The sequence below is a fragment of the Sesamum indicum genome, linkage group LG10 (genome assembly GCF_026168435.1).
Source record: "Sesamum indicum cultivar Baizhima isolate 11 linkage group LG10, ASM2616843v1, whole genome shotgun sequence".
Lineage (NCBI taxonomy): Eukaryota > Viridiplantae > Streptophyta > Magnoliopsida > Lamiales > Pedaliaceae > Sesamum > Sesamum indicum.
In genome coordinates, this window is record NC_142666.1 from 19346301 (window position 1) to 19617595 (window position 271295).

The 271295-nt window shown below is 33.1% G+C and overlaps 29 protein-coding genes, 1 long non-coding RNA gene, 1 other non-coding gene and 4 pseudogenes across 48 annotated transcripts in view; 15 read left to right on the forward strand and 20 right to left on the reverse strand.

The window, feature by feature from the left end:
• Positions 1-551, reverse strand: part of LOC105171625 (7-deoxyloganic acid hydroxylase) — a 3417-nt gene extending 2866 nt beyond the window's left edge. Inside the window, exon 1 of the mRNA XM_011092790.3 lies at positions 273-551. Coding sequence (XP_011091092.2) covers positions 273-540 — 268 coding nt within the window. The 5' untranslated portion in view covers positions 541-551. The remainder of the gene's footprint in view (positions 1-272) is intronic.
• Positions 552-3451: 2900 nt separating this feature from the next.
• Positions 3452-8482, reverse strand: LOC105171624 (cytochrome P450 CYP72A219-like). Its single transcript, XM_011092789.3, has 5 exons — positions 8188-8482; positions 5457-5680; positions 5137-5384; positions 4120-4504; positions 3452-4031 (listed from the first exon to the last, which is right to left on the reverse strand). The coding sequence occupies exons 1-5, from the start codon at positions 8453-8455 to the stop codon at positions 3606-3608; spliced, it is 1551 nt and encodes a 516-aa protein (XP_011091091.2). The 5' UTR covers positions 8456-8482; the 3' UTR covers positions 3452-3605.
• Positions 8483-20027: 11545 nt separating this feature from the next.
• Positions 20028-24946, reverse strand: LOC105171623 (cytochrome P450 CYP72A219). Its single transcript, XM_011092788.3, has 5 exons — positions 24483-24946; positions 23714-23937; positions 21465-21712; positions 20752-21136; positions 20028-20632 (listed from the first exon to the last, which is right to left on the reverse strand). Exons 1-5 carry the CDS (start codon positions 24748-24750, stop codon positions 20207-20209), a joined length of 1551 nt encoding a protein of 516 aa, XP_011091090.2. The 5' UTR covers positions 24751-24946; the 3' UTR covers positions 20028-20206.
• Positions 24947-30134: 5188 nt separating this feature from the next.
• LOC105171622 (CBL-interacting serine/threonine-protein kinase 7-like) lies at positions 30135-31907 on the reverse strand. Its single transcript, XM_088886110.1, has one exon. The coding sequence runs from the start codon at positions 31819-31821 to the stop codon at positions 30496-30498; it is 1326 nt and encodes a 441-aa protein (XP_088742236.1). The 5' UTR covers positions 31822-31907; the 3' UTR covers positions 30135-30495.
• Positions 31908-39078: 7171 nt separating this feature from the next.
• On the forward strand, positions 39079-39150 carry TRNAC-GCA (transfer RNA cysteine (anticodon GCA)). The gene has a single exon. It is a non-coding gene; the product is annotated as a tRNA-Cys (tRNA).
• Positions 39151-40957: 1807 nt separating this feature from the next.
• Positions 40958-45007, reverse strand: LOC105171621 (cytochrome P450 CYP72A219). Its single transcript, XM_011092784.3, has 5 exons — positions 44704-45007; positions 44335-44558; positions 43444-43691; positions 41720-42107; positions 40958-41589 (listed from the first exon to the last, which is right to left on the reverse strand). The coding sequence occupies exons 1-5, from the start codon at positions 44969-44971 to the stop codon at positions 41158-41160; spliced, it is 1560 nt and encodes a 519-aa protein (XP_011091086.2). The 5' UTR covers positions 44972-45007; the 3' UTR covers positions 40958-41157.
• Positions 45008-70311: 25304 nt separating this feature from the next.
• On the forward strand, positions 70312-73026 carry LOC105171620 (3-ketoacyl-CoA synthase 11). Its single transcript, XM_011092783.3, has 2 exons — positions 70312-71277; positions 71916-73026. The coding sequence occupies exons 1-2, from the start codon at positions 70483-70485 to the stop codon at positions 72693-72695; spliced, it is 1575 nt and encodes a 524-aa protein (XP_011091085.1). The 5' UTR covers positions 70312-70482; the 3' UTR covers positions 72696-73026.
• Positions 73027-79188: 6162 nt separating this feature from the next.
• On the forward strand, positions 79189-81128 carry LOC105171618 (3-ketoacyl-CoA synthase 11). The gene is made up of 2 exons (XM_011092782.3): positions 79189-79941; positions 80162-81128. The coding sequence occupies exons 1-2, from the start codon at positions 79189-79191 to the stop codon at positions 80942-80944; spliced, it is 1536 nt and encodes a 511-aa protein (XP_011091084.1). The 3' UTR covers positions 80945-81128.
• A 1902-nt stretch (positions 81129-83030) lies between these two features.
• On the forward strand, positions 83031-84688 carry LOC105171671 (3-ketoacyl-CoA synthase 20 pseudogene; annotated as a pseudogene).
• Positions 84689-89171: 4483 nt separating this feature from the next.
• On the forward strand, positions 89172-92671 carry LOC105171617 (GDP-mannose 3,5-epimerase 2). The gene is made up of 7 exons (XM_011092781.3): positions 89172-89331; positions 90447-90857; positions 91224-91317; positions 91406-91535; positions 91638-91770; positions 92008-92215; positions 92315-92671. Exons 2-7 carry the CDS (start codon positions 90448-90450, stop codon positions 92468-92470), a joined length of 1131 nt encoding a protein of 376 aa, XP_011091083.1. The 5' UTR covers positions 89172-89331; position 90447; the 3' UTR covers positions 92471-92671.
• Positions 92672-106622: 13951 nt separating this feature from the next.
• Positions 106623-109142, reverse strand: LOC105171616 (uncharacterized). The gene is made up of 3 exons (XM_011092780.3): positions 108164-109142; positions 107864-108056; positions 106623-107503 (listed from the first exon to the last, which is right to left on the reverse strand). Exons 1-3 carry the CDS (start codon positions 108563-108565, stop codon positions 106932-106934), a joined length of 1167 nt encoding a protein of 388 aa, XP_011091082.2. The 5' UTR covers positions 108566-109142; the 3' UTR covers positions 106623-106931.
• An 8859-nt stretch (positions 109143-118001) lies between these two features.
• PKP-ALPHA (Pyruvate kinase family protein) lies at positions 118002-122902 on the reverse strand. Its single transcript, XM_011092779.3, has 6 exons — positions 122077-122902; positions 120912-121002; positions 120628-120821; positions 119767-119888; positions 118976-119454; positions 118002-118598 (listed from the first exon to the last, which is right to left on the reverse strand). The coding sequence occupies exons 1-6, from the start codon at positions 122635-122637 to the stop codon at positions 118297-118299; spliced, it is 1749 nt and encodes a 582-aa protein (XP_011091081.2). The 5' UTR covers positions 122638-122902; the 3' UTR covers positions 118002-118296.
• Positions 122903-124332: 1430 nt separating this feature from the next.
• LOC105171614 (major allergen Pru ar 1) lies at positions 124333-125316 on the reverse strand. Its single transcript, XM_011092778.3, has 2 exons — positions 125005-125316; positions 124333-124740 (listed from the first exon to the last, which is right to left on the reverse strand). Exons 1-2 carry the CDS (start codon positions 125186-125188, stop codon positions 124442-124444), a joined length of 483 nt encoding a protein of 160 aa, XP_011091080.1. The 5' UTR covers positions 125189-125316; the 3' UTR covers positions 124333-124441.
• Positions 125317-125987: 671 nt separating this feature from the next.
• LOC105171613 (uncharacterized) lies at positions 125988-129005 on the forward strand. 2 transcript variants are annotated; one of them, XR_848589.3, is made up of 4 exons: positions 125988-126158; positions 126237-126467; positions 128231-128641; positions 128731-129005. XR_848589.3 is itself a non-coding variant. In XM_011092777.3 (3 exons), the coding sequence occupies exons 2-3, from the start codon at positions 126276-126278 to the stop codon at positions 128588-128590; spliced, it is 552 nt and encodes a 183-aa protein (XP_011091079.2). In that variant the 5' UTR covers positions 125988-126158; positions 126237-126275; the 3' UTR covers positions 128591-129005. The 2 variants fall into 2 exon arrangements, 1 of the variants encoding a protein (XP_011091079.2); XM_011092777.3 differs by having other exon boundaries at positions 128231-129005.
• A 111-nt stretch (positions 129006-129116) lies between these two features.
• On the reverse strand, positions 129117-131831 carry LOC105171612 (guanine nucleotide-binding protein subunit gamma 2). Its single transcript, XM_011092776.3, has 4 exons — positions 131382-131831; positions 129694-129746; positions 129568-129612; positions 129117-129484 (listed from the first exon to the last, which is right to left on the reverse strand). The coding sequence occupies exons 1-4, from the start codon at positions 131496-131498 to the stop codon at positions 129400-129402; spliced, it is 300 nt and encodes a 99-aa protein (XP_011091078.2). The 5' UTR covers positions 131499-131831; the 3' UTR covers positions 129117-129399.
• Positions 131832-135235: 3404 nt separating this feature from the next.
• On the forward strand, positions 135236-139925 carry LOC105171611 (calcium-transporting ATPase 12, plasma membrane-type). Its single transcript, XM_011092774.3, has 2 exons — positions 135236-138608; positions 139557-139925. Exon 1 carries the CDS (start codon positions 135543-135545, stop codon positions 138552-138554), a length of 3012 nt encoding a protein of 1003 aa, XP_011091076.2. The 5' UTR covers positions 135236-135542; the 3' UTR covers positions 138555-138608; positions 139557-139925.
• A 1770-nt stretch (positions 139926-141695) lies between these two features.
• LOC105171610 (putative calcium-transporting ATPase 13, plasma membrane-type) lies at positions 141696-146408 on the reverse strand. Its single transcript, XM_011092773.3, has 3 exons — positions 146136-146408; positions 142060-145377; positions 141696-141959 (listed from the first exon to the last, which is right to left on the reverse strand). Exon 2 carries the CDS (start codon positions 145334-145336, stop codon positions 142385-142387), a length of 2952 nt encoding a protein of 983 aa, XP_011091075.2. The 5' UTR covers positions 145337-145377; positions 146136-146408; the 3' UTR covers positions 141696-141959; positions 142060-142384.
• Positions 146409-147205: 797 nt separating this feature from the next.
• On the forward strand, positions 147206-149305 carry LOC105171609 (UPF0481 protein At3g47200). Its single transcript, XM_011092772.3, has 2 exons — positions 147206-147420; positions 147780-149305. Exon 2 carries the CDS (start codon positions 147799-147801, stop codon positions 149095-149097), a length of 1299 nt encoding a protein of 432 aa, XP_011091074.1. The 5' UTR covers positions 147206-147420; positions 147780-147798; the 3' UTR covers positions 149098-149305.
• A 7328-nt stretch (positions 149306-156633) lies between these two features.
• On the reverse strand, positions 156634-161649 carry LOC148786762 (uncharacterized). Its single transcript, XM_088886263.1, has 11 exons — positions 161615-161649; positions 161554-161562; positions 161251-161380; positions 161083-161169; positions 160933-160986; positions 160692-160782; positions 160534-160604; positions 160394-160463; positions 160192-160244; positions 160003-160045; positions 156634-157011 (listed from the first exon to the last, which is right to left on the reverse strand). Exons 1-11 carry the CDS (start codon positions 161647-161649, stop codon positions 156968-156970), a joined length of 687 nt encoding a protein of 228 aa, XP_088742389.1. The 3' UTR covers positions 156634-156967.
• Positions 161650-163254: 1605 nt separating this feature from the next.
• Positions 163255-166340, forward strand: LOC105165081 (nezukol synthase KSL3-like; annotated as a pseudogene). Its single transcript, XR_016067910.1, has 11 exons — positions 163255-163439; positions 163544-163737; positions 163827-163947; positions 164021-164118; positions 164214-164432; positions 164532-164629; positions 164732-164829; positions 164916-165130; positions 165236-165381; positions 165467-165705; positions 165810-166340. The product of XR_016067910.1 is annotated as a nezukol synthase KSL3-like (transcript).
• Positions 166341-166860: 520 nt separating this feature from the next.
• Positions 166861-169671, reverse strand: LOC148786763 (sugiol synthase pseudogene; annotated as a pseudogene).
• A 4711-nt stretch (positions 169672-174382) lies between these two features.
• On the reverse strand, positions 174383-179574 carry LOC105171670 (uncharacterized). The gene is made up of 12 exons (XM_088886264.1): positions 179399-179574; positions 179296-179304; positions 178993-179122; positions 178825-178911; positions 178675-178728; positions 178434-178524; positions 178276-178346; positions 178136-178205; positions 177934-177986; positions 177745-177787; positions 176998-177044; positions 174383-174760 (listed from the first exon to the last, which is right to left on the reverse strand). The coding sequence occupies exons 1-11, from the start codon at positions 179572-179574 to the stop codon at positions 176998-177000; spliced, it is 831 nt and encodes a 276-aa protein (XP_088742390.1). The 3' UTR covers positions 174383-174760.
• A 1638-nt stretch (positions 179575-181212) lies between these two features.
• Positions 181213-185215, reverse strand: LOC105171607 (calcium-transporting ATPase 12, plasma membrane-type). Of its 2 annotated transcripts, none has more exons than XM_011092769.3 (2): positions 184927-185215; positions 181213-184432 (listed from the first exon to the last, which is right to left on the reverse strand). In XM_011092769.3, the coding sequence occupies exon 2, from the start codon at positions 184396-184398 to the stop codon at positions 181504-181506; it is 2895 nt and encodes a 964-aa protein (XP_011091071.2). In that variant the 5' UTR covers positions 184399-184432; positions 184927-185215; the 3' UTR covers positions 181213-181503. The 2 variants fall into 2 exon arrangements, with proteins under 2 accessions (XP_011091071.2, XP_011091072.2); XM_011092770.3 differs by having other exon boundaries at positions 181213-184459.
• A 943-nt stretch (positions 185216-186158) lies between these two features.
• LOC105171606 (UPF0481 protein At3g47200) lies at positions 186159-188405 on the forward strand. Of its 2 annotated transcripts, XM_088885801.1 has the most exons (3): positions 186159-186269; positions 186361-186482; positions 186831-188405. In XM_088885801.1, exon 3 carries the CDS (start codon positions 186850-186852, stop codon positions 188146-188148), a length of 1299 nt encoding a protein of 432 aa, XP_088741927.1. In that variant the 5' UTR covers positions 186159-186269; positions 186361-186482; positions 186831-186849; the 3' UTR covers positions 188149-188405. The 2 variants fall into 2 exon arrangements, with proteins under 2 accessions (XP_088741927.1, XP_011091070.1); XM_011092768.3 differs by having other exon boundaries at positions 186164-186482.
• A 480-nt stretch (positions 188406-188885) lies between these two features.
• On the reverse strand, positions 188886-192959 carry LOC148786764 (uncharacterized). The gene is made up of 2 exons (XR_016067807.1): positions 190438-192959; positions 188886-190355 (listed from the first exon to the last, which is right to left on the reverse strand). It is a non-coding gene; the product is annotated as an uncharacterized LOC148786764 (long non-coding RNA).
• A 570-nt stretch (positions 192960-193529) lies between these two features.
• LOC105171605 (protein LIKE EARLY STARVATION, chloroplastic) lies at positions 193530-197392 on the forward strand. The gene is made up of 4 exons (XM_011092766.3): positions 193530-194471; positions 195685-196280; positions 196391-196581; positions 196845-197392. Exons 1-4 carry the CDS (start codon positions 193913-193915, stop codon positions 197218-197220), a joined length of 1722 nt encoding a protein of 573 aa, XP_011091068.2. The 5' UTR covers positions 193530-193912; the 3' UTR covers positions 197221-197392.
• Positions 197393-204307: 6915 nt separating this feature from the next.
• Positions 204308-206047, forward strand: LOC105171604 (calmodulin-1). The gene is made up of 4 exons (XM_011092765.3): positions 204308-204494; positions 204665-204822; positions 205028-205108; positions 205687-206047. The coding sequence occupies exons 1-4, from the start codon at positions 204419-204421 to the stop codon at positions 205822-205824; spliced, it is 453 nt and encodes a 150-aa protein (XP_011091067.1). The 5' UTR covers positions 204308-204418; the 3' UTR covers positions 205825-206047.
• Positions 206048-212304: 6257 nt separating this feature from the next.
• On the forward strand, positions 212305-215867 carry LOC105171668 (putative calcium-transporting ATPase 13, plasma membrane-type pseudogene; annotated as a pseudogene).
• Positions 215868-218333: 2466 nt separating this feature from the next.
• LOC105155174 (UPF0481 protein At3g47200) lies at positions 218334-221779 on the reverse strand. Of its 3 annotated transcripts, none has more exons than XM_011071030.3 (2): positions 221339-221779; positions 218334-220025 (listed from the first exon to the last, which is right to left on the reverse strand). In XM_011071030.3, the coding sequence occupies exon 2, from the start codon at positions 220015-220017 to the stop codon at positions 218704-218706; it is 1314 nt and encodes a 437-aa protein (XP_011069332.2). In that variant the 5' UTR covers positions 220018-220025; positions 221339-221779; the 3' UTR covers positions 218334-218703. The 3 variants fall into 3 exon arrangements, with proteins under 3 accessions (XP_011069332.2, XP_011069331.2, XP_011069330.2); XM_011071029.3 differs by having other exon boundaries at positions 218334-220029; XM_011071028.3 differs by having other exon boundaries at positions 218334-220086; positions 221339-221778.
• Positions 221780-226445: 4666 nt separating this feature from the next.
• LOC105180374 (calcium-transporting ATPase 12, plasma membrane-type) lies at positions 226446-231069 on the forward strand. 3 transcript variants are annotated; one of them, XM_020691678.2, is made up of 4 exons: positions 226446-226703; positions 226931-227201; positions 227673-230421; positions 230752-231069. In XM_020691678.2, exons 2-3 carry the CDS (start codon positions 226949-226951, stop codon positions 230390-230392), a joined length of 2973 nt encoding a protein of 990 aa, XP_020547337.2. In that variant the 5' UTR covers positions 226446-226703; positions 226931-226948; the 3' UTR covers positions 230393-230421; positions 230752-231069. The 3 variants fall into 3 exon arrangements, with proteins under 3 accessions (XP_020547337.2, XP_020547336.2, XP_011069329.3); XM_020691677.2 differs by having other exon boundaries at positions 226447-226703; positions 226814-227201; XM_011071027.3 differs by having other exon boundaries at positions 226447-226703; positions 226834-227201.
• A 2265-nt stretch (positions 231070-233334) lies between these two features.
• On the reverse strand, positions 233335-237193 carry LOC105171286 (UPF0481 protein At3g47200). Of its 8 annotated transcripts, none has more exons than XM_011092344.3 (4): positions 236962-237193; positions 235998-236040; positions 234987-235179; positions 233335-234864 (listed from the first exon to the last, which is right to left on the reverse strand). In XM_011092344.3, the coding sequence occupies exon 4, from the start codon at positions 234817-234819 to the stop codon at positions 233488-233490; it is 1332 nt and encodes a 443-aa protein (XP_011090646.2). In that variant the 5' UTR covers positions 234820-234864; positions 234987-235179; positions 235998-236040; positions 236962-237193; the 3' UTR covers positions 233335-233487. The 8 variants fall into 8 exon arrangements, with proteins under 8 accessions (XP_011090646.2, XP_020552996.2, XP_011090649.2 ...); XM_020697337.2 differs by lacking the exon at positions 234987-235179 and adding an exon at positions 236343-236428; XM_020697338.2 differs by lacking the exons at positions 233335-234864; positions 236962-237193 and adding exons at positions 236343-236428; positions 236704-236955 and having other exon boundaries at positions 234905-235179.
• Positions 237194-239519: 2326 nt separating this feature from the next.
• On the reverse strand, positions 239520-242602 carry LOC105171287 (UPF0481 protein At3g47200). The gene is made up of 2 exons (XM_011092349.3): positions 242444-242602; positions 239520-241504 (listed from the first exon to the last, which is right to left on the reverse strand). Exon 2 carries the CDS (start codon positions 241491-241493, stop codon positions 239727-239729), a length of 1767 nt encoding a protein of 588 aa, XP_011090651.3. The 5' UTR covers positions 241494-241504; positions 242444-242602; the 3' UTR covers positions 239520-239726.
• Positions 242603-248650: 6048 nt separating this feature from the next.
• On the forward strand, positions 248651-252143 carry LOC105171288 (ATPase E1-E2 type family protein / haloacid dehalogenase-like hydrolase family protein). Its single transcript, XM_011092350.3, has one exon. The coding sequence runs from the start codon at positions 248886-248888 to the stop codon at positions 251985-251987; it is 3102 nt and encodes a 1033-aa protein (XP_011090652.2). The 5' UTR covers positions 248651-248885; the 3' UTR covers positions 251988-252143.
• A 1276-nt stretch (positions 252144-253419) lies between these two features.
• LOC105171289 (ATP sulfurylase 1, chloroplastic) lies at positions 253420-257172 on the reverse strand. Its single transcript, XM_011092351.3, has 5 exons — positions 256369-257172; positions 254670-255075; positions 254101-254361; positions 253917-254003; positions 253420-253796 (listed from the first exon to the last, which is right to left on the reverse strand). Exons 1-5 carry the CDS (start codon positions 256869-256871, stop codon positions 253659-253661), a joined length of 1395 nt encoding a protein of 464 aa, XP_011090653.2. The 5' UTR covers positions 256872-257172; the 3' UTR covers positions 253420-253658.
• Positions 257173-258460: 1288 nt separating this feature from the next.
• LOC105171291 (Pentatricopeptide repeat (PPR) superfamily protein) lies at positions 258461-261577 on the reverse strand. Of its 3 annotated transcripts, XM_088885622.1 has the most exons (3): positions 261301-261559; positions 260978-261041; positions 258461-260634 (listed from the first exon to the last, which is right to left on the reverse strand). In XM_088885622.1, exon 3 carries the CDS (start codon positions 260485-260487, stop codon positions 258691-258693), a length of 1797 nt encoding a protein of 598 aa, XP_088741748.1. In that variant the 5' UTR covers positions 260488-260634; positions 260978-261041; positions 261301-261559; the 3' UTR covers positions 258461-258690. The 3 variants fall into 3 exon arrangements, with proteins under 3 accessions (XP_088741748.1, XP_011090655.1, XP_011090654.1); XM_011092353.3 differs by lacking the exon at positions 260978-261041 and having other exon boundaries at positions 261431-261577; XM_011092352.3 differs by lacking the exon at positions 260978-261041.
• Between the last annotated feature and the right edge of the window lie 9718 nt (positions 261578-271295).

Here is a 271295-nt window from a genome sequence, read left to right on the forward strand (position 1 = left end):
TTAATTAAAGATAAAACAAAATAATGGTGATATATATATACATATGAGATGGTACTTTCAAGTTACGTCTCCATCTCAAGATAAGTTTCTCGAAAGAAAAAAAAAAAAAGAACAAGTCCCTACCACTGTAAATAACAGTAATAACGGTCAACAAATATATAAAATTTCTGTTGGGAAATTCTAGTCCGAACTTGACTTGGTTGGATCTGAATTAATTATATGACAAGTGCAATATATTTGCATGTAAAAATACGAGAATATCGTAAAAATACCATATGTCCTTAAGGTTTTAGTAACGAAGGGGATGACACGAGGGGCGATGTCATCGGTGATGCCGATGGGCTTGGAGTAGGACTCCTTGAACATTTTGCCTGTTTCCCTGGCATCTCCGAAGAAAAACCTGTAAGGATTGCCTGTCAGGCCCTGTTTCCGGAGGATTTTCTCCAGTTTTTTAGGCCGGAACCAATACGTATCCAGGAATCTCCATGCTGCGCGCACCACTAGTGCTAACACTACAATAATCACAATGGTTCCCAGCATTTTGGTTCGCTTCTGGCGAGGGATATGAAGGATACATGTGTCCTATTTAAAGGGGCCTAGTGATGGAAGTTGTCAGTATCATTGGACCAGTAACCAACCTATGATGACGTGCATGCATGTTATTGTACTATGTATTTCGTACATTAAAGAGATGAATAACTAATATATATCTTTTAATTTCAAAAAATTAAATACCTGTCAATCGTTCATCTCCTAAATATACTGAATGGAGCATCGGCACCATCCATAACGTTCGACATATATAATCCTAAATTGGACGATTATGAGGTTTATTATGGTTCGCTCCATGCAATTGTTGCACTATTTTTTAATAATATGTTGAATTGACTTAATTGTATTTTTGTAAAAAGAAAGGAATATTTGAATATTGATGAGGCCTGAGTAATTTTATAAAGTATGGGAGTTTCTCTTTTCTTTTTTTTGTTAAGTGTCTTCCACAAGTTTAAGGTGGCTGGGCATTTTTCTTACGTTTTTTTTTTCTATTTATATTTCTATGAATTTGTTATAAAATGCATATATATATATATTATAGAAACGGTGATTATATAATTACAACAATAAAACAGAAAAAGTACATCCATTAATTAGATCAATAAAATCAAATTATAATAAATTGATATTACGATAAAATTACATTAAGTGGGATAAATACACATTATAGTACTCACATTAAATGAGATAAATATCAAGATTTCAGTAGACTTGAACCAATGATCTTGAAATACATATATATTTGAGCACAGAAAATTGCATTTTTAATTCTTAGTTATGAGGGAATTTGCAAAATTAGTACCAAACTTCCAAAAATAGCTAATTTTGGTTTGTTTCAGACGAAAATGAATATAAGAAAACTGAATGTAAAAGGGGTCTATATAAAAAAATTTCATATTCAGTCAGGAAAAATAAATGGATAAAAATAATTAAAACTAAATATATATAAAATCTCTCTAAAATTATATTTGGTTTGTGTCCAAAAAATGGCCAAAGCTAAAAAGATGAGAAACAAAGCGCGCGCACCCACATATATATATATAATATTTTTTATTATATTATTTATACATATAATTTTTCTTCAATTTTATTTTTCCATCCCCACAAAGACACCTACACTCATACACATTCTCTTTCTTTATATGGTATTTTTTTGTATTTTTAGGAGTGGTTTTTATTTGAGTGAAACTGAATAGTTTAGAGCGGAAAAAACACTCATATTGACATCTAAAAATATTTTCATAATGTTTGGATTCATTTTCTGAGTGTTTTGTGGAAATAGAGAGAAAAAAACAAAAATAAACAAGTGTGTGTTAGAGATAGTATGTATGTTTGGATTTGTTTTTGGAGATAATTTAAAATAAGTATTATATATTTAATGTTGTGTTTTGGGAGACAAAAATTACTATTCATTGTCAAATCATTATTTGGTGGTAATTTAAAATAAGTATTATATGTTTAATGTTGTATTTTGGGAGACAAAAATTACTATTTATTGTCAAATCATGCCTTTTTTATATATATTTATGTATATGTGTGTATATATATATGTATATTTTTATGCTAAAACAGTTAAAAACACCTAAATAAGGTGTTTTTGAATGATGGCAAACATTGGGTATGTTTTGACTTGTCTCGAAAATAAGTTAAAAACGAAAACAAACATAGTGTTTATGTTTGTTCTTGTTTGACGTGTATTTATCAATTTTGAATTCTTTTAGTAACTTCAAAATATTTTAGTTAATATTAATTTGCTTATTTTTATTATAAAAAATAAAGAGAAACTGTTAACTGGTAAATTATAAAAATTAATTCTTCCTCCCATTTTATTTATTTTTTTGTACCAAATAGGTGAATTATTTAAAATTTTAGTTTCTTTTCACTCCAGTGAAACACTAGCTCGCCCATTTCAGTATATGTGTGAATTTGAAAAGAGAGAGGGAAAAAAATGGTTTTCAGGACGTGAGAAATTGATAGCTTTCAAGTGATTTATATGTACTAAAAAATTTAATCTACACATTTTATGTATGTGCTTAATTTTAAAAAATACAAAAATATAAGTTCTTATTAATTGTCTATACGGAATTATATATTTTCTTAAAATTCATTAACTATCCTTTTTGGAATTATTAAACTTATGACAATAGGAAAACGAACCTACTCACTATGGCAGTACTAATCTCGTTTTCCTGCGGCTCACCACACGAACCTTATCAAAATGTCTGAATTTGTGGTTGTGTCTCCTCGAACCTTAAAATAGGTGCCAGAAGTACGAGACAAGAATTATTGTTCTACCCACATCAATCTCTCTCTCTCTCTCTCTCTCTCTCTCTCTATATATATATATATATATCAATAAAAATATTACTAGTGTGGAACATATGCTACCCACAGGAAATATTTTATTTTATTTTTAATTTAAAATATATAACTTTTTTTAGTTGTAATCAACAATTCATAAAGTTATTATTAAAATCAACTACTATCCAAGAAGCCTTTGGCTTTGTTTGGAATGAAAGGTTTTGAAATGTGTGGTGGGCGTATGTGATGGGTCTTTAATATTATGATCGGAAAAGTTCTGAATTTTTTTAACGACTAGCCAAACATGTGTCTCAAACAATTCACGTATATATGTTCTTACAATCCCCACCTCACAATTTCATCTGCAGCCAAAAAATTTCATCACTCGAAACAATTGATGGATTTATTAATAAACTATGGTGAATATAAGGTTGCATGAAATTGTACATAAACTTATAAGCAATATCGATTTCTAATTATATGTTTCGGATTTAAACCCAAGTTAGACCGAACAAAACCCGTATAAATAAAAGTATAGTTTTATTAGATAAAAAAAAAAAAAAAAAAGATATATAGCATAGGTGAAATCGAAAATAACTTACGTAGTAAAGCACACATTTATTTATATATCTCATAGAAGTATTTTCACACACTGCATGCAGTGTAGCTTATATTCATGCCAGAGATATTAATTTAAATTAGCCAATATTTAGAGAGCGATGATCGACCAATCCCCTCAACAACATTCTCGTCTAGAGCTTGCGCATAATGATGGGGACATCGTGCTGTGGTTGCAGGAGCAATGTAACCATAGGTGAGTGTGCGTACGTTGGTGAGAGGTCGAAGCTGAAGTTGCGCAGAAACAATGTAATAAACGATTTGGCCTCTAAGGATGCCAAGTTTGCCCCAATGCAAGTTCGCACACCCCAGCCGAAGGGTAAGAATGCGGAATGACCATTGGCAGCTTTCAGCACTCCTTCAGCAAACCTGTCGGGCCTGAACTCATTCGCGTCGTCGCCCCATATTTTGGGGTCCCGATGCAGTAGAAGTACGGGCATCATTACCATTGAGCCTTTGGGTAGGACTAGGTCTCCCACGGTTGTTTCTTCTTCAACTACTCTTGTCAGCTCAATTGCTGGAGGGAACAAACGCAACGTCTCGTTCACAATCATATTCACCTGCACCAAAACGATGCGTATCATGGCACGTCAGCACAATAAAGAAAACCCTGATGGATGTGTGTAAACCTTAATTTATTGTACTTACGTATTTCAGGTTGGCAATGTCATCAGCAGTGATGTTCTTCCTGTCGCCCAAGAGTTGGAAAATCTCTTCTCTGGCACGAACTTGCCATTGTTTGTGATAGGAAAGCATGATTATGGTCCAAGAGATGAGATTAGCAGTGGTTTCGTGACCAGCTACGTAGAACAGCTTGCACTGTTGAATGATCTCATAAATGGCGGCGGCACGACCATTCTTGTCTTTGATGTCTACTTCTTCTAGTTCATCCACTAACAAGTCAAATAAGTCGGGTTCACCTTTGTTTTCTCCTGCCCTTCTCTGCGCTAACCTTTCCTCAGCCATGTGCGTGAATGTAGCTGTTAATTCGTCCTCAATTTCGTTGGCCTTCTTATATTTCTTGAGAAAGAACCTAAACTCGTACATGTTCATAATGCTTAAATATTACAACTTGCACTACAAAAGAATTAATTTCTCGCAACATAATAAATGACAAAACTGAAAAACTATCACAAATCAGTAATATTAATTATGTTCAAACAAAACAAATGTGAAAACTTAATTTTTTATCATAACTAATCAATATTTTTTATGGTTTTAGCTGTGGCTGATTGTTTTGGCTTCACTTGCAAAAACAATAGCCAATTTGCAGAGCCATGGTTATTTGTATTCGCCATGATTTTTCGTTTGACATATTTCTCTAGTGGTGTCATGGAATATTAATGTTAATTAACTATATTAATTTCAAGAAAGTAATTATAATTAGCTTATATTATAGAGTAGGCGCATCAATGACTTAGTTAATTACATTTTTGGTCCTATAATTATGGGTATAATTTGGGACTTCAGTCTTATAAATAATTAAAAAGAAGAAAATTGGTCAGAATTCTCAAAATTGTTTGGAATTATGACGTTATTTCCGGCCAAACGAAAACAGTGTACAAGCCTAATAAGTTAAACAACTAAAGTGTCAAATAGCTATAATTGCAGGAGTAGGGAAGGGATTAGATAGATATGTGTGTGCTATGTTTTAAAGAAACTTACTGCTCTCCAGGAATGATAAAAGGCTGAGCCTGATTGGAAATATGTGTGAGCTCGGAGATGATAGTGAAAGTCCTTTTGACTATTGGAGTGGGTGCGGTGCTGAACAATGCCCATGATACCACACAGCCTGTGTACTGTTTAAGATAAGGGTAAACATCAAGCGCAAGGGGAGATCCATCCTTAGGCATCATACTCGTCCATTCATCCAGAGTTTCCTGTCCCTGGTTTTGCATGGTACCCACTATCTCCTGTAATAAACAAACATCATTAATAATCAGGACTTGACAATTTGTAAGGGTTCAGCTGATCTGGATCATGACCTTCAACTTGTCCAAGTGAAAAGCCGGGTTCAGCTTCTTTCTGTTCTTGCTCCACTGTTCGCCTTCATACACAATTAGTCCTCCCACCAGCCTCTTGAATATCGGATTTGATGCCTTGAACGACTTTTGAAACGGAATGTATTTCGTCAATATAACTTTCATCATCTCCAGGTCGAAGATGAACACAACTGGCTTCGGCCCCACCCATATGAATGATTTTTTACCTGTACGAGAAGAAAAATAAACACTAAGGCTCGATCACTAAACTAGGGGTGGCAGATGAGTCGAGCGCTCGCGTGCCGGCTTAATTTTGAGCTTGAGCTCAATCCTCTCTGTTCAGCTCGCGAATTTTTTTTATTTTTTATATATATTTTTACTTTTAAAATTTTTATATATTTAATTTCATATTCAATACTTTATCAATTTTATACTCATAATTCACCATATATTATAATTATTAATCAATTTCATATATTTTATATTGGATAATAATAAATTATGGTACTTTTATTTATACATTTAATTTTTATTCAAAAATAAATTTAATCAACAACTTAATAAATTATAATATTTTTTATAATTAAAATTATTATTTAATATGACACATATAGATTTTATGTAATATTTTAATATATATTTGTATTGTGTTATACTTTTTTTTAATTGACAAATAATTCACTTATGATTTTTTTTTATCAATTTTTGAGTTTTATATTTATATCAAGATACATACTATGCACTATACAATCTATTTTATTACTTATAAATTTATGTCTAAATTTAGTGATTCATATGAATTAATCTAAAAATAATGATAATAATAATGATAATGATGGTTGAACAATCTCAATTATTTTTATTATTATTTTATTATATATAATGAGATAAAAAAAAGTTTAAACTATAATTACAATATCTTAAAATCCGAGCACACGATTCATACCAAATTTAAACATCTATAAGACTGTGTCCATTAGATCATATCAGACGGTTTGATTCAAAATCACATGGTTTGATTCAACGATACACTGCCTTGAATGACTACTCTTATATTCCGAGTACGATATCTCGATATCCGTATATCCAATAAGTCTAAAATTTTACCAAATGTATTTTCTGTAAGTTTGATTATATCTAACGGTTTGATCTGAACTTTGATGGCTCGATTAACCATATTGTTCAGTAATGTATGATGATAGTTACATCAATGTAATACTAATATTTATAAATATATAAATTTATTGCAGATTGTTAACATATATTAATCTCAACTATAAAATATTTTTATATATTTCGATTGCATTATTTTATATAATTGATACTGTTTATAATTTTTAAATTGTTCAGTATGAATTTTTTTTGTATATTTTACTAATTATATTATTACTAAACTAATTAGTAGTTTATATTTATAATGATAGATTAAAATTTCATAATATATTTTGGTATATTTATAACATAGTATACATTATGCAATCTATTTTATTACTTATAAGTTATGTAAAAAAATTTGGTGATTTAATCTAATAATAATAAAAAATAAAAAAATAAAAAAAATTACCAAGCTCGAACTCGAACTCGTCAAATTGAGCTCGAGCTGACTCGTTGCCACCCTACACTAAACCAATCACTAGAAAAGAAAAAGAAGGTTAATGATAACGTCTTCCTTTGTTACTATTAGTAATTATAAATTTGTCACTCTTACTATCGGTCTGTCTTATTGTAATCTGAATTGAGACAGTGTGTTATTGTTGTCTGTCTTGTAGATACGCAATTATCCTAAATACTTTTGTTTGTTAGTCAGCTTAATGAAATTTGCTGATATCATCCTAAAAGTTGGTCTTAACTTTTTATCTTGTCCTCGGCCTGAATAACCGTAAATGATTTTGACATTAAAGTGAATAATTTTATACTTTTTCATAATAGCAGGGTAGGGTGATGTAATTAAACTCAAAAAACAAGAGTTAGCGATAAAGAATCTAGTGATGTAAGCTAACAAATTAAATGCTTGTTAATTTTGGTCGTAATAATAATTTTAAGAGAAAAATATTTTTTTAATTCGTTAAGTATGCCCAATTTTAGTTTTAGTCCTATAAGTATATACCTATTTTTTATTAACTCTAGTAACTTGCAAAATTGATTAGTTTTAGTCCTCCGATTGATTAGATTTATAATTTGCGCCAGAAAAGTGAGATGGCATGACACCTAGATGCGTTTTTGTTGATTTATAATTCTGTGGCTAAAATTATGATGTGAAAGACAAATTGACATCTGTTGGAGGGAAGAAAGGTGACTTTTCTTCTCTCCAAACTTGCACAAAAGATGGTCAACTTGTCTTTCATATCATAATTTTAGCCAGATAAGATTATAAATCAACAAAAACGCATTTAGGTGTCATGCCATGTCACTTTTCCGGCAATTATAAATCCAATCGACCGAAGGATTAAAACTAATCAATTTTGCAAGTTACTGGAGTTAATAAAAAATGGGCATACTTATAGGACTAAAACTAAAATTTGGCATACTTAACGAACTAAAAAAATATTTTTCCCTAATTTTAATAGCGAGCATTATTATGTAAAAGTTGTAACCAGCAATCATTAATACTTCACAAAACTGACATATACATATATCTAATACTGTTGTTTAATATTTCACTAATTAATATTATCTTCGATCATAGCAACCATTAATTACCAAAAGTTCATATACGAGGTCGTAAGAGGAATACCGTATGTCTTTAAGGTCTTGGTAATGAAGGGCAGGACACGAGGTGTAATGTCGTCGGTGATGCCGATGGGCTTGGAGTAGGTTTCCTTGAACATTCTGCCGGTTTCCCTGGCATCTCCGAAGAAAAACCTGTAAGGGTTGCCTGTCAGGCCTTGTTTTCTCAGGATTTTCTCCAATTTCTTGGGCTGGAACCAATACGTATCCAGGAATCTCCATGCTGCCTGAAGCACAAGTGCCAACACTGCAACAATGAGGATAGATCCCAGCATATTGGTTACTGTTTGGTGAGGAAGATGAGGGACGCCTGAGTGCTATTTAAAGGGAACCTCGTACAGGAGGTTTGCAATATAATTGGACTAATTTCACCACTTGGATATTCGTAATTTTTTCCCCGCGAAAACATGCTCCTTGTACGTTAAAAAAATGTGAGTTTCTAAATATTAATATATGCGGTTCACTCCCGTTGCAATAAAATATAATATTTATAATAATATATTAAGTAAAAATTATAACATTATCACTAAATATATTAATATAATAATTTTGATATGATTATTATATAATTATTAATTACGATAATTATGCATGAAGGTTACTATAAATTATTAGTGATACCATAATATATAGTGACAATTATTTGTTGTCACTTGTCACGGGGTCCCCTACATATTTTTGTTGTTAGTTGCCTTTTATTGCAATCAACTTCCAGTACCAAAAATAGGAAAAAAAAGATAATTTTTTAATATTGTCAAAATAATGAATTTTTAAGTGTAGCAATTCTTTTGTAAAAATTGGAGCTGACAATTATTAGTGACGAAATATTGAGCATTAAAGTGTCCATAGAAACAATTAGTAATATACGTCTAGTGAAAATCTAGTGACAATTTTTGTCAGTAATAATTATATAATAAAAAAATAAACAATTATTTTAATTTAAATATATATATTATTGTGATAATTTTAAAATTATTACTCGACTCTTTGTCGTTGATATTATAATTTATTGTAGTTTTTGTACACAACTTTTCATCATTAATTTTTGTTAAGAAATTTATAAAATAATAGTCACTATTAAAACTATAAAATTAACTATTGTGACAAAATAAAAACTATATTATTGTATAAGTATCTATAGGTAGTGGACAAATTATGACTTGGGTTTTTCATCGCTACTTTTATTTTTCTTTCTTTATCGTTTTGTAGTGTCCAATCAATTATTTGCAGTATCTTTTAATAATATTTTTCAATAAAATCAAACTCTAATTATCAGAAATGATGTGGTCCGAGTTCGTTTGTCTTTCCATTTAAGGCGGCTCGAGGTATTTTTATTTTTTTTTCTATTTATGTATGAATTTTGTCATGATATGTATATATATTTATGATATTGCTCATCTAATAACTTATATAAAAATTAACAAGAATATATGAAAATTATTATTTCATTTGAGTGATTAATTAGGCTATAATCATAAATATGTAGCAAATGATTTTTATATTAAACGTAGTTTGACTTGCTAATCTTTCCATATCAATTTATATTATAAATAAGTCTGTCCCAAAATATAGAGCGATTTCAACTTTCAAAAATAGATCAGTTTTAGCTTATTATATTAATGCAATTTTTTGTCAATTCGTTGGGCTTTAGAGAGGAAAACGCACATGTTGATAACATACTTTTGGTGTTTAGCAGATTTGGTGATCTAATAGTAATTACAATTTATTTTTTTTAGATTTGTCATATTTATAAATACTATTTATTGTTTGAAAATTGTAAATGTCCTACTAAAATTACAAATAGCTTAATAAAAATTTTTTTTGTGGCAGTTTATTATAGGGAGGTGTTTGTAAGTGTATTTGTAATTTCAGAGACATATTTGTAAATTTTAAAATAATGAGGGATATATATAATTAAGATAAATTTTGAAAGAGCTCATTGTAACATATCATATTTAAGGCAAAACAAGCCAAGATTCATATCTTTCTATTTCTGTCAGGAACGATTCCACCCATATTAGTGCTAAACCCAAGTACATAAGAACTCATGATAACCAGTCCATTATTTTTAAATTTGTGATTCACGCAAAATCTCACAATTAAAAAAATCTATAAATATCAATCCTGCAATGTCACCTTTTGCTAAAATGATATTTTTTAGGACCTTAAGCATTTCTTTTATGATCTATTTAATTTAGACATCAAAAGACTATAATTGGAATCTTCCTAGTATGAATCTTACAATTTTTCTTCTTGTAGATCACTACAAAAAAAAAGGGAATTTTGGGCGGGTTTTGGAATGATTTACAGGATATCGAGCTTATATGGAACGAATTTTGGAACGGTTCAAAATCCGTTCTTACAGATGGCGTTACAAAAATTTTGAAATGGTTAAGACAAAAATATTTCTATTTGGGATGGTAATTGTAACACTCATCGAAAATTGTTCCTCATATTGAATTTGTCCAAATTCTTTTAATTTTTTGAATTGGAACGAATTTTATGGATTTTGGAACGGCTACATTAATTTTGTCGGGAAACTTTTAGAACGGTAACTGTTTTTATTTGTATTGTTGATAAATTTAGAAATGATTTTTGAAACTGTAATCTACAATGCATTTAGGAGTGGGTTGTCTTAAATAGAAACACATCTACAGAACTGTTTTAGTAATGGTATTAGGAACAGTCGTTCTTAATTTGGAACACATGTTAGAGACTGGAATAGCAATGGTATTTGGAACGGTTATCCACTAATTTAGAACACCTGCTTGAAATGGTTATAGTAACGGTATTTGGAACAGTCCGTCCAGCTTAAGAACAATTATTTGGAACTGTCGTAGTAACAACATTTGAAATGGGTATTCACTTAAATTTGTAATATTTTCTTTACCATTACTAAAACTGTTCCTAATTTTTGAATTTCATAATTTTTTATAATATATTAATATATTTACTAAATTTAAATAAATAAATGAATTTATATATTTTATTAAATTTTCATATATAATTAAATTAATTTCATAAAATTTTAATTAATTGTATTTATAAATTTAATTAATTGAATAAATATAAAATAATGGAATTCAATAAACATTGTGAAACATGAATAGTTAAGAAAAATATTATATTAATATAAAAAAGTATTTAATTATAAAAGTAAAAAAAAATATAAAACCTAATCTAACCCCGCCTCGTCAGCGACTTCCAAATTATCTTGATTCGAGGCCAGGGGTCTGTCAGGGGAGGTGCTGCGATCGAGGAGGAAGCTCGCATCTCCCTCATTATGGCCATCATGTGTTCGAGGCGACCGATGTGGTCGTCCATGGCCATCATAATCAACATGAAGTAACTATCTATTTACTAATTACAATTACCATCTTACCTACAATCATTAAGGTATTTTTATTTTGGTCACTGTTTTTTTAAATCGTTTAAAAATTTTTATTGCTTTTTTTTAAAAAAAAATTATTCCTCATTATAGTCAATACTATACAAAGTGGGAGACTTAATAATCTTAAATAAACACTAATTTGATTAATAACTTTATCCTTATAAATATATTAGGATTAAATGTATTTTTGATCCATAATTTCAATTAGTTGGCATTTCATCTTTTAATGTTTACAATCTCACTGTTTTTTTTGTCAGAATTCACTTACACTAGCAAAAAGGGTGAACTACAATGAAAAAAAATGTTGCAATTATGAAAATTAAAAAGATATAGGATCAAGACATTCTAGAAAGTTAAACGACAAAAAATGAGTCAATAGGAACAGTAGTCCCATTTTAAAAAGTCGTGTAAAATGCACATACATTTCCTGTGAAGAGAATGAATTCCAGCGAAAATAAAAAAGACTAAAATTATAATAATTAAAAAAATAATAATCAAAATGGTATCTAAAAAATTAAAAAACGTAAATACTAAATAATCTAAATTATGTATTGGACCAAACATACACTTTAAATCAATATATTATTATAACCAAAGTACAAGTATTATTATTATTATTATTATTAATATTCTGCACAAATATCGACTGCATGTGTCCGATTACTACTACATATGAAACAAACAAGAAACAAACAAAGAATGAGGAGGAAAAAAAATGATATAATATTATTCATACAGTAGGATAGGAAAATAAATAGCCTTTACCGTAAACCCAGTACATATTTTACAAAATAAATACTGATAACATATATACTAAATTACTATACGCACATGTAAAGTCTATTACAATAAATTATTAGATAGCAAACAACGACTTATTTTTATATTATTTTAATCTATTCGTGCTGCTTTCTGATTTTGAAATTTTCAAATAATTATTTTGTACATGTTTTAATTTATAATTTTTTAATAATTAGTTAAAATGTCAGAATCACATGAACAACACCTCCTCTTTTCCACTAAAAGATTTTCAGATACGACTAAAATTGCGACAGATGTAATGTGATATATAATATATATTAAAGTTAGCTATTTTAAACAACTTTATATTTACTTTTAACAAAAAATAACTTTATATTTAATATTTTAAATTATTTTATATAATTTAGGATATATATATATATACAATTTCGGCCTACCAAAAAATATGGCCACATATATATTGGCCCACATCTCAAGATTTTCTATAGCTATTTTCAGAATATATTGTTTGAAAAATACATTCCATAATTGCCCATACTGATTCGCATCGTAGCGGCGGCAATGGAGTGAAATGGGACGGGTTGGAGTGGATTCGGGATCGTCCACAATCTTTGGGAAGGATATGGAATTCGCGCCCCCTCCAGTCATTTTTGTGTATCGACACGTTGCAAAATCCATCGATAAGACAAATTCAACTATTCCATCAAAATAAGGAAAATGAAAATTTCGATCTATCAATTACAAATAAAATTATTTTGAAGCTTAACTCAAATATTCAAATCCTCCAAACAAAAAATAATTTCAAGTACAAATAAGATTGTTCATAACTACTAAAATAACTCATAATTTGGGATGGGCTTTGAGTCGGGTAATGAAAGTTCGGGTTGGATACCCAACCCAATTTTTGTTGGATAATACCCGATTGTTGAATACCCAATTTATTTATTTTTTATTTTTTATTTTTTTTAAAAGGATAAAATATTTAGAGGCAAAATTTGACTCTGAATGCTTGAACTTGCATTCAAAGAATAGAAGCAAATTTTGCCTCTGTTACAAGGTAAAATTTGCATTTTTGCCCTATACAGAGGCAAAATTTGCCTCTGTAAACTTTTGTCACAAAGCCAAATTTTTGCATACGTAAACTGTAAACATTGATAATTTTTAGATCTGGTATTCTAATTCAACCATTTCTTGTCATATTTTAAAAATTAAAGTTTGAGTGGAAGAAGATGGAGTTTTATTGAAATTGAAAGTCTTGAATCTTGGGAATTGGGTTGAGAACTTGAGACTTTGGAAAAAAAAAAATGAGAAGAATAAGAGAGAAGGAGAAGGAAAGAAGGAAATGTATGAACATAATAACTCTAGACTAAAAAAAATAAATAATTTTTTATGTTTTTAAAAAACTTTAGGTACCCGATCAAGTAGTTTGAATAGAACCAACCAGACTTTTTTAATTTGGGTATCGGATTACTCGCTACTCGAATTTTTCTAAAAAAAATTGAAAAATAACCGAACTCAGATCCCCACCCGACCGGAACGCCCACTCTTACTCATAATTGTAACAGTTTTCAAACTCAAATAACTCATATAAATTATACATTAGTAACAACCTTTTCATTTTTCTTCTTGTTAAATTAGTTAAATTTGAGGAAGGAATCCTTGGAAAAGGATAGAAACATTAGATAAATTACATTCAAAATTTTAGATATATAAACAAAATTAAATTTTTCGAGGCGGGTCCTTAGTCCCGAATGAATTCTCATTTTTAGAACTCCCTACCCGTTTCCATCTCTATTTTTGAAATTCGGACCCACTCCATTAAAAGCAGGTGTCATTACAGTTTTTCCAAAATCCGAGTCCAATTACCAACCCTGTCCAGACATGCATGAACCGATCATAGTTAAGTCATAGCGTTGTCATGGGTCCAAATATTTTTGCCACGATGCTTCAATCGGTATGTTCGAGACTCTGTCGTATGTAATATGATTGAGTGTGATTTTGCATGATTAATGGTGGTAGGAACGAGGGCCGCGTGCTCAATTTTTTATGAATTGGAAATCCACCTACATTCTCAACTACTCATTGCATCCACCCATTGCCTGCCCTTCTCTACTGGATTTTTGTATTATTATATTTTTCAATAACTAAATAATATTAAATAATAAATCATAAGTTATAATAAATTTGTATAAAATGAGATCATTATATATATATATATATGTGGACAGAGTTTAAGAAAATGAGGAAATGATTAATTTTGAGTATTTATATCGTAATAACATCGTCTAAACGTTTTGTAAGTATGGTTAATCTTTTATAAATTAAGAAAACAAAATTTACTTGACATTATTTTTTCATGTAGAATTAATTATTTCTATATTTTATAAACATATGAAGGTGGTGTTTTAAGAATGTCCACTTTTTAGATAGTAATGGATGCGGTCCAAATTTTTTTATAAATACGTGACTTTTATCTCAAATATTGTTGGAAGAATTTTCGATACAGAATAATTTCAAAAGGGCTCTGGCCAGCTTGATTCCCACATGGAGCCCACCTATGTATATTATGGTTTGTGTTGAATTCTTAAATGCAGGTCTTTATTTGTATGTTGATTTTCAAGTTAAACATAGGTCAGCTATAGCCTGAATTCTTGACGACGTAGGTCAACTATAGGAATTTCAGTCGGTATACATAGCATAGATGCAATTATTCTTAACGGATTTATAGAGTGTTACGTCTATTTTTTCATTTTATGATAAAGAAAATAATATTCGACAATTGTTCCAAAGAACTGGTTAATATGGTAATAATCTTTATGTCTTGCACACCACATGAACCTTATCGAAAGTCTGAATTTTGTGGTTTGTGTCTCCTTACAATTTGTCTGGGTTAAATAGGCCCACAAATAAGGGGACAATAATCTTTACTTTGTACACATTACTAGTGTGCATAAAGGTACAAGAAAATGACTTCAAACATATGTTGTAATATTAGGAGTTTGATTGATTTAAAATTAATTCAAAACTATACTATATAAAAAAACCATAACCCAAAAAATACTCTTTCCTCTCTTCATATATTATTTATTAACGGTGTGGTGCCTAGAGTAAATAAGTTGGATGATAAAATATTTATAAACAAAATTATCTTTAAGTATATTTATTTATTATTCACAAATCATCTATTTGTTTACTCGATTAAATCTTACATTAATTTTGAATGCATGCATATTTTAATATTATTTTATTTTATTAATTTTGATTAATTATTTATTTTATGCTTTGAGTTTTTATTTACTTAGACAACAAGTATAAAAAAATGTGAAATTATGCATATGTTATCTCGATCATTAATATAAATTTATTTTCTTGATTTTATTATGATAAAAAGGTATACGCATAATATATATATATATTATAAATACATATTTATTTAAGGTGCATGATGAGTCAAGTCAAATCAAGATTGACACGAACTAACTCGAAAGCTTGGCCCAAAGTTAGTCAGTATTGTTCATGGTCGATTTTATGGTGGTCAGGGGATTTTAAATATTGACCTCAATTAGGTTTATTTTTAATCGAGGCCCGACCCATTGACTAACCCAATTGAGTCTTTGTCCAAGCCTAACCCAGGCATGGTGGCCTTATTTTGTTTTTATTTTTGTCAAATTGAGGTATCTTTTAAATAATTACTTAAATTTATGATTATTTTGTGAAATAATAAATGGAATCAAATAAAAAATTATAACTAGAAAAAAAGTACATAATTTAAATAATAATTGAACTACCAAACTTGCAATAATAAATTTAGATAAATAACAAACCAAAAAAGACTTAAAATAAACTTTGAAAAATATAAACAAAGAGCATTAATGAATTACTGGACTAAACAATTTTAAAAACTTATTAGTATAGTTCACTTAGAGAAATAAAATAAAAATGAGATATCATGTATTATTAAAAAAAATTGGCCCAATTCAGCTAACTTGCTAGCCCGAACTAGGCCCGATCGAGGACCAGACTATCCTGGGCCACTGGACTGAAACAATCCTAGATATTGATACTTGGATCAGCCCAAGAGCAATCTATTTTCTTGTTGGGTTGACCTGACCCAACCCAGCCCACTGAGTATATTAACTTTTCTTTTTTTTTTTTTTTTTTAATTCCATACATGTATAGAGTACATCCAACTTAATACATATAAAGCTTGTTTACTAATTAGGATAGGATTAAGGGGTGGCTGGATAGAATTGGGATTAATTCCTACACTGGTTGGGATTGAGTAATTAATGTTATGTTTACTTAAACTTGGATAATGCTATCGACTATATCTAATAACACTCTTGCTCACAAGGATTACAAGATGATTATACATATTGCCCACTTATTTGAAAAAAGATCTTGTCCTCCTCCAACTTGTAGCATTTCAAATTCTACTTTACCCTTTACCCCTTCTGAAAGCCAGCAAATAGAAAGTTCTCGTTAAATTCAAATCGCCCCTTCAAGACAAGAATAAGAGTAGGCGTAGAGATTTCGATTATCTTTGGAGAAGAAGAAAGGTGGGAGTAGAGGTTAAGAATGACGGTATAAAGATGACTATTGATAGGTTTATGATGAGGGAGGGAGGGAGGGTTCATCTAACCTCAAACACGACAAAGCTTGTGGAAGATGTTATCAAACACCAAACTAACAACTTGAGCCAATCTGCAAATGAAACAAAGTTAGATCATAAAAATGTTACGATTTTAGCTGGAAGCACGACTTTAGAAAATAGTTGTTCCATGAAGATTAGTGATGAGGGCCGTTTGATCCAGGGTGCAACTGAAAACGAAGATGTAGAGCTGAAGTTAGGGCACCAACATCCCAATTTTATTTGAGCTTCATTTTCTTTCATCACTTAATTTTTTTCTCATCTTTTGACCAACTTTGGCCACAAACTATAAGAACTTATTATTTTAACAAAAATAAAAATATTAGAAATTTTTTTATTCTAATATATAATAAATAGTTATGAAATTATAATTATTTTTATTTCAGATAATTACTAGAACCTATTTTACAATTTCTAAAATTAAATTATTATTTGGTCTAAAAATATATTAATATTTGAGCACAAACTATAAAAATTAAAATTTATTTTTGAATAAAAGTATTAGATAAATTTCATTTTTTTAAATAATAAATTAATTTTTAAATTATAGTTATTTACATTTCAGATAAATATTAGAAATAAAACTAAAATTTATTTCTTAATTTTTTCTTTAATCAAATTTTATTAATTTTTTTAGAATAAATAAGAATTTAATATAAAAATAATTAAAATATGCTAAAATTTATCTAAAATAAATACTTATAAATTATAAACTATTTTATTATTTATAATAAAATAAGATTTCTTTATTTTTCAAATTTTTTAAAAATAAAAATTTCTTTATTTTTTTAATTTTTTAAAATAAAATTTTATTTCTTATAATTTATGGTCAAAGTTTATTAATATTTTCAAACAAAATAAAAATTTAATTTTAAAAAATTTATATTTGCTACAGTTTATCTCGAATGTAAATAATTTTAAATTTATTATTTAATAAAAAAAATATCTAATACTTTTACTCAAAAAATAAATTTTAGTTTTTATAGTTTGTGATCAAATATTAATATATTTTTAGACCAAATAATAATTTAATTTCAAAAATAGTAAAAAAGGTCATAAAATTATTTGGAATAAAAATAATTATACTTTTAGAGCTATTTTATTATATATATTAAAATAAAAATTTTCTAACATTTTTTTTTGTAAAAAATAAAAAAAATTATAATTTATGTCAAAGTTGGTCAAAATATTTTTTTCTTTTAATGATACCAAAAAAATACGTTTGTTTGTTGTTTGATACCATTAAACATGACATTTGAAGACAAATTCATATAACCGAATAGGAGTTAAGGACTGTTAACACCCACGTACAAGGCACATGGCCTCTGCCGTTAACTTGCGACCAAAAAGGTGTATTTTTTGTGTTTTATGGTATCAAAAGCGACACTCATAATAATTATGATATCAAAAATGAAAATAACTTTTTTTAACGGGATTAGGATTTCGCCCTCAAAATATGAATAAATTAAAAAAAGAGATAAACCCTACCGCTGAACAATGGGGAAAAGTTGAGCGCCGAACGAAGTGAAGCTGAAAGCGGAGTGGGAGAATAGACTTTTCAATTGTGTTGTTGAATGGTCCCTACAAGCACATTGAAGTAGGCCGAATTCAAGGTGTTGGGCTTTTTCACTAAATTGGACCTCAACTATTACCCAATACATCACAATGTTTGGATTTGCTTTTAGGCCATTTAAAAAATGGCCTGAAACAAGCCCAATGTTGGGATTTCTGTGTTTTGTCTCCCTCTCTTTCTCTGTCTTGTCTCACGAGAGTTAAAATTTTAGACCAAAAATAATTTATGTTAAAATTTTAAAAAAATTTAATTTTAAATTTTGGATTAAAAATAATTAAATATTTATTGAATTCATAATTAATAATTTCAATTAATTAATAATTAATTTTTTAGTAAATAATCTTTCATTAAAGTATAATCAGAATAATAGATACAATTCAACACACCTACCCAAAAAAATCATATATACATATGGGGCAAAATGTTTTTTTAGTCTCATAAAATAAGGATAGAATTTATTTTGGTACCACAATTATGACAGGTGATACTTTTAGTCTCATAAAACTCATAGTCACGCATTTTTAGTTCCAAAAAGTCATGTGCATTATGGTTTCGGGACTAAAATAGTATTCTAATTTTGGGACTAAAAATTTCAAAAATCACTTTTTTTTTTATTAAAGACGTGATTTCGAGTTATATGGGACTAAAAGCGTCACATGTCGAAGTTATAGTACCAAAAATATTTCTACCCTTATTTTATGGGACTAAAAAAAAATTTTATCATGTATATAAAAAAATACATGATTTGATAAGGAATAACAATTTTTGTTCCTAGAGAATAAAACCAAGCATACAACACATGTTTTGAACTATTTAAAGCTATCCCTAAAGAAAAATTCTAATATATATGCACATTGTTCTCAGAACATACGCATTTATTAAACATAATGCATATCTCCACAAAACATCCTAAAAATGAATCTAAACATAATGCATATTTTTTAACCTTTTCTAGCTTTGGAATTTGGTTGGTATGATTGTAAATCTTTTATTATACTTTATGTCGTATTGTGCGCACATCATGAGTGAATTGCAGGGGTTGTTTTTCAAATTAATTAAAAAATATAACTAAATTAGATTATAGTTTTAAAATAAAAATTGCACATACAATACACAATTAATATGATATCAAAATGCGATAGGAGATCCTTCACCAGGAAATTTGTAATATCCACACAGAAAATTTTTGTCCGGATCAGATTTGACAGTACCAAACTATTCACAAAACAAGTTTAAGATAAAATTTGCCATCTACACATCTAATCCAGGCAGAATTTGGAACCTCTATGCACAAATCATTATGAATAAAAGGCTGCACAAATATTTTTATTTTCCTTATTTTCTCATGAATTAATTTGTATCGAAGTTGATCTCTAGCTATATGTATTCCTGGCCTTGAACTCAAATCAAATTAAATATATATAAAAAATTAAAAAAGATTTAATCACAAAAGGAAAAGGACAATGCAGGTTAATTAATTAATCCGAAGAACTAATATATATATATATATATATATAAAATAAAGTGTACATCAGTTTATCTAAAAGAAGTTTATTTTCACACGCTGCACATAGTGCAGTTAACTAACATGATGCGTTCCATATATGGAGATGGATCGAAAGCGATGCGAGAGACATGATTATGATGATCTAGAGCTTGCGCAAGATGAGAGGGATTCCGTATTGTGGTTGGAGGAGTATGGCAACGGTAGGCGTGTGTGAGTACGTTGGCGCAAGCTCGAAACTGAACTGGCGCAGAAACAACGCAGTAAACACTTTGGCCTCGATCACTGACAAGTTTGCCCCAATGCAAGTGCGGAGACCCCAGCCGAAGGGTATGAATGCTGCACGACCGTTGGCTGCTTTCAGCACTCCTTCCGAAAACCTTTCGGGCTTGAACTCCAATGCATCGTCGCCCCATATTCTAGTGTTCCGGTGCAGTAGAATTATCGGCATCATTACCATTGCGCCCTTCGGGAACGTAATGTCTCCCACGGTTGTTTCTTCTTCTACTACTCTACTCAGCTCAATTGCAGGTGGGTACAAACGCATCACCTCGTGTATGAACATCGTTAGCTACATGTGTATCATTGCACGTCAGCACAATATAAATCGCACTATAGACACTACGTATAAGAGAAGTTAACAGTGTGACGATAGATGACAATATTGACATGACAAGCGAATGTACTTACAGTTTTTAGGCTGGACAAGTCATCACCGGTGATGTCCCTGTCGCCCAAGACTCGGAAAACCTCTTCTCTGATCCGAGTTTGCCAGTCTTGGTGATAGGCAAGCATGACAGTGGTCCAAGCGATAAGATTAGCAGTGGATTCATGACCAGCCACGTAGAATAGCTTGCACTGTTGAATGAGCTCATACATGGCCGCTGCCCGACCTTTCTTGTCTTTGATGTCGACCTCTTCAACTTCATCCACAACCAAGTCAAATAAGTCTGGTTCAAGCTTCCTTTCTCCTGCCCTTCTCTGAGCTAACCTTTCCTCGGCCATGCGTGTGAATGTAGCTGTTAGTTCGTCCTCAATTTCGTTTGCCCTCCTATATTTCTCAATCGGCAAGTACCTAACGAACAATAAAAACATTTGAACTCTTCACGCAATATTTATCACAGGCTTAAATGCATTTTGAATCCCGTAATTATGGTTTTTTTCACTCCTATAACTTACTAGAGTAGCAATTTAGTCCGATAAATTGTTATTTTTCGTGATTTCAAGACAAAAATGACAGAGTTCACTTTCCGGCCAATATTGTCCTAAAATGGCAAAAATAAAAGACGTACATAACTACATTGCTACCATAGTAAGTCACAGAATCAAAATGCCAAATAATTATAATTACATAACTAAAAATCCAGTTAAACATAAACAGCTATGTGTGTGTGGAAACTTACTGCTCTCCAGGGATGCTAAAAGGCTGAGACTGGTTTGAAATATGTGTGAGCTCCGAAATGATATTGAAAGTCCTTTTAACTAATGGAGTAGGAGTAGAGCTGAATAATGCATATGATACTACACAGCCTGTGAAGTGTTTGAAATAAGGGTAAACATCAACAACATGAGGTGACCCATCCTTGGGGATGGTGCTGCTCCATTCATCTAGAATTTCCGTAGCCTGTGTGTGCATGGTAGCCACTATCTCCTGTAATACACCAAAATCATTAATAATAAGTGTAATTTCAAGAATTATTCCACTTAATTTGATCTCTCCACCAATTTGACTGGCTTTCAGGACATCTTTGCGAAGATCTGAAAGTTTAAGTTCTGAACTAAAATAATATAAACAGGGCCGTTTTTAAGGCTAGGCAGCCAACTACGATGGCCTAGGGCCCAATGTTCAGAGGGCATTCAACTCAAAGTAGTGTACTGTACATATATAAGAAAAAATAAATTGCTTGCTATTTTAATTGTTATCATATTACTACTTTTTCGTGCTTCTTTTTTTTTTAGGTATATAACATATTATTTGTTAAAACATTAATTATAATGAAAGAAAGTTATAATTATGGACCAACTATTTTACATATGCTTCGTTCGAGAGCCTCTTTTTTCTTACTCGCCTTAGGGCCACCTAAATGTCAGGAATGGACCTGAATATAAATTGTTTATAAATATTTTAACCTATATACAAGTAGGAACAATGCAATTTTTGTTTTGTGATTTAGGAGGTGATATTTTCGTCCTGCACGAATTTATTTTCGCAATGTAGGCCTGTAGTTTAAAATTTTGACAATTTTAATCAGTTTTTAGTCCATTTGGTTGTGAAATTATCTGTAACTTGTATATGACCTAATTAAATTGATAATTTTAATTAAAAATACATGACTAAATTACAAAATCAATTCGTGAAGAACCAAAATGCCACCCCAAGTTATAAAAGTAAAATTACATGTTTTCCACTAGTGAGCAGTGTTTAATGTTCAATGCACTTAATTTTGTAATTTATTCAAATATTTAGAACTTTTTAGCATCCTATATCATCCATATACATATATGGTGGGCCATTGCTGATTCGATAATATCTACTAATATATATTATTCTCCGAGTATATATATATATATATATATATTGTCAATAATATCGAATGATATTATCGATAAGATCATTGGTTATATTAGGATATGGACGTTGATATTATCCAATAACACAGTATTGTCGCGAATGCTATATACATTAATGAGATCTAGCTTATTATTATTATTATTATTATTATTATTATTATTATTATTATTATTATTATATAACGAATGTTCTATTATTATTTTTGCTAATGAATTATCTTTTCACTACAACTTTAAGTTTGAGAACAGTATTTTATTAAATTTTATTCCAAAACTTCTATATATGCTAATAACTCATGACGATGTTTTAGCCTAGTGGTAAAAGATGAGATCCCATAAACAAATTTAAAGTAATGGGTTCAAGTCTCACCAGACATGTGGGTATTTATCTTTTTTATGTAAGTGATCATTATCTCATATTACGTGAATTTATTTCATTATTTTTAGTTATATTGATGTATTGATTAAATTGAAGTATTGCTTAGTTTATTAAAATATTGATGTACTTCTCTAATTATGCTTTCAAGAAAATATATACCAATGAGTGAAAAAATGCAATTTTAATCCAATAGTTTAGGAGGTATTATTTTTTGTTACACACGAATTCATTTTCAAATATTATTAAAAAGAAGAGTTTGAAGAAAAAAAAAAAAAACTTAAGATACATAATTACACTTTTTGTCCTAATTTAAGAAGCTATTTATAAGCCCAGATAAGGGTCGATTGCGTCTCAAATCCTTTCTTATTCATAGTTTACTATACCACATGGTGGCCGAGTAGTAATTCATCGGACCTAAATAAGGCCTCATCACTTATCCAACATTCGGCCCTATCCCACAATTTATCCAACAGAGTTTTACCAACAAAAAATATTAATTGATCCTATTCATCATTTCATCGAGTCGAACCCTATCAATTATTTATCTCACATACAAAAGTATTTAGTCTTAAAAGTATTTACATTAATGTGAAAGATATAATATTAATGTTAGTTTGTGTATATATATATACACACACATACAGATAGGGTGAGTGGGAGGATTAAATTAAAGAAAAATGTTTATTGAGAGTAGGTAGGAACCTTGAGCTTCTCCATGTGAAAAGCCGGGTTGAGCTTCTTTCTGTTTCTGCTCCACTGTTCGCCTTCATACACAATGAGTCCACCCACCAGCCTTTTGAATATGGGATTAGATGCCTTGAAAGACTTCTGAAACGCATAGAATTTGTTCAATATAATCTTAATCGCGTCCAGGTCCATCACGAAACACACAGGTATGGGCCCCACCCACATGAACGATTTCTCACCTGCATATATGTACAGTGTGCAAAACATAAATTAAACTCCATCCAACTACAATTCATTATTAGAAAATAAATAAATATTAACTTTGTCATTAATTATATATACATGCAATATTAACCTGACAACAATTTTAGTTCTGTTTTAATATATGGTAAATCATCCGCACATGTACAGTGATAACCGTAACATATTTGTGGTTATTAGATAAATTTATACGACTCGTGTATGTGCACCCTAAAAAAGTTGAATTATTTTTTATATTATAAGGGTTATAATTTAAAAATTATGATAATTCAATACTATCTAATACAATCAAACAGAAATTAATATAAAAAATTAAGTTTTAACCATTTCGTCTAATGATAGCTTAAATTTCTTTTTTAAACACACGCGCCCAACACACTTATTCACAAGCAGATTAGAACACATGACCTCTTCTAAGAAATCTTGAGTCCAAACAATTATGCCGTCCCCGTAGGGATTGATGGGTTAAACATTTGTTATAGTTTCATATACGAGGTACGTAGTGAAAAGAATAGGTACGTACCGTATGTTCTTATGGTCTTGATAGCTAAGGGAAAGGCACGAAGGGTGACATCGTCGGTGATTCCGATGGGTTTGGAGTATGCTTCCTCGTACAACTTGGCTGCTTCTCTGGCATCCCCGAAGAGAAACCTGTAAGAATTGCCTTTGAAGCCTTGTTTCCGGAGGAGTTTCTCCAGTTTCCTGGGCTTGATCCAAACCCAGTTCAAGAATCTCCATGCTGTGTGCAGCAGCACCACTAACAGTGTGCTGATCAGGATGGATGCCCACATTTTGGTATGTTGGTGGGTGAAGGGTGGGATGGGGGATGGAGAACAGTGAGGTCTATTTAAAAAGGAAATTATTGGTGGAAGAATCAGATCATTGGAATCCTCATCACATTTCCACACCTTATTGCATATTTCAAAATTATGCTCATCTGTCAATTTCACTACTATTTTGCGAATAATGTTTGTCTAAATTTTAACTATTACTTCCTATTGTAAGGTATTTGAACGATGAGGTGGTCTGCATTCGTTGAGAGATAAGAGATTGTCTAGCTGATGTCAACTCCACGAATTTTGAGGGGGGGCGGTGCATTTATTATGGTCTTTGTAGCTTCTCCAATATTATGCATTACCTTTGTTTATCAATTATTTTTATGAATAAAAAATATTTATATAAACTTATTATCTTTTTTATACAGGCAAAAAATGTGATGTTCGGTCCACTTGAAGTAGAAAATAATAAAATAGAATCCTAGGAATTAAGAGGGTGGAAATGAGTAAAAATGATAGTGTTACTCATCTTTTGCGAACAAATGAGATTGAAATGAAAATAAAACTCTTAAATACAAAATTAAAGTGTTTCTTTCATCTAAACATGTAGCATCTAAGTGAAAGTTGTAGTATAAAGGAGCAAGGTCAAAATATGTCTTCTTCCGTTAGGGGAATTCTCTATTTATAGGCAACTAAAAGTTGGTTGGAGAAAAAAGCATACCTTGCAAATTCGGTGGAGGATTATCTACTAGCGATTGGGGACCTACAATTCGGGAGGCAGTTGGAGTCTTCTGCAGATGAAGCTATCTTCAAGGGACAAGGATTCCTTCCCGAATTTTAGACGAGGTGGTTGAGGAGATGTCTTCTCCGAGTTGGAATCCAAGCTTTTAAGATTTATAGGTTACTTCTACCTGAAGGTGTCATGTGTCCTCAAAGGGGTTGATGGTTCTCTTTTAATTTTGTGAGATAGGCCACCAAAAAATCGTATGTGAGTGCCACCAAGACCACTAGTAGACGCCTCGTGAAATGGGCTTTGAATTTGGTTGGGAGGATTTTAAGCCATAAGCTTTCTTGGATCTAGCCCTCCTCGAATTGTTCATTTTAATTTTTTATGTAATTAAATAGATGTAATAATAATAACTAAAAAAAAAAAAAGTTTACATGTATGTATTTCTATGTGTGACTCCAAGACAATGGGGAAATGGATATACGATTCACATGAATACCAATAATATATATAATTACTTACAACGACAAAAATCAATCACATCGTTTTGACATTTTCTGTAATTATTTATGTAAGTACAAATGGTTCACTTTCAACCAAAAATATCTTTTGTAAAAAGAATCAAATGTACCATAAATTTTTCACTTTTTTTACGGAATTATATTAATTAAAAAAATAATTTTATACTCATTAAATAGAACCCCTTAAAATATTTATCAAAATTTAATAAAAACCAACTCTATTTAATCAAATTTTTGACAAAAAATCTGTGTTAATTTTCCATATTTTTAGGGTGCTTCAAAATTACCAGAACATGAGGGCATTTGGATGTAACACTTTTCCCAGCTCCAAAAGTATGTGGGGTTTGGGGACTGCTAAAAAAGTTATGGTCGAAAAAGAACAAAATAATGCAACTGAGTAGTGCAAAAATGTAACAATCACGTTGCCTCTGTCCAAATCGATTCTTGTCTTTCCTTTCATGTTTTTATATGTATATAATAAATAATTTTTTTATTATTTATAACATAAATAATAAGATTTTATTATTTTGAGATTTGATGCAACTATACATAAATTTTATTTGGTACAAAAAATTATATCTATTACTCCTAAGGTTTACATCTGTCTAATAAATCGAATAAATATATTAACTATTAATTGACTTATTATTGAGTTATTGTAGGTTAAAACAATTCCTTCTTTAAATTAAACTATCTTTATAATAATATAAAATAAAATTTATTTTTTGCTAATATTAGCAAGTTCAGTGAATTTTGACTAATGAGAGGATTATTTGTCAGAAGAAAGCAAACCTCCGAGGTACTAAATTTAATTTTTCAAACCACAAAAATTTTATATATAATGACAACAAATCTCAGAGGAGGAGAATGTAATAATTATTCCTTTAAAATATATCAAAAATAAAAATAAAATATATATAAAAAAAACTAACTTAAAAGTATTACCGGTACAATAAAATAATTGGTATCGTTGTATCATAAATTATCATTTATGAATGAATTTTTTTTTTATTTTTATATTAGTATGAACAAATAAGAATTGACTTTATGATGAAAAGGAAAAGTAACAAAAAAGTCTGAATTAAATAAAACTAGTTAATTTGGGCATCACACAATGTGGAGATATTCTTCTCTATAAAAAAAAAAAATAAATAGAAGTAAAATTGTGAATAATCCAAGAAAAATCTGGTCCATTTGAGAACTTGTGGTTTCAAAATCATAGGACCAGAACTGGGGACTATACAAGAGATTCAGTTGTCACTTGGTAATTAAATTTGAGATCATGACTCGAATTATAATATCATATTTATTTATTTATATAAATATTTTGTAATTATTTTTTGTTCTTTTTTATTGTATTAGTATAGTGATCACATTAATCTACTGATCAATTATTAAATATGTTAAAATATTAATTTAATTATATAATTATTATTTGTATAAAAATAGAATGATTCAGTGTTCCCAATAGGGCAACTACACGAGTGATTAAAACGTGGGGGAAAAACCATAAAAGTACAAACTATTTAAGTGCATAGAGACACGACCTTGGAAGATAATAGAAAATACGAACAAAAAATTGAAGGTAGCAAAGTTTGAAATAATCAAGCTAGATATGCCCCCTTGTTTCTTTCATTTTTTTATTTTATTTATATATATATATATATATTATTTTCTCAAAATAGCAAAAATATTATAACCACAAAGATAGTGTAAGATAAGTGGTAGGGGTCTCCCCTAGCAAAAATATTGTGGCCACAAATTTAGTATAAAGTTTACATATATTATATATATTTTATTCTTTAAGATTAAAAGATTGAAAGAATTGAACATGGTTAAATCAGTTCCGTGTCATAATCACTAAGGATGACAATGGGGTGGATTCATACGAAATTGAAGTTCTTGTTAAGACTTTTTGGTCTTTGGAGCTGACCTCCCCGTCCAAGCCCATACATGGCGGTTTGGACTAATATTACCTAACTTGATTATTATAGACCCATCGACATATTAGATATGTTAAATTTTTTAATCCGCAATAGATTAAAAATCATAACCATAAAATATCAATATAAAATAACTAGTTTTTTCATTTTTTGTAAAGTTGGAACTTGTTAAATTTAAATGGAGGATTAATTGAATCAAGTGTAATAATGATAGTGGATGCCCTTTATTTTTAGGGGCTTTTATATATTTTCATATTAGTCATTTGTGTAGAGACTCAGAACTCAGAACATTGCAGAAACAGCAACCACACAGACTGTAGCACCTAAAAACCAATCTACTTGAGAAAAGGTAAAACAATTCTGGTGCACACAAATCTATATCCATTATCCATGCACACAAATCTATACTCATCATCATTGTTAGCAATATTCATTTATAGTTCTGATTATAAATTTATTTATATAAATTATCTTTATTTTTGAAAAAATTATGTGTATACTAATTAAAAATGTCAATACTATATTAATAAATTATTCTTACTTTTTAAAAAATTATACGTATTCTTTTCAAAATGTCAAATATATTATACAAATTATCTCTATTTTTGACAATCCATAAGGGGGTAAATTGTATGTTTTTTTAAAGGATTATTTTTTTATTAATGCAAAGAAATAAATTATATTTTAACCTAATTATTCTTATACAGATTCACATGCTGATGTTTGTGAGGAAGTACATATGCGATGGTTATTTAGATAGGCCATATGGTTATGTTTTTTATTATATTATTTATTCTCAAAGACCCAAATGATGTATGGGCTTACTATAATTATCACCCCAATGGCTCAAATAATTTCCCTCGAAGGAATATAATTTGTTGGAGTCCTATGGCCCAAATATTAATGGGCTCTAATAGTAAAACAAAATAACTATCGGAGGCCCAAATATTACTAGGCTTTAACAATTAAAACAATTAAATTTGAGAAGCCCAATTACTTATTTCGATCCATTGATTAAGCCCATTCATCAAGACACTAATAGGCCTAATCACAACTTTTACCAAATCCAGCCCATCTCTTTGGCCAAATCCAGCCCATCTCTTTTACCAAATCATCCGATCCAGCCCATCTCTTTTGCTTTGGATGGTGGGGAAAACAAATCACAACTATTTTCTGTAGTGCGGACTATGTTACATTGCCCTCCTCTATAAAATTATACGTAGATTTTCTGTGATTTTAAAAATTACACATATTACATCATGATATTTATTTTCGTCTTATAAATAAGCTCATTTATTATTAAAAATTCATCAATTTGTCAATATTAGAAAAAAAATGTTAAATGAAAATCTATGTTTACCCCCCTAATTCACTTATTGCAGGTCAACAAACCTTTTTCTGAAGGTGAAGATATACCAATTCACATGCATTATAGTGTAAATATCCATAAGTGTAGTTTGGTCAAAAAATATTTATTTGACCTGCAATTAATCAGTAATAAACCAATCAGGACTATCAGCAAATTTGTGAATTTGACAAACGGGGGAAGACGAAATGTAGGTTTCTAAAAGATGTCCCAGAATTAAAGCCCCTCTGAAACCTCAAAGATGTCCCAGAATTTACATTACAACCATCCATGTAAAGTGGACATATATGATTTTTTTAGAAGAATAAAAGCTGATTATGCAACTTCCCAAGTCATGACGGGACTCTCCCGTAACCTATCTTTCACAGGAACAAGGCGAATATATATGAATTTTTCATCATTCACAATTCACAAACCACAAATCTTCCTAATAATTTACGCGGGACTCAGTTGATTTGCCAATTAATAATGGTGAATAAGAGGTTGCAGATAGCTTCTTTCCTTGTTTTTGATGAATATGAACAAGCAGTTGATTTTCAAGCTATAGCAGCTCCAGCTGATCCTCTTCTACCCGCCCTGCTTAACCTCTTTGCACATCCGAAAGCAGAAGGGAAGGCAAGGTCAGTGCTTAATGCTGATCAGCAGACGGCTTCTCTGCTTTCCTCAATAAACAATGTCCACAGAAATGATCTTATTTTAACAGCAGTTGTTCATCTCACAGCACTGATAAAATTGCAGACTTATGTAATGCGTTGCCACAGACGACAACGGTCAAGTGTGCAAACATCACTTTGTAAGAAGTTGGCAATATCAGAAGAATCGGAACAAAAACAAGGCGTGTGTATCTGAGCAACTAAAGCAAGCAATTAAAAGCAGAATCATTTACAAAGTTACATCCTAACCTTTTGAGGAAAAACATTTCTAACTCATGTACAAAAGACAATCCTGTTAAGGTTTTATCTGGATCATCACTTCTTTCTAACATACATCTCTTCCTCAATCATCAACACAGTCCAAAACCATTAAAACCATTGTCATGAGTCTACTGACATCGATGTGCTAATGTATGACTGTGATTTTCCCAGGAATAAGGTCGCGAACAAGGAAATGTTCATCCCACCGTAGCCATCGGCTTGCAAATGCTTACAACACTGAATCGCAGAAAGATTGAACTTGATGTTTGTTACAGAAGCTTTTCAAACATCAAGAAACCTCGTTGTGCCATGAGAGTACAATATCACCAAGCCCTGATTTCAGTTCTTCCCATTGCAACTCCTCAAGCACCATCTCAGCATCAAATAACTTCAACTCCACCAACCACAACTCTATTGCCACTTCCCAAATCTCCACTACCAAGACCACTCTCCCTCTCACCAACCTGATCCCTCCGCCCTTCCCTCTCTCGATTCTGTACCCAAATTCAGCCCCAACCTTCACCAGCTTCTCCTCAATCTCACCCACTTGCACCCCAGAAGTAAACCTCATCTCTTTCTTGTTCGCCTGTGTCTCAAAAAGCCCAGATAAATCCAGCCCAGAAGACATCGAAATTATGTCAAAAGCATTCACTCTAGGTAAATACTTAAACTCATTTTGCTCAAGAAACTCGGATCCCAGCTTTTGTCCATTTTGTGAGCTCAAATTTTCTTGAGAAAAAGACTTCTTGAACCAGGAAAGTTTAACTAACTCGTCAAGACTCAATCTTGTGTTAGGATTTGGATCCATGAGTCTGTATATCACAATTCTGGCGGACTTAGAAACCCAGTCTGGAAACTCAAATGCGCGGCGGTGCATTGCACGGTACATGTTCGATAAATTGCTATCGTCAAAGGGGAGGCAGCCAGCTAAGAAAACATACAAAAGAACCCCACATGACCAAGCATCCGCCTTCTCTCCATCATACCCTTTGCGATAGACTACTTCCGGCGCGGTGTATGCCGGTGTGCCGCACGCCGTGTAAATTAGCCCATCTCTTTTCTGTTCCGAAAGAGCAGAAAGCCCAAAATCCGTAATTTTTAACAACCCGTTCTTGTCAAGAAGAAGATTCTGCGGCTTGATGTCTCGGTGGAAAACTCCGTTTTGGTGGCAGAAGCGGAGGGCGGACACCACTTGTTGAAAGTATCTCCGAGCGGTGGGCTCGGAGAAGCGGCGGCAGCGGCTGAGTTTGGCAAAGAGCTCGCCGCCTGGGGCGAGTTCCATGACTAGGTAGATTTTGGATTTAGTGGCCATGACTTCGTATAGTTCAAGGATGTTAGGATGGTGGTGAAGGCGGCGCATGGCCGACACTTCCCGGAGTATCCGGGGCTCCATGGCGGCGTCCACGGTGGCTGCCTTGTCAATGACTTTGATGGCTACTTCAGTGTCGCTGTTGTCAAGTGAGCGGCCCAGGTACACCTTTGCAAAGCTGCCACGGCCCAGGAGGCGGCTAAGTTGGTATTTTTCAAGTATGATTGAGCCGCTTCCACCGCCGGCACTCGTGGTTCTTCTGATCTTGGCGGCGGTGGTAGGCGGCGGTGGGTTGGTGGAACCCATTTGTGGGGTGGAGGTGGGAGGCGGCAGTGGGTTGGTATGGGCTGCCGGGACAAGGGGGAGTTCTATGTGGTGTGTTGCACCGAATTTATAGCAAAGAGGCTACATATAAAGTTCAATAGCTGGATGTAACCTGTTTCTTGTTTGCATCTCAAAATTATAACAAATTTAGGGAATTAAAATATATTAAAAATGGAATCTTAATTATATTAGTATTGTATAATATATATTATTAAGACACTCACAAATATCTCAATTCAATCAATATAACTAATAAAAAATATATTATAATAATTCATATAAAATGAAATTTAAATCCACAATCTCAAACTTTTTTATGAGACATGATTGTATTTTTACATCACCTAATACAAAAGTATCACATTTTAAAACTCGTCATCAGCCTTTGTATTTTTCAATTTCGCGATAAAACTTTTATAGTTTGTATTAACCTCATATCATAAAATGGCTACAAATTTGGAGTAATAATTAAATCTTATAATCATCATAAAAATAATACTCACTTGACTAGAAAATAGATCTACTTAATCAGGTAATTTTTTAAAAAAAATATCGTATATTAATATACCAACTGTAGACATAGTTGTTGCAAGACATTATGACATACTCTACCTAATTGGGAAAAAAAAATCCCATTTCAAATAATTATAACATTTCTTATTTACATTATTATGATATTCTTAATTTGTTGCTCAAATTTCTGCTACTTTTGTTTGTTTCAAGGAATAGGAAAAATCAGAGGCCGGGCTTAGAATTTGTGCTTGTCGCTTCACTTTGTCCAACAGTTTAACGAGGAATTAAAAGCCGACATATTTCGTTATTATTAATTGAGAACGATGTGTATATTTATCTCACTTTATATAAATTAATTATTTATTATTTTTAATCATATTAATATTTTGGGCAATGGGTCCGAAATGAAAATGTAAGGTGTGAGTGGGTGTATTCTTGTTGGTATTGATTAATTAGACCCCTTTTGATGCGCGTTCTGATTAGATGTCTTAATTATAGCACATTACCGCTGCGTTGACGCTTTTGCCAAGCTAGACAACTATTAATCACCATACATTTAACTTGATATATTGTCTATTCTTTCAAACTACGAATTATATTTTTATTTGAATCATCAGATTTTTTATTACAATAATTTAATTCTATCATAAGTTTTATTATAATTATTACATATACAATTGTATATAAAATCACAACAGATATAGCAAGCAAATTTATCATATAATTAATTTGAGTTATGATCGAATTTAATTTAGATTAGAGTTTCCTACTACGACTATAGTATTAAGAAATTGAAAAATAATAATTTAAACAAATACTTTGTTTTTTATCCTCAAATTTATTACTCTTATATGAATTTTGATATTCGAAATCAAATGGTACTTTCTAAAATAATTTTTTGAGAATCCAACAAAAGGCGCCATGCTAAATTATTGGAATAACGTAATTACATTCATTATATGTAGAATTAACGATCAAAACATTCAGTAGAAATATGATTTTTTTGTCGTAGATAGCCAAAAAAATCAAAAAATATAGTGAAAACTATTAGTCATTATTCTTACAAGCAAAATCAAATCAAAATATCAGCCATAATTAAAATTCATTATAAATAATCTGGCCATAGCTATATATATAATAATATAATAAAATTAAAGTAGAACAATAATATAGAAATTAGTAGTCAAAATGAATAAAGCAAAAGCAAGATTTGTGGAAAAAAATATTAGAGATAATATTAATAATTAATACAGCTTTAGTAACTTTAATTAGATTAATATTATCTGCCAGTAAGATGAAAATTGGGTACAGCTAAGATTAATTAAATCTAATGTGTGTATGTAAAGCAGCTTTAATTAGTTAATTACATGAATTAATGAGCAACTTTTTTCAGTTGAGCACTCTTACAGATATTTTTCGCAGCTAAGGCTCCTATGCATGCAAGCAACTTGTTGCATGGTCAGATGGCGCAGCTGTTGTGATTTGTAGAGAAATGAGGCAAAGCCAACCCACACGTTTCCCGCCGCCCACGCTTTTCTGCGTAGTCAATCCACCCTTCACTGCCACCTTCATGGATATAACTCCGAATTTTCACCTTCTATAACTTTATTTTATTTTATCATGAATTATATAATAAGTATAATATATTTATAATGTGACTGATGTATAATTAATAAAAAATGATTAATCACATAATAAATAGAGTATAACACACTTATTATGTGATTGATTTGTTTCAACCAAATATAATCCTGACTTGAATAGTTGGACTTTCCTTGTTCCAATGAGATCTCATTAAATATAACCAGGATGTCAGTCTGCGTGTTTCATAAATATACCTATATATATGTCTACATTAATTTTATAATTATACATTTTAATTTTTTGGGTTAAATATATTTTGCACTTTTTAACTATATATTTTGTCTTATTTACACTCCTAAAATATGAAAGGTAACAAAAATACACATGGCAAAATAATTTGGCATTGGTAAGACTAAAATGCACTTCTCACTTACATCTATACTTTTTTATTCTACTTTCTAAAATATATTTTATTAAAATATCTCCCTCGAGCTATTTTTAGTGATTTAAAATTTTGCTCACATTTTATTTTAAAAATAATATTTGTAATTTAATTTTTTTAATAAATTATGAATCACAAAAAAATATTTATAAGCTCAATATATGTAAATATATTTTACAAATTATGTTAAAACGTACATGTAAATAATTATCCATCAATGTGATCAATTCATTCAAGTTGTTTAGGTTTGGTGTTGGAAAATATTTAGGTCGCACTCTTACTTAAATTTGATTTAATCGAATCAAATCAATTATAAAGGAAGTGTGATACACTTATCATGTGATTGGTCATTTTTTTTAAATTCTTAATTTATATTAATTTATGTTATTTCATCCAACTAATTATATTTTCATATCATTACGCTTGTAATATGGTTTTTTTTTTAAAATTTTACTCAATCACACATCAAATAAAATATATTTTTAAAAAATTAAGAACAGTAACATATTTAGATTAGAGTAAATTATCTATTAGAAAATTGAAGAAAAGAGGCCGGTAATTACCAGAAACATCATTAATGTTGGACGTTGCTGCAATGGTGATTTACTTCATTTCTTACATCAAATTTGAACAAAAAATCATCAATAATAACGAAACAAAAAGGTCAATATTAAGCAACTCAATCGATTCACGATAAGCTATCACAACGACAACTTCATAGATTATATATCATAATAATAATAATAATAATAATAATAAAAGGCTAAAATAACTAAAACATCAATTTCCCCACCTATAAAATAATAAAATAAACCACCAAAGCGACAAAACGTAGTTTGCGACATGCAGAAATTTCCAGGTGTGGCTGCCGAATTGGTGCGCTCTTGATGAAGACCACCCCGCGAGTGAGAATCCAAATTATTGTGCTAGGTTCTTGCTTCCTGGCCATTGAACCATCGGACATGGGGCCCGGTGGGGGTTTGGCGGAATCCACACGTTAGTACGTGTCGTTTTCCAGCGGCTCAGACCACACCCCACGTGGCTGGACCGGACACATGGTATTATTACACTGGTCCACCTCTATAGTCAAATGAGAGAGAGGGAGATGGGTAGGTTCACAAGTAGGTGGTAGAGAAAATTATACACATGTGATTGTGATGGAAATTTAATTTTAATTTATTTTTCGCTTTTGTATTGGTCCATTCTCAACACCCATCTTCCAATACAATAATAGGAGAGAACTTATCATCATTAAATTATATTCGTTTTTGCATGCTCGGCTATAAACAGGACAGAAAATGTGATTATTTCTTACTCCATTACACAATTATAATATTTAGCTACAATTAATTATTATGATTAATAATAAATAATTGTAGCAAATAATTATTGATTACGGCCACACAATAATTATTAGCCGTGATTTTTTGGAGGATGTCTAAAACATTTACCGTAGCTAAAAGTTACGGCAAATGTTTTAACCATGGCCCTTAGCCGTGTCAAATAAATTTTGTATGATGAAAAAATTAGTTTTTGCATCGATTTTATTTAACTGTAGTTAATAATAATCATTTACAATGATTTTTTTTGCCATAGCCACTAATATTATAGCCAATCGTAATTCTTTTTCTAGTTGACAATAATCGTATAAATTAAAAAACACACCGGAAGTAAATATTTTGAAGAAATATATAAAATGATGTATAGTATCATGTTTATTAAATTAATTGTGATAAATTTAGAACCGTTGGAGCTCCGTTCTTCTACCACCATCTTCCAATATAATACAACCACCCTCATGAGCGTGCTCAAAATTTTTATATACTTAATTACTTACCTAACAAGCACTAACCTCTATGATTAAAATTAAAATATTACATCATTTGTAGCACTATTAAGATTAAATTACTACGAACTTCTGTTAATTATAAATACTCCTCATTGTTTAAAAAAATTACAAATATCACTCTAGAATTAGTGAACGTCTAACAAATACCCACTCGTAGTAGCCCATTGAAAAATTTTATTTATTATGATCAATTTTAAGGGAGCTCGTTGTAATTTATTCAAATATTAATTAATTAAATATATACATCATGAAGAATTTTATTTTTCTCATAGTGAAACATTTAATATATGATCTTTAAAATAATAAATTATTTCATAAAAATAAATTTTAACTTTACCACATAATTACAGCCAAAAAAAAACAAGATTTAAGAAGTGGGGGATGGATGATTGATGGATGTGGACTAGCCAATTGGGCCAATCACAAGAGCGGATTAGATCTTCATGTCTATTTCAAATTATCAATATTATTATTTGTCTATATATAAAATATAATTTGTTCCACAATGTTCCCGGCCCTCTACATACGAAGCATCTCGGAATATTATTTTAAGTATTTTGTCCCCGTGGGAGACTCATCGTTGCACTCTACCACACCAAACACTTCAAGATAGAGACAAACTTGTAGGGGAAATTACATTGTATTTTCCTAAATTTAGCATAATTATCATTATTTTTTATTGCTTAGAAAATTATTAATATTTACTGATATTTGGAGAAATTATATAATTTTTGAATTGAGGTATGAAATTATTAATTTTGTTCCAATAATGTGTTATTTTATCTTTTTAATATATATATAAAAGAATGAGATGAATGAAAAAAATTTAAAAATTAAAAAATTATCTATTTAGTTGATAAAGAGTTTAAAAAGTTTAAGAAATAAATAAAATTATAAGTCATTATTCAAAATGATATTTTAATAAGTTGATCACCATAAAAAAATGAACGAAAAACTAACATATAGTATCAGATTGGACTAATTTTTCGATGGTCGTTTAAAATTAAGAAATATTGATAATTTTTTCAATAACAAAAAGTATTTATAATTATATCAAATCTCGTGAGCTTCTTGTAATTTACCGAACAAGTAGAACATATGTATATAGACATAAATTGTAATGAGAAGCCATTGATTTAATAATAGTTATTGATTTAATTTTATAATAAATTATTGATTAATTATAAATATTTTCTATAAATTTCTGATATTTTTCTTATTATAATTGTTTAATAATCAAAATACATAATATAGTTGTAATCGATTCATTCAAAAAAAAAAATGACAATAGGTCGGACTTTTTTGAATTTGTTCGATTAGTGAACATTTTTACTCTTAGGCTGGATTTAAAAATAATTAATTGAACATGAAATAAAACTCATAAAAAATGCCTGAAATCTATTCATGTAAATGAATCAAATTGCAATGTTGGCTAATTAATAATAATTCATAAATTATGTAAATAAAAATACTACATTACAAGGCTGATCATATCTTATAATATTTAAGTGTATGAGGCCATAAATAATAATAATAGAATAAAAAAAATGAAATATGCAAGTAGCCAATAGAAAGCAACAAAAACCGTATGCATGTACAGTCTCTTACTGTATGGCCTCTACCAAATTGAACTTAATTATATGAGAATAATTGTAAGTAGTGGACAGAATATCCTTTTAATTTAATTAAATTAAATAATAATTTGACAGAACCCAACTTTAATGCTTGGAACTATTAGTTTACTTTCATAAAACAAAATTATAATAAGGTAAAACAATGCCAATAGAGCTGATACAATAACTCTCAAGTTGGTAATTGCCACCAGAAAAAAAATATGATTTTTTGTATAATTAATTAATATAAGTAAAAAAAATTATGGTAAATATAAATCAATCACGACTTTATAACGGATATTAGTCGTTATTTTTATAAGTGTAGCCAAAATATTAGCTATGGCTAAAAATTATAGCGAATATTGATTAATCGTGGTAAAAATTTAAATTTTTACTTTGGTTATATTTAACTGTAGTTAATAATATTACTTTATCGTATTTGTTAAGGCGTGATCATTTATAATGTAGCGAGAACTCAATTTTTTTTATAGTGTGTTGCATTATTTATCCACCCCATCCCCAAAAAATAATAAAATAAAAAAAAAGGAAATTTACATAGTGCATGGACTTGTCATTTTCCAAAAAGACACGGTAATAAAAAAATATTTATTGGTTAATATGAAGATAATTTGAGGCAGCATTCACTATTAAATGAGCATTAGATTTGCAAATCACTTTCTTGTTCATAGTTAATTGCAATTAGTATTATAAAACCACAATGATTAACTATGCCTAATTTTGTATTGGACGGACGAATGGTTCTTGTTGAGTCATGCCTACATTGTCCTTGTGAATCTTGGCATTATTTCACCTAACCGCACCACTTACTGCTATTTTTTTATGCTGTATTTGAATTGATGAATTTGAATAAAGAATTATAAATGATTTCATATTACAAGAATTTAAAATTCATCAATATTTAATAAAATACAGTTCAGATCTAAAGGTTATGAAATTTGAAATCTTTTAAAAATATTCAAACAAACTCAACGAATTTGAAGTTCATATTTTATTTCTTTTCCTCCATCGTTGAGATATTTGTTTTTCTTTATTTATGGAAATATCAAATAAATAAATACATGTAATAAATATTTTGATAATAAAAATATAACTATTTATGGATTTTGAAGTAATTTTTACACACAAATTGAGAGATGTGTGCACTCAACACAACTCTTTTAGTAGTAACAAATGAAATGCGATATATGTTCATCAATATGAAATTTAACAGCGACAAGGGGTCCATAGCTCAGTGGTAGAGCATTTGACTGCAGATCAAGAGGTCACCGGTTCGAACCCGGTTGGGCCCTCATATGCTTCCAAAGTTTTGATTAAATATAGTCCAATCTGTTGACCATATACAGCACGCTGCACATTATTTTTCTTTTATCTTTTTTTTGGGCATTATTAAACTTTCAAATGTAATATCAAACATGTCCTAATCTTTATATATACATATATATACTTTCATAAAAAAAATAAGCAGTATTTGTCATCTTTTGTTGAAAAATCAGTTTATTTTTTAGATGTAAACAAATCAAGGTTTGTTACAGTGGCAATTGTAGTTGGGGCATGACTTACTTTTCGACTGGACAACCCACCCAATTGGGCTACAAAATTTCCATGACCTCACTCATTTAACGTTCCTAATATTAGAGCCCACCCCATTTCTACATCCATCGCCCCATATATTATACATAATATATAGGATTTCTCATTTTTTTGTGTACATATATATACACACACATATACTCTTATAAATTTAAGCAAAATATTTTGCCCTCTAAATAATGGCAGTTTTTATATTTTAACATTTTTTTTTAAAAAAAATATTTATCTTACCAATTACACAAGTTTTACAAGTTACCACATCAAATTACAATCAGGTGGAATTTTTTTATTGAAAAATGATTACATGCAATGACATGTGCAATTTCAGAGAAGAGAGGTGGCCGAAATGAAGAAGAAGAGGGGAAATGATTTAATTTTGGGTCACGAAGACTCATTCTTCTAGTAATAATCTCTTCTTCTTCATTTCTTCAATGGAAGAAAAAACGAAGTTTAGGATGGGTTTTGGCAGGAGCAATTTAGTAGAGGAAATGATTTGGGGGAAGAAATTAGACCTCAATAAGTATGATTTTTTCTCCAAATACACATTGAGTGATACTATGTGAAAAAGGCACGTGCCCTTTAATAGCACTTATCATATTCCATCAATTATTTGATGTTGGGATCAAATTTAAGACAAATCAAAAGATATTGTTTTGAAATTGAGATTTTTGTAATGAATGGGAACAAAATTGAACAGAGCCTAATATATGGGACTAAAATGAGATTTTTCCATCATTGTATGACCATGGTCAATGATTATTTACTACGCTATTTATTTTTTATTGCGGCAATTAACCGTGGTTAAATATTATATTTCTAGTGACCTAAATTAGGAGAGTAAAATGCTTTTTTAGTTCCATAAAATAAGCGCAGAATTTATTTTGGCACCCCAACTATGGCAGGTGTTGCTTTAGTCCCTTAAAATTCGTAATTACGTATTTGTAGTTCCAAAAAGTCATGTGCATTATGATTTTGGGACTAAAAATGTGATGTTTGGGACTAAAAAAGACGTAATTTTGGGACTAAAAAGGTCCAAAATCACATTTTTTGGGATTAAAAAGATATGATTTTGAGTTTTATGGGACTTGAAGTTTTACCTGCCATAGTTGTAGTATAAAAGATTTTCTGCCCTTATTTTATGGGACTAAAACAATATTTTGTCTAAATTAGGATATCCTGCCAAGTTGATAACATGCTAATCCAACATATATATATTACAAAATAACTTGGCAAAAACAAAATTAGCATGCACTTGATGATATGAGTCATATGACAACTTTTACCGCGATGTATTCTTCTTTTTGCCATTTCTTTAAGAATAAACCGTGTTGGATTATATGTCATTAAAGTTGCCGAAAATTCAAATTTAAGTATTAATATGATTGATGACATGGAATTTTCAGCCAATTGACTAAAATTGCATTTTTTCCTAAACTTAATTAGATAAATTAAACTCCTCCTGCAGATATGAAACTACACTTCCAAACAAATTAAGTACTCATAATGTGTTGAAAAAAACAAAGTACTCAAATTAATTAACTACTACAGTTTTATTACAATCACAGCAAGAAGACACCCATACATTTACCTCACAAAAGTATCAATTTTCACACACAATACACATAGTGTAGCGCATGCATTCTATATATATATAAGAATTACTTAGAAATTATTCAGTGATAGAAATGATCCAACATGCATGAGGTCTAGAGCTGCAGCTTGCGCAGAATGAGAGGAATTCCGTATTGTGGCTGCATGTTTAGTGAAACCAAAGGCCCATGCATGTAGGTCGGCGACAGATCGAAGGTGAACCTTCGTAGAAACAATGAAAGAAACACTTTGGCTTCCCGCAGTGCCATGTTCGCCCCTATGCATTTGCGGACGCCCCACCCGAAGGGTATGAACGCCGCATGCCCATTGGCCGCTTTCAGCACTCCTTCCGCAAACCTATCCGGCTTGAACTCCAACACGTCGTCGCCCCAAATTTTAGGGTCCCTGTGCAGGTAAATTCCTAGCAACTGCACCATTGTGCCCTTTGGTAGATTGAGATCTCCCAAGGTTGTGTCTTCTTCTACTATTCTGGTGAGCTCAACCACCGGTGGATATAAACGTAACACCTCGTGCAAGATCATATGCAACTGCAGCCAATCATGCCACATTAGCACAACGTAATTAATTCCACTATTGACACGACATAGTTCACACCGTTTGGTATTTTCATAGTTGAACCATTACGGCGATGAACGTCTAAAACACTAATATACTTACGATTTTTAGGCGGTCCAAGTCATCATCGGTGAGCTTCTTCTCGTCGCCAATGACTTGGAAAGCCTCTTCTCTAGCAAGAGATTGCCATTTATGGTGGATGGAAAGCATGACAATGGTCCAAGCGATGAGATTGGAAGTGGTCTCGTGTCCGGCCAAGAAGAATAGCTTGCTTTGTTGTATGATATCAAAAATGGCCATGGCACGAGCATTCTTGTCTTTGATGTCTATTTGATTTAGTTCATCCAAGAATATGTCGTATAAGTTGGGTTCACCTCTCACTTCTCCTCTCTCCCACTTCTTTAACCTTTCATTCATCATATTTGTGAATATGGCTGTCAATTCGTTCTCAATTGCGTTTGCCCTCCTGTATCTCCTGGTTGGCAAGTACCTAAATTGACATAGAGACAACCTAAGAACAATTTGGGAGATCAACAAATTACCAAACCCTAAATGTCTAATCATCTAACGTTAAACGGCCATTTTATCTAAAGGTTTAAATTATTAATGAAGAATCGTATAATATTTAAAATTTTAACATGTATCTCTCACTTGCAAACTCTACACATGGAACTATGTTTTTTTTTTTTCTGGGAAATTACAATTTTAGATCTGTAATTTAGGAGGGTGGCATTTTTTATTCTATACAAACTGAATTTTCATAATTTAATTCTGTAACTTTGTAATATTGGTAGGTAATTTTAATATTTTTTCAGCCAATTTGGGCTAGAAATGGCATGTGATTTGCACATGACCTAATTAAATTACAAATTTAGTCTTATGAATCAATTTATATAGGACCACAAATATCAACTCCCTAAGTTAAATGACTAAAAATACAACGTCCCTAAATTACAAGATTAAATTATACTTAATTGGGTAAAACATAAGTCACATGTAATTTTTCAACCAAATTGACTGAAAACAAATGAAAACTATAAAAGTTTTAAAGTTACAATGATTAAATTGCAAAAAATTAATTTGTATAGGATTAAAAACGCCACCCCCAGAAGTTACAGGACTAAAATTATAATTTTTTTTCTTATTTTTTCCTTTTTTAATGAGTTGCAATGAAATTTGAATCCAAAGTCTCTTATATAGCCTGACTCAAATATCATGTTAAATAATCGCCTCATCTAAAAATTTAAATTGCTGAAAAGATAAATCGTTTAATATTTAATCTTAACACTCGGATATATGTATTCTTCTGTGAAGAAACACCAGTCGTGCGAATTTTTTTACATTAGAAATGCATGTTGGTAACATTTATAAACTTTATAATATAGTACTTATGTCTCTAAAATATAGGGATGTAATCATTACAAAAAAAAAAATTACTATTGACTATGATTTTATTGGCTATAAATTGAAGTGGTTGTAAATAATTATTATATCATCGATTAAATAAAAATTGATGCAAAAACTGAACTTATTCGTCACGAAAATGAGTTTTGCCCTCAAATGTTTTTCCATGGATTTTAATTAGCCGTTGCAAATATATTAACTACAAACGTAATACACACGATGTTTCAAAAAAAAAAAATGTAACGCATACGATCGATAACCATTGTATGGTTAATAACTTTTTGATACGACTATTAAATTTAACTATGGCACCAGCATAATTAAATATTGTATTTCTTAGTGGATGTAATTATTTTGTACCTAATTTGAAAGGGGAAAATAACCTTAATATAAAGATAGAAAAAGAGTGGAATGGAACTTACTGCTCTCCACGGATGTTGAAAGGCTGAGCCTGATTTGCAATGAAAGTGAGCTCACGTATGAGACCAAAAGTCCTTTTCACTGATTTATCGAAAGAAATGCCGAATAATATGTTTGATACTACAGTAGCTGTGTAGTCTGGGAGATAAGGGTAAACATCCAACACAGTCGACGACCCATCCTCTGGGACTATCCTGCTAAATTCAGCTAGAAATTGCTCTGCATATTTTTGCATAGTCGATACCATGTTCTGCACCAATACACAACAATTTCAAGAGATATTTTTACTTTTTCTCTGAATTGAGAAATTATAAGAAATAGTTTAACATATATATATGTTTGAATAGAGACCATTATTAATCTTTGAAAAAAATATATAATGATGCTGATCTTATGTGAATTTTTTGATCAATATGGGAACCAAATAAAATAAATTTTGGAGAAAATTCTATTCAAAAAAATAATAGTAAATTAATACAATTACTTATGGTTAATAAATTAATATAAAACTTGAATTATTAATCATAATTAATAATATTTATCATAATAATTAATTATGATTCGAACTAGCATTTACTGTTATTTTTAACCATAGCTAATATTTTGGTGATCGCTTGATTAAATAACTGTCAATGATGGTTGCGCACCTTGTACTCAATTCCTATTTTTGGTCATCACAATCAATTATGATAAAAGAGAGAGTCTATCCATGCCATGATGTAGGATCCTAGGTTGCCCTCAACAGTAGAGAAACATGTCCAGCAATCAACGGACAATTAATCTTGTCTATTTGTATAGTTCCATAAAATAAGGACAAAATTATTTTTGGTACCACAATTATGGTAGGAGATGTTTTTAGTCCCATAAAACTTAAAATAAAGACAGAAACTCACCTTCAGTTTCTCCAAATGAAAATGCGGCCTCAACTTCTTTCTTGTATTGCTCCACTTTTCGCCCTCAAATCGAACAAGTCCCCCAATTTGTCTCTTCACTATCGGATTCGATGCCTTGAAAGGCTTCTGAAAAACAATGTAGTTGTTCATTACAGTTTTGATCATCTCATCGTCCGTAATGAACACATACGGTCTAGGCCCCACCCACATGAATGACCTTTCACCTATGGAGTACACATAATGTCAAACACATGCTATAAATTCGTTCAAACTACAGTACAACACGATCAGAAACATAGACACGTGTACCGTAACAATAAGAAGTTAATTAATTAACAGGGATAGTTAATTTGTAAAACGGGCTCGCACCATATGTCCTCAAGGTCTTGTAAATGAAGGGCATGACACGAGGGCCGAGATCTTCGTTAATGGCGATTGGTTTGGAGTAGGATTCGTTGTACATGACGGCGGTCTCCCGGGCATCTCCGAAGAGGAACCTGTAAGAATTGCCTTTGAGGCCTTGTTTCCTCAGGAGTTTCTCCATTCTCCGGGGCTGGATCCAAACCCAGTTCAGGAATACCCATAATTCGTGCAGCACAAACACCAACACTGAAATTATGAGGATGGATAGCCACATTTTTGTTGATGGGAGGAGCCGAGGAGGAGGAAGGCACAGTACCCTATTTAAAGGAACATAGTCCTTGGAAATATTGTAAAAATATCCTCTCAACATATGGCCATCACTATTTTAACTGTCATTTTATCTAAATTGGACATAATTTCTAATTAAAATTATTATTTTTAGGAATCTAATGATGATTATATACATATCAACACGTGTTGTTTTATAAACCATTGGACTGCTTTTATTTTTTTTAATTATTATTTTTTATTTGAGATAAATATATTGAATAATGATGTGGTATAGATTAATTGAGTAAAGGAGCTAGCTTTATATATTTTTCTTTGTGAATATATGGTCCACTGAAATTCTGTATCGTCAAGCAAGTAAACAAATAAAGAATTTCAAATGACTCAATAATAAGTGAAGAATTCAAAATTTCTATTTAGAATGGACGGAGTTGTATTTGAGAGAAGAATTTGGACAAAAGAATTACAAATGACTCAATATCAACAGGAATTATTCATCAAGAATTTTCAAAAATATAGTTCAAAATGGGAGTTGAAGGATTTAAAATTCAAAGAATCCAAACGAATCATTGGATTTGTTATTAAGGATTTGAAATCCATAGTTTTTAATTTGTAAATTCAAATATAGATCCAATAAAAAAAAATTATATTTGGAGTTGAAAGATTTGGGATCCATTGAATCTAAAATTATTCAAATAAATCCAAAGAATTTGTTATTGAGGATTAAAATTTATTACTTTAATTCAAATATAATCTTTTGTTACATATGGATTGATAGATTTAGATTTGAGTAAAGAATTTAAAGAAAATATTTCAAATGACTCCATATAAAAAGTATTTAAATACTAAATTCAAATAATTTATTTTCAGGAATCTGAAATCCATAATTTAAAATCCATCAAACCAAATGCTACAGAAAGTATCTAATAACTAAGTATTTGCGACAATTTAAGAAATGAATGAACAACTTCTATTTTCAAAAAAGCTATTCTGAATGTTTTACTGAACTACTTATACTTTAAACAAAATCGCAGTGAAAAAAAGAAATACTTTGGGACAAAAAATAACAAACACTCTGAGGAATGCTTCTATTTGCTTTCGTCGTACAATTTATTTGTAATAATGTTTCAACTTTTAGATGTACTTATGACTAAATATGGAACACTCTTACAAAACATCTTATTTGCTGTTTATGGAGTTCAATACGTACTTGTAAAGACATCTATTCTGACATTGACCGGATTATAAAGGTCATTGATGACTATTATTTTGGATGTTTTCGTGTATTATTTCTACTTTTAACATTCAAAAGAAAACAAATGACAAAAAAAGAAAGAAAGCCAATTGACAAGTCTTTTACGCAACTTTGGTTGTTTTTGTGAATAGCTCCAAATCTATTTAGGATACAATAATTTTAGTTTTTAATTTATTGTTTAGATTTGCACATAGTTAAAATTTTCACAAAATTTAACACGATTAAAATTTAAATTTTTTTCCTATTTTTAAGTTTGTATACAGTACATTATTTATGTACCAAAGAAAAATATAAAGTAAGTGGTTGTGATACATTAATGAAAAAGTAAAGAATTTTTACTTCTACAGCTTCATAGACTGAATTGACCTTTAACAATTGGGAAAAAAAAAATGAAATTTTGATCTACTAACATAATTAAGGTGGTGACAGCTTAAATTTAGGTTACTTCAATATTTATAATAAAGCACTGTAATTTATCAAAAATGATAATTTTGATCACAAAACAATAATTTGGCTGAAAAGTTTAAAAATTCCCAATTTTGGGTGTTGCATACAAGACATGTGACAAATTTCGAAGAAATTTAGATTTTTTGGACTAATATTATCATTTTTCCTAAATTATAGTCCTTTATTACAAATCTAGAATTTACCTGAATTAAAACTACTATCACTACCACCAATATATTAGTCGAACAAAATTGTATTTTTTTTTCCCCTTGACGACTTCCTGCAAGTTGCTTCAATTTCAAAGAAAGGATAGTTTTGCCCTATTTCGGATGCAGAAAAATTTGATGATGCCCTTGGATCGAAAAAAAAAATTGAAGGAAGGTTTTAAAAAGAAGATTTTAAAGGACTCTATTTAAAAAAAAATTGAAACCCATTCATATTTATAAAAATTCAGGTCAAAATTAGTATGGAAGGTTTTCTATTATTTTCAATTACGAAAATCTTTTAGTTTGAGAAATTATCAACAAGCGTTGATGTTTGGTAAAATTATGTAATTTTTGGATGGGAGTTTAAAATTATCAACTTTGCTCTTATTGTATTTTCTTAAAAAAATAGTATAAAAATCGGACAAGGCTGATGAAAATTTTGAAAAATTAAAAGAAATTGTCCAGTTAGTCTGTAACTTTTTTTCAAAAATTTTAAAAAATAAATAAAATTATAATTTATTATCCACAATGGAATTTTTGTCAGTTTACTTTAAAAAATAGATGAAAATCTAATAAAAACTAACGGATTGGACTAATTATTGAAGTCTTGATAATTTTTCGAATAATGAGGGGATGATGTAATATTTATATAACTCAAGGATAAATTGATGCAAGAGATTGTTTCTTGAAGCCGTAGTATTTAAAGGTTTTTTTCTAAGGCTACTTGAGATGAATATCTAGAGTAAAATCTTTTGAAACTTGATGTATATTACTTTTTGGAACTCATAGAAAATCTTGTCTTGTTGTTAGCCCTCTTGGTGTATATCTTTTAGGGAATCTACTAGCTAGATTTCTGTATTTTCCTTCCCAGGTGCTCCAAGTCGGAGAAGTTTTGCCTCGTAAAAGATATTTTTATAATGATTTTTTTCGTCAATTCTTGGGATTTTATAAGAGTATCACCCTTATATGGGCTCCTATTTTTTTAAAGTGGAATTCGTACATTCTTTAGGTCGTTTCTTCGTTACAAGCATGTGTTTAAGAGCTCGTATATTTTTTAGATGGAACTCGTACATTCTTCATATCCCACATCAGAGGAAATATTTATATTAATGATGAATTTAGAGGAAATTTGGTATAATTTACTCAAATATAAAATTCCATGTACTCCATTTATAATTGCTGAAAGTCTATTGGCAAAGCAACTTCTATCTATGTTTTTCAGAATGCGAGCACGTGTATGAAAATGAAGTATCAGAATAATAATAATAATAAAATAACAAGTAAATAAAATAAAATCGTATGACCACACGAGTGTCAAAATTGAATAAAAAACAATGTTATGGAGTAGGGAATATACAAATATTTTTCTTCACAATAAACAATAATATTACATAAATAAAGAAATAAAGATAGATTATTATGTAATGGTCCCCAAAGAAAAAGGAAAAGATAATGCGGGACATGCATGGAAATGTAATAATATTAAAATTATGACCCTTTTGTATGACCACAAAAAAATAAAATTATAATAATAATAAAATGATCACAAAAATCTACAAATAAAACAAATAAGATTTGATTGACCAGACCCAAAAGCTTGTACATTTTAGCATTTCAAGAATCTGTCGTTTTGCAATCAATGAACATTATGCTGTCCCTTGTCTTTTATCTTGAAAATAAAAAATTAAAAAGAACACACTACATTAGTGATAATTTATGAATCATGTATTTAGGGAAAATAATTTTGACATTGACAATATAATTATTAGCCAACGAAAATTATCGACATGAATAATTAATGATACGTGTATAATTAATAATATTTAGTGACTGTAGATATATAGTAATAATTGGTAATTATATTTATCATCACTATATTATTGCTATGTATGTGTTATTATTTGTTATAATAATTTAATAGTGACAACTTGATATAAATATTATTCACTATATAAAATCATAAAAATTATTATAATGATTTTTGTAATTTTTAATATATATATATATATATTAGTGATGACACTACAACAAAATATAACATTAGTGATAGATATTAAGTAATAATTTTAAAGTCATCACAAAAAATATGGATTAAGGGGCAACAATTTTAATTTTTTCATAGTGTAATTATTAGTGACAAGAATTGCATATAGAAATCTCATGATAAATATTATCACTAGGTTGTCATTATATATATGTCAAGTCACAATTTTAAACACTTTTTTTTTTGTCAGTAATTCTTATTTATGATAATTTCTATAAAATATTATCACTACCAAAACTTTAAAGTTTGTTATTGTAACAGAATAAAATTCTCGTTACTAAATATATATAATTAATGATAATATTAATTTATTTTTTATATTAAAAATATTAATATAATTATATATTTACATATAAAAATTAATAAATATTTATATATTACATAATATATATTAAATTTGAGAGAAGAACAAAAATATCAAAAAGAATAATTTTCAGACAAATCTTCGCAGTCAACGCGTGTGTGCAGCCTCTGGCGTCAGGGGAATTTTTTAACCTTATTTTATAGCATAAGGGGTGTAATTGACACTTTAATTTTTATAGGGGATTTTCGTACATTTCTGAAATTACAGAGGTTCCTAGATTTTTTTCTTTTTTTGGGACGTATAATTTATTTTTTTTAAAACTTTAATAACTAATATTCTCTTTTATATATATCTTTAAAGTGAGATTGTGATATTACAAACAAATATAAATCCATAACTTTACAAGAATATTAGTCAATTTAAGCATCACAATAATGATGAACTTTTAAAAAGCTAGTCCCATCAGCATCTCAACCATCCATCCTTTGTAATCAGTGGACCAAACATTTGCAATGTGAGAAAAATAATTTAATCAATTAGTCACTATTCGATGCGAGAAAAATAGAAAATATGGGGGAAAAGATAAATTAAGTACCAATCATTTAAGTAGATGGAGGCCTGTCAATAGATAAGTTATATTGGTATTACACCAATCAAGTTATATCAACTCAAATCATATAACAAATATACTATATTCATAATGTAATTAGTTATTTTTTATGAAATATTCATCAATCACACGATAATATATTACATTTACTATATAATTTATTTAGATTTGTCAAATACGATTCGAATTAAAATTTTCAGTTGGATATCCTATTTAGTGGATAGGATATCCTATCCTACCCGACCCTAGGCCCAAACAAATTAAATTAGAATATGTTTTATTTATATTTTTTAGGCATTGATACTTTAATCAAATTTGTCAAAGTTTTTCGTATTTATTTTTGTAGTAATTGTAAATAAATTAAAATTTAACTTGATAGTTTAGAGAAAATAAAAATACAAACAAAATTTAGTTTAATTAAATTCGATTAGTATATGGGATAGACAAAATTAGTTTGAACTGAAGTCATGAAAAAAATTATCAAATCAAAGTTGAATGCAAATTCAAAGGATAATTGAAAGTTTAAGTGAATATGTTTTCAAACTTAGTTTCAATCTTTTCTATTAGCTCTTACGTTTTCATCCTTCTTTTGAGCTTATTCAAAATGCATTAGGAAAAATTGAAATTTTTGTCCTGTAACTTAAAGTGTGGTATTTTTAGTTCTATACAAATAAATTTTTATAATTTAGTTTTGTAATTTTATAATTTTGGCAATTTTAGTTCTTTTTCGGCCAATTGACCAAAAATTGCAATTCAATTGCAATTTTAGTTCTGTAAAAAAATTAATGAAGGACGAAAAATGCCAACTCTTAAGGTTATAGGACTAAAAATGTCAACACCCCCCTAATTTATAGGACTAAAATTAAAATTTAATTGAGTCATGTACAAGTCATATGCAATTTTACACCAATTGATGAGAATTGCAAATTTTTTAAATATACAGGACTAAATTGTAAAAATTAATTTATGAAATTGCCGCTCCATATAAGTTACAAGAAATTTTAGCAATCTTATGATTCTTATCTTTTGAAATCTATTATTAACAAAAAAAGGAAAATACAAATTGCAATAAATATAAACTCATATAAGGTTAGATTAATACTTACATAAAATGAGATAAACACTCACATATTCAATAGAACACAAACTTATCATTATTCACAGTACCTTACGATTTGCAAAATTAATAGTGACTTGCACATGTGATTTGTGTGAATATTTCTCATTGTTTGCGTAGAAGATGACTTATATATATATGTGTATACATAAATATTTGATATAAATCAATGAATTAAATCTTAAAATATTTGAATCAATGATTCAAACCGATCAAGTTAATTGGCATTTTTAATTACGAATTTACAATAAGAACTATAATTAAAAAGAAATCAGCAGATTTAAATTAAATGTCATAAAAGAATGTTAAATTCTCGAGTATTAAAACATGCATTGCACACAACCCCTTTAAATTAAAATTATTAATTTTTTTGTCAGTTTTGTTTATGTAATATATTTACTCTAATGATATTTTGATTAAATGAGCTAATTTTTGCTTCAAGTAGAGAGTTGGTAGTCAAAATTAAGAATGACAACAAGTCGAGTTTGGAACAAATCCTCTTAAATTCAAAATACGACCCGAATAAAAGAGCCCGTACCCATAACTCTTGTCGCCCCGCCAAATGTCAAATTGCACCTCAAATCTTCTTGTCAAATTGCGCGTTATACAATTCTACAATGCTCGACTCAAATTTAACCCAATTCTGAATTTAACTTTAAAGAAATGAATATGAGACGTTAGTAAAATTCCCTCAATATGATAAAAAGGAAGAAAAAAATAGAAAATATTATCGCATTTTACATGGAATTGAAACTCATACATAATCTATACGTACTATTACTAAGAAAAACAGTTTAAATGCAATTTATCGTTCTATTGATAGTGTAAATGAGTAAATTATTCATCTGTAAAAAAAAATATGATAATTTGTTCCCCTGTGTTATTTAAAACTAGCCATTGTGGTACGGCTTGCTATGTGCATATAATAAATAATCTTTTACAGTTAAAACATATTATAAATAAGAGTAAAATATATATATCAGTGTGTTACATTAATCAAAAGAAAAAAATAAAAAATAATAATTAATTAATGTAGATTTTAAAATTTTGAATATGTTAGTTATTTATCATGAAGTGCATTTTTTTTACTTCACAAAAATTAGTGCAGTGGTGGCATTAACTGTCATTTATGAGTATTGAGTGATTTTTCTTTTTATATTAGTATAGATGAAATAATTTATTTCTCTGGACAGGGAGGTGAATCGTTAAATTTTTTCATAGTGGTTAATATCACAGGGGTGTGAAATTTGCAGCGGAATAGATGATGTACATCATTTTGTAAAGAAAGGAAATCAAATCATATATTGCAGAAGAATTGCAGAGTTTCTCAGTACATTCCAACGAAGAAGGAGACCCTTCTTATAAAGGCTGTAAACATAACTAACTACAACTAAATATAAGACGCAATACTACTAATAGAGACGTGAACACGACTATAAAGATAATAACAACTTTTATGAAAACAAATAGGAGAAAAACGTATTTCAACTAATAAAAGTACTGAAACTCTGGAAGACGACTTCTTCATCTTCATTGTTGTACAACTGAGAATGATCTTCTTGCCTGCAAGTCTGCTAACATGGATAGAGGTAGACAGCAAGTTGAGAAGCAGCTGAATGCTGTAGGTCTACACGCCCCCCTCAAGTGGTACTTGTCAAAAGATTGACAAGACCCAACTTGGAATTAAGAAACACAAATTTTGGTCCTGGTAGAGCTTTGGTAAATATATCTGCAGTCTGTAATCTGGATGAGATGTGCAATGGCAAGATGAATCCTTGTTTGTATTTGTCTCCGACTATATGACAGTCAATCTCTATGTGCTTTGTCCTTTCATGAAAAACTGGATTTGCAGTTATGTACAATGCTGCTTGGTTATCACAATAAAACTTAATAGGTGTAGGTGAATGCACTTGTAACTCTTGCAATAGGTTGAAAATCCAAATCAATTCACAGGTGGTGGTGGCCATACTCCTATATTCTGCTTCTGTAGATGATCTTGAAACGGTTGACTGCTTCTTTGTTTTCCATGAAATCAAGGAATTCCCAAGAAACACACAATATCCTGTGAGAGACTTTCTTGTATCTTTACAGCTAGCCCAATAAGCATCACAGTAAGCTTGAAGATCAAAACTATGTTCAGAATTAAAGAGGGAGTCCCTTTTTTGTTGTTCCTTTCAAGTACCCTACTATGTGAAGAGCTGCTTCCCAATGGGATTTGCTAGGGTACTGCATATGCTGGTTTAACTATTGAGTGTCATAGCAGATATCAGGTCTAGTGAATCCCAGATATAGTAATCTCCCTAACAACCTTCTGTAAGGCTTTGGATTCTGCAGGTGTTCACTGTTTGTGCTACCAGGTTTAAATCCTGCTAGAAGAGGTGTATTTACTGCTTTCCCATGCTCCACCCCCACATCACTGATTATATCATGTATGTACTTTGTGAAACCAAAATCCCTTCTTTGGACTTGCAGATTTCTAAGCCAAGAAAAAACCTGGTTTCTCCTATATCTTTAATAGTAAACAGGTTATGTAAATGATTTTTGATATCATTAATAATCTCTTGACAAGGTCCTGCAAGTAATACATCATCAACATAAACCAACAAACAGAACAATCCTTTTTCAGTAAGTTTTGTAAACAGGCAATGATCCAATTTAGACTAATTAAAATCATACTTTTCTAATTGGCTTGTAAACTCTTTGTTCCATTGTCTAGAGGCTTTTTAAGCCCATATAGAGATCTTTTTAACTTACAAACATGATCCTTAGGAATCACATACCCTTCAGGAGGAACCATATAGATATCTTCCTCCAAAAATTCATGTAAAAAGGCATTATTAATGTCCAATTGATGTAGGTACCAGTTATGCGTAGCATTAAGTGTAAGGAGGATTCTATGGTGACAGCCTTGGCTACAGGTGAGAAACTATCTAAATAATCAACACCCTCTATTTGATTATACCCTTTTGCAACAAGTCTTGCTTTATATCTATCAATGGATTCATCTTGTTTGAGTCTGAGTTTGTAGATCCACTTACTGCCAATAGCCTTTTTATTCTTAGGTAAGCTAGTTATTTCCCAGGTTTCATTTTCTTCTAGAGCCCTGATTTCATCTTTCATTTTATCCATTCCTATTCTTTCATAGCTTCTAAAGCATTCATGTATGTGAGGAGATAGTGCAACAAGAGGTATATCAGTATCTGTTTCTGTATAAGTGCATATGTAATCCTGAAATTTAACAGGTTGTGTGATTTGCCTATTGGATCTCCTGAGGGGAACAGGTGCATTAGTTTGACTGTCATTTATGCTATTTTCTGTAATTGTTGGTTCATCATGCTCTCTTATATCTTCAGTATCATTTTCAGCAAGAATAATGGGCAATGAACATGAAATAGGATCACTAGACTTATCAATATAAGGAAAAGTATCTTCATGGAAAGTGACATCTCTAGAGATCATCATGCATTTTCTTTTTAAGGCATACACCTTATAACCCTTTTGGTTGGGTGCATAGCCTAAGAACACACATGTCATAGCTCTAACATCAAACTTAGATTTATGGGGGGCATTATTAGTAACAAAGAACATGCATCCAAAAGTTCTAAGTGAAGAGTTCCACAGGTTTATGGAAAAGTGTTTCATAAGAGTTTTCCATTCAACAAGGGGGTAGGTGTTCTGTTTATCATATATGTAGAAGTAAGAATAGCCTCAGTCCAAAATATTTTTAGAAGATTAGCTTGGAACATTAAACACCTAACCACTTGTAAAAGATGCTTGTGTTTTTTCTTTCCACAACACCATTTTGTTGTGGAGTATATGTGTATGTAGTTTGATGAATAATTCCCTCATTTTTGAAGAGATTTGGACAGTGTTCTACCAAAAATTCTGATCCGTTATCACTTTTTATGTTTTTGATTCTACAATTGAATTGAGTAAGGATCATTTTATGAAAGTCCTTTAATATTTTTGTGGTCTGAGACTTTTGTTGCATAAGATAAGTCCATGTGCATCTAGAATAGTCATCAACTAAAGTAAGCATGTAAGTACATCTAGATATTGAAAATTCATTATAAGGACCCCATATATCTACATGCATAAGTTCAAAACAGCATTCAGAAACAGTAGTGCTTATAGGAAAGGGAAGCCTTTGCTGTTTTGCTTGTGGGCATATTTCACATGTAAATTCTTCATTCTTAACATACTTAGACAAACTAGTGTGCAGAAATACATTCTTGGACAAATGTCCTAATCTTTTGTGCCAAGTGTCTAAGGAAATATGTGAAGTATGAAGGCCCAATTCCCTGTGTTTGTGAAGAATATCATCTATGTTCTTTCTGTCAAAAGATTGAGCATTCAAGATGTACATTTTTTCTACTAATTTTGTACTGCAATGACTTCTCTAGTCTTGAGGTCCTGCATGACACAACAAGATTCAAGAAATTTAACTTTGATAGGAGAAGACTTACACAATTTACTGACAGAAAGAAGATTAAATTGAACACTGGGAACAAACAAAGCATCATTGAGAATTAGTTTGCCATTTAACTTTATATCTCCTGATCTTTGAACCTTGTGTCTAGTTTCATCCACAAGATGAACATAGACATTATTCTGATTAGTGCTTTTATCAGAAAACACAAAGTTATCTTTGCACAAATGAGATATACTGCCACTGTCAATAATCCATTCATCAAATTTTTCAGAATTAGGTAGATTGTGATCAGTAGTTTTACCTGAAAAATTATACCTGTCCCTGTCTGTTATGGTCAGAGTTTGAGGCTTTCAGTACTCCAAGGAATTTGTGGAACTCAGTTCTGAGCATTTCAGTGATGGCATCTCCATCAACAACACTCTTTTCTTCATTCTTGATCTCTATAGCTGCAGCTGTTTTTTTTGGATACAGGTATGTGTTTCTTTCTTTGATCCATGAGTGTTTTGTACCACTCAAGATACCCATGGATTTCAAAATAAGATTCTTTGAAATGTCCTTATTTTCCACATTCTTTACATAGCAATTGTCTTTTATCTTGAAAGGTTATTCTCTTTTGAAAGTTATTCTCTTTTGAAAGTTATTCTGAAAATCAGGTTTCTTGTATACCTGCATCGCCATATTCTGAGAAGGATTTGATGGTTCCACTGCTTCCTCCTTTTGTTTCTCGATTCTTAACACCATGGATATGCCTTACTGACAACAGGCATAGGTTCCATTAGGAGAATCTGATTTCTAACATGATCATAGAAATCATTCAATCCCATAAGGAATTGAATGGTTTGATCATGATTTTTAATGTTTGGATTCTCCTTTGTTGCTCCACAAGTACACTTAGGTGTGTATGTAATGCTTGCCAATTAGTCCCACAATTTCTTTAATTTTGAAAAATATGCAGAAACAGTTAATGAACCTTGAGATAAGCTACTGAGTTCTTTCTTCAATCTGCATTCCATCGGACCATTGCTCTGTCCGAACCTATTCTCTAATTCAATCCAAAGCTCCCTTGAAGTATTTGTGTACATGAAGCTTTCAACAATGTCTCGTGAAATCGAATTTAATATCCATGAAGTAACCATGGAGTCTGCTTTGTCCCATTGTTCCATTTCTTTTGAATTTTTTTCTGGCTTGTTGTCTTCTTGGATGAAACTGAGTTTTGTCTTGGATCTTAATCCCAACTTTATTGATATACTCCATGAGAGGAAATTTGTCCCGTCCAGCAGTGTAAAAACGAGGCATAATCCTGGATTATCACTCGGCTGCAGTTTGAATGCTTCCATTTCTTCAGCCATTCTTGATTTCTTGGTTTTAATGCTTCTTGCTATGAAGAATGCATCAGTCTTGGTTTTCTTGGTTGAAAAATAAAGGTAATTCAGAGACCATCAATGATGGCTCTGATACCATATGAAATTTGCAACAGAATAGATGATGTACACCATTTTGTAAAGAAAGGAAATCAAATCATATATTGCAGAAGAATCGCAGAGTTTCTCAGTACATTTCAACGAAGAAGGAGACCCTTGTTATAAAAGCTGTAAACATAACTAACTACAACTAACTATAAGATGCAATACTACTAATAGAGACGTGAAGGTGACTCTAAAGATAATAACAACTTCTATGAAAAACAAATAGGAGAAAAACGTATTTCTACTAATAAAAGTGCTGAAACTCTAGAAGACGACTTCTTCATCTTCATTGCTGTACAACTGAGAATGATCTTCTTGCCTGCAAGTCTGCTAACGTGGATAGAGGTAGACAACAAGTTGGGTAGCAGCTGAATGTTGTAGTTTTACAAGGGGGTTGCTTGCATTTTTTCTAAAGAAAAGAAGTGTTATAGACACAAAGTGATAATTTTACTGTCATTTTTTGTGATTCGAAAAATAACGTTCAACTCATAAGATAACTAGCTTATTCAACTTCTCAAATTTTACTTAACTAATAAGTTTGATTTGGTTTGGTAATTTGACTCGATTCAATTTTTGTACAAAATTAACCAAAATTATAAAAAAAAGGGTAATGTTAATTTATTTGTTATAAATTATTAATAATTATAATAATTAATTACGTCTTAACTATAAAATTATTAAGATATTTAATGTTTATATATTATTTTTATTATATTTATATATTCATAATATAATATATTTATATATAATTTTAATAAATTGGTATTCCATTAGATCAACCGGCATATAAAATTAAAATCAAATTAAATAATCAAAATCTAATAAAAATAACCAAAAATTAAATCGAATTTTTTCAGTTCAATATTCGTTAAAAACTGAATTTTTGAATTAATTGATTTTCAATCAATTATCCAAAAAAATTGTAACACCTCTATTATCATGCCAAAGTCATCCAGAAGATCTAAGGAAATAAAATAAAATAATTGGTGGTGCACGAGGTGCACGCAAATTAATAAAATAATAATATAGACAAGTGACAGGTGAACAGGCAAATATGTAATCTAGGAAATTCTATTACTATTTAGGGTAAATTACATTTTGAAATATGAATTAGATTGTAGTTTTTATATTTTGATATTATTTTGTTTTGTTAATTTATCATTTTAATTTTATAAAAATTGCATTTTGTCATATATGATTGTCTTTTTGTTGATTTTTCTGTTGAAAAAACATCACATGTTGTGCATACATGAAAAATATCACATCACATGACCTTTAAATACTACATGTCCACTGCATGTGATGGTTTTTTGACGAAAAATTTGATTGAAAAATAGTTATAAATGGTAAATACAAAATTTTGTAAAATTAAGATGATAAATTTTTACATAAAAAAATATTTAAATGCTAAAATATCAAAACGATTATAATTCAAATGACAAAATATAATTAACCCTATTATTTATTACTACTCCATATCGAAGAAGCTCCACATGAAAATTAAAGCCACAAAATGTTTACAAGTTTCTAATTTGTATATTATTATCTCAACATAAATTAATTAAAATATAATGATTCGTAGATGCTGCATATTTACTATTTATTTCAAAACATGGATTTAATTATTTAAAACAAATGATATATAGTGTAAAATATTATTTCTATTTGATCCAAATAGCAGGTTGTCAATCATCTCGCATTCTCGAAAGGATATGTGGACTTGAGGAAAGAGAGCAGATCGTTAGGCTTGCTGGGAGGTACTCAGGTAAGACCCTCAAATACTTAAATCAGTGAAGTTTTCGAGATCGAGGTAATAGAAATAGAAACGTGAACTGAAGCGTCTAAAGCGATAAGAGAATAATTAATGTCTTATCATAAATGAATTGAACGTATGGTATTTATAGTGCCTGAGAGGTCCACTCGTATCTTGTCACGTGTTATCATCTTAATCCAATGATGTATAAATCAACAGTTTATAAGTATGAGTTTTCAGGCTCGAGTTATAGATACGGGTCATAACCCGTTGCCCGACCCGATATTCTCAGTAGACGACTACCAATTAAAATCTTGCAGTGAGACAAAAACAATTAAAGAAAAGACTGAACCATCACTATTGTAATCGCAACATATCTAAATGAAAATTATTGTATTGGGATCTAATAGTCTGTATGTCGACAAGTGCTGTAAACTTATAAATATCATTTTTCTACTTTCCCTTTCGGAGATAGTGTGGTCTGCATTCATCGGGTAAAATGATTAAATTGAAAATTTCAGAATTTTCTTAATTTAAAATCAACTAAAAAGAATTATCACCAAAAATTTAAAATTTATTACTTTAAAATCCATCGATCCAAATATAATTTTTGGCGATGTTTGGATGGAACAATTTAAATTTAAAGAGTAAAAACTGAATATAGAAGAAAAAATCTAAATAACTTCACACTGGATAAATTTGAAATTCATCATTATGTGACAAAATATAATTCAAATTTTAACATTTAATATTCTTTGTAGTATTGAATTTTGATTCAAATTTATTCTTTTTCAGTTCCGCACATTTAAAGTTGACATTGATTTTTTTTAGATAATTTGAATTACTTGACACTATTAAAATTTACACTATTCATAGTTTTTAATTTTATATTCACTACATTATTCGAAATTATGTCTACACTAACGAAAAATATAAAGTAAGGTGTTATTAACGAAAAAGTAAATTAAGTATTTTTATAGTCATTGAAATTTACTTAGCTTTTTATTTATTTTTTTATCAAATTTTCAAACACCTTTTTTTAATTTTTCTACTGCTTTCAATGTTATCCACAATAAGCACATCTATAAAAATAGAAGTTGTCGCCAACACTTGGATAAGAAATTTATGAGAAGATTAAAAAGGGTTTAATTACTAGACAAAGTATAAAATATGCTCCATTTATGTATAATTGGTGAAGCTCTATTGGCTGCAAAGCAATTTCTATATTAATCCCCAAGAATCAACCATAGTGTTTAGGTTCATTTTTTAAATGTTTTGTTGTGTTTTATGGAGATAAAAAAATAAATAAAAATAAATAAATATGTGTTAATGTGCATGTTTAGATTTATTTTTAAAAATAATTTAAAATAGTTTAAAATAAGTATTGTATATTGGATATCGTGATTTGAGGGACAAAACAATATTTATCGTCAAATCATGCCTCTTTCATATATATATTTATACATATATATAGTGTTATATATTCAATGTTGTATTTTGGAAGACAAAAGTCACTGTTTATTGTTAAATTATATTTTTTTATATGTAATTATAAATATGTGTCTTTATACTAAGTGAGATAAAAATACTAAGATATGGTATTTTTGTATAAAGCCAAAAATTGAATATAAATCGATCCATTCTGAAATGAACCGAAAATAAAACTAAGAAAACATCACAACACAATAATAATAATAAAACAGCTCTACAAATAACATTACATTGTACTGATTTGTTTGGATTCGTTTTCAGCCCATCAACGCAACAACGTTTGGCATTTTTTTGTTTTGACCTGTTTTTTGTCCTCTTTTACTGTTAAAAACACACTCATATTACTGTTGAACCTCTCCACTTGCTCATGTCTTTTGAATAGTTTAAAGACAAGTAGGGACCTGCAGAGCACAAGAAACAAGGTCAGCATTTCATATCATCATGCCCCCCCTCCGCCGCCAGCGCCGCCCCCCACCCCACTCTACTATTCTCCCTATGGATACAGTTTGTCATTTTATTGTCAGCTAATTCTCTATGGTCACATTTATTTTGTTTGATTAATCTGTATAACCTTAATAATATAGAATAGTTTGTTGTTTATAGAAGTTCCATAACACATTTCATCACTCTTGGTAGGTTGATTTATCATGATAATAGTAGCGATTGGACAAGAATTTAAAATGTCTTTTTTGTCCTTAATTCTTTACTTGTATTTATCTTCACAATTATGGTGGTAATTTTTATTTTTTAATTGATAATTTTATTTTAGAATTTTTTACTATAACAATATTTTTCATGTGATTATTTAGTAATAATGAATAATTTTTTCTTGTAATTTTATTTTAATTACGTGGTTTATAAAGTTCTATGTAATTTATCATCCATTATTTCGATTTTAATTTAATGTGATGATTCCGATTGTTTATTTGAAATTTTCTAAATGTGCGTGTAACAGTGTATATTACAAAATGTGCCAACTTATCTTAATCTTAAACTAATTACCTATGCAATTGGGATTTTTCAAATGGACTTAAAAATAGAAGAGGGGCAACAAGGTAATTTAGCCTTTAATACAAGTTTATCATATCAAGTAAATATTGTATTAATTTTTAATATTAAAATATAATTATACAGCAAATTAAACAATTAATAAACAATCCCAAGTTTTTTTATTATTCATTTAATTAAATATAGTTCTATCAAACAATTTAATTGAATATTAGAAGTAAACGAGGCCTATAAACACATTGGAAATAGTAATATTGGTAATTAAGTATTACTTAATACGCAATTAAGTTCTAAAATTTGATTAATAATTATTTTAAAATTTTGAATTATAATTTTATACTTGTTATTTAATAATAACATTTAATTAATTAAAATTAACTTTTAATAGTTAATAATATTATTGTAGAGGTTAAGACAAGTAAAATCAAAAGTTAATTCAGTTGTATTTAGAAAAAAAAAACTCTAAAACGTGTAATATTAATGACAAAATATCAAATAGTAATTTTAAAGTTATCACAATATCTATATATATATATATATATATATATTAAGTGACAATAATTTTGATTTTGCAATATATGATTATTAGCGATATATGAATTGTATATAAAATTATCAATATAGATAATTAATGACACATCTACGGTAGAAGAGACATGAAGAGGTGTTACATAAATTACATTTACTTTTAAACTTTACAAATTTACATGAAGAGTAATATTTACACTAAAAAAATAAGGATTTCATACATGGTTAGTGTAATAAAAGGATAATAAGATATGGCTAATGGAGCCCTAATCTTTGTAAGTGAGGTCTCGTACAATATTTATGCTGGGCGGACCACTTTAGGGTTTGGGCCGAATTTGTACTGATGTCACGTAAAAATCGAAAACAAATCAATTTGGATTTGGACATCAATTTTCCACAAAAATAATGATATCATTTCAAATGGGCAAGTTCACTAATTTGATCATATTGGAATATCAAGATTTTTGGTGATGAAAATATCCCGACAACCAAGATAGAAACGATGAATGTAAAAATTGTTCGTAAGTAGAAGTTATTCAAATAATAAAGAGAACATAAGTTCATAGTATATTTTTTTGTTCTCAATTATTTTGTTGTATTCTGTTACTTTCTTTTACGATTGCGTTAATTTTCTTCAGTAATATTGTTCAATTTATATATATTCACAGTATATTTTTATAGTAATTTATTCTATCTATCTTTTTTTTTTTTAATCTATTTCATGATTTACAACTATCAATGTATTTAATCAGTCTTATTAAGTATGAAAATACCATTAATGTAATCCATCATATCTTATAAATATATAGGTAAATTACATTTTGTTATTCGAACTATATCCACACTTTTTCTTCAAAAAATTTTTGTGTCAACTTACCATCCCAACTTTGCGAAATTTGCACTTTTTCATATATAATTTTTTTTTAATAATTCGAATAATAAAATATAATTAACCTAATATATATATATATATTCTTTGAGAATTGTTTTTCCCGATGTTAGGGTAGCTCCTATTTTCATATGTTGTCTAGGTGCATTTGGATCTGCCTACGAGATCTGCACATGAAAGCTAGGTCAATACAATACAAAAAATACCTTTGTTTTAATTATTTTCTCCTTTTGAAGAAACCAAACTTGTCAATTTTGCTTCTTCCCAACACCAACTAAAGTATGTTTCTAGACATAATTTTTTGTAAAGCATAATGTTCTTCATTTCCAAGGTAGTTGACTTGCTGTCTTTCTTCATAAGATCATATTGCACATAATAATAGTTTAACTTTGATCATTTTCTTTCATTTTCATCAACTGTTCAATAATAACCGCAAGCCTATATATATATATATAAACAACACAATATTACACTTTATTTAAATGAAACTTATTACGCCGCTCAACAAATAATTGGGACATCCATATTTTCTTCAATACCTTAATCCCATTCACATTTACTATGAAAAGAGTGTAATAATTAACACTTACATAATTTCTTTGCTCATTAGTTGGTTCTGATATATGTAAACTTGCAAGAAATTTTAGTGTCCCCATTACTTAACTTGTTCGAACAATGCTCATCAACCTAACTCAGTATTAAAATCGATATGAACAAATTTATATATGTATCTGCTCAGTTCGACCTGCCCTGATACTATAATTGATTTTGACGTCAATAAAATATATATATAATATTAGTAAACATCGTCATCAATAAGTATATATATGACACACAAACAACTCGCATTTTACTCCCATACTTTTTGGTTGACCAAACTTTGCCTAAGTTAGGTGAGTGGCAATATGCATACGTGAAGTCATTATGTGATGATCTACTTATCAAAGTTGAAATTTTCAATCGAAAATAATTTCTTTCATAAATTAAAAAACAGAAATTCAATGTTTTTAAGTTTCCTAACATTTACATGAAAGCATGATACAAACATCAAAATGATTTTTTTTTATTTAATTAATCAGGCTTGTAAATTTATGGGAAAAAAAAAAGTATAAATAAGAACAAATGTGAAGGAATAATGGGTGTTGATGAGAAGTAGGTGGGCATGCATGAGTAATTTGGTGAAAATAGTAGCCAAGAAGATTGGCAAGTAGCATTGTTCATATAATTGTTAAACTAATCATGTGCATGTGCATGTCCAACAGATTATATGTGTAAAGATTTCGTGTGGATGATGTTTCTTGCCTAATTCTCTAACATTTGTATCTATTTACCAACTTTTGGAAGGAGTGTATATATATATATATATATATATATATATATACATGAGTGAGATTGTGGATGGAGGTAGGTTACTACCCAATACACTTTGTTTATTTAAAATTCTGTTTTAGTGTGAACGTAGTAGCATGCAGGTTTTAGTTGCATCATAGGTAGGTTACCTCTCTAATTTATATATCTATCTATATAGAGAGAGGAAATTATAATTTATCTATCTGTGTTATGAAAAATAAGAAAATAAAATAGTAATTTATCGTTTTGTGTTTTTTAAATTATAATTTACCTCTCTATATTTTTGAATTGAAGCAATTTACCTCCTTAGGTAGGGAGGTAAATTGCTATATTTATTAAAATACATAGGGGTAAATTGCTATTTATTTTTTACAAAAAGGTAATTTGATCATTTTCAATATCACAGTAGGGTAAATTGCATTAAACTAATTCTTTCTCTCTCTCTCTCTATATATATATATACATAATGATGAGACAAAAAACCTATTAAAAATTTGTCATAAAGTATCTAAACTTATGTTCGTAACTATTGAATAATTACTAATAATAGAGAAAAGTATAAAAGTGTTCTCGATGAGTTTAGGTATCCCACATCATTTCAAATTATTATCAATATTTTTTTATTATTTAAAAAATTATAAATACCTTATGAATTGAAAGACGTCTAACGAAATGATAAGATATTTATAACTAGATGGTCATAATTTTAATGAGAAAATATTTATAATTATGATAATATTCTGCCGAGCCTCTCGTAATTTGTGTTATATATTAATGTGAAGAAATTTGAGTTATTAACTCAAGAATACTTATGAAATACAGATAGTGACAATATTCATCATTAATTTAGACAAGTATCCGTGACTTTCGAGAGAACTCTTGCTCTCCTGGGAAACACTATTTCCACGTTTTGGAACAAACTTTCAGGCACTCAAACTACTTTCGCTATTTTCTTCCCAGAGAATTGCTCGCTTGAAAACTTTTGTGTTGCCACTCAATCATACCAACTAATCTCTTTGCGAAAAAATGCATACAAAACTCATGTGATATCAGAAATGAGAAAAATATTTCATAAAATAAAAAATCAAATTATATTAATATATTTTTTAAAATAAGGCACATTACTCTCTCATTTGATTTTGTAAAATGCACGTGGCTTTTTTTTTTAATTTTAAATTATAAATTATAAATTATATTCATAACATTATTTAACAACAGTTGATTTGATTTAGATATAAGGTTCAAATTTAATTAATAGATCAATTGGCCCAAATTTTATTTTAATTCAAATCAATGGTTTGAATTTAAAATTATATTTTTACATAAAACATATTTATATAAATTTTAGAAAAAGAATTATATATACAAATAGAGAGCGAGAGAAAGAGAGGGACGGTGGCAACCATTGGGGTGGGGAGGAATAGGCATCGAAGGGGTGGTGGAAGTGGAGGTGTGAGGCATTTCCAGCAGGGGGCTGCCACAAGGGAAGGGTTTCCAAGGTTGGGGGTGGGTTGGATGAGGAAGCGTTTTTGGGGAAGGGGCGGTGGCGACCATGGGCGCAGGGAGGAATAGGCATCGGAGGCGTGGTGGAGGTGGAAGTTTGAGGCATTTTAAGCGGGGAGCTACGATGAGGGAACGATAAGAAGGGTGTGGTGACGGTGGGGTAAGGGTTTTTGGGGGACGACGTTGGGGAGAGGGTTCCTGGGATGGGGGGCTAGCGACTGGGGGAGGGCTCCTGAGGAAGGGTGTGGATGAGGGCCGGCGACGGGGTAAAGGGAGTAATGAGAACAGGGAAGGGTTTCCACCACCGCTCGGGGGTTAGTTTTTTTTTTTAAAATAATATTTTATTTTAAAAAAATTATTTACTTATTTTAATATCACAGAGTTTATATGTATTTTTTACAATCATTTTGTGTGGAGCATTTTGATTACTATCTTCAACCAATAAATCAAACTTCTCAACCATTAAAAAATAAGAAAAAAACATTTTAGTTCAACAAAAACATTCTAGCAAACAGACATGTCGACAGAATGAGTTAAATGACTAACGCTGTAACGTATGGATACGGACATGACGATATGAAAAAAGAAGAAAAATTAAGATACGATATGGTATTGATATGGCTATATATAATATATATTTTTATTATATATATTCTCAATATTTTATAAAATTAAAATATGCAATATGAATAATATTGAGATAGGCATGTCATACATCTATTTTTTTAATCAAATATGGCTTCACAAATATACATAATCGGTTTATCTTAAAAGTACACAATAAAAAAAATTTAATATTCAAATTAATTAAATCATCAATACCATCTTTCAAATTTTCAGTAATTTCTTTTCTAAACTTTTAGTTTGAGAGGAGTGGGTTAATTTTTTTTATTTTTTTACAAAACTCAAAATTCTTTTTTTAGAAAAAAAATTAGCCTAAACCTTTTGAAATTATATAAGAAAAATCCAAATATGCCAGACACTCCAATTACCCTCTAAACTAAAAAAATCTCAATACCCCCTAGTTTTGTGATAATTCTTTAAATTAAATAAAATTGGATAAAAATATTTTTGACTATTAATGATATGATATATTCACTTTAATGCTCTCTATAATTAAATACATCATTAATTTGACTTTAATATTTATTTATTCATGATGTTAATAAATTAATATTGAATTAATCACATATCGATAAGATCGATATTAGTACTTTTAAATTAAAAAAAAATTATAAACTTGTGTTTATGCATTACACTAAATATAATTTTAATGACAGAAATATAGCAAGTGGTCATCTAACCTATTATTTTGACACCCTTGTCAAATGAGGTAATTTGGGAGTTAATGAGGTGATTCTTTTTTTTGTCATTCATGTAATAACACTATATCACCCATTAACTTAACCTCAGGTCCGATACGTTAAACCTGTCAATTATTGTGCAATACCTAGACCCAAACCTTTTAGATAGTTATGACTCATATCCGTACCTGATATTTTTACATTAGATCAAGATTTGAACACATATATGTAATAATAATATTTTTGGGTTTAGTGGGTAAAATTTTAATATGCAAAATAACTCTCTGTTCTTTAACTTAAAATTAGTGAATTTCTAAACTTTTGCTAAATATCGATACGACTATTTGTACACTCAAATTTGAAATAATTACTTTGTGCTTAATTAATTTATAAACATAGTAGTTGAATAAACTTTTCAAATTAATTGATATGTTTAACAATAGAGAGCATTAATGTGAATATATTATATTATTAATAATGAAGGTATTTTTGTCGATTATTATTCAATTTAAAGGATTATCTAAAGATAAGGGGGTAATTGAAGGTTTCTTTAGTTTAAGGAGGTAATTAACGAGGATGGTATAGAGGTGCAAATACATTTAACCCTTTAAAAAATTATATCTATTATTTTTAATATTTATTTTTATTTAATAAATAAATTTATATATTGGTCAAAATTTATGAAACGGAATTGTAATTTATGAGAGGAGGGTGTAATTATTCCATACATAGAAGACACTAACATTCATCCCCCAAGTCTCATTATTCAAAGGAGCAATGGATAGTAATATAAATAGGAGTTGGGAGGTGATAGTTAGGCGTTCCTGAGCAATAAATGAGATGGAGATGTGGAATGGTGTATTTTTCAGACTCGAATGGGCCTTCGGAATACACACACACACGCACACACTATTCAAACACAAAATTTCATGATTTGACGGCGATTTGAGGGAGGCTTGAAATAGTAGTTGCCCAAAGTTTAATACAGTGCAAGGTCAAACCCTTCTTTTTTTCATTTTTTTAATTTGTCAATCTTCATTCTTTTTTCTGCATTAATTACAACATTTATGACGTATATATCTTTTTGTATCTTTTCATTTTATTTTTAATCTTATTACGTGCTTCTTAGATTAAATTTAAATGAAATTTGGGAGTAAAAGATGACTAAAAAAGAAAAATATAGAAAAAAAATGCAAGTAATTTTATGTGATATTGTAAATGAGCAAATTATTTTTCTATAAATTTTTTTTAGTAATTTATTCTCCTATATTTTTTAAAATACAACAATACAATGAAATATCACTAGGGTAAATTGCGATTTTTTTTATAGGAAAGTAATTTGTTCATTTACAATATAAATTGGGTAAATTGCATTATACCCGAAATATATAATATGTCATCTAATACATCAAATATTAAAATGTGATTAATACTTGTATAATTTCATAAGTAAATATATTTATATTACAAAAATTTATCCAACTAGAGTGTAAGCATGATCCAAATTTTTTGTTACTGTCGTCGCAAAAAATCTATTTTTTTTTATTGATTTTGGTCACAGGTAAAACCATAATGAATGTTGATTAACCATAGTCAAAATTGATCATGGTAGATAGTTTTAGTAAGTAATTTATTATTAACCATGATTAAATAAAAATCGATGTAAAACCTTAAATTATTCTATTACCGAGACTATTTTTACTATGGTTATGAACCATATTCAATGTTTTGCCATGACTTTTAGTCATAATAAATGTTTTAGTTACAATTGATAAATACTTAACCAAAAATGTATCAATAAATTGAATATGAAACTAACAATTACAGAAAATTATAGAAAACGTGCCACGAACACTTAAAATTGTGCGCACAATTAATTAAATTGAAAAAATAAAGTTACCCCAATTTTTGTTGATGATGAAAAAATAGTTTGGAAACATATATATTGCAATTGATTAAATAAATTCCAAAATAAGTAAATAAAAAGAAAATTAGAAAGAGACGCCACAACAAATATAATATTTTACTATGGTTAATACCATAATAAATAATAAGTATTTATAGTAAATAATTATTGACCACTGTCATACAATGGTTTTTGCGAGAGTGGTTTAACTATAGCAAATAACTCTTTTTTATGAAAAAATTAGTTTTTTGTATTAATTTATTTAACTGTAGTTAATAATAATAATTATTTATCACAATTTTAATTGTAACTATTAATATTACACCCGATAATAATTTTTTTTCTACTCAAATTATTAAAGAGCTTTGATCAGAAAAGACAGATACATAGAAATTGAGAGCAAAAAAGTGAAAAATAATGAGAAAATATGAGAAATAAAAAAAATGCAAATGAAAATATTATTATTATATATTATTATTATTATTATTATTATAAGTGAAAGGAAAAATGAAAAATATTAATGAATAGACATATGATTCATGTACTTATAGTTGATAGGATGTGCATTTTTAGTATTACTATAAAAATATAATATAATATATAATAATATATTTAATATAATTTAAATAATAAAAAATTAGTTTTCGTTTCGATTCGATTCGATCACCGAACGATGACAAAAAAAAAGAACAAAAAAATCAAAATTAAAAAAAAAATCAAACCAAAATTTTTGGTTTTGTTTTTGGTCCGAACCAAATTTTTGATTCGATTCGATTCTGTCAGTTTAATCGAACTTTAAACACTGCTAATAGTTGATGGCATCCACACTTAATGATGCATTAATTAGTAAATCATTGAATACATTTACTGGTTTTAATTTGACTATATATTTCACTTGCTACTTACCCGTATTAATTATATATTATGATGCCTAGCCACAAAAAAACTAATAGGTACTAATTAAAAAAACAATAGCCGTAACCAAACATAATTACACAGTCCTCTCCACTACCCTTTTAATGATAATAATAATAATAAAATGAAAAAACTCAAGAGAGGGTGATACAATTATCCTTATTAATAAAACATAATGAATCCTAGTCAACAAAATTTCGACTACTAAATTAAATACGCGAAATCTTATAGAAAGGAAAAATTTATTTAAAAAAAAAACATGTTTCCTAATAAAAGAAAAATCTCAGGTCTTATTTCTTCTCAATTTACTCCCCTGAAATAAAAATATAAATCTTTTTTATATATATTCACGAAATTTTTTTATCCAAATCAAATTTAATCGAAACAAATCAATTATAAACACGTATAAAATACTTATCATGTAATTTATTATTTTTCTTGAATTATACACATAAATATATTATATGTATAATTAACTTAATTAAATTAAGCTAAACTCGATCCAAATTAAAATTTATTATCGCTCAACATTTACTTATCCCCGCTGCCTTTCTACGTGCACACGGTGCCCGCCACAGGAGTGGCAAATCTGAACCCGGCAAGAGCAGCCCATACCCATACTCGCAACTGTGTACGTACACGCATTTCAATCGAGAAACGTGTTTTTACGCCAAGTCCTGCTGTTTCCCCGTCTGGCAAAATTCAATGCGTCGCGGCGCTTACATTTAAAAGTTCGTTGGGGTAGTTGGATTCCCCTCTCCACCCCCTCACTCTCCTTTCTCTTTAAATACATATGTACTTCCATTCCCATATTCACCAATCCAATTCACACAACATCCTCTTTAAGTTCTTACAACCTTTTCCCACCAATTCTAAGTCTTTCTTTTCTGGCCAACATCAATAACTTTGTCCGAATTCGTGCGTTCTGTCACTCTAATTCTTGCTATCCACATTGGATTTCTGCTAACAATGGGACACGAAAACGAGCAGAAACAACAACCCGAAACGGGCAAGATTTCGGTCGAGTCGACTTCGTCTGAAGGTAGAGGGGCTAACAATCTCCCCAACTTCCTCCAATCAGTCAGGCTCAAATACGTCAAACTCGGTTACCACTACTTGATCTCACATGCTATGTACTTGTTCCTAGTTCCCTTACTTGGTATTCTCTCCGTTCATCTCTCCACCATCACCACAGACGATCTTGTCCTATTATGGGACCAGCTCAAATTCAATCTGGTTTCAGTTGTCATATGTTCCGCCCTCATCGTCTTCTTGGGCACGCTCTACTTCATGACCAGGCCAAGGAAAGTCTACTTGGTCGACTTTGCATGTTACAAGCCTAAGCCCGAGGTTATGTGTAGTAAAGAAATGTTCATGGAGAAATCGAGGGCCGCCGGGATTTTCACTCCGGAGAATTTGGAGTTTCAAAAGAGGATTTTGGAGCGATCGGGGTTAGGACAAAAGACATACTTTCCTGAAGCATTAATGCGCGTGCCTGCCAACCCGTGCATGGCCGAGGCCAGAAAGGAGGCTGAGATGGTCATGTTCGGGGCAATCGATGATTTGTTGGCGAAAACGGGCGTGAAGGCTAAGGATATTGGGATTCTTGTCGTGAATTGCAGCTTGTTTAACCCGACGCCGTCCCTCTCAGCTATGATTGTGAACCATTACAAACTTAGGGGTAATATTTTGAGCTATAATCTTGGAGGGATGGGGTGCAGTGCTGGTTTGATATCAATTGATCTTGCCAAACAGCTCTTGCAGGTTTGTTTCTTTGTTTGAATTTTATTATTTATTTATTTTTTTGGAATTGTTATTGTATTTAGAAGTTGTTGGAAGTTAGAAATTATTAGGCACCCAGTTTTAATTTCTGGACATGCGTGTTGGCTGTTTTTCAGTGTCCAGCTAAGTTTCGTGGGACCAAAAATTCTTAGGTATAGTCTCTTTAATAATTACAATTTAATATTCCTCCAACACGTATTGATGATTTTATTAGTTGTATCAACATGTTATAAGTACTTAAAAATTTATAAGATAAAATAGAGTATATGATAGAATTTTAAGGGAAAGTATACTTTTTTTCTCCCCATGTGACCTTTTAACGACCAGTTCAAAATATCGACCAACACATAATTAGATTGTCTGGAGTCGGTCTGATAAAATCATCTGATCTTATATATTATCCAAAACCATTTGATAAAATCATGACTGATCAACAGCCATAGAAACAGAACAACATTGAAGTCTTTCATTAGTATCTTCAAATGAATCATTGCAACTCTGTTCATTACAATCTGCTCTTTTAATTACCACTTCAAAATCTAAGATTTTGGAAATTTCAAAAAGATCTCAATTACACTTGTTTTCTAACACTTACAATTCCTCAACCCATTTTGCAACAGGTGAATCCCAACTCCTACGCGCTAGTAGTGAGCATGGAGAACATCACCCTCAACTGGTACTTCGGCAACAACCGATCAATGCTAGTCTCCAACTGCATTTTCCGAATGGGAGGCGCCGCAATTCTCCTCTCCAACAAGCCATCAGACAGACGACGCGCAAAATACCAACTAATACACACAGTCCGAACCCACAAAGGTGCCGATGACAAGAGCTACGGCTGCGTGTTTCAAGAAGAGGACGACACTAAAAGAGTCGGCGTCGCGCTCTCCAAAGACCTAATGGCCGTGGCCGGAGAGGCCTTAAAGACCAACATCACAACGCTAGGCCCATTAGTCCTTCCCATGTCGGAACAATTGCTCTTCTTCGTCACATTAGTTGCAAGAAAAGTGTTCAAGATGAAGATCAAGCCATATATACCGGATTTTAAGCTTGCGTTCGATCATTTCTGCATCCATGCAGGAGGGAGGGCAGTGTTGGATGAGTTGGAGAAGAATCTTGAGCTGAGCAAGTGGCACATGGAGCCTTCAAGAATGACATTGTATAGGTTTGGTAACACATCTAGCAGCTCATTGTGGTATGAGTTGGCGTATACGGAGGCTAAAGGGCGGATTAGGAAGGGGGACAGGACGTGGCAGATTGCGTTCGGGTCCGGATTCAAGTGTAATAGCGCAGTATGGAGAGCGTTGAGGCGGATAGATCCAGCTAAGGAGAAGAACCCTTGGATGGATGAGATTGATGAGTTTCCTGTCGAGGTGCCAAGAGTGGCAACTCTTGCTTGATACTATGTTGACTAAGGTTGCGTTTTGCTTTCGTACAACGTTGCAAGAAAGGTGTCACGAGTGTGTAATTGTTGGATGGATCCGTTTCAATAGTGTCAATTCATTCGTATGACGATGTGGACAAGATCAGCAGCATCTGGTCCATTGTAAAATGAATCGTTTCAGTGTTTTTTTTTTTTTTTTTTTTCCCTCCAGATCAAATGTGGAGAGATTTGTTGTGTTCAGTTGAGTGTTAGGAATCACAAAGTCACTACATTATTTTTAGAGATATGAATATGAATTGGATGTCATGACCTTTAAAGATGTTATAACATTTGAAGAATTTAAGGAAGATGTCTACCTGCTATTTGGAAGCGATTGCAACCTACAGTGGCCTTTCTTCTTGGACAGCTTTTGGAGATTGTGATCTTATTACAATACTTACCCACCCCAATTACTTATTCGGATTGGGCCAGATATCCAATCCAATCTAAAATAGTCTCCCGTTTGCTTCTATTTTCCTCAGACCAAAGCCAATTTTACTTGTGATTACCAAATTCCTGGAGAGGAGGAGGTGGCAACATCCGTGAGAGTTGGAGAAGATGAAAGGGGATTGTTGTCCAAGTGGGTTTTAATTCGCTCTATCGGGCTGACTTGACTATTGTGGAGCAGGCCATTTGGCAAGTAAAGGGACGAGTTGGATAAAGTAGGCCGGATATTGAGACGAGTCTACCCAAGTAAACAAAGCCTAGGTGGAATTCTAATCCAGTCCAGCTTTGGTTTCATGGACAATGTTCTTGTTCTAAAATCCTCTTATTATGCTCCAAGTTATATATTTATTTGTCCTTAATGTTGGCTAAATGAATGTAGAAAGACACTTGTATTCATGACAAAACACATCTGAAACTTGTTTTGACGAATTCAAGGATTTTTGTTGTCATGATTGTATTTTCTTCATCACTCACCTCGCAACCTACTCACTTCATCTCCATTGTTGAAAACTTGATTTCCCACTACACCAGTTAATATATATATATATATATATAGTTATATTCCAAGTTTTGTCGGAAGAAAGAATCGATATTTTCATATTCTGTTGGAGCTCCGTTTTGTGTAGCATACTAAAATTAAAAATTGAGATTTAGAAAAAGAATACATAGGAGCGAGGATGAAGGGGATTTCAACCAATATTTCAGGAGCTACAAAATCAAACAATTGCTTGCCTGAATCATGTTCTCAAGAAATTTTGGGAGAGAGACCGCTTCCATGGAGTTAGAATAGTAAAAAGACAATGTTGTGGGAGAAATAATATGTATAAGTACAAGAAATGTGCCCCAATTTCAGAACAAAGACATATTTGTCCTCTGTTGTGGGGTATTTCGGACATTTTCACCATCACATATCACAAAATTGCAAAGTAAACACTATATAATAAAATCCCACAGTAAACAACGAATTCATTAGATAAAGTAAACAAGATATTAAATTATTATGTCATCGCTTATTTCTTACATTATTATGGGACAAAATATTTTTTTAGTCCCACAAAATAAGGGTAGAAATTTTTTTAGTACCACAATTATAATAGGTGACGCTTTTACTCCCATAAAACTCAAAAAATTACATCTTTTTAGTCCTAAAAAAATTTAATTTTGGGCACTTTTAATCCCAAAATTACGATATCTTTTTAGTCCTAAAATCATAACGCAGGTGATTTTTTGGAACTATAAATATGTGATTATGAGTTTTATGAAACTAAAAGCCACACTTATTATAATTATGATACCAAAATAAATTCTACCCTTATTTTATGGAATTAAAAAAATATTTTGCCCCATCATAATGCAATGATCTATCATTCCATAATCTCATCACACGGAGTAAATGGGCCGTAGTGAAAATGTTTGTTAACCTATCAAACAATAATATTGATTTTATCATAACTATAATAAACTCATTCCTTATAGGTGTATACCTTTGATATATATATATATATATATATATATATATAGTCATGGTTGCTGCACGATTAATTCTTAAACCTTTACACATATTTTGACTTTGTAACTAACATAAAAAGAGATGAAATTATGAACAATATGAAAGTTCTTTAACTTTGAAATTTACATTGCAACAATAATTTTTACATTAACTTAACATTAACTTAATTTTCAAGAGATTCTCTATCACATGAAGTTTGAATGCAAAAGATGTAATATAACATTATAAAAATGATGTTATTGAGTAAATTAATTTTATAATTGCCCCTCATGTTATATACAAGTTACAATAATTTTTTTTGGTATTACAAATATAGTTAAAAGAATCCCCTTTAAACTCAAAGTGGTATAATTTTTTATTTAAATTTTATGTATGAAAAAACCATTTAGTCTCTAGTTTGTATTCAATCAAAACGCCTAATAATTTAAATAATTTATTCATTTTCATGAATCTAGTATCAAAGATTGATCCGTATGTATTACACGAGATTAAACCTAGTATCTAACATCGATCTATATGTATATTACACTTGCTTGAATCTAGTATTTAAAATCGATCTACTAGTCTTTTAGTACAAATAAAATTAAACACATGGAAAAAAAGATCTTTTTTTTTTTTTTAATGTACGTTGAGATAAATATTTAATTTCCAAACTCATCACTTTCACTATTTTTAGGTAAAACCACATGCATTTGCTCAGAGAACTACACCCGCAATAAATTGGGAAAAGCTAAAATCATGGGCAGCAAAGTATAGCAGAAACCTCTGCCCACATGCTCATATTAATGCCAGACACTGGAGGAGGTTGAACATTTAATGGGCTGTCATAAAGAAACAACTCTCACACACATTTTTCACTTGTGCACCCAAAACATACAAGTTGCATCTAGCCAACAGGGAGCCAGCTAGCTACGCTGTTTGCTTCTCTCGTCTGCTCAGCAGCACCAAATTGAAAAACTGGTCGGAAATACATAAAAACTGCACATGCACGTATCCAGTGATTAAAATTGGGCAGTTCTGAAAGCTTGAACAAGTTATACAAGTAGCTGGACTGCTTTGAAAACAATAAAGCTAGGCCAGGGAGAGCCGCCCTTTTAGGTTTACAGCTTCAGCTTTAAATTCAAGATGGCCCTAACTTCTTGCAAGTGTTCCACTTCGCATTTAATTCAAAAAGTTGAGACGATTACAGACAAGTTTTTACATGTGGGGATTTCGTTTTCTTTCTATTTCAAGTATATATAGAAGATGAAATTTGTCTATTAAATCAGCAATAGTCTTCACATCAAGAGGAGGGAGGAGGACCCCATCACCAAGACACACGTCGTTACAGCAATAGTCATTGTGGTTCTTGCTGCTTCGACTTCCTCTTCGGATGTCTGAAGAGATTGAGAGACTCTTCATTAAGGATAAGGATGATTGGCTTGTGATGGGACATACTTGGGCGGTTGTCGTTCAAGGACCTCATGATTCTCAGAAATTTTTACCATACATTATGTGAAGTTGTCCGATGGCTAGTAGCAACTTTTTTGTATTCATAAAGTGTTTTTCAAAAGTGAAATACACATCCGGACCTGAACCAACTGAAGTAATAAAGGAAGTTTAGGAAAGGACTAAAATTAAAGTGAAACCAACCCATCTTGATGGGCAGTCAAAGCGTTGAAAGCCAGTCCATCAGCTGCTTGATTGCTAGTCCAACTTACAATTGGTTGAGGACTCGACTGATCGCAGTTATGGCTTTAACGGGGTATTTATAGACTGGGGAGGTTCAATTCATACGATGCACTGTATTGAAAGTTACATCAGACTCCCTGCGTACTAATGCAAGATCAACCTTGAATTGATTATTTTTCAGACCAAAACTCCCCATCATGGTCTTAAACTTTTACTACAAAGCAAGATAATGAATATGATTAGATATATATCTAACGTAATATTTACCAGCAGATGGTCCTTAATGCAACAAAACATTAACATAGGATTGAGTTTCTGAATGTCCTACCCTATTATGCCATTCTCAAGACAAATTTCCAAATTAGGCATCTCTAATTCTACGGAATTTTAACAAAGATCTCGAAATGGAATCTTGTATAGATAGCTTTAAATAATATTAGTTGGCGGGTGAAGATGCTTTAAATGATGTTGGTTGAGAGTTGAGGATTTGAACCAAGAAAGAAGAAACATACAGTTTGGAATTCTCTTTCTCTCCAAATTCTTTTGTTTGTTCCAACTCCAGTTATTTCTTTCTCAGTCTCTCTTTTCGTCCTATAATGATCGGGCGGCCAATGTTGAAAAATGGACCAAGATCGAACCATTAAAGTTATCAGATCACTGAATCACTAATTCGATGATTGGATAGGATTAAAAAAATTGATTGACCCCGACCATACTATATACATGTATCATATTAGTATATTATATATTAATTGGTTAAGCTAAAAGACAGAATGTATTCAAAATAAGAAGCTTTCATAAATTTCAAGGTAAACTCTATTCAATTAAAAACAAAAATAATTTCCCAAAAAAATTTAAGAAAAGAAACACACAATAATTGGAGGTGACAATATTACTTTTGTACGAATCTGTTTTGAGAATTTTATCTTGTAATTTTTAAAGTTTTGCAAATTGAGGACAAAAATAAACACATGCATTTTGCCGGCTATTTTTGCTCTTAACGTGCAAAATTTTTAAAGGTACAAAATAGTAAATTCATAAATGATTAAAATTGTTACCCTCGTACTTACAGGACTAAAATTACAATTTTCCCCCAATTCGTGTCCAATGAATTTATATTCCTTGTTGCTTTCAATTTTTTCAACTCTGAACAATTTTTTCCTCCTAATGTTCCGTTTGCAACTTATAATCTAATTATCTCGCTTTCTTCAATGCCCCCTTTTCTTTTATTAAATTTCACTTCAAAGGCTAATTTCTAGACTCTATAAATATAAAATTATTTAGTTGCTGAAAAATTTAGCATCATCTTAGACATAGAAATAGTAGGGTAAATTACATTTTTGGTCCCATAAGTGGATCTATTTTTAAGTTTGGTCCTACACTTAGGTTAATTCGTACATTGGGTCTCATATGTGTTTTTTTTTTTTTCCAATTTGAGGACCATTGGGATTTCCGTATAATTGATAATGGCATCTACTCTCTCCGTTAGTCAATACAATCAAAATAAGGGTAAATTACATTTTTGGTCCCATAAGTGAATCTGTTTCCAATTTTGGTCCCATACTCAGGCCAATTTGCACATTGACATTTCTCACACGTGCAGATCACATGACTAACGGCCTGACGAAGAGAGCAACTGTCGTTATTAATTGGACGGAAATCCCTCAATGGTCCTCAAATTGAAAAAAAAAAAAAAAAAAAACCAAATATAGACTCAATGTGCGAATTGGCCTGAGTGTGGGACCAAAATTGAAAATAGGTCCACTTATGAGACTAAATTATAATTTATCCTTAATAGTATAGTCAACACAGAAAAGTAAAAGTATTTGAAAAAATATCTTAGGAAGATCATAATTTGATCACACACACTATAGACAAAGATATAAATATGGATACAGATTATAAATTGATCAATAGTACTGGAGCCCACATGTTGAAATTACAATCTGCTTTTAATAAACTATCACGAAAATGTTGTGATCGACTTTTTGCTTGTAAGGTTGAGGTACAATAGTGCAAGAGATGAAGTACAATAATCAAAACTAGGTTTATACTAGGTGGGAAAAAAACAGTGAAATAATAATCATAGTATTGATTGAATGGTGTGCTCAGATACAATCACACTGACTGCATGTAACATTTTTCAAAAGCACAGCTAATTTTTTCGGACACTATAAATTGTCATTCCAAGTAGACCTAATTTTTCAGACAAATATATCTTTTTTTATATGAATAGAATGACTAAATTGAATTAAGTTAATTGCGTGACTATACCCAACAAAGTGACTCAACAGCTATGTCAAACTTCCAACATGTTCATGATAGCTCCACCATCAAACTAAATTTGAGGCAAGAGACTATAAGCACGATTAGTTCATATACATCCATCTAAAATAGCGAGTTCGGTCACTGTTCATTCAAAATACACTTATCCATGCAGTAAGCTTGACGTTTTGAGTGATGTTCAGACTCATGGTATTAGATCATGTGATCCCTATGCTAATATTATGATAGAAAGGTAATAAAAAAAAAAATACCTAACCTACCCACAAGAACACCAATCCAAGATATTAACCAACCAGTCTACCAATAATCACAAACTTAATGCTATATCTTCCCATACAGAAGCAGTGAGAAGGGGTTTCCTATCAGAAAGGGATAAGCCTACCTTACACCTACCAAGCCTTATTGGAATTAAATTCTTTGGCAGCCATAAACAAGAGTTTAATGTTCTGGCAGCTGAAAATTTACTAAGGTAGCTAGGGCTGGCTAAAAAGCACATGCACCTCACTTTACATAAACCAGCAATTTTCTTGCTTACTCACTCAGGAGAGTTGCAGAAATGGATACGAAAAATCCTAACACCACAATTCCAAGTGCAGAAGATGAGAAGACACAAATCAATTTTCGTTCCTCTATCAGGCTAAAATACGTGAAGCTCGGATATCATTATCTAATTTCTAATGCTCTGTACTTGTTAATCATCCCCCTTCTCTTAGCAGCTGCAGCCAATCTTTCAAAGAGTCACGTTCAGGATATACTGCACATGTGCAATTATCATCTCAGATACAATGTTCTGACAGTAATCATATGCACAAGTCTAATGGCAGTCTTAGCCACCGTTTACTTCATGAGTCGTCCTAGAAAGGTTTACCTGGTAGATTTCTCTTGTTACAAGCCTGACCCCTCTCTCTTGTGCACCAGAGGGATGGTTGTGGAAAAGGTTTCCGCCATCATAAGCAAAGAAGGTGCAGACTTCACGAGGAAAGTACTGGAGAGGTGCGGGTTGGGGGACAGGACTTACGCGCTCGGCCTCAAAGATTTCCCACCAGAACGCCCCTTTCAATGCGCCAGAGAGGAAGCCGAAATGATTATATGTGGAGCTATCGATGACCTGTTTGCAAAAACCCGAGTGAAGCCAAGGGACATTGGCATTCTTGTAGTCAACATCTCTGCTTTCAACCCAACACCATCTCTTTCTTCCATGATCGTCAACAGGTACAAGCTCAGGGGTGACGTGGTAAGCTGCAATTTAGGTGGCATGGGCTGCAGTGCCGGACTGATAGCTATAGACCTTGCAAAACGACTTTTACAGGTCAGTTCATTATTCTGTGTTGCAACAAGATTTATTACATTCTATAGGAAAAGCACAACTAGTTTTCATTCGATGAAGCAGCATGTAAATCTGCAAGAAGATAACACAAAACTTGTATAAGAAGAATGTTACCACTTATAAATAGGACCATATTTGTTCTTGCACGTCTTTGATGTTCTGTGCACCCTTCCTTGTTAACATCAACTCTCCACCTCTGCAGGTGCAACCTAACACCTACGCCCTGGTCATGAGTTTGGAATCTATGACCAGCAACTATTATGCTGGCAAAGACCGATCAAAGCTGCTCACAAATTGCCTGTTTCGGATGGGAGGGGCCGCCATCCTCTTATCAAATCGATTTTCTGATCGCCGACGTTCAAAATATGAACTCACACACACTTTACGTACCCACAAAGGTGCAGATGACAGAGCTTACAGATGTGCATTCCAAGAAGAGGACGAAGAGGGGAATCTGGGGATCTCGTTGTCGAGAGACTTAATACCTGTCGCTGGAGAGGCGTTACAAGCAAATATCACCACACTCGGACCTCTGGTGCTTCCCATGTCAGAGCAGCTCCTATTCTTAGCCACATTGGTAGCGCGGAAAGTATTCAAGATGAAAGTCAAGCCTTATGTTCCAGACTTCAAGCTTGCCTTTGAGCACTTCTGTATTCACACTGGTGGAAGAGGAGTATTGGATGAGCTAGAGAAGCACCTTCGGCTCACTCAGTCGCACATGGAGCCTTCAAGAATGACTCTCTACAGATTTGGCAACACTTCCAGCAGTTCAGTATGGTATTCACTGGCCTATGCCGAGGCCAAAGGGCAGATCAGAAAAGGCAACCGCGTCTGGCAAATAGCATTTGGGTCTGGATTCAAGTGTAACAGCGGTGTCTGGCGTGCACTAAAGACAATCGACCCAGCAAAGGAGCAAAATCCATGGACAGACGAGATCAACCTGTTTCCCGTTCCTGTTCCAATGATGAGTCCCCTTCGCCCTTGACCACTGTCATTCACTCCCAGAGTAAGGCTGATGAAAGAATGGCATTCCTCTCGATCTAGCTGCAGGTTTACTATTAAAGTAGGAAAAATAGACAGGAAAATGGTCGCCTTCTCCTCAAATAAGACCATATTTGTCATGTTTCATTACATTACAAGGTGACACAATATCAACTCAATTGCATTCATGTTGCATGATATATACACAAAGATAAGCAAACATAAAAGACAATAGAGAAGAAAATCATCCCATTTGATAACAGGAATGCAGTATCAATTCATTGTATTCAAAGGCAAGTCGAGTTGTGCACTGGTTATCAAGTCTGCAATAAGTACAGTTGTTAAAAACTGCTCCATTACCGATCTAGATCGGTTGGGTCAATTCTAGACATTGAAATGAGCCCCCTTATAATAATCCTACCCTCTAAACCACCCACTTGCAAGTGTCACGCTGGCTGTGAAAATTCCCCACCACAAATAAGGAGGATAGATAGTAGGGATTTCTAGAACCTCTCAGTTTGTTTTTTGAAAATGCTGCATGGTTCATAAGTTTAGCTATTATTCAACTCCACTTGAATATCGTGATGGTGGCATCTCATGAACTAAAGACAAGTATGTCTGGTTGAACTTGGATTCAGGATTTCTTAATTGTACGAGTCTTCGATGATTAAGAGGTTTTACAACTCCAAACATAATACCTATACAAGATCTCATTTAACTTATTTCCAAAATCCCAAACTGCTTGTCAGCTTCATTTGTCTATATTGGCATTATGGATCACTTTCCTTGATGATTATAAAGAGGGGGATTAGAAAAATCATCAAAACAAAACTTAGATTTTTTTAGTGATATACAAAGTTGATGGCTAAAAGTGCCTTCAAATCCTTGCGATATTTCTTTTCTTTTAATTATTCTTTTGAATAAATTTCAAGGGCTCTATTTCTATATTGACTTTATGGGTAATTGTTGTCACTAATTGGGTATATTACAAGAGGATTTATATATTTATTCAAAAAAACCTCAAACAAAAGGTAAATATGTTATCACATATATCGTTACATGCCACACGAGAGAGGGTTTTAATACTAAACAAATCTCTAGAAATCTCGATGACACTATCCCACTTCCTTTTGATGTGCTTTTCTAACACTTATTTTTTGTTTTCAAAAGATCTGTATCACTTGGAAAATATTTTTGGTTCCCATCCTTTGGTCGTCCCAATAATATCATCATATAATATATGCAAGCTTGTGGGTCTTTTGGTCATTATAAAACAATCATATTTTGAATTTAACCATTCTTTCTAACTTTCTAATCATGAAAGTTGTTGAAAAGGTAGGGTAAAAGGATTGACACTCAACGAAATAGATGTGGCATACAAATCGCAAAGAGGGGGAGAAATAGATGAACGCCAAAAATGCTACGTCAATAAAATACCAAAACCATAAGTATAGTTAGCTCTTCATTCAACACACAAAATCAAAATAAACAACAAAAGGGTGTAAGCGTGCATCAAAATATTCTACTGACATATAGGCACAATAGATTGCAAGAACGAAAGTGAAGCCATCTTACAAATTATATAGAGGATATTAGCAATGTATCAAAGGAAAAAGACAAAAACATAAAGCTCTAAAAAAGAGAGTTTGACTATCTTATTCCTATCAAAGAGAGGAATAAGGTAAGGCACTACCGTTCTTATTTTCTATGGGTTCCGAGCTATGAGTTATGAGCAAGATGTTAGAGTTAGCAACCTTGAATTCTAAGCTAATAGTTTCTTTTGAGTCATTGAGCTATAGAGCTATTGGGTTCCCTTTTGAGAGTCTTTTTCTTTTTATAATAGTACTTTCGGTTACTTTATAGAGGCTTAAAAGTTAGAAGCTACTCCTGGGACTTTAAGAGCTCTCGGATCACTAACAAAATCTAGCTTTCCCGACTCTCACAGGGGCATAGCTCATAGCTGCTAACTAAAATAATATGGAGGTACGGAAAATTCTTGTCCGGATCAAGTTTGGCCAAATTAAGTCAATCACAAAATACGCGAAGAAATTATATATACGCGAAGCTCAGTTATTATTATCTAATATCTTATGCCATACCTGTTAATCGTCCCTCTTCTCTTTATAGCTGTAGCCAATCTTTCAACAAGTCACGTTTCAAGATGTACTGCAGATGTGCAATTATGATCTCAGATACAATGTTCTCACAGTAATCTCATGTGCATGTCTAACGGCAGTCTTAGCCACCATTTACTTCATGAGTGGTCCCAGAAAGGTTAACCTGGTAGATTTCTCATGTTACAATCCTCATCCCTCTCTCTCTCGTGTACCAGAGGAGCAGTTATGGAAAAGTTTTCTGCTATTTTAAGCGAGGAAAGTGCAGCCTTCACAAAGAAAGTACTAGAGAGATCTGGATTGGGAGACAGGACTTTTGCGTTCAGCCACAAAGATTTCCCACCAAAACGCCCCTTTCAATGTGTCAGGAGGAAGCAGAAATGGTTATATGTGCAGCTATCGATGACTTTTTTGCAAAAACCCGAGTGAAACCAAGAGATATTGGCATTCTTGTAGTTAACATCTCTGCTTTCAACCCGACACCATCTCTTTCTTCCATGATCGTCAACAGGTACAAGCTCAGGGAGGAGTGGTAAGCTGCAATTTAGGTGGCATGGGCTGCAGTGCCGGACTAATAGCTATAGACCTTGCAAAACCACTTTTACAGGTCAGTTCTTTTTTTCTTTTCTTTTCTTTTTTTTTTATAATTTGCAGGTCAGTTCATTACTCTACAATATTGCAGCAAGATTTATTGCATTGTATAGGAAAAGCATCTGAACAGATGACACTATTTTTCATTCATTCACAGTATAAATTATGAAGTAGCATGTCAATCTGCAAGCAGATGAGAATAAGAAAGAATGTTAAGAGTCGTAAAATGGGCGAACCATACATACTCTTCCACATCTATGATGTGCAGGTGCAACCTAAGACCTGTGCCCTAATCATGAGTTCGGAATGTATGACAAGCAACTATTTTACTGGAAAAGACCGAAGAAAGCTGCTTCCAAATTGCCTGTTCCGGGTGGGAGGGGCCACCATCCTCTTATCAAATCGATTCGCTGATCGCCGACGTTCAAAATATGAACTGATACATACTTTACGTACCCACAAAGGCGCTGATGACAGAGCTTACAAATGTGTATTCCAAGAAGAGGATGAAGCTGGGAATCTCGGGGTCTCTTTGTCGAAAGACTTAATAGCTGCCGCTGGACAGACGTTAAAAGAAAATATAAAAGCACTTGGACCTCTGGTACTTCCCGTGTCGGAGCAGTTCCTATTCCTAGCCACCATGGTAGCGAGAAAAGTATTTTCTATGACCATATGCTCCAGATTTCAAACTTGCCTTTGAGCACTTGTGTATTCACAGTGGCGGCAGAGGAGTATTGGATGAGCTAGAGAAGAACCTCCAGCTCCCTCAGTGGCACATGGAACCTTCAAGAATGACTCTCTACAGGTTTGGCAACACTTCCAGCAGTTCAATATGGTATTCACTAGCCTATGCCGAGGCGAAAGGGCGGATAAAAAAAGGTCATCGTGTCTGGCAAATAGCACCCGGATCTGGTTTCAAGTCCAACAGTGGTGTCTGGTGTGCACTGAAGACAATTCACCCTACACCGGAGCAAAATCCATGGACAGACGAGATCGACCTGTATCCTGTTCCTGTCCCCGAAACAATGCCCCTTTGCCCTTGACCACTGTCATTCTTCTTGACAGTTGAGCTGATGAAACTATGGTGTTATTGTCAATCTAGGTGGTCCACTTAGAGTAGGAAAATAATAAGGCAAATAACAATGATCTCTGACTCCTCAAAAAAGACCAAACTTCATGTTTGTTTCTATACCAACTCAGTTTTATTCATAGTGCATAATACACAAAGGTAAGCCAAGCATAAAAAGTTAATGGTGAAGAAATTATTCATCCTCTTCGGTAACAGTATGTTAAGACAGAAGCGATATCCAAAAGCATCATCCCCAGACAACCTGTTAAAAGGCACATTCCTTAACTATTTTCTCTACAACCCTCTAGTTTGGGCATTTGCATAAGAATAGAAAAGCTCATGACTCAGGTAACAGGATAATAAACTGGTGGGAAAACCACTTCAACCATTCAGAATGTAGAAGTATGAAAACGCACTGAAGTACCTATTCCGAAGAAAAAAATCAGAGGGAGAGAGAATCGAAAGGAATTCACAGAAGGAACCTTTATCAATTATGCTATACGTTCAAACCATAAATTACATGCTAATATCCACAACCTAAACACTTCCCACCAAACAGAACCCATTCCGAAGATTTCTAATCAATCTTCACAGCTTTCGGCATACACATAAATAAAACAACACATCACGGTTTCATGATCTTATCAGCTAGCACATGCACAAGCTCTGATTTATGTTTAAAAATACAAAATAAAGTAATATTAATCAAATTAAATGAGAATAAATACACTAATAATAATAATACATATTAGCGGTCGTAATTTATTTTTCGTATTTCTTAAAGGAATGTCTGTAGAAAAGCACACAAGTTGAATCAATTACAAGCAATATTTCGGTGCATAGTGGGTGGGATTAGCCTAGAATTAGCACGGACTAATTCAAGGCTTGGCTTAGGATCAATCCAATAATTTTTATGGTTGATTCTAGGGTGGTCATGGCTCTTTAATTGGACCAAAATGTGGTTCATTGTTAAACTCAAGCCTTTTCTTTGGATTAGCCTGATTGAGGTCGGTTTTCAGGCTCAGATCAAGCCCTATTATGCCTTCTTTTTCTATGAAATTGGGGTGTTATTTTGAATAATTATTTAAATTTTATCATGTTTTATAAATTAAATCACACAAAAACTTATAACTAGAAAAAGAAGTAATTAAGATCACATTAAACAAGCCTACAATAATAAAATTAAATAATAACAAGCCCGAAAAAACTTAATCTAAACTTTGAAAAAATAAAACAAAGAGTATTAATTAATCAATGCACTAAATATTTACAAGTAGAACAATAAAGATAAAATGTTTGTAGGGTTTCAAAAGTATAAAATACCTTTTAGAACAGTCAAGTTTGAAGAATGAAATAAAAATCATATCATATGTATTATTAGAAAATAGGTAAATTACAACTACTTTGTTTGAGGTTTGGCATAATTACTAATACCTTCTTATTGTTTCAAAAATTATAAATACCCCCTAATTTTAACTTCTATCTAACAGCGGGCCCATTCCGTTAGGTTTTCATCCAATTTTTGTGATAAATTGACCAAAATACCCTTTTGGATTATAAATTATAATTTTATTTTTATTTTAATTTTCTAAAATATTTTTATGATACTAATATTCCCTATAAATAATTTATTTTACCCGCCCTCAAATTCTTTTACATTTTTTCAAATACTTTTTAGTTTTTTAAAAAAATGCAACAAGGATAAAATAGTAATGTCGAATTCATAGTCTAAGGACTACATAATTATTTTCATTTGATGGGGTATTTATAATTTTTCAAAAAAAAAAATAATATTCGTAATTAAGTCAAACTTTAAAAGAAATAACAGTAATTTACCCCAAAGAAAATAGCCAAGTTGAGATGACCCACTAGCCCAACCCAGGCCTGGCCTGGGATCAGGTGTCTTGAGCCGTTAGGCTAGACCAATCCTAGATATTGATAGTTGAACCGGCCCAAGATCAGTTCAATCCCGGATAAACTTTGATCAAATTGGGCCCATTTTCTCATGCGTTGTAAAAATGCTTTTATGTATTTTTTAAAAAATTGCTAAAGAAAATAAGTTAATAAAATTGAATTACTTTTTCTTGAATAAATCCAACTTTTTGTTAAACAAGAAAGTGATCATCTGATTCCGATGCTTCTAGAAAATGAATAAGAGGAAAGATTCAAATGAGAGTGATTAACGATCTACTTATGATTGATCATATTTTTTCAAAAGGTAAATTGCAATTTGCCCCTCAACTATTCTTGATATACCATTTATTTTTGAACTATATTCTTGATATACCATTTAATTCCTGAACTAACAAATGTAACAATTACTCCCTACAATTAGATTTTTGGACAATATTGTCCTTATATTATATATAAGTATACAGCTTAAAGAATTTTTTTTCTAATAATTTTGTATTTTAAGTTTAATTAAAAATAATAATTGAAAAAATATCTTTTTATTATAGTAACGTCATATATAATTAGTGAATTAAATACTTTGAATTTTATTATATTTTACAGACTCAAAGTTCAATAATGTATGTATAAAAAATACACAAAAAATATTTTATTAATTTGATAATAAAATTAAGTTATATGCTATTTATTCTCTTAGATAAAAATGAGTAATTAAAGGGTGTTTTTTTATATATTTTCTTTAAAGAATATGATATTATATAGATTAATTTATACTCCACTTTTAATTTACTATATATATTGTACTCCACTTTTATTTTCACTGTATATATACCACTTTAAAAATGTATCTACTATACACTCCACTTTTTATTTAAATTTATTTTTTATTAAAAAAATATATTAATGTGTAAAATATTAAAAATATATAAAAAATAATATAATTATTCAAAATATGAAGAATATTTTTATTCAACTAAAAAAATGAATATCATATTTATTAATTTAAAAAGATAAATATTACATGAGGAAGAATTACGGGGCAAAGTGAAATATAACTTGATTAATAATCCATTACAGTTTGATAAGTACATGGGGTTTTTCTGGGCGTGGTCCAGGTAATGACGCGACGTCGTACTGGTCTCCCAAGGGGCATGGGGTCACGGTCATGTCCTTTTTGTTCCCTATTAAATTGGGCAATTTGAAAAAATTGTACAAGACACTGAATAGGAACGCAATAGATACCACATATGGTATTCACCAACCATAATCAAATCATTTCAATTATTATGGCTAGACTTTATATTATTTCTTTTTTACAGTGGGTTTATAAGAGAAAGGGAAATAGAGTAAGGGCACTGTGTGAATTACAATACTTATTTTTTTGAGGATCAATTTTGATTTTTACGAATCTGACTGCTGACCGCGTTTGAAGACATTGTTGGATCTTGAGATTTACATGTCTAAGTTTGGGTAAAAATTGAACACTAGACCATGAAAAACGTAGAACAAAGTCATTGTTGAAGTGATGTAACATTTCACCAAGTGATACAAAAAAGGGGTCCAATTTTGACAAGTCCCACTTGGAAATATGTTTTTCCAAAAATATGATGATTTAGGACAATAGGAAAAAGATTAGAAAAAGAAAATCATTGATGAGAAAACAAACACGTCCAATCAACTGTTGAACTGACCAATCCCAAAACTGGATTTATTTTTTCCCTTCAAGTTTTTTTTTTTTTTTTTTATTAAATGAGAATGGCCTTTAGTGCCTCACTTTTTTTTTGTCTGTTTTATTTTTATTTTCATATTACTTTGTCATTTTTTTGAATTTTCTCTTGTTTTTCATAACTGCCAAGTTACCCAATCTTCTCAAATTCTACTAACTTTAACTTCTTATGTTTTTATTTTTAATTTCTAAATATTATTTTTTTTGAGTTATGCACACTCATCTGTACCATATTATTAAGGGAGAGCACCTCTTCGATGTCTCTCTCTTTTGGTCTTTTTTTTACGTTTAATTTTTTTTCATCATCTTATAACTTCTCACTTCCTCCATTATTTTATTTATTTCTTTCTAATGCATCTCTTTTTTAAAATTATTCTATTATAATTTTAATATTAACTTATTATTTTTTATATATTTTGTTAAATAATAAATATTTTTAGAATATTCTGTTATAAATAGTATTGTAAAATTTGTACACACAGTGTGTGTGCCAAAAATACTAGTTAATATAATTGATGAGTACCCTTTTTGTTTTGTCCGCTATATTTTAATTTTTTAAGTTTTATTTTTCTCTCTCCTCAACTTCTAAGTTTATTTTCTACTCTCACTCTTTTTTCAAATATTTTTTTGTATTTTTGGTTTATCTAATTATTATATATATTTTCTAAAAATTGTATTTAATTTTTAAATTTAAAATTAAATATGCAAAGACATTTTAGTGAACAAAGTATACTAAAAGTGTCTAGCGGGGTCCCATACATTTTCTGTCCTCACAATTTGGAAAAGTCTGAAAATTGAAACCCAATAATCTTACATTAAATGAAAATATATGAGAGAAGCCCAATAGCTGTGTCTGTGTGTGTATATATAGCGCACAAGCGGAGCAGAGATCTATTCTGATAAGGAGAAGTAAGTGCAGCATTTGTTTCTCTCACAGCAATCTTTCCTACACTGTATCTCTCAAAATCAAGCTTTTCGAGGTAAGTGAATCTTGCGCCCTTTAAACCTTGATGATTTTTCCTCTGTTTCACTCTGTTGCGTTCGTTGTTTATCGGAAAAATCATGCTTGATAACCCGTTTCTGGATTTCTTGAGCGTCAGTTTTTTTTCTTTTTCCTTCTTAATTTGCGTTGTGAAACTGAAATCTTCTGGGTTTTTTTCAATTTTATTGATAGTTGAGTGTGGTAGGAATTAATTGTGCTTACTCTGTTTCTTGAATTGGACGAAGCTGTATTTTCTAGCAACACGATTTTTCGGTTGGTGGATGAAGTTGTGGTTCTAATTTCTGTTATAACTTCTCTGTTACGCATTTTTGTTTTTGATGATTTTGGGGGGTTCAGCAGCATTCTTACATGTGTTTGCTCTGTTTCTTGTAAAGGTTCAATCTTGTGAACACCCACATTTTTCATTGATGAACAGTGTAAAAATTTAGAATTTCTATGATTGTTTATGGGTTTTCTGCCTTTCATTTTATTGTGTTTAAAGGGATACCTTAAGCTGTTACGTTTGTATTTTCTGTTTCTTCATTAGCTAACTTGTTTCACTCCTATGTTTTCAATTGTGTACGAAAACTTTGGATTTCATTGCATCGTCCTTTTTGCATCTTAAACTGCTGGAAGTCTTTAGTTTTCTCTCTTGATTTTAACTACTTGAATATTAGGCGCCTGCGCCCATAAGTTTCTTGACTTGGCACAGTGATCAATGATTCTTGTTATGTGTTTTTGGGCTTGCATATGGTAGAAGCATGTATTACTCTCTTGAGATTAAGATTTTATGGATCCGACTTTTACTTCTGTTGAATTAACACAGATTTTATGGTTTCTCTTTTATTTATTTCCGGCTTGGACTTATTGAATTTGTCGTTTGGTTTTGACTCGAGATGATTAGATTTCTATGCCTTTTTCGATTTTGTTGGTGGAATTTTCTATTTTGTCTTGTGCCTTATTTAGTGTAGTTAACTCTGACGTATTCAGCGAGAGTGGCTGCGGATTTGATGTCACAACCCGAGCTTTTTAAGTCCGAGACAATTACTAGATTCGACCCTTCCTCCGTTTGGTTAGTTAGTTGGTTTTGAACTTTGCCTTTGCTGACTGCAGAATGGGAAGCACCGGTGGGACTAACTATGGAGCATACACCTACGAGAACCTCGAGAGGGAGCCCTACTGGCCTTCAGAAAAGCTCCGGATTTCCATAACAGGAGCTGGTGGGTTCATTGCTTCACATATTGCCAGGCGTCTGAAGAACGAGGGTCATTACATCATTGCTTCTGACTGGAAGAAAAACGAGCACATGACTGAGGACATGTTCTGCCATGAATTCCATCTTGTTGATCTCAGGGTGATGGATAACTGTCTGAAAGTTACCAAAGGAGTTGATCACGTGTTCAATCTTGCTGCCGACATGGGAGGGATGGGCTTTATTCAGTCCAATCACTCTGTCATCATGTACAACAATACAATGATCAGCTTTAACATGATTGAGGCTGCAAGGATTAATGGAGTTAAGAGGTTTGCTTTCCTACTGAAGTTAGAAATTTTACTTGAGTAGGAGGAAGCAGAGTTAAAAGTTTAACTCAAGTAGGAGGATTGATGACGTCTTTCTCTTTGTCGCCTTCAATAAAAGTTTAACTGTGTCAGAGAAAGTACTCTTTACACCACTTCTTTTTGTTTTTTCCAACTGAAATGCTGAAAATTTTAAATGCTGAAATGTAAAAGTAAGATCGATCTTTCTTTGGGGGAGACAGCTTCCACATAAAACCACAATATCTCCTTTCACATTCATCAACTATTGATGCTTGTTTTATTGTTCAAAGGGATACATAAAGGCACACATTTGGAATGAGAACTGAATATGGTCGTTTATTTTCGGTCCAGGTTCTTCTATGCGTCCAGTGCATGTATCTATCCTGAATTTAAGCAGTTGGACACTAATGTGAGCTTGAAAGAATCTGATGCCTGGCCGGCCGAGGTTTTCTTCTCCTACCTGTCAAAATCCATTTACTTCATGTTGAGTTTTTCTATTGCTGAAATGGCTTTGTTTTGTTAATATGGGGTAGCCTCAAGATGCTTATGGGCTAGAGAAGCTGGCGACGGAGGAATTATGCAAACACTACAACAAGGACTTTGGAATTGAGTGCCGAATTGGGAGGTTCCATAATATCTACGGTCCATTTGGGACATGGAAAGGTAAACTTGGAGATGATCGGAGAACTATTGTAGAAATCCTTTGGCTTTCTTTTTTAAATAAGTCTTTATCTTCAATGCATCTACTATGCCGTTAATCGCCAGGTGGGAGGGAGAAAGCGCCAGCTGCCTTTTGCAGGAAAGCTATTACTTCTACTGATAAATTTGAAATGTGGGGAGATGGCTTACAAACACGATCTTTTACCTTCATTGATGAATGCGTTGAGGGTGTTCTAAGGTACATTTACGGTTTACGTAAATAAATAGAAGCATAATGCAATAAAAGCTAAGTTTCCATCTACCAAAATATCAAGTTTCAATTCTCGCTAGTAGTTTTGTTGTTCGATTATTTTCACATTTATCTTTATTGAAACTGAAGAACAGCTTCACATAAATGATAGTAAGGATTACCAGTCTTAAAAAACTTTACAACTATGTTGTCCTTACGCTATTCTGAATCGCTATGTGAGTTCAGATTAACCAAGTCTGACTTCCGAGAGCCTGTAAATATTGGAAGTGACGAGATGGTCAGCATGAACGAGATGGCTGAGATTGTCCTGAGCTTTGAGAACAAGAACCTTCCCATCCATCACATTCCGGGACCAGAGGGTGTGCGTGGTCGAAACTCAGACAACACCCTAATTAAGGAAAAGCTTGGTTGGGCACCTACTATGAAACTCAAGGTAACATGATTTTGTCTTTCCTTTCATCTATATCAACTTCAGTTTTATGACGACACATGGCTGATAAGTTCATATCCAAAATTTATCCAAATCTTACAGGACGGACTGAGAATCACATATTTCTGGATAAAAGAACAACTCGAGAAGGAGAAATCTCAGGGCATCGACTTGACCACCTACGGGTCATCAAAAGTTGTGGGAACACAAGCCCCAGTTCAGCTTGGTTCTCTTCGTGCCGCTGACGGCAAAGAGTGAAGTAGTTCAAGAAAATCTCTTGTATGCATGCCAGCAACATTTTATATATCACTTGCCGCCATATATTGATAGAGTGGAAAAACCCCGTTTTTCGGGCTTTATTTCGAAGCCACATATTTCAGTATGTTTTATTTAGCAGTCGCTGATGCTTCATTGGTTGTTCTTGAATCTCCTAATTAATCTTATAGCACTTATAAGGCATCCTTTGTTTGTACAATTATTTGAAGGGTTGAGGCCATATGTGCAGGTCAATTTCATGGATGATTGTATCAGTTAGATGTCAGGTTCTTACTAAATTGGTCCAGTTGCTTTTCAGGTGGTCCAAAAATTGCAACTCTGTTGAGCCATTGAACTTAGATAAGGCATTGAAAGAGGCCTGAATAGGCCTAGAAATGACAATATGATCCGAACCCGTGAAGACCCATTTCAGATCTGCCCCTAATGAGGCGGGTTTGGGTCTGAAAAATGGGATTTGGGGTGGGTCTCGGGTCCCTGTCGAACCCGCCTTGGTATATAAGTTTTTTTAATTTTATAGATAAATATATTTTTATAAAAATTGCCCAAATCCTCTTTTCTTCTCCATTGCATTGGCAGCCGGCCCCAAAACCCATCTCTCACCATCTCCTTCTCAGTTTTCAAAATGCAAGCCTTCTTATTTTCTCTCTCTCGTCAACTCTCTTTGCTCTCCTTATTTTTTTACTGTTAAATCTTCTTTCTCTTGGGTCGCTTCTCTTTGGGATACAGACAGGTTAATATATACTACATTCACTGCTATCCATTGAGTGTGTGAAAATATTACATTTGAGATATTTCAAAAAATGGGATGTGTGTCAACCATCCAAAGAAATCCATTGGGTGTAGTATGTACAAGACTGGACCGGACCGGACCGTATGATGCTGATTGCAGCATGTCATCGCGACCAACTCTCATGCAGGCCACTGAGTCGGTGAGGAATGCTAGTCGATGCGGCCTAACTTAATTGATGAAGTTGAGGTCTCTTATAACTATAAGGTCATAAGTTCAAATTCTAATAACATGTAGGATGTTATTTTGTTGTAACAATAGTTGTCTTTCTACTTTAATATTACTTATTGATTAAATATAGTTATTTGATATTAAAAATTACTATATAATTGTTATAATCGTCTTACTAAAAAAAATATATCATAGTTGGCCCACCAAGACAGACATCATGGGCCTGATCTTGATAAGCAACTCTTAGTGATGTGAAGCCCACATGACATGACCCTGCAGTTCTTTCAACAGTATGAAAAGCTTTTTGCCTGCTGGATATCCTGCTACCCCTTGTAATAAACCAAGTTCAAAATGTTTTTTTTTTCTTGATTGATACTAATCTTGGACTTAAATAATTGATTTCATGATTCAAAAATTTGTAGGCACGTAAGAGGGAGAAGGAGCAGCCCATGTGATCGTATCAAAATACTTTAATTAGAAGAAATAATTATATACTATGGTATCAGCTCTGATAAAAACATTCATGAAACAATTCAGACATAGAGAATTTTGCTTTACTAAAGCGAAACAAAATGTGTTTGATGAATAGTACGATGTTGAAACGACCATGAGAAGTTTAGTAATTTTGTTGCTGTTATAATATTTCTGATTATTCAAGATTAGGAATAATAACAAAAGCTTCGTCTGTTTTAATTGTAATTGTTACTCTACTCTAATAGTGTTAATTTATAAATTAGTCATATATATTTAATATGAGTAATCGACAAATATTGATTATTGATGATTAAAAATTCGTAATATAATTATTATCGATTTATTCAGAAATAATAACAAAAGCTAAACTCCACAAGTATGGTCTAGTAGGTCTAGGATTCGTATACAATTAATGCGGTTAATTATAACTTATTTATATGTTACTTATTTTTTTCAATTTTCTAAATGGTAAGTCTATAATTACATCAGTATCTCAATAGATTGAACAATCGATGATTTCAATATAATTAGGAATAGTAAAAATAAATTACAATAAACTTCATATAAAATAAAACAAATATCTACAATCTGACAGTATCACCAAAAAGGATGAAATTTCAATATGTACATTGAACTATTTTTCTAAACTATATATATCTATATATATATATATATTAATTAATTATTGTTATTACGTTTAAGCATATGAGTGTAGCTAACTATAACTATTTTATTGCTAACACATCAAAAGTACAATCTGTATATTCTGCAAGCTTGAAAAAAGATCATTAAAAACTCTATTATTGTACTATCATCTTAATTAATGCTTATTAACTATAATTATCTATAAACCACATCTTGCCTTATTTAATTCCACCTCATTTTCATAAACCCACAATTTAGTGCATAATTACTAACAATCGACACCGAGAATTTTAAATCATATCTAATTCAGTCACATTTAAATCAATCACACGATGAGTATATCATATCTATTGCACGATGACGACCTATAATATAAAAGAAATAATCAACATAGCATTAATAATCATTTATGTTGGTGCATCCATATATCTAATTTTCTATAATCATTTATGTCAAAATTTATGAAAAAATAATTCTTAATATATATATATATATATATATATAGTTTTGGTTGCTTAAGAGTTGTTGAAAGATAATTGACAAAAGATACCTTGCTTTAACTACTTTTCTCAACCACCCCAAATAAACTGCATATATACTTTGTTCTAATCCCAACTGGTTTGATTTAATAATAGATGATGACTAATTTATGTTTCATGTCCAAACCTAACACTTTATTGTCTTTGTTGTCTTATGATAATTACAAGTTAGTCCTTCTGCCTATGGACTATTCATTAATACACCTAATGATTATTCCCTAATTAATGTACTTTACCTAGAGATGCTTGCTTGATGTTGAGATTAATTATACTTGTGATTTAATATTAGAGTAGCTTAATTCATCTACTTATGCTATTTTCTAACTTAACCTTTGCAATTAATCAATCCCCAATCATTTAATCATTGATCGCGATTACGTATTATTTTAAGTTCCCACTTGTGGATTGCTTGAGCATGGGTTCAGGGTGAGGGAGATAGACTTGTGGTCGCCCTTTTCTTTGTACGTAATCATAAGATTGTGTTAAAATATTAATATTAAATTATTTTTTTATCTATTAATTTATACTAATTTCAAATGATGTGGTCGTTTAAATATGGTATCAGAGCCAAGTCAAAAAAGAAATCATGAATTCGAATCTCATTTTGTTTGCATGTGAGGAGAACGTATTAAGATATTAATATTAAATAATTTTTCTTTTATTTTTTTTTAAATGAGGTGGTCATTTAACAGATTCGATTTAGTAATGTTACAAGTTTAAAATTTTTAATTACCCAAAGTTATAGTCAAATAATTGTTTAAGTTTTGGTGGGTGGGATTTAGGGCAAGAACCTACTTGTCAATTCACACAATTTTTTTTGGTTATAGAGGCAACCTTTTCATCACTCCATATATATATAATGATGTTGATTCTTGATAATTAAATTTTGTGACGACAAATTATATTTATATATTTTGTATTATATGACTGATGAAACATAAACGTGATAAATTATATTTGTATAAATTTGAGTCGTTCATTGTTTTTGCATATGAGCTAGATCTCACGATCGATTTATTCCCCTTCTAGCTTATATTTCAACCATATGCTTATTGTTATGTTCTCATGTATTATGATCTGATCGAACGAACTTGAAAAATTAAAGAAAAACAACGCAAAGAATTATTTGAGTGAAAAAAACCGAAAGCAAGTATATTTATGCTCAAGCTAAAGGGCATTTTCTTAGAAAGTTATAATCTTTAACATTTGACGTTTGCTTTGTTCATCCAAGAATAAAATAATTTTCATATAGCAAATCAGTCTTAAAAATAGGGAATTAGGGATACACTTTCATTAAAAAAAGGTTGTAATAGTCATACTTATATACAGATCTGTAAACTTGATCTAATTAATCAATATTCCATCACCCAAAAATTATGATTACAAACTTAGTGGGGGGGGGGGGAGGAAAAATAGAAGCGAAAATTTTTGATGATTAAATGAAAGGTACTTTATTGAATAAAAAGTGTGGAATAATGGTCCCAAATTGAAGAACATTTTGAGTAGGCAGAAGCAAAAATGTGATGAGTAAATTAAGTAGTAGTTGTGCACATGGGATGGGATGGGAGTGAGTTGTAGATTATTTACTACTTATTCTGTAGATTTCATCCAGGGAATAATTACTGCTCTGTCTCTCTGGGATTCCTATTCTTCATTTCTCAGATTTCCAGACTGCTGCTATTAGCTCAATTTTGTTTCAGTACCACAATTCAGTGTATGTCGTTGTGCTAAAACTTACGGTAGCTCCCACGCCAATAATTACCCTATTGCCAATGTATTGGTTGAGGTTAATTCATGAAGCCATGTTTTCGTATCTTTTCAACTCAAGATATATTATATTTACGGGTAATATTAGGAGCGATTACTATCCAACATATCAAAGAAATATTCTTGAGGATACATTGCATTACTTGTGTATGATCGGAGTTGTTTGGATTGAGATCTTTCTCCGTCATAGTTTGCTAATGAGGGGTAGTTTTATTTTAAATAAATTTGAAACAAAAGAAAAAAAAAATGAAGAGTATTTATGCAGTTCTATTTTAAATAAATTAAACAATTCCCAAACATAAGTGTTGACAAATTTGGTCAACTATTATACTTGTCTAATTTGTAATTGCAACAAGCTCCCGTATAATAACTAATAGGCGAAAAAAATCCATTTTTGAGAAAATATGACAGTTCAACATCTTCAACTTTTAAAAAATGAGTAATGGAACTTTGTGTTGCAGCAATCGGGAGACAATGAATTTCTTTTTTAAAAGTTGTATAAATATTTCTAATTTACAAGATTTAATGGTTATCAGTATTTTTACGGGAAGTAAAATAGAAGAATGGAATTAATTAAGTTGAAGCTCACCTGATTCGGCCTCCTATTTAATTCTTACTAATGGGCCTTCATTAATACTCTGCAATCATCTTCCACTAAATTGTTTATCCAACGCTGTAATGGACCACTTTTTGAATTATGTATTTTTTTATCTTATTTTTGAGTGGGGAATTATGTATATTTTTTTTTTGTACACATGATATTTAATACTTACATTTTATTACTTTTTAATTAATCCAAGCTTTTTTTTTTATTTATCTCAAAATGTTTGGCATAAATTATGACAATTTTTGAATTATATATTTTTATTTTGTCCTCTTAGTTAAATTTTAATAAGAAAAATGATAAAAAATTGTTTTGCAATATATTAATTTTATTCTTTTTATGTATTTTTTACAATTAGAGATCGACGTTGAGGACAAAAACGATCAAAATTGACTTTTTTCTAATTTCTTAAAAAATAATAAAGTATATCATATATTCGTTGGATCGAGGGACTATCTCCTTTTTTTTTTTTTTTTTCTAGTGATATAAAATTATTTATTAATTAAAACTAAATTCAAATGGAGCGACATGATTTGAATCAAGGGCCGAAAAAGGTAGACAAGAAAGAAAAGACGAAAACTTGAATTTTGATGAGGAAGATGGTGAGCAAGAGTGGACCACCACCCTGTCATCCAACGGCTGATACTCGAGACCACATCGTAACGGATAACTTCAAAAGGTATGTGAGCAAACACGTCACTTGTATTCTATAGATGATTGTTTGGATAAAGATCCACCAATCAAAGTTTAATATATATCTATACTATAAAAGAAAATAAAATTTTCTATGGTATCAATTTTTTTAATATTTAAATTTATTTTTTCTTTAAAAAATAATTCGATCACAATAGTAATTTTATTTATTTTTATTTGAACCCATTACTCTATGTTTCTCTCATTTATTTTTTTTACAAATTTTCATATTCTTAATAAATTTATAATTATAATTTATTTTTTCTCTCTCAACTTACTCCATATTTTTTTCCTTCTCATTAATCTTTGTCTATCATCCCGATACAATACTATTATTTTTTTCACAAATAACTTCTTTTTTCTCTTCATATTACATCATAATTCTTTTTTATATATATCGCGAGAACGACGGCTAATATATATATATATATATATATAGCTTAAAATAGCTTTTATCAAGCGGGTTTCTTTCAATTTTTATGGTGTGCTCCCTTGTACCACATTCCTTGTTATATTTAGGGGTTGTTTATAAATGCTTAAAATAAGTTTTTATCAGCCTATTTTAAAAGAAAAAGTCGAAAAAAATATTTTTACTTTACATCTTTTATTTTTAAATGTTTAAATTAAATTGACTCAAACTAAAAATTATAAGCTAGCTCCTGCTAATTTCTATGGTTTATTTTTTATTGTATAAATTATAATTTCAATTTTTGAAGAAAAACATAATATATATATATATACGCCTTATATGTGGACAAAAAAAAAAAAAAAAACGTTTGGTAGATAAAAGTTAGGAGATAAAAATCAGCCCTTTCTATTGCGAAATAATCTATTTCGTTCTGTAGGGGGGAAAAAAAGAATAATGCATGCATGAGATAAAAGCGGTAATTTTATTATTATATTAATGTTTAAAAAAATTTAAATAATTGAGTAATATATCAATTTAATCAATATATTAATGTAATTAAAAAAATTATATTAGTAAAACATTACAATAAACTTACATAGAGGGACACAACCAATCACATATTTTGTGGTACTCAAATTCATGACTAGTATAATTGTTCTTTGAAATTGATCACATTATGAAATAAAATTATATTCCGTATAATTGATTTATAATTTTTGAAAACAGTAAATTAGTAACAGAATACTTGGAAAAAATATAATTTAACTCCATATGATATTGTAAATCTGTAAATTACCTTCATATGAAAAAAAAATAGCAAATTTATCCTCTGTATTCTTTAATATACAATAATTTAACTCTCTGTTTCTTTCCCTAGACAAGGGGTAAGTAGTTTCATTTTAAAAAATACATGGGGATAAAAATTCTTTTTTTTTTATAAAAATTAATTTATTCATTTGCAATATCGCATGAGTAAATTACATTAAACTTTAAACTAGGTATTATATAATTAAGTTTGATATAGACAATGATTTTTCGTATTTTAACTCCTCCATAAGGCAAGGCTATAATCCAAAACTCAGTTAAAATTCACAACTTTGATATTCCAATATTATGGATTGGATTTTTTATTTAAAATTTTATTTCATATTCTCTTCAATTTAGGATATACTGTAAAAAAAATTGTTACGTTATCTATTTTGTAAATAGAAAATTGTATCCATCTGATAGAAATTAAAGTAAGCAGAGTGGACGGCCGTGGTTGTTACCGTGAGGGTGTGAGCATGGTATCACGGCCCACATCTTTTAATAACGTATAGCCCCCCTGGGTTTCTTGTGGGGTTGGCAAAGCCCTCTCCCTCTGCTTGTTAAAATCAAATTTACATTTCACAAGCAATCTCAATTCCAATAACCACCACATACACCATACACCATACACCCTACACCATACTTCTCTCTCTCTCTCTCTCTCTCTCTCACATTGCTAGAGAGAGAGAGAGAGGAACAAAGGGTAGGTGGAGGGTTGCTTTCTGTAAGGTATTATTATTGTCAAACTTTGGGCGATTGCTTTTATTATTTGCTTTAGGAGGGGGTCCCACCCCCACCCCCACCCCCACCCCCAATCAATTTTAAAGATTAAAAACTTAGAGATAAGAGAGAGAATGACCCTACGCCCTGTAATTTTTAGTACTGATAAGTCTGTGAACTGGGCCCACCCCACCCTGTCTATGACAACATAATGGATTACATCAGCCCCACCACAATCATTGTGCACACACATATATTATAAAATTTCTTCAAATATAATGCAGATACAAAAAAGATGTTCCCATTCATCATTAATAATTATTCACTATGAATATCTTTTTTAATCATTACAAAATATTACATCAATTCATAACTATCCCCAATTACAAATTTCAATGCTCATTAATTGGTAATCACCGTAACCCCACCCATCTATCAAGTTCCATTTTATTGAGCTAAACATTATCCAACCATCAAATTTATCTGTATACGAAATTAAAAGGACAAAAAAAGAAAAGGTTAGTTTAGGTTAAATTCAAATATGAAAGATCCAAAATATTCTTAGATCAGCCTTCTCCGATACATAACTTGCAAAGCAAGAAATAATAAAAACAACAACAAGAAGAATTTGATTGTAATTTTCCGACGCCTAAACTAGTGGAGACGTATATGAGAGATCGTGAAGATTATAAGAAAATAGTATGTAATCAAAGTTGTACCTAGAGCGTAAAGGGCTAGTACTGTAAAATTTCTGAATTGTATGATTTCACATGAACTATAGACACTAAAATTAATCAAATAGTGATTATGAGTTCATATATACCTGAATTTAAATTGGATCATGATCGGGTGGAAACAACCCGAATAAAAAAAGTGTAAATATGGATAATTAAACTCTTATAGAAAAATGGGCAAAAAGAAAGAATTTATTTTCGACAACCCCTAGTCAAAACTCTTGTTTTACAGCAATAATCGGGAAAGGGGATATGGATTAGATCAAATGAGGAGATAGAGGTCTATACTAGATAGTGATTTCTCCCCTTTTCAACGTGCTTGAAGAGCCGATCGATAATTTAGATCCTGTAGTTACTCGTACAATATTTCCTATTCATCGATCTACGCCTGCCTTGATACAGTTTTACCCATCCTCCAGGAGAGTTTTATAAACAAATACATATTTTTGGTATCATCCTCAATACTGAGATATACCATAAGATCTATAATTTGATTCAAAATTCCTCCTTGAGGCAAATACTTTTATGCATACCTCTTCTAGTTGCTCCATACCATACTCTATTCAGGTAAGATGATATACACTAGCTAATAGTCCGTTCGGTGCTACATCATAGGCATATTGGGCGCATAGCTAATTGTAACCGATTGAAGAGCAGGTACTGATATTGCATTCGTGTATTTCAATTAAAAGACTTGAAGTATTGCACCTTTGGGTAAAAATCGCACTTGGGCCAATTACTAATTGTGCTTAGAAGATTTTGATTTTTTTTAAATACACAACCTGATAATATTACTTACTCTATTCTAAATCCACGAACAGCCATTCCTAAAACACATCATATTGTATATATTTAATATATTATATAAATAAATTCTAAGAATTGACCTATTTTGTAAGTTACAAAAGACATCGAACTTTTTATACATCTACGGTTATAAGATAACCCCACAGTAGTATTCATATAATTTGACGAGCTCTACATTACCAGTAACATTGAAGTTCATTACATTAAAGTGCAGAATTAATGATTTAACTATTAACCCACTGTAACAATAATATTAAAATATTTTATTACATGCTAGTTTGATAGTGTGATCATCCAATATGGCAGCAGATCTGGGGGTGTGGCATTAGCCAATTGCTGGTCCGGATAAGTTAGATTTCAGAAGCTTTACATGACCAACATGCCCTATTCTAATTTGGTGTCAGAATTTCTTTATTTTATTTTAAATATTTCCTTTTTTGGGATAATGGAAAGTAAAGGTGTGGAGAGAGCAAGTTCCTGACCAGGGTGATTTGAGTAGCGCCCTGATTGGATCATGTATAAATTTGATGGAAAATATCCATGGAATATGCTTGAGAGGAATAATGTACACAAACAGAGTCATCTAAATTGGGGGACAAAAAGTTGTAGCATGGAGTAAAATAGTGATTGTTAGTCACTTAAGCAGCTTTATTGTTACCAAGAAAAGGGCAATTTTAGTTCCAACACGATTCGATTATACCTAATCGAATTATATAGTATACGTATTATATTTATTATATGATTGATATATTATTTAAAATGAAAGAGTAAATAATATCTTAAACACAAAATGAAATTTATTATATGTTTCATTCGATATAATATAATTAAAAGGATGTTTGGATGAGATTATGAGCTATTGTAAATTATTTGATGAATAATTTAGAAAATGAGCTTATAAATTTTAAAAAATAGATTTTAAGAATTTATAAGTTTTTCTTTCTTTTAAACTCGATTAATTCTTTTTTAAAAATCTTAATGAGTTAGTTATTTGTTTTTAAATTAAGAATAAATTATAGGATAAAATACATGTTGTAAATTAAAAAATGTAATATTTACCTCGTTGGTTGGACAAAAATACCTCTCATACTTTGAATAATTACATTATTCTCAATATATTTTAGCATTTTACACATTACATATATAATATAACCAACAACTCATATATATTTTTTAAAAGAAATTGACGAATATATATGCTTAACTAAAAGTTAAATATTTGTAGGAAAAAATAAATAAATATAAATATTTTATCATGTTTTTAAAAGAAAATATATTCAAAAAACATATATGTCATTAATCATTTTTATTTAAAAGAATAAACAGTTAATAACTTAATTTTATTTTCAAATTAATAATTTTTGTGTGTGTTTATTATACTAATTCATTACTTAACTTTGAGTTTGTAAAATATTATCAAATTCAAATTATTTAACTCACTAATTATTTATTACTTTGTTCTAATTAAAAGATATTTTTTCAATTAAACTTAAAATACAAAATTATTCAAAAAAGAAACTCTTTGAACTATATATATCTATAGTGTAAGGGTAATATTGTTCAAAAATTTAACTATAGGGGGTAAGTATTATATTAAACAATTTAGGGGGTAAATATTACATCAAAAATAGTTCAGGGGACAAAGTGTATTTTATCCTAAATTATATTTTACTGTTTAACTATTCCCTTTTTGCACTTTGCCATCTATATTATAGGTAAATTAAGAGTAGTTACACTTACACTTTCTTCAAAAATTCTCTATTTACACTAGAGTAATGTCATTAAAGTTTGGACAAAAAATGCTTATAATAGCAAAAAATTACATAAAAATTTTGGATCCTACCCCTCATTTAATATTTTCATTTATATTTTTCTATTTATAAAGAGATAAACGTAATAAATATATACAGAAAGAGAGTGAGGTCGACGTTATTATAATTATTTTTCTTTTAAGTACAAAATTATTACGTGAAAATGTTAAATGAGATAAACTGAAAATTTGTGTAATTCATGCCAATATTAATATTTTTCATCAAAATCAGAACTAAAAAAGATTAGGTATAAATAGAGAATTTTTACAAGAAATGTACGTGTGAATTGCTAATATATAATCCCATATAATTTCTATTTTGATGTGATTGAACTTTACAAGTAATGAGGTATATTTCTTTCCGACCATGTTCTACGTATCTCTTAAAAAAGAAAAAAAAAAGTCCAATAATCACTTGTCTTAAAAGATGAACAGATCCGAACACAAACCTGGCTTTAGTAGCTCACACTTCTCCTCATCTCTGAAAATATTATAATATAGAACATCATATTAAAATACTATAATCCATATTATTTTATATTAAATAAAATAATACGCCGATACTTCCTTATATAATTGTTGATTTGAAAGGTTTTACTAACGACAGTTTCAGAAGTCGGAGACTCCCAAATCTATGAACTTTAGAATTATGTTTATTTAAAATGATGGTTTCGTCTCGTGATGTGATTAAGGCTAAGATTGAAATTTTATAAACACGTTCGAAATTATGAATTTGAGTTCCACTAAATGTTGTAGGTATTTCATTTCACTTTATGTGTTTCATTTTATTTGAATTATTAAAATTTATTTATTACTATTAGTTATATTGATAAACTATTTAACGTGTCGAGATGAATTATAATTTATTAATATTTTTTAAAAAAAAGTATTTGTCAGCAGATGAAATTCTTATCCTATGAGTGCAAGCCAACAAACGGTCAATAGTGTACAAACCCAAGAAAGTCAATATTCTTTGCTTGGGACCTCTAAATTTTAATCTTTTTTTTACCACTCCCAATGCACATCCACCACGTGTGAATACTTCTTTAAACCCCCCCCCCCCTCCCCCCCCTTTTGTTTCCAATTTTGTTTTTATTTATAATTATCTGCAAAAATTTCACTGCCCCACTCCCTCTTGTCTGGTCAAAGTAAAAAGCCCACACCCCACAAAGTAAAATGCGAAGAAAAAAAATTGGAGTTCACGAGCTTTCATAGCAGTCATCTACATTGTGTTTGGACCATCTATGAGATTTAATTAATTTAAAGTATGAAACTTTATTCATAATTTGATTATAGAAAGTGATTTTGATTTATATTGCATTCGAATACGACTATGATCTCCACGAGGCGGAATGCGTTTGAACTTGTGTAGCAGTTTCGATCCCAACAATAAATTCATTATTAACTTGTCAAGAGCTAAAGCCCTGACATGTTGAAACGTTTAATTACATTTCAATATTCTGGTAAAACGTTCAGGTGCACATCAAATATGTGACAATGGTCAACCTTTATTATTAGGTCACAGTATACAGTGGATAATCTCATTGATCCAATAGTAATTATGATTCAAATTGAATATTTAACAATAATATGAAACTTCTATGATCATGCTCAGAGATAATTGCTATGTTGGTCAAACCAAAAAAATTATAACATTTAAAATTATCCATAGTTTCCATGACTAAAAATAAATACCATCGTAAATATTCATTAATCAGTTGCACAATGTTTGTTGGTCGTGATTTTTGTAAGTACTGTTAAAATATTTATCATGACTCTTAATCGTAACAAAGAAATACTTTTTATGATGGATAAACTAAATTTTTGTATCAATTTTATCTAAACATAATTAATAATAATTATTTATCATAATATTTAATTCATAATCATTAAAAATGCAGGCAATTCAAATGTTTTTATTTCTACTGTCTATCTTCTCTTTCTTGCTTGTAAAATAGCGTTTGGGAGGAGAAAAGGAAAATCAGAGATATGAAATCCTGTTTTTGGTGGTAAAGGGGTGGGGATGGGGGTGGGAGATTCAATCACTAGAGGTTTTGAGTCAATCTCAGCGTAAATGGTTACTTTATTTTTTACTGTGGAAAATGTAGGTGGTAAAAATGATGGGGGTATTGATAGTTTGAGGAGGTAGAGTGAAAATCACTTGACACTTGTCCAAAGGTCTCGAACCTTCCCCCCAATGAAAACAGAGTAAATTTTATGATTATTTATTTCCCTTTGGTCATAAACTCCAATTTCTAATTTTTCTTGGCATCAATTAAAGCTCATTAATAATGTAACATTGGGCTATTACAATTACATTCACGTTTCTAATTTTAATACCATTCACTTCTAATCTCAAGTTTTTGGTTAGAGTGAAGAGATTGATTACTTCATTCTTCAATTTTCAAGATATCAATATGTAATTTAACACAAATAATAAAAAAACATTAATGTAACTTAAATGTAATCTCAGAACTCAGTAATATGAGGTCTGCTCTATAAATAATAATTATATATATGAAATTAAATTATCAGACTGATTCATCTTTTAATTATTTAATTATATGTATGTAAAATTAACGTGGCATGAAAACCTAATTTTAAAAAAAAAAAAGGACAAAAATGAGGAGGATGGTTTAGGAGTGGAAACTCATACGAAAAACGCCCTACAACTTTCCCAACTCCAAAGAAACTTAACCAGAAAACGAGAAAGATAAATAGAAAATGAGATTGGGAGAGACCCAGAAAAAGAGAATATCACGTTATTCAAATGACCCACCACACTCAACTATCTATCTGCCCTTCACGCCGCCCCAGATGGCACGAGCCCCTTCATCTCCCATTTCTCATCTCATCACCCCCACGCCTGCCCCCCATTTTTCTATCACATTTTTACACTTTTCCCTATGAATTTTAATCTCCCCAGAACCCACATATCCCTTCTGTTTCCTCACTAGGAAACAATCACATATATCATCTCCCTTTTCTCAATTATTTTATTTCAATATTATATTAATTTCAGATTAAATAAATTTATGTAAATTATTACCCCAAAAAAAATTCATTCTTTAATCAAATTAAAATTAATTATACCTAAAATATAATTAATTTAATTTGATTAAACCTTGTCTTGATTAAAATTTGCTCGAAAAAGAAAAAGGAAGGAATTGGCAAAATATTTAATTTATTTTATTATTACAAAATGAGGGTCCAGAGACCTTTTCTTTTTTGGGGCTTTTTACATGACCCTTCTGCATAAAAAAGAAGGGGTATAAAGGAAAAAAGAAAAGAGAAAGAAAACCAAAATCCCTCCCATCAAATCATTTCTCTATTTCAACTCCGACTTAGATGTATACGGAGATCTATATATTGCATTATGTAATTAAGTGAAATTGTTTTAGAAAAAGAAGTTAGAAACTTCTGGAAAAAAAAAATAGAAAAAGAAAAAAGAAAACAAAAATTTCTTTTTTCTTTTCTCAGAGTTTTTCTTTGAGGAGAGAAGCTAATCCGGTGACCACCACTTTATTTCCCCTTTCCAGACTCTTCGGCCTCACCGCCGGCAGCTGCCATGTCATCGACGGAGGGACCTCCTCCTTCGCCGGAGATTTGGGTTCCTCAGAGTTCGTCTTCTCACCGAAAATCAAATCTAATTCTCCAACTTCACACTCCAAGACTTGATTCTCGGGTTCGGGTTCGGGTTCGGGCTTGGGTTCCGTGGTCTCCACAACGGCGTCTTCATGGGCTGGGTTTGTTGGTTTCAGCTGTGTGATGCGGGTGTGGGGGCTGAGCCATTTGGATTTCATGTATTCAGATTTACGCCAAGGCGCGATGTGCATGCCTTTCTTTTTGAGGCTCTGCCGAGCGGCCTCCGACGCAATGGAAACGATCTGAAGAAGCCGATCAGATTTTCCGACGAAAATATATGGCAAAGACTGCAGAATCGCCTTGTAGCTGCTCGTGGATCGGGCGATTTCGAACTCCGATCGGAAATCCACGTCGATTAAAACCCTTTCGCCTTCTACGATCACATCAATGTATTCGTACTCACCTACAGATTGAGAGAGAGCCCATAAATTTTCAGATGACGAATTATTTATTCTTTAAAGAAAGGAATTTAGTTTGGTATGATTTTAGATTCTGATGCATTCATGAGTATGAATTTCACCAATTAATTAGTCATCAGGTTTCTTGATTTCATTTTGATGAGAAGATGGGACTTTATTGAAATCAAACCATCAAAACTCACTTCAGCTTATGTAGAGGTTTAATAATATCCGGAACTCGTGAACGACAAAAAAATACCAAATTTGGAACCGTAATTTCACAAAAAAAGCGGACAGAAATAACAACATCAACACGAATACAACATATTTGCACACAACAAGTAGCAAGTAGAGTTGAGAGTTACCAGCTGGAATGGAGGAAGACTTTTCCCATTTGGATTTACAAAGAGAGGCGTTATAACCAAGAGCTATCAGACCATCGGTGACGATTTTCCTCAAATCGTCTTTTCCTTTGCAAGTTTTGTTGTTCTTTTCGACGATTTTCGAAGTGTCTGCTAATAGATTTCTCTCCGCCACACTCGCGCACGGTATCAAACTCTACATTCAAAACACCCAAATCACAAGATTAACCAAAATACATTAAACCAAAAGAGAAGAACGTAACTCCATGAGAAACAGAAAAAGCAAAAGTGAAAATTCCTTACCTTGAGAGTATCGGAGGGGTCACTAAAAGAAGAATTAGCCGATACTGAGTCCGAGAAGAAATCGAGCTCGTCGTCGGAGCTGTCGTTGCTGTTCCCGTTAAAGCAATTGCATCGGTTCCGACCGCACTTCGCCGCGGCGGTGGTGGACTGTTTCTCATTGTTGTCTTCAATGAAATTCTGAACCATTTTATCTAAACAAACCGAGCTCGGCTCAAACTCAGCCACCGTCGCCGTGGCAACACCATCCTTTTCTCCTCCGCCGACCGGCTTTTCAGCCGATGAAATTTTTAGAACACCGTTGAACGGACGGTCAAAAAGCCGTTTCAGCCGAGATTTCACGGGCGGCTTGCCAACGTCGCTTCGGATCGAATCGATCGGCTGAATTCTCATCGGGAAAGGCATTTTTTTACAGAACAACTCTTGTGGAAGACCTAATTACACTCTCTCTTCTTCAGCCAGCTGAATTAAATTCACGGAGCTCTTAGAAAACCACTACACTCGAAAAAATTACAAACTGTACTTCCAAAACTTTCAATTCCAGTAAACAGAAAACGTCACCCAAAATTAGAATATCAAATTCTCCCACACATTAGTTCATCCTCACATCATCCAGCCACCAACATTTCCCCACAAACACCAAAAAGATCAGAACAAAATTTCACTCTGAGAGAAGCTACAAAGACAAAATTCGCTCTTTCTGTCTCCACCAAAAATTAAAAAAAAAAAAAAAAACCCTGATATTCTTAGCTATGGGTTATGGTTTTTCGTGAAAAACGTGACGGTGATGAAAGGAAGCAGGAGCATTGTATTTACAAGAAAAGGACACGAAACTTTCAGATGCCGGAATTTTCATTTTCCGGCGAAGCTCCATCGCCGGCGGTGAGATACTAGTATGGAAGCTGTTTTGGCGTGTGAAGTCTCTATTTTTCCATTTGATTGCTCTTTTACCCCTTCTTTTCTGGAGAGTTTTTTTTCGATTCATGCGAGGTAGAAATGACTGAGAGGGGTTTATATAGGAACCCACCCTTGCTGACCAGGACAGACTGCCACGTGGAGTCTCGCGTGGCATGGATTACCCTGAAATCCGGGCTGTAATCAGCTGCAAACGATTGTTTCATTCTCATAAGCTTAACTGCATTGATCTTGACACGTGTCCTTTATGCAAATCTCTTTTCCTTTTTCTTTTTGGGTTCTCATCTTCTCTTTATTTCTTTTCTTTTTCTTGAGATGAATCCTGCATTTATTTGATTTATGGAAAAAATCAATCAACATGTTAAATACATGCATCTTCATTGTTTTTTATTCAACCATTCTCCATCATTCTTTTATCTTTTTGAATTATAATGATCACATTAATATTTTAATAAATTTAATAATTCATAAACTCATTTAATACATTGATATAACTAAAAATAATAAAATAAAAGGTAAATTACAACTAGCACCTTTAAAATTTGGTATAATTACATATATTTTCTAGTTGAATTCCCCTTCCAAATGAAAAATAACTATGCAACACCTAAACGATGTGGTCGATATTACTACTTTATTCCTATAATTTTTTTTTTTTGAATAGTACTGAACATATAAAAAAATTAAGGATGGGTAGAATAAATAATGTATAGAGAATATTAATTATATTCCCATAAAAATATCTTAAATTTTTCTAAAAGTATATAAAATTATAATTCATAATGCAGAATGATATTTGGTCAGTTCACCATAAAAGTTGAATGAAGAACCTAATGGAGGCTAACAGAATGAACTGGACATTGATCGAGTCGCTATCTGCATCATTTGGCGCTGTATGTGGGAACGAGGCCATGTGCACCTTCCAAACCCCTCGTCTGGGGGACTGATGACGTAGGCAAAATAGTCCCACATTGGCGAGTTGCAAGATCAAGGAAATATACTAATTGAAATAAAATTTATTATTTTGAAAAAAATAATTATTATTAACAAAAGACAAGTGCAAATATTAAGCAAAAATAGTATCTCTTTAATATAAGGACAAAATAATTTTTAATCAATTAAACTTGTTTCAGAAGTGTTTTTTTTTTCTTCAAACACTACTCAATTTAGTTTTTATCTGTTTTTCAATTTTCTCATAAATACTACTGACTTTAATTTTACTATAATTTTTTTATATAAAAATTATTTCTCTAAAAAACAGAAGTTTTTGCAAACACTTGGCAAGAATGGCAATATTTTGATTTTTCTTCTAGTATTAGAAGAGTTGAAATTGTTTCTAATTTCTCATAGTAAGAATGCCCCTCGCCCGCGGTTAAGTACAGTGTTTGGTTTGCCTGTTTTCCTACCTCGTTTTTTAGTATTGATAATCTTCAAAGTGCAATCATAGTCAAAAAGAATGAAAACAAGTCCCCTAATCCTTTACACGCTCGGGGGAATTAATTACATCAACTTTAGAACAAAGCAAAAAGTCCAAGATTTATAGATTGTTTCAATCCCAAACATTAAATACACACATAGGTGTTTAACATTTCAACCTAAATCCAAGCTCTTAATTGCCTCGGAATTATGAAAAAGTTTTCGACAAATGACATCAATAAAATTAGGTAAAACAAGACAAGTCGAACGTATAAAGTATGATATACATAAATATATGTATATATTTATGATGATATATTAAACGTTAGTATTACATATTCTCGAAGACCATAGAAAAAAAAAAAATAGCTCTACAGTTACAGACAAATATTGTAATTTCTTTTGGGACTTCACCAACAATAACTTTTAAGGACAATAACAATGCACCCTTTATTTCATCATGATACATCGTACTCTAAGGATAACATGTTACTGTTCAAGTTTATGGATGTTTCAAGATTTATGAACAAGACTCCTAACTTTTAAGATGGTCCACATGGGAAATTTGATGCAAGCTTCCAAAACCCAAACCAATCAAAATAAAGGCTATCTGCTACTCTTTAAGGGTGTGTTTGCCTTAAAGAGTATACTTTGATCATCTCTTCTCTTTCTCCGTGTAATACAAATGTATTATATCTTAAGGGTATCTTTCTTATTCTTATTGTTCTCTAACAATCAAAACGTCGAGCGTGGGTCGAGTCCCACGAATTTGGGTATATGCCTACTTCTACAATAGTTTTTTGTTTATTTCTCTTATTTGAATGTATTTGTTGATTTGAATTATTAATATATTGAAATCAATCTTTAAATTTAAATGCACTGAATAACATAATAAATTGCATATTATAATTAAAAAAAAAAGTCGATCTTGAATCAAAGTATACAAAGTTGCTGTTCGACATGTTTGATTCTACATGCATAATTTTGAATTCAATTGCAAAATAAATAATATATATATATATATATATATATATACATATATTGTTGAAATGGCTAAATTACCAAAGATGAAGTGCCCATATATGGACCAGATAGTGACTAATTTCTCTACACATAAACACAATCCATAGCTAAATAAATTAATATTCATAATTAAGTACAACCTAAAGAGAGGTCAAATTTTATGTGTAATTGATGATGGGTTTATGACATGGTCCTATACATACATATAATCACACCCACAGTTTTACCGAAAATGATGGTTAAGTTTACTTAATTGCCTTAGTTAACAAAACTAAATATTTAAATTGTGAAAATTTAAAAATAAAATAGCTTTTTTTTTTTTTTTTGGTTAAGGAGCTTACAGAAATCTAAAGTCTTATTTTGAGAGCTTGTATAATTTTTTAAAAAACTTTTACCGAATAATTTGACATATTATATTTATAATTAAATTAATAATTCAAATACGTTATAGGTGGGAAGAACTACTAATAGCGTGCTCAAAGTATTCATATTATTTGGGTATTTTTTATTTGTTCTATATCACAAAAAAAAAAAAAGAATAATCGTCATTCAAAAATATTGAATAATGTGAAATAAAATAGTAAATAACCCATCGTCATTTCTCTCTCTTTCTCCCACTCTCTCTATTTAAAGAAAATCAACCTCCAAATTGAGAATTTATTTTCTTTTTTTTTTTTAAAAAAAAGAAAAGGTTTTTATTTTTAAGATACATATATTCCTTTCAATGATGTCTTCAACTTTTATGAGACAAGAGTTTTGATGATATATCTTTTTAATGATGTCTTGAAATTATTGAATTATCTTTGTAATATCTTTTTGAATACTTTTGGGAACATGGGCTCCTTATTAATTAATTTTAAGAATTCTTTGCTTTTTATTTTACCTTTTGTGACATTTGTAACGTTAATGGCTTCATGAAAATTTGTGTCGGGAGGGCCCTAACCAATTTAAATCCTTCACACAAATTAATCCACGTGTAATGCATTCGCATTTATCAAAAAATGAATACGTGAAAAGTCTTCCCTGCAGTAAAAATGATGAGAATTAAAAAAGTAAAAGAAAAAAAAAGCGTATAAAGTAACCATGTACTATACGTCTCCTTTAAAGTATGTATACACGACTTTGTTTCTGATTCTTTTATTACAAACCAATACTGTAATAAGGTGCACTTTTCAATTTCTTGTCCATTAGAACCGATTCAAAATAGATATTTCGTTCACATATAATAAGTATAAATTAATTAGTTGGATGTACGTAGATGAAAGCTTCATAAAATGTTGTGGTCCGTATGATATCTAGGTATCAAATTCTGCAGGAATATATTTATGTATATAAATATATATACGTCCACTTTTTATACTAATTCAAGTTTTGATAAAATTAAAAAAAAGTAGGTACAAACGATATAAGTTGATTTTCTTAGAAATACGTGGGCGCTCTTAGTATTGGAGAAACTTATGGGCTTCTAAAACATGACTTACAATTCTATTCGTCCATCGATGAACAATAAAAATATGGGATGATTATATTTTTGTTTTTTATTTTTAGATTTGGTGTAATTATATATAAAAATTCTATCACCTAATACCTCTGAAATGTGTTTTCATCTAATAAATAGGTTGTCATATTAGTCAAAATTTATTCAATTTATTGATATTAATAAAAAAACTGAATGAAAATCGATATTTACCCTCGAGTGACTTATTACAGGTTAAATAAATCTTTTGTGACTAAATTACCCTTATAACAATGAAGATATACTTCCCACATGCATCAATGTGTGTGATGTATAAGGGTAATTTGGTCATAAATAGAAGAGTTGCAATAAATCAATAATAAGTTAATTGGGTGGGAGGGTTAAATATGATTTTTCACACGATTTTCTTGTTAATATCATCAAATTTAGTAAATTTTGAAGGGACTTATTTGTTAGATAAAGCAAATTTTAGGGGTACTAAATATAATTTTTTAAACTAAAGAAAATTTATGTATAATTACACCAAACCATAGGAGAGGGCCGCGTAAGTATCCCTAAAAATATCTCGCTACAACTTTTTCAATTTCTTCCCCAACAAAAAACCTAAATTAATTTGTGGTTGTCATACATTGTTGAAAACCTCAAAGATTGTAACTCAGCACTTATTCTTTATGCAACAAGACATTTGCCTCAATAGATAGAGAAAATGTGGGTGGGGTAGGGTAGGGTAGGGTGGGGTGTACAAAAATCAACATCATTTTCTATCATACTTCTATTACAGTTGAAGAAGTAGGTCTTGTTAATGAGGTGCAGTTTTTGTGGGTCATGTGTTTGTTTATCTTTATATAAAGTAGACAAGGCATCAAAATCCGACTTGAGAATTCTGATGGTATTGCTACTGCCATATCCCATCACATTGATAAAACCAGCATAGACCCTCAATTATGGAATGGATCATATATATATATATATATATATATTACAGTGTGCCGGTGCAATCAATTGGGGTGATATAATTTAGACCGTCTGATTACAAGAATATTTTTTAATAGCCGTAGATAAGAACCTTGTAATCAAACAGTTTTGGTTGGATCAATTTTGCCAGAACTGATTTATCTTAGAATTTACGCCCTCAATTATTGGCCACCAATAATGTGGATACGTACGACATCAATGTTCATCACGCACGCACAAGTGCAGTTTTATTTTTCATTTAGATTAAGATTTTAGGTTTGTCATACACTGACATAATTCGAAACAATCAAAGAATTAAACCGATGTACTTTCAAACAATTAATACATAAAATCAGCTATGATGTACGAATACTTTTGAAATATAATTATATACAGTATTGTGTATGTCTCAATATATACGTGAAGTATGAATTTAATATGAAAATAAGAATATTAAATAATATTTGGACAACACATGTGAATTAATACTAAAGAGCTAAAAAAGCAAGCTTTTGAAGTTTGGGAACACATAATTATCCCCGAAAAGAAGTCTAAATGACTTAAAAATTTCTTTCCATTTGGGTATAGTTGTCAAGTGTTTCTTTTCTGGGAGTTGGGATTTTGACAAAGAACTTAGCATTATGTCACTATTTGGACAGTACATTAACTGCCCACTCTATCTGTATTGTGAGCTGGACAGACTAAACCTCCATTATTGATGCACTCCAAAGACCTAATTTTGGTGACGCATTTTAATGTATCAAAACAAAAACTCTTCTATTTATTACATCAGTTTCATCCTAACTAAGCAATTGAGATTCAACTTTTCGACACTCTTCATTTGGGCAAATTTGTAATTTTTATGATATTTGACAACGCTGCCGGATAATGTGACGATCTGTGCAAGTGTAAGTCACAAAAGAAAGAATTTGAGCGACTATAAATATAGAACCATTCTCAGTACTATGTAAATTTTTTACGGTCTTATGTTAAAATTTTACTTGCAACACTTTACACAAGCTACATTTGTCTTTTAATGAATGAGGGTTGCACCATATGCGTCCCTAAAAATACAAACAATTTTATTGTGATTTGCAGTATATGCAAAACACTCCGTATAAAAAAAGAATAATAACAAACTATTTTTTTATATTTTTTAAAATAAACAATTTATCTCTTTAAATAGGAAAGTAAATTACTCTAATTTAAAAGAGATAGAAAAAATTATTATATTTTTCTTAAAACATAATTTACTCATTACAATATCACAGTGAATAAAGTGCATTAAACGCTTTTGCTTTCAGCTATGATTTGTTTTGCTTTGTAATTGTGTAAATGTATATATTCCTTGGACACATACCAATTAATTAAGTTCCCCAATGTTAATGATTCTAAATATTTTTATTTTAGCAGTTTCCTCTCATTTCATATATTTATTTAACTTGCAATAAGTCGGTAATAAATAAATTAGGGGCAAATACATATTTTTTTTAAGTTTTTGTTAATATCAACAAATTCAGTGAATTTTTTTACTAATGAAGGGACTAATTTGTTAGGTGGAGGCAAACCCGAAGATGCTAAATTTAATTTCTCAAATCATAGAGGATTTACGTGTAATTACCCTACAGTTTAGGAGAAGGGAGTATAATTATCTCAATAAGTTATTACGTTATTTGGATTAGCATGTCAAAATATTGTGACAGGGATTTCTTTCAGTTTCAAGGAAGAAAAGAACAGCAGAGATTAAAGCAATGGTGAAGTAGGTAGTTGATACGTTCAAAAAACAGGTACTAGAGTTCGTGTAGGAAAGCTAAAAACCATTCATGGGTGCTGCTTTTTATCATCACTATTTTACATAGATTTGCTATTAATGAATAAATAAGATAAGGGCTGTTTGGACGCACCGATTTTGACAAAAGAAAGTTGTCACACACATTAGGCAAAATCGTGGATTTAAATTAAGAATGATGGTAACAGATGACGACATAAAGGTGGTTGATAAGAAAAGCTAAGGAGTACATGAAATGAAATGATGGCTTTCTATTTACTTTTCTTCAGCCTTTTCACCCAAACCTCTCTCTTTTGGAAATTGGTGGTTTCATTCTTCCCTTTCTTTCCTTTTTTTTTTTTTTCTTAAAGAAAAAATAAACAGATTAAATTTTTTATTTCAAACAGATTTAGTAACTTGGTTACAACAGAGGATTAGGTGACTCAATGCACAAAAGAGATGTCCACTTATTAAATCTTTGTTTAAGATGAGCAATGTTTTGGTTGAAATTGTATGGGAGGGGCGGTTGATGATGACTCTCATATCATCAATCCACCAACTTTTTCAAGAAAGTAAAATTTTCATATCTTTACATGATAAGAGTTTTGTGCAGGAAAATAATGGGAAAATGTTAATTTTTGCTAGTAAATGATATCTGGGAATCAGAATAGCACATTCTGTTTGTGAATTCTGTGGTGTTGATGATACCACAAGAAGCGAGAAAAATCTTGAACGAACCATTTTGTGTCATGACATTGTGCTTCAAGGGTTTGAATGTGCAAATACTAGTAAACGACCCTGCGAATTTAGTAATACTGTCCACATATAAATCACTTCTCAATAAGTGATGTGTGTGATACTTGGAACATTATTGAACATATGTGCTTCTGTGACTGCTCTCTTGGAGTCTAACAATGGAAACAATACAAATATGAGAATATGTAAAGAAAACAGGATAGTGGTTTGGCAGGTGGAATAAAGGCTTAAATGTCACTTCTGAGAACTTTTTTCCTGAGATTGTTTTCAGGGGCAGAAAGGGATAAGGAAAGCAGGGCCCATAGCATTATGGGTTTTTTGATACTACTGTTTTGATGTGAATTATATGAATAGGAGAGGTAAATCAAGAACCACAATATACAACCCCCCCGTCTACTTCTGCATAGCTGCTTCCTCTTTGTGGAATATACTTTATAAGTTGCCAAGTTCTGGAGAACACCTATACAAGTCTTTGTTCATCTATACTTGATGTAATATTTGGCATAATTCTGATATGAGAACATCCAAGAATCATAAAATGGTATAATGTTAAGAGCTCACCCATTTTTCAATAATCTTTTTAAAACGAAATGACAATTCAAAATGCTGCATAATAGTTAAGGAAATAAGTAAGTTGACATGGATTAAAAAGGCGGCAAGAGGGTTAAAGCTCCCTCATAATACAAGATATGTAGAAGTGAAGATAGAGCTGGGGTCATTGCTGATAAAAGTCGGGAGATAACATTCAAATTCATGGTCAAGTTTCAGTGCAGTTGTATAGTCCCTTTCAGAAGGTTTTACTTGAAACCTCAGAGTCTTCTCTTTGACAGATAATTCAGCCAAAAGGAACCTTAAATATCTATAGCACACACAACTGCAGCTCATACAATTAGAAATAAGTGAAAACAATGACTCAGTTAGCACAGGTGAGTTTGTCAAGCTATCTAAATTACTCGTGAGACAATTATCATAGACTAATCCCATTTTAGGATCTCTCGGACTTCACATAGTCATAGAAACGTCTGTTGAAAAGTCAAGTTTTTGCCACTACCAGTATAGCTCAAACCAGATTAGTCTTTGTAAAAAATGATTGCAGCATACTAAGGACATGGGATTAAATAAACCACATTTATACCTCAAACCAGATTAGTCTTTGGAAATATTAATTGCAGCATACTAAGGACATGGGATTAAATAAACCACATTTATGGTCGTAACGAAAATGCTAAGAGCTACATGACAAACCTGTCAGGTTCACCTTGCTTTGGCAATTCCTTGTCTTCTAGACTTGGGATTCATGACTTGATCAGATAGCTGAATAATTCAACAAATGATGATTCTTTTTGTCAAACTGCAAGGAGTGTAATTCCTTTCAATGGGTCACTCATGGAAAAATTATTATTGTATTGAGATCACCAAGACCACTTATAGAGGAAAACCAAAAAAGTGGTATAAGAAGGATACCATAGAACAATCAACACTGATAGTTTATTATAAATATCTGCTAATTGATCCAAATGATTAAGGACATCTGAAACAAAATGAAGCTTATAAGTTAACAAGTCAAAGTAAAATACATCACCATTTTGAGACCGTCGAAAAATGAAAACAAAGAGAAAATACATCTAAACTTAGGGCCTAAATTTGCATCACTCAGTATTTGCTACAAAGGAAAAAAAGTTTCCTCAAGGCTAAGTTGCCTTTCTTGCTGACAAACATCCAGCATTGGAAGTTGGGAGTTCATGAGTCTGGATTTGATTTATATTGATCTTCCAACAACCATAAGTACCATTTTAGCCACCTTTCTACCCAAAATGAAACAACTTTTCATGGGACATTCATAACTTGAATAGATTGCAACATGTCAGAGACAGATATAACTAGGTCGCCTGACTTTATCATTCCCCGAGCTTTCAGCAAGGAGAAAGTCTTGTTGAGGTTGCTCTCCATATCATCAGAAAAACTCAAACGGAATGGTATGAGACCCCATTGCAGGTTCAGGCGTCTGCGTACAGAAGTCGTCGTGGTAAATGCAAATATGGGGCAATCAGGTCGGCAGCGTGACAAAAGAGATGCCATGTGACCAGTCTTTGTATAAACAAAAATAGCATCCACCTCCAAATTGTTGGCTGCAATATAGGATCTGAGATCAGCATCTTAAGCAAGTCAAGATAAAAGAGGGCATGAAACAAAAGGCATAGCTTTAGATCTGTTCCCAAAATTGTACTTCATGCTCTTCTTTGAGATGTAAACATTTCATCAATGAGCACCAAGTGGGTGCTGCCCATATAGACCAAATATTCTAGCAAGCAAAAGAAATATAATTATTAGGAGATTTCAAGTCTAGTTTAGTATAAAACCAATTTAATGGAGTCATGCTTGAGAGTATCTTATGTTCAAGACTTGCATATGATGGCATCTCATAATCCCATATCCTTTGACAAGGCACAAATTATTAACAAAAGTTCATTTAACTACAAAAAATCTGTAGACAAATGGTTCTTACCCATCTTAGCAGCAGAGTTGCATATCTCTTCTGAAATGCGGTCTGCAAAAGAAGATGCTATGCCAGGGAGTTCCATTGCTTCATGACGTTTCTCCTCTCTCCACCATTTCTCAATTCTCAGGCTAACACTTCTCAGAACAGTCAATGCTTTCTCAGGGAACTGGCCCATGGCAGACTCACCAGATAGCATCAAGGCATCTGCTCGCTGGCGAACTGCTTCTGATACATCAGCTACTTCAGCTCTGGTAGGTGTTGGGTATTCTATCATCGATTCAAGCAACTGACTTGCAACAATAACTGGCTTATTTAGTTGTCTGCAGACTTGGACTATCTTTTGTTGTTCTGATGGAACCTGCTCCAAGGGGATCTGTGCCCCTAGGTCTCCTCTTGCCACCATAGCACCATCTGATGCTTGGATGATTTCCTCCAAATTCTTTAATGAGTCAATACTTTCTATTTTTGCAATGACAGAGATGTCACTGCATTCACCACATCAATTCCATTAGTCAAATGTACATAAGTTTTGGAACAAAAAATAAGTAGGTGTACATTCCAGAGAACACAGAATCAAGTTTCAGAAGAGCATTAATGGAACTCCAAATATTTCCAGTGCTAGCATATCTGGGGCATATGCGAACAGCTTAGCAATAAACTGGACATTCTTCCATAATACAGTGTGAAGACATGACCAACAATATTCAAAGAGGCCAGAAAGGTGGTAAACATCCCATATCTATTCGCACGCGAGTACAAACAGTAAAAATCTGAATAAAATTGAAAATATATCTCACCTATCACGAGCTCGTGCCTGAATATAGCTCTTAAGATGCTTTATAACTTCCGCAGACTTGACAAACGATATAGCGAGAAAATCAACACCCTCCGCAATGCCGAAATCAATATCCAACCAATCCTAAGGTAATGCTTAAGAGTGAGAAACTTACAAGCATATTGCATGTCACTATTATGTTAATAAGAGTGACCAAACAATGACATGTTCAAGCTATTCACAAGCCATTCCAGATAATATATAAATCTAACTAATAGGTTGTCGGACAAAACATTTATACTTCCTCTGCCACTCATACACAGTAGGCTTAACTCGTCCTAACCTATAATTTCTGGATCTTTTCCGTGATATTCCAATTTTGTTTTAGGCCCTTTTCTAGTATACATATTTTAGACATAAATAAACCATAATATAGATTGTTCAGCACAACAACACTTCAAAACAGAGGATTACTCTTCCCTATATAAAGGCAATAGCTAACAAAAATATACGCCATGATCTATTTTTAATGCTGATGCAATCCATGCTAGTTGGACTTTTGCTACCATCTGAAAAGGAAAAAATCAAACTTCGTTCATGTCAAACATTGTTTGAAGGCCTGATGTCTCTCGAACGAAAGTTTTCCAAAAGCATGACTTTGAATGGAACACATCACACATAACATGAATTTGAATTTAGTTATAATGCTATCACCTGCATTCCAATTGCTCCAGAAGTTTATACATTTAGCATTCCAACCAACAATAAGATGAAATTTTCACAAAACAAGGCTTTAAAGCATAAACCTGGCTGAGGCAAACCGTAAAATTTGATCTAAAAGAAATGAAATCTAAAGAAAGAAAGACGAAAGAGATGCACAGACCTTTGAGGATATTGTAGGGAGCATTGCATTACGTTCCCGCACTAAGCTCCCATCACGCCAGAATGTAAGATTAGCCCGAGGTAATAGAAGGCCAGGATCTGTACAGCGACACTTGACATCTGGACCAATTTTCTCAATCACCTCAAACCTCACCATTCCACCATCTACTAGAAGCTCATCACCTACTTTTACATCTGTCATGTGAGAACAGCTTTATTAGCACTAGACATAAATGCTTGTTTAAGGCTTAATATGTAAACTATATGAAGCTGGATGATTTTAACCTTCAGCAAACCCATCGTAGTTTACATTAATAGTGCGTTCAGGAAGACCGGAATCAAAGGCTCGGACACTGAATGTCCATATTTCACCATCCTGTATAAGATTACAAAATCCTCAATTAGGTCTAGACATGATAACATTACATTATGCATTGCAACACCAAACAATTTTCTTGCTGCTTCAAAATGAAAATATACCATGCATCTCTCGAAATACTTCTAAGAGTAAGAGAAAATTCGACTAAGCTTAAGATAAATCACATCTACTTTTGAGCTTCTAATACATCTTTTGGTTCTGGAAGATGTTAGATCGTATCTTTACAATAATCACAAAACATAGCTATTTGAGCCTCATGATGCTTTCACCTCACTAATACATTTTATTAGCAAGGAATATTAAAGGGGATCTCTAGTTTATGATACTTCTTTCAGAGATTAAGGCTTCCATTATGCTGGATACAGAATCTTAGGCAGAAGTTTAACTCTGAAAGTGTTGTGTAACTTTATACTAGTGTTTTAAATGTGGTGATCGAGAATAAGCGGTGCAACTCATTTAAGTAAGAAAGTACTTTTGGGAAAAAAGTATTTAGGGATGAAGTCTTATTTTCAAGTCCCGAAAAGGAATTTCTGGAAAGAGGGAGTATAATACACTCTAATTCATTTGTTTGGCAACTATCATTTCAATATTGGTAATCAGCTTTTTTGTATTTAGTAAGCGGGTACAAAGAATCAATTTTTTTCAGATTATGGATCTATTATACTCGTTTTATCAATAAAGAATTGCATAATTCACAAAAATGACTTCATTTTGCTAAAGTGATGACTACTAGTTTTTAGATATGCACTGGTCTTTCCCAAAATGGTTGTTAATGTGCGACCACCTATAGGCTAAATATACAGCAGCCTAACAATTCTAACCCGAAGCTAAACAGATGACAAAAATATCCGGACCCATTAGCACCACATTCTACTTTCAAACTTGAAACAAACAGATACAGGCTAGCATAAACCCGTGTTCCACGAGGGCATCCAAGAATGTCCCATTTTCTCAATAACTATAATTCCACTCTTATCACCCCATAAAAGTTTCTATCTTTTATGATTAGCATCAAAATATAATAATGTTAATTCAATAAAAATCTAATTCCATCAGATTCTCAATGAGTACCTCAGCTTTGGCTGACGAAGCGCCACCGAGATCCCCCATGTGAATCTCACTCCCCTCAGTATCCATCATGATCGCCACCGCATACCCTTTCTCCTCATTCAATCTCCTCACACGCTGAATCACCTCGCGATGCCACTCCCTCGTACCATGACACATATTAATCCTGGCAACATTCATCCCTCCAACCGCAAGCGCCTCTAACTGCTCCGGCTTACACGTGGCAGGACCGATCGTGCAAATGAGCTTCGTTCGCCGCGTGCTCCGGAATCCGTTCTCCTTGAGCTCCGCCTCCGTAACGGCATCAACCTCAATCGAGCTGGAATCCGAAACCAGAGGAAAAGGGGCGCGGTCCTGCACCGCCGAGGAGCCAGCGCCGTTGTCGGATGTTAAGATGGAGGGGTTTGGGTCGGATGCAGAAGCTCTGATGAACAATGAGGTTTTGATAGGGTTTTTGGTGAGCGAAAAGCGGGAAATGGCAGTGGCAAAAGGTGTGGGGCGGCGGGATATCAAGGGTTTGGGGGAATGGGAGGTGGAAATGGAAAGATTCAGTGCCTGCGCCATGAATGACCAAATTCTTCTACTATAGACAGACCGCCGCCGTGGATAGTAGAAATAGGGCAGAAGATTGCTGGGGATAGCGGAGAAGAAGAGGGGCGGAGATTTCTGCAGAGAGTCCAATCAAGAGAGGAAAGTAGATGACAGTGAGAGATTCTGGAGGTAATAAAGGAGGGGGCGGAGAAAGCTAAGTGAGCAGAGGAGCTTGGGAAATGTCGCTGGACATGGAGATTTAGGGGTGGCCGGGTGGGGGAGTAAAATATAATTTATTGATTTTTTAGGGCTAAAAAGGCGTTTTGAATAAAAGTCATTCATGTATAATTATAGGATTAATTATAATTAAACCCTTTAAGAATATAAAATTATAATTTTCTCAAAACCATTTTTTTTTTAAATTGTACTTGCACCCCTCCAATAATTTTATGTTTACTAGTATACCCTTCACTTTAAGGTTTGTATGGAAATGGAAATGTTGACATCAATAGAAAAGAATTGTAAAAATTTACAATTTTATCCTTCATTTAGCTTAGGTATAAATTAATGACAAATATTGTAGTAATATTTTTTATACTATTAAGGAGTTAAATATAATATACATATAGAGCCAAAATGGTGTAACTATATTAAAATATTAGTTTTGAATTATAGATATTGAATAAAAAATAGTTGTTGATAAATAAAATAATTTGCATTTTTTACATTCTTTGAGTACTTCCTACACATAGATGAGGTGATGTTAATATTCTTGTTGCATCTATTTTTTGAAACTATCTTATTAATCCACGTCGTATGTATTCTACAATTGAAATATATTCGTATAACGAAAAAGAAGAAGATGCCAATATATTTAGGAGTCAAAATGTCAGTAAAAGAACAAGCAATCTTCAAGATAAGGGTAAAGAGAATATAAGTGTAATTAAAAATTATTTTAAAAAATATATGTTTTATTTTTAAAGAATTATAAGTGTAATTAACCCTATGCCATATCTGATTATGTTTAATAAGTTCATTTCTACCTATGCAAATATATATTTACTAAAAAACAAGCATATCATAAAAGAATAAAGCAGATATAAATCGTGTTTTCATCTGGAGAACAACGAGAATGGTGGGGATATTTTGTGCCTTTGGACTAGACCATATAGGGTTTAACTGCTCAAAGTTTTTGGTACAAGATTGGCACTTATCCCCAAGACCAATGTCTTAAAATTCCTTTGATTATTTTTATTATATGTAATTTTGTTTTTGGCAAATTTATTAGGATATTATCTAATTTAGTTATTGGATTAATTATTATAAATTCATCACAGCCAATCTACAATATATCCGGATAATAAAGTATCGATGGTTGAAAAATTGATACAAATATTAAAAATTGAGTTATTTTTTCAAATATAGAATATGCTTCATATATGTATATGTATGTATGTAATATATATAAAGGTAGCAACCGAGTTTGGGTAATCGTATGTTAGGGTTTATCGTAATAATCGAGTTGCCGTTGGCTGACTCCTCAAACTTAATACAGTAAGTTATTTTCTCAAGTTTAACCGTCAAAGAATTACCTTAGATCGACGTGTAACAGTCTCAACAAGACTTTTTACTTATTAATTAGTTCGACACTGATTTAATATAAAATATTTTCGTAATTATTGAACTATTTTTTATAATTAAAAAAGCCAACTCCTTTATCACACAACAGATGTCATTATTATTGACTTTCAAAACAAAGGGTGCAAACTACTTGCCAACACAAGTGAGACAACGACAAGAACATTTGTAAATCAAAACAGCAAGCACTTAAGAGAAATTAAGCATAGGCATCTGGATTTTGAGCGAGGAAAGCTTCGACAGCTTTGTACATTGCCAAGACTCTTTCCTTGCCTGCCTTCACTTCCTCTTCTTTCAGCGTAAACTCTCCGACTGTGTAGTACTTGCTCGTCACCTGACAAATGGAACCTCCATCAGCCGACTGCTCGAATTGAACGCTATAAGTTATTTTCTCAAGCTTGTCCTCCAAAGAATCGCCCTCGACTAATGTGTAACCGTATGTCAATGTCTTTTCATTCAGCTCATCGATACGATACTTCACGTACTTGAAAGGGCTACCTGCATCGTTCATGAACAAATCAGACCTTATATTTGTGTGTCAATAATGTAATATTAGGGTTATTGTTGGGCACACCAGTGGGTATTTGTCTTATTTTATGTATTGATGTATTGGATCAACCAATATTGTATTGCTGAATTTATCAAAATATTGATGTAATCATGTAATTACCGCTAAAATAAATTATGTCTTGCAGGAATCTGCATGCCTCCAATGTCGAAGGAGGTTAACTAAACCGAAAAAGAAATAGTTAATCATACTACCTTCGGCAAAATTGATCTGCTTGATGGTTCCGGCACCTCCATCGCCTTGAAGGATGTCGATGCTCTTGATGGCCTGTGGCATGAGTTTGGGGATCAAGTTGTGTGAATCGAGGATGGACGCCTTAAAGATCCTGGAAGGAGGGATTGGTGAAGAGTGTTGGTCGGTGAATGTGGTGATAGCCATGATGAGTTTGAAAGGAACTAGTAGCTAGACAAGTTATTGTAAGATAGAAGAATTATGCGACTTGTCGGAGTTGGATGAAGAAGAGAGAAAGCAAAAGCGCAATTTATAGGCTTCTTGCACTGCATATTTTGTCGTTGATGGAATGATTCCTGAATGTGTCATACATGGGGGCCGGCTTAACTACTCACCCCACATCTATTTTGTTCCTCTTTTGTAGTTACCTCAATCTTCCCAAAATTAATGTATTTTCCGATGTTCGCAAGAATGCAGCTGTGGTTTTGATAAAGGGTAATTAAATTACAACAATTTCCAAGTTTATACACCTAAAATAATTTAAAAAATTAATTAATTATTTAGAAGAATTTTATAATTAACTTATAGGGAAAAAATGCAATTTACCCCATGTGAAATGAGAATTAAGCAAAAAAATACTTATGAAAAATAAAATAGTAAATTACCTCACGTGTTTTAAAAAATAAAACAAATTACCCATAACAATAATTTAGAGTGGGGATAATTTACTTTATTTTTTAAAATATAAGAAATAATTTATTAATTTTTTTTGTAAAAATTTATTTACACATTTCAAATATGGGAAGAGATAAACTACACTTAATCCTAACTTATAGTAATCTTTCTATATCCCAACCATCCATGAAAATCATCACAACCGTTGGGCTCTCCATCCCATATAAGATCAAGGAGTTGAGTCGAGATTCGGGTCCGGGTAAGGGTAAATGGAGTTGGGTCGGGGCCCATTACCAGGAGCACGCCTACAATTCCCATTGCTGATTCCCCCACTCTTCTTTTCCAAGAAAATTTTAAAATTCTTCCAGTACTTTGAATCAGAGAGAGAAATATTATAATCAGACATTCTAAACTAAAGTTTAATAAACAATTTCCTTCAAAAAAAAAAGAATTCCTTCGTCCAGTTTCTATCAATTATCAAATCACAATCCTTTCCCGAAAGGTCCGATCTTTTTTTTTTTTTTCCCGATTTTCTAGTGTTTCTTTCTTTGGTGTTTATGTGCACAATGATATTTTTCAGATCTTCGGCGGTGGCAGTTGGGGGATATAGAGTGCTGTGATGGGGGCGCTGCTGTCAAAGATGTGGTTCATGTTGTTCCCCGCGACGGAGTACAAGATCGTGGTGGTGGGTCTGGATAACGCCGGCAAAACGACGACCCTTTACAAGCTGCATTTGGGGGAGGTGGTCACCACGCACCCTACTGTTGGTAGCAACGTTGAGGAGCTTGTCTATAAGAACATTAGATTCGAGGTCAGCTCCCATTATTTGAGAAGCTATTTTTATGGGTATCATGTAGCAACACGAGCTGGTATTTGTTTATGGATTTGATGGGATTGATTTGCAATTATACATATATATATATATATATGTATGAGGATAAATTTTCTTTCTTTGATGGCAATGTTGCTAGTTTGAGGTAGTGGGTTTTACATTTTCTTGAAAATTTGGGATAATTCATGTGTATAGTATATCGTATTTTCCTTAATATGATTATTTGTCTGCTCTAATATGGACGTCTCTCTTGATTTATTACTTATGGAATTTGAGGCCCAAGGAGTTATTTTGGGAAAGAAAAAGAGAAAGAAAGGAAGTAATCTCAATATAATAGCCTTGGGGAGGCACCTCAGCATGTATGTTTATGTTTAGATATTAATGCGACCACAATGCTTGTGAGAGACTGAAAACCATAGTCTTTTGATCAAGGAACTATTCTTGATGTGATGAAGCATTGGAAAATTGAGGTTTACAGTCACTTGTACATTCAATGGGAATTGGTACTTATAAGACGTTATTCCTTTAATCAAATGGTTTATATTGGGGTAAAGACTATGACATGGTACTAATGGTGTGAGAATGTTTTTTGAATAACATGTATGCCTTTCTTTGGGAATAAGTGTGAATCCTTATGCTCATTCGAAAACCGTTTAGAATCCTGGTGGTTTACACTTGTAGTTTGACCTTTTGTTTGGACCTCTTTGGTTAATTCATTTTTGTCTCTGTCCACTCAGCATCCGGAGAGTGATTTTATGATTGTTGTCTAATGCATATGAACCATATTATGCTCGGGTGGCATATATCTACTGCATAATGACTCCTTTATTGCAATTCACTGAGCTCAATAGTCAATTTAGTTTCACGCTCTGGAAATTATTGCCTTTTCCACTGATTCCAGGCTGGATAAGAATCATTGAATATATTATAATATATATTGGATGCTTGTTGGTGGTATTGTTGTTATCCTGGTCAAATTACAATTTTCATTTTCTTAACTTTGATGATCTCTAACTCATTATCGGTGAAGAAACTAGTTTTTGAATCATATCAACCTTCTTTGTTTCTGACAAACTAATGGTACTCAAATCCTTTAGTTTGAACGTCTTGTTGGCTGCAAATACAAATTGGTATTGCATCTAGTCCATACAGAGATTTGGATGATTCAACTGATGACACCCCTGCCAGTAACTTGAATGCCAGAATCCGGTCAGAATAGAACTGACTTCTTATTGCTGTCTTTTATGGGAAGGTAGAACTTGTTTACTTAATGGTTCATAGAGACAAGTATTAGGTCCAATCCTTCTCTTTGTGAAACTGGTCCGGGTTCTTCTCCAAACTTGCACCAATTTTCAAAATGATGAGCATTTGGCTATAAGAAAACTAGCTGATGGCCTCCAAATTGTTCTTTGAAATCTGTGATGTGGAACAAGTAGCCAACAGGGCAATAAATGCAACATGTAGGTTTTAACATTCTTTTCCATTTCTCTTCAATGCATCAAATAAGTTGTAGATTATTGGAATGCTTTTTGAGTAAAAAATCATTTTCTTTCCTTTCTTAGTATCCAAACTTGCATTTAACTTGTGACATGGTGTAAAATGAGAAAATGCTTTTCATATCATAGATATTCACTACAGCAGCTTTATCTTTCCTGGATTCCCTAATTCATTTCATTGTTTCTATACTTCATCAAATCCTCAACCTGTGTAATTTGACTGATCTTTCGATTCCTTATAATCAGGTCTGGGATCTTGGTGGACAAGATAGGCTCCGGACATCATGGGCAACATATTATCGCGGGACTCATGCTGTTATCGTAGTGATAGACAGTACTGACAGAGCGAGGATCTCTATTATGAAGGATGAAATATTTAAGCTGCTTCCACATGAGGATTTACAGAGTGCGGTCGTGCTCATCTTTGCAAACAAACAGGATCTCAAGGACGCCATGACACCTGCCGAAATAACCGATACACTTTCGCTTCACAGTATCAAGAACCATGATTGGCATATTCAAGCTTGCTCCGCGCTCACTGGTGAAGGTCTCTATGATGGATTGGGGTGGATTGCTCAGAGAGTAACTGGGAAAGCACCAAGCTAGAAGAATCAACAGACTCACATCAGAAACGTCCATTTCCATGTTCCAAACTCAGTAAATATTGATAGTTTGATGTATCACCCAATTATCCAAATCCACGAACTTTATACTTACATTGTTCTCATTGTATTTTGTTGCAATAGGGTTGCTGTGTTTGCTGATTAAACGTTTGAGGCCAGGAGCATACTTCTGAATGATTTAGAAGTGTTATTTTGAAGGGCACATATGAATCTGAAGGTCTTTGTAATAGGGTGGTTTTGGGAGCTGCAGCCCACTGTATAGTTCTACTTATTTCTAGCTTTTACAATCTGGTGAGCGGCATGATCAATTCTTTTCCCATCTGAGTAGATTATAAACCGTCGGATCATGCTTAATGATGTCAATATTTTATTTTATAATATTTTTACATTTTATTTAATATTCAGCATCTTTGGGTGCCTACTCAAGTGTATGGTTTTGGAATGCATTTGGGATAATGATGGACAAACGAAAACAGAAGTTACTGTACAATAAAAGAACAATGTAGATGTAATGAAAGCTACCACTCAATCACATAGAAATTTATAAATGAATTGGGTTGAAAATTCCATCAGTTTTTTCAACATCATACATTCCTTAATATCTGTTACTGTGAATGCCACTCCAACATCCAGAGTCTGATGAATCTGCTGAAGTGTGACAACGAGGTTGTTTCTGAAAGAACGATCATCTTGTGTTCATAGAATACACTGTGTATTGTGGTCACCTGTTGTAAGCGAATTTATCTGCAAAGTCCACTTGAAAAAGGAATTCATGAAAAACATCTGCAACGGTCATAATATCCAGCACCTGCAACCGGAAGACTCTGGTGGTCCTTCAAACCATCTGTCCCAGGTAGGATTTACTGGGCCATTGGTTCTGAAAAGCACAAACGACATATCCTTATTTGACAAAGTTGATTTCAATTGAGAAAAGTTAAAGAAAGTAAAAAGAACTCATACACTGGGAGCAGAGGATCTGGTCTTGTTTCTGTATTCATCAGCAGCCTGTATAAACAGAATTAAAAGTAGAGGTTGGGAACCGAAAGAATGCAGAGTTAGCACATAATCCTAGAATCTGGCGCTTACTCTTTACAAGCAGCAGATGCTCTCTCCAATTTCTCAAGCTGTTCTAGTTCTTCCTGCACACCATATATCACCAGAAAAAAACTTGTTCTTAATAAATTACATGGAGTATTCAGCAAAGTGGCAATCTTAAGCAATTTTATCAGACATAATTTGTTTTGAGTTTTCACAATTTCATCAGCCATAATTTGTTTTGTGTTTTCAATAGTTCTAAGTATTCGAAGTATGACATTCTAGATGTAAAAATAAAAAGAATTGGCTAAGGAAAAAAGATTCATGTGTTTCAAACATTGTTTTTAATTATCTTACGTACAAGGTACCTGAACTTTGTTCAATGTGATTCACTGGGAGAAACAGAAAAAGCACATAACTAATTACCAATTACCAATTTTTTTGTTTGAAAAAAGAAAGACCGAGAACGTACTAACAAAATTAATTTAAGGGGCCTGATGCAAAGAATCTGTTAATACTCAAACCCCAGAATCAACAAAACTCCACTTTTCCTGTTTTACATTGTACAAAAGAATTGAATTTATTTAATGTAAAGATTTTGTGAATCAAGTTTCAGATGCTGCCACCTCCGCTAACTGTTAACCCAGGCATTTAATTTAACTCCAAGTTTTTGGAATTTAAGGCCTAAAGTTCGATGCTGCGGACAGTGGTTCGGAAAATAATTTTATTGCATGGTGAAAGGCAATAATGATGCACTAAATTGCGATCCATATATTTGAGGAACAGAAATGGGGCACTTATGCAAAGCTCTAAGCGGTGCATTTATTGAGAATTTTCATTTTATCCAGCAACTAGATACTTCAAAGTTTACCTTCTAAACCGAATGCTAAAAGGATCTTTCATCTTCTTGGAAAGTACCAAACAGAAAAAATATTCGATATTGTTGCACAGTTAAGTCCTACACCCCATATATCTCAACAATTTTCCCTTCATGAAAACTAATCGCTTGTAATCCTTACTATGTTACTCCTCATTTTTGCTTGTGTATCTATTTCAAACACAAAAAGAACTAACACACATGGTATATCTCAAATCCACTGTCGAACTCCTGCTGTCAAGTGTCAAACCAAGAATCCAATTTCTAGCTTCCATTTTATATGTTATACTACACAATGCACTCCGAAAAGGGGAACTATCATAATTTAGAGGCTAATCTGCAGTGAACCCAGTGTTCTTCCTTCTTCTGACAGTTGGAAACAAGTGTGCCTATCTAAAGCTAATCAACTGATGTACCTCAAAGAAATGAAACAGAAAAAACAGCGTGCGACAGAAAGTGTTAAGTAGACCTCTGGATTCTCTCCCTGCCAAGTGGTAAATGAATGTTCCTATCATCCTATACCCGAAGGCGATGTACCTTCTCGAGGTCAAGTCTATCGCTTTATCATTCTACATCAACTGCAAAAGAATTATCAAATCCCATTTCCCAGATTTCTCTTTGGTGCTGTATACTTAAATGCCCCAACTCAGAAAGAAACAGAAACTTTTCACCTAATGATAAAAGCTCAATTCCCACACAGCTGACATAATATACATCAAGATTTCACCTTTAACCACCAAAACAAAAACTGGGCACTCAAATTCAATTCCTAGATAACAGAAACAACAAAAGATCAAAAATCTTGAAACATGAGTCAAACTGGTCAAAGTCAAACGGAAGGCGACAGCAAACAGAAGCAAACCTCCAAGAATCGAGTTTCTTGCTCGAGTCTCTTCAATTCAGCAGAAATCCTGTGTTTCCCTCTTGTATCCGTTGCCCCCACCACCGATCGCACTTCACCTGAACTCCCTGTTTGCATCTTTTTTTCTTTTGTATTTATTTCTTCACATACAGAACCAAATCAACAAAACAAACAAAAACCAGCCCTTCAAAATTGATGTTGTAGATTTATACTAGAAGCCCATTTTATGAAGAACAAGATTCCAACTTCTTTGAGCATTCAGTTGCACAACTCTCTCATCGGGATTGGAAATTAGTAAGCAACTAAAAAAAAAGGAAAAAGGAAAAGGGTTTTACTGTTTGGATTTATGTGGGTGTGGTGTTTGAGGTTTGGAAAAGGGAACAAAAAGGAGATAAAAAAACAAAAGGAACTTTCCTGATTTTTGTGTTTTATTGCCAATAGATTTTGTCAAGAATCAAATGATGAAAGGATTGAAGGGAAAGGTCATGGACTTTAATTTATGAGGGAAAAAGAATTTGGTAAACAATGGAATTTTAATATATTTCACAGACTATATTTATTTTAATATTTGTATTTCTTTTACTATTTTGTAATGCAAAGTTTTCTAAAAATAACACCCTTTTCACTGCTATTAAGATGATAGACTTGTGATATTGATGTTGCATTTAATTCATGATTGTGTGTTTATTAACTCTAATTTACCAGAATATTTATTTCAACTCTCTATGATATTAAGCGCGTATAGTATTTATTCTGTTATTTTACAATTTATTTATTTTGACTCTTTATGATGTTAATTCTATTATATCATAATATCTCAATATAATAACAAATTAAAAAAAATGAACGGTTAGTGGACCTTAATCCCATAATCTTATACTTGTTCATAAAATTACAACTTTAATCACCAATCATTGGTCCATTCTAGTAGATTATTAAGATTAAACATATAGTCAAATAAACTCAATACTTATAATATATGCAGTATTAATGGTAAATTACAATGGACTCTTTTGAAATTTGTTATTATTACAAATACCTTCTTATTATTTGAAAAATTATAATACCCCCTTACAACTACAAATACCCTAACAAATATCTCTAGTGACAACTCATTATAAAAAATATTTGTTAAAATATTTATAATTTTAAAAAGATATTTGTAATTAAAACAAATATAAACAGAATTCCTTGAACTTTAAACTACTGTTGCACAAAATCATATGCATTACAATTATAATTATTACTATCAAATTTTCTATTTAAAATTTGATATGTTGGGTTCAAACCCGATTCATCATCACCTCTACGTTAAAAGAAAAAGGGTTTGATTAGATTGGTGTGGAGTTGAGCTGCCAATAAAGTTGGAAAGAGTTGTAAACTTTGAGCTTTTAACTCTACCAAATTGGTTGTATTCTTATGAAGAGAATGCATATTGGTTGATGAGAACAGGCGAAGCTTCCATCTCATTTCCTCGCAATTTCTCGGCACCTCACTCTCCTAACTCTCAAGTAATTTTTAGGGAAATAAAAAGAGTAAAATGCAGCCACTAACGTATGGGATTATTTGCACTTTACTCTCTATGTTTTTTTTAACACTTTTCTATTTAATTTTGAATTTTGTTCCACTTTACATTTCTTAAGGAATAATGATGAAACATTCTGTCTGCGTATGATACACGCGCCTAAGGGCGATTTTGGATTCCATAACATTGTAAAGATTAAATGCAAACAGCTCTCCAACATATGAAATCATTTACACTTTGTCTACCAATCTTTTAATAAAAAATAAAAAAATAAAAAAATGGAGAAAATAAACTCGTGTATTTCTATTGGCGTCACCATCAAGTATATGTGTTTATTTCAGTCCATGCCAACATTATATTTGACTTGTAATGTAAAGTGATTTATCTACAGATCAAGCATTAAATTTTCTTAAAGTTTTCTCCATAGTTTTTCTAATTTGTTTTTTTTGTTTTGTAAAAAGTTGGGAGGGAGGGGGGGGGGGGGGAGTGGCAAAGTGCAAATGATTCCACAAGTTGGGGGGCTATTTACATTTAACCTTTACAATTAATTCGCCCTTAAGCGCGCGAAGACAAAATATTCCATCATAATTTCTCGAAAAATGCAAAGTACAATAAAATTAAATGATTGGGTGGAGAAGTGTAAAAAAACAGTTGGAAGACAAAGTGCAAATGATTCCAAATGTTGGGGGTGTCTAAATTTTACCCAAAAAAAATTTATTCCACCACTTTTTCATACCAAAAAATTGAGTAATCGAACTCTTTTTATTAAACTATACTTCATTGTTGGGGTTGGGGGGGAGGGGGGCAGGGGAGAAGTATTGTAATCTAGATTATTTAACGTTTTCATCTTTTAACTTTTTAAAATAATATTTTAATTCTATATTTTTCTTTTAGTTTCATTATTTTCAGTCTTTTTCTTCACTTGAGTTTACCTCTCTTTGCTATAAGAGTGAACTTTGATGAGAATAGACTGAAATAACAAAATTAAAAAGATGTAGGATAAAAATACTATTTTAGAAAAGTTAAAAAGACAAAATGGTGGCAAAAATAAGCTAATAGGATTAGTAGCTCCAATTTTAAATGCATATGCATAGGGTGAACTCAGACAAAAAAAAAAAAAAAAAAAGATGAAAATCGTGAAAGTTAAAGGAAGATAATGTCAACCGAACTATCTGTGTGGAATAAAAAATGTATTTAAACCTTTACTTTAGTGATGCTTTAGTTTTAGATGTTTTAAATATAAATTGTAATAGTAAAGATAAATTTAATTTAAAATTGATGAACTAAAAGAAAATAAAAGTTGATAAATACTGTAAAAGTTTTTATTACACATAAATGAATATAGTCTCATACATAAAGTTGGAGGGGTTAAAGAGTTTTATTTTCACAATTTGAGAGCAAAAGATTTATATATCATATGCTTGAGAGTATCAAACTGAACTTCACTCTTTAATAATATCCAGTTTATGTTGGTTGAGAATAATTTCTAAACTTTCTTAAGTAAATTATTTTTTTCCTAAGTAATAAAAATTTTCACAGCTCCAATAGTATTCGTACAGTTTCCATCATTTTTTTTAATATTTATTTATATTAAAATATAAATCTTTGTTCCGTTTCTTCTGACTAACTAGACAATTTAAACTTTATAAAAATTTATATAACTTATCAATTATCTCATAAAAATACATTTCATTAAACCCTCCATCTTCTTACAGCTACTGTTCTTAATAATAATTATAGTCTAAGTTATTTTAAAAATCTCATATTTCTTTTTTTAATAAACATAATTTTCATATAACTCAAATCTTATTTTCAAATATGCCTATTCATTTTTATCAGTTCCTTACTATTACAAGAGCTAATTAAACATCTACCAATATAATTAAATATCTGGTTAATCAATTCAGTTAAATTGAATAAATTGAAATTTTTAAATCTAATAAATTAAATAATTTAAATCATTAATTATAACAATCTTAATTCAATTGAGACATTTACTGATCATTAATTTATAATTACTCGAATTGATAAAGCTTTTTGATTAAATATTAAATTGGATATAATAATCTATAATTAATAAAGATATTAACTAAATAATATAATTATAAAAATTAATACTAATTTAAATATAATTTTCCCTTACCTGTTCGCATCGGCCGAATGTCTTTGTGTGTGGGCGTGTGTTTGTGTGTGTGTGTGCGCGCTTTTAATTGAGGGTGGGCGGTTTCATATATACGTCTCTTTCTCTCTTTTTCATTCTTTCTTCCTTTTTTTTGTTTTTAAATATAATTGTTGTAAATATTTACAATTTATTTATTTATTAATTAAAAATTTTAAGTACTTATCTCTTAATCCTGTAATTATGTATTAAATGTTTTTGTAGATGTTATGAAAAATTCCTAAAGATCCAGTTCTGTTAATCCTGCTTGCTCTGATCCTCACTACTCTCCTTGTTTCTTTCCTCTTTGTCAACCACGAAGTCAACTTGCCGGACGGAGCTTGCTACACTGATGGAACAGATATCGGCGCTACGCCATCCCTGAAACCATCTAGCTAGCTTAATCAGCCCGTGAATTCTCTCATTGCTCGATTTAGCTGCTCGCCAATTCTTGGAGGCCACTGCCTTTGAAGCCCCAATGGAGGGAACGAAACAGACTTCATCGCCGGGCAGTGGAGGGAAAAATGGTTTAATGGCTTCCTCATCTTCAGCTTTTTTCTACAGAAAACCAGAGCCCACAAGCATTACTGGCTTCCATCGCACACACGATGAAAGCCACAATATTGTGATTGAGCTTCAGCGTTCGGGTTCCGGCTTCTCCGCTGCTGATGGGTCTGACCTCAGTTCGATTGTCAGGGAAAAAGACCTGACCTTGCTTGCTACACTTGGTGGTGTTGAAGGTATAGCTGATGCTCTCAAAACCCATTTGCGAGATGGAATTGGTGGGAGTTCTCAAGATATTTCGCGTAGAAAGGAGACTTTCGGGAGTAATACTGTCGTAAAGCCACCTACGAAGAGCTTCTTCCATTTTGTTTGGGAAGCTTCCCAGGATGTAATAACTCTCATCCTTCTGGTTTGCGCTGCGCTGTCCCTCGGACTTGGTATCAAGGCAGATGGGCCTAAAGAAGGTTGGTATAATGGTGGCAGTATGTTTCTTGCTGTTTTTGTTGTAATTTCGGTTCGTGCCACGGCTGATTTCTGGCAGAAGAAAAAATTGGAGAAGGGGTGTGAGGATTTCCCTGTAGTTGTCATCAGAAGTGGAAGGAGGCGGCAAGTGTCGGTATTCGATATCGTTGTTGGAGATGTTATTTGCTTGAAGATGGGCGATCAAATTCCCGCTGACGGCCTGTTTGTGGAAGGGTATTCTTTGCAAGTTGATGAATCTAGCATGACAGGGCAGAGCGATCATGTTGAAGTCAATAAAGATCAAAATCCATTCTTGCTTTCAGGTACCAAAGTAGCTGAGGGATGTGCTAAAATGCTTGTTGTCTCTGTTGGATTGAACACGGAATGGGGTGGTTTGCTTATGAGCTCAGTCTCTGTAGATTCACGGGAGGAAACGCCTCTTGAGACACGGTTAAACAAGCTGGCCTCTTCTCTCGGTTTTATTGGTTTAAGTTCAGTTGTAATGGTACTTGTCATTCTATTGGTGCGTTACTTCACAGGGCATACAAAGAATGAAGATGGGACAATAGAGTTCGTTCCCGGGAAGACTAAAGCAGTTGATGTGATCAACGACCTTCTGAGAATTGTTGCTGCTGTTGTGTCTATTTTGGTTGTTGCGATACCTGAAGAATTGCCGTTGGCAGTTGCATACGTTCTGGCATATTCCACTGACAGAATGAAGGGCGATCATCAGACAATGGTGAGGAACCTTCCTGCATTTGAGGCAGTGAGCTGTGTTACAACCATATGCACAGATTTAACTGATATTCTTACGTCAAATGAGATGAAGGTGATCAAGTGCTTGATAGGAAAAGATTGGGTAGAAGCAAGAGGTCACTCTCCAATAGCATCTAATGTTCTGCAAATGTTGTTCCAAGGGATCAGTCTCACCAAAAGCAGTACTGTTCAACAGTTTCTCACAGTTACTACCACTGACGATGCAATTCATTCATGGGCTGTCCTGAAACTGAACATGGAAATGAACATCAACACAAGAGATTTCTCAGTTCTGGACTTGGAAGCTTCCTGCCCTGAAAAGAAAATAGGTGTTCTAATTAAAAATCAGTCAGACGAAACATTCCATGCTCATTGGAAGGGGGATGCTGAAATAATTCTCTCATCATGCTCACATTACCAGGACGCAACTGGAAATATTGTTACTCTTGATGATCAAGAGAGGGAAAGATTTCAGCAAATAATAGAAGATATGGCTGCTAATAGCCATCAATCTATTGCATTCGCGCATAAGCAGATCTCACAAGATGCGTATCAGAATGAAGTGACAAATCACGGTATTCCCAACACCGGTTTGGTTCTCTTGGGAATCTTTGGCCTGAAAATTCTTCGTAGCCCCAGTTTTAAGGAAGCTGTTGAAATTTGCCAACAGGCAGGGATCAGCGTCAAACTAATTACAGGAGGAAATGCGTCATTGGCAAAAGCCATCAGCATGGAGAGCGGCATACTTCCACCAAACCAAGGTGTGGATGATGGATCAATGGTGAAAGGTGTAGAATTCCGCAACTACACAGACAAAGAAAGATTGGTTAAAGTTGACTGTATTAGGGTAATGTCAAGGTCTTGTTATGTAGACAAACTCCTAGCAGTGAAGTGTCTAAAAGAGATTGGCCATGTAGTTGCAGTGGTTGGCAACAGCCTAAATGATTCTCCGTGTTTACATGAAGCCAATGTGGGAATTTCAGTGGGGATCCAGACCAAAGTGGTGAAAGAGAGTTCAGATATCGTCATCTTGGACAACAATTTTGCTTCAGTTGCCCAAATTCTTAAATGGGGTCGATGTGTTTACAACAACATCCAGAAACACACTCAGTTCAACCTTACGTTATATGCATCTGCCCTAGCAATCAACATTGTGGCAGCAATTTCGGTTGGCAAGATGCCATTAACACCAGCCCAACTGCTATGGGTCGATGTTACTATGAACACATTGGCTGCTCTTGCATTGGCTGCTGAGGAACCAAACACAGAACTCATGAAAAAGCGACCTATCAGTCGTTCCGACCCACTTATCACCAACATCATGTGGAGAAACATTATAGGCCAAGCTTCTTACCAAATAACAGCTATCTTGGCCTTAATGTTCAAAGGCAAATCAATCTTTGGGGTCCATGAAAAGGCAGTTGACACACTTGTTTTTAACACATTTGTGCTCTGTCATGTGTTCAATCTGTTCAATGCAAGGCAGCTTGAGGAGAAGAATGTTTTCAAGGGAATTCTCAAGAACAGATTGTTTATAGGACTCACTTGCATGATTGTCATTCTTCAGGTTATTTTGGTGGAGTTTCTGAATAAGTTTGCACGTACAGAGAAGTTGAATTGGGTGCAATGGGCGGCATGCATAGTCATTGCAGCGGTTTCTTGGCCATTTGGCTGTCTCATCAAGTACATACCAGTTCCAGATACGGAGACCATCTTCAATTTTCTCCCTCGGATACTTAGACGTGTCCTAATGACAACTCGATCTTGACAGAGTACAATGTGGTTGGACCAGAATTCATCTAAAGAAAAAGGGTCCGAATAGGTAATTTTTCTTTCCAAATTCTTGTCTAAATCAGTTTTGATTGCATTAAGAGTGTGTTTGGGTAAGTTTATAAACTCTTTGAAATATCTTATAAAATGTTAAAAACTTATCACATGTTATGAAGTATTTGGTAAATGTTTCATACAAAAATCATACAAGACCCAAAATAAGATGTCAGGATTTTGTACAAGCTCTATTACAAAATGTAAGGGAGTTTTTAGTTGATAATTATTACTAACATTTTATAGGCCCCATCATCTTATTTTTTCAAAAAAGAACTTATATTTTAACAATATAATTCAACATCTTATAAACTCTTAGAATACGCTATAACACATATGGACTTATAAAATCATTTAGGGACAATTACATTTACACCCCTTATCTATGGTTTATTTACATAAACCACCCTCATCTTTTGAGTAATTACAAAAACCACCACTTACAGCCAAAAGTAGGGGTAATTTGCGTAATGATGTTGATATTTTTTGGGATGTATATGTAATGTTCCAAAAAATAAGGATGTTTTGTGTAAATAATGTCGACGTTTCTAGTGGGTGTATGTATAATTTTTTAACAAAATATGAGTGATTTGTGTAAATAGATCATAGATGCAAGAGGTAAAAATATAATTATCCCAATCATTTAACAAGTTTAGCCGTACACCCACTAAATCAATCAATTTGAAGATGATGTTACATGTCAATCTGTTGAGAAATTGAGATTGGCAGTTCCATTTGTGATGTATAAATGTTCTTTCACAAATTTGGATTGTGAATATGGACTTCATTCTTCAAAAGGATCAACATCTTCACAGCCAAAAAAGCTGAACTTTATGTGATTTTTGGACTATTTCTTCGTTTAATATCTGAACAATATACACACACCGACATGAAACCTCTCGGTTTGGTCTGAAGATTTCTGCTTTGCCATGTTCTTTCATTACAGGACAGGATGAGGAAGCGGGAAACCGGTGTTCGAAATGTAGTGGTTTTTGACCAAGAATTTTTGGTCCGGAAGTTTGTTATGTTTCGAATAATTAGTTAAGGGTGAGTTTTGTTGTAATCATGGGATAGGACTTGATGTTATTGGGAACAGATAGCAATGTGCAAGTCTTGTCTTGTCTTGTTGTATGTGTTTGATCATCAAATTTGTGTTGGAGTTGGACCTCACATGATGTTAAATATAGTAAGGGTTTTGGCTGTTTATAGTTGAGTTGTGAAGTTGAGGTCGTGCAATCATGAGGTTGCAAATTTGAGTCTTATAAATATATGTATTTAGTTTATTTTTAATAATAGCATGTTGTTTTTTTGTCTACTTTGAAATTGTTTCTTTATTTATTTTAAATTTGTTTGTTGATTCAGAAATTTTGATCTATTGCGTATTGAATATTATAATGATAATTGTTGGTTGATTTAGAAATCTTGATGTATTTCAGAAAAATATTTTATGGGCGAGATCAACTTATAGATTTTGGGTTAACAATGCTTCTTTAGTAGTTTTAGAAGCAAAAGTGGGCAATCCAAATATTTCAAAAGTGTTTTTCTAAATTCAAAAATTAAAAAATACTTTTCAAGAATTTCCCCAAACAGTCCCTAGACAATCGGACTCTTTCTTTATATTCGGCATATTAAATTAGAGGAACAATTTGGTCATTTTTTTTTATTTTTATCGTAATTATCTATTTAGTAAAGTCATATATAATCTAGCAATTAAGGTTGTGATTCTATGAACAAGTTTGAAGTCGTAAATTCGAATCTCATTAATCATGTGGTCATTTGTTTAATTTCTATGCAACTGTTTTATAATTTATTTTTATTTCTTGTTATATTAATGTATTGATCAAACAAGTATAATTTAATTTATTTATATATTGATGTAATTATATAAATACTATTTCTATATATAAAGAAAAGTTACCAGAATTGTCTAATATCAATGTAAGGTGGGAAAAAAAAAACCTTCATCTTTTAGATTACATGCGTAATAGTTGACGAAGTTGAGACTCATGATCACATGGTTTGGACTCCTCTATATACGTGGGATGTTGTTTCTGCTACATAATAAGTATTGATTAGATTTAGTTTATTCGATATTATTGATCAGGATATAATTGTTATAATAATTTTTATTAGACATTGATATTTGACAAAAATAATTTAATCAATTTATTTTAATTAATAATAATTCATTCATTTTACTTAAAGAAAAAGAATCACATCCGTAATTTTCAGGAATATCAACATTTAGAAAATATTGAGGTGGGCCCCAAGATTCCAATTGTAAGATACCTCGTCGATCTCATCTCAAGGACCACAAAAATTTCAGATAGGTTAAAATTCCAAAAGTAATTGGGGCAGGTAGGGATTTTGACCAAGAATAGGGGCCACCCGCACGATTCAGACAGCAGCTGAGCTGAAAATTCGACAACCGTTTTGACCGAGGCAGGACAAGTCTGTGGAAGGCGATTGGTGAGTTACTTTTCCTTTCCTTTTCTATCTGATCAAAACAGTACGGAATACGATTTACGTTGTTTTCGCTTTTCACCAACTGAAAGTTGCCAACTGCTAACTCTTTAATCTTAATAAAACTATTGTTTAAGTCGCAAAGTTGAAGTTCTATGATAAAATATTCTGAATTTGAGAACGTCAAATTCAAGATTCATGAATAATTGGCGGATGTAAGAAACTAATAATTCATGTTTAATGAATTCAAGATTTGAATACCTCACTTCATATGAATAATTCAATAATTTTGTGTTTTTTTTCCTGTTTTTATAAAAATTTAATAACTCATATATATTCGGGGCGGAACTTGAACAATGATATCAAACTTGTTCGTGGGATTCAGGTTTAACTATTAAATTAAGATATCATTGATCGATAATTTATATTTAATAACCATATAAATGTATAGTTGATATGCAGTCTATCTTCAAGTAAACATTAAAAAATGATGATTGACAGAATTATTTGAGTATTGCTTGTCTCCCAAATATTTCAGGAGCGAATGTGTTGTTTCGGTCTTCATTTTGAAGATTTCCTTAAATCTTAGGACTAAATATGAGGGATAAAGGAAATGTGGAAATATAGCTAGAAACTCAAGCATGATGATTATCATTCTCAAGAAACAGGCAATCAGTACCACACAAACTACCGAACTTCAGAAATTTAAGTGTGAAGAAGATACATAAACAGAGCTCTACATTGTGGTCACCAGTTGATGTAAGAATAAAAACACCCCTTATTGAAAGAAAACAGAAGAGATAATCACCCTTCAAAGTGGAAGAACATGGCCCAAATTTGGAAGGACTTTCATCTCTTGTTAATCCCAATTAGGGGATTCTTGATCCTGCAATCCAAGAATATGAGAGATATTAGGTCTTGGATTCTAGTAAGATTTTCACCAAAAAAGATAGATATATGTAAATGTGGGGAAGAGGGATAGTTACCTTGTTAGGCCTTTTTCTTCACATCAATTCTGGTCCAGCATTTATCACACTTGTTAGCAGACATCTAATGAAGTTGTTAGCACTACAATTACGTCCGTTCATGTGACGGAATTCACGTGTGGCTCACTGTAGATGTACATGGATGATTGTGATTGTCTGGTGAATCCCATCATACATGAATGACTGTGATTGTTTGAATGTCAAAGTGCTAAAACCTCCTAACAGTTAACATCCGGACATCTAAAGAGAATCCTGGTTCAGGAATCCTACGTGTTAGTATGCATCCAAACTTCTAAATGAACAGCTTTCGTTGGAGTCCCCTGTTTCAGATGATCAGGCTATCGAGGATTGGCTTCTTCGGAACTGGTAGAAACTTGACCAGCCAACCAATCAGCCAAGAGAAAGCTGCAATTCCTATACAGGCTCCCCATTGCTTCCAATCTAACCTCTTTGTACGTGCAAATTTATTCAACAATTCAACCATTATTACTTGGAGAACTATGGTAATCCCGGTGATTACAAGGAACAGTTTATTCTTGTGTATTCCCTTGAAAATGTTCTTCCCCTCGAGCTCCCTTGAATTGAACTGATTGAACACTTGCAAGAGGACAAAAGTGGTGAAGATAAGTGTGTCAACGATGTTTCCATCCTTGCCAAATATTGATTTTCCCTTGAACTTTAAGGCCAAGATCACTGCTATCTGATATGAAGCTATACCTACTATGTTTCTCCACATGATGTTGGTGATGAGCGGGTCGGACTGACCTATAGGTGGCTTGTTCATGAGTTCATCAGTCGGATCTCCAATAGCTAGGGCAAGAGCCCCCAAGGTGTCCATAATGAGATTCACCCACAGGAACTGGGCTGGTGTTAATGGTATTTCACCAGTTGAAACAGCTGCCACAAAGTTGATTGCCATGGCTGCAACATTTACAGTCAACTGAAATTGGATGAATTTTTGAATGTTGTTGTACACACATCTTCCCCATTTCACAACTGTGACAATAGAAGCAAAATTATCATCCAGGATGATAACATCTGAGCTCTCCTTTTCCATTTCAGTGCCCTGAATTCCCATTGAAAGTCCTATATCTGCTTCTCTCAATGCTGGTGCATCATTTGTTCCATCACCAGTTAACGCAACGACATGGCCTCTCCGTTTAAGGGATTGCACCAATAAAAGTTTGTCTAAAGGAGATGACCTTGCCATAACGCTAATGTTTTCAACTATCTCCATTCTTACATTTTCTTGGTACCTGCGAAATTCTTCACCTGTTACTATGGATCCATCTTCACTAACTTGTTGTGTGGGAGACAGTATTCCACATTCGATGGCTATGGCTTTTGCTGTAGAAATGTTTTCTCCGGTAATCATTTTGACGTTGACCCCTGCGAGTTGACAAATTTCAACAGCTTGCTTCACATCAGGATGGCAGGTACCTCTCAGTGCCACGAATCCCAGCAGAATCAAATCCTTGTCTGGAACCTTTCGATGTGCTCTTTCATTCTCATACTCCTCTTCTGAAAGGTGCTTATGGGCAAATGCAATGCATCGAAGACCACTAACTGCCATATCTTTTGCTGTTTGATGAAATCTCGCGCTCTGCTGATCATCAAGAACTATAGCTTGTCCAGAGTTATCATAGTAATGTGAGCATGATGACAGGATTCTCTCAAAATCCCCTCTCCAGTGCACATGGATCATTGACCTATTATCTTGCTGTCTTTCAACTAAAATCCCTATTCTCTTCTTCTCAGGACAGGATGCTTCAACATCAAGAATCGACAGACCATGTGTGTTGTTGTCCATTTCCATGTTCAATTTCATAACAGCCCACGAGCGAATTGCATCGTCCATTGGAGCAACTGAGAACAACTTATGAACACTACCTCTTGAGAGACTGATCCCTTGGATCAGTAGTTGGAGAACATTGTCCGCAATTGAAGTGTAACTTCTTCCTTCTATAGATTCTGCTCCAATAACAGACTTTGTTACTTCCATCTGAGTCAGTAAGAGAGCAGGTGTATCCATGCATATGGTTGCTGCAGAGCCCATTTTCTCACAAGCGGAGAGCTTTCTGACCAATGCACGATCAGCCATCAGTCTTCTCATTGAGTATGCAAGAGTAAGGGTCACCGCCAAGGGTAAACCTTGAGGAATTGAAACAACTACAATGGTCACAGCAGTAGCTATTATTCCCACAATGGTATTGATCACATCTTCAGCCTTAGTCTTGCTGCCATTAAATTCTTTATTCCCATTGTCATATGTTGTAGTCCTAGTGAAGTAACGTACCAACAGTGCAGCAAGAACTAAGCAACCGACTACTAGACCAAACATTCCTGTTAACAGAGTGAACTTCTTCAGTCGTGCTTGAAGGGGTGTCTGCTCAATGGATTCACTATGAACAGAGCTCATCATTTCACCCCAAGTTGTGTTGATTCCAACAGAAGTGACCATCATTTTAGCATATCCATCAGCTACCATTGTGCCTGAAAGCAAGAAGGGGTGCTGATCTTTATCAACTTCAATAAAATCATTCACCCCAGTCATGCTAGATTCATTCACTAGCAAAGAGTGTCCTTCCATGAACAATCCATCAGCAGGTACTTGATCACCAATTGACAAACAAACAACATCACCAACAACAATGTCAAAGATTGAAATCTTTTGCTGGCTTCCATTTCTCACAACTTTAACCAAGATGTCGTTGCTGATCTTGGAAAGCTTGTCTAACTGTTTGTTCTGCCTAAAATTGCTAGCTGCTGAAACAGAAACAACAACAAAAACAACAACAAGTATGCTTCCACCATCATACCAGCCATTTTCAGTCCCGTATTCCTTGATGCCAAATCCAAGCAACATTGCAGCACACACTAAGAGGATGAGAATTGTTGGATCAATGAGTTCTTTCCACACAAAAGAGAACAAGCCCTGTTTAGGTGGCTTAGCATAAGAATTGGTACCAAAGGCTTTTGTTCTCCATGAAATATCTTCAACATCACCCCCTATTCCCTGCTGCAAATCAGTTTTGAGAGAAATTGCTAGTCCCTCAACACCTCCAAGTCTAGCTACCTCATCATTCCTTTTCTCCTTCACAAGCTTACTGAGCATTGATTGATCGACAGTAAAGGAACCTGACCCCAGTCCCTGCTGATCACCAGTTCCCATCTCAATCACATACTCATGAACTTCAGGCGGCATTTGATAGTACCTTGTAACACTTTTACGCTCCGGTTGTCTGTAATGTAAAACTGACAATGACGATGAGGCCATTGAGCAATTCTTTGCTCCACTATGTGACAGGGGCTGTTTTCCTATTGAAGAAATGGGAAATGCAGTATAGCAAATATAAGAGTATACATAGGAAGCAGTATAGCAAACTCGAACACACAAGTCAGTTTGAAACTTCTTGAGCTTTATTATTTTTTAAGTAATATATTGATATTATATATATTATTTACACCAAGATTTTTGTTTAACTCTTCCTCTTATGTTATGCTTTTTTTTTATTTTTAACATAATCTTATGTGACACTTCGATTATTGTGTAGGGAGCAAAGCTTGAGTTCTGAAAAATCAAGCTCATCAAATTCGGTTCCCTATATTTTTTAATTATTTTTATATTATAGTGATATATTTATATATTACTTAATACATTACTAATTTAATCAATTAAATGAGTATGGAGCATAATATGGCTAGCAAGCTGAGTTTTTTCCTTTCTAATTCAGGCTAGGTAGAGCCTGAGCTCTAAAAATGGGAGATGTTGAGGCCGGGCCCTGGCCCAGGCCCGACCCCAGCCCGAGCATGTGATGCCTTGGCTGCCCCAGCCATGGCTGCCGGAGCTGCCACGGCTGAGCAACTGGGCCTCAAGCCCGAATGCATGTTCATTTTAATATATTCGGGCTCAAACTCACCCTCAAAAATTCCACCAGCTCGACTGGATCGTTCTTAATATAAGTAAAAAGGAGAAGGATGGGAATTGACGATAACTACAACGACGAAACGAATAAGTTTTAAACTACAGATCGATCATGAATTTGAACAACAAATCTCAGGTGAGTGAAGGGTACCTGTTATTTGAGCTGGATGCGCCGCCCTGATGGTGGAGTTAGAGGTGGTGGTTTTTTTCAGTTTAAACGCCGAAAACAGAGGACTGTATGTTTTTATGGGTTTTAGTTACTGTACCTGTCAATCCCCTTTCCTAACCGCGTAAACCGGATGAGGCTAACGTTGTTTCGGAGTTTATTTATTCTACTCCGTATATATATGAGTCAGAGTGGGTGGAGAAATATCGAAGTTTGATACTTTAGAGAGCATGTAAAGTTCAACACCAAAATCATGCAATAGTGATATCAGCATAACAAGAAAAAACATATCTATAGCATCCTAATAACTCCAGCTTTTTCATAAAAAAATAGTTCAGCATTTGTCATTAAGCTGCTGGAAACTTCATGGCTATTTCCACAAAGACTTTTTATTAATAGTTCAATATAAAAACAGAAACAATAAAAAAGCTCATAAGTTTACTGAGGATGATTCCTGTTTCCTTTAACCAATCAGAATTTGCTCAATGCCCTTCTTTTTAAATTTAGTTTTTTTGGAGTGTATTTTGAGCTTCCAAATGATGTAAAGGAACAGGAGGGGAACTAGTATTTTACATGTATTTTCATTTTTTGGAATAGTCACTTTATGTAAAAGCTAAAAGTTTAGTTGTCAGAAAAATCAAATCATTTAATATTTAATATTTCTAACATGCTGGTTATGTTTAGATGATATCTTTTAAGAAGAGTAGCACAAGATGTGGTGGGAAAGAGTTCCTTCCGGAGTTGAAGGGCTTAGAAAACAAAGCTATTTTTGAATTTCTAGATAAGTGACTGCGGCTGATTGTATTCACACATGTATTTACATGAGAGCACAAATTAGCGTATATCGCGGGCAGGACAAGAACAGGTAATGTAAACAAAGACTACTGGACCACCAGTACATAAAGAGAAAGAAAAAGATGAAAAGAAAAAGACAGATGCTTTAACCAAAGCTTGAAGCTTTGTACTAAAATAATAAAATTTGTAGGGGTAATCATGCCATTATGTAAGAAACAGGGCAGGTTATCTCTTAGTGATAATGAAGATGGCTAAGAAGTCAATGAATGTGGGACACCAAATATTGAAAACAAGAAGTGCAGCATCTTCCATGTATTTTCCTTGAAATATTATTTTTCTCCGCCCATTCTCAAAAACTGCTGTCTTTCTTGATTCCATCTGGCTCAAATACGAGGAGCTGCACCTCTTTGTATTATCAGAAGGAGCAGATTTTCCGAACGTCAATCTAGTCATCCTCACCTTCCATATTCACTAGGTGAGTAGCCCTTTAACTCATTTTTATATTTTCCTGTGGGGTCAGATTACTATCTCCTCTGTATGTTGAATCTTAATGACTGAACTGACGACTGTTCCGGTTGAGTTAGTATTAAAGTTCATTCTTGCTTTGTTCCTCAACTGTTAGTGTGTGCATAGGTGATGCCTTTTGTTGTGTTTCTGCTGCAAGTGTTTGAAGAAGAAAATCTATTTACATGTCTTCTATATGGATAATATTAGTAAGAAAGAACATGATCTTTAAGTGTTTGATACTTGGATTTATTTAGGGGGTTTGCATATTTATTAGTAGAATAGCAGATTTATATTGTGTATCTTTACTGATTAATGACCTTGCTGCAGTAATTTCAATTAGCTGAGAATGCAAATGGTTGAGGGATCAGCTGATAGAGTCATAATTGATATCCACCGTCACCTTGACGGCTTGCCTTCTACACCCTCCAAGCCCAGTATCTATAGAGTGGATAGTCATTTGCGGAATGATAAGTGGAATGATGTTTACGATCCTGAAATACTTTCAATTGGCCCTTATCACTACGGGATTCTTAGATTGCAGAACATGCAACAGCTTAAATTCAGATACCTAAAGCGGTATCTTAAACGTAGAAACGAGCAAAGTGTGGAGAGATATGCAATAGCTGTGGCAGCTATGGAAAAACGAGCACGGAAATGTTATGCCGACTCTTTTGATCTTGATGAAAATGCATTTGTGACGATGATGTTACTTGATGGATTCTTCCTCATTGAATTATTTCGCTATAGCAGTTTTAAGCATCTGAGGGACGCCGATGACCCCATTTTTAGACATGAAAGGATTCTGAGCCAATTGCGTCACGACATCCTTCTGCTTGAAAACCAGCTTCCGTTTTTTGTCCTGAATCAGTTGTTCAACATGACCAAGACCGATGAAAATCCGGACGACGACCTGATTGCTCTTGCTTTGCGTTTCTTCGATGGCATGTTACTAAACTTGTCTGTATCAAGAGTCCTGAGAAGATTGCCTGTCAAGATTATTGACCATCTTTGTGGCTTAGTACATGACGTTTGGTGTCTGTCTTTTGCCGAGGCAATATCACAGAAGAGCAATGAAAGAGACAAGTGGGAAAACATAAACTCCATCTCTGGTCTGCGAGAGGCGGGAATTAAGTTCAAAAGGGCGAAAATAGACGACAACTTGATGGACATCAAATTCGTAAATGGCGTGCTGAGAATACCACAGCTGATCATATATGATGAGACAGAGTCACAACTCATGAATCTAATAGCATATGAACAATATCTGTCTGATGGAGAACGTCGATACATCTCAGACTACATCTTTTTCATGCATTGCCTCATTAACACATCAAATGATGTTGAGCTACTACGTAGTCGTGGGATAATCGAGAACTGCTTGGGGGACGACGAAGAAGTCTGTCTGATGTTTAATCGACTGGGGAGAAACATCCTAACATCTTCAGATTTCTGTTACTCCCAAGTCTTCTGCAGCGTGAATAGGCACTGTCGGCGGCGTGGAAAGAGGTGGAAAGCAAACCTGCGGAGGAATTACTTCAATAGCCCGTGGTCGATCATCTCATTTCTTGCTGCCGTGGCGCTGCTGGTTCTCACCTTGACGCAGACAACATACACCGTTCTTACATATTACAATCGCAAGAGATGATTCCATGAATTGTTACTAATAATGTGTTTGTTTGTTGAATTTGTGCCTTAATAATTCCTATAATGCGGTTGGAGCATTATATGATGATGATGTTAGGATGTCTAGAAGTGGCGTTTGTGAAAGATTGTATTAATGTCTCAGTCATATGTATATGTACATGTAAACTTAAAACAGTATGGAGACTGAAAATTGTTGTTGTGTGTTAGTATCCGATTGTGGCAAATAGCTCTTGTGATATCTGTTGGATAATTAAACAATCTTTAATCAAACTGGCCGTACGTATCAGGTTAATTTCAGAATTTGCTGTCGGCTTCTATGTGGCTCGGTTTATATTCTACTTTACGGCATAATTGTCATTGATGTGGTCCAACTAGCAAGTCATGGGATAATTGTCGATGAATGCTTCTAAGATAATTCGAGGTGCTCGCTTGTGATATCACTACAACAACTATCACACTTTTATTAGCTTTTGGTGGAATTCCAAAATAGGGAAATGAAATTTAAAATACGTCATCGTCAAGAAATTGGGAGGTTTCCTGCTGATCGGGTTGAAATTCAGGCGACCTTCTCGGTCAGGCAAGCTGGTCCTCCAAATGGTTCGAGATCGGTACCTTTCACAAATTAGTAATTGGGTATTGAGAAAAGAAGCAGATCGTTAGGCTTGTTGGGGTGACCCCTAGCTAAGACCTTCCGATACTTAAGTCGGTGTTTGGTTTTGAGGTCATAAAAGCAGGTTGCTTAGTGAGCTGAAGAGCTGAAACGACCAGAAAGTAAAAAGTCAACGTACCATTACTGCACTGACTAGGGGGTATTTATATAGAGAAGCTGGGGGTCTGGTTGGTCTAATGCGCGCCTTCCATGTGTCTCGGGTTCTTGGGTCGGGTCTGTAAAAAGGCACAAATCCTCTTGATAAAATTGTAATTCCGTGTCCTCTCAGAGCCAAAATTGTCCTTTTGTGATAATTTAGAATTTTACCCACATCACCTGCTAAACCCTCAAGTCAGATTCATGGTTACCTAACATCTAATAAATCGAATGGTAGTAAAAATGCAACAATATTGTTTGGCCATATAAGGATATTATTGGTGATACTATCAAATTAGAGTAGTATATTATCATTGAAAATGCTATACCATTAATGAAATTTACACTTCTTTTTGGAAAATTCTATGTACTATGATTCAATTAATGTATCATTACATGTATAAAGACACTTTTTTGTATTAATATTGCTAATCATGACTACTTCATTATTAAAAATTCAAGGTATTGACAGTAGGTACGGTTTTACTTAATTTCATTCTAAAAATTATTACTAGTAACTAGCAATTAATGTTATTTATATTGTACGCTACAATTTTACTATAGCAGTTTTTTTTTTGTTTGTATCCCCTAAGATGCAATTTTGTATGAGACAACGGGTACCAAAATTATGCTATTTTGAACCATAATAAGACTATCAATTCAAAGCATTTATAAAAGTTTAATTAGTTTATTAAATAAGAAACAACGGATTGATATATTATATATATACACAACAATAGCCCTCTACATCATTTGTGTTTAAATTTGTTATTTCTCATCACAATAATTAACAAATAAACAAGACACCATCGAACATCTTTACTGTACTGATGAATAAATGGAAAGCAAAAGAGTGTTTCCATTTGCTGCAATGATCAGAGAATAAATGTATGCAATAAATCCATATTAATTTCCTGTATATGTATAATTTGAGATCATTTTTTATACATAGAATATGTATATGTATATCATAAAGTATCAAGTTTATAAAATATAGAATTAATGTAAACTGTCGGGAGTTATTCTGATCACATCCCATTTCCCAGATAGCAAATTGATCAAACTGTGAGTCAGTGATATTCGCATAAAACAGCAGGTTTCATTTGAGTAAATTAAATCAAATGCTTAGAGCATGCATGCAGACCGGAGCAGGACGACTTCCATTTTATCGTCTAGTAAAGATCGATCAAGGCAGGCGGAATTCCAGAAACTAAGGCTTATGGATCGATAACCAGCTGCTCCTTGAGACCATAATTCAATAAAATTAATGATTTAACTAGCTATGATCGATGAATGGAGTAAAGTGGCGGAAATGATGTGTGTGATTTTCAAGCTTCGATGGTGTTGAGACGGCTGGGGAAATGTTTGTCAAGTACTTATAACTATATAAATTAAGCTTGATTATTAATTATTTAAATAAGTTGAGATATGTATCCTAATTTTAAATTTTCATAAATGCAATGGATCATTTAATTTCCTTCTTATTTGCGCATTTGATTTTGCTTTCTTTGTTTGAAACATTCACCCATGTGCCACTTTGATTAGTACGTACGTACGTACGTAGATGTTCATGCTTATAAACCCTATGAATAGGCATATAACTAAGATGCTTATAAACTCTTCCAAACATGATTGAATGTAGGGTTTTAATTGTCTTGGTCTCTAGTGTTTTTGTATTAATTTTGTGTATTTAATTAGTTAGTATCCCGCATGTCAGGCACGGAAAAATTGTATTTCTAATAAAATAAATAAAAACTTACCAACTATTTTAATTTTAAAGTATAAACAATAAATAATCTATTTTCTTTTAAGTAAGTTACTAGCTATAGAAACACAAAAGTACATATTGAACAAATTAAAAAATAAATCAAAATTATTCTACAAAACGAAGCTATACTTGAATACTTTGTAGGTGAGTCATATATAGAGGCTGTTTCAGTTCACACATCTTTATATGATGAAGATAAAAAAAAAATTAGCGTAGTTGAGGGCAGGACAAGAACAGGTAAAAGACAAAGCCCAGTGGACAACTATCACATGAAAGACAGAGAAAAAGAGAGATGCTTTAACCAAAGCTTGAATTAATTAGCTAAACAAGTGAAGGAATGTGGGCACACCGAACATGGAAAGCAACTAGCCAGCAGTTAATTATTATTAGTGGTAATTAATTAATTTATGACTCATTTGCCAAGAAAAATTAATAAGTAATTTATAATTCAATGTGTGTACATATATGAGCACTTAGTACAGTTTATTATATATATATCGAATATTGTAGGATAATATATGAGTTGTTTTAAATTTAGAGAAATTCTAAGTTAATAGAATATAAAGTAAAATATATATGTATTTCTCCAAAATCGCTTTCTTATTCTCTTCAAAAATTATTTACAAATGAAATACATAATGGGGGATACAAAAGGGTATAACATAATAGGTATTAAAAATGAATATGAAGAGGTGTATGCATTCATATACATATTATATATAATATGAGTTTTGTTTTGTTCAGAGTATGTTTTTATATGCATGTATTTGTTTATACATATAGGCAGGCATGTAATTAAGACAATTAAACAGATGGATATATGGAAAAGGAACTTACACGAAAAATGTAGGAATTAGACAAGAGTTTGAGGAACGTGATCATGGTTACATAAAATGGGCCAAGTGTCATGTGCATAGTAGAGCTCGCGCAACGTCAAGTAGATGACGATGTTTGCTTTCAACTCTACCGTTATATTGAGGAGTGTAGACACAGGAAGTGTGATGGATTATCCCCAAGGTGTTAAAGAGATCACGACAACTCTGGTTAAGGAATTCGGATCCGTTGTCGGATCTTAGGATTTTTACGGTTCTGTTAAATTGATTGTGTATGAGATTAAAGAATGTTTTCAGTGTAGGAGTGACCTGACTTTTATGGTGTATGAGATAGGTCCATACTGCGATTATGATTATCCAAGATGGCCAGGAAATAGTTACAATTTGAAAGAGTGGGGGTCCTATAGGGTCACCAAAGATCTACATGTACGAGGTCAAAGAGAGCAGCAGATTTTGTATTATTACAGGAGAAGGGAGCTCGTGTTTGCTTTGCTTTATGACAAGTTTCACAAGATAGAGTGAATGAATCTTTATTCAAATCCAGTTCAGGAATTTGTCTCAACACTTGTAAAGGCACATGACCTAGTATATGGTGCCAAAAGGAAGCATTACAATCAGTAGAATATGAAAAGGAAACATTGAGATGGTAGGTCGTAGGTCACTGGTTGAAAGAGGAGGCATAGTCAACACCCTGTTGCTGGACAACACATAAGTTCTTGAAAGGAAATCCCATAACCAGGTTTCTGCTAATTACTTTCCTGCAAGACACAATTTGTTTTAGTGAACTGGAAGAGGTAAGAGCTGTTGCGACAAAGCTGAGTGACTGAGAGCAAGTTGACTGAGAATGAAGGAATGTAAAGAACATATGTGAGAACGACCTCATCATTCAGATGCACCTCACCAACGTATGGTGCAATTTTCTTAGTCCCATCAGGTAGAACAATGGTATATGTTTGTGAAGGTTTAGAGTAGGAGTGGAAAAGAGTAAGATTAGCACATATGTGATTGGTGGCCTCAGTGTCTCTTATCCAGCAAGTCAGATTATTAACAGAGGTTTCAGAAACATTACCAGCAAAATCACCGTCATTGCACACAAAATTGGTAGAGCTGGTAAGAGGGTCTGATGGCATCTTCCCCTTCTGCATGGGTCTGATGAGGTCGCCCATGAGTTCAGCGATCTTCTTGGTGGGAGCACGACCTCCTTAGTCTCTGTTGCTACCCCAGCAAAGCCTTTGACACCTGACCCACATCCCTTGCTCCTTCTGTTATCACTCAAAGTCTTATATCAATCTGGGGTCCCATGAAGTTGGAAACAAGTCTCCTGAGTGTGTCCAGGCTTGCAACAGTGAGTTCAGTTCGTGGTCAGCTTGTCCACAGGCAACCTCCTCCGGTTTGAAAGTTTGTTCTCGATTTCCCGTCTACCATCCTTGAATGTGAGATGGTACGCCAAATGGCCAGAGGAGTCGCCTATGTTGCTATGAATCGATCTCTTTTTCTCTACGGTGTACAACATTTAGAAGGCTCGCTCCATGTTGGGCAATGGATCTTACATTAAAATCTGACTCCTTTCGGCATCATAGCTCTCATGAAGCCCCATAAGGAATTGTAGCAGCTGAGTCGCTTCATCCTTCGCTGCAATAGCTTTGTTGACTCCACAGGAACATCCCCCATAAGTACAGCTTGGTGTCGGGGATAAACACAGCAATTCGCTTCATAATTTCTTGATCTTCGTCATGTATGATGTGAGCACATGTCTCCCTGAGCAATGGATACTATTTCCCATTGGAGATGGTAAACCATAGGGCCATTGCTTCACCCATATCTGGCCTGAATCTCAAGCCATGACTCTCGCAATGAAGATACATACATAAAACCTTCTATAATATCTTTGGAAATTGAATTCCAAATCCAAGAGGTGACCATTAGATCCACCCTCCTCCACTAATCGAAATTCTCAGACCCCATCGTACGCTTGGGAAAGGTGTCATTAATGAAACCGATTTTCATTTTGGTTCCCAGTGCAACATATACTGCCCGGCTCCAGGGCAAAAAATTCGTATCATCTAAAGGTGAGGAAGACGAAGCTAGGCTGGAGTGTTCCGAAGGATGCAAATAAAAGGCATCCTTCTCATGTTGAGGTGTTTCCGGCGTGGTGCTTGAATCCGTCATGGTGTGGCAGCGGCGAGTTCAGATCTCGTATTCAGAGTCATTCACAAGGAAGACTCTGATACCATGTTGAGATGTGTGTGGTTTAAATGTGAAGGAGATAAAGAAGCAGCCATTGTAGAGCAAATCCACTCCAAATTTTGTATATATTCTTCCAAAAAACTTATGAAGTGATACAAAGGGTATATATACACATTTGGGCATAACCTCTTCTAACAAATCTAACAAATATTGTTACAGAAAAATAGTTAAAATCGAATCTATCCTGTATCTAACGAATCTGTACCAGAATTCTCTACGACCTCAAGGCCAGCGATTTGATTTTGGATATCTCTGTTACCATCAGCGACCTCCTGAGGAGCTACCTCTGGACGATGTGGTCGAACAGTTGAACTCTCAACAGTATTTATATTCAATTAGAATTTTACAAAATGAGACCCTCCATGATATTTTGCACCATCACTTTGGTAGGTTCTTATATTATTTCATTTATTCTGTCAAATTAGTACTATTTTTTCTTTTAAGTATCATATAGTAAAAATACAATCCAAAATGAATTATCTAATATTAATATTAAAATAAAATCAGTAAGTCAAAAGTCACTCATTTAAAAATTTTTAATAGTACTTCTAATTCAATAAATTTGAGATTTTTGTCTAAAATTTTCTAATGTTATTTTTACTTTTCAAGTTTTGATTAGTATTTAGATCTTACTCATTTGCATTCATTATAAATTTTACTTTGCTTGGTAAATCAATCTTCTAGAAAAGAAATATTTTTAAGTTGTTTCCTAGTAAATTAACCACATTAAAATATTATTTGCCATTTATTTTTAAGAATATATTATTCATTCCCTAAGTAGTTTAGAGGAAGTAGGAATGCCAAATAATTTTCTTTTTGTCAGAGTTTTGCTCTTATAATTATTTCTTATTCATTATTGGAAAGACTGTCCCAAGTAAGCGAACAAATGTCTTTTCATAATATGAATCAACACTACATGCGGATCGATGGATTTGAAGTTATTGGTTTCAGATCAGTAGTAACAATTTCTATGGATTCATCTGAATAATTCTAAATTCAAAAGATTTTTAAATCCTTCAATTCTAAATTAAAACTATATTTTGTTAAATATTAATAAATATTAAATTCCTCTAATATGAAGTCTTTTCAAATCTTTTCTACCAAATTTCAATCCAAATATAACTTTAAGGGATTCTTTATTTTACATATTTAACAATCATATCTTGTACTTACTGATATTATCTTACCTCCAAGACATTGTGGTAAAAATTAAAAATACACAATCCAAAAATTGTTATTTATAATTAATATTAAAATAAAATCAATTAGTTAACTATTTTAAGTGTTTCAAAAGCAAAATTGATATTTTTTCAAAAATATCATATATGATATTTATTCTTTATTATATATATATATATATTGAAGTTTAGATTAGTATTTTTTATATATTATTCACATGTTATTATTTTAATTTTTATTATACACAGTAATTTTTTTTTCTTAAAGTATTTAATTAAAATATCTTCTAACAAATTAATCGTGTCAAAATATCATTTCGTATTTAATTTTTTCTATTGCATTTATCATTGTCCAAGTAGTTTAGAGGAGTATTAGCACTATTAAATATTTTTTTCTTTTCTGATATAATATTATTCTTTGATAACTAATTTTGATTAACTATTAAAAAGATTAAGTAAAAATATGAATATCGTTTCACAAAGGATCAAACACTTGAAAAATTCAAACTAATATATATATATATATATATATATTTGTCTTTCTGTCAATCTCAACATTTTATTTTTGTAATAATTATTAAAATCATCCGAAACCACACTTTTAATTTTGATGTTGAACTTGACCATTTGAAAAGTTATTTTAGAAACCGTCAATGTCCATTTAAATTGCTTCCTCAAAACATGAGAGAAAAAGAAAAACGAAAAATTGCTTCCTCAAAACATGATACCTCATCAAATATGTACAGAAATATTCACTAACAACATAGTAGTAAAACAACTACATAGGATCTCACCGGATCACTTTTAGGCAAAGACATATATATCACAGCATGACCAGACATATTGTTCCCCTGTTTCTAGTTTCCTTAATATCGTTTCTCTTAACTACTACAAACATACTTGATTTTTATTTACAGTAGAGGCCAACTTTTGCCTTTTTCATTGATGGCTGCTAATTTCCTCCAGAACCCACGGGGCTCATACTTGGAATTACTTGAACCCGAGCTGACATGTTATGAAGCAAATCCACGACTTTTTTGTTAGGCAAACTCTTTCGTTGAGATCAACTTCACCGGCAACTTAACTGAAATAACAAAGAAGAAAACTTGAGCAGCATCAACCATATAGAAAAATATGCAACACACAATGGCATGCAAACTATAGGACAGCCTATACATATCTCTCTCTTCCTCTCCGCCAGTTTCTAACCAAAAAGCAACCTTTGTCCTTATCCATTTCACCTCTACCAACTTTTTCCCTATTTAAAAATCAAGAAATGTTGAAACCATTTTATTATCCTTTGTATAATTCAAACCCAAAAAGTCGGTCCGATTCCTATTAAGCCTTCACGTTCTCAACATTCTAATGTGGAAAGCAATAGGATTATGAATTCCGAGGCCACTTTAAACATGACGGATGCAATTTGGAGTTGAGGCCTGAACGAGAAATAATACTCCAATCTTTTTGTAGATTTATTCTCAATTTGTTCATTATGTTAGGTTCTGGTCCCATGTTGCGTGCTCAGAACTTTTTGTTTGTTATACATTTGCATTTTTGAATGAATTTTACAAAAATACCATATGTTTATATCATTGACATCTAACATTTGAAGGTGTATCACAAAGATAATTGTTGGAAAAATCATTATTACACAATCTTATGAACTTCAGAAATAAAATATCGCATACTAAATTGCAAAACAGTTGAGATGCCAATCTAATTATTTGTTTTAAAGTCACTTGTATGTCTATATATATATATATATATCTTAAAAGACTTTTATCATTTAAAAAATAATTTTATGTACTTTTTTGTAGGTCTAAACAAATATGGTGATGAATGCAATTTGCTAAAATATAGAAAATTGAATGCAGATTAAATGTTCCAAAAGAACTGCAAAAACTGTTTTGAATCCAATTATTCTTATGGAAATAAAAATCAATAACAAATTTCCCTTGAAGTCCAAACACATGAGTTTTCGTGCATTTATCCAAAAATAATTAAATGATATACCCATGACAGAAATTATTCGAAACACTGAAATTTTTTAATAAATAATTTGAGAGAAATTACCGCAATTCAAGCTGATTTTGAGAACATGAGTTGATACGACAAGAAAAACAAATCTTTGAGTAAAAGAGAAAAACTTATTTTAAGAACATTAGGTGAAAACAAAAGAACACTCCACAAGGAAAACAAATCTTTTGGGAAAAAGAGAGAAACAATTTTTCTAATAATACATTTTGAGTTATCAAAACTTTGTGTTTCTTAAAAATCATTGATGAAATCTTGAACGTACGCAATATTAAAAAAAGGTTTACCAAGTATCTTGAAAAATAAATTTTGAATTGGCATCTAAACAACCGTTCCACGTTAGCACAACATTTAATTTTCAAAGTTCACAAATAAAATAATTCATGATTGTATAATATAGATTTTCCAACATACTATTGTGTAATACACCTTCAAAAATAAGATGTTAATAATATGAACTAATATGGTTTCTGTAAATCATACAAAAATGTCAAATGTATTAACAACAAAAAGTTTTAAGCAAGCGCATGAAGAAAACCCAACATAATAAATGAACCAAGAATAAACTCACAAAAAGATGAAATATTTGTTCTCCAATTTAGGTCTCAACTCTATACTTGCGCATCATTCACATTTTGAGCAGCCTCAAAAATCCATAATCCTATCCTTTCCAAATCAGAATGGAGAAAGCATGGCTTTGCAAAGAAATCGGAGCAGCAAATTTAGGTTTGAATTATACAAAGTGTAAAATCAATGGTTTCAGCCGTTCTTGATTTCAAAATATGGGATAAAAATCAGCAAAGAAGAATTGATAGGGTCCTTTGGCCACTTTTCAGTTAGAAACTTGAAAAGAAGAATACGAAGATATGTGAGGCTACCGTTAGATTCTAAAATGTCATCAAGAAGCATAGTTTGGCAGGCTGTTCCAATTGAGCATTTAAATCCTTTTTAACCCTTTCAATTTCCACACAATTCTTGTAGATATCTAGCAAACCAAATTCAAAGTCTAGCCTTCAATCTTTTAATAAACGAGTATGGAAAACCTATACTAACATATACGCTTCACTTGTAGAATCAAATATAAATGCATGTTACATGTATTACTTGAGAGTGATGTATCAGGTAAGGCGACACCCTTTATTAATTGAGCGCCTATATGTGTTAGGGCTAAAGAAAACAAGATATCACCTCCAACGTTAGTTCAATATGGTCCAATTTTATTTGGAAATCTCTTAAAATTTCAGTTTATATGTACCGACGGAATTTCACCAATAAATAAATACTCATCTTACCTATTCAATGGGTTCTGGGACCCAAAACCTGTCGGATGAGTTCACAGCTGTATATCTTCTCCCACATATAAGTAAGACTTGCCAACATTCAAGATATACACGAAAACGCAAACAAGGAACAGTAGCAGAAAATAGCTTAAATTAAGTAAAACTGAAAATTATATCAACTCTTAGCCTGGATTCTATAACCTGATTGCAAAAAGCTTTAGAGCACCAGAAAATATATATGAACAGAACTTGTAAAATCTTAATGGATGACTTCACACAGCTCTATATCTTCTCCCACATCTAAGCAAAGACTTGCCAACATTCAAGATATACATGAAAACGCAAACCAGGAGCAGAAGTAGAAAATAGCTTAAGATTAAGTAAATTGAAAATTATATCAACTCTTAAATTGGAGTCTATAACCTGATTGCAAAAAGCTTCCGAGCACCTTAAAATATATATGAACAGAACTTGTAAAATCTAAATCACGGAGTATGAGAAACAAGCACAAACAAATTGTTTCCTCTCCTGAAGTTTTTTTTTTCTTTTTAATTGACAAGGGAGCATTTCCCCAGCTGCTAATATAAAATGCAAAATGCAACTACTGACCAACGAGAAAGAAAAAAGGCATATTGATTGATTGTATCGAAAACATACCATGGCTCTGTTGGATGTAGATCCACAGATTTTACTCTTTTGGATCCACAACAACCCTCACTCACACATCAAAACGAATTGTTCAATTTAAACGATTTCAGTACCTTGATTTCCAGTCTGAGCGGCTGCAACACTACAGCAGAAGAACTCAACACCAAAAACAAACAATCATTAGCAGAATATCAGAAAGGCTCGGATATTGTACAATATTTAGTGGTTTGATCGCAGTCATGGCATTTAGCTAGATAAACCAAATAACATCAGACAGAGATGAGAGCAAAACTAACACTAACCTTCTCCACCACTTCTTTATCGATTGCACTTTTTCCAAGATCAATTCTTGCTTCTGAAATCCAAGAAGAAAACAATCATCCATACATTTATGACCTCCCAACATTTTCTTTCAACTACCAAATATACAATATATGAATTTTGGGCTAGATAAACCAATCCATACAGGTACAAGAGATTCGTCTAATCATATCCATGTCTCACCTTCAAATACAGCCTTAATGCTGTCAACCCGAGCTTGCCACTTGTCATGTTCAATAGCCCATCTAAACCCCTAAAAGCATTGCACGAGAAGTGAGACTACATATACTCTTGTACAAATCAATTCACATCATAACACCTACCTGAACACCAATTATATAGGCAGCCACCGAATAGCGAGTATCAACAGCAGCACCAAACCATGCATGCATTCCTGCATGATGGAGTATCATGTTAAGAGTTGCACATTTAAGAAATATTGATTCTTAGATAATATCATCTTAGAGGGAATTGACCTCACCTCCAAGTGATTCGCCGGTAATTCCTATCCTTGAAGGATCCACATCCTCCCTTTGTGTGAGATGATCCGCCAATTTTATTAAGTCCCAAACCTGACAATAAATTGTGCATGCAAGTATGTCAAATAATGTCTCAGTTCATCAGTCTCTCAAATACATCAAGACAAAATAGGAACAATAAGATGGTAGCATACTAGCATCCTTCAAAGTTTCTAGAACAAATTGCAGAAATGGCAACAATACCATGTCAAATGTGAAAGGCATCGTATCGCCTTTTTTCCACGATGACACCAGAGCCTGCATTACAACAAATATAAATCCATCACGTGTTTCTGCGAACCTTTAAATTTCATTATCATGTCAAATAAGCAAAAATAAAGATCCAAAGCGCACATCTCGGTAAGTTGTCAAGTTTCTTGCACGCTCTCCATGGTAGCGAGAATCAATTGCTACAGCAATATAACCCCTTGAAGCATATGCCTGAACCATTGAAAAATATGCATGGATTAAGCTAGAGTACTGGTTAAGGCCTATGCATCTGAAAATATAACCATCCGATACCTCAAGTAAAAGCCGCAACCACTCTTTACATTTATGTGTACTATGCAAGAAAACAATTACTGGCCTTCTCTTCAGATTGTTTTCTTTCAATTTCAATAACAGCAAGAGGCAAGCGCCCTTGCTCCCCTGGCTGGTCAGGAGTTTTTTTGAACAAATGCAATTAAGTAAAGAAATATAACTATCAGTGTATCACGTGCATAAAAATAATGATCTGCACAGCAAGACAGGCACAATCGGAGATGAAACAATATTTGTGGAAGTGACTTTTGTATTGCTATGATTGCCATCAGTAGCATCTAGTACCTGGGAAATCTGGAAATAGGTTCCGAGAGAAATATAGATTTGATACCCAACCCAACATCACATTCCCACGAACACAGAAACAAAACGACTCACCATATTTTACAGTAAGCTCTGCAATTGGGGGAACCCAAGAGATCCGAGTGTAAGATTGGAGAGTGAATGAATCAAGAAAACACACTTCGAATGCAGAGATCGAGAGAGAGCGCGTATTAATATGTCTACACAGGCATCCTTGTATGTAAGGTCCCCCTCCGCAGACCACAGTAGTAATCCAAGACATACAACAGAACCAATGTAGTAATTGAAATTCAAGAACCTTGAAATAACAAAGATAGACCTTCAGAAAGACAAAAAGAAAGAGTAAGGCCGTGTAATTCAAGAATTCAGTGATCTTGAGAAGTACTCATATTGAATCTTCCGTTGGGAAGACAGAGTTCTTTAACCAAGGTACTATTAATTTCAGAATGCAAGAACCCATAATTCAAGAAACTTAGAAAAAATTATATTAATTTCAGAATGCAAGAATCCATAATTCAAGAAACTTAGAAAAAATTGTATTAATTTCAGAATGCAAGAACCCATAATTCAAGAAACTCAGAAAAAATTATATCAGACTGAGAAATACCTTAAGAAAGCTGAGACCGAGGCTGAGGGCAGTCCGCGGAGGCGGGCGGGCGGGCGCCCGAGACGATGTGGCCAGACGCCGCTGTTAAAGAAGAAGGGAATTTTCACTATTTTCTTCTGCAGTATTTAGAATTTTCAAATACTGTCCATAGGATGGCCCTCTTTTATAGCAGTCGCCGGCGCGGGAATTTACAACGGTAAGATTTGTTTCTTTCTTTTTCTTTTTTTTTTTTTTCCTCTGAAAACACGCAACGGTAAGTTGGGAAGGATGAAGATGAATGTTCTTTCTTGATTAGGGTTTTTGGTGCAATTCTAAATAGTGCTGCACTCATTAATTTGGTTTTTCATTTATATCTAATAAAACTGTTAAACACATAAGTAATTGTTTAAATTATGAAAAATCTATAAAATTAATCAATTGTTTAAAAAAATTATTTTCAAATTATAGAAGCCTGAAATTTATATATCATTAAATATTTAGGTTGCAAAACTTTGACAAGTCGGACGTAGTCTATTTATCTATTGAAAAAAATCTTATTCGAATAAGATTTAGTAGTTTAGTCCAATCAAATCGATTATAATAACAAGTGTGATATATTTACGTTTATGATTGATCACTTTTATCGAAATATACATTAATTACATAATAAGTATATTATATTTATCATATAATTGATTCAAGTGTGATCAAACACAATTTGAGTTAGCAGTTTCTTTTTATGATAAACTAATGACTAATTGCTTGTTCTTTGCCTTAAACTAATTTATTTCCCTACAAGTAGTTAATTCTTCAAGCACTTTAAAAAGCAGTCTCAACAAGCTGTTATTATAATTAAAAATGAAAAATGTGATGAAGACTAATTAACTACGATGGCATACAAATATGAAACAATCAAATACATATTACGATAAAAAGTAAACTCTTACTAGAATTTTAAATCAGTCCAAAAACTCTGATCAAAATCAGTTCCTTAATCTGTTGCATGAAGTAAAATAACACGAAAGAAAAACATAGTGAAATTTTCTTTACAGATTTTTTTCCGGATTACTACATTAAATGACCTGTTTGTCATATTGTTTCTAGGATTGGACTTCCTCAGGTTTAATGGTTGGGCTGCCAGTAGCAAAGATCAGTTTTCTCCCGTTGGATTCAGTGTTATCTTTCCTGCTATGTTTAACTATGCTAAGGAACTAGATTTAACTCTGCCCTTAAGCTCAACTTTAGTTGATTCATTACTTCACGTTCGAGATTCAGAAATTAGGTTCGTTAAATTTTAGCGTTTTGCTCTTCCACATAATCTTCTTCTGTAATAAGAAAACCTAACTTAGTTTTTAATCCAAGTGTTTGCTGAAATGGTCTTATTAGATGAAACCGAAACCTGGAATATGTTGCTGAAGGACTTGGAAATTCATGCAATTGGAAGGAGATATTGACACGTCAAACAAGTAACGGATCGTTGTTTAGCTCACCGGCTACTACTGCAGCTGCTTTGATTCACTGTCATGATGATAAATGCTTTCAGTATTTGATATCGGTTCTCAAAGTTTTTGACAGATGGGGTACTTCATGGAAATCTTATACCTGGTTTCTGCAATTTTGATTACATGAAACTTCACTCATAAAGTTTATATTGATTGTTCTTTGTTAGTCCCTATTATGTATCCTATGACTATATACACTCATCTCTGCGTGGTTGACACCCTGGAAAGGTTGGGAGTAAGTCGGTATTTTGGACATGAGATTGGCTGTATTCTTGATGAAACGTACAGGTGAGTTTGAAACTGTGTATGTTCTACATTTGTAATGCGCTGCTTGCTCATATAATCTGCTTCTGACTAACAGGTGTTGGCAGGGGAAAGAAGAAGACATCTTATCTGACATTAAATGTCGGGCCATGGCATTTAGACTTTTACGAACAAAAGGATACAATGTTTCTTCAAGTTTTTCATCCATTGAAAAATTTGAGACATTACAGATTCATGGGTATACTTTGAGAAATCAAGCTAATTATTTTTTCTTTCTCGTCATGATTTAGATGAATTGGCAGAACTTATTGACAGAGAACATTTCTTCAATACGGTTGGCATACAATACAGTGGTGTAACCACAGTTCTTGAGCTCTTCAGAGCCTCACAGATGAGGATATACAAAGAAGAAGCCATTCTTGAGAAAATTCATGCTTGGACTAGTGCTTTTCTGAAGCAGCAGCTGCTAAGCGGAAGTTTTCTGGACAAGCAATTGCATAAACAGGTGACAGATAAGAATTAATTAGCATTCCGGAATAGGTTAGATTAATGATTGTTCTGCCCTTCTGACTAACTTGCATAACTTTCCTTCTGGAAATTATAAGGTGGATATGACTTGAATTTTCATGGTACGCTAGATGGAGTTGGAAAAAGACGAAGCATTGAACTATATGACGTTCAAAATGTTCAAATTCTGAAAGCATATGTAAAGATACCAATTTATGACTGCAATATCTAGAAAGCGTTAGCGTCAATCATACATCGCTGGTTGCAACGATCTTTACTCCATGTGGCTTTTTGTGTTTAGGTGCCCACAATTCATAATGAAGATTTTATCCAATTCTCTGTGCAAGTTTTCAGTATTTCCCAGGATCAATACCAAAAAGAACTTCAGCAAATTGCGAGGTATACTATCACCATGATAGATCATGAGCAAATGAAATCTTTATTACACTAGGAAACTAACATATTTACCTGCCAATATAGAACAGGTGGTACACTGAATGCAGGTTGGACTGCTTAAATCAAGGAAGGAACGCATTACAAGCTTCTTATTTTCTGTCAGCTGCGGTTATTGTCGATCCTGGATTATGTACTGCCCGTATGTCCTATGCTCAAGTTATGGTTCTTGTAACTTGTTTGGATGATTATTTCGATCTTTATGGATCTAGAGAAGAAAGCCTCCAATTATCGAGTTAGTACGCAAGTATGTTTTCCGTTTCTTCTTTCATTTACATTGATAATAAAATTATCTGAAGGGACGAACAGTACAAGAATTCTCACACAATATTCTTGGACTACATATATATAGCTGGGATATGCAGCCAGCAAAGACTGACCTCTCTGAAGAAGCTGAAATTCTATTCACTGCACTATACAAAACGGTAAATGAAGTTGCAGCAGAGGCTCATGCCACTAGCTATGTACATATATATTAGTTCTTGATACCAATGGTTGGTGTTATTCCATTTTTCAAGTTTCTGGGCGTAACTTGTGAGTATCTCATGTCATGATTCTTTTCTCTTGTCTTAACCAGTGGTAGAACTACTAACAAACTCTGCAAGAACAAAGGAACCTTGGAGCGACAGCAAAATACCAACCCTAGATGAGCACTTGTCTATTGCGTGGAAAACTATTGCTTGCAAACTTTGTGTTCTAACATCGATCCAGTTTCTAGGGATGAAATTACGTGCAGACATGTTCACATGTGCAGAGCTCACTAGTTTGTGCAAGAACGCTGCACTGGTTTGCCGACTTCTCAATGATCTCAAGACTTTCAAGGTACTTAATATTTTCATTATCATACTTATGAGCTTAACCGTTAAACATAACTAAATGAGACAGAAAGATACAATGTCATTAACATGATCGACGATGTTTGGCAGAAGGAATACGCCAAAAGGGTACTGAACAGCGTGAGTGTGCAAACAGTTGAAGTAGCCATCTCAGAGGAGGAGGCCATTTTAAAAGTAAAGCAAATTATAGAAGATAATAAGAGAAAAGTGCTGTGGATGGTTTATCAAAGAGAAGGAAGCGTTGTTGTCCCGCGAGAATGTAAAGAACTTTTCTGGAAGACATGCAAGATTGCTTATTTTTTGTACTCGCACGATGGAGGCGATGAATTCACGTCTCTGCAGGAAATCACTAAGGATATGCAATGCAGTGATCTGGGAATCCCTGGTGCTTCCTCCTCAGTCAAGATGATCCGAGCAGCACCAGGATCAGAACAATATTTCTACTGGATTCACGTTTCTCTGTATTTTGGGGAATAAGGCACATCATGCACCATCAAGCATTAAGGGCCCTTACAATTGATTCAAAACACAGAATAAAAAGGGAAACTGATGCACTATGAATTTCATAATTCAAAGCAGCGGTATCCACAATAATATCGATAGACGATGTTTCAGACCCAAGGCGACCTATCAGAATATTGTATAATGAAAAAATCAATTATTTCAAAAACAGTTATCTTGTAATATATTGGGCAGACTGGGCCATAATTATACAATAATTAATAATTGATGATATATATACATCTAAGTATTATTCAAGTTGAGACTAGTACGCCCAACCTCGGATTACAGATTACTTAATTTTAATTTAATTCTCAAATTAAGTCATATGGCATCTTTAATTAACATGGGCTAATATAATCATGACATCCCATGCGAGAATTGGACAACTATTGATAGGCATACGTACCATCCAATGTTATTACATGTAACTGCAGTACTCAGTGTATGTAACATGACATACATAGTAATAGACTGATCTCGCCATACTAACCGAATCTCCTTATTTTAAGCACACATAACCCACGGTGGAAGAGGATGTTGATGCTCCACACTTAACTGGAATAACCTTGAGGGGAACTGTCCTACGGAGAGCTATACCGAACAACTCTGCACAGTACAATGATTCCCAGTTTCTTCCCTAGTTCAAGTTTCCAATCAAATTATGGATTAAAGTTGCCGTTGTTACATGTAGAATCCGAGTTGCCAGTGGCATTCCCGGTCAGATTCTTCTTCCTAAACCAAAAGGAACCAGCTCGTAATCTTGACTTTTGTAGTCTATTTTGCTGTCCAAGAATCGTTCGGGCTGAAAAGCATCAGGGTTCGAATACAGGGTCGAGTCTCTGCCGATAGCCCAGACGTTGTTGAATATATGTGTACCTTTGGGGATTGTGTAGCCACCTATTTCCACCTCAGCTTCTGATTTGCGAGGAACTAAGAGAGGACCGGGAGGATGAATCTGAGGCTTTCTTTGATCACTGCCTGTAAGTATGGGAGTTTGGCTGTGTCTGATTCTTGCACTAGTTTCTTCTCTCCAAGGAGAGCCTTAAGCTCCTGCTTGGCTTTCGACATTACCTCTGGGTGGAGTATTAATTTCGTCAAAGCCCATTCTGTCGTGGTAGTTGTGTGTCTGATCCTACAACGAACAAAAGTCCAATATAACATATACAATAAAACCAGTATTAGAAAACAATATTAGTTTCATGATCAAGTTTGACAAAATTGATTCAATTAAGAACATGTACATTAATATAATGTGCGCAGGCGTGTACCACCGTATCTAATATCACAAAAAACAAGAAGAAGAAGAGGAGGAGAAATGCCACAATAATTACAAATTTATTCACTCTTTAATTGTTTTCATAAAATTTTTAATATTAAAAATACTATTATTAATAATTTATGTAACTAGGGAACATCGATCATTGTATCCTTTAAACACATGCTTTATCAGACGTACTAATGCCAAAAGAACATAAAATCTACCCTTTTCTTATTTCCTACCAACATAAAATATTATAAGGATATATATATTGTTTTAGTATAAACCCTTCATCATTGAGATGAGGGGAGGAAATAAAATAGACTTGTATTTGTTCAGATGTGTGTGGTTTAAATGTGAAGGAGATAAAGAAGCAGCCATTATAGAGCAAATTCACTCCAAATTTTGTATATATTCTTCCAAAAAACTTATGAAGTGATACAAAGGGTATATATACACATTGGGCATAACCTCTTCTGACAAATCTAACAAATATTGTTACAGAAAAACGGTTAAAATCGAATATATCTCGTATCTAATGAATCTTTACTAGAATTCCCTGCGACCTCATGATATGCGACCTGAAGATAGGTGGAAGGTACTGCCACCTCAAGGCCAACGACCTGATCTTGGATCGCTCTGTGACCAGCAGCGACTTCCTGAGGATTGGTCGAATAGTTGAACTCTGAACAGCCCCCCCCCCCCCCACAAGTTGGACCTGGTTCGATAGCAAACAAACCCAACTTGGACAACAAACTGTTAAAGGAAGATAAGGGCAACACTTTTGTGAACAGATCGACCAGCTGCAGTAAGCTCCAGACAGAAGAATGGGCAATGAAGCCTTCTTTATAGGCATCCCGAACCAAGTGGCAGTCCAATTCTATGTGTTTTGTTCTTTCATAAAAAATGGGATTGCCCAGGATGTGTAGGGCCGCTTTGTTATCACAGAATAGATCGATGGGGAGTGAGGTAGATACACCAAGATCAGTAAGAATGTATGTAATCTAATGTAATTCGCAGACAGTGGCAACAAGACTGCGATACTCGACCTCAGATGTCGACCTGGATACTGTAGGTTGTTTCTTAGTTTTCCAGGAGACTAAAGTTGATCCAAGGAATACACAAAAACCTGTAAGTGAATGCCTGGAGTCCGGGCAAGTTGCCTAATCTGCGTCGCAGTAAGCGTTCAGTGCTAGCGAGTTCTATGAGGGTAAGAAAAGGCCCTTTGATGGACAGCCTTTGAGATAGCGAACCACGTGCAGAGCTGTGCGCCAATGAGAGTCGCAAGGGTTTGTGAGAAGCTGACTAAGTTGCTGAACGGAATGAGAAATGTCTGGACGAGTGAATCCAAGATATAACAAGCGACCCACGAGGTGATTGTACGAATCTGGGTTAGGGAGCGGATCATCCGAGGTAGAGTGAAGCCTCAAACCTTGTGGAAGAGGTGTAGAGATGGATCGTGATTGACATAAACCGGTATCGCGAATAATATCCATAGTATATTTGGTCTGCAAGACATAGAGACCATCACTGCATCGAGCAATTTCTAGCCCAAGGAAGTAGCAGGCATCACCAATATCTTTTATCGTGAATAAGGTGTGGAGAGAGCTTTAACCTCCTGAATGACTGAGATCAAAGACCAGTGATTAATATGTCATCGACATAGACCAACAATACCATTGGTCTTGAGGGTGTGTCCTTAACAAAGAGATAGTGATCGTACACTGACTGGCGAAAGCCGTAAGCGATGAGTTAAAGGGTGAACTCCACATTCTACTGACGAGAGGCCTGTTTCAATCCATATAAAGACCTCCTTAGCTTACAAACAAGATGAGGTTTCGCCTCATATCCCTCGGGGGGGACATATAGATGTCTTCCTCCAGATGCCCGTGTTAGAAAGACGTTATTGATATCCAACTGCTCTATGGGCCATCTGCAAGCTGCAATAATGGCAAGAAAGAGTCGCACAGTCACAGTCTTGGCGACTGGAGAGAAGCTGTCTACTTAATCCACCACCTCAACTTGAGTGAAACCTTTAGCCACTAGACGAGCCTTATAACGCTCTACTGTTCCATCAGCTCGCATTTTGGTTTTGAAAACCCACTTACAACCAATCACCCGTTTCCCCTCGGGTAAGGTAGTCAACACCCAAGTATTGTTTTTCTCCAAGGCATCCAGCTCGGATCGCATTGCATCTCTCCACTCTTGATGCTTAACATTCTCTGAGAATTATCTGAGCTCCTGCAAAACAGACAAGGAGACCACAAAAGACATGTATGCAGGGCTGGTCAGGAAGGGAGAGGAAGAGGATCGACATTACAAACGAAGTTATTAAGCCAAGCAGATCGTTGTATATTGCAAGCAGACCGACGAGTAGGAACAACTGCGGGTACAATAGGCGACCTACGAGTGGGAGAGGGAGAGGGTGGAGTAGGTGAGACGGAAGTAGGTGGAGATTGAAAATCGCTGACCAAGAGATCAGTATGAGGAGGAACTACAGGAAGTGGATAGGACGTGGAGGTCATTTGCGAGCTAGCGTAAGGAAATTGGTCCTTATTGGACATCTCTGGAGGTAAAGGTGTTTGAGTTTTCGAGGTCGTATAGTTTGTAAGCCTTTTGGGTCATGGCATACCCTATCATTACACACTTGTGAGCTCTAGACTCGAATTTATGCTTGTGGAGACTAGTGTTGGTTGCAAAACAGAGACAGCCAAAGGTGCGAAGGTGAGTGTAGGAAGGCGAAGATCTATAGAGGAGTTCAAAAGGAGTCTTCTAGTGGAGTAGTTTAGAGGAAGTTTTGTTTATCAGTTATGGTTGCTGTCAAGATCGATCTGCCCCAAAATTTTGTGGGCAGAGAGGCTTGGAATAGTAGAGCTCGCGCAATGTCAAGTAGATGACGATGCTTACGTTCAACTCCACCGTTCTGTTGAGGAGGGTAGACATAGGAAGTTTGATGGATTATCCCCAAGGTGTTAAAGAGATCACGACAACTCTGGTTAAGGAATTCGGATCCGTTGTTGGATCTTAGGATTTTTACGGTTATGTTAAATTGATTGTGTATGAGATTAAAGAATGTTATCAGTGTAGGAGCGACCTGACTTTTATGGTGTATAAGATAAGTTCATAGACTACGACTATGATTATCCAAGATGGTCAGGAAATAGTTACAATTTGAAAGAGTGGGGGTCCTGTAGGGTCCCCAAAGATCTACATGTACGAGGTCAAAGAGAGCAGCAGATTGTATATTATTACAAGGGAAGGGAGCTCGTGTTTGCTTAGCTTTATGACAAGTTTCACAAGATAGAGTGAATGAATCTTTACTCAAATTTAGTTCAGAAATTTGTCTCAACACTTAAAGGCACATGACCTAGTATATGGTGCCAAAAGGAAGCATTACAATCAGTAGAATATGAAAAGGAAGCATTGAGATGGTAGGTCGTATGTCATTGGTTGAAAGAGGAGGCATAGTCAACACCGTGTTGCTTTACAACACATAAGTTCTTGAAAGGAAATCCCACAACCAGGTTTCTGCTAGTTAACTGGTCCTGCAAGACACAATTTGTTTTAGTGAACTGGAAGAGATAAGAGCTGTTGCGACAAAGCTAAGTGACTGAGAGCAAGTTGACTGAGAATGAAGGAATGTAAAGAACATCTGTGAGAACGACCTCATCATTCAGATGCACCTCACCAACATATGGTGCAATTTTCATAGTCCCATCAGGTAGAATAATGGTATATGTTTGTGAAGGTTTAGAGTAGGAGTGGAAAAGTGTAAGATTAGCACATATGTGATTGGTGGCCTCGGTGTCTATTATCCAGCAAGTCAGATTATTAATGGAGGTTTCAGAAACATTACCAGCAAAATCATCGTGGTAGAGCTGGTAAGAGGGTCTGATGGCATCTTCCCCTTCTGCATGAGTCTGATGAGGTCGCCCATGAGTTCAGCGATTTGCTTGGTGGGAGCACGACCTCCATAGCATCTGTTGCTACCCCAGCAAAACCTTTGACACCTGACCCACATCCCTTGCTCCTTCTGTTATCACTCAAAGTCTTATACCAATCTGGGGTCCTATGAAGTTGGAAACAAGTCTCCTGAGTGTGTCCAGGCTTGCGACAGTGAGTGCAGTTCGTGGTCCGCTTGTCCACAGGCAACCTCCTCCGGTTTGAAAGTTTGTTCCCGATTTCCCGTCTACCATCCTTGAATGTGAGATGGTACGCCAAATGGCCAGAGGAGTCGCCTATGTTGCTATGAATCGATCTCTTTTTCTCTACGGTGTACAACATTTAGAAGGCTCGCTCCATGTTGGGCAATGGATCTTACATTAAAATCTGACTCCTTTCGACATCATAGCTCTCATGAAGCCCCATGAGGAATTGTAGCAGCTGAGTCGCTTCATCCTTCGCTGCAATAGCTTTGTTGACTCCACAAGAACATCCCCCATAAGTACAGCTTGGATGTCGGGGATAAACACAGCAATTCGCTCCATAATTTCTTGATCTTCGTCATGTATGATGTGAGCACATGTCTCCCTGAGCAATGGATACTATTTCCCATTGGAGATGGTAAACCATAGGGTCATTGCTTCACCCATATCTGGCCTGAATCTCAAGCCATGACTCTCGCAATGAAGATACATACATAAAACCTTCTATAATATCTTTGGAAATTGAATTCCAAATCCCTGAGGTGACCATTAGATCCACCCTCCTCCACTAATCGAAATTCTCAGACCCCATCGTACGCTTGGGAAAGGTGTCATTAATGAAACCGATTTTCATTTTGGTTCCCAGTGCAACATATACTGCCCGGCTCCAGGGCAAAAAATTCGTATCATCTAAAGGTGAGGAAGACGAAGCTAGGCTGGAGTGTTCCGAAGGATGCAAATATAAGGCATCCTTCTCATGTTGAGGTGTTTCCGGCGTGGTGCTTGAATCCGTCATGGTGTGGCAGCAGCGAGTTCAGATCTCGTATTCAGAGTCATTCACAAGGAAGGCTCTGATACCATGTTGAGATGTGTGTGGTTTAAATGTGAAGGAGATAAAGAAGCAGCCATTGTAGAGCAAATCCACTCCAAATTTTGTATATATTCTTCCAAAAAACTTATGAAGTGATACAAAGGGTATATATACACATTTGGGCATAACCTCTTCTAACAAATCTAACAAATATTGTTACAGAAAAATAGTTAAAATCGAATCTATCCTGTATCTAACGAATCTGTACCAGAATTCTCTACGACCTCAAGGCCAGCGATTTGATTTTGGATATCTCTGTTACCATCAGCGACCTCCTGAGGAGCTACCTCTGGACGATGTGGTCGAACAGTTGAACTCTCAACAGTATTTATATTCAATTAGAATTTTACAAAATGAGACCCTCCATGATATTTTGCACCATCACTTTGGTAGGTTCTTATATTATTTCATTTATTCTGTCAAATTAGTACTATTTTTTCTTTTAAGTATCATATAGTAAAAATACAATCCAAAATGAATTATCTAATATTAATATTAAAATAAAATCAGTAAGTCAAAAGTCACTCATTTAAAAATTTTTAATAGTACTTCTAATTCAATAAATTTGAGATTTTTGTCTAAAATTTTCTAATGTTATTTTTACTTTTCAAGTTTTGATTAGTATTTAGATCTTACTCATTTGCATTCATTATAAATTTTACTTTGCTTGGTAAATCAATCTTCTAGAAAAGAAATATTTTTAAGTTGTTTCCTAGTAAATTAACCACATTAAAATATTATTTGCCATTTATTTTTAAGAATATATTATTCATTCCCTAAGTAGTTTAGAGGAAGTAGGAATGCCAAATAATTTTCTTTTTGTCAGAGTTTTGCTCTTATAATTATTTCTTATTCATTATTGGAAAGACTGTCCCAAGTAAGCGAACAAATGTCTTTTCATAATATGAATCAACACTACATGCGGATCGATGGATTTGAAGTTATTGGTTTCAGATCAGTAGTAACAATTTCTATGGATTCATCTGAATAATTCTAAATTCAAAAGATTTTTAAATCCTTCAATTCTAAATTAAAACTATATTTTGTTAAATATTAATAAATATTAAATTCCTCTAATATGAAGTCTTTTCAAATCTTTTCTACCAAATTTCAATCCAAATATAACTTTAAGGGATTCTTTATTTTACATATTTAACAATCATATCTTGTACTTACTGATATTATCTTACCTCCAAGACATTGTGGTAAAAATTAAAAATACACAATCCAAAAATTGTTATTTATAATTAATATTAAAATAAAATCAATTAGTTAACTATTTTAAGTGTTTCAAAAGCAAAATTGATATTTTTTCAAAAATATCATATATGATATTTATTCTTTATTATATATATATATATATTGAAGTTTAGATTAGTATTTTTTATATATTATTCACATGTTATTATTTTAATTTTTATTATACACAGTAATTTTTTTTTCTTAAAGTATTTAATTAAAATATCTTCTAACAAATTAATCGTGTCAAAATATCATTTCGTATTTAATTTTTTCTATTGCATTTATCATTGTCCAAGTAGTTTAGAGGAGTATTAGCACTATTAAATATTTTTTTCTTTTCTGATATAATATTATTCTTTGATAACTAATTTTGATTAACTATTAAAAAGATTAAGTAAAAATATGAATATCGTTTCACAAAGGATCAAACACTTGAAAAATTCAAACTAATATATATATATATATATATATTTGTCTTTCTGTCAATCTCAACATTTTATTTTTGTAATAATTATTAAAATCATCCGAAACCACACTTTTAATTTTGATGTTGAACTTGACCATTTGAAAAGTTATTTTAGAAACCGTCAATGTCCATTTAAATTGCTTCCTCAAAACATGAGAGAAAAAGAAAAACGAAAAATTGCTTCCTCAAAACATGATACCTCATCAAATATGTACAGAAATATTCACTAACAACATAGTAGTAAAACAACTACATAGGATCTCACCGGATCACTTTTAGGCAAAGACATATATATCACAGCATGACCAGACATATTGTTCCCCTGTTTCTAGTTTCCTTAATATCGTTTCTCTTAACTACTACAAACATACTTGATTTTTATTTACAGTAGAGGCCAACTTTTGCCTTTTTCATTGATGGCTGCTAATTTCCTCCAGAACCCACGGGGCTCATACTTGGAATTACTTGAACCCGAGCTGACATGTTATGAAGCAAATCCACGACTTTTTTGTTAGGCAAACTCTTTCGTTGAGATCAACTTCACCGGCAACTTAACTGAAATAACAAAGAAGAAAACTTGAGCAGCATCAACCATATAGAAAAATATGCAACACACAATGGCATGCAAACTATAGGACAGCCTATACATATCTCTCTCTTCCTCTCCGCCAGTTTCTAACCAAAAAGCAACCTTTGTCCTTATCCATTTCACCTCTACCAACTTTTTCCCTATTTAAAAATCAAGAAATGTTGAAACCATTTTATTATCCTTTGTATAATTCAAACCCAAAAAGTCGGTCCGATTCCTATTAAGCCTTCACGTTCTCAACATTCTAATGTGGAAAGCAATAGGATTATGAATTCCGAGGCCACTTTAAACATGACGGATGCAATTTGGAGTTGAGGCCTGAACGAGAAATAATACTCCAATCTTTTTGTAGATTTATTCTCAATTTGTTCATTATGTTAGGTTCTGGTCCCATGTTGCGTGCTCAGAACTTTTTGTTTGTTATACATTTGCATTTTTGAATGAATTTTACAAAAATACCATATGTTTATATCATTGACATCTAACATTTGAAGGTGTATCACAAAGATAATTGTTGGAAAAATCATTATTACACAATCTTATGAACTTCAGAAATAAAATATCGCATACTAAATTGCAAAACAGTTGAGATGCCAATCTAATTATTTGTTTTAAAGTCACTTGTATGTCTATATATATATATATATATATCTTAAAAGACTTTTATCATTTAAAAAATAATTTTATGTACTTTTTTGTAGGTCTAAACAAATATGGTGATGAATGCAATTTGCTAAAATATAGAAAATTGAATGCAGATTAAATGTTCCAAAAGAACTGCAAAAACTGTTTTGAATCCAATTATTTTTATGGAAATAAAAATCAATAACAAATTTCCCTTGAAGTCCAAACACATGAGTTTTCGTGCATTTATCCAAAAATAATTAAATGATATACCCATGACAAAAAGTATTCGAAACACAGAAATTTTTTAATAAATAATTTGAGAGAAATTACCGCAATTCAAGCTGATTTTGAGAACATGAGTTGATACGACAAGAAAAACAAATCTTTGAGTAAAAGAGAAAAACTTATTTTAAGAACATTAGGTGAACACAAAAGAACACTCCACAAGAAAAACAAATCTTTTGGGAAAAAGGGAGAAACAATTTTTCTAATAATACATTTTGAGTTATCAAAACTTTGTGTTTCTTAAAAATCATTGATGAAATCTTGAACGTACGCAATATTAAAAAAAGGTTTACCAAGTATCTTGAAAAATAAATTTTGAATTGGCATCTAAACAACCGTTCCACATTAGCACAACATTTAATTTCCAAAGTTCACAAATAAAATAATTCATGAATATTGTATAATATAGATTTTCCAACATACTATTGTGTAATACACCTTCAAAAATAAGATGTTAATAATATGAACTAATATGGTTTCTGTAAATCATACAAAAATGTCAAATGTATTAACAACAAAAAGTTTTAAGCAAGCGCATGAAGAAAACCCAACATAACAAATGAACCAAGAATAAACTCACAAAAAGATGAAATATTTGTTCTCCAATTTAGGTCTCAACTCTATACTTGCATCATTCACATTTTGAGTAGCCTCAAAAATCCATAATCCTATCATTTCCAAACCAGAATGGAGAAAGCATGGCTTTGCAAAGAAATCGGAGCAGCAAATTTAGGTTTGAATTATACAAAGTGTAAAATCAATGGTTTCAGCCGTTCTTGATTTCAAAATATGGGATAAAAATCAGCAAAGAAGAATTGATAGGGTCCTTTGGTCACTTTTCAGTTAGAAACTTGAAAAGAAGAATACGAAGATACGTAAGGCTACCGTTAGGTTCTAAAATGTCATCAAGAAGCATAGTTTGGCAGGCTGTTCCAATTGAGCATTTAAATCCTTTTTAACCCTTTCAATTTCCACACAATTCTTGTAGCAAACCAAATTCAAACTCTAGCCTTCAATCTTTTAATAAACGAGTATGGAAAACCTATACTAACATATATGCTTCACTTGTAGAATCAAATATAAATGCATGTTACATGTATTACTTGAGAGTGATGTATCAGGTAAGGCGACACCCTTTATTAATTGAGCGCCTATATGTGTTAGGGCTAAAGAAAACAAGATATCACCTCCAACGTTAGTTCAATATGGTCCAATTTTATTTGGAAATCTCTTAAAATTTCAGTTTATATGTACCGACGGAATTTCACCAATAAATAAATACTCATCTTACCTATTCAATGGGTTCTGGGACCCAAAACCTGTCGGATGAGTTCACAGCTGTATATCTTCTCCCACATATAAGCAAGACTTGCCAACATTCAAGATATACACGAAAACGCAAACAAGGAACAGTAGCAGAAAATAGCTTAAATTAAGTAAAACTGAAAATTATATCAACTCTTAGCCTGGATTCTATAACCTGATTGCAAAAAGCTTTAGAGCACCAGAAAATATATATGAACAGAACTTGTAAAATCTTAATGGATGACTTCACACAGCTCTATATCTTCTCCCACATCGAAGCAAGACTTGCCAACATTCAAGATATACATGAAAACGCAAACAAGGAACAGAAGTAGAAAATAGCTTAAGATTAAGTAAATTGAAAATTATATCAACTCTTAAATTGGAGTCTATAACCTGATTGCAAAAAGCTTCCGAGCACCTTAAAATATATATGAACAGAACTTGTAAAATCTAAATCATGGAGTATGAGAAACAAGCACAAACAAATTGTTTCCTCTCCTGAAGTTTTTTTTTTCTTTTTAATTGACAAGGGAGCATTTCCCCAGCTGCTAATATAAAATGCAAAATGCAACTACTAACCAACGAGAAAGAAAAAAGGCATATTGATTGATTGTATCGAAAACATACCATGGCTCTGTTGGATGTAGATCCACAGATTTTATCTTTTGGATCCACAACAACACTCACTCACACATCAAAACGAATTGTTCAATTTAAACGATTTCAGTACCTTGATTTCCAGTCTGAGCGGCTGCAACACTACAGCAGAAGAACTCAACACCAAAAACAAACAATCATTAGCAGAATATCAGAAAGGCTCGGATATCGTACAATATTTAGTGGTTTGATCGCAGTCATGGCATTTAGCTAGATAAACCAAATAACATCAGACAGAGATGAGAGCAAAACTAACACTAACCTTCTCCACCACTTCTTTATCGATTGCACTTTTTCCAAGATCAATTCTTGCTTCTGAAATCCAAGAAGAAAACAATCATCCATACATTTATGACCTCCCAACATTTTCTTTCAACTACCAAATATACACTATATGAATTTTGGGCTAGATAAACCAATCCATACAGGTACAAGAGATTCGTCTAATCATATCCATGTCTCACCTTCAAATACAGCCTTAATGCTGTCAACCCGAGCTTGCCACTTGTCATGTTCAATAGCCCATCTAAACCCCTAAAAGCATTGCACGAGAAGTGAGACTACATATACTCTTGTACAAATCAATTCACATCATAACACCTACCTGAACACCAATTATATAGGCAGCCACCGAATAGCGAGTATCAACAGCAGCACCAAACCATGCATGCATTCCTGCATGATGGAGTATCATGTTAAGAGTTGCACATTCAAGAAATATTGATTCTTAGATAATATCATCTTAGAGGGAATTGACCTCACCTCCAAGTGATTCGCCGGTAATTCCTATCCTTGAAGGATCCACATCCTCCCTTTGTGTGAGATGATCCGCCAATTTTATTAAGTCCCAAACCTGACAATAAATTGTGCATGCAAGTATGTCAAATAATGTCTCGGTTCATCAGTCTCTCAAATACATCAAGACAAAATAGGAACAATAAGATGGTAGCATACTAGCATCCTTCAAAGTTTCTAGAACAAATTGCAGAAATGGCAACAATACCATGTCAAATGTGAAAGGCATCGTATCGCCTTTTTTCCACGATGACACCAGAGCCTGCATTACAACAAATATAAATCCATCACGTGTTTCTGCGAACCTTTAAATTTCATTATCATGTCAAATAAGCAAAAATAAAGATCCAAAGCGCACATCTCGGTAAGTTGTCAAGTTTCTTGCACGCTCTCCATGGTAGCGAGAATCAATTGCTACAGCAATATAACCCCTTGAAGCATATGCCTGAACCATTGAAAAATATGCATGGATTAAGCTAGAGTACTGGTTAAGGCCTATGCATCTGAAAATATAACCATCCGATACCTCAAGTAAAAGCCGCAACCACTCTTTACATTTATGTGTACTATGCAAGAAAACAATTACTGGCCTTCTCTTCAGATTGTTTTCTTTCAATTTCAATAACAGCAAGAGGCAAGCGCCCTTGCTCCCCTGGCTGGTCAGGAGTTTTTTTGAACAAATGCAATTAAGTAAAGAAATATAACTATCAGTGTATCACGTGCATAAAAATAATGATCTGCACAGCAAGACAGGCACAATCGGAGATGAAACAATATTTGTGGAAGTGACTTTTATATTGCTATGATTGCCATCAGTAGCATCTAGTACCTGGGAAATCTGGAAATAGGTTCCGAGAGAAATATAGATTTGATACCCAACCCAACATCACATTCCCACGAACACAGAAACAAAACGACTCACCATATTTTACAGTAAGCTCTGCAATTGGGGGAACCCAAGAGATCCGAGTGTAAGATTGGAGAGTGAATGAATCAAGAAAACACACTTTGAATGCAGAGATCGAGAGAGAGCGCGTATTAATATGTCTACACAGGCATCCTTGTATGTAAGTCCCCCTCCGCAGACCACAGTAGTAATCCAAGACATACAACAGAACCAATGTAGTAATTGAAATTCAAGAACCTTGAAATAACAAAGATAGACCTTCAGAAAGACAAAAAGAAAGAGTAAGGCCGTGTAATTCAAGAATTCAGTGATCTTGAGAAGTACTCATATTGAATCTTCCGTTGGGAAGACAGAGTTTCTTTAACCAAGGTACTATTAATTTCAGAATGCAAGAACCCATAATTCAAGAAACTTAGAAAAAATTATATTAATTTCAGAATGCAAGAATCCATAATTCAAGAAACTTAGAAAAAATTGTATTAATTTCAGAATGCAAGAACCCATAATTCAAGAAACTTAGAAAAAATTATATCAGACTGAGAAATACCTTAAGAAAGCTGAGACCGAGGCTGAGGGCAGTCCGCGGAGGCGGGCGGGCGGGCGCCCGAGACGATGTGGCCAGACGCCGCTGTTAAAGAAGAAGGGAATTTTCACTATTTTCTTCTGCACTATTTAGAATTTTCAAATACTGTCCATAGGATGGCCATCTTTTATAGCAGTCGCTGGCGCGGGAATTCACTACGGTAAGATTTGTTTCTTTCTTTTTCTTTTTTTTTTTTCCTCTGAAAACACGCAACGGTAAGTTGGGAAGGATGAAGATGAATGTTCTTTCCTGATTAGGGTTTTTGGTGCAATTCTAAATAGTGCTGCACTCATTAATTTGGTTTTTCATTTATATCTAATAAAACTGTTAAACATATAAGTAATCGTTTAAATTATATAAAAATTTATAATATTAATCAATTGTTTAGAAAAATTAATTTCAAATTATAGAAGCCTCAAGTTTATATATTATTAAATATTCAAGTTGCAACACTTTGATAAGTAGGACGCAGTCTATTTATCTATTGAAAAAATCTTATTCGAATAAGATTTAGTAGTTAATTCGAATCAAATCGATTATATTTTAAAAATAATTTATTTTAAATATAAAATAAATTGCTTCATGAATTGTTGTATTTTAAAAAATAAATGAAAGTAAATTACTAATTTTTTTATAAAATAATAATTTATACATTTATAGTATCACCAGAATTACTTTCATTTTTTTTCTAAATTTTGAATCTAGCCTAGGGGTTCAATCGAAGGGTTCCAACACTGTCGAAAACTTATCAGTATGGTTCATTGTATTTTTTTAAAATTGTATAGAAAAATATACACTAATTACATTTGTATGTTTTATTGTATTTTAAAATTAATATAATTTTAAAAATTAATTAAATATAATTTATTTATAAAAAAAATAAAAAATAAAATTGGCTCAATTCACAAATTTTAATTGTCAATTCACATTCAATTCAAATTGGCAATTAACAACCACATTATATATATTTTTAATATAATGAGCGACTGCGCTGGCTCATTATAAAATATTTTTTTAATAAAATGTGTCACTGCGGTGACATAATTTTTTTTTTTTTTTAAATATAAATTGTGGCTCCGTGGTTACTCACCACGGTGCCACTTAATTTTTTAAACCTTTTCAAAACACCTCAAATCTTTATTTTTTTTTTCTGCATTTTTAAAATAATTTCTCCGAATAATTTGATTATTTTCCTGGTATATTATCTTTCAAGTTTCAACTTTAGGAGAAATTCTGTGGGGGTGAAGGAAAATATATGCCTAGAAAATATTCATAATTATCTGACTAAACAGAAAGCCCATCAATATTACACAAATTACCAACCCCAGAAATTCAAGTGTAAAGAAGATACATGAACAGAGCTCTACATTGTGTCGCCTGTTGATGTAAGAATAAAAATATCCCTGACTAAAAGAAAACAGAAGAGATAATCACCCTTCAAAGTGGAAGTACATGGCCCAAAATTGGAAGGACTTTCATCCCTTGTTAATCCCAGTTAGGGGATTCTGGATCCTGCAATCCTGCAGCTTTTATCGGAGTCCCCTGTTTCACTTGATCAGACTATGGAGGATTGGCTTCTTTGGAACTGGTAGAAACTTGACCAGCCAACCAATCAGCCAAGAGAAAGCTGCAATGCCTATACAGGCTCCCCATTGCTTCCAATCTAACCTCTCTGTATGGGCAAATTTATTCAAGATTTCAACCATTATTACTTGGAGAACTATGATGATCCCAGTGATTCCCAAAAACAGTTTATTCTTGTATATTCCCTTGAAAACGTTCTTCGCCTCAAGCTCCCTTGAATTGAACAGATTGCACACTTGCAAGAGGACAAAAATGGTGAAAATAAGCGTGTCGATGACATTTTCATCAGCACCAAAGATTGATTTTCCCTTGAACTCTAAGGCCAAGATGACTGCTATCTGATATGAAGCTAGACCTACTATGCTTCTCCACATGATGTTGGTGATGAGCGGGTCGGACTGACCTATAGGTGGCTTGTTCATGAGTTCATCAGTCGGATTTCCAGTAGCTAGGGCAAGAGCTCCCAAGGTGTCCATAATGAGATTCACCCACAGTAACTGGGCTGGTGTTAATGGTATTTCACCAGTTGAAACAGCTGCCACATAGTTGATTGCCATGGCTGCAACATTTACAGTCAACTGAAATTGGATGAATTTTTGAATGTTGTTGTACACAAATCTTCCCCATCTCAGAACTGTGACAACAGAAGCAAAATTATCATCCAGGATGATAACATCTGAGCTCTCCTTTTCCACTTCAGTGCCCTGAATTCCCATTGAAAGTCCTATATCTGCTTCTCTCAATGCTGGTGCATCATTTGTTCCATCACCAGTTACCGCAACGACATGGCCTTTCCTTTTGAGGCACTGCACCATTAGAAGTTTGTCAAAAGGAGATGACCTTGCCATAAGCCTAATGTTATCAGCCCTCTGCATTCTTACATGGTCTTGGTACCCGCGAAATTCTTCACCTGTTACTATGGATTCATCATTATCAAGTATTCCACATTCCATTGCTATGGCTTTTGCTGTAGAAACGTTTTCACCAGTGATCATTTTGACGGCAACCCCTGCAAGTTGAAAATTTTCAACAGCTTGCTTCATACCAGGATGGCAAGAAGCTTTCAGTCCCACAAATCCCAATAGAATCAAATCCTTGTCTGGAACCTTTCGATGCACTCTTTCATTTTTATACTCCTCCTTCGAAAGGTACTTATGGGCAAATGCAATGCATCGGAGACTACCATGTGCTGTTTGACGAAATGCTGCTCTCTGTTCGTCATCAAGAACTTTAGCTTGTCCGGAATTATCATAGTAGCTCGAGCATGATGAGAGGATTCTCTCAAAATCCCCTCTCCAGTGCACATGGATCATATTCGTATTATCTTGCTGTCTTTCAACTGAAAGCCCTACACTCATCTTCTCAGGGGAGGATGCTTCCACATCAAGAATCGACAGACCTTGTGTGCTGTTGTCCATGTCCATGTTCAATTTCATAACAGCCCATGAGTGAATTGCATCATCCATTGGAGCAACTGAGAACAGGTTATGAACACTGCCTCTTGCAAGAATGATCCCTTGTAGCAAGAGTTGGAGAACATTGGCTGCAATGGAAGTGTAACTTCTACGTTCCATGGATTCTGCGCCAACAACAGACTTGGTTACTTCCATCCGATTCTGTAAGAGAGCAGGTGTGGCTGTGCATATTGTTGTCGCAGAGCCCATTCTCTCAAAAGCAGAGAGCTTTCTGAGCAATGCATGATGAGCCCTCATTTCTTTCATCCCGTATGCATGAATAAGTGTCGTTGCCAAAAGCAAACCTCCAGGAATTGCAACAACTACAACAGTAACAGCAGTAGTAATAATTCCCACAACAGTGTTGATCACATCATCAACCTTAGTCTTGCTGCCACTGAGTCCTTTATTCCCATTCTCATCTGTTGTATCCTCTATGAAATACTGCACCAACAGTGCAGCAAGAACTAAGAAACCTACTACTAGACCAAACTTTCCTAACAACAAAGTTAACTTCTTCAATCGCACTTGAAGGGGTGTCTGCTCAATGAATTTCTTAGTTGTGTTCATTCCTACACAAGTGACCATCATTTTAGCACATCCATCAGCAACCATTGTGCCTGAAAACAAGAAAGGATTTTGATCTTTATCAACTTCAACAAGATCATTCTCCCCTGTCATGCTAGATTCATCCACTCGCAAAGAGTACCCTCCTACGAACAATCCATCTGCAGGTATTTGATCACCGATTGACAAACTAACAACATCACCAACAACAATGTCAGATATTGAAATCTTTTGCTGGATTCCAGTTCTCACAACTTTAACCAAGATATTGTTGCTGATCTTGGAAAGCTTGTCTAGCTGTTTGTTCTGCCTAAAATTGCTTGCTGCTGAAACAGAAACAATGAAAAAAACAGCAACAAGTACGCTTGCACCATCATACCAGCCGTCTTCACTTCCATACACCTTGATGCCAAATCCAAGTAACAGTGCAGCACAAACTAAGAGGATGAGAATTGTGGGGTCAACGAGAGCTTCCCATACCAAGCAGAACCAACCCTTTCCAGGTGGTTTAGCATAAGAATTGGAGCCAAAGGCTTTGGTCCTCCATGAAATGTCTTCAATGTCACCCCCTATTCCACCCTCCAAATCAGTTTTGAGAGAAGCTGCTATTCCCTCAACACGTCCAAGTCTATCTAGCAGATCACTCTTTTTCTCCTTCACAAGCTTACTGAGTGTTGAGTGATCGACGGTTGAGGAACCGGAGCCCTGTCCCACCTGATCACCAGCGCCCATCTCAATCACAATTTCACGAACTTCAGGCCGTATTTCATGAAACCTGGTAACACTACTACGCGGTGGTTGTCTGTAATGTGAAGCTGTAAATGATGATGAGGCCATTGAACCGTTCTCTGCTCCAGTGTGTGACAAGTTGCTGTTTCAGGTTGCAGGGAGATGTTTCCTAATCAAGAAATTGGAAATACAATGTAGAAAATGCACGACAGTACATAGGCAGACCAGGTGAGTTAAGCAACTAGTCAGTCGCGTCGAGTACGAGTCAAGCTCGAACTCAAACGAGTCAATCTACGTAATTGATTAATGCGTATGAGCATATGTATGGCTAGCAAGCTGAGCTCGAAGCTCTAAAAATGAGAGTAGTTGGGCCCGGATGCCCCGGCTGTCCCAGACATGGCTGCCGGAGCTGCCATACTGGAGCAGCCGGGCTCTCAAGCCCGAATTCATGTTCATTTTAATAATATATTCGGGCTTGAGCTCAACCTCAAAAACCTTACCGAGCTTGACTCGTTCATGAAACAAGAAGTGAAAAAGAGAAACAGTGATACTCAACAACTATATGGATGAAAACAAGAAGTCTAAATTGCGGATCGATGATGAATTTGAACAATGAATCAGGACAAATGAGAGTACCTGTCAGTGTTACGTGAGCCCGACGCGCCGCCCGGATGGAGGGGTTAGAGGTGGAGGTTTTTCGAGTTTCAATTGGAAGCTGAAAGCGAGGAATGTTTATTTTATAACTTTCTGAACCGTATCGCGCTAACTTCGGTTTTAGTGGGTCGGGGAGCCGTATGCTGTTCAAAACATTACAAGTATCCCATTCACATTACAGCATCATGGGCGTCAGCACTGGGCTTGTCATTCAGTTGGTCGAAACTTCATGGATATTTCCACTAAGACCTTTCCCGATTACTATGGGATTGGCCGTACCAAATGATCTCCTAATAATTTAACATGAAAACAAAACGCCCTATAAAATGGAAGGGCAGTCACTTGTAAATTTACTGGCTCGATTTTTTATTCCCGTTTCCTTTAACTACTTCTTGCTGTGCATTCTTTTTTAATAGCCATTTTATCTAAAACCTTAAGTTGTTGGCGGTAACAATCATTTTATCTATATTATTATAAATGAAAACTCATTGATCACATTAATTTTTTATAGTTTTATTTTATCCTTTCATTCTTTCAAAAATAATTGTTCATAATAGTAATTGTATTATATTTTTTTTCCTCAATCCACTACTCTATTTTTTTCTCTCATATTTTTCGTATTTATTTTTTCTTACAAGTTTCTATATTTTTAATAAACCCACAATCATATTTTTTTTCTTTCTTACTTCAACCCACATTTCTTTTTTCTCACATACTTCTTTCTTTTTCATCAACTCACTACGTTTAGGGTCTTTTTATAATATTTTTTCCACTTCATCTCACATTATAATATTTCTATATACTATGCGGAAATTACGTGTAATAAGAACTAGTATTTAATTATTTTAAATGCTCCCACAAATGTAGATTATATATTTTTAAGGGTAAATTACAACGACTTCAGGATAAATTTTTGTGCACTGCGGATTAAAACGTCTAACAAGATAGTATTCTCACATGATTCTTTAGGGCTAGAAATGCATAGAAAACTAAGGTACCCTTGAATTTGTAGGTCAGTAATAGAGGCTGTTTCAGTTCACACACATCTTTCCATCAGGATCACAAAATAGCGTAATTCACAGCAGGACAAGAACAGGTGTACAGCTAACGACTACTGGACCACTAATAAATAAAAGAGAGAGAAAGAGTGAGATGCTTTAACCAAAGCTAGGAGCTTTTTGTACTAAAACAAAGAACAATTTTCGGGACAATCATATTACTAAATAACATAGACACAAGCAGGGCTTCAATTCAAACCAAGAAAGGGCTTCAATTCAGACCAAGAAAGTTGGTTTAGATTTACCTCTTGGTGAAAATGAATACAGGTAAACAAGTCAATGATGTGGGCACAACGAATATTGAAAACAAGTACCCGGCAGCTTCCTTGAAATATTAACTTTCTCCGTCCTTTCTCAGAAATTGCTACCTTTCTTGATGCCATCAGGCTCAAATACAAGGGGCAGCACCTCTTTGTATCATCAGAAGGAGCAGATTTGCCGAACGTCAATCTGCTCGTCCTCGACTTCCATATTCACTTGGTGAGTTGCCCTTTAGTTAAATTTATATTTTCCTGTGGGGTCAGATTATTTTCTCCTTTGCATATTAATGAACTGAACTGACTGTTCAGGCTGAGTTAGTACAGATGTTTCTTGCTTTGTTCGTCAATTGCTAGTTGGTGCATATGTGATACTGTTTGTTGTGTTTCTGCTGCAAGTGTTTGAAGAAGAAAATCTCTTTACCTGTCTTGTTTTTGGTTTAATATTAGGAAGAAAGAACATGATCAGTAAGTGTTTGATGCTTGGATTTATTTGCGGGGTTTGCATATTTACCTGTAGAAATAGCAGTTTTGTGTGGTCTATATTTACTGATTAATGAGCTTGCTGCAGTAATTTCCATTAACTGAGAATGCAAATTGTTGAGGGATCAGCTGATACGGTCATAATTGATATCCACCGCCAGCTTGACGGCTTGCCTTCTACACCCTCCAAGCCCACTATCTATAGAGTAGATAGTCATTTGCGGAGTGATAAGTGGAACGATGTTTATGATCCGGAAATACTTTCAATTGGCCCTTATCACCACGGGATTCTTAGATTGCAGAACATGCAACAGCTTAAATTCAGGTACCTAAAGCGGTATCTTAAACGTAGAAACGAGCAAAGTGTGGAAAGATATGTATTGACCGTGGTACATATGGAGAAACGAGCACGGAAATGTTATGCCGACTCTTTTGACCTTGATGAAAATGCATTTGTGACGATGATGTTACTTGATGGATTCTTCCTCATTGAATTATTTCGCTATAGCAGTTTCAAGCATCTGAGAGATGCCGATGATCCTATTTTTAGACACGAAAGGATTCTGAGCCAATTGCGCCACGACATTCTTCTGCTTGAGAACCAACTTCCGTTTTTCATCCTGAATCAGTTGTTCAACATGACCAAGACCGATGAAAATCCAGAGGAAGACCTGATTACTCTTGCTTTGCGTTTCTTTGATGGCATGTTACTAAACTTGTCGGTATCAAGAGTCCTGACAAGATTGCCTGTCAAGATTATCGACCATCTTTGTGGCCTAATACATGACGTTTGGTGTCTTCCTTTTGCCGAGGCAATATCACATACAAGCAATGAAAGAGACAAGTGGGAAAACGTAAACTCCATCTCTGGTCTGCGAGAGGCGGGAATTAAGTTCAAAAGGGCGAAAGTAGACAACAACCTGATGGACATCAAATTCGTAAACGGCGTGTTGAGAATTCCACAGCTGATCATATATGATGAGACAGAGTCACAACTCATGAATCTAATAGCATATGAGCAATATATGTCTGATGGGGAACGTCGATACGTCTCAGATTACACGTTCTTCATGCATTGTCTCATTAACACATCAAATGATGTAGAGCTACTACGTAGTCGTGGGATAATCGAGAACTGCTTGGGGGATGATGAAGAAGTCTGTCTGATGTTTAATCGGTTGGGGAGAAACATCCTGACATCTACAAATTTCTGTTACTCCCAAGTCTTCTGCAGTGTGAATAGGCACTGTCAACGTCGTGGCAAGAGATGGAAAGCAAACCTGCGTAGGAATTACTTCAATAGCCCGTGGACAATCATCTCGTTTCTTGCTGCCGTGGCATTACTGGTTCTCACCTTGACGCAGACGACATACACCGTTCTTACGTACTACAATCGCAAGAGATAATTTCTCGGCTTGTTATTAATAATGTGTTTTCTTTGTCGAATTTGTGACTTAATAATCCCCTATAATGCAGTTCTGAGCATTATATGATGATCTTAGGATGTCTCGGAGTGGCGTTTGGGAAAGATTATATTCATGTCTTAGTCATATGTTACGTACATGAAAACTTAACTGGTATGGAGATTGAATTGTTGTAGTGTGATTGTGGCAAATAACTTGTGATATATATTTGTTGGATAATTGAACTTTCTTCAATCAAACTGGCCGTATCAGGTTGATCTCAGAATTTGCAACCATATGCATAGTCATTGCCCAAAAAATGAAAACAGAATCCGCTTTGATGTCCAGAGTATGGGTAAGTACATATCTAGATCAAACATCCTATTTATCCGTGAATACTATGTTAATCTCGTGCTGTTTGTTCTATTACAAATTCACGCCTGATGATAACATTATACTTAAATTTTATTCTCACAATTCTTAATAAATACTATTACTTCACAATTTTTCTGACTTTTAGAAACTTAATATATGCGCACGGTGTTCCATATGAACCGATGGGTACCAAAATTATCGCCACTAGTGCTACTTTGAACCAAATATGAATCCTAATAAGCATTATTTCATAAAAGTTTAGTTTATGAAATAACAAACCATAGATTGATACAAGCCCTCCATATCATTTAATTTGTGTTTGCTTATTAACTCATCTTGACTCATGTGAAAATTTGGAGATAAAATTCACACAGGCCATTGTAATTCGTATTAAAATTTGTAGGAAGAATGATGTACATACATATATACCAGCTCAAGAAGAAACTAACTGCTATGAACCAACAGTAATTAAGAGAACTAACTTAACTAATTAACTGTTGCCACTCTCTAAACCAAAGAAACGTAAAACCACTTATAGGCTGAATAAAAACTATGGAAGTGGAATCTTTGTGAAGAGGAAATGCGTGTCTTCCTCGTTGTGAACATATGAAGATGGCTGGAGCTTGATAATGACTGGAGCTCAAGTCCTGTATCGACATTCCCACGCCCCCCCCCCCCCCCCCAAGTTGGAGACTATGAGACCAAGCTTTTCAGTGAGACGATTGAAGTCACCAACGGGAACAATCTTGGTAAAGATATCAACGAGCTGTTGAGAGGTAGGAACATGTGTAGGAGCAACAAAGCCTGATCGAAATTGATCACGAACGAGGTTACAATTTATATCAAGATGTTTGGTGCATTCACCGAAGACTGGGTTAGCAGTGATGTGCAGTGCAACTTGATTGTCGCACCAACGGGGAATAGGTAACTGAGGGTCGACCTGCAACTCACGGAGGAGATAGGAAATCCAAAGAAGCTAACGATAAAAGCCAAACTCCTGTACTCAACTTCTACAGAGGACCTGGGACAGTAGCCTGCTTTTTTGTTTTACAGGAGATGAGAGAAGAGCTTAGAAATATGCAAAAACCAGTCACAGAACGTTTGGTATCCAAACATGCAACCCAAGAAGTGTCTGAGTAGGCAGAGAGTTGAAGAGAGCTATGTGCAGAGAAAAATAAGCCCATGGGGATTGTGCCTTTGAGGTAACGTAAGACATGAATGGCAGCAGCCCAGTGAGAAATGCGAGAAGCCTGAAGAAACTGACTTAATTGTTGAACGGTGAAGGAGATATCAGGTCTGGAGAATCCCAAGTAGAGAAGGTGACCAACCAAACGGCGGTATTTGTCAGATCAAGGATGGACCCTTCATCTTGAGAGAATTTGAAGCCAGGAGGAAGAGGAGTGAAAGCAAGCTTGGCATCCAATAGGTTGGCATCTTCAAGTATGTTAGTGAGGCACTTGGTTTGAGTGATGAGGATACCATGGGAAGAACATGCAAGCTACAGGCCAAGGAATTACTTTGCAGGGCTAGGGGACTTGATAGTAAACAGACGATCCAAATATGCCTTTATATCACAATTGCGGAAGTGGAGTTGCCAGTAATGAGAATCTCATCTACATAAACCAAGAGAGCAAGGAAGTTATTAGCAAAACTCATCACAAATAAACAATGATCATGGGGAGATTGGCGAGATCCATATTCAGAAGTTTTGGTGAGTTTTAAGTTCCATTAGCAAGATGCCTGTTTAAGGCCATAGAAGGACTTCCTCAACTTGCAGACCTGTCCCGGCTGAGCTTTGGTGTAACCTTCAGGAGGTGTCATGTAGACATCCTCGTCTAGAAAATCATGTAAAAATGCATTATTCACATCAGGTTGAAATAAAGGCCAAGACATGGTAGTGGCAATAGCAATAGTAACCTTGCAGTCACTGTTTTGGTGACATGTGAAAAATTTTCAAAGTAGTCGATCCCCTCAATCTGATTGTACCCTTTGGCCACAAGGCGCGCTTTATATCTTTCCACAACTGCTGTCAAAATTCATTTTCAACTTGAACGTCCATTTAGAACCAATGGCTTTCTTGTTTGGATGCAATGTTGTAAGCTCCCAAGTGGCATTGCTCTCTAGAACACAAAGTTCTTTGTGCATGGCTTCCATCCAATTAGGATCTTTGCAAGCCTGGGAGTATATTCTTGGCTCCTGCATTGAAGATAAAAGGGCAACAAAACACATGTGTGCAAGAAGATATGTGGTAGGTACAAGATGGTGAACAAAAAGTGCAGTTACAGACATAGTCAACCGTCCATCCAGGTTTAGTTGTGTGTCTGGTAAATCTTTTAAGAGGCTGAGGTTCAAGTGTAGGAGATAAGGAGGAGTCTGAAGGTAAACAAAGAACAGAAGTAGGAGAAGGATGATGTCTGGAAGAAGACTCAGACAGGGTGTCTATTTGGAGAGGGACAAAATATGTGGAAGTAGAGTCTGTCTTGAAAGGTAACGAAGGCTCACGAAATATGACATCCCTAGAGCTGAATAGTGTATGTTGCTGAAAATCATATAGTCTATGTAAGTTTTTGTGTATGGCTATATCCAAGGAAGACACAAGCAGTGACTCTTGCATCAAAATTCTATTTATAGTTGAACTACAAAATAAATAAATATAGTTGACAAATAATCTTAAAATTTTATTGAATTAACCTCTATACTTTTTATTTATTTAACAGAAAGCTAAAAGGTTTTCAATTAAATTAAAATAACAAAAAAAAAAAGGAAAAAAAAGTTCAAACAACCGTGTGTACTTTTTCTAAAAAATAGCTCGAACTGCACACACACATGAAACTACATATATAGAAATACAAAGATTTACAAAGCATATGATAATAGATTCTATTTAGAAAGAGAAACTAACTACATAAAAGTTAAAATACGACCATTCTTTTCATCTTGTAAAACATCATTAATAGACAAAAAAATAAAATCTTAAAAAGTACAACACAATTAAATTATAAGATAAAAATTTAGTGGATGAAACAATAATATATATAATTTGGTGTATAATAAGAAACAAAAGGATAAATATTTAAATAAAAATAAAAATGAAATACCAATTCAATTAAGTAGAATCAACCCAAAAAAAAATTAAATTAAATATGTGCCTATTAACACTAAAATTAAATTGTTCCTTGTTAAAAAAAATCCAACTATAGCATAAAAATCTAAAAGATGAAAAATAACATATAAACTTTGATGCAGAAAAATAAATAAAGTTTAAATATTTAAATAAATAAATACTAAATGACATATAAAATCAATCATACAAATAAATATGTATCCATCAACATTGAATAAGTATGTTCATTCTTAATGGGGAGAGGGAGAGAGAATGAAATGTGAAAAAAAAACAACAAAAGTGAAGTAGAAAAAGTAGTGGATGAAAGCTTCCCACTCTATGCAATCAATCCTATGCCTTTCACGGCAACAATCTCTCTCATGCGGAAAATTAGTCATTCTCCTTACGTAGTAAGTAGTACTGTAGGAGGCCGACATTTGGTAATCAGACAACAACCACCTCATCAACTCCTCCAAGAATTCATGCATACTTAAATGCCTGCCACGTCTCTCTTCAATGCCACATTTACATACACGTGTAGTTACATTTTTAGAGAGAGAAAATATATATAGAAAGAGGCAAAACGCAACCTTCTTCCAGGACTAAAAATGTTGACCATTTCCTCAATTTCATCGAATTTCTTCAAGAAAAGCATCCCACTCTATGCAATTGCAATCAATCCTATGCCTTTCCCTACAACCACCAACACAATAAAATTCAAAATTGCCCAATATGGTACCCCAAATTACGCTTATTTCTCAACCCAGGTAATGGGCCCAGCCCACGACCCGTCGTACATACCCGGGAAATCACCCCCCGAGATCCCCACGGCGCCGCCCCAACACAATCCTGCAGTCCCGCCGGAGGTGCCGCGGACGCCCAACATTCCGGACTATGATCCAATTCCTCCAGAAAAGCCCGCTGACCCGCCAGTCCCCGAATTCCCAGGCCCAGCGGACCCGCCAGTCCCCGAATTCCCAGGCCCAGCGGACCCGATTCCAAAGAAACCCGACCCGCCAGAAACGCCGAGGCCTTTGCCACCAGGGGAGCCCGAGGTGGTTCCTCCTCATGGGCCCGATGTGATCCCGCCGGGGCCCGACATGCCACCTCCCATCATGGGATTGGGCTCCACTGGATTTCACTTTTACTAAGGCCATGTTTCTATATGGTTGACGTTTACTGCTGCTACTCCTTTTTAGTCAATTTTACTCTATTTTGTACACGTAAATTCAGAATTATGACGTCATCCAATTTCAATGTCGGCGCAGCAGACCACAACCAAATCACACCCTCTAAAATATCTTGATGCATCGGAGAATCGTACCTACAAATACGCTGCAGTTTTAGCATGTTAATTTATGAAAAATTCTTGCTCCAATCAAATTAATTTATCGTATAATTATAATTCGAGCACCATGCTAGTGCAACATAGTTGGTTATTTTTTTTTAATTGGACATTGGCTGACAATAAATATATTGTGATCATTATACAATCAATTCGAATCCGATTACGATCAATATCGGTATAAAATTTCCTTTTGAATTAGATGACTCAATCTTCACCGAACTTCAATGCGTCTCGCCCATTACGAATTTCCTTCTTTTTCCAAAAAATATTATATTATAAAGTGTAAATAGATAATTATATTGATATATTAATAAATTGTTCAAATGTAAATTGAAATAATAAATATATAATATTAGTAGGTGTCTAATATAATAAAATTAGATAAAAGAAAATAAATATTCAAATAAAATTGGGCCTCACAATTTGGTATTGTTTGTCGATATAGGAGAGATGGTTGAGGGCAATCACATCACAAATTTCTACTTTTGGAGAAAAGACCACAACAAGGACCCACCGTTCATGTGCTCTGCCTGCCCTATTTTCAAAATAAAAAAACCTCAATAAAATAAAATGAGGGTTTCTCTTTCACTATGTTTACAAGGAGGACCGTTAAAATATCTTCTTTTCAGTTAGAGAGCTACATAACTGGATTTAGAGTCAGTTTGGAAGTTATTTTTTCAGTTGGAGTTTTCATATGGGTTTGTTATGGCCGTTTTTTGCTTAACTATTTGCTCCAATTTTACCTAAAAACGCTCTACTTCATCGTGCGACTTCTTTATGTCTTTTTCCCGTCGATAATCGGAAAAGTCGGGGTTCTGGATTTCCGTTAAATACTGCAACTTTTCTGCGTCATCCCGAATCCAGAGACAGCAGTCAGTAGTCAGCAGCATCTCAACTTTCCTTCAATCCCACGGAAATCTTTTCCATTTCCCCAAACCCGGATGCCACTCCAAGTTCAGATCAAGCTTCATCTGTTCAAATCCACCGTAACCCCTGCCGCCCCATCTCTCTCTCCAATGGCTACTCATTTCAACCCAACTTACACTCGCTCCATGCCACGCGCCGCCGACCTGCCGCTGCATCATCGCAAGATTCCGCACTTGTTTTTATTTTTCACGCCTTGCGGGTCCAAGCAGCTTCTGAGGAATTGTAACAGTACTATAAGCATTTCAAGAATCAAGGCTACCGGTTGGGAAGGAGACTCGTACTTGGACATGTGGAGAAAGGCGGTGGAGAGCGAGAGGAAGTCCGCTGAGTTCGAAAAAATGGTGGAAAACTCTGCTCAAGATAATGAGGGGAAAGAAGAGAGTGATGAAGAATTTGAGAGGAGAAACAGTGAGTTCCAGAAACTTCTGGAGGTTTCTCCGGAGGAAAGAGACAGGGTGCAGAGAATGCAGGTGATTGATCGAGCCGCCGCAGCTATAGCGGCAGCGAGAGCGTTGCTTCACGAGGAGGCTTCCAGTGAGGTGAGAGTTGAGAAGATGGAGGATCCAGAGGGAGGTAATTGAAATATGTTCTTGGTCTGCTTTTATTGGCATGGTGAAACTATTTTAAACTTCTCTTTTTCGATGTCTTGAGAAGTATTCTGTTTGTTTATTGAAACTAAATCTGTGATGAAACAATTTGAAATGTGGTGGTTTTGTTTTGTTGTTAGAATTAGGGGCCGTTTTGGGGTCTGTCATTTGTTTGCAGGTGGAAGATTCATGATACATGCTGATATCTGTTTGAGAATTTTAAGATGCTAGTTTTGGTATTTACTTCAGATGCTTTCCAGTATTCAGGTCTAGATGAATTCAACTTTCCAAGATGCGTCTTTAATGTTATTCAGCTATGTTTACATTGAGCGAGTCAGATTACAGAATTCATTCTGAGCACATGTAGAGATGAAAAACTTTATCGTATGAACTCTCTATTTCTTTGGATCCTGACATTGTTGTTAAATCTGAATTATCGGTTATTGCTCTTACTACATTGTCTTCAGTCTTGAAGATTTCAATCATGATGAATGGGATTGGTCATCTTTTTTTTTCTCACTCCACGAAGTACTGTTTCTTGAGATCTGTCTCTGCTAAAATTCTTCACTACTACGCGCCATTGAGGTCTAGAACTTTATCTCAAGACCATTAGAGTGGTGGTTATCCTCTTAGACTACCTTCTTGGAAAATGACTAAGAGTGACGTAGCAGCCCCCATAATCTTCTTCTCTCTGTTTGTCCAAGCTTCATATAACCTGGTTATGCTGAAGATCCTGATTCAAAATTTTAAGAATGTGCTAGTTCAAATTTGAGCTGTGGAAAGTAAACAAATTTTTAAGACAGTGCTAATTTGTTAAGATATTGTACGTTTGGCTGTTCTTGTTATTATCAGTCTAATCTTCTAAAACCAGTGATTGTCTTGGGAAATCAGTTTGGCTATAATTTCTGAGTTCGTGGTACCTTTTGCGAACAATATTAAAGAAGCGTGTTTAGCATGGACTGCAACATGTGTACGGTGCTGGGTGCAAATAGTTTAAAATTGACTCTTGACATGCATGGAGATTATGAAGTTTTTATCAGTAGATTCAGTTTTCATTTGTGCTAATATGTTCTTAATTTACTTCATGCCTGTCGTCTCATAGGGCTTCTCAGTTTAACACTCCTAAATTACAGTATTCTCTTAGTTACTTATTATTTTCATTTGTATTAGACTTGATTGTTATATTTCAACTTGACCAGGGATGCGGAGTCACAGCTTATTCCTGCCTCAATCAGGTAACTCTGGTACTGGAACACCAGGTCCAAGTTTCTGGGCCTGGACACCTCCCCCGAGCGATGATGATGATATTTTTGCTGAGATTGAAATAAAGCCAGCTTCTCCCCCACCAACACGGAGCATCCCTGTACTCGAACTGGAACGAGGTCAAGATTCTTTGACGATCCCATTTGAGTCATCAATGCTTCAAAATTCACTTCCCCCTTTCCAGTCAGTTGTGGAAGTTGAGAAGGAGGAACACGAAATCGACGTTCAATTTTCAGAACATGCAGCTGAAGCAGCAGATGCGCTGAGTAAAGGGGATGAAGCATCATCTCAAGGTGTAAATCCTGATGGATCAAGGTGGTGGAAGGAGATAGGGGTAGAACGAAGACCTGATGGGGTCCTCTGTAAATGGATAGTGACGAGGGGTGTTAGTGCTGATAAAACTACTGAGTGGGAAAACAAATATTGGGAAGCTGCGGATGAATTTGGTTATAAGGAGCTTGGTTCTGAGAAATCTGGACGAGATGCTGTAGGAAATGTTTGGCGTGAATTCTGGAGAGAATCGATGATGCAGGTTGGACATTGTTTCAGTCTTGAAACTGATTCATTTATTTGTAACAACTTATGTGTGTACAATGAATTTCCATGAGCTACCTCTTTGTGTAAATCTTTCACGATCTGCAGAATGAGGGACTTGTGCATTTCGAGAAAACAGCAGATAAGTGGGGAAAGAACATTCAAGGGGATGAGTGGCACGAGAAATGGTGGGAGCATTATGATGCTTCTGGACAAGCTGAGAAGTGGGCTCACAAGTGGTGCAGCATCGATCCAAACTCTCCTGTGGAGGACGGCCATGCTCATGTTTGGCACGAGAGGTACCAAAAAGCGTATATCTCATTATGGTCACATTAGCATATAATACATCGAACTCTTTCCGTCTCTTTACAGAGAAGGCCACACACACACACACACAATTGATTTTAACTCTCTCCGTCTCTCCTAGCCTTACTGTCCAACCTGAAAATGAACAGTTAATACTTTGCACATTGCACACTATAATTTGCTTGACAACTGCTGTGTAACACATCAACCTGTTGTATCTGTTTTGTAACTCATTCACTATGATTGCTCTTGACAGATGGGGTGAGAAGTATGATGGGCAAGGGGGCAGCACAAAATACACCGACAAATGGGCCGAGCGCTTTGAAGGAGATGGCTGGGCAAAATGGGGAGATAAATGGGACGAGCATTTTGATCCCAACGGTCATGGGGTAAAGCAAGGGGAGACCTGGTGGGAAGGTAAACATGGGGATCGTTGGAACCGAACATGGGGTGAGGGCCATAACGGCTCCGGATGGGTGCACAAGTACGGTAAAAGCAGCAGCGGTGAGCATTGGGACACGCATGTTCAGGAAGAAACTTGGTATGAGAGATTCCCGCATTTTGGTTTCCGTCATTGCTTTGAGAACTCAGTTCAGCTACGGGAGGTCAAGAAACCATCGGAATGGTCGTAAAAGAGTATGCTGCTTACAATCTTCTGCATTGCTGAGGCCGTAGATGAAGCTATACCAGCTTAGATTGTATAGATATACAGTGTTGCACGTTACTTTTTCAGCTGTAATACATTGAGAGCGTTTGAATCTCTGGTATTGAGAAATAAAAATCTATCTCGGTGTTCAATTTTCACTATCCGTTTTCTCTTCTTGATTGTTTCGTTACATATTCATATTTAGATTGCGTCCCAGAAGTGTCATTCAGTCAAAATCTGAAACTGGTTTTATAAAGTTTACAGATGGTAATATTCTATAAACTAACAAATATATTAACCCAACCACCGTGGAAGTGTCCAGTCCAGCAGGGGAAGTGAAGAACAGTTGATTGGCCTCAAAAGCCATGAACTTGAAGAAGAAAAACTGTGCATTGAAATTGATTTTCCGGCAAACATAACTACGTGGAGAGGATGAATTAAAATTCGGGTTTGGGTTCCACCAGTATTGGTTAATGTGGACCTGACCTGGGCCAGCCGCCTGCCTTCTTCATTAATTCCTCTCACTCTTACATGTCATCTCAACTAGCACCCTTATCATGCCGGAAAACCCTGTTTTTTCTCTACCCACCTCAAACCAACAATTAAACAGAACGTATGTTTATATCCATTCCACAAGAAAAAAATCTCATTTCTTCTCTCATAATTTAGGCTTTGTTCATCTTTTATCCCAACGATTATGAAATCTTAATTCAAGGACAATAATTTATATTTTTTCTTGTTTTTCTTCCTCCTGTTAGTCAAGTGATTGTTAAGTGGACGTTTGATGCGTGAGAAAGACATACATCACTTTAAGGCAACAAACTCCCTAAAACTGCAATCCATTTTTCCAAAATTTCCTCTTCCCAATTCTCTAGAAAAAAAGAAACACCCTAATATGAGCTTTTTTTCTTTTTCTTTTTCAAATCTCACATCTCATATTTTTTAAACACAAAACACATGATCAAGATTTTCTTGCAGTTAAATCACTTGTTGAAATCATATTTTTAACCTGAAAAGCCTAGTTCCAGTGAATTTGGAAGAACACAAAATAGTGGAACCCTAAATTTGTAACTTTTTTTTTTCTCTCTTTTGCCAAAATCAGTAGTTATAATCCCTTAAAAAATGAAGCATGTGCCTCTCACATGCTAATATTCCTTCCAAAACGCCCTAATTTAATGCTATATAAGTATCACGCAGTCATTTTTATCAAATATTTAATGATAGGACAAAAAGTGAAAAAAAAAAATAAGTTATTATTTTTAAAATAAGATTTTCATAACATTGAAATCAAAAGTGAATAAAGCCTAATTTTTGAAACAAAAAATGAGAATTTTCCTATATCCATTGGAGGATTGGCTGTGGTCATCTTTGTCTTCCTAAATTATCTTTCTTCCTCCCACTGCAATTTCTTGTTTTATTTCTTTAATAAAGGAGTAATTTTTTGCCATTCATATATATAAATGCTTATAAATTTGTGTTTTATACTATTATAGATATTTATCAGAATTTCAGGTCAGCTGAGTGTGTGGAAATTATTCAAGTTTGTTTGGTAAATTATAGAGAAACAACCCTTACAAGATGAGCAAATTACTTAGTATTTGTTTTTAAACGATAATTACACGATTAGATCAATATCCTAATAAATTGAATAATACATCTATTCAATTAATCCATCAATATAAATAAGAATAATAGAAAAAAATTACAAAAAAAAACACATATAAAATGACACAAATATCCATACGTCCACTATGATAAATTCAACACTAGTCTAAACTTTAAGAATGGCAATGGGACGGGAACGGAAAAAGAAAATGGAAATTCATAACACTTTAAGCAAACTAAATGTGGTGATAGTTGAAGACTCCAGCAGTCATTGATAGGGACACTGCGGAGCCTTTGTACCTAAGTCTCAATCGAATTGCTATGATCAATGATGTTAGAATTAAAATTGTATGGACTTTTCTTTTCTTTTATGTGTCTCTCTTTCTTTGTGTTTTTTTGTGGAGGAAAATGCTGTTGCAATGTTGACTCTAATTTAAACTTTGAATTCTAAGAGACAGATGTAAAGTAATATTTATTTTATTCAATACTTTGAAGAAGACCACATTTATATGTGACTCAATGTCTTGTAAATTTGATCCACATTCCCCAAGTTATATTAAATTACATAAAAATCAAGTATTTTTTATAAAATTATTAATACACCCCAAACGGGTGTTAGTGTAATTTACCCCTTTGTAAAATGCACCCCATGAACCCCCGTCAGTGGAATGTACCTCATATGGTATTTATATAAAATTTCATCATTGAATAGGGAGTATATTTATAATTATAATTATAACTTTAAAAGGTATACGTATTTTTGCAGAGGGCAAGGAGTGTTTTGTAATTGCACCCAACCTTCGAAAGGTATCAATGTAATCTATCGTTAAATATTATATATATATATATATATATTAATAATATTTGATTGATTAAATGTCTTAATAAAAGAATTTAATGAAATTTAATTTTCTATAATATTGTTTTCTATTCTCCTTCCACTTGAATTCTAAAATGAAAGCACAAATAACATATTATTCTTTTATTAGAGACCACATCTGATCTGACACCAAAAGTTGCTAAGAAAACTGGACAGATTTTCCAACCCTTTTCAAGTCGGTCAATCCCATTGAGCAATGATGCAATACCTCAACCACTTTTGGCCCCCACAAAAATATAAGAAAAACCCTTTTACTTATTTTTTCTTTGACTAAATTATGTCAAATTTTTTTAAGATTTGGTATAATTATAGATATTTAATTATTATTTTAAAAATTATCTATACCTTTTTAATTTTAACAGTCGTGTGACAATTAGCCCAATATATTAATCTCCCTTAGATTCGGAATAATTACATTCCCTTCTCCTGAATTTTAGTGTAATTACACGTATACCTCTTGTAGTTTGAAAAATTATATTTAGCATCTCTGAGGTTTGCTTTTGTCTAACAATTAAGTCCCTCCATTAATCAAAATTCACCGAAATTGCTTATATTGAACAAAAAAAATAAAAAATTTACCCCTTATTGACTTATTACTGATTTATTGTAGGTCAAATAAATCTTTTTCTAACCAAAGTTATTCTCATATGTCTTCATGCATTAATGCATGTGAGGTGGTATATTTGTAAAGTCATTAGTGTAATTTAGTTAGAAAAAATTGTTTGACTTGCTATAAGTCGATAATAAGTCAATTGAGGGTAAATATCAATTTCATTCAACTTTTTTTTTTTAATATCAGCAAATTCAATAAATTTTGACTAATATAGTCACTTATTTGTTAGATGGAAACAAACCTCAAAGGTGCTAAATGTAATTTCTCAAACCACAATGAGTCTACGTGTAATTGCACCAAAACCTCAGGGGAGGGGAGTGTTATTATCCCTTTAGATTTTCATCTATTTTATGTGGTTAACTAACCAAGATGCCTTTGTGGACTAAAATTTATGATTTTCTTTATTTTTAAAATTACATAAATTTTTTAAGGACTAAGTGAATAACTTTTTTTTTACAATTTTAATTTTTTTTGATCCACGTAATTCAATTTTTTTATAATTTTTTTAAAAAAGAAAATATAGTAAGAGCAAAGTTGATAATTTTAAATCTCCATCCAAGAACTACATAATTTCTTAAAAGATGAGGGAAATATTTATAATATTTTAAACAATAAAAATTATTCGTAATTATGCTAAACTTCACATAATTTCATACCAATTTAGCCTTTTTTTTTTTAAGAAAGAAGAAATCAGCCAGATTAAAATTAGAAAAATTAAATAATAAAGATGGACAGGGAGCTGTGATTATATTATCCTTAGCAGATCGGTGAGATTGTGACGATGAACTTATTTTTGAAGTAGTAATTCCAATTCAAATTAAATATTTTATCATAATAGAGAAATTATTTAAATGACCAACAAAGAAAATTGTTATATTATTCGCTCTAGCAAACACATCATAACAAAAATTAATTTTTTAATGACAAAATGTTAAATAACAATTTAAAAGTTCTCATTGATTATAGAAATAATTATACTTCCCTCTCCTGAGGTTTGATGTAATAAAGTGCAGATCTCCTATGATTTGATAATTACACTTAGCACTCTTGAGGTTTGCTTCCATCTAACAAACAAGTCCTTTCTTTAGTCAAAATTCACTAGATTTGCTTATATTAATAAAAAAAAAAACTGAATGAAAATTGAACCATCGATAGATTTACTATTGACTTATTGCATATCAAAAATATTTTTTTCCAACTAAACTACCCTTATAACGGTGACGATATACTCCCTCATATTCATTAATGTGTGAAAGCGTATGAAGGTAGTTTGATTATAAAAAGATTTATTTGACTAATAGTAAATCAGAATAAGTCTATCGGGACAAATATAGATTTTTTTTCGACTTTTTTTATTAATACAACAAATTCGGTGAATTTTGATTAAAAGAGAAACTTATTTGTTAGACGAAAACAAACCTCAAGAGTGCTAAATGTAATTTCTCAAACCACAAAAAAAAAAAAATAACTGTAATTATATCAAACTTAAAGAAAGAGAATGTGATTGTCCCTTGATTATATACCGTGCAAAAATTTTCTGTCACATACATTGTCAGTAACAACTTTACACTAATACCCATCAGTATTAAGAATATAAAAATGATCTTTTACCGTTTCACCACTTATGGTTAGCAGTAATTTAAATATTATAATTGAAATTTTTTTATTATGAATTTATATTCACTTTTTCCGCCTGTGATATGAAATGGGAAATTGTAGAGAAAACTTTTATTTAAATTAAAATCTAATCAAATTAAATTGATTATATGATAAATGAATATATTTATTATATAATTAATTTTTTTAATTATATAATAACTATATTATACTTATTATATAAATAATTCTAATTTCATCAAATAGGATTAGAGTTAAAATTTATGGAAATGGGAGATAGATGCGGTGGTGAGGTGTTGAAGTTGAACCTCGTCAGGTGAGCCAATGGCGTGCAAAAGCGCGTTTGACAGCCGAGCAACATTTATGTCGTGTCCATGTTGTAATTACTTTTTTAATAAAGTCTTATGATTTTCGATAGAAATCCTGAGGAATTAACACCCCTTTCTCAATCACTCTTTCCAAAGCCCCCAACCTGTTTATATTAATTAATTAATACTCCACTTAATTAAACAGTGGGAGTATGGGTGCTTTGTTGGAATGTTTTAAGAATTCCACACATCTCTACCAATTTTTATCATAACTCTAATTTCAAATATTATTTTTCGATATTTAACTCAAATTTAATAGCTAATGATCTTATTAAGTAAAGATAAAATTAAAAGGGAGTTTGATTAAATTTATTTAAAATATTTTATAATTTTTTAAATTTATGAGATGTTAGATTTTATACGTACTAAAATAACTAATTTTTAAAATGTTAAAATGACGTAGATTCAAATATAAATTTTGAAATTCAATAAAATTTCAAATAAATTTAAATAGTGACGCGTAGGACTCACTAACTCATTTACACATAGTCAAAATGCAGGCGTTCCCCCAAAAACACGCGTTTTTTATCAAAACATCTTTAGCTTTAGTGCAGAAGGATTGTTATTTTCCACAAGTGCAAGAAATCCTATCAGAAAGGACTATGATGCACTACTGATTATCATCACCGAAGACGCTTTTTAATAAATAGAACGCGATTTCAGAAAAATGGATGAGAGAGAGGAGTGGCAATCACGTGCGCAGCACGTGCACAACAGGACACATACATGGCAGTGTCATCGATCGCCAGCGTGCCATTTGGTTGCAAAGTTCAAACCTTTCGGTACCAAAACGCGCCTTCCCAAACCTACACCTATATATATATATCCACAAAATAATCATTAATTTACAAATAATTTCTCCAATAAACTAAGTAACTATTATACTTCCACTAATATAAAAAAGAATCAGTTTTCACTCATAATTGGCCGTTCGTTATATTGTAACACCAAATTTTAAACTATCAATTATACCAGAAGTATCAATATAATAATTTATTTATTTCAATTAATCTACATCGCTGTCTTTTAACTATCAATATACTTTTATATTTATATTCATCATTTATTCCACTTTTAATCTTAAACATTTTTGTTATATATTTCTGTTTAAGTACGCAAAAATATTACATGCAATATTGGCTAGTATATGAAGATAAGAACTCAATGTGAACATAAATATTAGGTGAAGAGAAAATTGATATATATATATATATTTATATATCCGAGGGATGGATGATATATATTGTTTGAAAGGTCAAGGGACCAATCGTTAAGGGACATTTGTAAGTTTGATTTCTTCAAAGGTGAAATAGACTATATTGAAAATGTTTTTTTTTCTTTCTTGATTTTTGTAATAATGAGAATTTCTTAAATTTTTTAGGTTAGTTTATTATGAAGTGTATTTGGGTATTTTACTTAGGTAAGTCATCTTTTGCCATGTAGCTTAACTCGTTTTTGCATAGGTTTTTGTAGGATTTTTTTTTTTTTTACTTTTCTAATTTCGCAAGGGGTAATTAATATATTTAACCCCTTTTTGGAATAAATGTTTGTATCAATGTTATATATATATATATTGGATGTGTCTAATGATAGTAAAATATATAAAAAAAATAAATATATCATAATTTTAACTATGAAATAATTTATATCATGATATATATTATTAAATACATTGCATTACTTGCATGCTCCCTTTGCACGTTAATGAAATTTATATATGTGTTACTCCAAAGTCTAAAAAGCATGTCAATAAAAGGCTATGTATATATGATTGATGTTAGATATGGTACTCATGATTGGGTCATATAGAGAAGCTAGCTCCTACACTATATATTCACCTACTCTAACAATTTTGACTCCATCCCTCATTTTTATATAATTTTTGTAAACTTTAATGAAAATGGGATTTTTTTTTGTAAACTTTAATGAAAATGGGATGTATTTACAAGGCTTTCTTGTCCCCTTTTGGAACTCCCTACTTAAACCCCACCCACCAATCGATTCTTTCTCCTATACTCAACCCTCTCTCTCTCTCTCTCTCGTTCTTGCTCGTTCTTGATCTTGCACAAACACAATACACACATCTGAAGAAAACGTCAACATGGCAGAAGTACTGAACGAAGAACAGATTGTTGAGTTCCGGGAGGCCTTCAGTCTATTTGACAAAGATGGAGATGGTAATAATTTGGTCATCTATTTTCTTACCTGTTTTTCTTAACCAAATTATACATAGCATGCCTCCCAAATATGCCCATATACTTCAAAGCAAAACGAAACTAACACACCCTTCTGTGACATGAGTCTTTTAATTCTTCCCGAATAATTCTTACTTACATAAAAATCGCAGGTTGCATTACCATAGAAGAATTGGCTACAGTTATCAGGTCTTTGGATCAAAATCCCACCGAGGAAGAGCTCCAGGACATGATCAATGAAGTCGACGCCGACGGCAACGGCACCATTGAATTTGCAGAGTTCTTGAACCTCATGGCCAAGAAAATGAAGGTACATACCTATATATATATATATACATATGTTGGCTTCTGTATGTATGCCGGTTAATCATTTGTAAGTATCTCCCTGCCGATGACAACGGAAGTCGAAATTATCCAAACTTTTTTATACACAAGAAAAGAAAAACATAATATTTCTTGTTCCTAATTATGTGTAATAAAACATGTTCTTTTTACACGGTTGTTATGATGATCAGGAAACTGACGCAGAGGAGGAGCTGAAAGAAGCTTTCAAAGTGTTTGACAAGGACCAAAATGGTTACATCTCAGCTAATGAGGTGATTAATTAACTGGCCCTACACATGAAAATTTTATTATATATATACGGAATTTTAATTCACTCAGTCTTCGTTGCATCATTTAATACTTCAGATCGAATGACTTAGATTTGTACATTTCAAAAGCTCCACTTGCAAAATTTAATTTTGTCGTTGACAACTATATATATATATATACACACACGCGGATGCTCCTCATCCGTAGCAAAAGTTGTACATGACATGTACCATATGCTACACGGATGTGTACTTTGTGTATATCTCTCTCTTTCTAATAATTGAACAAAATTTATTCGAGATATAGATAGATATTATATATATAATTTTTTTTTTTTTTTGGAGATAAAGATGCAAATGAGGCATTTAATATATAGTGTTAATGCAGGGTCAGTTTCCACATGTATATTTATTGAGTCAACTAGTTTTATAAAGGGTTTGTCTCAGTACACATCTTTGGTGCAATGAATTCTAATTAACCTAAGTTTAAATTAATTAATGAGCTAATTAATATTAATTTAATTAAGTTCGTGGAAATTCGTGCAAATCCTTAATAAGGGTTTTGATTTGATACGATGCAGCTTCGACACGTGATGATCAATCTGGGAGAGAAGTTAACAGATGAAGAGGTGGAGCAGATGATCAGAGAGGCTGATCTGGATGGAGATGGACAAGTTAACTATGATGAATTTGTGAAGATGATGATGGCCATTGGATAGAATATTTAAGAAGATAATTATCATTATCGCCACTTAAATATTTGTTAATTTCTGTTGCTCCAGTTATCTAAATATTCGTTAATAGCTGTCTCCAAAGATTAACCAAGGAAAACAAAAAAAAGTCAGGTTGATCGTATCGATATCGCTGTACCAATAGATTATTAATTTATGATTTGTATTCTTTAATTTTTAGATTAAATGGAAGTTTGATATTTGTGTAGTATGTTTACTTATGAATTAATTAGGGACCGAACCACACTCGATATCGTTCCCATGATTTAATTTTTTCTTTTACTATACTTGTTTAATTAAATGAAATAGAAGATACGTAAAATAAATAATTACTCATCTAATTTTATAAAATAAAGTATAACTTTGAATGTACATGAATAAAAATATATCGATTTAATTAATTAACTAAAGACATGGTTAAATATTTACGGAAAAAATTAAGAAGTATATAAGTAAGAGCATATTAGTAAATTCAATTTTATATAGTTTCTCCAAAATCTTGAGTTTTAATATATAGTATAGATATATATTCATATCGACACTATTCTTTCACAAGAAACGGTACAATGAAAGATAAAATTAAATATCAAATAATAATAATTCTTTTATTTTATCATAATATAATTTTCAAAAACTTATTTGTGGCATCAATTATATATATATATATATATATATATATAATATGAAAATTGTTACAATAACATAACAAAAAAAGTTAATTACTAATTAATACATGTATATAATTAGTGATAAGTTTAATATATTCGACACTTAACCCCTTTTTTTTCTTTGTATTTTTTTAATATATATAGTACTGAATGCTTAAATTGAAGTCAACCATTTCTGGGTTGGGTTGAGGTTCATGAACAATTTACATGTCATGGGGACCAAGAATCTTGGCAACCCCACAACTCAATTCAAAGCATCTCCAAACTGAATTTCCTCTTTCTTTAAACAATACTAAACCTCGGTCAATTATATTTGTGTGCATATAATAAATAATTTTTTAAAATTTTAAAATATATTAAAAATAAAAAAATAGTATATAAATCAACACGCCATACTAAACAAAATTAATAAATAAGTAAAAACTAACTTAGTAAGTGATGTAAAATTAAAAAGTTGAATAAATTAGTTATCTTATCAGTTGAACAGTAATTTTAAAATTATAAAAAATTAGTGCAATAATGGTATCAAAACCGTCACTTTATTTCTATAATACATATATATTTAATAATAATATAGATATACATGTTAGTTGAATGTTAGAGAGAAAATAAAACTAAATGTTAGTTGAATATTAAGTTTTTATATATAGTTGGTAAATAAGGCAAAAAAAGAAAAAATATAGGCCAAAAGATGAAAACCAGTAGCAAACTGCACGAGTGAAGAATACATGGGGGGATGAAGTATATGCTAAAAAAGAAAAAATATAGAAAATATACACATATCTGTAGGGTTCGAATTCAATAACCTCGTGGGACCTCCACCCCACCACTTAAGCAAGACTTCATTGGTGAATATATTCATTTATTTGTAATAGAACTATTACAAAATGTGCATATTCGAACTTTGTGATTTTAAATCTTTTTGTTTACTTTATTCAATTAAAAAAAATAAAATTGCTTCTGGCATTATAATTTGTTCTCTCCAAAATTCAATTTCATTAAATTAAATTTTCTCGTTGGTGAAAATTGTAAATCAATTTTAACCATCTGAAGAAAATTTTAAAATACTAAGGACATAATTTTGATTTTTCAATTAAGTGAGCCAAACAAAAACCTCTCCAGTTCAAAAAATAAATTTTATAAAGTTTTTACTAGAAACAAATGAACACAACTAAAAAATACTCAGAACATTTTAAATTATATATTGTAATTGGATAATAAATTTCAAATCATTTACAATCCTCCGTCAAAATCCCAATCGATCGTTCAATTCAAATATATTGTTAGTATTCTGTTCGGACATTTGTGTTCTAAAATCTTTCAGTAATTGGTGTGTGGGATCCATATGCCCTAACCCAAAACGATAATTAAATTGAATACTGGAGCTCTTGGTCATTCTTTATTTTTGGTCAATTATTATTTTATTTACAATATTTGTACTAATTCTGCATTTGGTATTTTTCTGACCACTATAGTATTATTGTTGTTTGACGTGGACTTGTAGGGTAGAGTCTACCGTGACTCCGACTCATCCATCCCCTGAATGTTATAAAATATATTGTTCATCTAATAATTTTAGTACAATTTCATATTTTTATTCTTTAATCTTTATAGGATTGTAAAAAAAATCTTGTAATTTTGGTCCTAAATTCTTAATGGGTTGATTGAAATTGGGGCTTTTATTCTAATTGGTTCACTTTTTCCAACATGAACGACAAATTTGAAAAAAAAATTGACATGACACATTATTTATTCTGGTAACTTTTTGCAAAGTTCAGCACCGAAAAAACCAAAATTGTAAATATCAACAAGTTACAGGATTATTTTACAACCCTAAAAAAATAAAAAATCAAAATTACATGACTAAAACTATATTTAAGCTTAATATATATGTATTTTCATGCATGAGCATATGTAATCTTATCATCAAATTTGATCTCTTATTCCAAATTTATATATTGCATTTTCAATATATATATATGTATAATGTGTACAATATAGTCTATTAAATGCAGAGGACGTAAATTTTATACACATAATATTTATAGGGTGAATAGCAATTTATCCCCCTATAATAGCATATTACCTCCTATGAAAAAAATATAGCAATTTACCCCCTTGTACTTTTAAAAATGAGACAATTTACCTCCTTATACAACGAGGTAAATTGCTTCATTTTAAAAATCATAAAGGAGTAAATTATTGTATTTTAAAAAATATAGGGAGGTAAATTACTATTTATTTTTTCATAAAAGGGTAATTTGCTCATTTACGATATCACAAGGAGGATGCTTGCATGTTTTCTAATATTTACGTACAGGACATTTATATGTCAATTAATATAAGAAGTTTTGTTAGAAAACACTGTCAATGCATCAATATCTGCCATTTGTATTTAAATGTAAATTTCGAAGAAACCAATAAACTAAGCTTTATTTGGTGTTGCTGAACACGTCCCAGTTGATTTTGTAAGCCAGTTTGTTGAACCAAGTCATCTAACCAAACAATATTCTATTTGGGTAAATTACGTCCAACTTTCATCATATATATATAATTATAAATATATATTTATTGTTTGAAAAACTATTGATATATATTTTTTAAAATTAACTTCTATCTAGTAGTACATCGATTTTATTAACTCCAATTATGGTTACATGCATTAAGATTTTGTACTGAACTGTCTATTTGAATCTTATACTATAGTTTTATATTTTTCTAAAAATACTTTTAAGGACTAAAAGTGTGCTTTAAAATATAACGACATAATAACACAAACGGTCAAACGAGACATTTCATAACATCAAATTTTTTAATAAAAAAATTAAAGGTAAAATTGGTACATTGTTGCCCTTACAGTCCAAAAAGTTACATAATTATATCAAATATTATAAATATTGATAATATTTTAAATAACAAAAATATATTTATAATATATCAGAGTGAGCTGGATATAATTTTAATTACTATACAGTATTTTCTCACATTGAATCCGACAAAGTGTGAATCTTTTTCATGGATCTCGATAAACATGTAGACTCATGGTCATACCAAAAACTTTAAATTAAAGGGCATGTCTCATCTACTTCCATTTTGTTTTCGGGGATACGCATTACTAACTTTTTATTTTAATATTGATTCCTTTTCCAGGTAATTTGTATTAGTTAGAAGATCGTGAACTTAAATCTTATCAGTGCATCACTATTAATTTATTTTAACAATATCAACTTTGGTAATCGTTGGAATATAATTATAAATATTTAATACTGATTGTCATAATTATTATTATTGAAATTTATGATGTAATTATAATTAATATATTTAAAGAAAAAAAATCCATAATTGCACCAAAAGAATAAAAAAATTCAAGAAGATGATAAAATGAAAAATCGTCCCATCAATATCTGCCCAACGTTTGGAAAGTTCTGTCTTCAACCACAATGAAATTCTTAAATCCATTAAAAATGTATGACTTTATTACGATCTATTATCATAGTTAAAAATAAATTTTTTTTAATAAATATTAATTAAGAATGGTTTCATAATGATCATTAGTCGTTATTTTTTATATGCAATGTCAAAATATAAGTTATAGCAAAAATTATGATAAATATTTTGGCCAAAACTAAAATGCGGACAAATATTAATTAACCATAGTCAAAATTTAAATTTTCAACATTAATTTTGTTTGAATATAATAAATAAATGTTGATTTATTATGATTTTTAAATCATTGTCATTAATTTTTTTTAGTGATCATAAATCATTTACAAGAATACATACAAATGATTCACTAATAAAAAAATATGAGTTAGTATATCAACATGTCACACTTAATTTCTTTTCAAACATTATCCATTCATATATATGCATAAAGATATTCAACTTTAGCAACCTACCAAACATTTACAAGAATCTTGTAAAAGCAAATGCATCATAAGATTGGCAAACTATCATAATTTTTAATGGGATGGATTTATCCTAAATATTGGTAAGAAAATAAATTCGTATCCAATCGTAATAAAATAAAACTTCATCACATGAAAATAATGTGCCAAAACGAGATTATAGATGCTAAAATAATGAAGTAAATACTTGAATGAATTTTTTTATTTGTATGTAAATTTTAATTTTATTAGTTGTTAAAATCAATATATTTTTTATTAATATTTTTAATTATAAAAAATTTGATTATAACATTAAAAATAATAACTATTGATTAATTAGTATATATTATTATTATTATTATTAAGTATAACATAAATATAGATTAATAAAATAAAAAAAAGTGTGCCCAAATCGTTAGCACTACTAATGACTAGGACACATTTTTCAAAGAAAAAATAAAAAAAGTGGGCCTTATTATAGTTGCAAATTTTATTTTTTTAATAATATTATAATAAATAAATCGCATTTTTCCATAGGACTCCTGTAGTTTTTTGTGTTTATTTTCTTTTGGTAGGAAAGGGAGTGGGAGTGGGAGTGCGAGTGCTGCTTAGCTGAAGTAAAATTTAAGGATTCTTAAAGAGACTTTAAGCTGACCTAAAGTCAACTAATATAGGTGTCAAACCAAACGTGGGATTATTTAATGTTTTAATATAGGGGTCAAAAATTAATTTTTGAGTGGCAATTTTAGTATTTATACTGGTAACCACATTAAATATATATATATATATATATATAAGTTTTTATTATGATTAATTATCATAATAAAAAGTAATTAAAGTGAGTACTAACTATAAACCACCGCTATGCAACGTTGATGAATAGCTATTATTTCTATAGGCAAGGCCCAAATTAGCCACTATTAATTAAAATTATGATAAATATTTTGGTCGATCATTGCTAGAATCATAGTAAATTTTGATTAACTATGGTCAAAATTTAAATTTTTATATGATAAGTAATATTAATTTGCTATAATTTTTAAACTGGTTATATTGTGGTAAATAATCCTTTTTTTGTAGTGTCATAAAATGGGCAGTTAAACTTAATTTAAACAACTATACCTGATTAATATTCTTTTCTATCTCCAATTTAAGGATTTATTGTTCAAGATCACCCAAAATATTTTTTTTACGAATTTGTAGTTAATTTTATGTCTCCGGTCAATTCTATCAATTAACAATTAAATTTACTGTGAATAAAGGGCATTTTATTAATTTGATTTATTCACCAAGAAAATTAAAGGAGTAAACACTATTTATAATTAGGTATTTTTGCAATAAATAAATCAAATACATTTTTCCAAAAAGAACAACCAAAATATAATTGGTTAAAGATTAAACCTCTTATTTTTTTATAACAAATATAATTGATTAAACTTTACAACCAACTAATTCAAATTCTTACTTATACGAGATTTGGTCGAATCAGACCAATTGAATGGCAAGTGTGATTATTTTCGTTGAATTGTACATTAATAATATAAAAATTGTATTAAATTTGTCATATAATTAATTCTGTTTGGCCAAACGTATTTGGGTTAGAATTTCTCAAATACATTGACATTTTCACAAAAAGAATCTAGAAAACACACTTCAAATTCAATGTAAACAATTACACATACTTTCCCAAACTCTAAGAAGTAAGAACAAATTCCTGATTCTATTCTCATCGTCCCATTTGATAATAACTACTACTCCTCTTGCCTTACACTTCAGTGTTATTTCCTGTGATATTTCTAGTGAAACACCCTCGACCTACTATGTTACATCTTATCCTTGGCTCTAAGGATTAGGCAGCTGACTACACAAACCTCCGAGTCTTAACTATGTTCATGACGTATGAGTTCTGACGATGGTCAGGCAAACATAAGCGCCCACGCAACGCTTATATATATTGATGCACGTTAAGTGCTGAAACCATCCAATACTACAAAGACATTTGATCAGTTCATTCCGTTTTCAATTTTTCCAAGAATTGCTTTTGTCTTGTTTTCAGTTTTCCAAAAGCTGCAAATTCTCCTTTGCAATTAGCTACTACTCATTACTTTCACAACTTGTACTTAGTTTCAGACCAGCTCCCCTGTTTGCATTCACATTCCTGTTTTTGGATTGCATGCAGAAAAAGACTGCTGCATCTAAAACAAGAGTATTCTTCGCTATTCCGGTCCAAAATTTTCGTTTGTTTTCTCGAATTTCTTAAAGCTACACTAGTTTGGAACATCGTTTTCATTTGTTTTTGAGGTTTTTTTATCATGTCTGCTAAATCGCAGGCTAAGTTGAATTGTATGGACATTGTTCTTGACATTCCTGATGACCTTGTAAGCAGCGTGAGGAACAAGAAGAGATGGCACTTGGCTCTTGCCAGTGTCAACTGTTCAAGGGCCTTGCTTTCTCTATTCGGTCAAGTTCTTGCTAAAAATGAGAGAAATTTTTCTCCAATTTCATCTGATATGTGTGGCAATAGCACCAGCAAGAATGCCTCTACCTTTTCTGAAGATGAATGTGCCGTTGATATTGATAAACCTCAGGCGGTGTCCTACTTCTCCAACGTTGATCAGTTGATCCTGTCCAGGCTTGTCAAGGAGAAAAGCCTTGACGCGCTTGCTAAGCTTGGAGGCGTTGAAGGAATAGCTGCATGTCTCAGAACTGATGTGCAGCAAGGAATAAACGATGATGTTGAAGGAATTTTGAGACGAAAAGAAGCTTTTGGCACTAACACTTATCTTAAGCCGCCTACGAAGAGTCTCTTTCATTTTGTTTGTGAAGCTTTCAAAGATCCAACAATTCTCATCCTCCTGGTTTGTGCGGCACTATCACTTGGATTTGGTGTGAAGGAAAATGGACTGAATGATGGATGGTATGATGGAGGAAGCATATCTGTTGCTGTTTTTCTTGTTATTTCAGTTTCAGCAATCAGCAACTTCAGGCAAAACAAACAGTTCTACAGACTTTCCAAAATCAGCAGCAATATCTCGGTGGAAGTTGTGAGAAACGGCAGGCGCCAAGAGATTTCAATTTTTGAGATTGTTGTTGGTGATGTTGTTTGCTTGAAGATTGGTGATCAAGTCCCTGCTGATGGATTGTTCATAGAAGGGCACTCTTTGCAAGTCGATGAATCTAGCATGACAGGGGAAAGCGATCATGTTGAAGTCAATAAAGATCAACACCCCTTCTTGTTTTCAGGCACCAAAGTTGCTGATGGATATGTGAAAATGCTCGTCACTTCTGTGGGAATGAGCACCACATGGGGTGAAATGATGACCACGATCAGTTGCAGTCCTGATGAGCAAACGCCTCTTCAAGCACGATTAAACAAGCTGACTTCATCAATAGGAAAGGTTGGTTTGGCTGTGGCTTTCTTAGTTCTTGTCGTGCTTCTTGTCCGCTACTTTACGGGGAACACAAGGGATGAAAATGGGAACAAAGAGTTCAATGGCAATAAGACTAGAGTTGATGATGTGATCAATGCTGTGGTGGGAATTATTGCTGCAGCTGTGACTATCATAGTCGTTGCTATACCAGAAGGATTGCCGTTGGCAGTCACACTTACTCTTGCATATTCGATGAAAAGAATGATGGCTGATCAGGCAATGGTAAAAAAGCTCTCTGCTTGCGAAACTATGGGCTCTGCAACAACCATATGTACAGATAAAACGGGCACTTTGACGATGAACCAAATGAAGGTAGCAAGGTTTTGGTTGGGCAAGGAATCTATGGAAGGAGAAAATGTCACTTTGATTGCACCTGATGTACTAAACTTACTTCACCAGGGAGTTGGTCTTAACACTACCGGCAGCATTTATAGGCCCGCTGTATCAGGTCCATCAGGAAGTGGTTTTGAGTTCTCAGGGAGTCCCACTGAAAAGGCAATTCTTTCATGGGCAGTTCTAGAGTTGAACATGGATATAGATAAACAAGATTTCACAGTTTTATCAGTAGAAGCCTTCAACTCTGAGAGGAAGAGAAGTGGCGTTTTCTTGAAAAATGTTAAAGAGGGTACAGTTCATGCACACTGGAAAGGAGCAGCTGAAATGATTCTGGCAATGTGCTCTCACTATTATGATGCTCAAGGAAATATCACAAGCCTAGACGACTTCGAAAGGCTGAACTTTGCAGAAATAATTCAAGGTATGGCTTGTAGCAGTCTACGGTGCATTGCATTTGCATGTAAGCAGGTCTTAGCAGGAGAGCCGGTTGGCAACAAAATACGGGAAACGATACCAGACAATGGCTTGACTCTTTTGGCCCTTGTCGGTCTGAAAGATCCATGTCGTCCTGGTGCCCAGCAGGCTGTGGAAGACTGTCAATATGCAGGTGTAAATGTCAAAATGATCACCGGTGACAATTTTTTCACTGCAAGAACCATAGCCACGGAATGTGGAATACTTAGCCCCAATCAAGAAGTGAACGATGGATCAGTGGTGGAAGGCGTGGAATTTCGCAGCTATACAGAAGAGGAACGCATGGAGAAAGTTGAAACGATCCGTGTCATGGCGAGATCGTCTCCACTCGACAAACTTCTAATGGTGCAATGCCTGAGAAAGAAAGGCCATGTTGTGGCAGTGACCGGTGACGGCACAAATGATGCACCAGCATTAAAAGAAGCTGACATAGGACTTTCTATGGGAATCCAGGGCACTGAAGTTGCTAGAGAAAGTTCAGATATTGTCATCCTGGACGACAATTTCGCTTCAGTTGCCACAGTTTTGAGGTGGGGGAGATGTGTTTACAACAACATTCAGAAGTTCATCCAATTTCAGCTCACAGTAAATGTAGCAGCTCTAGCCATCAATTTTGTAGCAGCAGTTTCAGCTGGTGAAGTACCACTAACAGCAGTACAACTGTTGTGGGTGAATCTCATAATGGATACATTAGGGGCACTAGCTCTTGCTACAGAAAATCCCACCAAAGAACTCATGAAAAAGAAGCCAGTTGGCCGAAACGAGCCGCTCATCACCAACGTAATGTGGAGAAATCTTCTTGCACAAGCCCTGTACCAGATTTCAGTTCTCTTGATGCTACATTTCAAGGGTGAAGACATATTTCGTGTCAGCAAGAAGGTAAACGAAACGCTGATTTTCAACACATTCGTTCTCTGTCAAGTATTCAACGAATTCAATGCGCGCAAGATTGAGAAGAAGAATGTCTTTGAAGGGATACACAAGAACAAGTTGTTTATGGGGATAATTGGGATAACTGTAGTTCTTCAAGTAGTGATGGTGGAGTTTCTGAACAAGTTTGCTGATACAGAGAGGCTGAATTGGAGGCAATGGGCAGTTTGTATAGCCATTTCAGCTGCATCTTGGCCAATTGGTTTTCTTGTCAAGTTCATACCAGTTCCTGAAAGACCATGGTTTAGTTGTCTTAAGTTGTAGAGACTGAAATTCATGCGAAAACAGTCATGAATTTCCATTATTACAGTCATGCTTGTTTGGATCTGTATACTGTTCTTGAGACATTGCTTTTATGTTTCTTAATAAGAATCAATGAAATAAGAATATTTCTTTGCATTTTTCGAAAAGAAAAACCAGTATGATTAACTTCGTGACGGTGAAATTGATGCACTGCCAAAATATAGTGAGATTGCAGCAATATACACTCTGTCAAGAATTTATAATGAAATCAAACTTTATAATGATCACCAGGCTGAAGTAATAACATTTTGCCGCGTGACGCGAGAGGATCGGCTTTTCCCATCTAATCCATGCGACATCTTTCCAACCAGCTCATCCAATAAAACTGCCTTTTTGTGCCCTTTAATAGCGGTGCAGGTTCTTGGCAATTGCTTGAAAAGAATTCTGAGTAGCCATGAACACATTATACCTGTAAATTTGGTATCTTTCTTTGTCCACCGGAAATGAATTCATTATATGTAAATCAATTGGCAGGATATGTCTTCATATCCTCCTCCAGTTTTTGCAAGCCATGCTTATTACTACATATGAATGTCATAATTAGCCAAATGAGAGGTATCAAATCCACCTTCAGAATCATACCACATCGAAACATCATTCTGGAGAGATTACTCGATCCGGCCCCTATATACCACTTCAGCAGCAATAATGAACAACGCCGTCACCTTAGCGTAAGCCTCTAGAGGATATTTTTCTAAAAAGAAGACCTGCAACAACTCTGGGAATCCAAATTAACCTCTCTACATGCGATACCAAAAAACCCATCTCACATTATCGTATGCCTTTGTCATGTCTAAGTTTCAAGATCACATATGTACTATATATATCTCTCCTGAGCTAAACAATATATTATGGCCATCTGTTCAGCCTTTGACAAACCCACTTTGCATCCGTGAAATGATTTATGGCAAGATCTCACGAGAGCTTAGTCATTATTTTGTTAAGACCTTAGACAAACTAATCTGTATGTGGGTCTAACCACGTCTTTTTTGCTTGCGGAATACGTATTACTATGGTAGATGGATGTGAAACTCCGCGCCAGCAGCGGACTCCCGGTTCAAACCATCAAATATCGATCTATACATATTGGGATCGACAAGGTCAACTAATATATACTAATTATTATATTCTGAATATATGTATATACCGTAAATAATCATAACTTGAAAATTGTTGATACAATAACATTACCAGTCATATTAGGATATATTTTATCGATAATATCACATTATCGCGAATATTGTACACGTTCGTGAAATTTATGTTACTTTTTTCCTTTTAAAACTCTTTGCAATATGATTTACTTTGTTTTCTTATTACTTTTGCTAATAAATTATTTTTTTACTACTTCAACCTTGAAAATAATGTTTTTATTAAATTTTATTTTAAAACTTCTTAATTACACTCGTTAGTAATATTTTATGTTGATTACACTTGATTTTGTTATTTATTAAATTTTTATAGTTTTTTAGTATTCTGTAATGCATTATTTTAGTATAGTCGACAATATCATACTATGCCACATTTGATGTGGAACAACGCTTATAGCGGATACCGCTACTTTGGACTATGTTTCAAATAAATTAAAAAAGAAAAAAAAAAAGTCAGCACCTCCACAAGATCCTTATAGATGAAGTCCCAAAACAGTGTTGGTACGAATTCATATCATGCACCCTGCTTAATATCTTGAACGTAGTGATGGGGTTCATGCATGTACAGAAATAGTTGCTGGCATGTCCATCTCATTAACCAACTTCAGTACGCATGCATGCTTCTCATGTATTGGAACGTTATCACTGCAGATATAGATTGAAATGCATGGGCCGCTAGCTAGCTGCACGCAGACTCCTTAATCACCTCTGAATGTGAGAGAACTCCTTCGGCCATCAACTGCACCCGATTTTTCCCGTTTCTTCATCTCTCTCTCTCCCTCTCGTTTGCAAAACTTAAAATCCAATTTATGTTTTGCTTCTTTTTCTCTTTTTGCACTTATTCTCATTCCATAAACATTTTAATTTATTTTTTACATATCATTGACGTATTTGTTTCCTTCTCGAATACTGTATATAGCCAGCATGCACTTTCCATATTTGTACCGAAAGCGCTGAGTAACTGCAACGCAATATTAATTCCAAATTATAAAATTCTTTGCAAGTTTCGTCTCTTGTTTTTAGAAATAATTATTTTAGTCCCGCACTTCTATATGTTTTTACAAGATTAATCCCACTATTGATTATTTAACGAAAAAGTCACATACTTACGGGGTGAAACTAAAGTGACATATGAGTCCCAAGACCACCCTCCTGCCGGAGCTAGAGAAACCATTTTCATGTCTAACAATTATGCTTCAACAAAACAAGCAATACCTCGAAGGCTCAAACAATGACCTTCATTGCAACGGGACATGTTTGTAAGTTACTAGCCATGTCCAAACGAACTAAAAACTTGCATCCCTGTTTCAATCGATAGGCAACAAACTAAAAATTTGCATCTCTGTTCCAATCGATTTAACATAAAAATATTAGGCAGGGTGTTCCTTTTACTTCTACTTCACTGGTAATTATTTCTTACAGAAAGGAAACGGGCTAAAATTCGTCGGCTATGGCTCCTGAAACTGCAGGTAGCATTTTACTAGTAGACATTAGGAGAGAGGCTTTTCCAGATTTGAAATAGAAATCTCACACATTGTCATACAGTCTAACCACATAATTCTTTTCGTCGTTAGCAGCACAAGGCGACTGTCTGAATCCACTTACGAGAACAAAACAACATCCCACACAGATTCTGGATTCAATATTCACAACATGACATTAGCAAATTTAAAATTCTTCTGAGGGATCACGAGATCTGCTGCACTTTACCTACACGATTGTAGTAGGAAAGTATGGTGTACAGAGTCTGAAGCAAGGTTAGGATAAGTAATGCAAAGGCTGCAAGTAATGAGATGACTGACCACGGGCTACCGAAATAATTCCTCCGCAAATTTGTTATCCAACTGTTAGATCGACGTTGAAATTCCCAGTTCACAGCATTAAAAATATGAGAGTAACTGAATTTGGTAGAGGTGAGGATATTTTTCCCTAGTCGATTAAACATCTCGCAGATCTCTTTATCGTCGCCCAACCAGTTTCCAATGATTCCATAATTGCGCAACAGTCTAACATCCTCGGGTGTGTTAATGAGACAATTCATAAAGAACGTGTAGTCTGAGACATATCTTGCTTCACAATCTGGCAGGTACTGTTCATATGCAATGAGATTTCTGAATTGCGACTCTGTTTCATCAAATATGTTCAATGGTGGAATTCTCAACACCCCATTTACAAATGTAATATCCATGAAACCACTTGTTCCTTCTGCCTTTTGGAATCTAATTCCAACCTCCTGGAGCCCTGAGACAGAGAGTATGCTCTCCCAATTTTGGCATGCATTACTTCCGAAATTCTTGTGTAAGATTGTCCCGGCAAACGGAAGACAACAAATTTCATGTATCAAGCTGCAAAGGTGGTCAATATTCTGCGTTGGTAATTTCTGGTAGACTTTTGAGACTGAGATGTTCAGAAACATGCCATCGATAAAGCACAAGGTAAGACCAATTATGTCGTCTCTTGAATCCTCTATTTTAGTCATGTTGAATAGCTGATTTAGGACAAAGAAAGGAAGCTGATTCTCAAGCAACATAATGTCATGGCGCAGTTGACTAAGGATTCTCTCATTTTTGAAAATTGGGTCATTGGCAACTCTCAGATCTTTCAGACTATGGTAGCGCAGTAATTCAATGAGGAAGCAGCCATCAAGTACCATCATCTTGATAAACTCATTAACGTCAAGATCAACAGGCTCGGCATAGCATCTCCGTGCTCTTTCTTCCATTGCTGCCACGGCAATGACATATCTTTCGACACTCTCATTTTTACGACTAAGAAGTTGCTTCAAGTACCAACACTTGTGCTGGTCCATATTTTGTAAACCAGATTTCCCATGGTGATAAGGACCAATCGACAGTATTTCTGGATCATAATCGTTGTCCCTCCCAGGAATCCGCAAATGATCATCAACTTTAAAGATAGAGGGCTTTAAGGCTGGAGAACGTGAGCAATCAAGCATATGCTTGATTTCAAGAGCAATCTCTTTGGCGGAATCCTCAGCCATTTGAATTTCTTGCTAATAGAAACAAATGCAGTGAGGCTTTTGTGAAGTAAGACAAATGAAGAGAAGGAGCTACAATAAAGAAAGATAACATCTTGATAAGAATAATATAGTGTGGGAATAGATGAAAATGGACAAGCAAGAAATATTATGCACTTCATATCACACTTAATACATATAATAATGAATTAAATATATTATATTACAAAGCATTTTAAAACAAAAATAGTGTAAATTATTGCATTTATATATTCCAAAGAGTTTTTGAAAAAAGTAGTGTAAAATTGATTAAAAGGATACTGTATTCGTGACTATGATGTATTACACATTATCTCCTATAGTATCATTGTATCAGTAATATCATTCGATACTATCGAATATTATCACCGATATATATAATTTGAGAATAACAGATATCAACTGATATTCTTGATGCCGATCAGGATATGTCGACGACAATGGCCGATACTTTGAACCATGGTATATTGAACAAACCTCAAGATATGTCCTTGTAATAACCAAAAGTTTTCCCTAACAATTTATTAAAGGAAGAAGTTAATTTCAGATACTAACAAATTTCATTTGCTTTTCCAACTGATTTAAGTTATAAAAATATGCTTCATCTTACAACTCTAAACCAGAGGTAGCTATGAGTCTCTGTAATTTAACTGTTGTAATTTATAAAGAATAGTCATTTATATATCCAGAATAAAGAAAAGGGAAAACAAATTAAGATACCTACAACACTGCCGATGACGCCTAGCTCAATTGGCGAAGTTGAGACCCGTGACTCAGAGGTCAGGGACTCGAAACATGCTTTATGCATGTGGGGTGTTGTTCTACTGCATAATAGGCTTTGTTTAAATTTCATTTATATATATGATATAGTTAATCTGGATATGATTATTGTAACAATTTTTGTTAAGTATTGATATTTGACATGAATAATTATAATCAGAGTTAGTCACTGCTTCAAACAAAAAAAAAAAGAAGGGACACATAGTACACCAGCCATTTGATTAGAATTCACAAATTGCAGAATCTAAAAACTAGGAACAATTAACCCTGATTAAAAGATAAAAAACCAAAGCGAGAAAACTTGGAGAAAGAGGACTTGGACTAGGGATTCATCATCATCGGATTGGATGAAGGACTTAGATTTGAAAGTTCAAAGATTTCAGTAACTAGCAAATTACTCCTGAAAGGGATTTCCAAATGGAAAACAACTCAAGAACTACATAAACAAACAAGAATGACAAAAGAGATAACTTGGTTCCAAAATCATTGAACACACAAAAGTAATTCAGTGTCGGCAGAAACTTACTTGGTTGGCGAACTGCAGATCTGGTTACTGATGGGCGGCTACATTTCTAATTTTGCCGTAGAGTAAAATGAACAAATAGCCACTGCTTCAAATAGTTTTACCTGTTGTTGAACCATGAGCAAGAAGGATTTGAATGAAAGACCACCAAGATTGAGTCAAAATCTGCCGCTGATGGTCGCAAGTTGTTCAGCAATTAGCGACGAAAAGTAATCAGAGTACTGAGGATGAAGGTTGCAAAACATTGCCTTTGCTCACTTTCACCTCCTTTATAGATAATGTGGGTTTTGACTATGTGGATTATTGGTGCAAGATAAGGTTATATAAATGTAATATCAGTGTGTAAATAAAGTGAGATGAATTTTTTTACCTAAATTTTCAAGTTAGTGTTTTCTCAACAAGAAATAGAAAACAAAGAATTCAGAAATGAATCTATTTAGCTTTTTTCTTTATAATTAGTTCTCGAAGTTCGGCATTCATAAAAATAAGAAAGCATTCGATACGATCGAATATAATCTTTTAATACTTAAGTTATATAGATCGATTCTAGGAATACTTAGTAAATAAATATTATAAAGAATCCGGACTTTGTATGTACACTTTGAGGGTAAATGTTTATTACTTATATAAAAATAACATAAATAATTGGACTCTTTCAATCAAAAGTTTGAGCTCTCAATAAAAATGCACGAATTCTTAATATAGTTGGAGGCATTCTAGTGACTTTGATGGAGCAGATGTGATCTTTGCATTATTGCTATCAAGTTTTTTGTTTAAAATGATTTCCACCAAATATATAATATTCTACAAATTGGACTTTAATATCCCAAGTTAATGCTGGATGATTTTTTAATTCAATAGGAAACTTCGCGGAAGTTTCCTGGCAAGTTCATGGATTTGCTTTTCCGAGTGGTGCGCAGGTTCACATTGGTTGGACCTAATTTATTTATTGCAAAGGGCCTACGTTGGTCTTTGGAGCTTTGTAAAGTAAACCCACCTCTCTCTTTTGTCTCTATTTTATTGTTCCAATTTGATTCTTTGCCTTGTGTTGTATCAACCTCAACCAACGTCCCTTTCATATTTTTAACTATCATCGCGTTTTGTACGCAACTGAGCCAGCTACATGAGCGTATTACTTGCGTTTGAAAGTCTACCTCATCCTCTAATCACGCATTAAATCTCCTCAAATATGATCATTATGTTTGGATTAATGTTTTGGGTGTTTTTGTTTTGATATTTTGGAGATAGAGAGAGAAAAATAGACATTAGTTAGTATGTGTTTTAGATGGTATGTTTGGATTTGTGTTTTTATATAATATAAAATATTGTAAAATTAATGGTGTAGATTTGATGTTGGGATTTGGGAGACAGAATGTGTTGTTCATTGTCAAATCATGTCTTTTAATACATATATATTTAGTAATATATATGTGTATGTATATAGTATTTTGTTTGCTAGTGAAATATAATATATATATTTATGTTAAGTAATTTTTTTTTATTGAGACATTTATTTTTATTTTTTAAACAATAAGTATAATTTTAATGAATAATTAAACACATTATAGTATTGTCTCCAAAATAATTTTGTTAGACTTTATATTTGAAATGAAAAAACATAATATATAAAATTTAAATAAAAATTTTAGAATTAAGTATATATTTTACAGATTAGTCCCTCGATAATTTGAGAATTTTTATTAAAAAATTTCGATCCTTATGGTGTGGTTGAATTCCAATAAGCATCATAGTTAATTACTTTACTCAAAAGAAATATGATTTGGTTTGAAGTTTAATTTAAGGTGAAATAAAAATATAAAATAAAGAGTAATGATTGAAGTTGGTGATAAAGTAATTTCAGTTGCATGAGCTCTTTGCACATGAAGTTTTTACTCGAGATATTGTTTTGTTTTGTTTTGGGCTTCCTATTACACCCGAGTTTGGTGTAACGCTTGAATCTGGAAAACCCAAAGTCGGGAACGTGTCCATAATTCTTGGAAAAGGGAAATATGTACAACATGCTTTGTGCTTGTTTCACACTTTGCCACAAGAATCATAGTACTTGGATGTGGATGGGTTCTATTGGATGGACTTTGGAGTCATAATCAGATCTTGGGTATGGGTTGATGTTTTGGATTTGGATCCTACTTCAATTCACTTGTTGGTGCATGCTTGGAATCTCTATGTTGACAAACCCACTCCACACCAACCGCTTCCAAATTGCAATTCCTAATACTTGTACTCATACTTACACACTCTTTAGAATTCATAATTACCCCTACCATCATATTTCTTCTAGTGTTTGTCCCTTGCTATATTATTTTAAATTCACCATATTGCATTTTATAACTCTAAAAACTCTACAATTTTAATCCAGAACCTTAATTACATTAATTTTTTTATGAAACTATCAGTTGACACCCATCAAGATTTAACGGAATTCGTGCTGTGCGTGTTATATTTCTATAAAAAAAATTTAACGAAATTAAAACTTCAAACTAAAATTAATTTGTAGGATGTAAAATATAATATTTGTTAATTCTTAACTACGCCAAATTAGGCCCAATTGGGAGTTTCAAAAAATTCCCCAACTTTGTAATGGCTTCACACATGGGGTAGCCGAATGAGCCCATGGGACAAATGAGAATGAACCAACTCCCCCAACCCATTACTCCCACATTCTGTATTTTGCCACAAGGGTCATGATCACATTAGTGTCCCTGATTGGACGAATGAATTTACCAAATCAAAAAAAAAACACGGGAAATCAGTGACAAGCGAAGACTAGTAGCTCGCAAAAAGAGACAGTTTAAAATAATGCATTGGAGCAAATATTTTATCCTGGACGTCGCCCCCTATTTGTTGTTTTTCTTTCCTCTCTCTTTGTTTAAAATTATTCAGTATTCTAGACTAGTACGTAGAACAAGTTGGTTGATTCTTTTCATTCTTGATTTGCCCAATGTTGGTGGATTGTGGAACTTAAATTCATGTCATGTTTTATATTTTATGTTCATTTAAAAAAAAAAAAGAATGATGAATGTATAAAAATCATCTAATGATTAAAAAAGAAACTGATCTTAAATAAATGATGATAATCAATTATGGTCATGATCTTGACATGACATGTTGTGAATCTTGGGAAAAATAAAAATATAAAATATTGTTTTGAAATTTATCTTACATATATGTTTGAAAATGCAATTATTTATCTCTTTTTAGTTCAAAAATTTTTGAAAAGTGTGCTAAAACTTTGCTTAACAAAAAGTTGCTCTTTTTTGGTACAATTTCAAGTGGTCAACTTAATTATATTTTAAACACATTTTTAATTTTACAATAAGATTTTTTATATTATAGTTCTCTTTATGGTTTTACTATAACTACATCTAGTTTAAGTTCTCGTAGACTTTTTAACAATTAAACTATTTCAAAAATTAAATTGAAAAACATCACAGAAATCAACTCAAAAAAAAAAAAAAAAAAGTCCAAGCAAAATTTTACTCTACAAATATTAGACCCCTTCACAATATGAAAATTTATGCTAAATCTTTTTTACTCCTAAAATGAATAACTATAACTATGTTTGAAACGTAAAAAGCACAAACATGATAAAAGAAAGTCTTACTATAAGAAAATGACTCAATAGTTAGAGAAAAAAATTAATTATATTAAAAGTAAATTTTTTTATGCTAATATGTATTATTTAATATATATTTTAAATACTGTCTTGCTGAAATTTTTAGTAGGTAAATTTTCATTGTGAAATTTATTAGCAAGTAAATTTCTTATATTAAATAATATAGATTAGTAATAAAAAATTTACTTGCTAATTTTTTTTAATTTTGCCTTTGTAACTCTTCAAATGTTTTGCCTAGTTACATGATAATTCATTTAGTTGATTTTCATTTGTCATCTAACAATTTTAATATGTCAAGCGATCTAACTAATTATCATTAATATATGTGCTAGGAAATTTCTCAACATTAAATCCTTTTCATTTTCATGATTTTTTAGAGTCTTTTCGTGTTGTATCATAGGATTATTTTTTTTTTATCTAGTAAGTGTATTATATTATGAATATAAATAATAAAAAATAATGAGTAAATAAGTATAATATGAAAAGTAATAAATAGAATAAATATGAATAATGTGAAAAGTAGTTAATAGGAATTAATAAGTATATCATTAAAAAAATAGTATTAATTACAAGGGTAACTTAGTTCAATAAAAAAAGAAAAAACTATTCATACTTTTATAGATAATAATAATAATAATAATAATGTATATATATATTTTAAATTTTTTAGAAGAAATCATGATGTTTTCATTGGGACACACATGTCTTATTATTTTCACTCCAACAACAATAATTATTTCGGAACTTTCATGTCTTTATTTTGTACTTAATAATCGCACAATCCCGTCTATCTATTCCCGCCTCGTGCGGCCACCATTCCTGTCGTGTCATATATATATACTAAAACCCACACTAAATAAAATATCTTTGACGTTTTAAGCTTTTCTAACTTTCCTCCAACTCTGACCATATATATATGTATATCTCCTCAAGACAGAACCCTAAAAGGTAGTTTCCAGGAGACTTCCTCTCAACAAGAATATTTGTGTTTTCGGACAATAAAAAATTAAATGTTATTTTGAAGAAAATATTTACAAGAGATACAATTAGTGTAGAAAAGTATGGACTTGTGTCCTAAAGTTAAATCAAGGCGAGGTGTTTTGATACAGCTACACTTGATAATCCAGGAAAGAACTAGGAAGTTGCCCCAGCTAGGTTTGTTTTTGCTTTATTAATCTAATACTCACCACATTATGTACACCACAAAAATTAGACCTCCTGATTAATGTTGCTAAAGTGTGACTTTTGAATCGGGATTAACCTAATTTCTTGTCTTCATTTCCTTGTTTCATCCTAATTTTTTTTCTGATTTACAGTGATGTAAGAGAACTTTTATGGGAAAACAATTTACAAACTAATCATTTTATTTCTTGTAAGATTAATTAATACCGTTATTTCCTGTTAATTATCCTCAAAATGAAGTTCAACAGTGTTAGAAAGCCTTGAAAAGTTGGAATGAATATTACACCCCACAGCTACCCCACAGCTATTACACCCCTCAAGAAACAAAAGTGAGAAAAGAGAACTCTTTTGCAACGCGTTTTTCTGGAGAGACCGGAAAAGTGAACTACACCTTCTAAAACCAAAACATTGTAGTTTCTAACAAAGTCGACCTAACACTCACCACCACCACCATCACCACCGCCACCCCGACCACGCGGTCCTTACAGCAGCGGCGCGTTGAGCTTACGTTGGAACGCTACGGGCGCGTCGAGTTTAGGATCGAATATACAGGTATGTTTAAGCTGGAGATTACATGCTTCGACTGCATATAGGTTACATCTCTCCTGCGATTTCTTTACTTCTTCTGAATTTATTGCACTCTCTTTGTTTTTTTCGGCGAGTTTGCCGTTTCATTTTATAGAAGCTGAAAGTGGAGGGGTATAGAATGGCTCAAGAGTAGATAGGTGGAGAAGGTGGAGAGATTTTTGCTATTTCATGAATTTTTGGGTAATCGCTAGGATTCAAGATTAGCATACATGGACGAAAACGGGACGCCCTCATCATCTGTCTATTGCTATAGACAACCCGCACCCCAAAGTGTTTCGGTGATCCATCAAGGCCCATCTCCGCAAGATGTTGCTGTTATTCAGATGCAGGAATTCCATGTCGTTAGTGGTCCAGCCAATAATCTTCAGCAGCCGGACTACACCAGGCACGAGCCGGGCCTGTTCAGCGGGCTTGTTGAGGGGAGAGTCATGGACCAGCTCATTGAACACGGAGGGATACAAGGTAGGGTTAAAAATCAGTGAAAGCTTGATGTGTGTTCTAATTAATCTTCATTAAACTGATTATAAATATATAATGCAGTTCAATTGCCTGGGATACAACTAGTCTAGATTCATTATCTCTTTGTTGTTATCTGAGTTCATTTTCACATGCTTGCAGAATCTTGTACTAGTAAATATGCAATCTTTTCTTTGTAGAAATGGGAAAGTTGCAAGTAATTTTCTTGTAATATTACAATGAGCAAATTACCCTCCTATTATTATTATTTTTTCACAGAGAGAGGTAAACTGCATTAAACCCTTGTAGAAATGCATGAGGCAAGTCAAAAAATGAGTATGTACTATTCTCCAATTCGAATTAATTAGAAATGATTAAATACATTAAGTTACTGTTTCCAAAATTAGGTCTCCAATGTAGTTATAGTTTCCTGTAATGAGTGACTTGATTGACCTAACCACTGATGTATTGGTATAGGTGTAGCTGCAACTCTCGAAACCCATATTCAAAATGGTATAGATGGGAGTTCTGAAGATATTAATTGTAGAAAAGAGTTTTTTGGATCAAATTCTTATCCTGCTAGGCCACCTACAAAGGGTTTCTTCCACTATCTCAAGATAGAATTCATGGATTTCACAAATATTATGCTTCTGGTGTGTGCTGCACTATACCTCGTGCTAGGTATCAAACAAAAAGGGGCTGGAGAAGGATGGTATGATGGCGTAAGCATATTTGCTGCTATCATTCTTGTTATTTCTATTTCAGCCACCAGCAATTTCAGGCAGAACAGGAAATTTGACAATCTTTTTGAGTTTAACAAGAATATTCTAGTAGATGTCATGAGAAATGGAAGGAGGCATGTTATTTCAATATTTGAGATTGTTGTCGGTGACATTGTTTGCTTAAAGAATGGTGATCAGGTGCCTGCTGATGGCTTATTCATCGAAGGGCACTCTTTAAAAGTTGATGAATCAAGAATGACGGCAGGAAGAGATCGTGTAGAAATCAATCATGATCAAAACCCATTCCTGTCTTCTGGAAGCAAGATTATTGATGGATGCGCTACAATGCTTGTGACTGCTGTAGGAATGAAAACGAGTTGGGGCAGATTGATGAGCACAGTTGCTCGGGATCCCAAAGAGGAAATGCCTCTTCATGACCAGTCACGCAAGCTGACTTTGATCTTGGGTATGTTCGGTTTAGCAATGGCTTTGTTGGTTCTTGTCAGGCTGCTAGTTGGGTATTTTACAGGAAAGACCAGAGATGAGTTTGGTAATGTAGTATTCACTGGCAGCAGGACGAAGGTTGATGATTTAATCAATTCTCTGGTGGACATCACTTTTACTGCTGTGGTTATCTTGGTTGTAGCAATTCCAGGAGGACTGTCTCTGGCTATCAACCTTACTCTTGCTCATTCTACCAAAAGAATGATGGCTGATCAAGCAGTGGTAAGAAACCTATCTGCTTGTGAGGTGCTGGCTTCTGTAAAAACCATATGCACAGATATGAAAAGGATTATTGCAGCAAACCAAATCATGAGGGTGCCTAGATTCTTTGTCGGTGCAGACTCCATGGAAGGAAGAAGTTACACTTCCATAGCAGCCAATGTTCTTGAACTCTTCTTCCAGGGAATCAGGCACACCAGTGCTCATGTCCACAACTTTTTCCCAGTTACACCAATTGATGAAACAATTCGGTCATGGGCTGTCCTGAGATGGAACATGGAAATGGAAAATATCAGACAGTTCTCAATTCTCAATGTGAAGCCATCCTGTTCGGAGAGTTGGAGAATAGGCATTTCACTGAGAAATCAAGCAGACAACAGAATCCATTTACACTGGAAAGGGGATGCTGATAGCATTCTTCCATTATGTTCCCATTACTATGATTCATCTGGAAATATGATAGCCCTTAGTAATGTAGAGAGGGGAAGATTCCTTGAGATAATTGTACAAATGGCTTCTAGCAGGCTTCGGTGTGTTGCATTTGCTCATAGGCAGCTTTCAGAAGATGAGTATGAGAATGAAGCAGCAAATCAAGGGATACCTGATACTAATTTAATTCTGCTGGCACTTCTGGGGGTTGAAGATCATTGTCACCCTGGTATAAGGGAAGCCTTTCAAATTTGTAGACGTGCTGGAATCCATGTCAAGTTGGTCACCAGTGAAAATGTCTCTAGGGCAAGAGCCGTGGTCTTGGAATGTGGAATTCTTTCTCCTGGAGAGGAGGTGAGTGAACGATTGGTGGTGGAAGCGGAGGCATTCTTCAACTACACAGAAGATGAACAAAGGCTGCGGGTTGGAGACGTTGCGGTAATGGCGATGTCATCTGACGAGCACAAACTTAAAATGGTGCAATTGCTGCAGAAAGAGAACGGCCATGTTGTTGCAGTGACCGGTGATTGCGCAAATGATGCTCCTACATTAAAGGAAGCTAATGTAGGAATTGCAATGGGAGCGCAAAGCACTGAAGTGACAAAACAGTGTTCAGACATCATCATCTTGGATGACAATTTTTCCAATGTTGTCAAAGTTGTGCGCTGGGGTCGATGCATTCGCAACAACATTCAGAAATTCAGCCAGTTCCAGCTCACAGCAAATATGGCGTTTCTAGTGATCTACACGGTAACAATACTTTCATCCGGTAATGCACCACTAACAATTGCTCAACTATTGTGGGTGAATCTCATTATGGATACTTTGGGGGCTCTTGCCCTTGCTACCGATAAACCAACAAAGGCACTCATGAAGCAACCAGTGCATCAGGCTGGAATACTTATCACAAACATCATGTGGAGAAACATGATAGCCCAAGCTTTGTATCAAATAGTTGTAATCTTGACCTTAAAGTTCAAAGGTGAATCAATCTTTGGTGTCCGTGAAGAAGTAGTTGCCACACTTATTTTCAACAGTTTTGTCTTTTGCCAAGTTTTCAACCTGGTCAGCGCAAGGAAGCTTGAGGAAAAGAATGTGTTTGCTGGGATGCTCAAGAACAGTTGGTTTATAGCAATCACTTGGATCATTGTCATTCTTCAAGTTATCTTGGTGGAAATTCTGAACAGGTTTGCCCATACACAACGGCTGAATTGGAAGCAATGGGCAGCATGTATAGGAATTGCAGCATTCTCTTGGCCATTTGACTGGCTCATCAAATGCATACCAGTCCCAGATACACCAGCTATCAGTCTACTCTTTTAGATACTTGCAGGACTAGAACTGAGAAAAGGGTAACTTAACATCTCTCTCTCTCTCTCTCACACACACACGCACACAGAGACAATCTCATCCTCCTCCTCCACTCTCTCTCTCTCTCTCTCTCTCACAAACACACACACATGCACGCGCACGCGCACGCGCACACACACTCATTCTCCTCGTCCTCCTCCTCCTCCTCCTCTCTCTCTCTCTCTCTCTCTCACGGACACAGACACACAAACAACCCTGGTGTATCGTATGTTATAGCAGTACATCTGAAATTATCATGAAGTCCTAGGAATACACATAGTTTGAGTTCAGCTTAAGTACTGATCAGGGTTTCCCGTATCATTGAATTTCAGATGGAGGCATGCATGCTCGAAGGAAATAAAAAGCCCTTCCAAATCGGCGGTATTCTATTCGCGATTTGAAGTGGGCTATATATCCTCTCTTCCAAATGGCCCGCCGGCTCTTTCTTTTCTTGTTATGATTTACGTCATCAGGTGAAAACTATATATGCTTGCTCTATCCCTGATGGAATTTGTACAGTAGGATCTCATGAACCCAACTTCATGCATGCTATGGTAATTAATATGTTTGATGGCAGCATTAACCTGTTTAGTAAATGTTTCCACTCTGTTGCATTTATTCACTGATGAAACAAGGGAAATATTTGTCAAGATACAGCCTATACCGACACTAAACCAGACATAGTACTGTGTGAATGCTGTCTTGATCAATCATTAAATTATGCTGGAAACAGTAACTTAAAGCCCTTAGTCAGAATCCCTAGTTTAAGTCCACCAATCCAAGCAAGAGATTGAGCCAACAAACCATCATTTTCTGTCTTGGTCTGGGGTTGGAATATTCCTTCTTTTGGTCCAATTAATAGAGTGCTTTCCTTAATTTCCTGTTGCCCCTCATAGCCTTGTGCCTGTTAGGACCTTACAGATGTCTGTCCCACCCTTTTGGCAACTTTCTTTCTTTCCTACGTCTTTTCGTCACCCACTAGTTTAAATTGTCCTTTTGCTTTCTTTTGATGAGTTGGTTTTCAGTGTCCTGACCTGACATATGCTGAATTTGCCAATTAATTTCCCTGGTGCTGGACTACCCTCAAAACATAGGAATCTAAATCTAGTTTGATAAATTATCGCTACAGGTTCCTGTTTTAATTTTTCTTTTATTCAAATTAAATGTAGTTGAATTAAATAAATCATATAATAAATATAATATATTATTATATGATTAATTATTTTTTTAAAATTATATATTAATTATACAAAAAGAATATTATATTTTTTATTTAATCAAATTCAGTTTGAATTTAAATTTTTCGTTGTCTCAATTTTTTCACCAATTCAGTATGTAGTTGAATTATAAAAAAAAAAAAAAGGAGAGAGAAAGAAAGAAAAAGAAAATTCAACCTAGTTGAACTCATGGGTCTCGATTAAAAACCCAATATATGTACATGGTTCAAATAATTTTTTTTTAATTATAATTAGTTATGACGGCTATTATCTATTTTTCTTGATTGTATGCTTGGTCGGATATGACAGTCAACAATCTTGAGACAAGACATGAATGTTTGCTTTGAAGTTGTTCTCCGACTTTTAGCTTTTGATATTAATAATATGGATAATTTTATTCTCCTATCTTAAAATTTGATATAATTATATTTAAATTTTTAATAATTTAAGAAATTACATCTAACACTTTTGAAATTTAGTTTTATTTAACAAATAAATCCCTCATTTAATCAAAATTCACTGAATTTATTGAAATTAACAAATAAGTCCCATCTAATTATTGCATCATTATTATTGTGTTGATTTGGGGTAGAGAAAAATAAAAAGTTTCTTTTATGTAATAGTTGTTATCCTTGCACGTCATGCAAGCATATAAAAAAATTGGTGTAAGATGATGAGAAAAAAATAATGTGAAAAAGAATAAATTATAATTATAAAATATAATAAACATGAAGAAGTAAGGTGAGAGAGAAATGTGGAGTAGTGGGCATTTAAGAGAAAAAAATAATCATGAAGTTATTAAAAAAATACGAAAATTACTAATTTGACGTCCAAAAAAAATTTGAAGGGAAGAAATGAAATAAAGGGTATATTTAGATATTTAAAAACTGATACGATAAAAGGCTTTTTTTATTTTATAATAGTATAGATATATATTTATGATATTATAGTTTCAACTAGAATTAAACTATATACAAAGCAAAAGGAGTTTAATAAAAATCATTAGTACACAAATTCCGATAAGAATTGAACTTATGATTTTACTATTATAAATAACTAATTTTTCTTTTTCCTGAGTCAATTGATAACGACATCTCCTTCTCTTACACCATGTACAATGTTCCAAGTTTTTTAGTCTTAAACATCTCAAAGTGATAAATCTCTTTTTTATTTTATGTTTTTAGAAAAAAGAAATCAAGAGAGATGTACATATGTTAACACTTTTCAAAATGGACTGTTCTAATTAGGGGTCTATGTATATATGTGTAAAAGTTAATATTAAAAGCACAATACACAAGTCGCAAGGTTTGTGGAGATACAATTATTGTGGAGATGTCAGGTTTTAAATAAATATAAAAGTAAAAAAAAAAAAATTAAAGAAGTTCTCTATATAACTCTAGAAACTCTTGTAGTATTTAAAATTAACATTGTTGTAATGTGCTTGATTGATATTAATCTTCATCATCTATTTCAGAAGGTCAAATGTATAAATATGGGATAGAAATTCATTTTTAATAATCAAGTTTTAGTGTCAATATTTTTGGATCAAAATGCAATCTGTGCGGGTGAAACGAATAGAATAGAACGGATTTATGTACACCCTACCTCTGAAATCTATAAGAACATAGAATTTACATTACATGTTCTATGAAGCTGGTCTAAGTGAAGTCTAATGTAGTGAAAGATGTACTTTGCACATTTATAAGTCATGAATACATAGAATTCTTTATTACTATCTCATCAAAAGAGTAATTCTTTCTGAAGTTTTCAGCATCTGCACATACAAATACATAGAAATTGAGAATAAACTACACCAACTACATGAAGTTCATGAGTGATCTGATATACAGCTTAAGATCGAGAGGGAGAACCGTTGGAATTTGTTTTGGGATGGTAATATGAATAAACAGTGTAAAATGTTTGCAAGAAAGTAAGAGCCAATAGTGCAACAGCGGCTAGAAACTTTAGGATCGACCATGGGCTATTGAAGTAATCCCTCCACAAGTTTGCCAGCCATTTCTTAGTACGACGACGATAATGCCTGTTCACATCAGCAAAAGTTTGCGAGTAACTGAATTTAGAAGAGGTGAGGATACTTTTCCCAAGACGATTAAACATTAGGGAAACCTCTTCATCATTCCCCAAACAGTTTCCAATGATTCCACGACGTCGCAGCAACTCGACATCGTCTGGGGTGTTAATAAGACAATGCAGAAAGAAGGTATAGTCTGAGACAAATCTTGGTTCCCCATCAGGAAGGTACTGTTCATACGCCACGAGGTTTCTGAACTGGGATTCTGTCTCATAATATATATTCAACTGTGGAATTCTTAGCACACCACCAACAAACTTAATATCCATCAAGCTAGTGTAGTCTTTGGCCTTCTTGAACTTGATTCCTGCCTCTCGAAGACCCGAGGCAGAATTTATATTGTCCCACTCGACAGCAGAAGCCTGATTGTTCTTCCCAGTATTTCCTTGTGGGATTGTCTTGACGAAAGGCAGAACCCAAACATCATGTATTAGACCAAACAAGTGATCAATTTTCTTGATTTGTAAGCTCCCCACTGGAGCCGACAAGTTCAGAAACATACCTTTGACAAAAAGCAAAGTAAGACTAATTATATCATCATTTGGATCTTCACCTTTGGTCATGTTGAACAGCTGATTCAGGACAAAGAATGGAAGTTGGTTCTCAACTAAAACAATGTCGTGCCGCAACTGACTTAGGGTTCTTTCTTGTAATATGGGGTCATCGGGGTCTCTTAGATTCTTCAGGCCATGATAGCGAAGTAACTCAATAAGAAAGCATCCATCACGTACCATCAATTTAACAAAATCATTTTTACTGAGATCAATACTACCGGCATAGCATTTCCGCGCCCTTTCTTCCATGCCCACCACAGCGTCGATGTAACGATCAGCCTGATTCTCATTTCTGCGGTCAAGAAGGCGCTTGAGGTATCTTAGCTTGTGCAGTTCCATATATTTCAAGTGAGTTTTCGCATGATGATAAGGACCAATGGCAACTATTTCTGGATCATAAACGTTGTCCCATCCACCACTCCGTAAATAATCATCAACTTTGAAGATAGAGGGTCTTGAATATCTAGAAGGCAATTCATCAAGCTCCCCTTTGATATCAATAAGGATGCTATTCCGATCAAGATTCTGCCCTGCCATGATTCAATACTTTGCATGCACAGATGGAATTGCTGCACTCAGATGCTTAACAAAATGATGACATTTTAATGTTATTATCAATACAAAAAAGAAAATGAGTTATTCTCTATATTATAAATAAAATGCTTTAAAAAGAATAAAATCAGGGTTAGTAACAAGTGTGCTACCCCAATCACTGGATAGAGGTTGATGGCTAGCTACAGAGAGGGTTAAATGATCGAACAACGCAGGAACTGACTTAAGTGATGGTTTCCGACAAGCAAATTTGTTATTGTTGATCGGGCTTGTATGGAGCAAGTAGCAAATCAGAGAAAGCCCGCACCATGATCTATACAACTTCCCCAAACGAATACACTAAATCTGTGAAAGATAAAATGTATATTACCTTCATCAATCTAGTAAACACTTCATAGAAAGTGCTAACAATGTGTATATTGGAAGAGTAAAGTTTGTTGGTTGTCCTAGATGAGTGGGAAGAAAATTACAATTTGAGTCATAACTGTTCAATCTTAGCTAATATAATTTCAGGAACCTATATATGGTTTCTCTGGACTATATTTCTCCTTGAAGATGCAACCTAACGGGAAATTCTTGAGCAGTTGAAATGCTTTTTTGGTCGGGTAACTTAATTAAGTTATTTGATGTTTTTGTCCTTTTAATTTTCTACCGTACGTAGCATTTTGGTCTTACATCTTTTTAATTTTCTTAAATTCAATCTTTTTTTTTTTGCTAGAGTTTACTTCCACCAAAGAGAAGTGTAATCTTTAAGGAAAAAAATAACTGAAATCGTAAAAATTAAAAAGATACAAGATCAAAATATTTCTCTAGAAAGTTGAAAAAGAAAAATGCCAGCAGAAATAGACTAATAGGAGGGGAAAAAAAACTAATTTTAAAATCTTACGTGAGAGACACATGCATTCTTCAAGCGAGAAGAGTGCCCTCCAACAAAAAAGGGATTAAAGTTACAAAAATAAATAAAATATAGAGTTAAAATACTAGCCTAAAAATTTAAAGGACGAAAACATTAAATAACCTAAATTACATAACTAAAAATGCATTTAAGCCATGGCCCTAACTCAAATTCACGGAATACAGGGACGTATTAATTAGTGAATCTATATACCAGCGTAGCAATTAATCTCCAAACAAACCAATTGAGCATCAGATTTCATTAATACCTGGCGTAGTTTCCAAGGACACAAGCTCCTTACGGGTACTCCTCTGCATAGAAAGGAGAGATTTAAAACATTAGTGAGACTGAAAGGAATAATAGTACAATGTAAGAGCACATTGGAGGGCATGACAAAATAGAGCTGCAAAATCCACTCTCGAACTCGAAAGAGGGACTAACAACCACCAAGTTGTCCGGGCATTAAAGTCACAATTCCCAAATTGGATTGACAAAATGCATAACAATTATGAAGGTAATAATGGTATACAAGGCATCATTAATTCAGGCCAATACAACACATGACCTGTCCAAACATGATCCCATATTTCACTGGATTTTATAGAATGTCTACCTGTTTCAGAGGGGAAGAATTATACACTTGTAGATTGGGATTACCCCCATAATCAGCCAGCCATAGACCCTGATTTTCATGTTCCTCTGCTTCAGAAAAAGTCGGAGACAAGCACATTTCGCTTAAATTAGCTGAGGATAATTTGACTGCATCTGTATAGTTCTTATTTCTAGCTTGAAGGAATGTTCGCTCCAAAAGAGACTCCTTGGGAGGATTACATATACACACACAAGAATATTAACATTTCCTGATTTTAATTAGGATGGTGGACAAGAATCTCAAAAATCAAGGAGGGAATGTCAGGGAATCAAAATCCCAAGAAGCTCCGCCTGCTTCGGGAGGGAGGCAGGCAGGAACTAACCTTGGGCGTTCCGTCGGCAGTACAGTTGAAGAGCACGCCTGCTAGCTGCACTATCATTCTTGATTCCACTACTATCCATTTGTTTTAATTTCTTTGCAGAATTTTTAAATCGGCAGCCAAGTATTATCAGATGAAAAAAGACATATGATGAACCCCCGGCGGGGCATTTCTTCTGCCACCCTGAGCAGGATGATGAGGAAAGCAAATGCAACAAATGAATCAGCTAAAAATTGAAAAGCCGCAGACAGAATTACGTACTCACTCGGTTTTATGGTCTCCAGCAAGGAAATTCGCTTACGTGACGACTAAGGATGATGGGGGTTTATATACATATGGAGGCTGGAGCAAGCAACAAATGATTCAGAGAAAGCAGTTAGGTAGCAGCAGCAGATCTATCCCGCAGCTCCCCAACAAAGGTTAACTGAAGCTGCTGTGAGCCTGATGTGAATTGGTCAAATCTAGGAACAGTGCTACCATGTGGCATGTGATGTGAATTGTCTGTCATAAAAGTCAAGTCTTGTTCAATTTTATAAAAGAGTAATAGTACTGTACTAGAATTTTATTTGTCGATAAACTGTGCACTCTAACCTCCAACTTATATATTATTCACCCCTTTACAATATCTTTTATTACCACTCTTCTTCTTTCTTTTCTTTTTTCTTAATAAAAAATCCGTCAATCTCCTAACTAATAAACATAAACTCCTCATTAAAAAAAAACAAAAGAACAAGTTTTTTTGTACACGTCTTCATAGTCTACTAGCTAATAAAAACATAAAATGAAAGAAAAATTCTTCCTGGAAATTTATTGAGTACATTGCGACGACAGGTTGTAATATTATAATTGCTTTTTCCAAGAATGCCATTTTTTCTTTTTTTTTTTTTTTTTTATAAATATCACTTGTGACTCACATCATTCAATATATCCAAATATTACAAATTAATTCTTATATTAATAATTACTTCAATCAAAAAGTACATTTAAAAGGAATCTATACTATTATAAAAAAAAATCTTTTGACGTACCAACTTTTTAAAACTCAAATTTATCCTTTATTTCATTTCTTCACTGTAAAAAAATTTGGTCAAATTAGTAATTTCAATATTTATTTTAATAATCTCACAATTATATTTTTTTTTCCTCTTAACTACCCACTACTGCACATTTTTTTTCCACTTACTTCTACCTATTTATTATAATTTATAATTATAACGTATTAATTTCACAAATTTCTTTTTTTTTTATCATTTCACATCAACATTTTTACTCCCTTACAATGATCAAAGCATAAATAAGGAGTTATACTCCCTTACAATAGATAAGCAATAAAGCATAAATAAGGAGTATTACTCCCTTACAAAAAGTTTCCTAGATGTACTGCCTAAAAAGAGAATGAGTTAGAAGCGATAATCCAGCATGTCAAAAAGTTTCTGTCAATTTACTCGGATCATCGGGCCCAACTTATCACCTACAAAAGCTTCCTCAACAACAAAAAAACAGAAAATGTAAACAAATATATCACCGTCAAGTTGAGTCAAAAGCTTAGCGTGTTAAAAATTTTTTGTCACATCTCCTATTACCAACAAATGTATTTCAACTTGAAGCTTTCAAATTATCTTTTAGGATACTTGCAATAAAAAATCAAACAAGTCAGATAGACGATCCAAAAAGGAGGGCACCTCCATTTCATGGCTCACAAAAGAGAGCACAAGCAAGGTACACTCCCCTAACATCTGTCAACATCAATAAAGCACAACAGCAGGAAATGAGTTAAATGCAAGCATCCACGCGACATTGGTATTGCTTTAAAAGCTCATGTAAAAGACAAAAACCTAACAAAAAATTTACTCCCTATAATTTTTTAAATCCTCGTATACGAATAGATAAACTGTTCATATATCATCAAAAATATATCTACTGTTTATATTCTTTATCACTTGAATCTATGGTCTTTATTTGATCTCTTCTAGGTATGGTTCAGATTCATATATAATTTTGTAAAGACATATAAATTTGTATACAAAACAATTTACCAAAATATTTTATTCATTAATTTTGAAAAATAAATTATTCATATGTATAAAATAAATTTTTATATATTTAAATGTTTTTATTCATATATCACTAAAAAAAATTATTTTATTGGAACGACCATTTTTTTTTTTTAAATTTGTAACGCTTATTCTTTTTGCAACGGTTAGGCCTACTGCGACTAAACAAGGAATTACAAAATATTTGTAACGGCTTGCATAAAAGTATGTCCATTACAAAACCGTAGCAAATTAGCAATGGTCAATCAATTGTAACAGTTTTATGCACACCACATATTTGTAATGGCCATTACAACAGTTTTATTTTGTAATGGCCGTTACAAAATAAATACATTTTTATCACCCCTTTAATAACGTCAGCATGTCAAATCTGTTACAATGGTCGTTCCAATTGGAACGGTCATACAGCAATTACAAACAAATCATCACGAATTCTACCTCTTTTTTTTTTGTAGTGTATAATAAATAATAGTATATGTAAATATTTATATGTTGAATTTGGGCCATAAATTTATACTTTTAGTGAAATTTAGACCATTTATTAATTGGTGTATTGAATTTTTACTTTTAATTCAAACCTAATTAAGTCTAGCCATTTATTTTTATTTTGATCATAGCCCTATATATCAACTATGTATAGTTCTTATATGCGATACACACACAATGAATCAATGCACTAAAAATTCAAAACGAGAATGAATACTCGTAACCAGAACTGATGAATATGTATTTCATAAAAAGTTCTTTCTAAACTTATCACAAAAATTAATAATCAAAATATATTTTTATTTCTCATAAAATACAGAAAATAAAAAATTAAGAGTTCAAACAAAACAAAAGAATTACATGTCTTTCTAAAAATTTTCAAGATCAGCATACCGAACATACATAATGAGAATTAGACAAAGCACCAGCAACATAAGTTCAATGATTCATATACCTCTTAGGATCATGTTGGAGGACCAGCAGGAGCTAGGAGTCTTTTCTGGGATGATAATATGGATAGATAGTGAAAATCGTCTGTGAGATAGCAAGACCCAATAGTGTAAGGGCGGCGAGAAACTTGGCACACGCCCATGGCCCATCAAAATATTCCCTCCACAGTTCCGCCCACCATTTTTTACGATGACTATGATAGTGCATGTTGACTTCAAAAAATATTTTAGAGTAACTGAATTTGGAAGAGGTGAGGATAGATTTTCCGAGACGATTAAACATCAAAGAAACCTCTTCATCGTTTCCTAACCAGTTTCCAATTATTCCACTACGACGCAGCAACTCGACATCATTCGAGGTGTTGATCAGACAATGCAAAAAAAAGGTATAGTCCGAGACATATCTTGGGTTCCCATCAGGAAGGTATTGTTCGTAAGCTACGAGGTTTCTGATCTGTGATTCTGTCTCATAATATATATTCAGTTGTGGAATTTTCAGTTTGGCACCAAGACACTTACGAGCAAACGTAATATCCATCAAGCTATTGAAGTCTTGGGAAATTTTGAAGTCGATTCCTGTCTTTTGGAGCTCTGAGGCAGAGTTTATGTTCTCCCACTTGCCAATAGCGGCTTGATTGTTCCTCTCAACATTATTAGTTGCGAAAGGCAAAACCCAAACATCATGTATTAGACCTAATAGGTGATCAGGTTTCACAAATTTTAAATTCCCAGGAATTGATAGGTCTAGAAACATACCTTCGACAAAACGCAAAGTAAGATGAATTAGGTCGTCTTTTGGATCTTTACTTTTGGTCATCTCGAACAGATCATTCAAGACAAAGAACGGAAGTTGGTTCTCATTCAAAACAATGTCATGCCGCAGCTGGCTCAGGATGCTTTCGTGCCTGAATATTGGGTCATTTGGATCCCTCCAGTTATCCAAACCATAACAACGAAGTAGTTCAATGAGGAAGCATCCGTCAATTACCAACATTTCAACAAAATCGCTTCCCCTAGCTCGATCAGTCCTTCCACCATACCATTTTCGTGCACGTTCTTCCATGCCTACCACAGCCTTGACAATTTTATCTGCATTTTTATTCTCACATACCACAGCATTGACACTGCTCTCTGCACTTTCTTTCACATGTCCCTCAACTTTGACACTGCTGCATGCACTTTGTTTCACACTGCTACTTGCAGTTTCTACCACAACTTCTTTGCCTTTGGATTCAAAACATGTAAGGAAGGGATGACACCCCGTACTTGCTGCAACATTAATGTTAGTGCTATTTTTCTCACATACCACAGTATTGACACTGCTCTCTGCACTTTCTTTCACATTGTCCTCAACTTTGACATTGCTGCCTGCACTTTGTTTCACACTGCTACCTACAATTTCTTCCATACCGCTACCTGCAATTTCTTCCACAACTTCTTTGCCTTTGGTCACATAAAATGGAGAGAAGGGATGACGCCCAGTACTTGCTGTAACATTAATATTAGTGCTACTTGCACTCTCTTTCACCGGTACATCATTAACGTTATTATCTGATTCATATTTGTTGCGTCCAAGAAAGCGCTTGAGGTATATGAGCTTGAAATTTTCCATATCTTTCAAGTAATCTTTCTGGTGATTGTAGAAGCCGATTGCAACTATTTCTGGATCATAAACATTGTCCCGCTCAACAACGCTTCGGAAATTATGTATGAAGGTACGAGGATTAGGATATCCAGAAGGCAAATTTCCAAGCTTCTCAATGATACGATTAACTATATCACCCGGATTGATCTCCCCTGCCATAATTCAATACTCTGCATATGCCCAATTACATGATTGAATAAAAAATGATGTTTTTCATGTGTAATTATACCATATGCAAAACTTGGTTTAAAAGAAAAGGTTGAAGTTGGTATTAATGTTTTTCCTTTCATTATTCCTTTTCCGGGTAACAAAGAAATTAATGTGTAATTGTTAGTGACATGTGGGGTGAAAAGTTGAGTTAGGAGATTGCACACTTATTATCATAAATATACTAGGCTCACACTAATAAATACTCCAAAGGGTTGGTAGTATATATTCAAGCTACTTCCAATTTAATTGACATTTTCCTCCAACTATTTTTTTTTTGTTCTCTCCGCTACTTAGTTTTATATATTATATATCACTCCTATTTAATTCATCTTCATAAAAGATATAACATGTTGTTATTTAACTCGAAATCAAATTTCAAAATATTTTTAGTTGAGAAGGAGCGGTATCCTAATTATATTCAATCCTGCACAAAATAAAATATGTATATGTCTTGCTTATTTCTGTGGAAAAAACAAAGAATATCATACTTTGCTCTCATTAATTCCTCTGAAAACATTTCCCAAACTAATTAACTTCTCTCCTGCAAAATTTATTCCAACAACTTTCATCTATATTTTTGGAAATCTTTTTTACTATATATACACCTCCACATAATTGGGAGAATTTGTATTATAGGAAATGTTTAAAGTACCCCCTCATAGTCCTTTACTCTTTTCCCACTTTCTGATCTTGACTTAAAAAGGATTTAATTAATTAAATTTTTAGAGTGAATTCACAGATCTAACATATTATTAGATGGTAGACTCTGGAAAACTGTGGAGATCAGCAACTCACATATATAATCACGATAGAGAGAGGATTAATTAAGCAAATGTAAAAGATAGATAGATAAATAAATAAATACGCAAATGAACGTATAGAATTGAGTAGAAACTAACTGTGGGTTGTGAAGGTCTTCGTCTCCAGAAAGCAAAATTCCGACCGGCAATCGAGCTTGTGTTTGCATATGTATATGAAATTTAGAAACAACCCTAATCGACTTATCAGCAATTTAAGCTTAACTCCAGCTGTCCAGGAATTATTAATTTGTATATTAGCGACGTCAATACATTGGTCAATCTGGCCAGTACACTTTATTGAACGTGCTACTGATGAAATCTAAAGATTAAAAAAAAAAAAAAAAGGATTAGGTAACTATGCAAAGTGAGAGAATGGATGCAAGGAGAAAAATATGAGTGATGGAAAAAAAAAAGATAAATTAAATCCAAAATTTTCTCCATTATCAAGTTATAATTCAAAGAATAATTTATCTCTTTAGCAAACACTTTGTTAAGTGTTTCTTTAATAATTTTCAAAAACTTTTTCTTTTTAAAATACTAGCTACAGTTTTTTCAAAAACTTTTCTTTGTAAAAAGTATTAAGTCATTTTCTTTTTCTTTTTTGGCTTAAATTAATTAGAAAGTTGTAGCACTCAAGTTTCCCACCCACCAAGTTGTGGCCCTAGTTAGTAGTTAATTAAAAACTTAAACTATTTCCATTGTGATTAATTGTATACACTTATATTTGGATGTGTTACACACATTAAATATAGATTTTAGTTAGTAAGTATGTCTCTATGTGTGTTTATGTAGTTGTGTGTCAGTGTATGTGTGTTTATATAGGATAATTACATTTCTATAGTCTATAATTAATTATTTATTTGCTTTTTGTTTGTAAAATCTCACTCCCTATTTTTATCCTTAATTTTTCATTCTTTAACATTTTCAAGCGTTAGGGTTCACATTTTTTTTAATTGAGAAAATGTATGTGCATCTCGCATAATTTTTTAAAGTTGAACAGCTATTCCGATTGATTCACTTTTGCCAGCAATACTGTTCTTCAATTTTTTATGGTAGCATTTTAGTCTTATAATTTTTAATTTTTTGTGATTTTAGTCATTTTCTTCACTGGAGTTTACCTTTCTCGTCGTGGAGGTGAACTCCAACGAAAAAAAAAAAAGATTGCGATCACGAAAACTAAAAAAATGTAGAACTAACATACTAAGTTAAAAAATTAAAGAACGAAAGCGCTAAAAAATCTAAGTTAAAGAAGACTGATTTTGTGCCTGATTGGATGTTTTCTTCAGTTCTTTTCCATCCAGACAAACAGTAATGGGATTTCTTGACAATATGTGCTCTTCCTTTTCTATAGAAGTTCATATATTGATGAGAATGGAATCTACAACACTCTGACATAGGGGTACACCAATCACAATTTAATTTGAAAATTCAAGCATGTAATCGTTGTTCCTATCTAAAAATAAATTACAAATTCAAGCTTTATGCTTGCAACATAATAAATTGACCTACCTTTTGTAGCAAGTTCTGCTTGTACTTATCAAGTTCTGCTTGTACTTATCCTTTTATTCTCAATGTTTGTTTTTTATTAGTATTCCAGTATTTAATTTTTTGTTGAGTCTGTTGTCAGCTAGAGCTCAAAGTGAATTAGTTTTCTTCTTTAACTAGAACTCTATTCTTTATATATAATTTCACATCTCTGTAACTTTAGTACTTAAGTTTTAGATGAATAAAGCATAGTTTTTACTTCTTTTCATTCTCTAATTTACTGCCATGAATGTACTCTATTTCTACCCCTCAAATTATTCACATGATATCAGAGCATGTTTCTCAAAACAAAAAAGAGAGAGAGAGAGAGAGAGAGAGAGAGAGAGCTTGCTGAAACCCTAGCATGTCGTCGCTGGCATACTTGCTGCCTTTTGAAACCCTAGAGTGCCGCCGCATGAAAACCTAATTTGTCTTACACCTATTTGTGTATTTGTTTGATCGACCTTACTTCCATAGGCTAAGTGCCTTTGTACTAGTGTTTTGCACCTAAAACTCGTTGTGTGACATAATGTCTCTATTTATGCTACTGTGGATATTTCCTTTGTAGTAATTTGTTGAGCTTTTGTAGTTCTATAAGCCTTTGTGGCTTTCGGTAATTTGTGCAACATTGAAGTGGTTGTGGATATTTCTTTTGTGGATATTGGTGGATCATTTGTGGTTTTATAAGCTTTTGTGGCTTTGAGTGATTTGTGCAACCATGAAGTGGTTGTGGCCTTTGATCTTAGTAGGCCTTGGGTCTTTAGGATCCTGAGCCTTCATTCTATTCTATGTCCCCTTGTTCTCTTATTTTATAGTTTTTGGGTCTGATCAAATTGCCGATCTCTTTATCAAGTCTCTTCCTACTGCTGATTTTGTTCGATTCATGTCCAAGCTGGCCTCTCTTCCTCGGCTCCATCTTGAGGGGGGGGGGGGTAGCAAATTCTGCTTGTACTTATCCTTTTGTTTGCAGTGTTTGGTTTTTAGTAGTATTTCAATATTTAATTTTTTGTTGAGTCTGTTACCAGCTAGAGTTCAAAGTGAGTTAGTTTTTTTCTTTAACTAGAACTCTATGTTTTATATATAATTTCACATCTCTTTAATTTCAGTACTTGAGTTTTAGATGAATAAAGCATAGTTTTTCCTTCTTTTCATTCTCTAATTTACTGCCATGAATATACTTTGTTTCCACCCCTCAAATTATTCACACCTTTAACTTAAATATATAAATTTATAAACTTTTTGCTTTCTTGTATGTCCGAAAGTGTTCAATAAAATTAATTTTAGAATAAAATTTATAAGGTCTTAAATTAGATGTTATGATTTTATAAATTATCTTGCAACGAAAATTTAGCAATTTCCCCTGTTTTTGACCTTAATTACAAAAATGTCGTTAATTAACTTTATAAATTCCATGGATGTCGTCAAATTTTATGGTTAGACTATCTCAAATAAATCATGAAATATAAAAAAATCAATTTTAATAGATTCTTACAAAGTACAAAATCAAGAAATAATAGTAATACTCAAGTAAAGCTTGACGCGGATGGAAAATCATGCATGATAATTGTCATTATAATTATACTTTTATGGATAAATATTTACTCCCGATTGACTTTGATTTTCAATTTCTCAAGCTTTATTTGAGTTTTATATATTTATTTCTTGAGTTTATATTTGAGATATTTTATTAAATTGATTATTTGAAACTAAAATTTACAATTAAGCATATTTTTGTTTGTGTTCAAGAAGCAATAATCTGATCATTTTTTTTATTCTCGTGATGAGAGCTTAGGTGAACGCAGAAAATTAGGGATGCAATTTTTATAATGTCCTGTTAATTTTGTGGGGACAAAAAGGTATGGTCTTTAATTTTGTTATAAAAAAGACAATGATGGTAATTTAAAAATTATGACCAATGAGAAAAATTAGTGCTCTAAATTATTACATTTTAATAGAGGGCCATATGTTTATCTTAATTAATTCATCATTACACCACGCGCAATGCATCTTGGAAGAAAAGGTAGCAATTAGTCACTTTAATTTGTTAATTATGTCTATTTAAAAATATTTGTTTTCTCCTTTACAGCCATTAATTAGTCTTTGTTGCGTGGATATTTTCTATTATTCATAATTAATTGATAGCTTGAGAATTGCCTTTTCCAAACGGCTAAACATTATAATGGCCCATGATTTTCATAATTTATTATAATAGATGCTTGATTGTAATTCTTCATCCATCATCTATTCTGGACTTTATGAAAATTCTTTATTCTAATTTTACAGGGATTTATCACATAATATGTGGAAGTCTAATTTGGTTTTGTTCCAGGGGCAAGTTTTCTTGGGCCAATGATTGCTCATCTCTGTTCCTAAAAATAAGTTTAAGCAGGTGTTCGCAAAAATGATTTTCTGCGCTGGAAAATTCTAATTCAGATCAGGTTTAGTCAAATCAAACTAATATAGAGTAAGTGTGGTACATTTGCTACGTGATTAGTCACTTTCTCTTAACCATATACCAATTATACGATAAGTATATTATATTTTTCATATAATTAATTTAAATTTAACTTAAACAAATTAAAAGTAAATTGCATTTGACCCATTTTTCAAATATAAAGGAGTTTTATGCAATTTAGGCTTTAAAAGATGACTAAAGAAAGACTCCTAACCGAAACAAGATAAGGCCAAACAGTATGAAATTGCACTTCATTTTCTTGTCTCTTTTTGCTCCAAATAAAGACTTGTTGCTTCGTGCTCCAAAAACATTCTATTTATATGAGAAAGAAATTGGTGATAATTCCAGTTCAATTTTGTGAAGGTTCCATGAATCGGTCCATATCATTACTATAGTACTAAATTACTATTAAGCTCTGTCGCATGATGTAAATATATTAAGATGAACGTGGCAGTAAATATATTATGACAAGAAGAAAGTCAAGTACACACCATATGTGTGTTTGTGTGAACATCAAGTACATTAATAAATCGCAATATTGTAAAGAATGTATCTTGCGATAATTGACTTCACAAGCGAGTTATTGTAATAATCGGACCATAAATCTCAAAAAATATTAAATTTGAACTGACAAATTAAAATAAAAATAAAAAATAACTTAACAGTACATGAAATTTTAAAATATATTTCCTACACTATAAATTGAAAGTACCATATACTCAATATTTGTTAAATGTTGTTTACTATTTCGATACGTTTTGAAATTTTAATAATGATTTAATCAAATTCGTGTATTAGTATGGATATCACACGGTAGCTAGTATAATAAATAGACCATATCATATTCCAGCATTCCATACGAGTTATGAACTATTTTTAAAATTATTCACACATCATATATAGTTAAATGGCATATTTCAATGAATTCATATCTATGGATATTAAAGGGGGGGAAAAACAATAATATAAAGCTACGGCAAAAGACGTCGGCAAAATGAAAACGTGGAGTGTGATTGGATGGTATGTGCTGTCATAGCCCATTTAATTTAACTAATACGTATTAATTGAATTCAATGGATTCACATATGTTGAACAATTTTATGATGAGCCCAAAAAGTTTTCTTACTAAATAAGTTTTCCTACGTGTTGTGTTTTTCGGGACAATGAAAGCCCATCTTATTCATGTTGCTTTAACTTACGTTGGTCCGAATCTATGTACCGCGTTGATTTTTAAAGATAATTACGCTTTCTTCTCCTTGGATTTGATGTAAATTTTGTAGTTGTTAAATTTAAAAAGCCTCATCTAAAAGTTTAAATCAATAAAAAATAAATTCATTTAATATTAATATAAAACCTTTCTTTTATATATTTATAAATGGGTAGCAATAAGATTCGAACTCAAAATATTTTGTTTTGTCTGAATCTAATACTAAATTAAATGGATAAAATTATTTAATATTTATGGCTTAACACGGACGCATGCATGATTTAAAAGCTTGGCGTCCAAGATTTGTTATTTGAGAATATATACCTAACAATGGGATTTCTTTTTCACAATTAAAAGGAAATTAAACGTAAAGTTTGTATATTAACTTGAATTATGAGGAAATTACAACAAAAACTCAATGTGTATATATATACATTTCAAAATGACACTTCTTTAAATAATTTTGAAACCAAATATTAAAATGGCATATTCTAAACTTTATGATTATCGTTCATAAGAATTTTAAAGGAACTAGTTAAGTTAGGGAATAAGTATTCCCTCAATAGAATATTTCATAATCCACTATCAATTAAATCTAAATAATTGTATGAAATAATAAAAAATTAAATTTAGTTTAATCAGATTTGAATCAATTATATAAAAAGTATAATGTATTTATTATGCAATTGCCTTGCTGTTTTAAAAAAATAATAAATTACATATTAAATATATTTCACTTATTATGTATCGGTTAGATTTCATCAAAACTTAATTTGAACTTATTTCGAAAAACTAGTGTTTGAGAATTTAATGAAATCCCAATTAAAAAATTCACACGGAGAATTACAGTCGACCAAATTTTTAAATAAATATGAAACCACAAGCACACACGTCACTGGTGAACTCCACCCCTAAACTTGGGCAATATTCCATTCCCATCCCTGAGATTTCATTAATTACTCTTTAAGTCGGTTAAATTCCACCTCCACGCTGCAAAACACCTTCCACGAAACTCACTTAGCCCTATTCCCAAGTTCTTCAGTTATCATCATTCCAACTGTACTCAATGCGTTTACAGCACATTGGGTTCCATAATCTATATAACAGCTGCTGGTCTCATCTCCATTGGTATCCAATTCCTCACTTGTCATTGGAAAAACATTCGCTTTTGCAATTTGCACCAACTTTTTTTGTTACGACTATCTCAATTCTTGTCAAAATCCCACAGATTTCCTTCCCTTTTTGATCACTCAGAATTATTGTTTCATATTGTTTTTCGGTACTTACATAATCAGCAACGTTGTATTTTCTTCATCTTACAATCTTTTACTAGTTGTAGTTCTCTGATATTGAGGATGTCTGCAATTGTTCTTGGAAATTTGTCATGCATGGAGCTGCTGTCTGATTTGCATGACTCCATGATCAAAGTCAGCGTGCAAAATAAAAAGAGATGGCAGTTGGCTTTTGCTACCATATATTGTTCAAGGGCCTTTCTCTCTCGCTTCAAATCCAGAAGTAGAATCACAGCATCAAGTCTTGATCAAATTTCCAGCAACAGGAGAAAGATTTCACCTGATACATCTTCAAGAATTGTTATTGATGTTGTCCAAGAACACCACTTGTTCTCTGGTGTTGATCAGTCAAGCCTGACTAAGCTTGTCAAAGAGAAACGTGTCGATCGATTGGCTGAATTTGGAGGAGTTGAAGGGATTGCTTCTTCACTTCATACAGATCAGCAATGTGGGATTAAGGGTGATCCAGAAGATATTGAATCCAGACAAGAAGCATTTGGTAGAAATGCTTACCGTAAGCCGCCTACAAAGAGTTTCTTCCATTTTGTGTGGGAAGCTTTCAAGGATCCGACAATTCTGATTCTGTTGGTTTGTGCTGCACTTTCCCTTGGATTTGGCATCAAGGAGCATGGGCCGAAAGAAGGGTGGTACGATGGTGGAAGCATATTTGTTGCTGTTTTCCTTGTTATTTCGGTTTCTGCTGTCAGTAATTTCAGGCAGAACAGACAGTTTGACAAGCTTGCAAAAGTGAGCAATAATATTCTTGTTGAAGCTGTGAGGAACGGCAGAAGGCAACAGATTTCAATATTTGAAATCGTTGTAGGAGACGTCGTTTGCTTGAAGATTGGAGATCAAGTGCCTGCTGATGGATTGTTCATAGATGGCCACTCTTTACAGGTGGATGAATCTAGCATGACAGGGGAGAGTGATCACGTTGAGATTGATCTTGAAAAGAATCCATTCTTGTTTTCCGGAACTAAGGTGGCTGATGGATATGCTAAAATGCTTGTAACTTCTGTGGGAATGAGCACCACCTGGGGTGAAATGATGAGCACAATCAGTAGGGATTCTGATGAGCAAACTCCCCTTCAAGCGCGACTCAACAAGCTTACTTCATCTATAGGTAAGGTTGGTTTAGCCGTAGCTTTTCTAGTTCTTGTCGTGCTTTTGGTGCGCTATTTCACAGGGAATACAGAAGATGAGAATGGGAATAAAGAGTTCAATGGGAGTAAGACAAAGGTTGATGATGTGATCAATGCTGTGGTGGGAATTATTGCTGCTGCTGTGACCATTGTAGTTGTTGCAATTCCTGAAGGCTTACCTTTGGCAGTCACACTTACTCTTGCTTATTCAATGAAAAGAATGATGGCTGACCAGGCTATGGTGAGAAAACTCTCCGCTTGTGAGACAATGGGCTCTGCTACAACTATATGTACAGACAAAACGGGAACTCTTACATTGAATCAAATGAAGGTAACAAATTTCTGGCAAGGAAAAGAATCCATAGAAGGAAAAAACCATTCTGTGATTGCGAGTAATGTTCTTGAATTGCTCCACCAAGGCGTTGGCCTTAACACTACAGGTAGTGTTTACAAGTCGGGTGTATCAGGACTTGAATTCTCAGGTAGTCCAACTGAAAAAGCAATTCTGTCGTGGGCTGTGCTAGAATTGGACATGGATATGGAGGCAGTGAAAAGGGATTGTGAAATCCTGCACGTGGAAGCCTTCAATTCAGAGAAAAAGAGAAGTGGAATTCTGATGAAAAAAGTTGAAGACGGCACGTTCCATGTACACTGGAAAGGAGCAGCTGAAATGATACTTGCAATGTGCTCTCATTACTATGATTTGGAAGGAAATATGAAAGCTTTGAACAACTGTGAAAGGACAAAATTTGATCAAATAATTCAAGGTATGGCTGCCAGTAGTCTTCGATGTATTGCATTTGCCCATAAGCAGGTTTCTGAGGGCGAAAATGATGAACACAAAACGATTCAGGAGAAGGGGTCAACACTTCTAGGCCTGGTGGGCTTGAAAGATCCATGTCGTCCCGGTGTGAAGCAAGCAGTGCAAGATTGTCAGTATGCAGGTGTTAACATCAAGATGATAACAGGTGACAATGTTTTCACAGCGAAAGCTATAGCCACAGAGTGTGGAATTCTTCATCCTAATCAGGAGGCCAACGATGGATCAGTGGTGGAAGGAGTGGAATTCCGCAACTACACAGAAGAGGAAAGAATGGAGAAAGTCGACAAAATCCGTGTGATGGCCAGGTCATCTCCTTTTGACAAACTTCTAATGGTGCAATGCCTGAAAAAGAAGGGCCATGTCGTAGCAGTGACTGGTGACGGCACAAATGATGCACCAGCATTGAAAGAAGCTGATATAGGACTTTCTATGGGAATCCAGGGAACTGAAGTGGCAAAAGAAAGTTCAGATATTGTCATCTTGGATGACAATTTTGCTTCTGTTGCCACAGTTTTGAGGTGGGGGAGATGTGTTTACAACAACATTCAGAAATTCATCCAATTTCAGCTCACAGTAAATGTTGCAGCTTTGGTCATCAACTTTGTGGCAGCAGTTTCAGCCGGTGAAGTACCACTAACAGCAGTACAATTGTTATGGGTGAATCTCATAATGGACACATTGGGAGCATTAGCCCTTGCAACAGAGAAACCGACTAAGGAGCTCATGGAGAAGAGGCCTGTAGGACGAACTGAGCCACTTATCAGCAACGTCATGTGGAGGAACTTACTAGCACAAGCCCTTTACCAGATAGCAGTTCTCTTGATACTGCAGTTCAAAGGTGAATCAATTCTTGGTGTCAGTGAGAAGGTAAATGACACTCTGATTTTCAACACGTTCGTTCTATGTCAAGTATTCAATGAGTTCAATGCACGGAAGCTTGAAAAGAAAAACGTCTTTGAGGGAATACATAGGAACAAGTTGTTTCTGGGGATAATTGTGGTGACTGTGGTTCTTCAAGTGGTGATGGTGGAGTTCTTGAAGAAGTTTGCCGACACAGAGAGGCTGAATTGGGGGCAGTGGGGAGTTTGTATAGGGGTTGCAGCTGCATCTTGGCCAATTGGTTGGGTTGTGAAGTTCATACCAGTTCCAGAGAGACCATTTACTAGTTACCTCAGTTTGAAGAACCTCAGAGGCTTGTAGAGATACTCAGCACCTGCTTGGTTTTCTAGTCATAGTATATTCAATTTTTATTGAAAGTACATATACCCTTAGTTTATTTTTCTGGTATTCTGATAAGTAGCAATTCACTTTTTCGGATACAACTGGTACATTGCAAAATCACCGTTACTCGCTGCATCTTTCATCTTGGCCATGAATCTCCTTTGGGTTTTTAATTTACTCAACTCTTCTTTTTTGAATTTTGATTCGAAACGTAGAAAAGAAAAGAAGAAAAAGATAGAAGTTAGGGCTGAAGCTGAAGCAGCTACTTTCGAAGTAACAGAAAGAAAAGCAACGACTCAAGTGGGAAGATCTATTCACTTTAAGTGATTTGTCTTTTTTATTAATTCATACGGATTGAATCAAAAATCATTCTTGAATGAGGCTAGGGGTGAATCTAAAAAGAGATCTTTATTAGTTCTACCTCCTATTTTTTAATTTTTATGAAGAGAATGAATCTTTTTTTCGAACGATCAAAGTAAACCAAAGTCATCGCTGAATATCTATTTTGCTTCAATTTCATTCTTTAGAAATTAAAAAAAATAAAAAATTTAGTTACGATTAGAAATTGATTTTCTATCTTGAGTTATGGATCCCTTACTCATACTTATCCAATTGAGAGTGTTATTCGCTTCTCACAGATGATATTCAACATTTTTGAATAATACTTAAAAATCAAGAAAACATCCCAAGCGATCAACAATTATAAAATGATCACATTCTTCTACTTAAAGGGTCATTTCTTTTCCTTTTAAATTTAGTTACGATTAGAAATTGACTTTCTATCTTGAGCGATGGATCCCTTACTCATACTTATCCAATTGGGAGTGTTATTCGCTTCTCACAGGAAAACATCCCAAGCGATCAACAATTGTAAAATGATCACATTCTTCTACTTAAAGGGTCATTTCTTTTCCTTTTAAATTTAGTTAGATTAGAAATTGACTTTCTATCTTGAGCGATGGATCCCTTACTCATACTTATCCAATTGGGAGTGTTATTCGCTTCTCACAGATGATATTCAACATTTTTGAATAATACTTAAAAAACAAGAAAACATCCCAAGCGATCAACAATTGTAAAATGATCACATTTTTCTACTTGAAGGGTCATTTCTTTTCCTTTTAAATTTAGTTACGATTAGAAATTGACTTTCTATCTTGAGCGATGGATCCCTTACTCATACTTATCCAATTGGGAGTGTTATTCGCTTCTCACAGGAAAACATCCCAAGCGATCAACAATTGTAAAATGATCACATTCTTCTACTTAAAGGGTCATTTCTTTTCCTTTTAAATTAGTTTCTTTCATTATCCATCAGCTTCTGGGCTTGTGCTATTGAAGTCAAATTCTCAAAACTAGATAATCAGTGAGATGGACAACTCAATCAGCTTTTCCTGTAGCTATACAAATCTAACAGAAAAGAAAAATCCATTCTCTCCAAACCAGCAGAAAGCTGATATCACACAACGATATCAATTCCATGTCATTTGTGACAATATATTACAGATTTTGAGGCAAAAGTTCTGATCCTGTAACCAAGCTTCAATAGTATTATTGAGGTAGAAGAGAAGTTTTACAAGGCAATCATCATACGAGGTAAGTATGGAGCATGTAAAGTTTCCCCTATCATAATTACACAAGTAATAATTTTCAAGCCGGAATTGGTTCAGGCACCCTCTCATTCTCAGCAGGAGCCAAACTGTCATAGTATTCCACCAACACTTTCCAGCCACCAGGGCACATGAATCCATCAGGAGGATTCTCCCTGTTCTTCGCAAGCGTTCGCATCTGGGGGAACAAACATGCCGATCAACAAAATATCATAAGAAATTGCCCATAAAAAATCAGTTAGAGAAGGTTTTCCCAACATAAGTAGGCTTTCCACATATCCAGGTTTAAAGTACATACCTTGGTGCCAGATATAAACAGAAAATCTTGAGCCCTTGACGGATCAAAGAATGCCATTTTACCCTGTGACTTGTCATATGCAGCCACCTGCATGAATTTTTTAATATTATTGCCTTGTCATAAGATCGTCATTCTTCAGCTTTTTCATCACAATGAACACCAAATGTAGGGGATAGTTATGTACCTTGAATGGTAGAATGTTAAGCCGCTCCAATCCAGGAGCCATGGTCAGCACTTTCCTTCCATGATCAGCATCATACAGATCTCGTTTCTCAATTGGGTGGCTCATGCCAGCAGGGTCTCGCCCTACAATGTAGAAGTTCGCGCCTGCGTTAATTCTAGCCTTAGCATGCCATTGTACCTCAGTGGGGCCAGCATAGTGCATGGGCGATGGGAATATGGAGACAACTGTAGTTTCAGGGTCCAGGACGCCATCTTCAAGAACCTAAAAAACCAGAGCATAAAGTTGAGATATTAGCACACCATATGGCTAGTTTTGCACCAACCAGTTTCAGGACTGGTGCAACATGTAGTTGGTGCCTATATTACCCCAATTTTAATTGCCATATTAAACTACAAAAGCAATGCAAAATATATCCAATTCTATGCATACAAGATTTTACCAGTCGGACTTGAATTAAATATACAGTATTTTAATTCATTTTCAGTCTATTAAATGTAGATGAACCATCTTATGCTCTAACACAGACCAGTTAATAGTTTGTAGAGTGTGAATGTTGAAAGTTAACTAACCTTCTCATGTTGCCTCATTCGCCAGCTAAGAGGAACATCATCGGCTTTAGTGTAACCACCCAAAGGATGAAGCAGGAGGACTGGATTCTTATATCCCAACTCAAGAAGGTGACGTCGTGTATCTGTCATCAGCAGAGCGTGACCATTGTGCACAGGATTCCTAAGCTGGAAAGCAAAAACTGCATCCGTATTGCGTCTCTCAAACTCATCTCGGAGTTGGGCAGGGGAGAGCCTGAAGCGATCTAAATCATCATTGTATTTGATGGGATTTATAACCTCTAAATCACCGCCAATCAGCCAGTTTCCAGCACCAGTGATAGCTTCCTCAACATAGGGAAGACCAGGGGCTGTGGTACCCCAAGTTCTTGCTATTCTTTCTTCTTTATTGTGCTTGTAAATCTCGATCCTAGAGTCACAATTCAGAAAATAAAAGAAACAAAACATTAATGTTTATCAAATGAATGACTGTTGCATCAACAGATAAAAGGAAAAAGCAGCTATGTTGTCATTTGGGCAAACCAAAAAAGCACAAAAGAGAGATGTTTGAATATAAGGAAATAAGAGTAATGGCAAATGAATAGAATAGGTGAAGGAATAAAAATGAAGAAAATATAATCTTGACCAAAGATTTTAGCAATATATAAGACATGTGCAAAATAAAGTTAGACACAAAAATCAAATAAAAAGGAAAAGAGAAGTTCATCAATACATTCAACACTTCCCAATAATTTGTATTTGTGCAAAACTTTCAATCTATACCATCACTTCCTATTATCAGAACAGAACAGTGTGTTTCAACTCTTTGCTACAGCTAGGAACATTTGTCCACATCCATTGCAGAACAGACATGCATGCAGAATCAACATCAAATCTCACAGAAATAATGTTTTATTACATTCAAGTCACTTTTTTATATGAACATAACTATGTTATTCCCACCTGAAAGCATTACAGGAACTGTCCTAAACCGCATCAGCCCATCAAATATATGATGAAAATTTAACATGCAGAATTTTTGTTCTTACTCCTGATCTCAACAAGTGGGACCTTGCACTTGGTAAGATTTATTTGACAAAAGAATACAAACCTCCCATCTTTATCCAACCAAATTGCTAAATCATGTTTTCTTATCCTTACAGAAAGATTCTCTAACTATCTGTCACCTTTCTCAGATGGATTATTCAATAATTTATTCTTGGCAGATTAGATACGACAACATAACTAATTACAAACGTATCACATGCAAATATCATCCCACGAACTTAATATAGTGAAGACAAGCTGGTGAAAAATACGGTTTTTATCATTACCAAAACCAAATTAAAATCAAAGCACTCCACAATACACAAAATAAAAAAATGCAGCAAGAACGACGCAAGAAAAGAGATCTCTACCTAATTCAGACGAATTATAATACCACATCTCCGTTCAAGACAACAAATCCAAAACTTTCATGCAGGAACAAATTTTAACTATTAACAGTAGTCTAAATGAAATAAGCAATCCGTAATTAGCATATTCGATGGCAATCCATAGATAACTGATATACTACGAAATCCGAAAAGAAACAGAGAAAGCAAAATAGAAAGAACTATGTGTGGTATCTACAATCCAGAAAGTCCCTCTTGAACTCTATTTGAAAAGAAAGAGAATTAAAAAAAGGAAGAAACAAAAGAACGAAATGGCTAAATTTCCTTACTTGCTCAAAATAGCAACCAAGTCATCCTTCTCATCAACAAGCGCCACGCTAGTGAACGGCCCGATCCTGTTCTTCTGGGCATCATCTATCGCAAGCACGATGGGCACCGACATATTCACAACCGACCCATCCTCGAGCCGGAGTGAATTAAAATGAAGCGTTTGGAGGAACTCTGACTCTCTCATGAAGCCTTTCAATGGGCTGGCCCAGCCCTCGCTGAGCACGTGCACCCATTGAAGATCAATCTTCGAGAGCCTGATCTTGGGCAGGGATAAGGCCTGCTGAAGTTTCGACTGTTTCTCTGATTCCTTAACAAAAAGTTCGACAAGTTTACCGCCATCCGGGTCGATCAGGGAAGCTGAAATCCGGGTGGCGGGTCGGGTTCTGGAGGTGGGGAGTGGGCGAAGATTGAAGGATGAGGCGGGATGGGTCTTGAGTAGTTTCGGGAAAGAATGAGGATGACGGGTGGAAGCTTTGAGGTAAGGAGAAGCCATGGCTGCCATTCTTGGCTCTCTTCCTCTCTTATTTTCCTCCCTAGTGCTGCTATGTGCTGGTTTCCTGGAGTGCAATTATAGTATTAGCACTCAGACAGAAAAGGGCATTTCAGGAATTAAGGAAAAAATTAAGGAAGGTAGTTTGGGAATTAAGGTACTAAAGTATTTATGTTCTGGGAATAATGAAGTAAATCTCAGGGGTAATTTGGGGATTTCTCAGATGCCAAGTGATCGCGGAAGAGGGTATTTTAGGAAATTACTGGAAAAGAAAAGTGGGATTCAGAATGGTGGGATTCTAGTGGCATGTGAAGTTTGGATGGATTTGAGGATGTTGGAATTTATAATGTTGAATAGGGAGGTTAGGGTAGGGGGGATGAACCTGGACATCACACACAAGGAAAAGTACTAATTGCTCTCTAATTCATATGGATTTGGGCAAATCCCAAATGCCAAAATATATTACAAAATAATGATTTACAAGATACTTACCATGATTTGCAGTACCCTTTAAGGCAAGTGTTTAATATCCATTGCATTTTGTAGCAAAATCTCTTTATTTTTAAATTTTTTTATTCCTTTATCTTTTCATATCAAGAAGAAGAAACCTATTTTTACAAAAAAAATTGATGTTGCACCATCAGTATCTAATAGTTGTCAACACTTTTATAATCAAATTCAACTTTTCTCTATCCAAAAATAGAAATTTGTATACTGCACAAAATAGTATATCATTTTCACACTCTGAATTACAAGATGTTTACATCATTGACTTTTCATCTGTCACATGACTTTAACCTGTCGCGTTATATCTTTTGAAACCACCGTATATTTTACTTAAAATAGATAGAAATTAAAGATATGGAATACTTTTTTTGTTTATGGTAGAATCTTTTTATTATTATATTAGATAAGAGTTAGCATATATGTTGTAATTTTTTGGAAAAAAGATTTATCAAATCTGAATTGAATACAGTTCTTTCACAATTACTATTTGTTTTCCTGTGCACATATCTTTGTTTTAATTCAATAGAATTTCGTATGTGAAATTACCTGAAACTCCAAACGTTTAAATTAGAGTTGGAGGATTAGGTAAAAGAAAGAAAATGAGAAGGAAACCAAGGGCAATAACGTCATTCCAGACTGCTGGAGATTGATCAATCTTATCAGTGTGTGTCACATCTAACCCTTGCGTTCCATTAAATATTAACATAGTAAAAATCGACCAACTCTGGAGAACACCTTTGTTTGATTGCCCCTTTTCATGCATTGTTGTGTGGTTTCCACGAATCCTCTTCTTTCACACAAAAGAACCCACAAAAGGGCAAAACAAAAGATAAACACGTACTTCAACTTGAATCTTGCCTATATTGAGGCCAGATTCTTAGGTAGTAATAAAAGTGATAGCAAAGACAAATTGTTCTACTTTAGTTTGTATAAAGAATTATTTTATATGAAAAAGCAAGAGACAAAGGTTCAATCATTGACCAACATGATCTGTATTTAGACTAAAATAAATTATACGATGACAAAACTAAGAACGTCACGGAGTTCAATTGGCCGAATAAGGCAGTCAAAAGCCATCAATCAACTCTATAAGATAGTTTTCATAATAATAATAACAATATTATTATTATTGAATTTGAAGTAAAGCTCACATTAGGGATTACATTATCTTCATTAGAAAGAAGATTAAGAAAAAAAAATAGCCGCCAGCACCACCGCCGCCGCGGCCACCACCGTGCCCCCCCCCCCCCCCCATCAAGTTGACTGGACAACAGAGGTGGTGGGTGGGGGGAACAAATAGTTGTCAACAAAACAACATTTTTATCTACCAATAGTCCAAACAAGAGCAAGTGCCATTGTAGAAGTGATGAAACCTGGTTCTGTCTCTAACCACAATCTCCCTTTTGTATATCAGTGAAAGAAGTTTAGTACTGGAATGACAATCGACACAAACACGAAGATTCTTTATAATCCTGATGGGTGCACAAGAATCAGATGCAATAAGAGCAAAAGCAATTGCTAGTCTTTCACTGTGATATGAGAGAGCATCTTCCTTGTCTTCCTCTTCAATGTCGAATAACACTTCTCTAGTTCTTGGCTGATGACCGTATTCTTGTAACTTTATGTTCATCTCTTCTAGCTTTAAATATATATCTTCAGCAAGAGGATGACTCCTGTCACCAATAAGGAACTCATGCATTGATCCATCAACTTCAACTAGGCTACTTCCAGGTGTTTTGTCGATGCCATGATCTTTCATCAACTGCCGAACTCTCTTCACATCATCCCATCTGTTCATGCATGCGTACATGTTTGATAAAAGCACGTAGTTCCCACTAGTCTCTGGCTCTAACTCTATTAGTTTCCTTAATGCAACTTCTCCTATCTCTAGATTTCCATGGACTCTAGCGGCACCAAGTAAAGACCTCCATAAAATTGCATTTGGCTTCATGGGCATGGTAAAAACCATTTCTTCAGCTTCCTTGACGAGCCCACCTCGACCCAAAAGATCCACAAGGCAACAATAATGCTCAAGTTTAGGCTCAAGTCCATAGATGCTGGTTATTGACTCGAAATATTTGCGTCCTTCATCCACCAGTCCAACATGCGAGCAAGCACACATTACAGCTAATATTGTGACATCATCGGGGACGAAGCCCTCTTGCTTCATTGTCTCAAATAAATCAAGAGCGTGATGCCCAAGACCATGGACCGCAAGTCCTCTAATCATGGCATTGAAACAAAATGTGTCCCTATGAGGCAGTTGGTAGAATAATTGCCAAGCAAGTCTAAGACAGCCAGAATTTGCGTACAAGGTAATTAAAGCGGTTCCAACGAAATGATTGATGCTAAGATTTTTTCTAGTTATATAAGCATGAGCCCAGATTCCCTGACTGAGTGCACCTAAGTCAGCACATGCAGTAATTACAGCCACTAATGTCACTTCACTCGGCTCCACTAAAGAGTTCTGCATGTCGCTGAACAAATTCAACACCTCCAGTGATGAACTAGTATCTCCATCTAAATGACCAGCATTACCCAAAAAGCTGACACTAGAATTGCGAGCATAAGCAGATAGTATAGAGTTCCATGTGGCTAGATCAGGTTCTGTAATTTGATCAAAAAAATATCTCCCAATACCTACTCTTCCACATCTTGAATAAAAATTAAGCAATGAGGCTTGAATAAAGTTGTCATAAGGGGTGTAAAGGAATTTTAGGACATGAGCATGTAAGGCTTGGCCATGTCTGAACCATTGGTGGGCCCCAAAAGCCTTGAAGAGAGATGGGAATGTATAGTTATTTGGTTTGAGGTTGGGGTGAGTGAGAATCTGATCATAAAGAGAAAGAGCAACTTGAGCATGATCTTTCTGAGTGAGGGAGGAAATTAGGGTGTTGTAGAGAAAGATGCTTGGGTTTGGGACTTGGTTGAAGATGGTCATTGTGTAGGATAAGGTAGCAAGAGTAGAAGATAAGAGGAGAATACGGCTGGCAGGGTAAGTGTGGAGGATGAGGCCAGTTGTGATCATTTGGGCATGGATTTCTCTGAAGGTATCTAAGGTTTTGCATTTTTGTACTAGTCGGAGGATTGGGTGGTCGCTTGTTGGGCTTACTGTTCTCATCTTGTCCACGTAGATGTTGTATCATCCAGATGCTCATCTTGTATCCTTTCTCCCTTCAGCGCTAGTTAGGTGGACAGACAAACAAATCTTTTTGCCCCTGAATCAGCTTCCTTTTGCACATTCAATGAGCAGCTTCAGGAAAGAAATCTGTAAAGCGTGGATAGATTCACATTTAAGAAAAACTGAAGTGATAAAACAAAAGGTTACAGAATAATTTGTCGGAAGAAACATCCAACCAGCCCATGGCCTGAATCATAACTTCCCAAGCAAATTTAGAACAAAACAGGGATCATATGTACATATTTCGACCACCATATTGGTAAAAAGCTTCTGATCCATTGACTACATATGTATGAATTAAGCACATAGTGCATAACAATATTTAAGAGTGATCCTTAATCCAAAAAGCACACTTGTTAATATTTATCGTGGATTGAGCAACACTTCAAAGAAATACTACTAACAAACATGAAGGGAACAAAATAGTCACCACATGAAAAAGTAAAGAAAGACAGCTCCACAATCAAACATGATTCCTCGATTTTTATCATGGCCTGGCGAAGAAAACGCAAAGTTAGAAAGTAAGACAAACAAATATCAGCTAAACGTCTTGAAAATCTATTTTCTAGAAGACAACTACACTATATGAACATGGAAACAAACGCAAGTATCTCTAAACACTAACCACGACATTCTCAAACATTACAAGTGACCAATAATTCCAGAAACACAGAGCAAGTTCACAAGAAAATAAGTACAACCAAATAATACAAAGGTTTTTTGTACTGCATTCAAACATATACCAATACTTACTGGCACATTTCAGCTGGGAATTTTGTCAAACACAACGCATACAAACATCACAAGCGTCTCCATTAACAACGACAATGAAAATTTAAAGAAGAAAAAACTAACAACGAGAAAGGAAATGTGGTTGAGTTACATGTAGCATTTATTGGAGGAATATGTTTTTCTATTGAATTTGCAGGTAGCAGAAATATTTCTTCAAGCATATATAGGAGTTCCCGAATTTCCTGCTGCTCTTCTCTTTTCTCAAGACCAGAAAAGCTTTCATAGCTTCATGGGCCAGAGATTTTTTGGGTCAGTTTTTTTACAATCAATTTAGAAAAGCAATGGGCCTAACGGGCTGATCTTAACTATCATGGGCCCAGAATTCGACTCGTAAGTAATTGAACCTATTGGCCTCAATTCAGACAACCTGAACTAGCCGCTGTAGTGAATTTGATGTGTGTGTTTAAATTTTTAATATTTATTTATTTTTTATTCAATATAATAATTGTAATCAATTATATCATATAACTAAATAACATGTTTGAATAAAGAAGCCGGAGACGGTAACAAATATATCATCTCGCATCTAATAAATAATATAAAAGATAATTATTACACTTAAAATGTTGAAGAAACTAAAAAATAATAATATAAATGCATATTTTAATTTTACCGGAAATATATATTTTTTTCTGAGAAAAAGAATAAAAATGTTATGATAAAAATGTCAAGAGATATGATGATGATTTGGATGGGAACCCTAAGGTCCAATCAGCTCTTGTCTCATACATACAAATTGTCTAATCAAGATGATCATGACAATGGCTTTAGTTCTAAGTGGACAAACCTTAGGACAAAGTACAATGATTATCAAAAAAATCATGATGATCACATGATTTCCCGCCCTTTACGCTGCTGATTATACTAAAATTTGCTTTGTCCCCAACCATTATTACCAACCCTTTTTCTCTTTGTAATTTTTTTTCCGGATAATTACATTCTTTTTTTTTTTAAATTTGGTATAATTGTATGTAAATTTTTATAATTTAGGAAATTACATTTATCATCCTCTAAAGTTTGTTTTCATTTAACAAATAAGTTATTTATTAGTCAAATTCATTGAATTTACTGATATTAAGAAGAAAAAAAAGTTGAATGAAAGTTGATATTTACCCTAAATTGACTGATTAATAACTCCTTGTGGGCTAAATAATTTTTTCGAACTAAACTACCTTTATAACAGTGAAAAAAATATATCTCCTCATGTGCATTAACGCGTGAAGACGTATGAAATTAATTTGGTTATAAAAAGATTTATTGAACTTGTAATAAGTTAGTAATAAGTCAATTATGTGTTAATATAATTTTTTTTTAATATCAATAAATTTGGTGAATTTTAACTAATGAATAAGCATATTTATCTGACAGAAACAAACTTTATGAGAGGAAAGGGGAAGGAAGTATAATTATTATTATTATTTTTTTTCTGACGCCTCTTTGCTCGATCCACAGCTTTTTCTTTTTCTTATTTTTTGTTTTTTTAAATTTATGAAAGCATTATTGTCAAACTTAAATCATTAAAATGACGACCCAGAAAGAGAGAAAAAGAAAAAGAGAGTAAAATCAAATTGGGCCATCGAAAATTTAGTAGTTATGATCAATTTTGTTTTTATGATCAGCCAAATTTCGACCGTGGACCACGAGAAATTATATGGGTTATCAAATATGACTTTGGACAGTTATCATTTTATGATCATATGATTATTTTTAATTATTTACATATGATGATACTAATATATATTGGATATTCTAAAGGTGGTCGAGGGTAGGATTCTAAGAGGGGTACATAATTTTCTTTTTCTACAACCATTTAATAATAAATACACGCGATAATCAGTGGTTTATTGGACGAAAAATATTGGATAAATTTACTATCCGTCTCCTAAAATACTACGGACTCTTTTACTTTGTATGATGGATTAAGATGAAATAGATAATTTCATAATTTCAATCATATCTTTATTACAATCAATTACAGGCCAACCATATTAATATCGGGTTTGGTCTAAATGAAGCAAATAAAAAATAGACTTGACGGGAATATCAAGTTCAATCCTTTTAAATAAAGAAGGCCTACATGTATCATAATACATCATCTACCAGCCATTTTTGGTAAACTATCTAGTTATGGTCTTTGTAGATTTTTACTCCAATTTTATCAAAACTATTATTTCGAGTTCAAAACTGACTTAATCATTAAAGGGTTTTTCATCGAAACACCATCTTAGCAATGTTGTTCTGTATTATAAATTGTGCTTCGTAGCCCTAGAGTCGGTGTAGAAATACTAGCTAGTAAAATATGGTAATGCATTCGATAGCAACTTTATATCAGTATATTTATAGATATTGACGACAATACTGAATATTTTTTACTGTACATGCGAGATTAATTATATCTCAATATTAATAGCTCAAATTCAATTCCCTAACAATCAATTCTTTAAAGTCACATCGCATCAAAAATAAATTATACTTAGAAACCCAATTGAATAATTTTGTGGAAAACATGGATATATACATAAAGTAAGCCAAAAGAATAATATAAAAAAAGGGACAAGTTCTGAGGGAGAAAAAAGACACAATGTACATTAGGTAAGAAAAAGATAGCAGTCAAAAAAGGAAAGTATTGGTCATATCATATGTTATCTCTATTCCCAATTATTTTCCCCCTCCCCTCCCAACAACACAACCTTTGGCTTTTCCCTCATCTCAATAAAAAGTATAAAGTAGTAGATAATGAGGGCTTTGAAGCTCCAAATGAAAACGATGTTACACTTCAATTTGGACCTTAAAGCAAACGCATTCTATTTCTGCCCCTCCACATCATATTCCCATGCATCTTTCTCTCTCCCAACACTACATACATCCTATGTATTTACTGTACAAACTACAATTTCAGTCGTACAATTACCATTCCCGTACGTATGTTGTTGTCTAAGTGATGGGTGAATCATAATGTAAGAATTCTTGCTTTTTCAAGGGTTGGTGATGTGGTTTTTGTAGTTTGTTTATCGGATGAGACGAGACCGTTGGATTTGTTTTCAATTTAAGGTATATAAATATTTGCCGTGGACTGGTATATTCTATGAACTGCATTCGTTACGGTGTTATCCTCAGACCGACTTATCTAAAATAAGTTTATTGTAGGAGTCTACCTACTATTATTCTGATCTTGATTTTTGAGGGCATACACTAACCTCATTATCAACTTTAGTATAAAAATTAATTAATAATTTATATTTTAATACATTTTTTCTTAACAATTCAAAAATATTAATTAGATGAATGTACAATGAAGCAGTGGAACCAAAAACACAGCGTATGTATGTAAACTGGGACGCGTGACTCATGGTAATGGCAACGGCATGCAGCTCCCAATAAAACACCTAAACGACAAGCAATTTTCTGCTTTCATGAATAGATTATTTTGGACGAAATCGCCCCCCCAAGTGCTTTTCTTGACAAAAGGGTGAAAGGTTGGCGAGGGAAGATCAGACGTGCTAGTACTTTGATGAAGTTTCTTGGAGCTGCATGGCCTCTTTTTTCACTGGGAGGGACATTTCCGTCTTTTTAGGCCGACAGCATTGTGCTATTAGAAAGGGATGAGTCAAAAGACCAAAAAACCAGACATTTGGAATAATGATGGCTAGAAAAAGCTACGTATCATCAGGGGTATTTGTTGGAAAACTGTGTATACGTATGATGCTAAATTCAATTGGGACAGGATCTTTGGGAGACAGATAAAGCAGCAGAGATAATCATTTTAGATTTAAGGAAAAATAAAAAGAAAAGGATTGTTTTTATTATTAATATTATTTTGTACTATAATTTAATTTTGCTTTTATTTACTGCTTTCTATGACTTTTTGAAAAGGCTGAGGCAAAGTTCATCAAAAGCCATCATTTGGTTGCTCATACTTTCACGAGTACAAACATGCTTGCATAGAGTACTGTTGAATGGATTGAGTCAGGATTTTCAATAAAGGAGACGGATATTTATGTTAGATTTTGGGATAATTACATCTATATATAATCATGATTTATAATTTATTTATAAAAATCATTCATGTCTTTGTACAAAATACAACCACCCAAAATAGCAGTGTTATTTACTTTTTAAAAAGTTATACATACATCCCCTCAAGAAACGTCACATCACCTCATAAATTACTCTTATTTTTTGGATACCAGGAGGATTGATTTTTCTAATTACGCAAAACACAAGTAATTTTTATAAATAGACAATAGATTGTGGGGTAAATATGATTTATCCCTTAAAATTAAAATCATCGAAAAAAAAAATTCTACAAAATATTTTTTTTTTTTGCAATAAAATAAAATAATAATAATGTGGTTTAGAAGTGAGCAAAATAGCAAAATTAAGTAATAGCAATGTCGACGTAGGACAATAACTTCAAAATTGGAGTTCAGATAGACCTCGTAATAAAATAGCATACAACATAGTACCAGAACGAAAACGGACAAACTCAAACTTCAAATCCAAGTGTTCTTCCCCCTAAATTATTGAGTGTCGAAACGCAACTTAAAACTCATTTTTGTCTCTTTTAAAATAATAAGTTAATTACACTTGAATCCCCTCTAAATATATTAAATTATAATTTTTCTAAAAAGATTTTAAATATTACATTCATATTCTCTAAAAAAATTCTCTATCTACGCGTAATTCCCTTTTGTTAGGATTTGAAAAAAAATTCTAACGTTAGAAAAAATAATTACTTAAAATTTTAATTTTACCTTTCATGTAATATTGCCATGTATATTTTTGTACTTATAAGAAATAAATATAATATATATATATATATGGAGTGGGTTAATATCACTATATTTTTTTTCTTAAAAGTACAAAATTATTACATGGGAATATTAAATGAGGAGTAAATTTAAAAATTTATATAATTTTTTTGCTAACATCATCATTTCTCGTCCAGGAGTCAGGTGTAAACATCTAATTTTCAAAAGGAGTGTAAATATAATTTTAAATTTTTTTTGAAAAAAGGGTAATTCGCATTTTCAAATGGAATTTAAGTGTAATTAACCCTAAAATAATATCAAATGTGAACATTTCTCCATTGGAATTTTACATTTTGGAAATTTATGAGGGGTAGTTTAGTAAAATAGTGCAATCCATCGATCACCAATGGGCTTAAGCCCTCAAAAGGATACAATACCACGGTTGCGGTCTTGAATTTTTTGTAAGTGAACTTATTAATAATTCGACAATAAAGTGAAAAATATATTTAATAATTGATAATCTAACTTTAGATTTAAGTGTGATTTATTTATTATTGAGATAATAAAAGTGAATCCTATGCAGTAGAAGAATATAAACCGGCAGCTATCCCTAGTTTCTGACACAACCAAATTATAAATTATTTTTTTTATACTTATACAATTATTATTCTTATAAAGATTAAATAAAATAAAATTAGTAGATTCAAAAGTTGAATAACGTTTGCACGCGTGTGTTGCCACGCCTTAAAACCAAAAATATAACCTAAAGCTTACAAATCTCAAGGCCCTCGATCACCACTAATTAACCCTATATATATAAATATAATTTTTGAGGACAATAATTAATAATTAATAATTAATGACTTGGTGTTTCATTATGGGGAGAATTCCACAATCTTTATTTTAATATTTTTACCATACAATTTTAATGTCTTTTTTCATTTGGATCCTTCTCTTTTCAACATATGCATCTTCTTCCTCTCGTTTTCTTTAACCTTATAATATTATAATTAATTAATCACTTAACAAATACTGAATCATCACAAAGTGTTCATGTTGTCAAATCATTAACTTTTTACATCAATTACGAATTTAACTCAAATAAATAATGGGTAGCTTGTCATTTTTATGTGGGCGTATTTCAGATCGGTGGTGAGTGATTTATAATCCTTGATTAATGGAATTTAGGGTTTTTAATTTCTAGTTTGTTGGTGGAGTTATATGATAGCCAAGTTGAGCCAGTCTTCAATGAGTTTGGTGAAAAGAATATGCCGTGATGGTAAATTTTTTATTTAAATTAGAATAGATGTAACGGGCTAACTCGCTCTATTTCTTTTAAATTATCACAAAAATATATTTTTCAACTTTTATACGATAAATAACTTAAAAATACTTGTTTATGCAATATGTCACGTCAAATACAGATGATTATATAACATTTTTATATAAAAATTCTCTAGAAATTTGTATGATGATAACTATATATACTCCTCTTAAATTCATTCTAGAAAAAAAAATTGTTGAGATTAATCTTAAATCTTATTGTTTGTGCTTCATAATTTTCCTTTTAAGATGAGAATTTTCTCAAATAAATACAACTTATCTAGTAAAAAGGTCGACAACCTAATTTGTGTCATGTCCTCCTTCAGTTTCTTCATTTAAAGACACACCCACGAAATTTAGCAAAGATTATTTATTTGTTTCATATGGAGTTGGAATCATGATTCAATCTTGAATCTTGCCCTACTTTGAAGTAGACTAAAGATTTGCTTTTTTGCCCCTTTAATTATTTTATCTAGTGGTCTGAGTCACACCGTGCAGATGGTCTTTGCTTAAGTGTCATTTTTGCATTGGTTATGTTGTGAATGTGGTACAACAACGGACCCTACTACTTATAGAAAATTCTTATCCAAATCAGGTTTGATCGAACCAATCTAATCACATAATATGTTAAATACACTTATTATGTGATTGATTACTTCTATTAAATGTACACTAATAATACATATGTTGTGTGCTTGATCACTTTTCTTAAACTGTACATCAATCACATGTTATATGTGTTATACCTGTCTTACAATTAGTTCAAGTATAACCAAATCTCAATTTCTCACTAGAAAGTTTTTAAGCAGTCTTCTAATATTAAGTCCGAAATTGCTCGTAGTTCCAATTTATTTATTTTTTTTGTAATAGGAGTTCCAATCATCATCTAAAGTGAACCATATAAATGATATACATAGAATTTTCCAATTAAGGCAAGAATAATCAAATTACCATTTTCTACCTAGAGAAATTGTGTCGTAGTTGGCTCTTAGGGGCAAAAGTGTAATTCCTAAATTTGCTACTATATATGTTTAATTTCATTTTCCATCATATATATATATATTATATCAATATAATGTAAATTATATGTAATTGAAATTATTTAATATTTTCAGAATCCTTTAAAGATATAGGGCATGCGTACCAATTGATTTTTTCATGTTGTGTTACTTTTAGTGGTAGCATAGTGTGATAGTGGTTAAAATAGGAAGTATTGAGTGGAATAGTGGGCAGAACATGGGAGTGGTGGTCTCATTTTCTAGCCATGCAAAGCTATGTACTTAGTGATTATTATTGCAACAACTAGCACGTACACCACCACATTGGAGGGAGGCACCACCACGCTGTATATGTGCTGCTCCCTCTGTATTCTCATCTCATTATTGCTCCTGGACTTCTGCACTACTGCCTACCTACCTTTGCATCCTTCTCTTACGGGATATTACACTGTCCTCTTCAAAAATTTGATATAATTACACATAAATTTTATAATTTTAAAATGATGATGTTTATTTTTATTTAACAAACAAATCCATCAGTGATTCAGATTCATTGATTTTGATGGTATTAGCAAAAAATATAAATGAGACTTCATATTGGATCCCAATTGACTTATTATAGGTGAAATAAATCTTTTTCAATTAAAGCTATCTTTATATATTTTTATACACGTTGCATGTAAAAAGATATATCTTCATCCTTATAAGAATAATTTGTTCAGAAAAATATTTGTTTGATCTGCAATAAGCTACTAATAAGTCGATCGGGGTACATATATTTTATTCAATTTTTTTGTTAATATCAGCTTGTTTGGTAAATTTTGGCTAATGGGGAATCTATTTGCTAGATTGAAGTAAACAGTTAGGGTATTAGATGTGATTTTTTAAATCACAGAAAATTTACATATAATTATACCAAACTTAATTAAGAAGGTCGGTGTAATTATCTGTTCTCTCATTTATTCCTTTGGGTAAATTGCACCCTTTGACCCCTTAAATTTCACTATTCTAAACGAAATACCTGAGAAAATAACTTTGAAAGTACTATATTCCCTCGACTTAGAGGGTATTTGACTAAATTTATATATTTAAAAGTTAATTATACTTAAATTTCTTTTAGAAGTAACAAGTTACACTTTAATTTCCTAAAAAAAAATTTAAAATTACACTTTGCACGCCCACCAAGAACTCTTTGTATACAATTTTGCCCATTTTTGTTTAGCATTTTTTATTCAAACCCTAATTAAAAGGGTGTAGTTGTAAATGAAGAATTCTACGAGGGGATGCAAGTATAATTTCAAAAAAATTTCTAGAGAAAAATAATGAAATTTCGCATTTTCAAATCGAATTTAAATGTAATTAACTCTTTCATTTAAAAAATTCTTATTAGGTCATATATTTCGCAAGATAGTTTTAGAGCTTATAAGCTGTTGAAATATTTAAGTGAAAATAAGATGATAAAGTTTATAGAATATTAGCAACAATAAATTTATAACTGAAAACAAAGTTAGGGATGCCGTTTATTTTATTTTATTTTTTTGAAACAATTCATAAGTTCCAAACATCTTATTTTTAAATTTGATAAGCTTGTTTTCTTCATCAGCCATTTTCGTTTCTCTTGAAAAAAAATATAATAAATGCCAAAACACAGACAAATTTCACTAAAACCAAGACCAACTTATATTTCCTCACCTAAACTCCAGAAAGAAATTATTGTATACATATATAAGAGCAAATGCATCCAAACAAGTTATGCACATCTCACGGCAAGGCACCCATATGTCTCCAACCCCAAACAAAACCACCCATATTTTGAGAAATGGTGCATGTCATGTTTATGTAAGTGGTGGTTTTGGGGCCCCTCCCACACCCACTATACACTGCTATTACATACTACTCTCTCTTTATTTTATTTGTTGGTCTTCACTTGGGAACACCCCCTCTCAACCCCCCCCCCCCCCACCCCACCCCAAATATCCCTTTTCGTTGTCCACTACCAAAATATACCATACCCTCTCTCTCTTTCTTCTCATTTTCCATCCACCAACCTCATAAAACTATTCCTTTCAACTCATAACCAAACAAATTCGCCCATCCATCTATATCCCCATCCTCCCTAGGAAAATGTTCATACGCCCACACACATACACGTGTGTATGTGTGTGCTTGTGTCATGATCTTTAATTTAGTCCTCTGATCTCATTTGTCTGAAAACTTTTACTTTGTTGGTGGGATATTGGTAATAAACTCCAAAACTCCTTGCATGAAAACAAATGCAGCCCATCATGCATGCCCTAAAGTAATTTTATAATTTTATTTTTTTGGGGTCCTTATGGGAGTAATGATTTGGTACATTTATTGTGGGTGTGGAATTTTGCACTCATGATACACACACACACACATACATACCAAAAGGTTGAGAAAACCCTACAAAAAGGGCTCTTTTCACCATCATTTAAGGTTCGTGTCATGATTCATGCATGGTACCATGTTTAATTAATCTTTTCTTTTGAAAATTGTTTGGATATGTCTGGAGTCATTGGTAATCATAGTTGTTTTTTGAAAAAGATATCTTTAAGGATAGTAATGTGTTAAGTCATGATCAAATGTTAAAGGTACTGAAAATATTGAGTTGAATATTAAGATGGGAGTGGGCGTCGGGGTCGGCTTCAACTTTGACTCGGACTAAATCAAATGTTTTTGACAACTATGTCGGAATAATATATTTTCTCTGTACAAGATTGTGTAGTAATATTATTAATTCCAGAAAACAAAACCTAACCAATATTATGTTTTGTTAGGAAATTGTGAAATCTAAAAGAAAATAAGACGAAGAAAAACTAAACGTGAGATATTTTATCTCACCACAAAAAAATGTATTATT

Excerpts from the sequence above, each read along its gene's own strand:
- LOC148786762 (XM_088886263.1), bottom strand. The coding sequence starts at position 161,649 with ATGGTGAGTCGTTTTGTTTCTGTGTTCGTGGGAAT. Across the intron at positions 161,170-161,250 it reads GGTTGCGGCTTTTACTTGAG|GCATATGCTTCAAGGGGTTA; the intron begins GTATCGGATGGT and ends TCAATGGTTCAG. Across the intron at positions 160,987-161,082 it reads ACTTGACAACTTACCGAGAT|GCTCTGGTGTCATCGTGGAA; the intron begins GTGCGCTTTGGA and ends GTTGTAATGCAG.
- LOC105171612 (XM_011092776.3), bottom strand. The coding sequence starts at position 131,498 with ATGCAAACAGGGAGTTCAGGTGAAGTGCGATCGGTGGTGGGGGCAACG. Across the intron at positions 129,747-131,381 it reads AAGAAACTCGATTCTTGGAG|GAAGAACTAGAACAGCTTGA; the intron begins GTTTGCTTCTGT and ends TATGGTGTGCAG. Across the intron at positions 129,613-129,693 it reads GCATCTGCTGCTTGTAAAGA|GCTGCTGATGAATACAGAAA; the intron begins GTAAGCGCCAGA and ends CTGTTTATACAG.
- LOC105171609 (XM_011092772.3), top strand. The coding sequence starts at position 147,799 with ATGCAAATGGTTGAGGGATCAGCTGATAGAGTCATAATTGATATCCAC.
- LOC105171604 (XM_011092765.3), top strand. The coding sequence starts at position 204,419 with ATGGCAGAAGTACTGAACGAAGAACAGATTGTTGAGTTCCGGGAGGCC. Across the intron at positions 204,495-204,664 it reads ATTTGACAAAGATGGAGATG|GTTGCATTACCATAGAAGAA; the intron begins GTAATAATTTGG and ends TAAAAATCGCAG. Across the intron at positions 205,109-205,686 it reads GTTACATCTCAGCTAATGAG|CTTCGACACGTGATGATCAA; the intron begins GTGATTAATTAA and ends GATACGATGCAG.
- LOC105155174 (XM_011071030.3), bottom strand. The coding sequence starts at position 220,017 with ATGGCTGAGGATTCCGCCAAAGAGATTGCTCTTGAAATCAAGCATATG.
- LOC105171607 (XM_011092769.3), bottom strand. The coding sequence starts at position 184,398 with ATGGCCTCATCATCATTTACAGCTTCACATTACAGACAACCACCGCGT.
- LOC105171670 (XM_088886264.1), bottom strand. The coding sequence starts at position 179,574 with ATGTCTTGGATTACTACTGTGGTCTGCGGAGGGGGACTTACATACAAG. Across the intron at positions 178,912-178,992 it reads GGTTGCGGCTTTTACTTGAG|GCATATGCTTCAAGGGGTTA; the intron begins GTATCGGATGGT and ends TCAATGGTTCAG. Across the intron at positions 178,347-178,433 it reads TACCGGCGAATCACTTGGAG|GAATGCATGCATGGTTTGGT; the intron begins GTGAGGTCAATT and ends TCCATCATGCAG.
- LOC105171614 (XM_011092778.3), bottom strand. The coding sequence starts at position 125,188 with ATGGCTATCACCACATTCACCGACCAACACTCTTCACCAATCCCTCCT. Across the intron at positions 124,741-125,004 it reads GCAGATCAATTTTGCCGAAG|GTAGCCCTTTCAAGTACGTG; the intron begins GTAGTATGATTA and ends TGAACGATGCAG.
- LOC105171622 (XM_088886110.1), bottom strand. The coding sequence starts at position 31,821 with ATGGGTTCCACCAACCCACCGCCGCCTACCACCGCCGCCAAGATCAGA.
- LOC105171620 (XM_011092783.3), top strand. The coding sequence starts at position 70,483 with ATGGGACACGAAAACGAGCAGAAACAACAACCCGAAACGGGCAAGATT. Across the intron at positions 71,278-71,915 it reads TTGCCAAACAGCTCTTGCAG|GTGAATCCCAACTCCTACGC; the intron begins GTTTGTTTCTTT and ends ATTTTGCAACAG.
- LOC105171611 (XM_011092774.3), top strand. The coding sequence starts at position 135,543 with ATGGAGGGAACGAAACAGACTTCATCGCCGGGCAGTGGAGGGAAAAAT.
- LOC105171610 (XM_011092773.3), bottom strand. The coding sequence starts at position 145,336 with ATGGCCTCATCGTCATTGTCAGTTTTACATTACAGACAACCGGAGCGT.
- LOC105171289 (XM_011092351.3), bottom strand. The coding sequence starts at position 256,871 with ATGGCAGCCATGGCTTCTCCTTACCTCAAAGCTTCCACCCGTCATCCT. Across the intron at positions 255,076-256,368 it reads TTGGTTGCTATTTTGAGCAA|GATCGAGATTTACAAGCACA; the intron begins GTAAGGAAATTT and ends TTGTGACTCTAG. Across the intron at positions 253,797-253,916 it reads TGTTTATATCTGGCACCAAG|ATGCGAACGCTTGCGAAGAA; the intron begins GTATGTACTTTA and ends TTGTTCCCCCAG.
- PKP-ALPHA (XM_011092779.3), bottom strand. The coding sequence starts at position 122,637 with ATGGCGCAGGCACTGAATCTTTCCATTTCCACCTCCCATTCCCCCAAA. Across the intron at positions 121,003-122,076 it reads CTTCGTCAGCCAAAGCTGAG|GATGGTGAAATATGGACATT; the intron begins GTACTCATTGAG and ends AATCTTATACAG. Across the intron at positions 119,455-119,766 it reads CAGGCACGAGCTCGTGATAG|TGACATCTCTGTCATTGCAA; the intron begins GTGAGATATATT and ends TGGTGAATGCAG.
- LOC105171616 (XM_011092780.3), bottom strand. The coding sequence starts at position 108,565 with ATGCCTTTCCCGATGAGAATTCAGCCGATCGATTCGATCCGAAGCGAC. Across the intron at positions 108,057-108,163 it reads ACCCCTCCGATACTCTCAAG|AGTTTGATACCGTGCGCGAG; the intron begins GTAAGGAATTTT and ends TTTTGAATGTAG. Across the intron at positions 107,504-107,863 it reads GTCTTCCTCCATTCCAGCTG|GTGAGTACGAATACATTGAT; the intron begins GTAACTCTCAAC and ends CTCAATCTGTAG.
- LOC105171288 (XM_011092350.3), top strand. The coding sequence starts at position 248,886 with ATGTCTGCAATTGTTCTTGGAAATTTGTCATGCATGGAGCTGCTGTCT.
- LOC105180374 (XM_020691678.2), top strand. The coding sequence starts at position 226,949 with ATGGACGAAAACGGGACGCCCTCATCATCTGTCTATTGCTATAGACAA. Across the intron at positions 227,202-227,672 it reads TGAACACGGAGGGATACAAG|GTGTAGCTGCAACTCTCGAA; the intron begins GTAGGGTTAAAA and ends GTATTGGTATAG.
- LOC105171623 (XM_011092788.3), bottom strand. The coding sequence starts at position 24,750 with ATGTGGGCATCCATCCTGATCAGCACACTGTTAGTGGTGCTGCTGCAC. Across the intron at positions 23,938-24,482 it reads CAAGACCATAAGAACATACG|GTGAGAAATCGTTCATGTGG; the intron begins GTACGTACCTAT and ends ACATATATGCAG. Across the intron at positions 21,713-23,713 it reads TTCACATGGAGAAGCTCAAG|GAGATAGTGGCTACCATGCA; the intron begins GTTCCTACCTAC and ends GGTGTATTACAG.
- LOC105171617 (XM_011092781.3), top strand. The coding sequence starts at position 90,448 with ATGGGAAGCACCGGTGGGACTAACTATGGAGCATACACCTACGAGAAC. Across the intron at positions 90,858-91,223 it reads AGGATTAATGGAGTTAAGAG|GTTCTTCTATGCGTCCAGTG; the intron begins GTTTGCTTTCCT and ends TTTTCGGTCCAG. Across the intron at positions 92,216-92,314 it reads CACCTACTATGAAACTCAAG|GACGGACTGAGAATCACATA; the intron begins GTAACATGATTT and ends CAAATCTTACAG.
- LOC105171287 (XM_011092349.3), bottom strand. The coding sequence starts at position 241,493 with ATGGCAGGGGAGATCAATCCGGGTGATATAGTTAATCGTATCATTGAG.
- LOC105171613 (XM_011092777.3), top strand. The coding sequence starts at position 126,276 with ATGGGGGCGCTGCTGTCAAAGATGTGGTTCATGTTGTTCCCCGCGACG. Across the intron at positions 126,468-128,230 it reads ATAAGAACATTAGATTCGAG|GTCTGGGATCTTGGTGGACA; the intron begins GTCAGCTCCCAT and ends CCTTATAATCAG.
- LOC105171624 (XM_011092789.3), bottom strand. The coding sequence starts at position 8,455 with ATGCTGGGATCTATCCTCATTGTTGCAGTGTTGGCACTTGTGCTTCAG. Across the intron at positions 5,385-5,456 it reads TTCACTTGGACAAGTTGAAG|GAGATAGTGGGTACCATGCA; the intron begins GTCATGATCCAG and ends TGTTTATTACAG. Across the intron at positions 4,032-4,119 it reads ACATTGCCAACCTGAAATAC|GTGAATATGATTGTGAACGA; the intron begins GTAAGTACAATA and ends GTTTTGGTGCAG.
- LOC105171606 (XM_088885801.1), top strand. The coding sequence starts at position 186,850 with ATGCAAATTGTTGAGGGATCAGCTGATACGGTCATAATTGATATCCAC.
- LOC105171291 (XM_011092353.3), bottom strand. The coding sequence starts at position 260,487 with ATGAGAACAGTAAGCCCAACAAGCGACCACCCAATCCTCCGACTAGTA.
- LOC105171621 (XM_011092784.3), bottom strand. The coding sequence starts at position 44,971 with ATGTGGCTATCCATCCTCATAATTTCAGTGTTGGTGTTTGTGCTGCAC. Across the intron at positions 44,559-44,703 it reads CAAGACCTTGAGGACATATG|GTGAAAGGTCATTCATGTGG; the intron begins GTGCGAGCCCGT and ends TGTACTCCATAG. Across the intron at positions 43,692-44,334 it reads TTCATTTGGAGAAACTGAAG|AACATGGTATCGACTATGCA; the intron begins GTGAGTTTCTGT and ends GTATTGGTGCAG.
- LOC105171605 (XM_011092766.3), top strand. The coding sequence starts at position 193,913 with ATGCCACTCCAAGTTCAGATCAAGCTTCATCTGTTCAAATCCACCGTA. Across the intron at positions 196,281-196,390 it reads GGAGAGAATCGATGATGCAG|AATGAGGGACTTGTGCATTT; the intron begins GTTGGACATTGT and ends CACGATCTGCAG. Across the intron at positions 196,582-196,844 it reads GCTCATGTTTGGCACGAGAG|ATGGGGTGAGAAGTATGATG; the intron begins GTACCAAAAAGC and ends TGCTCTTGACAG.
- LOC105171618 (XM_011092782.3), top strand. The coding sequence starts at position 79,189 with ATGGATACGAAAAATCCTAACACCACAATTCCAAGTGCAGAAGATGAG. Across the intron at positions 79,942-80,161 it reads TTGCAAAACGACTTTTACAG|GTGCAACCTAACACCTACGC; the intron begins GTCAGTTCATTA and ends CCACCTCTGCAG.
- LOC105171286 (XM_011092347.3), bottom strand. The coding sequence starts at position 234,819 with ATGGCAGGGCAGAATCTTGATCGGAATAGCATCCTTATTGATATCAAA.